At 39.5% G+C, this 288,358-nt stretch overlaps 7 protein-coding genes and 1 long non-coding RNA gene across 18 annotated transcripts; 6 read left to right on the top strand and 2 right to left on the bottom strand.

The window, feature by feature from the left end:
- Positions 1-75: 75 nt before the first annotated feature.
- On the top strand, positions 76-7,063 carry LOC113578874 (dystroglycan-like). The gene is made up of 3 exons (XM_027012382.2): positions 76-175; positions 1,803-2,209; positions 3,231-7,063. The coding sequence occupies exons 2-3, from the start codon at positions 1,949-1,951 to the stop codon at positions 5,577-5,579; spliced, it is 2,610 nt and encodes an 869-aa protein (XP_026868183.2). The 5' UTR covers positions 76-175; positions 1,803-1,948; the 3' UTR covers positions 5,580-7,063.
- Positions 7,064-11,613: 4,550 nt separating this feature from the next.
- On the bottom strand, positions 11,614-28,914 carry LOC113578886 (DDB1- and CUL4-associated factor 1). Of its 4 annotated transcripts, none has more exons than XM_027012410.2 (25): positions 28,844-28,914; positions 26,779-26,902; positions 26,592-26,668; positions 25,063-25,136; positions 24,689-24,802; positions 24,198-24,335; positions 23,306-23,875; positions 21,707-21,808; positions 21,319-21,477; positions 20,751-20,930; positions 20,369-20,578; positions 19,879-20,048; positions 18,438-18,562; positions 16,972-18,031; positions 16,433-16,651; positions 16,161-16,359; positions 15,614-15,696; positions 15,377-15,461; positions 14,857-15,090; positions 14,490-14,583; positions 14,068-14,172; positions 13,796-13,869; positions 13,591-13,683; positions 12,907-13,189; positions 11,614-12,750 (listed from the first exon to the last, which is right to left on the bottom strand). In XM_027012410.2, the coding sequence occupies exons 1-25, from the start codon at positions 28,881-28,883 to the stop codon at positions 12,692-12,694; spliced, it is 4,671 nt and encodes a 1,556-aa protein (XP_026868211.2). In that variant the 5' UTR covers positions 28,884-28,914; the 3' UTR covers positions 11,614-12,691. The 4 variants fall into 4 exon arrangements, with proteins under 4 accessions (XP_026868211.2, XP_026868212.2, XP_026868213.2 ...); XM_027012411.2 differs by having other exon boundaries at positions 11,614-12,747; XM_027012412.2 differs by lacking the exon at positions 28,844-28,914 and adding an exon at positions 28,494-28,671.
- On the top strand, positions 27,597-41,121 carry LOC118242935. Its single transcript, XR_004777106.1, has 3 exons — positions 27,597-27,623; positions 27,841-27,918; positions 41,059-41,121. It is a non-coding gene; the product is annotated as an uncharacterized LOC118242935 (long non-coding RNA).
- LOC113578893 (helicase ARIP4-like) lies at positions 32,472-57,276 on the bottom strand. Of its 2 annotated transcripts, none has more exons than XM_035536026.1 (20): positions 56,942-57,276; positions 46,925-47,141; positions 46,192-46,328; positions 43,976-44,190; positions 43,539-43,721; positions 43,152-43,285; positions 41,793-41,989; positions 41,047-41,389; positions 40,478-40,655; positions 40,061-40,273; positions 39,756-39,874; positions 39,510-39,622; positions 39,158-39,257; positions 38,760-38,965; positions 37,484-37,665; positions 37,061-37,257; positions 36,184-36,386; positions 35,923-36,012; positions 35,680-35,769; positions 32,472-35,517 (listed from the first exon to the last, which is right to left on the bottom strand). In XM_035536026.1, the coding sequence occupies exons 1-20, from the start codon at positions 56,973-56,975 to the stop codon at positions 34,604-34,606; spliced, it is 4,065 nt and encodes a 1,354-aa protein (XP_035391919.1). In that variant the 5' UTR covers positions 56,976-57,276; the 3' UTR covers positions 32,472-34,603. The 2 variants fall into 2 exon arrangements, with proteins under 2 accessions (XP_035391919.1, XP_035391920.1); XM_035536027.1 differs by having other exon boundaries at positions 43,976-44,178.
- Positions 57,277-76,102: 18,826 nt separating this feature from the next.
- Positions 76,103-175,357, top strand: bsna (bassoon presynaptic cytomatrix protein a). 5 transcript variants are annotated; one of them, XM_027012390.2, is made up of 14 exons: positions 76,103-76,417; positions 87,017-87,491; positions 107,554-108,870; positions 151,175-151,687; positions 152,357-158,860; positions 158,966-159,127; positions 161,017-163,393; positions 163,816-164,600; positions 165,987-166,080; positions 166,931-167,062; positions 167,289-167,345; positions 167,774-167,908; positions 168,364-168,457; positions 170,811-175,357. In XM_027012390.2, the coding sequence occupies exons 1-11, from the start codon at positions 76,248-76,250 to the stop codon at positions 167,327-167,329; spliced, it is 12,570 nt and encodes a 4,189-aa protein (XP_026868191.2). In that variant the 5' UTR covers positions 76,103-76,247; the 3' UTR covers positions 167,330-167,345; positions 167,774-167,908; positions 168,364-168,457; positions 170,811-175,357. The 5 variants fall into 5 exon arrangements, with proteins under 5 accessions (XP_026868191.2, XP_026868189.2, XP_026868192.2 ...); XM_027012388.2 differs by having other exon boundaries at positions 158,963-159,127; XM_027012391.2 differs by having other exon boundaries at positions 152,357-159,127; positions 161,017-162,625.
- A 199-nt stretch (positions 175,358-175,556) lies between these two features.
- Positions 175,557-187,196, top strand: apeh (acylaminoacyl-peptide hydrolase). Of its 3 annotated transcripts, XM_027012393.2 has the most exons (23): positions 175,557-176,262; positions 176,913-177,042; positions 177,561-177,687; positions 178,258-178,345; positions 178,786-178,861; positions 178,976-179,067; positions 179,182-179,256; positions 179,639-179,776; positions 179,897-179,988; positions 180,157-180,197; positions 180,300-180,421; positions 180,504-180,564; positions 180,663-180,760; positions 180,985-181,036; positions 181,123-181,211; positions 181,408-181,546; positions 183,333-183,416; positions 183,503-183,583; positions 185,011-185,099; positions 185,382-185,572; positions 185,761-185,863; positions 185,991-186,097; positions 186,298-187,196. In XM_027012393.2, the coding sequence occupies exons 1-23, from the start codon at positions 176,251-176,253 to the stop codon at positions 186,401-186,403; spliced, it is 2,193 nt and encodes a 730-aa protein (XP_026868194.2). In that variant the 5' UTR covers positions 175,557-176,250; the 3' UTR covers positions 186,404-187,196. The 3 variants fall into 3 exon arrangements, with proteins under 3 accessions (XP_026868194.2, XP_026868195.2, XP_026868193.2); XM_027012394.2 differs by lacking the exon at positions 176,913-177,042 and having other exon boundaries at positions 175,558-176,262; XM_027012392.2 differs by lacking the exon at positions 175,557-176,262 and having other exon boundaries at positions 176,847-177,042.
- Positions 187,197-187,282: 86 nt separating this feature from the next.
- tlr9 (toll-like receptor 9) lies at positions 187,283-193,163 on the top strand. Its single transcript, XM_027012384.2, has 2 exons — positions 187,283-187,915; positions 188,858-193,163. The coding sequence occupies exon 2, from the start codon at positions 188,861-188,863 to the stop codon at positions 192,083-192,085; it is 3,225 nt and encodes a 1,074-aa protein (XP_026868185.2). The 5' UTR covers positions 187,283-187,915; positions 188,858-188,860; the 3' UTR covers positions 192,086-193,163.
- Positions 193,164-195,349: 2,186 nt separating this feature from the next.
- LOC113578892 (ERC protein 2) lies at positions 195,350-284,140 on the top strand. The gene is made up of 16 exons (XM_035536466.1): positions 195,350-195,468; positions 197,335-197,729; positions 207,341-207,724; positions 217,326-217,397; positions 219,563-219,589; positions 221,734-221,889; positions 223,511-223,600; positions 224,135-224,302; positions 243,348-243,515; positions 256,534-256,671; positions 260,360-260,500; positions 262,234-262,374; positions 266,387-266,574; positions 275,491-275,545; positions 279,256-280,044; positions 283,976-284,140. The coding sequence occupies exons 1-16, from the start codon at positions 195,438-195,440 to the stop codon at positions 284,138-284,140; spliced, it is 3,108 nt and encodes a 1,035-aa protein (XP_035392359.1). The 5' UTR covers positions 195,350-195,437.
- Positions 284,141-288,358: the final 4,218 nt, after the last annotated feature.

The raw sequence follows: 288,358 nt of genomic DNA, 5'->3' as shown, positions 1-288,358 counted from the left end.
ATTTTCTCAAAACGGCCCTAATACAAACTATCCTGTAATCCACTCATAGATCGATTGCTCAAGACTGCCGCATCCTTCACACGAGAGGTTGACATCAATAGACATTCTCTAGTCTTCGTCCTTAGGATGAAAATGGACCATTAAGGAAGGCAAAAAGAAAGTGGAATAATATGATGTAAGTGTAAATACGTTTTGATTTCTGCGTGTTCGTGTTGAGTTGTTGAGTAGAGATTTAATTCCGTTAACTGAATTCGTAGATTTTCTCCCATTGGGGCAGGTGCATTTCGATGTTAATTTTTTTTTCGTGGTGGTTTGATTGTTTCTTAACAAGCCAACTAGTGACGCATAGACATCCGTAATTTTGTCCTTCAACGAATATGCAATGAGGTAACTATTTGGTGTACTATTTCATAATGTTTATTCGTAAACTTAATAGGTTGCATGCAGTTTGAAGCAATGCTAGTGGGCCTTTTGCGGCAGCGGCCCATGATTGTACTCGAGGACTAAAAAATTTAATTTAATTAAAAAACGACATGTCCGTGTGGATATGAGAATTTCCATCGACATTCATGGTTTTAACCGGTCCGTGTTTATATTCAGTAAACTTGTGTTTCTGTGCGTTCTGCTGCTTGCAAAATAGCTGTACAAGAACGACGATTGGGAAGTCACTTGTTCGAACGATGATACTGTATTGGAGTGGTGAACTGGTGAACTAGCACAGAAGTTTTATTTTATATATATATATATATATATATATATATATATATATATATATATATATATATATATGAGGTGTGTGTGTGTGTTTAGTTAAGACTAAATAAAGCTGAATGTTTTATCCATAGCCATGACAAATCTATTGTTGAATACGTAGTTTAAACACATTTTAACAATATAAATTTCATCTTTGACATACAAACTAGTATTTATATATTAATATTAATTAAATACAATGTCATTATTATTATTTTTGCATAGATCAAAGGATAATAAAATGTTCTGTAGCTAGAATTGGAGAATTAGCTGTTAGTTGTCTCATGGCTATGCATTGCCTTAACCAATGTTGTATTATTCAAAATGTACAGAACAAATTGCAACTGCTGAGAAAACACAATTTGACAATTTTGATGGTTGGAAAATACTCTTAGGTACTGAAGTATAAACTGTATAAGCTGGTGACATTAAAACACATGTTGTACTCACTGGTTATTGTAATATTGTAGCAATTAAAATATAATACTAATAACAATACTATAAATATATAATATTATAACAGTTACAACAAAAAAGAATAGCCTTTTGAAAATATCATATTATCCTACATTGTCCACATATTCAATGATCCATATACATTAAATATTTAGAATGAGGATTTGTAAAGCGGCAGGTTGCCTTACATTATTAACTTTTAAATTGCCCAAAGGAAAGTGCAAGTGCTCATCTGTTATGTGCATATGTCAAAGATATGTTTTCCTGATCTTATGCAGAGTTGCAGGATGATGCTTTAGCTAGGATGTTGAAAATTATACATCAAACTTAAACTATAATACTATATAAAGGGACCTGCAACTTCAATTCCAGAAAACCTCAGAAAATACAGCTGTATATTTTTTCTTGCCATACCATACCTGGTTTATCTTACAAAAAATGTTAATGATTGAATAATGAGAGTAATCTGTTGTGTTGGAGAAGTGAAAACACTAAACATTGTATTGTGTTGTGGCTCTCCATGATCAGTTTGGAAGAACTGTCTTCTGTGGTAACCACTATCTGCTAAATAAGTTTTTTCTCCCCCTCGCTAGGACTCTATGGCTGTGCAACATCGGCTACTCCTCAGACTGTGGGGACTGTATGGATGACACAGGAGAGACAGAAGAGAGGAGAGACAGCTGAGTTGGAGGCAAGGAAGAGGAACTGAGTCTTCCTTTAGCCTGGCCCTGACAACAGGATGAGTCAGCAAGGTTGCAGAATGCAAAATGTGCATGCGAGTATGTGGGGGCTCTTACTGCTATGTGCTGTGACATTGGCATCGGAGCCCATAATCGTAGAACTAGAAGCCTCTATGCACTCCGCCCTGCTCTCAGACATACAGACATCCACATCCAGAGCGGCAACAGCCCAGTCTTCTGGATGTTCTGAGTCTATAGCAGTGGTGGGCCAGATGTTCCGGATGAAGATCCCAGTGGAGTCATCTGACTGCCATGACTTAGTAAGTTTCTAAAAGCATTATGTCACTACGGTGAACCTTAACTGGAGACTGATTTTGTGGGACCAGTAGCCATTCATGTCTAGAGGTCCATGAGAATACTTTATCTTTTGCATTTTCAGTTTATTAACTGATGTGGGGGTCACATAGCCTTGGACAATGGTTTGCTCATCAGTGTTGTATGCTTTAGCTATGTTAGTGCTTGATTTTTTTCTACCTGTTCCTGATTTTTAAAAATCATTCTTACTCTATAGTTAACTTAGTAAATCTCAGAAAAAGTTATCTAGTAATGCACGCTGTGTGCTGTGATAAGGTCTTTAAATATATATTTTTAAATATATTTTCCACCTCTAATTTAGGCACAAAATGAGATTACCTAGTCCTTTGATCATACCCAAACTGATTGTGGTATTCATTTGCTTCATAAGACCTTGATTAGCTGGATTCAGTGTAGAGCTGTGGGATTTTTTGCCTAAATATCATACTGTGATTATATTGCTACATATAGCATTTGTAATATGCCTTACAATATATTAAAAGAGTAGTGATCCCTGGATGTGAGATGGTTAATGATTTGCCTATATCTGACCAAAAAAAAAAAAGTATTTATTCAGATTAAAAGACCAACTTTGCCAAGTGCCCTCTGTGGTTGACGACAATATATAGTGATATCCTAGGAGAAACCTGGCAGCATGGCACTCTTACTATGCTATTGCGCATATACATCTATACATTGGCACTGAAGTGCTTCTCCACACAACAGAGCTACCTCACCAGTGACTTACAAAAAGTGACTTAACTTTATACACATACAGTGGATGTGTATAACTTCAGCCCTCTGTGATATGTAGTGTACTGATACGTAATTATGATGAGAAAGTCAACTAAATAAAATAGGTAAACATACACTAAAACTGAGAAAACTGACTACCAGGCCAAAGAACTTCTATCTGTTAAATCAATGAAAGGGGCAGGAGAGGATGCTCAATATCCTTCTTTTTCCCTTTTATTCTGCTCTTTACAGATATTTGAGGATGGCAGAGCAACAATTCCTGCTTGGCTTTATTGGGATGATGAGTTCTGTTTTCTGCAGGGTCTGCCACTAGAGGGCGATAAAGGTCTGTACCGATTCAGCTTGTCTCCAGCAGGATTGCAAAGTCGTGACGGCAGTATACACGGTCACCTGCTTCTCAGTGGAAGCAAAATGAGTAGCACATACATTCACACACACCAAACAGAGCTCTTTACAATCACAGTAAATCCAGAAGACACAGATCCTTCTCTGCTGCCACTGCAGACAGAGTTTAATGCAACATGTGTTTGTTCTAGTGGCCAGTCAGTTACTGTCCTAACTATAATCCTGGATGCTGACCTCACAAAAATGAACTCCAGAGAGCGATTAGCACTGCTACAAAAAATGAGTCTCTTTGCCAATGTTCCACCGGAGCTGATGCGAGTCATGCCTGTTGTTAACAACCGTCTTTTTGACATGACTGCCTTCATGGCCGGGCCAGGCAATGCCAAGAAGGTGGTGGAAAATGGTGCACTTCTGTCATGGAAACTAGGTTGTGCACTTGATCAGAGCAACCTACCAGACATTAGTGCAGTCCAGTTACCAGCCAAAGATGGAACTATGTCAGCTCTGCTAGGCTTTCCAGTGGTTGGCTGGTACATTGTCAATAAGAAACCACAAGTTTTTAAGCGAATTAGAAGACAGATCCACAACACTCCAACGCCTGTGCCATCCCAACTTCCCCCTACCATTTATCCAGAACCTGCAGAACGCATTGTGCCTAGCCCCACATCTCCTTTCATTGGTCCCACTACAGATATTTTGATAAACCCTGCCCGTGGTCCTTTGCCATTGCCAGTAAAACCTACCATCCGGATTCGGGACCAGGTGGCTTATACACCCGTGCTGGGCCACCCTCTGCCCACTCGAATTCTGGGGAGTACCAGCACTCTCTCCCTGCAGCCGACACTGACCCATCCTGGTTATGTGGAACCTACTGTCTCTGCCACCCCTCCAACCACTCGTCGACCCAAGACCTCCACCACAAAAAAGAGCAAGAAACAGAAGACCACACCTATACCCAGGGAACCAAAAACTACAATTAAACCTTCCAGGCGCACCAACCCTTTGATCAACCAGAAACCTCAGCTCCATAACCCTATTGATGAAGTTAATGTGTGGGTTGGAACATACTTTGAGGTGAAGATTCCAGCTGACACATTCTTTGATCAAGAAGATGGAAGCACAGAAAAGTTGCGGTTGTCACTGCGTCAGAGTCAAAATCAAGCAGTGGATGAGGGCTCCTGGATTCAGTTTAATAGTACCAGTCAGCTGCTGTATGGCCTCCCTGACCAGAGCCATGTTGGCCAACATGAGTTCTTTATGATTGCCACAGATAAGGAAGATTCAAGCACCACAGATGCTTTTGAGGTACATGTTAACCGCTGGCCATTTGATGACCTGTCACCAGTTGTCTTTACTGCTCGTTTTCATGGGGAGCCCAAAACACTGACCAGTGACATCCACAAAAGAATCCTATTAAGCAAGAAACTTGCATCTGCCCTGGGAGATCGCAATAGTAGTTCTGTCACTTTAAGAAACATCTCCAGAGGTTCAATCCTGGTGGAGTGGACCAACAGCAGCTTGCCCAAGAACCCTTGCCCACGAGAGCAGATTCAGGCGATGTGTCGTAGGATTTCAGATGGTCAGGGACATCCCACTTCCTTATTCTACAATGCCATGGAGCCAGAATTCATACCCATCAACATCAGTGTTCGTGGGGCCAATAAATGCCAAAGGTTCTCATTTGTGCCACCAGGTGAAGTATTCATCCCCGTCTCTATGGGAGAAATTTCCATTCCAGTGCCATCCTCAGCCACGCCGTCATCTGGCTCTGGCTGGCGTAGCAGTGATGATGTTTACTTGCACACAGTTATACCTGCGGTTGTGGTGGCAGCACTGTTGCTCACTGCTGGGTTCATTGCCATGATTTGCTACAGGAAGAAACGGCGTGGCAAACTGACCACAGAGGAACAGGCCACCTTCATTAAAAAGGGTGTTCCAATTATTTTTGCAGATGAGTTAGATGATGCTAAATCACCCCCCTCCTCCAGCATGCCACTGATCTTGCGTGAGGAGAAGCCCCCGCTGCCTCCTCCTCAATACCCCAGCTCTGCCTGTGGAGAGGGGTCTCTGCTCAACCACCAGATCCTGGAGGAGTACATCGCTCTCAGTGACGATGACCCCAATGCTCCCCCTTATCAACCTCCGCCTCCCTTTACTATCCCCACGGAAGGCAGAGGTTCTCGACCTAAGAATATGACAGCCTACAGGTGCCCTCCGCCCTATGTGCCCCCCTAATACATAACTAGACCCCTCACAATGAAGGACACATGGACCTTAATAGACATTTCAAGTGGAAATAAAAGTGTGAATACGGATTATATCAAATGACTGGCTGTCTGTGTGGACAAAGCTCTTGCTTTCAAGGCAAGCTGGATTATTGTGACCATGCTCCAATCTACAAAACACTATATAGTACCAATTCAAATTCCTAAATACTTTGACTGAAGCTCTCTTAATCAGACTTTCTTAAATCTCTGACTCATCCAAAACGTCTGGACCATTTATTATGGAGTGGGAACTGGGGCTTTTAAATGAAAGCTCATACACTCTAACAGACTCAAAAGCACTAAAACAGCTACTGCCACCAAGGGTCATTTTAGAGTGTATGTCACTTACAAAGTACCACTGGGCAGAGATAAGGCACCACCAAAATACATCTGGTGTCTGTGTTGTATGTGTTTTTGATTTTTTTTTAATAATGATCTTTTTTACTTGCCTGGAAGCAGCATTTATATGGAGTATTATGTTTCTATGCTGTGTGAAACAAAAGAAAATTGCTGACTATATCTATTTGATCACTGGCAGCCTTAAAGGCAGATAGAGACATCTGTTAGTGTAAATGAATCTTTAAGCCTAATATAGAATTTCTTTAACCTTTATACAGTGAGGTATAAGCCATTTTGATGTGCTTAAGTGTCTAGTGCCCACTGTATAAATCAAACAGCAAATTCAGCTGCTAAGCAAAGTGAAACCCTATGACCACAAACCTGTTTGACCTACAGGTTTGGTTCTCTAAACCAGATTTACTGCACTTAAGACTAAAGACATAAATACATATGTAACCCATTCACTTATTAGTAGATAACCAACCTGCCAGCATGTTGCTGGTTATAATTTAGCCAAACATTTGCTGACACTGAAAGCTTCTGTGAGTCTAGCATCAGTGTAAGAGGCGTGTGAGTTGCCACCACACTTTGTAAACAGACTGCCCACTGTAATTTTTGGAATAACTTGCTATCATATCAGTATTATTATTTAGACAAAAAGAAATCAGTTCCACTACACTGCATCTGGTGAAAGCATTGCATTGCTCCTGACTGCTGTGTTTCCTCCTCTTTGTTGTAATGTGGCATTGCGTGTTTGTATATAATTGTGTGCCTGCTCCATTTGTGGGACCAGTAAAACTACAGCAATTAGAGTAGAACAAAGAAAGGATTTTATTTTAAAAAAAAAACATTTCCAATAGATATGGTTATGTTCTGAAACCAGAAATGCAATATTTTACTGAATCTGATCTAACCAGAATGTGTATTAGCCCTTGTACTATGGATGTTTTGGAAAGACTGACAAGCCGAAGGAGATTTGTGTTAGCTAGATAATAGTACAAAAATGAACACATGGAGCAATTGAAATAATTCAGTCTAATGTTTTTACTACATTTTTGATACGTCTGAAATTGTTTATTAAAAAATATATTAATAAAGCTGTACTAAAAACAAGCATAGTGTGAGAACTCTGATAAAAAATCCCTGTAGGAGGTTTAGGTCCTCCAGTAAATTAATCTGGCCTACAAATCGAATACCAATGACAGCTGAGCATTGTATATTTTTTCAATATGCATGCCAACATAAAATGACACAGCATAAAAGTTTCACATATGAGTTTGCTGAATTTCCAAATTAAGCATAGAATTATGTTTTTCAAACAAGATTTGGGAAGGTAAACAAAAAAAAAAGGTTATTCCTCAGCCATGGCTGCTTAATGGTGACTGCCAACATTTTTAATGCCAAAATTCTACTCATATTTATTACTAATAAAATATTTATGACTGCCAAAATTATATTCATATTTATTATGAATAAAATATTTAATTCATACATCAAGCACATGGCACACCATCATGAAATATTCCAAGTGGTTCTTCTTTCTTATTTACTACTAGTGCAGTACTTAGTACCAGGGTATTATAGAAAATTATTTTACTGAATTTTAGGGGAATTGTTTAAGGGAAAAGGAGATTGTAAATGAGCACTACTTCTAAGTAAAGTAAATATGTTTGCCTTGGTATCATTGGTGGTTAATATTTTGTTTTCCATTATTTATTGCTCTGGTTCACAAGCTAAATTATTTATGCACAAGGATAATAGGTTTACAAAAATAAATTATGGTTAGTATTGGAAAAAAAAACACTGTAAGAGAAATATGTGGATACAGAGTGCTTAAGTTGATTCAATGCAAAAGTAGCAGATGAACGTTGTTCAACACAGCTGATGGTACAGGTAATGGACATTGTACAATATATTCTGATGACCAGTGTTAAAACCAGCGGTAGACATTTGAGTGTGATGTAACTATACTGTTTAACATTTCACTATATATTCAACAATGGTGAATTCACTGTGAAAAACTGTGAATCAAAGTTATTTATAAAGATATTTAACATATCGCTTTCAGGTGGTATTCATCTGATGAATAACACTGCTTCTTTTGATATTGTTATTTTATGCTTGACCAGTCCCTCATCATCTCAAGACTGGATTACTACAACTCACTCTGGGCAGGCTTCCCAGTACACATCACTAGGCCCTTGCTGCTGATCCAGAATCCAGCTGCATGGCTCATATTCAGTCTTCCTGAGTTCACACACATCACTCTGCTGCTCTGTTCTTGCTACTGGATTTATGCAGTCACCTGCATCAGATCTGCCCCTCCCACACCATACCTTGCACCCTCTATATCTCCAGTACAGAATGTCTTGAATCACCGCCTCTCGAGACGACAGCGAAGGTATGCCCCAAGACATTTTTCTGTACTAGCACCCAGATGGTGGAGAGAACTCCCACTACAGAAAACACACACAAAATCCTTTCTATGTATTTTCCTTGTGTTTTCCTTGTTTTCTCTGTCACAGGGTTCTTAGTGATATCCTTAGACTCTGACATAATGTACTCCAATAAGGATTTCTTCCAAAAGCACTTTGAATTAACAGTGTCTAAGGAAAGTGCTGTATAATTAAACTTGCTGTGCCACAGAGACAATAAAGCAATATTGTAAATCACTATGGACAAGAGCACCTGCTAAATAATATGAATGAAATGACATCACAATCATTATGCCATATTGGCATATAAGGATCAAAAATAAAGTGAAAGAAGGAGAGGATAAGTGGAGGAAGGACAAGATATAAATTACACATCTTACTTTGATAGCCACCTAGAAGAAGCTATAACTAACAATAGAGCTTTAATACTCAAGAGGCATAGATTGCTTCTGGGACAGACGGAGTGAGACCTGAGTGGTTTTTATATATATATATATATCTATATAGATATATATATATATATATCTATATATATATATCTATCTATATATATATATATCTATATATATATCTATATATATATCTATATATATATATATCTATATATATATCTATATATATATCTATATATATATATATCTATATATATATCTATCTATCTATCTATATATATATATATATATCTATATATATCTATATATATCTATATATATCTATCTATATATATCTATATATATCTATAATCTATATATATATATCTATATATCTATATATAATCTATATATGTATCTATCTATATATAATCTATATATGTATCTATCTATATATAATCTATCTATCTATCTATCTATCTATCTATCTATCTATCTATCTATATATCTATATATATATCTATATATATATATATCTATATATATCTATAATCTATATATATATATATCTATATATCTATATATAATCTATATATGTATCTATCTATATATAATCTATCTATCTATCTATCTATCTATCTATATATATATATATATATCTATATATATATCTATATATATCTATAATCTATATATATATATCTATATATCTATATATAATCTATATATGTATCTATCTATATATAATCTATATATGTATCTATCTATATATAATCTATCTATCTATATATAATCTATCTATCTATCTATCTATCTATCTATCTATCTATATATATATATATATATATATATATATCTATATAGAGACATATAGATATATAAACTGGTATTAATCCATGGTTTTAATTCTTTTCATTATTAATTATTATTATTGTTATTGTTGTTATTATTATTATTTACTAATTGAATAAAATTTGTTGTGAAATAGATCAATCTCAGAAATAGATCTGACAGAATATTGCAACTGGACTTTTTCCTCCTCTCATCAGTACAAACATACAGATATAAAACAGATATAAAACTGTGCCATGCCTGCTCCAGATCGGCAGACTACTAATCAACTATATCAACATTAGAATGGGCTAATGCTCTGTGAAGTCAAGGCGGAGAACTCGCCAGAAACAGTGAGCCATTTTCAGAAACTTTTCAAGACTGTATTTAACAACTTGAGGGCAAAGGTAGATGCGAGCTGCTCTTCTCACTCACATGGGGCACACGCACCTTGCCGCACCCACCAGCTAGTAGCGGCTGAAATGAAGCCACGCTCCTGGCCACCTAGCCTAAGGGTCTGTCCAGTCATAAAGATAAATGCCTAAAGGGCTCTGCTCAGCTGTTGAGAGTGGGTATGTACACTGAATTAGCTTATCACTAATAGGCCTCTTCATTCATCTGGAAACTCTAGTTAAAGAGCAGAGGCTTGTAGGCACAGTAAATCTAATCTATGCCAGTTTCCTTCTCCTGCACCAGAGGACAAGCAGGGGTAGATCGTTTGCCACCGATGAGGAACGACAACATATGAGGCAAGTGGGTTTTTGCCTTTTTTGTGGACAGTCCTGGATGGGGAACCCCTAGGAACTGGTCAAATAACCCAGCTTACCAAATCCATCCTCAGTCGCAACACCATCCACAAGGAAGAAATCTCCTTGTATGTAGTTGACCCTTAATACTACCCTTTGGCTCAAAGACTTCCTTACCTCAAAAGAGATAACCTCCATCTCTCCTGAGAAACTGTTGAAATAAAGTCCTGGTCAGTGACTTGTTTCAGCTCCTGTATAAGACTCCACTTATCCCTCACCTCAACCACTATGGAAAGCCCCCCACTTTGAGTCTTGGTTCCTCTTAAAGTTTTTCCTTGCCACTGTCGCCCTTGGCTTGCTCACTGGGAGCTTGAACTTGGACGTTTGTAAAGCTGCTTTATGACATCTGTTGTAAAAAGTGCTACATAAATTAAAATTTGATTTGATTGATGGAAAGCCCTGTCACACAATCTCCTACAGATATTCCAGCCCAGTACATTTTCCAAAGGTCTTCAAAAAGCAGCATGCCACAGCTCTTATACCTCCTTGTAGGCTCAACGACTGCTCCACAGAATTAGTGGAAGGAGACACGCCCCTGAGAACGCCTCCATGTCTACCCTCACTGGCTGAGAACAGAGCCATGGAGGAATTCATTTCTGAAGCCGTCTGAAAGATACCCCTGGCCACCTCTGGTTTGTAGAAAAGACATAGCTGCCTCGATCACTATAAACTAGTGCAGTCTCAAATAAAAAACTGTAAAATACTCCTTTTACTAGTTACTTCTGCTCCAGGGATCTTATCACTTCACCAAATTAGATCTACACAGCACCTAAAACTTAGTCCAGATTGAGAGGGATGAACAGAATATAGCATTTATTCACAATATTGGCCACTATGAGCAGTTGGATATGCCAACTCTTTTTTTTAGTCCTTGTTGAGGCATACACTGATGTCATGCTGAACTACATACCCCTCCATCACAGAACACTTCAAGCATGTTAGAGCAGAACTCAAGCAGCTGTTGGACCACAACCTATTCTTCAAAGCTCAGAAGTGCAAGTTCCACCAATGGTTCATCATCTTCCTGGTGTACATCAGTCCTAAGGGTGGGTGGTGGGGGCTATGGATGGTAGGAAAACAGAAGCTGTCCTGAAATGGAGTTTTTACTCCATTTTGAAAGTTGAAGTGATGTATAAAAGTAAACTGGTAATCAAATAATTTTTTTCTTTTTAATTACCTTTCCTGCATAGTCTCCCAAAAACAAGCAAAAACCTCACAAGCGACACAAACAGGGTCCTTTTAATGGTGTTTATAGTAAAAATACTTTGATACATACTGTACATTGGAGCTTTACATTTGGGAAGCTATGAGCAGTCATCTAAAATCACTGAAATGACTAACTCTTACAAAAACAAACAAAAAAAATTATAAATAAAAAAAAGAAATGCTGGTGTGGGTGCAGACAACACCTTGGGGTATAACCACTTTCGTGCAGTTGACTTTGCTTGATAACGATTACTTGCGGACCTATTTTCACATTCGTACCCATACTACAAAGTAAACACAAGCAGAGGTGCAACTTGTAAGATTTCTTTTCAAAACTAAGCGCTAATTGTTTCCAATTTGAGCAAACGGAAAAGCACACAAAATAAGCATTTGTTACTGTGGGCAGCCCTGGAACAAACCACCAAAACAAAAATGTTCTGGAAGCAAAATGACTAACAAATGTAATGTTCAAGGGGAAATGAAATCAAATAGGCATACCATTAAGAGGAATAGGCAGTTCAATGTCTCTGACACACACACACACAAACTATCATTCATGATGTCCAGTAAGGGCTCAAAAGTAGAGCCCCAAAAATAACCAGACACTCAGCTCTTTTCTGTAGGGACGCCCTTCAAAAGAGACAATGTGAGAAATGCTCACTCTCTCTCTCACACACACACACATTCACACACCCTCTTAAAACATTTGTTGGCATTTATGTTCTCTTAAAAAATAATACATTCAAAAGGGGGGGAAACTTTATAAAGTTTTTCCCATGAAAACTACATTTTTCTGAGGTTTTGTTTTTCAAACACACATGCTTTGTCGTGCCACCCTTGGATGAAAAAAAGATCATCTGTTTTCTTGCAGAAATACTTATTGGCATTTTCAGAAAGCCCTCCAATTTGGTTGAGTTCACCAGTTGAAAGCGTTCCATTACTCTATACCATTTTCAATGCCAACAGCCATGCTTTTCATTTTTGCTAGTATCACAATTCCCGTGATATTTTAATTTTCCTCTCCTCTCTGTGGTGTTCATCTCTGAGATATGGGTAAGATAGCGCTTCCTGTTTGCTCTGTTTCTTACTGGTTCACTCGTTCAGGGAGAGGATGATGTCATCTTCCAGGTCAGAGTTGTCCGAGCTATCTGCTGGAAAAACACAAAAGGGAAATGGAGGGTGAGAGGAAGGATGAAGAGTGCCAAAGTGTGAGAGTTACTTGAGGGGGAAGAAAAAAAAAAAAAAAAAGAAAAAAAAAAAAGAGGCAAGCATGTCTACTCTGGTGCTGTATCGAAATTTAGACTCACTATTATCCAGCACTAGATCCGCGTGTCCCACATTATCTTCAGAATCATCGTCGTCGTCATCGTCGTCGTCATCCTCGTCGTCGTCGTCGTCGTCAGCCTCTTCCTCTAGCAGGCGAGCCACCTCTTCGTCATCAGATGGAGAAAAATCCTGATCGCCGTCCTCTTCCTCTTCTCCATTATTCTCATTCTCCAACTCTGTCAGCAAGGGGTCTGTGTCAATGTCATCCATATCATCATCGGAGTCATCATCATCATCATCCTCTTCTTCTTGATCTTCATCCTCCTAAAAGATTGAAGAGACGGCATATGAAGCTCCAACAGTAATTTCTATTACTCATTTTCTTTATTACAATCTCGGTTAATCCAATTAAGCCATTATATCTAAGGCATTACTAAATGAAAAAATTTAGTAGCTATGTGTAGACTCTCTTAATATGCACTTCTGCAGTTCCTAAATAATTAGGAAATTAAAATGATAGTTAAAATTATATACAACAATAAAAGGTATATAAAATATGTATTAAAAAAAAACTATAAAAAAAAAAAAAAAGATTTCAGGCCAAAGTAATCAAAAATGTTTCCAACAGATTATATTGACATTTGCCTTTTCCAAATTCATGCAATTTAGAAAAAGCAAATGTCATGGACAATAGTATGAACAATTCAAAGAAAATGTATGCTCACCTGATCTTCCTCATCCTCTTCCTCCTCAGCAAGTCTCTGACGACCAACTTCATAAAGTCGACAAACTGTGTCCATATTAATTGAGTCCTGATTCTATTTTGAAAAAATGTTTGGGTTTCCCCCTTATTATAGTAGTTTATACTGATTTATCTAGTGTCATTAAATATGATATTCACTTAATCTACATTTGCAGAGAGTAACGTACTTCAATGACTGCCAGGTAACAGTCTTTGGTGTCTGTGCAGAGATCAAAAATGTTCCTCTTCACATCAATGGTGGCTATGAAAACCAGGGAAATGTATTCTATATGAGTGCTTTTCACAAATTCACGCCTTTTAGCTTAAGTGTCCTAACAATCACAAACAAACATGGCTGCATTCACAAGTATGTGTCAAAATGCTTGTCTTTAGAAGGAAGACTGCTGACAGGATGAGAAATTAAGAAAAGAAAAATGTGGGCTATTGGGTCAGGCTGTACCTATGGGTTTGTAGTCAGTGGCATCGAAGGTCCTGAAGGAAGAACCAAAGGGACTCTTCATCTGCTGCTCCATCATGTCATCTTCCTCATCAGCCTGCAGCATCGCTACCATTCAGCAGTTTCCAGGACAACCACGGGATGGACACGGACACACACACTCTGAACATATTTTTTGTATGTATACATATAAGATTGTGTGCTCATAAACTTCATTAGGCACATTACATTTATAGTATTTAGCTGATGCTTTTATCCAAAGCAACTTACAATTATGACTGAGTGCAGCTGAGAATTAATGGTTTTGCTCAGGGGCCCAACAGTGGCAATAGTGGGGCTTGAACTAGCAACCGTCCAATTACAAGTGAACTACCTTAACCACTGAGCTACCACTGCCCTGGTACCCATGTGTGATTATGTATTACCTCCATAAATCACTGTTCCATTGTTGTTGAAGACAATTCGGCACTGATCCAGTGCTGGCACCGTGTGCAGCAGATGAAACGTTCTCAAGTCCCACTTATATACGAGTTAAAGAACCAAGCTTGTATATATAAAGAAAATCAAAGCAAAAACAACAACTTCACATTGTTGTTGATTGGCGTCAGGAAGATTTATGAGAAAAGACAATGCCGATTTGGTCATTTTAAAAGCCCCCCCCCAATCATGGGAAATGAAACTCTTTATTGAAATAATTCTCTCAATTAAAATGTAAATATTATTAACATTCCTAAAATCACACCACTCTTTCCCCTAGTGCATAGATTATATAATATCTAGTTTGAAGGATACAATTTCTGTGTTGATGATGACCTCCAGGCCGTTGGGGTGGAAAACCCCACTGATGTTCATGTTGAACTTGTCAAACTTGTGGATAGCTTGCGCCGAGCGCACATCCCACATTACTCCGTCATTCAGGACGAGGTCGTCAGTAGGGTTGAAGGTGGCACAGTTACGCTTGTAGTTGTTGGCCAGGTCAGGGTTGTTCAGGGTCAGGGTCTTCTGTCCAGTTTGAATGTCATAGATCTGAGAGAAGGAGGTGTGAAAAGAAGGAGGGAAGGATAAGAAACTAAAGGAGTTCACGAAAACCTGCATTTCTTCGTGTACATCATGAGCAGACGATGTGCCGTTCTACATTTTGTGTGTAATGCAGCATCTAGAAATTAAGACATGAATACATGCACAAACCCAATATTTATTATAATATGGAATATGCTGTTGAAGGCTTCAATTAGCATAAAAGTAATACATTGCATATTTCTTCATTATCTTCCATTATCAGAATAAAAAACCTATTCATTTTGTAACTTACATGGGCAATGTGTTCTTTTGTGCCTATTACTCTATCTTGGGACAGTTTACTGAACTCCACATAATGATCATCTAAAAAGGAATGCCTGCAAAAAAGAAGATAATTTCCATTTACTGGCAAACATATAGTAACCCACATGTTTCCTAAGTAGCATGCTGTGCTATAAACATGGCTCTAGCTGGAGAGATCCTAGAGAGGCATGTTCAGACTGAGTGTGTGTGGGTGGGTTATATTTACTTCATTATGAAGACAGATTTCATGCCCCAGAGGGCTGATAGAGGATAGCTCCATGAAGCTGATGTCAATAGTAAAGACCCATCCTGCAAAAGACAAATTCTTAATGAAGTTTATGCAACAGATGAGGCTGGCCTCTATTGCGAGTTCTGTTTCAGACAGGCCATGCTAACGATTGAAACAGCAGCACATTTACTCTCCCCAGTAGGTTTAAAAGGTGACATTGAGAACAAATTCAGAGCTTTGGAGCCCTCATATCTTTTAAAAAGAGAAAAATTAAGACACGCATCAGGAAATTACTGTGTCTTAGGTACAGTTCTGTTAGGCTTTGTAGTTTCAAACAAGCACAGCAGCACTGCTAAGCGTAACTCTTGCAAACTGAGTCAGTCAACCATCACTGTTTTCTCTCAAAGCTTCCAGGCCTCTTCTATGCAACAAACAAACAGTCAGGCAAATTAAAAAAAGATCCACTAATACAAAGACTCAATGCCTTGTCTGTGTGTGTGTGAGAGAGTGTGAGTGTGAGTGAGAGAGAGTACATGCACAGTACCCTGGAGGGCTCTAGGTGTGTGATGGCGGAGCTGTGGCAGCTGTAGCTGGCCTCCTCTTGCCCACTGAAGACGTTGTAGAGTTTGAGCTGACCCGTGCATGTGCCCAGCATGAGAAAGCGCTCCCTCGCTGAGAAGGCACAACACATGAAGCCGCTCTCATCCTCCTCTGCTTCCCGGAACACTGAGATGGGTCTAAACCTGGACAAACACACACACAAAATCAATGAGAGACAAAACTCCCATTATACAGCGTTACTGGTTATGGCCATACCTGCTGAAGATGAGATGTCTATCGAAACAGCCTCCGTCGACGCCGCCGTATTTGGGGTAGATGACCCTGCGTGTGTGTCGGGCTGTGAAGCTGGTGGGGGCCTGGCGTCTCTGTTTTGGCTCGGGACACTGGTGGGGAGTGAAGAGGCTGAAGGGTGGGCACGTGGTGACTGGGTTCTTACAGCGGGCGTGCTGCTCCCGCAGGTACTCCGTTATGATACTGCAGAGAGAAAGGAGTCAGGTAACTCAGTCCAGTGGGTGTCAAATTATATGTCTGTCTATTGATAGACATTTAAAAGGTCTGTATCGACCAGTATAATATGCATCTTCAATATTTACTATTGTTATAGTAAGGTGATGGTATATGAATTATTTACAGTATGTGATGAATGCTTTTACGTAAGTGCATTTTAGCAAAATGCAAAAACAATAGGTAATTGAAATAATACTTTTTATACAAAATAAAATGTTTCTATATTGCATTGAAACTTAAACTGATTGTAGTGTTGTTCGGGCGTGTGAGTGACAGTAGCAGCAGACCTGTCGAGAGCCGGAGGGGAGGGAAGATGGCGGTCCATCTGTTTCTTCATGGCTGGACTCTGGCTAAACGCACCGTGATCCGATTTCTGCCTCAAAACGCGTGGCTTCTTTCCCATTGTGCAAGGGGACGGCCGCTCCCTTGAGAACACAATCCGCCCAATCAGAGGAGAGCCGTTGCTATGGTGAGATGCTGTGGGAGGGGCTGGGGGCAGGGGCTGTGAGGTAGAAGGGCGCGGCTGTGGGTGAAGAGGCAGCGTCGCCGTGTGAGGGGCGTGGCCTCCGAGCCGCACCGCCACCCCATTCGCCAGCCGGGGAGTCCGGGGGATGGCGGCCGGCGAGGGGGGCGTGGCCACAGTGACTGGCACGAAGGGCACAACACCAGCGTGCGCGAGGATGCCCATGGGCAGCTCTGCCTCTTTGGTAAGTGCTGTGGCGGTGTCAGTCAGGCCCTTGGACAGAAGATGGTTCCGAATGAGCAGGAGCAGCTCCTTCTCAGGGAAAGTGATGCGCGATTGTGCCACCACGCTGGCCCGCTGCAGGCGTGCCAGCGACACGTCCGTGCCGATCAGCAATGGCTTGCCGGACACCTGCTCGATGAGCTCCGCCGCGTACTTGCAGAAGCGCACGTGCTCACTCCGCTTGTCCTGCAGCACAGGCTCCTTCATCAGCTGCTGGATCTGCCCACTGCTAAAGAGAGGCAGCTTACTGATGATCTGACGCACGGTGGCGCTGCGTGCCAGCCCCACCAGGGCTTTGCACGCCAGTGCGCGGATCTGGTCCGCGTCCGTGATGGGCATCTTGACCGTCAGCAGAGAAAGGAGGACCTTGATGCCATTGTTGGACTGCACCACGTTCCACATCTTGGCCAGTACGCTCTCGCTGGCGCGGTGCGTCTGGGGCAGGCGGCGACGTGGTGTGCCTGAGATGAACTTGCCGATGCTGGAGACACGCTTGTCGGGAGCGCACACGCAGTTGATTACCACCTGCAGGGCTGACTTCTGGATCTCGGCGTCATTCACGAACACCTCACCCTCTGCGACAACCAGCACGATGCTCATACCTGTGCATGCAAACGACACACCATCACAAACGACAGCAAAACCACAAGCCATATTACTGAAACAAACGTCCATTCCAATTTGTTCCTGAGGAATCAATATTGATGAGGTTTAGTTTATTCTGGTGAATGGAACTTGATGAATGGAAGACTCTTGACTCACTCTCCCAATAGCATTAGAGAGAGTATTTCAAACAACAGAAGCTGTACCATCTTATGCAGGAATGTGCTGGAACATTCTCTCTTGATCAGTCCAAGTGCCTCAGTTTAGTAAAAAGCCCTCTTTGCCTTGTTTCTTTGTTGCAATAACAGACTCAGCGTACATCATCTGAAGAAAGCCTGACTGTATGGGAACCCAAACTTTCCCACTTCTACTTGTAAATGTAGGTGTTACTGAGCAATCCCTCACCTACTGTTGAGATGGTAGACCCTCCCTCATCCAGCACGGCCACATTCTCAGCCAACAGGAGCTGGGTTTTGGGGATAACCGTCAAGATGCTGAGAATATCCAATGCATATCGCACAGTATCACTCCTGGGAGACAAAATATACACTGTTACATTCATGGCAAACAAAAATATTTGGATATCACTACACCTAACTCTTTTTATCAGTGAACATATACCCACCTCAGGTGTGTGCTGCACAATGACATCACAGTCAATTAATACATACTTAAGTCACATGACCTTAAAGTAAGGTAGTACAAAAGATATAATAAATCAAGTGTAAACTGTAAGCCATTTCATTATTTTATTTTTTTAGTGTCCAAAATTATAGCTGCTCCAAACCTGAGTGGTGTCGGTCTAATAATTTAGAAACTTAGCATTTTGCATTCATATCAAGGATCTATTGTCAAGTCTTCAGGGTCTTTCACATCCTTTATGGCATGACAGATAAGACATTTGATAAAACATTTGATTAGATGCTCTTACAACTGTGACCCAACAGCTCCACGGGTTTTCTAAAATAATAAAAGGCAAACCGGGTGGGATTTAAATAAGAAGAAACATAACAAGGATTTTATTTTTACCCAATCCCTAACTGCACAGTACCACAAACGAGACAGCTTTGAACTCAGATTTTATATAACAACGGGTGAGTGAATGAACACAACTGGAACAAGATCAGATGTGTCTCTCTGGCAGCCTTTTACTAGCTGGTCAAACCCACTTCTACCACAGCCATGATCACCACCATATCCATCCTCTTTCTACAGCAATTGGACAAGATAGCTACATGTGTGGATAAGAATGATTCAGCTTTTAAAATGAAGCTAACTGGGTTGCTAGCCAATTAATGTAATGGATGGCAATGATACCTTTTTAACTTATCTTAAAATTTAAAGATCAATTTCTTAAAAAGATTTGGAATGAGAACTGTACCATTAACATTAAATAATATATTCAGATAGGAGGACAAAAACATTGTCAATTATTCATGTTGCACAAGGTGTAATTACAAACTGAAACATTACTGCATGTTAAAATACAGATGTGCTGGGACATGGTAGATGCTACCCAAACTTGTACTGACTTCACATATTAGCCTATTTTATACAAATATTTTAAGCATTTTAATCCACGGTGGTCATTTGTACACATCGGTTTTATTTAAATATTACTGCTACTTTTGTATTTATTGATCAGATTACCTAGTGGCGGCAAACCATTTACAGTATAAGATTAATGTCACACCCTACAATAAATGGTCTTCTGTATAAGAATTCCTCTCAGCAACAGATAAGTGCCTGTCAGTTTGAGACTTGGTTTGATTTCCAGCTCATGGGACCTAGGGCCTGGGTCTTTGGGGTACTCTTGCTAGTGTGTGCAGTGCTCCCTTCCTCTCACCTGCCATAGTATGTTCTCCAGTCGCAGGCGATGGAGATGAGCTGCAGCAGGAGCTGAACGCAAGACAGTTTGTGGAAGACCTCGGCAGGCTCCCAGTATAGACGCACTGGGCCATACTCGATCAGGAACTCCACCATCTCAACCACCTGATCGTGGGTATAGGAGCAAGGCTACAATGCGCACACACACACACACACACACACACACACACACACACACACACACACACACACACACACACACACGTGAGTAACCATGTACTAATTTCACACCAAAATGTTTGGAGTTACAAAGAGAGTGCTTGGGTTTGGACAGTGACAGTCAACACCCATAACCAAAAACATATAACACTAGTGCCATCTGGTAACAGTAGAATGTTATACTTCAGAATAACCTACCATGCGAGTCTGATGTATTTGAAATTTTGGTTAATCTTTGCATGTGCTTTGCACAGAGTGCTAGTGATGCGTGGTTGCACACTGATGCGAACCTTGTAATAAGGCTGCGGGTGGACAGGCGCTCCGCCCTCGGTCCTCTGCAGAGACTGCTTCACCTGCTCCACCTTGATGGCCAGGTGGGCCTCGAAGTACCTCCGCAGAGCCATGCACGTGTGCTTGGCTGTCTGCCTGCTGGAGAAGATCTCGTCGTCACTCAGCAGCGCCCCCTGGTCCTCCGGGTTTAGGATCTCCAGTGTGCTTATCTGCGTTTACACACCACCATGAACAAAAGACTAGGCAGAACCATGTCCGAGGACACCGCAAGTGCAATGTGCTTAGGTCCTGGAGAAGATTAAGACAGGGGAGTTGGAGTCCCATACCTGACTGCTGTGTGTGCGCTTGTTTGTGTTTGCATGTGCACGTGCATGTACACACCAGGTTGACGAGGCGTCTCAGGCCGTCCTGCTTGTCGAAGAGCTCAAGTACAGCTCGGAAGGAGAAGCAGATGGAAAAGAACATGGTGGCGTGGCAGCAGCCAGAGGCGTGAGAGCACTCCAGCAGCCAGAGCGTGTAGCTCACCACCTCAGCCAGTAACGAATGGGGCAGCATGCACACCTGGGAGACAGGCAGAGAGCTTCAAGAACCACGGTTGGAGCAATTTTAATCGTTTTGTACAAAAATAGCAATACTTGAAAGAAAACGTTTTTCCAAACACTGGCCGTTACAAGTTTCAGGCACGTCACCTGGACAGGCCAACTTTTCTTTGGTAATTCAGTCTATTTTTGCACAATAATCCAATCGATTCCAACTCGTCAGCTAATTAACAGAGTTCTTTGTGATGTTAAAATGGGTAGGGTGGAGCAGGGAAATGACAAAATGTACAGACTGAGGGAGCTCCAGGAGCACCATTAGAAACGGTGGTCTACAATACACGAACATACGCTATGAAAGAACTTTTCTGCACATGCATGCACGTGTGTGTCTGACTGAGAATGGTACCTACCCTCTCCATGGCATCTTGGTTGTAGGCCAAGTAATACAGACACAGAGACACTCCTGTGGCAGCCATAGAGGGACGTGGGATTTCCAGAAGCTTCTGCACTCCACAGTGGGCCACAAATTCTGCTGCAAACTTCTTATGCAGCAGGAGAGAGGCCAGGTACTGCAGAATGTACACAATGTATGAACATTTGTGTGTGTGCACACGCACACGTGCGTAAAATGATAAACCAACCATAAGGCTCCATGAAACAACACAGAAGGTCATATTTATTTTAGAGGCTTCAATAAATCAATGTTTTCAACATGCATTCTAGAGGCTGGATGCTACTCAGCACCAGCCTCGAGCCTGCATCACCCAAAACTGAAGTGACTGAAAATGAAGCTTTTACCTTAAGGGCCTCAAAAGTCAGCTGGACATCGTTGGTCTGTTTGAGGTCCATGTAATGCATGAGAAGCTCCCGAGCACCAAGCTGCATGAACACAGCCAGCAGCTGCAAACAAACATCCAACCGGTGTGACAGAGGCCAACATTTCTCCAGCATGTCTATTCAAACCATTATGGCACAGATACCATGAGAAGCTCCTAACCAGGGAAGCGGCTGGAAAACAGTTGGATAAACTGTGATTTTAATGGTCATTGGTTTTTAGAGAGGCTACCTGACCTTGCGCTTGCTCTCAGCGGTAGCTCAGTGTTTAAGGTATTTCACTTGTAATCAGAAGGTTGCTGGTTCAAGCCCCACCACTGCCAATAGTTGCCACTGTTGGGCCCCTAAGCAAGGCCCTTAACCCTAAATTATTTGCACTCAGTCAGAATTATCCAAAAGTCGCTTTGGACAAAAAAAAGTGTCAGCAAAATGCCATAAATGTAAATTTAAATTACTTCAAATTGCCAAATTTTCTATTTACATACACAAACAGCTGCAGTTGTCAACCAACATAGCTTCTTTAAGGGCCACTGCCAAGATTACTTTATTTATATAATAATACATGAGACACACGAAATTGCTGAACTTAAATGGACATTTATATAACTATAGTTATTGCTTAGTAATTGTCTGCACTGTCTGTTTATACTCTGCAGTGCACTTAATTTATAAAATAAAAATATTTATCAACTAAATGAATGTCCACATTGTATGAGCGTTATAGTACAGGGCTCTAACGAACTTCTTCACCACCTTCGCAAAACTGTCATGAAGCATATTTTTACATATGTTTGTTTAGGTTTGTTGACAGACTCATTTACAAGCCAAATAGCCAATCTAAGCGATCAAACAAATGTAAATAATATCTTTGTTTGCAGAGCCTGTTCATATCATCAGAAATTCTGTCCCTCCTAAAGTTAATTATTCTAAGCTGGTGTACACGTAGACGGAGAGAGCCCATAACGTTAATTCCCCAAAATAATGTTGATATCAACGCTAGCTTTCAGAGTCCTGTTAATGTAATCCAACAAGTTAAACCTCCCATTAGTAAATGCAACAAACTGTAACTTGCACTGGGTATCTTATAACTATTCAATTAATTGCTTATTATAGCAGACTGTTGAGTTGAGACAGTTTAGCTGGTTAAAGTCTTGCCAACATTACAATTCCAAATAATGTTCGCATTATTCGCATTCTCATTAAATGTCCAGAATCAATCTAATTATACAGACAGTAAGCCCTGTATGTGTTATTAAAAGTGTTTTCCTTTTGTCTCAGGAAAATATTACATTCAGCACTGACATGCACCCACTGATGTCTGCCCCTAAAATCGTGAAAAGGGGAGCTTTAACCACTCCACAGCAGCCAGATTGACAGGGCTGCCTTTGCTGTGTCCACAGCCATTTTTTGATTATTGGCCTCGTGAGCACAGGCATCGGCCGCTGCCGATTACCTCACAATGGCATTAAATCAACCCCAATAATTGGGTCTACTAAACAGTAGCCTTGCAAATAGTGTCATGCAGTTCTGAACAGTAAATAAGTGCTGCTGTTATGTTACTACCTCCTGATACTCTCCCAGCGGTGTGAGGTACTGCAAAATAAGGCGCTGCTCTATGCCAGGCGTGAGTGGGTACAGGTGGTAGTTGTTCCCGATCACCCACGGGCTCATCTCTGACCAGCTGCTGTTGGAGAGCTCGCTGAAGCTGCGTTCAGGCTCTGGGACCGAGAAGTTCAGCTTCTGCTTAGCCTTTCTGCCATTCTCCCTCTCAGAGCGCTTCCTCCAGTCCCTGGTGCCCTCACTAGGCCCGTCCAGCTCGTCTGGCTCAGACTGCAGTGACGCTGCAGGTTTCATCAGCCCCTTGAGGCCTGCGCCGGGCCTCCCGCTCATCTTCTGGGCAGAGCCGGGATCAGGGGAGAGCTTGCCGTCCGAGTCGCGTGCAAAGCTGTTCTGCGAGGGGCGTACAGGCGAGGGGCTGGACGCAGCGCCGGGGACGAACTCGCCGTCCACCGCCTCCTCGTCCACAGGGAGGAGGGGCTCCAGACACTTGCGAGGGCTCGGCCGTTTGAGGTCCTTCCTGTTCTCAGAGTCTTTTTCCTGAAGCTCTCGTAGCCTCTGCAGCATTAAGGGAACCTATGGTAGAAAGGAAACACAGCAGCATCGCCAATTCACATCTTGCCTCTGATAGAACAGTTGAACTAAGAGCAACAGCTTCTTGAGCTGGACAAAGTAGAAGAGATTTCTGCATTTGACCGCTTCTACATTCTATAGTCAAATTTACATATACATGGATACATTAAAAATAACATTCGAGCCCGAGTACAGGTTCAGACGCTGTTTATGGCCAACTGGAGAACAAAATCAATATAGTCATTGGTCCTCTGCAGGAATGATCTGTAATAGAAAAAAAATATTAGCAATCATGAGAAAGTAATGGGCTGAAGGTGATACAGACCAACACAGAGTTCTCCTCCCGATAGTTGGCAGCGATGTCCTGGTTCTCCATGGCCCCAGCAAGCAGACCTGTACCATAGATCCTCAAAGGCTGCTCGGCTTCCCGGGCCCATTTAAACAAGCGCTCCACAATGCCTTCCTACAGTACACACACACACACACACACACACACACACACACACACACACACACACACACACACACACACACACACACACACACACACACACACACACACACACACACACACACACACACACACACAGAGTTAAAGAGATAACAACACAAGTACACCAGCCCATGCAAAGTTTAAAAAAACAAAACAAAACTAACAAAACTAGGTTACTTGCCTACACAACCATCTTAGCCTTAACTAAATATAAAGTTTATAATTAATTGAAGGAAAGCAATAAGGTACGAGTTTACATGAATATTAGCATGGATCAAACACAGATTAATTTTATTTCCATTAGGAAAGGATGTCTTCCTCACCTTCTCCTGAAAGACCACAGCAGTCTCCAGGCCTGGCATGATGTTCAGCAGCAGTCTACAAGCGGCGGTGTTTAGAGGGCTTTCTCTGCTCGTCATGACATAGGAGTTCACCAGCTATGGCACGCAATACCAATGCACTTAACTTGAATGCGGTGACTGGACGTATGTTATCAGTCACTTAACACTATGCATTACTGTCATTCAAACATCCATGAGTATAGCCATCAGAAATGACTGCAGTGGGATTAAAATCCACTGAAAATAACACGTGTTTGTTTTTGAATCTTTTTTTTTTTTAGAATGTGTAGTATAAACAGAAGCAAACTTGTACTGTAGTTTACATGTAAGCAGACACTACCAAGTGCGCCTCTTACCGCATTCATGAAGTCATCATTCTTAAACAGGATCTTCAACAGGTGTCCCAGCATGCACTCTGGGTCTGCTCGTCCTAGCATAGATAAGAAGTGCAAAATAACTACGAGGCCAGGGCAATACAGCGATATAATCACATATTCCCCTCGTAATAATAACAACTTCTCAGTTTTGACAGAGCTCCATTCTGACAAAAAAAGAGGTTGCTGTATATTTAAAATGGTAGACTGACACGAGGCTAATAGGCTATCAAACTTCCCATGCTATTAAGACAAGCAGGGCATATTGCCTGAGGAATACCTTTGTTATGATAAGGTCAGATGGGTTATAATTTCAGAAAACATGTTAGTCACTGAAACAGTGATGCAGTGAAATTACTATCAATGCATTTTTCCTGCAGGATGCCTTAATCTCATGTGGATTTATGTTACATAAAGAAATTGTGCTAATGTTTAGATGCTAATATTTCCCCATGTCTCATTTGTTATCCATCTGTTCATTATGGAATTCAAGCTTTTTAACAAAAAGTAGTCAAGGCTAATTTGAATAAGTTGAATTTAAAAACTGCAAAACAGGTCTTGCTGGCAGTCTATATGAACGGAACACACAAATTAAACTGTACTTTAGCCTTTAGATTAAACTGTACTTTAGCCTGTCATTAGCCAAATGAATAAATCATGAGAGCAACCATAAAGTAATTAATGAAGCCCAATTGCAAATAATTGTTTGAATGGAACAGAAGGAAAGAAAATTTTACTGTAGCCAATACGCTGTTAATCTACCAGAGGTTTCTCAAATGACTGACCAATATGTTTACATTCTCTGGTTTTAGAGCATGTCATAAGAGAGTGACAAAGTCTAAACACCTGCTTAGAGTACTGGTAGCACATATGGATATGGATGCACTTGGATATAGCAGCAGAGATTAATATCTGGGAGTCAAGGGCTTTTACCTTTGTTTTGTTTTCTTTGTTGGGGGGGGTGTTAAACACAAAATACTTCTGAATGGCAGCAAATGGTGCCTTTTATATTTAAGAACGTAACCATTTTTACATCTGTTAATTCAAAGATTCTGTCATTTAACATTTAACACATAACACTACTTAATTTGGCAATGGCAGTATTTGCTATCCTTATTTTTAATTTTTTTAACTGATTGAAAACTCAAATATCAAAGCCTTGGTATTGGTAAGTAACAGCCAATATATGGTAAATCACTTAATGAATGCAAGATAAAATAATTAAAAAAGTAAGTAAAAATAAAGTATTTAATATTGCAAAAACTAACATGTAATTACCAACGAAAGTCCTTGCTGGTACTCATGCAGGTATGATGTGTGGTGGCTATGATTTATCACAATATTTTACTAAAAACATATTTTGATATTTAATTGTAATTATCAGCCAGCCCTGATAACTACCAGAAACCAGAAACACTCCTCATGCACACAGGATAACTTTGAAACAGATGGAGAGCCAGAGGCAAGGAAACAGAAGATCTGCAAGAACCAGAGAGCGAGCAATTCAGTACCTGGATGACGGTCATCAAACGGGTCAGGATCAGCCTTATGGTATTCCTCCGTCTCCCTTTCGACAAGCTCTGAGATTCTGTGGGGGACAGGGAGGAAGAAAGGGGAAAGCATGTTTTTCCTCAGTCACTTAAGTGTGAAGTTCATTTCACAACAGGTTCCGGTATCTGTGTCGATGTGTCCTCTTACTTAGTCAGTATGTTGACCAGGTCCTGCGTGCTGCCTTGCTGTTCTCGCTCCCACTGCTCTAGCAGAGCGGTCAGCTCTGCTTTTGAGTCCACGCTGCCTTCGACGGCACACGCCATCCCCTGGCCTGAGACAGAGAAAGATGGACTGTTGTGGTTGCAGTGAAGAAAACCAGAAAACAGAACACAAGAACAATATTGTAATCTTTAAAAGGAATATAACCATTCTGGCAGGAAGCATCAACTGACTTTTTCCTAGAATAGAACACACAGAGTCAAGAAAGTGAGACTTTCCAACCAATGTGGTCGTTTCTCAAGGGTGTTTTGTACAATACGACAGCCGCTAGCAGCTCCAGACCCCCTCCAGGGACACCAACATCCGACAACTGGTGAGCAGCCATGGTCGAGCTAACAGAGCAACAACCAAACCCCACCATACTACTCCATACAAAATTTGTGCCACCAGACCTATGGTTATTTATACAGATATCAGGTCAATTCTGATCACTGATCAATATTGATATTAAGATCTATAAGTAATATCATAATGTCCACAAACCACTACTGCTAATAGATATAGTTCATAAGCCATTTTTAGACATTAGAAACATTAAAATGTTTTGGGAATTCCTTGAAGGCTAACTACAATTCTTACATTAATTTGTTAACCAGTGGGCACTGATAATGAAAACCAACCACACAGGTTGCTTTTAGACAGATAGCTACCTTACTTGCTATACAGTTTCTGTGTCAACAAAGTGACACGTTCGCAGATGTTCTGTCTTGTTATCATACCTAGCGAGCGGTCCTACCAAGGGTTTCTGCACATCATTACTTCAGGTTTCTGAGGTCTCGGTTTAGTTTTTTAGATGCACGTTTTATGTTCTTATAGTTTCTGTAGACTTCAATAAAGCTCTAGTGTATTCGTAATATTAATCCATTTTTCAAGTGTAGTATACGAACGAAGAAAAGGGTTATTGTTACTTGCTTTTGGGGGTGTTCCAAAAATGTACATTGCGATCAAAGGCATCAAATGTTTCTTCTTTCTTTGCTGCACATTCCACAGAGCTCCAAAAGCACACCCACTAACGCTACATTTTGTACCACAACTCATCTGTGCAACCCGGTAGGAAACTTCAGCAAGGTAGGACAAAAAGTTAGCACCGGTACACCGTTAGTTTGCTAGCGACAGCTAGGACAGCCAGCTCGCTAATCCCCTTGCTAACTAGCTAGCTAGCTATCTTAGCTGTTTTCTTCGCAGGGGGTTTAACGAGTGCAATCATCAGCCAATGTTTAAATTCAGCACGTTTTACGGTCTAGGTTCTTTCTGTAACAGCGAGTAGATAGCTAGCGAGACAGCCAATCAGCTGTCTAAATCATAGACATCAACAGTGTACTTGCAGTGAGTTAACAACCTTGCAGTCATTGCAAGTGCACTGCGAGCTGTTTGTATCTTAGCTAGCTAGGTAGTTAGCCAGCGAAGATCAAAAGCTTCACAATAATGTTTAAAGTCTGAGTTTACCGATACAGTCCGACATGATCAGCCTACCTAGCTAGCCAGCGAATATGGCGCTAGGCTAGCTAGTTGGCTAGCTAAAGGCAGGAGCTGCACTCTTCACTAGCTAGATAGGTTATCTTACTATTCTATATCCCATGTCTGTCATTACAGGTAGACATAGCAAATGCTAACTAGTAAGCAACGTAACTGGTATGTCTTACCTTAGTATACCGCCCAGTCCCTACCCCTTTTGACTCCAATCACTGTACAATTATTGGTCGGAATAACACAGATTATCCAATTCGTGGACAGAGAGTTAGAATAGATCTTTGTAATCCAGAAGCTATCATTTAATTCAAGGCTACCGTGTGCATGAAGTTTATCATGGCGACCACGTTCTAGGCGTCACGATTCCGCGACCACCGTCGATTTTTAATGATGCAAGTGGTGGTTTCGTTGCGAGAAAAATGCCAGATCCTAATTGGTCAGAATTCGCGGCACCTTAGAAATACCAGGGTTATTTAAAAATACACAAAAGAGCACAAAGAAACAGATTTCCTATTTTGCTTACTGTGTCTGCACGCATCCATAAGTCGTACTCGTAATATCATGTCCCAAATTTGTTTGTCTTGGTCCGGCAGTTTTTTCCTGAGAACCAGGGGTGAATGTGATGGGCATGTCGGCGTAATGGTGAATATTATTTACTACAAGCAGCTGTCATGCTGAGATAACCGTAATCAGTAAGATGAAACCAACGTGGGGAAGGGTGTGGAACTAAGCAGTTCTAGTAGGCTTATTTGCCTTTACGTTCACAAGTACGTATTTATCTTACAGCAAATACTGAAAATGCACAGACGTGTTTAATGTGCCTATATAAAAGGGAGTTGATTCAGAACAAGTGATTCTTCTGTAGTGCCAATTAGGCATATACAGTCCTGATAGCAGCTTCTAAAATTAGCAAATACATGTAGACAGTTTTCCATCTAATATTTCTAAATAAAAACCCAACATTAAAACCTCAAAATATATTGCATTAAGTACTGATTATGTATATAAGGGAATGGGAAGCAGCATTGTTACTATGCAAATAGGATGTGCATATTATCCAAAACCTTGAGGAAAATTACATTATTAATTTGTGGAGAGGAATAAGGTTCTGCATCGCCTTATAGGAAGAAAAGACTAACACAATAGCAAAGACAACAATAATAGTTGTAATAATAATCTTTCACTGAGCTTATGTCTAAGTGTAACGATATCTGATGCTTTGTGAGTAAAAGAGGTCTATAATGTTTGCATTGTATTGGATGTCTTTTTTAAAGAAAGCGCAAATAAAAAATATTTTGTGTTTGTGGAAAATACCATTTTGCTACAGAAAACAGCATCTGTCAAGTGTGGTCTGAACGTGGCAGTTTGAATTTGTGCATTGATACATTAATGGTAGAGACCTAATACATCACAGTGGAACATCTGAATTCATCAGCCTGGATTAAGTTTCTCAAAAGATCCTTAGCACAGAGATCATCTGAATATGATGGAGTGAGTATCCCTTTGAACTCGTCTTTAACAATTTGTATCATTTTAACAACATATTTTGAGGAAACTGAAAGCTGGCCCATTAAACATATTCCAAAAAGCATGCTAATGTATGATGATTAAAAAGTGTAACATAAATATGATTCTGTAATTTCCTATGCTGTGGGGAAAAGCCTAGGTTAACATGATGGAACATGCTTTCCCAACCAGAAACCCAGTGCAGCAATTAATTTCCCCCAGAATTCACAGGCTCCATATAAACAATCCAGTTAATCTGCTTTAGGTACTATGTAAGATATGTTAATACTACAACAGTAGCCTTTGGTCACATTTCGGGTGTGGAGAAAGAATAGTTTTATCTGTAAGCAATTATAAGTGCTAAAAGCAGAAAAGGTCACCTTTCAACCCCCTTTTGAGATCTTGGAATGGCTAAGAGCAACTGATTAGAGGATTGTAAGGTTCTGGAGGTAAAACAGGAGCAAAGTAGGTTAGAGAATTGTTGCCATGTCATTTGGGGCTTTAAAAACAAATAATGAAAAACTGAAGTCATTTCTGCATTTAACTAGTAGCAAATGTACAGAAGTCAATACAGGAGATATGCTATCCCTTTTACTGATACCAGTCGGGAGCATAGCATTCTGGACCATCTTCAGATGTGAGAAAGTTGACTGCCGAATTCCAGTTTAGGGGAAGTTGCAATAATCAATATGGCAGGAAATAAAATCATGAATAGCATTTCTAAGACACCATACATTTTAGTCTATCAGTCATCTCAAGATGAAAAAAGATAAACCTGACTCCAGCGTTAATTTGAATTTCAAATTTTAAGGAAGGATAAAAAATTGCCTCAAGCTTATTAGAATGGCTGTGTATATGTGATGGAGCTGCCCTCCACCACAGTATATATGCATGTATATTCGATTTAATATGGACATTTAAATAAACAGACACATGTTTGTTTATGTGTTTAACTTGGAAAGTGTAACTGTCAAACAGAGTAGAAAACCTGCAGGAAATAAAAAATCCATATAGCTTAGGTGTTTTATGTCTGGCTACCAGGAATGGTCGTAATCAACAACACCAACAACAAATTAACTAGTTAAATTAAAATTAAATTAAACAAGGAAAAGGTATTCACAGGTAAATATTTACAATTACTCAGCTTCCTTTTGTTTTTGTAAATATTTTTTTTTCACTGGATAAATTTGCCCTTTTCACTTGGGATTCAATAAACACATGGTAGTGGTGGAGTCAGGATGACCAACAATTATAAAATTTGTCTTCAACTCATTCACCTGGGAAATCATTTGACTTACAGCTTTAATGTTCCTTAGATACTCAAATATGAGGTGAAATTGGCTGCTTCTACCAGGTTTTAGTGGGAGATAACACTGTGTAACTGTCTGCGTAACTTTGATAAGAAATGTTATAATTTTGGAAGATAGATTCAAGAGACAGTATATGCAATGAAAATAAAACAGAACCCAAGATGAAGAGGAACAGTTGTGAAGTTTAACAGAAAACTTCTGAAAAATTCTGTTTTTAAGTAAGAAGTAGCCAACTTTAAAATGGTACCTTGGGTGCCAGCACCACTAAGGACCACTAGAATTAAAACAGCACTTTCCAGATTCAACAGTCTACAGTAAATCATTGCATACATTGAAAAGGGAATACTTTGTTCTATGTTGTGCAAAACAGGACAGGAATCTATACCGAATTATTGCTTAAAAATGAAGTTAGTTTAGAAATGGGTTTAGGCTATGCTTTTTAAAGAGATGCAAGACGACTGGATGTTTAAAATAGGATGGAACAAGGTCACTGGCTTGAGAACTGTTTATTATGGATAAAATACTGGGACACATGATATGCAACACATCTATAAGAAAAGAAATTGGAAGCCACATCCAAGGAAGAAGTGGTCAACTGTACATGCAAGATTAAGTCAGTCAAATAAAGGAAAACATGTTTACAGCATTCTGCAGACTTTTCTGAAGCAGTTGACTGTTCACTCTTGGGGAATCAAACCAGTGACCTTAGTGTTATAAGTACTTTGCTCTCTGTGCTCTACCAGGTGATCTACAGAGCAGAGCATGTGCACGAATCAGAATAGTAGAATGCTGAAAAGAATGCTAAAACCCCTAAAGAAATATTGTGTGGTTTGAGGAGTGCCTTCCAGATGAGTTGGGATGAGGGTCTTGGCAGTATTTATTGTGTTAATCTGGATGAGTTGGCATGACAGGGTCATGGCTGTATTGATTGTATTAATCTGGATAAATTGGGATGACACAGGGTCATGGCTGTATTGATTGTATTAATCTGGATAAATTGGGATGACAGGGTCATGTCTTTATTGTGTTAAACTGGACCATCGGCCCATTAAGAGGTTTTGGAAATGATGTCGAATATTTTGTTCTTACAGCTCTTACTGGGTGCTGATATGATCTGATAGGAAATGTCTAACTGCCAGATTAAACAATTTCTGTTATTCCAGTTTTACAATAGCAACAGTGAGATTCTCTTTTCTTTTTGGAAAGCATCTAAATCAGATTTTCAAACACCATGATGTAACGATGTCCCACACATTCTCCGATAGTAAACTGAAGCAAGGATAGTAGCTTCCCTTCTGTTGTTTTGTACAAGTGAACACACAAACAGTGTCACACTACAATTTAAATCATGATTCATTTTTATTTACAAACTTAAAAAACTGAACAGATTGAATAACCATTCACAATAACCGTTCACTATGATTTGAATGCTTTCACACTGAGCTGTATATCTAACCAGACCGTTTTCAATAATGAATAGAACACTTCCTAACTTATTCTGAAATAAAAAAATAAATACGATTCAAGTAAAGAGTAGTAAGCAAAGAATACAAAACATTGGGGTATTTTACTTGTTGAGGCCTTGACATTGATTATAGGAACACAGTAGATCTGTCAATTTTACTGTCTTGCTCTGGAAATCCATTAAGCCACACAGACCCAAACTGATTCTGCTTCATTGGTCCATAAGCTTTCTTATGATTCAGTCAGGTGGCAGTTATACATACTTACAGACGAAGGCACACATACATTCCTTCAATCATTATGGTTGAGACATTCAATTATAAGAATACAAGCCCCTCATAAAACAAAAGTATAAAAATAAAAAATATAAATGAATAAATATGCATAATTTTAAATAAATTAATTTGGTAAATTGTCAAACATTAAAGAAACAACAGGCAAGTAAAAATTGTAAAAATTGGTACAAAGGAAAAGAAGAAAAACAAACAGATTGAGTTCACAAGAATGATGTTATACAGTAAGGTACAGTTCAGACAGTTCCTGGACAAATGTCCATTCAGATTCAAGCACACAGGAAGTGAACAATTACCCCAAAAGGCATTTAGGGCAGTGTGGGGAACAGATGGGCCAACAAGGAAGTTGTTTGTAAACATACAGTGCAAGGCCCCATACAAATTCAAGTTAAAATAATTTTAGCACTGTACAAGATATGCTATAACAATGTCAATATTTGGTGAAACATTTTCATGCAAATTTGGCTGGAAAAGAATTTGCGAAATTTACAAAATGAAAGATCAAATCCAAAAAAGTTATTTCCATTTCTTCAGTTGACAAAAACCTGAATACAATGTGGTACATGTGGTTACTTGGAATTAATAACTTATTTTGGGAGAGGAAAATTCACACATTTCTCATTATGTTTTAATTATAATTATAGATAGTTATTGTGGCTAAGTTGAGCATACTGGGTATGTTGATTTGGTAATCAGTTCACCGTTACAGAAGAAACAAGAGAACATTTCGATGTCAGAAGGTGGGAAAACGTATTACAGGGCACACTGACCCACATGAGGCAATGTCATCGTATCTTAGCTCAGCACGAGTAAGACTTCTGGTGACAGGTGGGAGTTAGGAGCACATGTTCCTGGACTCTTCACACTCACCCTTACATTCAGTGACACAGTAGCACAAGGCATCAGAGTTAAAGCATATGTCCTTTGTATTAGAATCTCACTCCATCCAAATGAGCTGAACATCAAGCAGATTTAAAAAATGAACAGGACTACATCCCATTCACCTGCTTATGACCAGTGTTAGGAAACATTGCATGTTTATATAAAAAACATTAACACAGTTCAACATTAAAATGTTTTAAAAGAGAGCAGTACCACTTTCGCATAAATTAACATATTCTTAAGTCTAATGTCTGTCTCTAAGGCCTGTGCTTGCAACACTGTGGTAAAGGCTGGAAACAAAATACATTCATATATCTTTAAGGTCTTTTCGTTAACATTTACCTCTTCTTCTTCTCTTTTGATTAATTTAACTGTATACAATCTTCACATCTCTTATCATTTTTCAAATGCGCAAAGCTTAACTGTCCACTAGGTTAAATGTTCTTATTAGATCATTTTTTACAGAACCTTCCGTGGTATCATGATTTGACTGATTACAGCCAATCTTAAAAGCACTGATAAATATCTATCAATTAGTGATAATGCTAACATCTGTTTGAATCTTGCCTACTAACTCACTAACTTTACTAACCAGATTAATGAATTCTACCATCAAGTGTGAAAAAATGCAAACTGTTTGAGAAGAAAACATAGCATAAGGATTTTTCACTTGTCCAGTTTGTCAGTCAGAATCCTCTCCATTTGAACAGCATTGAACTTCTCAGTCAGCAACAGTCTGCTAGTAGATCAGCTAGTAGATAAAAGTCTTGGTTCAGTCTCGGTTGTCAACTTCTTCACATCTTTTAACATGGGCCTAGTAAACACGTCTCACTGGCCCATCATCTTGAATACATCATCATCATTATTATTACAAATGTGGTCATTGCCCTCAGAGCGTGCTGCTCTGTTTTCTGTGCCAGGGTGAGGATCGTGATTGCTGCCACACGGGCTTAAGGAAGCGTAGCGAGGCAGGAAGCTCGACCCAGCTGGCCCTTGTGTTGCTGCTGGCAGTGCTCCAGGCAGGAGTGGGGCGGGGTACATGCTCAGGGGCTGGCCATACTGCAGTGGGAACCCTCCAGACAGCATTGAGGGCACACCATGCCTCATCAGGAATGAGGGAAGGATCGAAGTAAATGTGGGAGTCACTGTGGCACTTGGTGTGGTGCTGGAGGATGTGGGGGAGGACCCGGGCAAGGCTCCACCCCCTAGACCGTAGGCATCTGGGGAGACCGGGAACATGAGGCGAGGCTTGCTCATAGGGTTGTGGTGCTGGAAGTACGACGGCCACACAGAACTGAGGGGGCTTAGAAGGGCGGGGTTTACGCTTGCTGGGTTGAGGGCAGGAGTTAAGCCATAACTACCCATGAAGGGATAGTTCTGTGGAGGAGGCCGAGCAGACGACTGTTTGGCGGCGTGGTCATTGCTAGGAGGTGATGTGGATTTTCGCTTTGTGCCCCTTAGGTCCAGGGGAGCCTGTACCCCAGGTGAGGTAATGTCATTTTGAGGCAGAACTTTGATAACACTCTTCTCTGAGACTCTCTCTGGATTCATGGCTCCATGAGGTGGCATGGTTGGGGGCTGGGCTTTGGTATAACGCTGAAGCTCGCTCAGGATCTCGGGACTATCTGGGGAGAGAGGTCGGGCCACCGCTTCAGGGGTGATAACCTTGGGCAAATTTGGGTCAGGTGACACACTGCCATTGGTGCCTTTACTGACAGAGTTTTGCACTGAGGTTGACACTTCTGTGAGTGAGAGGGCATTAGAGAGAGAGAATTCTATTTGAATCAGCTAATGATTAATACAGTGACACAGATGAAGGACAATGGGACAGTTCCTATTTCAACAACTCCTACTTTGATTTTTGACAGTTTTGACTCTGAACAGCTGAATGAGATGAGTAATACCTTTCTTTGTGGTATTTTCCTCCCCCTGCTTGGGTTTTCTTGCGGCGCGGATGGCGAAGATTCTTCCATCTGATGTCCAAATGTAGGCCCCTAGAAACAAGACAGATCGAGAGCCATGTTCGGCCATGTAGTGACATACCTCTAGTCAAATATGAAGGAGAGAAAGGTAAAAAAAATGAGAAAAGAAATTATTGAGAAGGAAGGAGAGTTTGACACAGAAGTACTTGGTAGCAGAGGCCTCACCCTTAGTTCCTCTGATCACATGAATGCTCTCGCCTGCACTAATCCTGGCCTGCATGTTTGTGGCGCTGTTAGTGCCAGGAATCACGATATCTTAAGAGAGTGAGAAAAGATCAATTCACATAAATGGTTGTTTAAACAGCCTCTTGATGTTAGGATACCTAACACTGCATTCCATTTTGGGGGATTCTGAGCTCACTGTAGGTCAGACACAGCGGTTTTGAGCTGATTGTCTATTAATTAGATTTCTAAGAATGTAAGCACCTGTCGGGGTGACGATCTTCTGCACATAGACCCCTGCTTTCTGCAGATAGGTGAGAGGGAAGTTAACGGGGGACCTGGAGCCTGAGTCTGTGGATGTGGGGGAGGTGCCACGGCCTGCCTGTTGTTGCATTGTGGGGGCTGGAGTTCCATGTGTCTGCTGATTGCTGGCCATAGGCTTTTCTTCTGGCCGTGGAGGAGGCTGCCTAAAGTGGATACATTTTTTAAAAGAAATTTCAAGAAAAGGGTTACTTAGTATTAAAAATAGCTTAGTTGGTTGGTGTTAAAAATAGCTTAGTCTAGTTATGTATTATGAAATAATAATTATTTAATAATTGTGTTATAAATGCCATATTAGAAAATGACTGGATTATGATCCTGTAATACATCACAATGACTGTTTTGTATTCAAATCATAGTCATAAGTATTATGTATTTGTATTCAAGTATTATGATTTGTATTCGAATCATAAGAAGATTTGGTACTGAAACGAAATAATTAGGTTATAAGTAATTGTAGTCTCAATGGAGGACTAGTTCTGTGCTCTGCAGCCTGCATCTTGTTTTGCATTTCTGAGTTTTGGTGATTTAAAGCCTGTCTGGGGAATTATAGAAAGAGTACCACAGGCATGATGGCAACATGACTGCATCATATCACACTCTGAACTAGAAAACGAAAAACAACATCTCTCTGAACTGCCTCCATCTGGAATACATCTCACTTTTTCAGATTACTGAAAACTGAACGATCGCTCTGTCTAGATGCTAGGCTAATTTTAGCACCAGACAGCAAACAGGGTCAGTCAACAGTTAATTCGCTGGAAGCATGACACATTTTTAATGTACGATACCAGGTGGTCATGACAATATTAACCCTTACCAGTTCCTCTGGCTGAAGGCAGGGATGTTGGTGAGGCTTTGGTCGCTGGCTGGGTAGTAGTGGGCATACGAAGGGCGGGTGTAGGGAACGGACGCCTTCTTCTCCTCCTCGTAGCTCTTCTTGGCTGCTTGCTTCTCCTCATTGGTAAGCTTGAGGTCCCGTTGGTCCGTCAGTAAGGACTCATGGGGGAAGGGTTGCTGGAAGCAGGGTAAATAAAATACCATGTGAACTTCTGGCTTTTTAATAAAGATCGATGTCTGTGTCCTGTGTTTGCACTGTGGCTCTGTTGTAGTTCTAAAATCATTTTTGGAATCATTTTCTGCTGTTGATTGTGACGGGGTGTAAAGGCATGCTACTTTAAACATGTGTACATAATTTATGTATGTGTACAAAAGCATACCAGAAGGAGCATTAGACTGTTACCTTGGTGATGAGGTGGGGGTATCTTAGGCAGGCTTTCCTGATGACTGCCTCCATGTCGTCCTGTGGGCGGAGCAGGTGCACGGACTTGGCGGTGCCAGGCTCCTCCTCCGCAAAGTGCAGCAGAGACTCCACCTCCCGGCGAGTGAATGTCAGCACAGGGTTCAAATCATCTATCACACGATCTGAGAGGAGGAGGGAGGAGTGTGGCATGTCTATCATAGCAGGTGAAGTAGTGCAAAGTTGTAGCCATTGATCGGGCTTTTCGCCCACTACTCCTGGCATTCTGAGAGACAGGCTGTGTTTAGTTTACAAAATATCTGAGTATGTGGAGAGCTTATTTGAATAAGGGATGTCAGGGTGAAATGGAACATCAGGGCAACACACTGCCTGTGTCTAAGACTGAAGGGCATAAAACCAAAGGACACTGAGGACACCTCTCTTCCCAATGAATCTGAAATGGAAAGTTCTGTACACACTGCTTTTACAGTGGATTCCAGTTAAGCCAGAGAGGCGAGAGGAGACTGGGGTGGAAGCAAAGGCACTGAACCGGAAGTGCATCCACCAAGCCTAAATTACAAACCATCTTAACTATTAGTCAAAAACATGACACAGTACAATTCAATCTGTCCAGTGGGAAGGCGGAAAATAAAGTCGCATCACAGCCACGTACAGATGTTCATCAGCTGTACATAGAGAAATTTGCAAAGCCACACATCAGCTGTATGGCAGACACCCACTGGTTCTTTTCACATAAGGCATTTTCAATGCATCATCCGTCACAAGTGTCTTCGATTTCTCCATTGTGAGCCAAAACACTGATGAAGAGGACTCTGTTGTTTACAAACAAAAAACGAAAACCTGTAAAGCGCAGGGAAGGATAGCAAAGGATGTTCCATTATCACAGCCTTGAGGTTGTGAAATCAATTCTTTATGTGTTAACTGGAAGAAGGCTGAATATAAGCTTGAAGACAATGAGAACCAGAAATCATAAGGCTGTTTCCTTTTTTCAGATGACATAATTTTGAGCAGAATGGCATAACTATAAGGGCGGAACTTGAGTTTATCCATTGGGATTTGTTTGAATCATGAAAATATTATTGGTTAATATTACGTATTTTGCCCAAGTGATTTGCCTTGGAGACATAGCCAAAACATTGAAGAGGAAAGCAGAACTTCTATTTCTAAATAGAAGGTGAATTTTTTAAAACCAAGTGAATTTTGGTTTCAGCTTGTCATTAAAATCAAATCAAAAGTTGGACTGGTTCTAAAAGCTTACCAGACATTCCCTGCTTGGATAGCTGCCTATCATAAATTTTCTTCTCCAAGGTGAAGTCGCACACTAGTCTGTAGATGTGACACTGCTTGCACTGGCCATAGCGATACACACGGCACATGGCCTGGGCATCATGGCATGGGTTCCATGAGGCGTCAAACACCACCACGCGATTTGCACCAATCAAGTTCACACCCAGACAGCCAGCCCTAGCAACACAGAAACATGGTACATATGCACAGCACACATGGTAGGAAACAGTTATTCAACTAGCACAATAAGCACTGGAAAAAAGCTGGGGTTTATGAAAGATGGCTGTGTGTATGTTTCACATGTGTGCGTGTACGTGTGTGCGTGAATCTGTGTCTATATGTCTGTGTGTGTGCAGGTGTACATGCTACCTGGTGGACAGCAGAAAAACCCAAGCATAGTTGTTTGTCGAATCATTAAACTGGTTGATGAGCCTCTCTCGATCTGAAACTGATGTGCTCCCATCCAATCCTGAAAGAGAGTTTAGAAAGGGTTATTCCACAACTAACACACACACGTGTGTGCACAAATACACGCACCAATCAAAGCCTAGATATATGACCTTAAAACTGCAAAACCTTACCCAGCAAAGAGCTCATGTATGATCGTCCCTTAAAACACACCTCCTACTACACTACCTACATAGACTGCATATATAGAAGGCCAGCAGGTCGCAACAGAGAGTACAACAGAAGTAAGAGAGGAGATGTAAGGGACGTTTACTGTAATAGTTGACATTGCGGATCCAGGTCTGCTTCAAACCACTTCCACTGTGCTCAGGCATCAGCCTCTTGGCCAGGAACTCTTCAATGACTGTAAGAGTGGACAAACTCTGACTGCCAGTGTGTGTGTGTGGTGTAAGAGAGAAACAGAGATATAAAGAGAGTGGGAAAACAATAAATAAAACACATAAACATGAGCATCACATGAACTATTACAGCGAACATGTATGTATATGGGTGAACATACCTGAAAACCAAGACCTTGTCTCCTTTCTTAACACTTTCATCAATAATGTGAAACAGCAGCACCATCTTAGCTGAATTCTCCAAGATTCCAGTCTTGTAGCCTGCCATGATGTCTTTTGCCTGAGAGAAAACAATGAAACAGTTCTCTATTCTTCTCTATTCCACATGACTATATGGATAAAGCAAGGAACATAACATTATATACAAATAGTCTGTTTAGTTTCAGGTTGGGGTCACATAACAAGCTTATTTCAACAATGGCCTACTTTTATGCATTGTAAATGACATAGGGCGAATGAAACTTACCCATTCATAAGTGATACCCTGATTGGCTTTCTCATGTAGCTGACTTAGATTTAGTCCACCCTCACTACGAGCAGACTCGCAAGGCCTGGTCTTCAGACTGGTAGCTGAGCAGCGTGTATTGCTAGTGGTGATGTCATCCAGATCCAGATCTTGCTCATTAGCCAGATTCTCCCTCTGAATGGTCTCATACAGTACATCAGGGTGGTTCCAGATCTGCACGTGCACACACACACACACATGCGCGCGCACAAACACACACACACACACACACACACACACACACACACACACACACACACACACACACACAATGGAAAACAAATAAGCTACCATGACCTCCTAAATGGAGGATGCACATAACAAATAAAGCACAGATGAATGAAATAAATAATAAATCTTACACACACACACCCTCACCTTGCAGCAAACACAGAAGGCTTTGAGAGGGTTAACACCTAGCCAGCCAGTACTGCCAGCCTCTCTGAAGCGGTTCATGAACTCGGTATAGAGTGCCCTCTGCAGGGGAGACAGGCGAACCAGGATCACGTGCTCCCACTTCTCCGGCAGCTGGTGACGCAGCACATCGTGTCCACGCCTTCAGAACAATATATGCCCACGCCCAAAGAGATACACCCACCATACACCATTAGTATCTAACACTGAGATGGTGGTCTTTCTCTTAAACATACTTCATGTTATAGTTGACCAGCATCATGTGATGATGATCTTATTAGCAGGAGTTAAGCCCATCAATTAAAAATGGTTAAAAGTTAATAAATGATCTCGAGTACCATCAACGTTAGCAAGGTTTTAATCTCCATTATCTAGCTGTCTTCAGTGAATTTTAAAGCTCTGCATTATGAGCATCTCCTGTCACTCTCTCTCTCTCTCTCTCTCTCTCTCTCTCTCTCTCTCTCTCTCTCTCTCTCTCTCTCTCTCTCTCTCTCTCTCTCTCTGCCCCCCCTCCCCTGCTCCCCAACCCCCACCTCTGGACGAAGCCCTCCAGCAGATCATGGAGCACATGGCTGCGACAGCGCATGAGCTGCACGTCCTGCACCGTGCTGTCCGCGCACTGCCCGTTCAGGATGGGCCTCTCGAACATGTTGCTGAACTCCTGCCGCGTGCCCAGGAAGCCTGGGCGCACAAAGTCCACCATGCACCAGTACTCCAGAAGGTTGTTCTGCAGCGGGTAGCCTGTCAGCACCAGCCGCCGCCGTGTCCGGATGCCCTTCAGGGCCTGCGACGTGCTGGCATGGTAGTTCTTAATGCGGTGGCCCTCGTCGCAGACGACCACATCCGGGCCAGGCTGTGACAGGGCTCTTTCAATGCCTGGAAAGTGGAGAGGAAACAATGTAATAAATACAAGCTTTTAATAACTAAGTGTTTAATGCATTTGTATTATTATGGCCGGTCAAATATAAAAAAAAAAAAAAAAAAAAAAAGATTGTAGGAGCTTTGATCGATCCGAAGAGATGAACACTCTTTCTAAAATCTTTCTTTCATGCAATTCTTTCTCAGAGTTAAGCACAGTTACTAGCCTAATAAAACTTTGAGGGACTGCAACAAAACTTCCTCAATTTTATTGAATTGAAATACATGCATAAATATCTTTTGTTCTAAACTTCTGCAACTGAAGAAAACCGATAGGGACTACAAACCAGGAAACCTTTACGCCAAAATTTCAATCCCAGAAAGTGATTGGCTCAAGGGAAGATTGACAGTCAATGCAGACCTTTCAACAGCTCTTGCTGGCGATCCTCCTCTTCCAGGTCAATGACGACTGGTCCATTCGGCTTCTTATTCTTCTTCTTTCGCCTGGCAATGAAGCTCTTCTTGAGTGAAAGCAGGCGATACATCTCGTAGCCCATGAGCAGCACTCCGCCGTCTCTGTACCACTCCTCCACTACCTTAGAGCGTGTGGCTGTGGTCCTATATGTAAAAAAAAAAAGTAAAATGTAAAAAAATGTAAAATGTAAAAAAATGTAATGTAAAAAAAAACACAACTATTTTTACACAAGGTAATCTTTGGGTTCAGGACTGAGGTAACTCTTCAACACATGTGCACAATCACCTCTAAATATTGGTTTGGGGTAACTACATTGAAACAGCAAAACCTCAGCCAAACACACCAAACACGCCAAACTGTTCAGCCACACTGCTGTTCCTCAACACACTTTTGAGTGAGCCAACAAATGTGTGCCATTTGCACGTGGACATGAGAGAGTGGTCATCGATTTAAGCGGAAAACCATACTCATCTCTCGCAATGAGAAGACAGTAACGAAAAAATAGGCCCTACAAGCTCCAGAGAAGTGCACCACGGAGCAGATGTGTGTGGGCTGGGTAGCTCATTCAGAGATATCAAACTGTGGAAAGTGAATCATCAAACATTAATCAACCCAGCGAGGGCCCTTATGCTCAGCACCGAGGACTTTTTACCGAGGCGCAGAGAGCCATCTAAGCTCAAAACCTTCCAAACTGCGCCCAACTTTGCTGCCTTTTTTTTTTGTTGTTGCTAAGGCCTGCTTAGTCATCCCTCCTCTCTTTAACAGAGGCCCATATGTTAACTGAGAATCCACTAGGAGTGCATTAGAGTGAGAAAAATTAATCAAGTTCTGAGGCAGCGCCTCAGGAGACTGATTAGTGGCCCACGGGGGGAGGCGTGCGGAGCAGCACAGGCACTGGGGGATCCAGCAGTTCAGTTTGGGGTGTTAGTTTGTTAAGATGAGTTTAAGAGTTTAATGTAACACTTTGACCTTGTTTAAGTCTCAACTTACTGTTGCATAAGCAGTAAATGACAAATACAAGTAATAGATGCACGGGCCTAAAATTTGCAACTTAGCAACATGGCAAAACTTCCAGCACTTAATTAATTCAGATATCCTTTTTTATATTTACAAATTTGCTAGTAGAACACTAATGTCTCTTGAAATTATTCATGATTTATTGGTAAGTTTTATATTAAGCTTGTGGTAATAAACTTAGCCCAGTGTTTTTCCAGTAAAATAAATTAATGGTCTTAATAAGATTGGTTGCTATGCTTATGTATGTGTGCATCTGTGTGAGTGCCGAGAGGAGTTATTTTCACTCACTTGTGCTCATCATTAAGGATGTGCACCTTAAAGGTGCGAGGTGTGATGTAGGTCGGGTCATTGTTTAGGGGCAGGGCTTCAGGGGTTGGCACCCACAGGTTAAATTCCGCTAACCAGTTGTGTAGCGTGTTCACCTGAAGCAACCAATGGGAAGCCAGAATAAGGGAGCAAGGGAGAAAGGGCAAAAACACCCAAAAAAGAAGAATGACAGAGTGACAGAGATAGAGAGAGAGAAAGAAAAAGAACGAAAGAGGGTGAGAGATGGAGAGCAGTCAGGCCATGTGCATGTGCGATTATGTAAAATGCTACATATACACACACGATCAAATAGACAAACTGGCACACACGCAATCACACAATCCCACAGACGCACGCACACACACTCACAGGGACGATGGCGAGCACGGTGTGAGCTCCGGTGTGGCGCAGGAGAATGTCGATGAAGGAGATGACCTGTAGAGTTTTACCCAGGCCCATGCTGTGAGCCAGGATACAGCCGAATCCCCAGCCGTTCTTGAAGCGCTCCAACGACTCCACCAGGTTGTCATACAGAAACCGGATTCCCCCGATCTGGGGGAATTTGGGGTGGGGGGATTAAGAGTAAGAGAAAAAAAAAGGATAACAGAGAGAAACACAAAAAAGTGAAGGGGATGAAAAGGGTAGATTCTTCAGTATTTGCAGTGTTTATTGGAGTGTTATTGATTAGAATCCTGGCATCTGTTCTCTGATTAAATGTAATGGCTACTATTAGATAGTAGTTTTAATAAAAACACAGTGCTTGCTGATAAGAAGAGTGACTGACCACCTGGAAGTTGACAGATCACCTGGTGAGCTTTGACAGCACGGGCGAGTTGAGGGGAGAGGTAGAGGTCATTTTCGTCTACTGGGTGGTTGACGTTAACAAGGACACGCCCCTGAGAGTCTAATTGGTTGAAGGCGTCGTTAACATGTGCTCCACTGCTCTCACCAGCCGACTCCCGATCTTCAATTGAGAATTCACTTTTGATGTGTGACGTGGTGGTTTCACCTGAGCTTTGGTCTAAGGGAATTTACACACACACACACACACACACACACACACACACACACACACACACACACACACACACACACACACACACACACACACACACCTCCTAATATTACATCATCAGTCCAGAGCATTGCAAAAAAAATCAATCACAGCTTGGAACAAAAGGCAAACTTTAGTGCTGATAATACTCACATGCACATGTGCACATGTGTGCTTTAGTGGTATGACAGCAAATTTAAACACTAATGCACTCATTCAGACATCATTATCTTCAATATGAAATGATAAGTTACAGAAGTATTAGGCATTAGGCATGTGCCAATACAAAAATTTTATATCATTATAATTATGATGTACCTTTCCTTTTATCAAAGTTTAGGATGTATCACAATATGATAAAAACAAACACAAACAAACAACTAATTATTTCCCTTCTTTTTCTACAGCACTACTGTGCTGATAGCGGCACAGAAGTTCTGATTTCAGCCTTTCTGAAGGAGGCAAAAGCTCTTGGGCCACACCACTATGCTGTGGCTTCTCTCTTTCTATGTTTACATCTCTCAAAGCAGCAAGGAAAGTGACATGTGAACAGAGCGCCACAGCAGTGCATGTGAGAGGTTGTTAAAGCAGGACTGCCATGTGTCTCTGGCAAATTAAGCATCTAGCAAAATAAGCTGTTTTAAATGCAGCGATGGTATTTTGAAGCATCCCCGATAATGTTATCGTACATCTTTAATATAGTGGTACACCGTATTATCCTATATCCTATTCCAGCACATGCCTATGCATCATATATATATATATATATATGTGTGTGTGTATATGTATGTACATGTGTGTGTGTGTGTGTGTGTGTGTGTGTGTGTGTGCACGTGTTATGTAAGTGGGTGAATGGCGCTTACACAAGCTGGATTTAACAGTGAGGAGAGGCTTATGTAACCTGGGCAGAGATGTCAATGCCGTATGGTGGCATACAACCGGGAACAGACACACCTCTGTTCCACAGACCCACTTTTACACACACACACACACACACACACACACACACACACACACACACACACACACACACACACACACACACACTCGCACAAACACAAACAAACAAATACAGTTACACTTTACTAGAATCTGAAATGAAATCTGACTATGGAAAGATGTGCCACTGTGCGTGTGTGTTTGTGCGTGTGTGTTTGTGCCCATGTGTGTGCGCATGTGTGTGTGAGTGTGTGTTTGGAGAACAGTACATTCTGTACCTCAGTTGGCTTAGTCACGACAGCACATCGATGTCTATCCAACTTTAATATTTGTGTGTGTGTGTGTCTTCTGCATGAGTCATCTGAACTGAGTGTGTCAGTGTCACTGATCTTAATCCCACAGACACAGTATGTGCCAAGCCTCAATGAACATTTACAAATCACTATGGTGTGTATCTCTCTCTTACACACATACACACATACTGTCACACAAACACACACTCAGCCACACACGAACACAATATCACTATTAGTAACCGAGTTAATGACTGCACAAGAGGAAAACTTTCAACCTACATCAAGAATAAAAAAATGTATGTGTGGGTGTGTATGTGGGTGTGTGTTGTGTGTATTGTGTGGGTGGGTGGGGGGGGCGGTTTGTCTCAGCTCTTTTAGCGACAGTTGTTTGAGGTGCTGTTTTTGTCATTGCTGGTACATGTCTTCACACACACCGCACTAAGCTTGGTGCTCTGAGCCATACTTACACACACATCCACTACAGAACCACAAAGCTAATGACTAATGCTGGTACGCTTCTAGGTTGAAAGTTAACAGGTACAAGTAGCCCACATCTTTGAGGGATATTCAAAAAATATCGTACTTTTTCCCCTATAGGTCTGTTTGTGTCTTGACACACACACAGATGAGACTTGCTGCCACATTTATGCACGTGTGGGACGGCGAGGGCATGTCTGCGTGGACGTGTCTGTCGGAATGGCTGCGTGGGCGTGTCCGCACATGCATAAGTCACCTGCTTTGTGTGGGTGCTCTGGCTGGGATTCTGCCGTGAGGTCTTTCCTCTGCTGCTCCAGGCGCTTGCGTCTTTCAATCTCCTCTAGCTGGGCAGCTTTAGTCACTGCATCTAACTGATGCTCTTTCAGTAGTTTCCTACCGAGAGAGAGAACGAGAGAGGGAGAAAGAGAGTGAAGGGTGAGATTCTAACATATTTGGGGGCCTGTGAGAAACACTGTCCTGTGTGTGCTTAGAGACCTGGCTACATCAAAAGCACACAAACACACAAATGAAACAGCGGTTACGGTATCTTCATGAAGATTGCTCTGATTGAGTCTGCTTGAGTCCGTGTTTTGATCCATAATGGAAGTATTGTTCACTGTGAACTGAGCCGACTGCTGACATAGCTGGCTACCACCCTGACAACAATCATTTCTGGCATCTTAAAACTGAGGAGGCAGTTAAATCATTCACTCTTAACCCTTAAGATTTACTTATGGTACAAAGATGTGCTCAGATTTTGAAAAGCTTTGAACTTTCCTGTTTTTGATTGGGGTGGGGCATTGAATGCTAAAGTTAGCAAAGATAAAAAGTTCAAGATAAAAAATACATGAATAATAAATAAATAGAAACAATATGGTTAATAATTCAACCAAGTAGGACCCAAGCACTGCATTAACATAAGTAGCTTTCACAGATGGTTAGCAAAATTAGGACTTCTGGGGTCTTGCTTCCAGGTGATCTCAGGCTACCTGATGTTTCTCCTCATGTGAGCTGGGTTAGGGCCCCTCTTCTTGGCTGTGCTGACTGCTAGAGCAGGCCCATGACCACCCGGGCAAGGCAGAGGGTGGGCGGGGCCTCCCGGGGTTCCACCTGATGGAGAGATAGAGGGAAGGGTGCAGTGCCATCCCGAGTGGTTGGTACCCCGAGCCTCGCTCTCAGAGCTGAAGACACTGCCCTGGTCCTGATCTGGAGGCAGCGAGAGAGTAAATGAGTAATGTTTAACGTTTCAGCAGAAATTTTGCCATTGCTCTACTGGTACCACATGTTTTCAGTCTTGGTAGCATTTTAAAAATATTCCAGAAAAGTCTGTACCAGTTTACATCAGCTCTAATGATACTGCTCTTTGTAGGCAGATGGAATATCACATACCATGTATGAACCAGGCTGGTGTCTTTACAGCCATTCAATTATATAAGTAGGCCTAGCATGGAGAGCTTTCTACTACATCTCTGGAGTAGTTATTATTATTATTATAACAAAAACATATAATAATATAAACATAAATATAATATAATATAAATATAAACATATATTTTATTGCAGTTATTGTTTAAGATAGAACTTATGAATTTTGTATTTCTAGTCATCAGCAGTGATACCTGTATTTCTACAGTATTCTAGATCATTGGTATATTGGACTCTAACCTACTGTACTGTGCTAGGAAGTATTCTATGAGTAAATGACAAATCACTTTTGTAAGTTGCTCTGGATAAGAGCGTCTGCTAAATGCCATAAATGTAAATGTAAATATTATTATAACAAAAACAACAATAATAATGATGATAATAATTATATAATAATAACATGAGTAACAGTATTAATAACATCTAACAAAACCATTAAGACATTAACAATCAATTATATTGTAAACATTTTTCGCTAAGAGGACTATATGTATGTACACAAGCACACCTCCTCAGTCTCTGTCTCTCTCTCTCTCTCTCCTCATTTTTTCTGTTATTCACATATTAAAAGCAGTCTTATCTGAACATCTGATTGGTCAGCCATAAACGCACACACACGTCACAAAAGTACCCCGCCCCCTCCCCCAAGCCCCAAAACAAACAAACAAACCAACCAACCAAAAACCAGTTGAGTGGGAAGATTAATTATTTATATAAGGCATGGGGGTTGATGATCCACAAGTCTGAAAACAAGTTACATAAACCACCCATATCAAGCTATCTGCTAATGACTGCCCTACTCTCTCAGACATGACTTCTCAGGTCTCTTCTCAGTGTGTGTGTGTGTGTGTGTGTGTGTGTGTGTGTGTGTGTGCGTGCACGTGTGTGCACGCATGAGATTGGCAAAAACCGCCATACACCAGAGATATCTGCATATCTGCAATATAAACAAATGCAAGAGACAAAGGAAAAAATAAAGGAGCAGGTAAGAGTATCAGGAGAGATGCTATTATTCATCAGACCACCATAACCACTAGTGAAAAGCAGCCCCCCCAAACACACTTACTGTCTGTATAAAATAGGCACTGATGAGTGAAAATGGCCCTGTTCTTTTTCTCATTCCTTAATTCCCATATGCTCCTCAGCACAGAAATATCCCTCAGTCGGTGTGATGACGTGGCCCTTTCCCGGTTTGCCTCTTACCCTCCCATCTCACATTCGTCTGTCACTACCTTTCTGTCATTATTCTCACCAGGTCCTATCTGTCTTTCTCTCTACAATAAAACACAATAAAATCTCTCTCTCTCTCTCTCTCTCTCTCTCTCTCTCTCTCTCTCTCTCTCTCTCTCTCTCTCTCTCTCTCTCTCTCACGCACGCACACGCACGCACGCACACACACACACTCACACACACACACACGCACACACACACACACACACACACACACACACACACAGTATATACCTCCTCTGTCTCTCTTCTTCCTTCCTCCCCAAATGCTGAAGTTGTTACTGATTAATTTCTAACCTCATGGACAGGTATCAGAACAATTTGGACAATTATAATTTATCTTACCATGAGCAATATATAACAGCTCTATGAATCACATGAATGAATGCCAAGTCACTGAGGCTATATTATAAATTCTAAATCACTAATTTTTATGGTGGATTTCTCAAGATTTCCAGGACAACCTTGATCACTATGTAAGAGAGTTGTTTGTTGTTTGAAGACACATGTGCTTTCATTAAGACATCTGCTGTTCTCATAACCACGTGCATTTTTTAGGAAAGACTACTATCAACAGAATTATATTTTCAAATACAAAAAACAAGGTAAATATCAAATTTTATTGTATGCATATGTGTTTTGTTGGGATATGATGTGTTCACTATGATCCTGTGATGTGTTCCATATAAAATATGCCTGAAAATAATTATTTATTACTGAAGACACAACCACACATACATAACCCCCCATACCCTTCCAAAAAAAGTCCTCACCATTCCATTAGAGGGACAGGAGACACAGTTATGCAACAAAACATTAAAACATTAGTTACATAATTAAGAGAGCTCTATTCAGTACCACTGGGAATCTCAAAATGAAAACTCCCTCATACCGTTCACTCTTAACCACACACACACATACAGACACCCTACCCCACCACCCCCGGCCAAAAAATAAACCACAAACAGCTACCTAACAATGTAGACATAGCCTTGTATCAACCTACCCACATATCAACTGAAAAATTCCAAAAAGTGCTTGGCCAAGGCATGTCGCACGCCCCACCAACACCCGTCAGCCTCCGCCCCACGACCCCACTCCCATGCTGGCAAAAGCCTACTGCCATAGCAACGATACTCAAACAAAAGCATGGCCGCCATCCAATAATAATCAGCCTGAAATGAAAGGGGAGGCGACAGCTGCGTAACGCCCTGATGACCAAGAGGAAGGCATGGAGGTAGCACAGTTGTTACATAAGTGTTACATTCACCAAGAAAACACATGCACACACACAGACGCACACACGAACATATGCATGCATACACATGCACACACACACAGACGCACACACGAACATATGCATGCATACACATGCACACACACACAGACGCACACACGAACATATGCATGCATACACATGCACACACACACACAGACGCACACACACACGCACATATGCATGCATACACATGCACACACACACACACACACACACACGAACATATGCATGCATACACATGCACACAGACACACACACACACACACACACACACACACACGAACATATGCATGCATACACATGCACACACACACAGACACACACACACACACGCACATATGCATGCATACACATGCACACACACACACACACACACACACGAACATATGCATGCATACACATGCACACACAGACACACACACACACACCCACACACACACACACGAACATATGCATGCATACACAGAGACACACACACACACACACACACACGAACATATGCATGCATACACATGCACACACACACACACACACACGAACATATGCATGCATACACATGCAGACACATGCACACACATATACACAGGAGCCTGCTAACCCACATAGAATGGTGACTGGGTGAGTATGTCACTATGACTAGGAGTGAGATGGGAGTGGAGTGTAAGGCTGTGTGGCTCAGATTAGCAACAGGCTTTACCCAGAGATAAATCAAACTTCATGTTCTACTGTGAGATTCATTCTAATGAGTGTTTCTAAACACTGGTTGTGGACCAAGTTGCAGATCCCACTTGGGTGTAAATATTAAGAGAATAGGCTTGTATGAATACACACAACACCCTCTGTATAATACAAAAGCAACTGAGAAGTCAAACACACACACACACACACACGCACACACACACACACACGCGCACACACACACACACACACACACACGCACGCACACACACACACACGCACACACACACACACACGCACACACACACACACACACACACCCACACACACCACAGCTCAATTATTCTCATGATGCCTAATGTAGAAACTGGAGGAGTGGACGCTTTTCTTAAAATAAGGACTTCTCACAGACCTCATGCAGACTATACCTACACCTAAACACATCCACACTACATCCACACAACATTTACATAAAGTCCCCCTGTGTTTAAACCGACATACACAGTCCATTCAGAGAGAGAGAGAGAGAGAGAGAGAGAGAGAGAGAGAGAGAGAGAAAGAGAGAGAGAGAAAGGGTCTCCAGAGAGAAAGAGGTGAGGAGGGGGTAGGGGTACACTGAGAAGCCAGAGGGTTATGTAACCATGGTGCACTCTGTTTATATAACGTTTTATAGCACGCTCAGCATCACTGCCTGCTAGTGACACAGTGACATAAGAGACTTTGTGTTTGCAGAGAACACCAATAAACATGAGCACCACCACATACACCCACACACACAGAGTGAGGATGTTCAGAAGACTTATGGTCATACATAGTGCCATTTGTTAACCTTGCACCATTGACATACCAACACATATACACACAACATGCAAGCCTGCAAGTGACATGTCACTCCATATTTGAATTAAATGTGCTATATTACCAGTTGTGGATTTCCATTAAATGTGATTCCAACTGATATGGTTGCTAATATTGTGCAATCTAATGTTTAAGTATCAGGCAAAACAAGCACCAAGTGTGCTTTCACCCACAAGCGTGCATAGATTTATACAAGATACTAATGCGGTGCGGAGCTTTTGAACTTTCTAAACATCACATCTGGTTTTCCAGCAAGCTTGGTATAGCAACATTTGCTGTGGAAACTACAGCTGGCGAAAAACTTTGCTGCTCTGTCGCGGCCTGAAGTGGACAGCTCCGATCTAAAAGCTGCATGGAACGATTACCTGGGAAATCACTTTAGAATAGTAACCTGCACATTGAAAATGTTTCCAGAGGGTGCAGAGAGCATTACTGACTGATTATTTTCATGCCTGTGATGCTGAAAGAAGTCATGGGCAAGCAGGTCTTTCAAAAGCCACCTGAGCTGGACACCCAGACCTGTTGTGGTCTGCTTCCATCGCTACCAGGAGAGGGAACGTGCACTGCAATGGGCCAGACAAGCATGAGCCCTCTCTCTCTCTCTCTCTATATATATCTATATCTATATCTATATCTATATCTATATCTATATATATATCTATATATATATATATATATATATATAATTTATTTATTTATTTTTTTGTGTATATATATATATATATATATATATATATATATATATATATATATATATATATATATATATATATAGTCCTGATTTCATTTGTGTCCTGACTTCCTCCCAAATCAAAGAAAATATTTGGGGTGTTTGTGTTTTTATTTGTTTCTGTTTTATTTTATCCATTATTTATTTATTTGTTTGTTTGTATTTTTTATTTATTTAATGGCAACTACTTTGGGTCATTTAAATAAAAAATATTAAAACAAAAAAAACACAAGCAAGGAAATTGTAAGAGTCAAACAAAAGTCTCTTGACTAAAGGTGTACACAAGACATTGAATCCAATGAGAACAATCTTGTTGACACTAGCTTTCCAGACCTGCGCTTAACTCCCCTGGGTTCCTTACCATCTCTTGTTCCACTTTACAAAAAGAGAAAGATGGGAGATCAAAAGAGAAAGATGGGAGATCAGACAAATCTCTCTCTGATCAATAAGCACACTGCAGATTATGCTCAAACCTTTTGTTATAACAATGGTACACTGACGACCATGTCACCAATAGCACTGAAAACCCCTGCATGTATCTGTGAACATGTGATGTGTTGAAAAGCATATATAGAGCCTAATCTTTTACACTAACCCTGACTGGCCCTGACATAAAATGCATTTGTTAAATCATACTTAAGGCTGTATCAATTATATATTTTATACATTCACATTTATTTGCATCTCCAAATTTAAAGTACAAATATTTTTAATATGGACAGTGCTATGGTCAGTAGTTATAACATGACCAACAACTTGTGCTTGCAAAATAGATTTCCATGAAGCTTCAATAAAAAAAGCAAGAGACCAAGATTCAGAAAAAAAATCATTCAAGAATCATCCAGAATTAATCAAACACACACACCCTCTACAAAGCCACTGTATTGTCCTACCTGGACCTCATATCACTTCCTCAAGACAAACACAAAAACACAAACAGAAGGACATACACACCCACCCACAAATACACACACACACACACACACACACACACACACACAAGTACATCCATTCACACACTCACTTATTGAATCACAGAATACACTAGCCAACTAAACAATAATACATAAAAGCTATCCTTAATTAACAACCTATTTTATCTGAAAATTATTTTTTCAATCTACATATTGCAAACAGACCTTCAGCACTGGCTACTTTAGATTACTGACCATTGTTTCTTACATCTAGAGTGCAGGATAGGAGCAGGACATCTTCAAAAACTTCCTCCTCTTCTTATCCATGGACTGAGATGTCATGAGTGCTATCATTTATACCATTTCTTATAATCATTTATATTATGGATGAATGGTTTAGAGCTAGCCCGCATTTTGCACTGAAGATCGTCTGCATTTATGATTTATTCTACTCTGGCATGTGCTACAGATAGTTTCTCACATGGCACCAGCTGTCTGAGCTTTGGGCATGTGCTGGGCATGTCCAACGCAGCGGCACCATTCCTAGACTGGTGTGGGTTCAGCTTCACCGAGAGCTCATGGATAGGCCTGCTTCTTGCCAGCTGAAGTTTCCAAACGCAAGGGATTTACGCCAGGAACGTACGGCAGGCATTCAGGCCAGGAACGTAAGGCAGGCATTTCCAGCCCAGCTACTGCAGTCTGTTACAGCCTGCCTCTCAACTACCATGGTGGGCCAGCACACTGGGAGGCCTGGCAAAATGACAGCAGACAAAAAATATACTATGAAAATACCTTCTTTATATTACTTCTTCTAAATATACATTTACGAAAGGTCTCTATTTTATTTTAATTTGCTTTACAGAACACAGTAATAGAAGGTCCCCAAAGGGTTCACAGGTTAAGAGCTTCTTGACTGATATTTTGTTAAGGTTAAGGAAAATGTTTAGGCTTAGTAAAATGTGTCTTATCCACACATTTCAAAATTATCTCTATGAATTTCACCTACAAATTTGGTTACACAATAAGTAAATTTAAAATACCATCTGACTTTCCCTGTGCTTTTCCCTTCTGGACAACCTGCACTCAAAGTTCAGGTCTGAATATGTAATGACAAAAGCAGTTTATGTGTTATGTAACATTCAGATGTATTATGAAACACAAGACTCTGTTCACAAAGAATTTTTAAAAATAATTTATACTAGCAACATTTTAAACTGGTATCACTTTGTAGTATGTTGTATCCAAATAAGTTACAAGAAAGCTGAAAGGAAATCACACTAAGCAAGCATATTAAGACCATTTATTAAGATAAGCCAATATCACATAATCTAGATAAGAACCAGCTAGATGCAAAGCCATACAGAAAAGAACACCCCGAAGCAGTAAAAACCAGTTAAAATTCAACTAGAAAGCCAATACTATTTAACAAAACTGTAAAGACTTTTTATATGGTAACTTATCATTATACCAAATGACTAAAGATCAGTTTCAGCTTTTAAACATGAAAGACTATCTCTGAGAGGTGAGAAGCTGATATATGATAAAAGCAACAGTAATTAAGACCAAGAAACACAATGGCACAAAATAGAAAACCTGACAGTTAGAAAATGATGGCTGATTGGAAAGACTTCAACAGAACACGCTAAGAAAAAAAAAGAAAAACAACTCTATTTCATCCATCTAGTCCTTTCCCACAATATGATGAACCACTTTTCAGTTTGTCCTGACCCCCTGCTGGAAAAGAGGGCACACACATACACAGACACACACACCCACACACACACAGAGACAGGGCTGGGTCAGAGAAGCAGAGACGCTTACGTAACTGAACCAATGGCTGTTACACAACGTGTGTTCAGAGGTATGGCACATCCAGTCGTACCACTTGCTCATGCACATTATTGGAATATCTCACAAACAGAACACACACTTTACATACACACATCAGCATTTCCTACAGATGTTTTGAATAACTGACATATTGCTATTGAGACACTGATTACAGAAGGGAGTTACAGTGCCTGATCTCTTACACACAAATCTGAACTGACACGCTCTCATATGACTCCCCTACTGACAAAATAAAAATTCCCAGAGAGAGAGAGAGAAAGAGAGAGAGAGAGAGAGAGAGAGAGAGAAAGAGAGTGTGTGTGCGTGTGTGTGAAGTGGTTTTTTTTTTAGCTGTGTGTATTTTAATGGGTGTGAATCCAACAGATAGTTCAAAAATAGTCTATGCACATATGTTGGGGTACAATTAGGATTATTTGGTGCTTATTTCCTTTTCCATGCTGAATGTCTGTGGGATGGAAATGTTGTTTGCTTATGTAGTTTAGCAACCAAACCAAATTACACTTTCACACTCTAATGACTTTGATATATTTAGTTATGTTTGTGATTACATTCCTCGCTTTGTTTTTTTGTTTGTTTGTTTTTTTCACATTTCCCATCTGTTGGCGCAGAGTTTCGGAGGACTGTTCATGTGTTATGAAAGTACGCGACAGATGCGGCGGGGCCAGGAATTAGGCCAGTGTGTCACGGCCAGGACAGAGCAGATCAACCCAGTGGACGTGACTGGCGAAACTCTCCAGTGACGCTTCTACAACCTGACACTAGTGTTGCATAACCCACAGAGGGAGGGGGCGGCGTGACTAGGGACGAGAACGTTCTGGTCGTGCCGCCTTGGCCCCTTCTTATGAAACTTGCGCGCGCCGGGAAGGCAACAGGCTTTCGCTCAGGCTAAACCTCTGCTGGAGCTCGCTGAGTGCTGAGTGCAGGAAAAACAACACTTTTCCTCTGTTATTTCGCTGTAGAAGACAGCTGTTGCCTAAGGAACAGGAGTTGCCGTGAGAACGCCACTGTTTATAAGAAAAATGACACGAACCTCGGTGGCATTCATGACACACTGTACGTCAATAATGTCACACGTCATTCTTTTTGAAAATACTGTGTCTATTTAAATCATCGGATATAATCTGCATATGCCATAAAATGAAACATCAAATTGTTACAAATGCAAAAAGGATTTGAGTAGCTACATGCACAACCACCATGCCAAGATGGAGCAGGTAACTGAATTTAACTGCCTCTGCTCTAAATCTGAACACTCACCTGGGGTTTAAAATTACAAAAGAAAAAAGTGGAAAGTTTGTATCGCTTCACACGTGTGTATTCGAATTAAATTAATAAAGAATTCCCGAAGAGTGTTGAAGAATGGCGGAACAGAAACTGATCGGATTCCATTTTCACCATGGAAACATGAATATATGGCCAGCTGGAGACCCCTGGGCATCTCACGAACTAGATATTTCACACTGAGACAAGTACTCAAGACAGAACCGTTATAAAATATGAATAAATGAGAAATTAGTGAATCAGTAGGTCATCTCATTGACATTTTTCCCAAAACCTCTGTAAATAAACAGGCAGAATCCACCGTACAGGAATTTGATTCAACAAGACAGTAGTAGAGAAACCAGACCACGTTAATTACTATGGAATACACACGTGCGTCTGGACTGAGCAAATGCTAGAGAAAAGAATCCCAAAACAGGTCGTCTCAGATCAAGTCAACTGCCTTTGCTTCCGCAAGTTACACAACACCAACACATTCAAAACACTGACTCGGAGCAGACGTACGAAACATTTCAAAATAAACTTGGTTATTCTGCTTGCCAGCCAACAAACTCGTAAAGGAGCAACCGGGGAAACATTTCATTTTATATTCAGTCGGTTCAACTATCCCGGTCTTTCAGTTCTGTCACTTGCTCTCTTGGTTGGTTGTTCCAGAGGCTCTCGCGCATCAAGTGCACTCCCATCGGTCCACCGGACCGTCCTTAGCCGCGAGAGGGGCACTCGGACGCTGGGCAACGAGCAGGACGGTGAAATTACGTACCTGCTAGGGCGTCGGACTCGTCTAGAAGAAGCATGACTGAAAGAAAAGGGACGTTCAGTTCCCGCTCCCCGCCTGATCCCCTGCTCTCTTTCTGTCTTTAATGAGTGAAAACGTGTTCGCAAGTTCACTACTGCCTAGAGAAGAGCCTATCGCAGAGCACTTATATCGAAAAAAAACCCAAACTTCTTTCGCCTGTCAGCCCGTCTCGCGTCGCTCCTCCGCCTAATCTATCTATCGCTAAACGTCTGTACAGTCGCTTTTCTCCTTGGCGTGCGGCTGGGCGTGAGCGGGTGCGTGTCGACTCGCTCAATGTGTTCTGCAGCGGGCAGCGTGAATCGCAGTCACAAATCAGGAAACACGACTAGAGTTTGCCTTGCATAATCTCACACGCTGGGGCTGGGGCCCTTTCAGGGGTGTTACCGACATGCACGCTGCCCCTGTGCACGCTCCTCTCTCACCCTTTCATAGCAGTCAGAGGAGAGGAAGGATAGGGGCGTGAGGTGTGCGTGTGGTGAGCTTCTTGTATGTGTGCCAGAGACACTATTGGAGAGGTCTTAGCTAAGTACTCTTTTGAGGTCCTAAATTTAAACTGAAGTGCTTCTTCAGGGCGTTAAACTGTCAGTTTTCTCCAATTGGCTAAGTAACACCTTTTAAAGTCAGAGCTCATTCTAACTGATCGACTATACATTTTTTTGTACAAGAGACAACTAGTTATTCATGTTCCCCCCCCCCCCCCCCATATTGTCTTCATTTAATCAGTGGAACCATTATGATATCACATACCATACAAGCATATATTTCCATATACATCCAATTAATTAAGTGAATTGGAAACATCAAGCAAGTAAAAGAACCAGAACATCCAATACATGTGTGCCTTCCTGCATTATTATAACCTACTTAGCACATGTAGTGCAAATGTTTTTGTACTAAGAAAGCTGTACTTTACACCTGTTTCTAGCAAATGCTGACACCAAAAAACCTGACATGAAAGTAAATATTGTGTGTGTGTGTGTGTGTGTGTGTGTGTGTGTATGTGTGTGTATGTGTGTGTGAGACATTCCGATGTGCTTGAACGTGCTTTGAATAAACAAAACCTTAGATATAATTTTATTTATATTTAGTATTAACTCATTAGAAGCCTCTTTCATATGTTGTATGACAAATGTTTTACTCATACCAAGGTTTTTAAAGTTTAAACATCATCCAAACCTTTTATGAAAACATCCATAGTTGTGTCAATATATTGTGTAATATACAATACACAACCAGATTTGGATAGCCAGATTTGGATGATACTACATAAAGTTCAGATTTAGAATTTGGAATGAAAGTATCATGTTCAGAATAGCCTGTAGTTAAATGGAAAATGAAACAATTGTCTTTTGCTTTAAACAATGTTCCTCAGCCCATCTTATCCATCCTTGTAGGACTCCTGTTCTATGCAGGAATATTCCAATTCCATGCAGGAATATAGTCTTCTCTTTTTAGGAGACCACAAGTAACTACATGTTGAGATGTGTGTGTCACTGTGTTCAGAGTTCATACAGTAGCACATATGGTGGGGTGCCTGTTGTCTCTCACCGTGAGGTGCAAAGAAATGTAAGACAGGCAAAACACCTTAGGAATGGTGAATCAAAAACTAGAGTCATAGACATAGACAAAACATAAGTATCAAGATGGTCAGACGTTGTTATAAGGAAAGAGCCAACTTTAATATCGTTACTCTCAAAAAAATGTTGAAGAGAACACTGTGTACAATTTATGAATAGATGTGTCAAAAACAAAAATAAAGAGATTAATTCACCAGCTTGACCTCAGAGGGTTTACTGTGAAATGCAAAACACCCATAAGTCTTAAGAAAAGAAAGAAACAGGTTAGAGCTTTGTAGCATGCATATTAAAACACCTAGAATGCTTTAGACAAAAAAAATGTCTTATGGAGGGTTAAGATATAAATTAATATGTACCAAAGAAATGGAAAGTGAAATAAAGAAGTTCTTCATGATCCAAAGCATGCCATCTCATTTGTGAATGTAATGGCATGAGAATGTATGGCTTCCAGTAAGACAATCTCTTACCTTTATTGAACATTAGCAAACATCAGAAACAGATACAAAACTAATGTCACTCCCTTCCTCTTTCTCACAAGCGTTTATTTTCAGCCAAGTCAAACAGGCCTCATGTTCAACCTTGATCTACCTTTCTTTCTTGAACTAATCTATCAGCTCAACCTCTATCTTAATCAGGTATTGTAAACATTACCCCATGTTTTCAAACAGATCAAATAACTAAGAGGGTCCTTTATGATATACTTCATTTCAGTGTAATGCATCTTGCTCAGTGTCTTGCTCAGATAAAAACAAAAAACTTTTGTTTTTTGTGGTGCCCAAGCACCACACTCACACAAACAAAATAAAAAAAGTACCAAGGTTTACCCTAGGTTAACACTACCACCAGCAATATAGCAGCATGTCTAAAATGGGATCAAATAATTACACAATTCATTTGCTCAAGCAACTGTTTCACAACCAGATTTAAACAAAGTCAAGCATTAGTTTCTAGTTGGCTTGGAAGTTAAACAAAACAAAGTAGAACAAATGCTAGGCACTTCAAAGCTTCATCAGACTCAATGGATTTCAACAAATTTTAACAAATCCTTCTATACTCACTCTCCTAAATTACTTTCAAGTTCACTTTTCATTTATATAAACCAGTTACTCATTCTGGCATTCATTCATTCTGGCTCAGCACAGAAAATGTATACATATCCTTACTCACTCATGGTCCTAGACCAGAACAGCAACCAGTCCTCTGTAAAACCTTATTCATCTTATAACAGAACACACACATTCATCCATAACACACATACAGTCATACCAGATGGACTGTGCTCTTAGCACCACCACAGGAGTATTCAATGAGGGGGAATGGCCCACACAGTCTAAAGGCTAGTTGGACACTTATAAAACACTGTGGCATTGCAAAAGTACCTTCCTACACTGCCTGTCAGGGATACCACTGTTGAAATCCCCTGCCCACCAGATCCACCAGTGGCTAAAGTCAGCTTGACATACATACACACATACAAGCCCCACCCATCTGCCAGTAATCACCAATCCCTTCCCTCTGATGGAGCTGTCTTAAGCAACAGAGTTCACTGGGGTACAAGAAAAACCAGGAGAGAAAGAAAGACACATTGCGTGAGAGAGGGGAGAGCTGAAGGTGGGGTAGGAGAATGTATGCATGTATGCTAAATCAGGTTCACTTAATTATAAACTTCATTATAAACACCACTGCTGTGCTCCTTCAGCACCAGGGTGAAATAACACTACATGCCACTTTATTACACAACACAGACAAATTGTCAAAATTTATTAGAGAATGAAACACAAAGAAAAACATGGTGCAATCAGAAATACACAAAAATGATTAAGAGTGACCTGAAAGTTGGGAGGGTTGGATTCAATGAGCACAGTCTCAGAAACAGAGGGCATCAGGGATCTTATAGTAAGAAATAATACATATTTGTATTAATAAGTATGAGAGCATCCAGTTAGTCTTTAGGCCATCTGTGTCATCCAGCCGTATTGAACACTATCCTGGAGGAAAGAGTTGTCACATAATCTAGCAGGGGTGGAGTGTGGTGTAGGGTGGCAAATCAATTACCATCTGGAATACTTATAATGCTCTTCTCATATCTGCAATTGATGAAACCTGATTTATTTATTTTTGTTGTTGTTAATGTTCTACCAACAACAATAATAAGTATACAGTAATAACAATATCAACCAAACCTACAAAATATGAGAGCAGGTGACCCGCTCAAGGACACAGCAAGAGCACAAACATGCTAAAAACACCACAATCACCACCACCACTTCCTGTTCTCTACATGAGAGCCCTTGTTTCCTGTAACCTTCCTATTCCTGCCTTCTTCCTTTCTGCTTTGATTTCTCACTATATCCCATGTTGTTTGTAATATGCTTTTGCATAGTGTGTCACTGTACTGTTTTAATTGTTATGCTACTAATATGAGGGATGTCTGCTTTTGTCCCTGTACGTATTGTGCTTCAGAGTTGTTTTTGCTTCAAAAACAAATCCCACTGGTCTTTATCATGTATCTAATAAACAGTTTAAGCAATCTGAACAATGTCCTTTCTCTCTTCATGGAAAGTGAACAAAACCACAGCTTTCAGTATTTGCAGTGTATTTAAAATTGTTCATTTCAAATCAATTCAGCTTCATTTTGACCCAGTGTCTGGGCTGTGGCCACTTTACATGTTAGTTTTGTGAGCCCACATTGGCGCACCTACTGTATGTGATCATACTCAGTGTCTGTGTGTATGCACATGCATATGTATATGGTTGTGTGTCATGTGCAGCACAGGCAGAATGACTTTCTGTCAGTGGATGACAAATAGCTGCTGCTGTAGTTCTCTGACACTCTCCTTCCCCCTTGCCTATCTCTCTGTTGTTTTTCATTCTAAGATTATATTTTTTCCCTTCAAACTGCCTCCCTTTTACACACACACACACACACACACACACACACACACACACACACACACACACACACACACACACAGACACGCCGCAAAATACCTGCTTCCGCTCTCTCTCTCTCTCTCTCTCTCTCTCTCTCTCTCTCTCTCTCTCTCTCTCTCTCTCTCTCTCTCTCTCTCTCTCTCTCTCTCTGTGTTTTGCATGAGTGAAGTTTTGTGCTTAATAACTAAATGACAGGTTATTGCTGCTTGTATAAGCATAGTCGACCTGACCTGTTTCATTTCAGCTAGTTACACCATAGACTGGCAACACTGTAATGAGAAAAACAAAACTTTTTGAGGCCAAAGAAAAATCTTTACATCATAGCATACACATACACAGCACACTGGAAGAGACTCCTGATTAAACTACTCCTGTCAGTAGTTCCGACTTGTAATTGTAAATCAAAGTAATATAATCTGGATTACAAATGATACAATGAAACATGTACACAGACTGTTCCAGCCAGTATTTGTCACGATTAGTCCCCCCCAGCTTCCGTGCTCTGTGTTTTCCTTGTCTATGTGCCATAGTTCGTTTTCTCCGCCTCTTGTTCAATTGCTTACACCTGTCCCTCATTTCTACATTGTTAAGTTCATGTATTTAAACCCTGTCATGGTTGCTTTGTCGTTGCTGTTCATTTGAATCGTTGGTTCTTTGAATCTGTGCATTTATGTTTATTTGATCGTTGTGTTTGTGTTAGATTCATTGTGTTTGGTTTAATGTCTGGATGTTTGAATGCCCGTCTGTTTCAAAGCCTTAGTTTGTTAGCCTGTTTTGTTATTCCAGCCTTCATGTTCCCTAGTCTTTTGTTATAGCCCGATTCCCCTGTTGGCTTTCGTGTAGTCCTGTGTTTGTTTAACCATGTATCCCTGTGCTCTCCGTGTTGATAATATGACCCTGGACTACTACATTGACTCTGATTTTGGATTTGCCCATAATAAATCTCGCTCTTCTCCGCACATGCGTCCGCCTCCTCACTGCTCACCGTTACAGTATTCTTATTGTAACTTAACATACTCTTAAAATAAAATGTCAAAGTCAAAATTAATTATCTGTCAGAAGATCTTTTTTTAAAAAAGAAGAATGATGCTGACTTAAATATTCTACCTCCTGAGCCTCGGTAGAAGCCCAGTTTTGCTGGCTGCAATATCAGATAAAGGCTTTCGTTTTTAGCAGGCTGAAGTAGGATGTTCAGCTGGTTGTTTGCACCATGCATCCATCCTTCAAGTTTAACCATATGGCAGGTCTTCTCTGAGGAAAAGCGTCCCCACAACTGCCATCACCATGTCACACTTGTACTTCACTGTTTAGAAGGGTGATATTTGAGAAATGGGCAATGTTAGCTTTGTACAACACATAGTGTAGTTTTTGTCTTATGCGATAACCAAAACTTATCCCACATTTTAGCTGGGCTGTAAGGTAACTTACACATTAGCACAATAGGTTTCCAAAGAATTATATACAAAACACACACACACATACACAGTAGAAGAAATCCATAAAGGATTAATGTGCAGTCACAGTCTTCTGACTGTGGTATGACTCCCTATTACACACAGCACAACTGCAGTGCCATGATAAAGATGAGAGCAAAGAGATGTTGAAAAGACCAACATCTCAACATCTCTGGGGGACTTCAGTTCCCCCAGAACTACTCTAACCATCCAAATAGTAAAATTGACTGACATGATAGGAACAAAGGAAAATTGAAAGGAAGATGAAAGGAAAGTATAAGAGTGCAAAAGAAATAGAGAACTGTTTCCAATTGCACTTTGTTACCTGTCATCAACAAAATATTCTGCAGGTATGAGGTTTTGCTGTGACTGTACATGCACAGAAGGCAGTAGAAGACAGGATATGTGGAGGAGGTATAAAGAATAAACAGATAATTACATGTCCTGTGTGTGTATGTGTGTAGGCAGACAGGTGTTGTTATGGTGACACCATGAAAACAAAGGCCCAGCATGTGGCCCAGTGATGCAGCTCTGAGACTCATTGCAAGAGATCACCAGCACTGGAGTGAGAGAGTGAGAGAAAATATAGGGGAGGGAAGCTGACAGAGAGAGCAAGAGAGAGTGAGGAAGGAAGAACAGCCCAGAAAAAAAAAACACAGAGTGAGTCAGACTAGGAAAGGTATTTAGGGTATTTGGTACGAAGCTAAAAGCAGCAACCTATGTAGTGGCCTTTCACATCTGTGCCTTGAGATCCACTGCCCTGCATGGGTGCCTGGACAAGGAAAAGCATAGAACTATTCAGAACCATATCTTCCCAGCACAGGGGAAATTGTGCCATAGTTATCTTGCAGCTAGCAACAGGTGAAGAGATTTGAGACACTAGCCTTAAACAAAGAAGCAGGAAGTTTAGCTTAATGAATGGAAATATTTAGAAAAACCCCAGTTAATTAACAGTATAAAAATAAATAGACAATTTGAAGAGCTAGCTACATATTAATTAAGACAAATTACATTGCAGGTGGTTTAGAACCACTTTGAAGGTAATTTCAGGCAAACTGCAGAGAAGGACATAAAGAACCTGGGTTACCAGGATTGCCCTGTTATATGTTAACTTTATCCCATTAGGGTTGTTCTGTCAATGGTTAGTAAATTTGAGGCCCATATTTTGTGTGGGCAGTCAAATTCATTGTATGTTTTGTTAGCTGCCATTTTATAATCTGATGAATCTTAATGAATTGCATCATGTGTAAAGACAATGGTTAAACGGGGCTTAAATGTTCTCGATAGCCATGGTGAGTTTGGGTATCAAAGAAATCTACAATTATAATTAACTGAACTCAAATTTACAATGGTAGAATTATAGTTGTTGGTTGAAAAGACAAATAAGCATATTTAAGAGCTAAAGGGTTAAAAGCAATAAATAAATAAATACACTGCCTGGGAAAAAAAATTTAAAAAAGGTCACACACTCTAATATTTCATTGGACCGCCTTTAGCTTTGATTACAGAATGCATTCGCTGTGGCATCATTTCCACAAGCAATGTCTGCAGTATCACAACATTTATTTCTGTCCAAAGTTGCATGAATTTTTCCACAAGATCTTGTATTGATGATGGGAGATTTGGACCACTGTGCAAAGTCTTCTCGAGCACATTCCAAAGATTCTCAGTGGGGTTCAGGTCTTGACTCTGTGGTGGCCAATCCATGTGTGAAAATGATGTCTCATGCTCCCTGAACCACTGTTTCACAATTTGAGGCCGATGAATCCTGTAATTGTCATCTTGGAATATGCCCATGCCATCAAGGAAGAAAAAAATCCATTGATGGAATAACCTGGTCATTCAGTATATTCAGGTAGTCAGCTGACTTCATTCTTTGGGCACGTAACGTTGCTGAACTTAGACCTGACCAACTGCAGCAACCCCAGATCATAGCACTGCCCCCACAGGCTTGTACAGTAGGAATTAGGCATGATGGGTGCATCACTTCAGCTGCTTCTCTTCTGAACACGTGTTCTTACTAATTGATTTCTGCTCTGATTTAAATATTTATTTATCTGATTTATATATTTATTATATTTCACATGACAGATAGGAGTGATTTAGGGAGAGCATGGACCTAATAAAGCTGGATGGATGAAAAACTTAGAAGTGGGCTAAGAAACTAGTGGTTTATGTTTTTAAATGGTTTATGTTACTATCATGATTAACGAGTCTTTACCAGTCACAGTAATACAACTTGACTGACAATGCTGCATATACATTGAAAATTCTGTGAATGAGAATTTATTCACATACTAGTACAGTCATCTTCATCATAGTTCTCTTGCTTTACCTCCACTTTATCTTCTTCACTGACCTCAGTGTCCAAGCCTTGCCCTGGGGCCTGTTTCTGTTCCATATTTGTAGCCAGGCATCTTTGTCTGAGACACACACATGTAAGCACACACACACACACAAACATGTAAGCACACACACACACACACACACACACACACACACACACACACGCACACACGCACGCACGTGTGCACACACACATACATGCATATGCACAAACACAGAGCAATTACTGCATACTGCTCTGCCCTGGAGGGCTATAGTTATAGAATCCACAGTGCCTTTCCCATTTCTTATGGGGCACATCAACACGTTCAATATGTTAGATAAGATCATTTTGCATTGGTTATTATTCATCCAGGAATTTGATCTCCAAATTTTCATGATGAATAATGGATAATAATAAGACAATTTATAATGAATGTGTGAAAAACACATGCTACATTTGTACTTTTTCTAAAACATTTGCAACTGTTGAACTCATAAGTACTTTGGTAACTTTACCCCAAGCACAGGTCTAGTAAAAGGCCTTGAATGTTGTCATCATGACATATATTAGACAAATCGGTAACACTTTACACAAATCCATTTCAGTCTTTGATACCACTGGCACATTATAATTAATGATGGTTTCAGCTGGCTTTTTTCTCTCCTGTCATGTTTATTATGGCAACCAAAAAGTGTGGTCATGACAATGTGATCTGCAATGCATTGCAATGCCAGTTCTACATATTGGGAATAGAGAACAACAATACATATAAAAGAAAAAAAAAAGACAGTAGTGATAATAGCTGCAATCAGTGATTATCAACGTTAATACCTAAGGCAGCGCCAAGGCACAATGAGTCAGTCTCACTTGGCATTGACTATTTCAACATTGTAGCACATTCCTGATATCAGGTTTAATGTAATCCAAGAACACACCCCAAACTTGATAAAACTTCTTAAACTTTTTATTCTCTTGATAAACTAGTCTTGTGAGGGGAAGGATATTATATATTGTTTTTATACCACTGAGTTATAGTATGGCTATGTTCGAAATCATATACTTCTATGTTAAATAGTATGCCAAAGTAATACCACCGGGATGGTCAGTGTGAACTGTGAAACCTTAGTATTCAGTTAGTAACTGTAAGGTACCCTGAAGCCAAATTAAGCAATACAAAATGGCAGATGCCAACAGAGAGGTTTTCAAGTGTAAGTATGGTGCTTAATAAACATGTTATTAATGTGCCGATCACTATTTATTTATTCTGTGAAATGTTTATTTTTTAGTGTTATATGTACCAAAAACTAAGTGGAAAATGTGCCTAACAACTGATTTCAGTTATCTGATTATCATGAGCTAATGTTGTTTGAATAGCTATTAGCTAACTAGTTAACTCATCATCCCTATGAGGTTCCCAAGTTACCTCAGATAATTTCTGTCAACCTTGAGAAGCAGCATCTCTACCCTGAACCCTTCCCAGGTTGTAGCACTCTGCATCCTATCATGCAGCAACCCTCGGCAACCTATCACAGAACAAGTTCTACACCCTATCACAGAACAACCTCCTCTACACCCTATCACAGAGAAACCTCCTCTGCATACTGTTATAGAACAAACTCATCTGCACCCTATCACAAAACAACTTTTGTATCCTAACAACCTCCTCTGCTCCCTATCACAGAGCAACCTCCTCAGAACCCTCTCACAGAACAACCTCTGCACCCTAACAAGAGAAAGAAAATAAAAAAGAAAAGAAACACTGTTTAAGTATTAGTGGTTAGGCTGTTAACTGTTTAACTGTTTGGGTATCAGTGATTAGCGTCCTTGCTTTTGATGACAATCCTGAAATGATTCATCATTGGCCGCACAATTAAACTTCTGCACAATGAAACAATAAGGCGAATTTGTTTGATATAAGCTTTGATGAGTGAATTCTGATAAACATGAACTAAAAATAAGAAATTAAGCAGAACCAATAAAAAGTCTATTTTAACTGCTTTGTGAGAGGATATTTACTTAATAGTTTGTCTTAACTTCTTCTCACTGAAGTTATATGGGGGGTTTCACGCTCCTTTCTTCCTTTCCACTCTGCAGTTCACAATGACCAGGTGTGTCAATCCTTTTAGCAGGTATATGCTGGGGAAAGGGCATGCCTCATGTCATAATATATTCAATAGCCATTGTTTTCTTGAATGGGAGAAAGAATTCCTCTAAGACATTCTAGTAAGGTTCACCATGAATCAAATAAACAAAAGAAAATAGCAACATATATTTCTTAAACAATTTCAAACCACTATGGTAAAAAAAATGTATTTTACAAACAAAGTATCAGACCTTAGGATGGGTGAGGCAATTGGAGAGTCAGTTGAATCCATTTACTATTTTCTTGAAGTAACAAACTACTGACTTTAATATATTTTGTCTAGTTGGCTCAAGATTTCCAGTAAACACACTTTGGAGTGGTTTACATACAAGTGAATTGATTATGAGGAATAATGCAGCTTAATAATGAACAAATAATGAAGCAAATAATGAAACAATGGACAATGATCAAATTATAAAATTAAACACAGTCTGAAGATTATATTAAGATAACTACATTACTGGCTGATTACCATTTGACATCATAGTAGGTTAAAATAAGAAGTTAATTTGTGAAATTACTTTTGAAGCTGTGAGAAAAGAAACATGTACATGTGTGAACATGAGAAATGTTGCGATGTTGGGATGAGAAAAGGGTCGTTTTTAGGGTCGTAGTTTCTTGGAGCATAACCAGGCTGGTAAGTGGTTCCTGCATTCCAATCTGTTCTCCAGGAATCTTGAATTGATCTCAAATACCTAAGAAGAGGGGGAAGGGTCAAAAAGCCAGGTCAGCATGATAAGCCATCAGCTAGTCTGTTTTATGACTTTGTTGCTCAGCATCATGGCAAGAGAGGTCATGGTTCCTGTCTATGGGGTGAGAGAAAGCCCATTCTGTTCAAATCAAAGTTTCATCAGAGGAATAGTTTGTAGTCCCTATCATGGAGCAACCCTGCAAAGAAACCTTAGTTCTTTCTGCTTGCATTTGTGATCTTTTGGTCACTATCCACATCTTATGACTACAGGTGAGGATGGGGATGTAGATTGACTGGTACACAGAGGGCTTCATCATAGGACTCCTGCTTCACCACAACAGACCACTTCAGAGACTGCATTTTCATCCCAGCTACTTCACATTTGGCTTCGAAGTGCTGAAGTGCATGTTGTGCTCAATGTCCACCTCAGAGGCTGCTAAGACATCATCATCTGCGAGATGCCACCTCTAGCTCTGCATACTGGATACCACTCCAGCCTTGACTGCATCTTGCTATCTTCTTCATGAAAACCACAAACCAGAGTGAAGACAAGTCATACCCTTGGCAGAGTCCGATACCCCCAGTGAACAACCTAACAGCAAAAATGCAGACCCAGCTCTTACTGCAATCATATAGATACTAGACTACCTGAAGCAGTGACCCACACACTCCATAATACTGCAGCAACTCCATCTTATTCCAAGGGACACAGTCATATGCCTTTTGCAAGTCAACAAAGCACATGTAGACTAGATTGGCATACTCTCATGATTCCTCATAAAGCTTTGCCAGAGAAAAAACTACTATGATCACTTCCTCTACAGAAATGGATTTTGAATGACTGATGGTTTCAGGTACTGCCTCCTGATATAAGGGCTGGTCCACCAGGTTGAGGAGTTCCTGAAAGTGTTCTTTCCACCACTTAACAACATCCTCAGTAGAGGACAGAACTTACACACCCTGTTTGGGTGATGTCATGGCTTCCCCTTGAGGTAATGAAAAGAGTGTTTACAGGTTTAAACATTACATTAGAAATATTGATAACATAAAACATAAAGGGTTAGAGATTCTGTATCCTTATAAAATAATCTGTGTATGGAGTAGGGGCCTCTGCAGGCTTCTGTTTAAGGTGCATCTTCGCTCCACCAGGCAAAGGATGATGCAGAAAAACAACCTGACCTTGCAGGTGCAAGGTGATGTAAGTTGAAGTTAATTTATTTTAAACAAATAAGTCTCTTATTGGAATATTATGATACCAAACTCCAAATGGTATGTATTGAATATCAATTTGCATAGTGGTATATAATGTATGATTTGGATATAATGGTGGAAACCTCACAGATCAATATGTAAAAAAGCAGGACGATTATATAATCACCCTTGAAAAAGTGTAGAAAACCTCTGGAGCACCCTCAGGAGAAAAATTTCTCCAGAGGGTGCCTCAAATGCATGTTATCTTTAACTTGCAAATAAAGGACAGGACCAACTATTCACTTTAACTAATTCTTGATTCTGCATCTTTATTTATAATTGAATTTATATCTTTATAGCCAGTAAATTGGGAATTTAGAAATGACACCCTCCTGAAGTATTTAGCAGTTTACGAGAACATCCTTCTCCAAGGTCTTTCTCCATGGCCTCTCCAAACTCCTCCCAAGTTTCCTTAACTGCAACTCTTCTGGCCCTCTAATGCTTCAATACTGTTTTCTCAAATTTTGGGTTTATCCATTTTTAAATTTTTATTTATATTTATTTATGCATTTGTCTGTGTGTGTGTGTGTGTGTGTGTGTGTGTGTGTGTGTGTGTTGCACATTTTCAAATTTTACAAAAGGTTGGTAGATGTAAAACCCTCTTGTCCACAAGAATGAACTCCAATTGAATAGCCTCAGCCTGGGACTTGCGAGTATTCACAGTGATTCACAATGTGATTATAAGCAACAGTGGGCACCTTTTGTAAAGGAGGTGATAAATCTTAAAATCACAATTTGTGTACAGTGTAGCATGAAAATATCTGTGTGTATAGGGGTGGGGCACAGTGGAGGGGAACAGTTGAGAAGCAGATGTCTTTCCTCTTAAAATCAGTAAACCATGCATGATAGTCTTTCTAATCATGGCAGAAAAGAGATAGAAGTGTAGATGAGGTGTGGACAAAAAGAAGCAAAAAAGAGAGCTTTTCTATCAAGACAAATTACAATAATAGATTGTAAGTGAAATGGAAATAAAAACATCTCTCATAAGAGCATTTACACAGCAGTCTTCATGTCTTCTGTCTGCTTTTTCCACCTGTTCCAGAATTTGTTATATTCAACCTACTTTGCAGAAAAGAAAGTGCTAAAAGAAAGTACTTCATAAGTCGCAGAAGACACTAAAATAATCCAAAATAAAATATTAAAATATCTGAGTTAGGTACAAATGAGGATTTCCTCATCAAATAGGTCAACCTCACCTGCCTCATTGTCTCAAACACTTTGATGGACAGCCACAGAGCATCAAAAGCATATTTGTATTGAAACATTTGCTATGATCTACAAATAGCACTCTCAGTTCATCTTATTTTCATGGATTAAGGCATTCATTATTGTGGATTTCTGTTCTTTGTTATCAGCTGTTCCTCCACCATTTTCTCCATTCACTGCTTTTTTCCTGAAGCTATAAGATAGATAACTAGAAAAGATAATTAACTGATGTTTGTATTAAACTTTGTTAGAATGGACAGACAAGAATAGATAGACAATTTAACAAGTAAATTATTAGCATCATGACTGAATAGTTATTTTTAGCAGTGGTTTAGTATCAATTTCAGATGATTCATCTTAGAAAATGGAACTTATCTATAGTTTCACTGTTCATCCAAAATTAAAACACAACAGACAGAGCAAGGTTTGAAATAACTCAACTAACAAGACTATTTAAAGAAAGTCTTTCTTTCCTAAAAACAAGTCCTAGAAACACTAGTTATATATATAATCCTTTGAAAACAATTACTCATAATCCTCATGCACTTCACAAGCCAATCACTTCTCATTTAGGCACAGTCTCCTCCCACCTCATGTTCACAATAACCATATTTTCCTGTAAACTCCACCCTACGTGGGTGGAGACTGCAATTTTTGTAAAAATAGGTTTTTAAAATTTCATTTATTATTATTATTATTTTTTTTACAACTAATAGGCAAAAATTGTAGTAGAAAACTGCCACAATAGTGCTGAGTTAAATATGGTACTTCAGATGATTTGTGAGTAATTGTACAGGAGGCTCTGCTATCTAAACATTTTCGCAACAACGAAATTGATAATTGAACATTCTAACTTATACTTTCCATTTACTCACAATTTGTTTAAGATTTTATAAGTCTTGGATTTAAAGATGTTATAAAACTTGCTCACACCTCAAATAAATAGCTCAACGCTGAACTGCGTAAGTGAGCAACACAGCCATAACAAAGAGGCTCAGGTTCAAAGAGGTCCCAAATTTAATGAATCCCTATAGGGTCATTAAGGGCAGGGAGCAAAAAGGATTCTGGAACACTGTGTATAAATGAGGTGTGGCTCAGTTAAGGTACATGTGAATAAGTAGGAAAGGTAGGCACACGCACACACACGTACCACCTACCCCCCACTCCCAACCAACACACACAAAAGTACATCAAAGGAAATGGACACTGTATTGGCTTTGGACCATTATGTAACTGGCAGACAGTGGTCAATTTTCAGCACTTTCTCTTTTTATCTTTTTTGGCACACACCACACACAGGTACAGAAATGACTCTGCCAACAAAAAGAAACAACACACCTTTCTATCTATTCCCACATTATAGTGGCTTTAAAAGTGTGTTAAAAATTGGACAGCAAATTTTATCAACTGTGATAATTATTTAGTGTGAAATCTGCTTCAATTTTGATTGTCATCTGGCTAAGTGAATGCATACTTATTTCAGGACACTCAAAGAACAAACTGTAAACTTCTGTGATTCATTCACATGCTTGTTTAATGTTTAGTGCTGTTTCTAATAGCAGGTGCTTGTCTGGAACTGTTTATTTGCAATTAACTACCTGCTGAGTGGAAAAACCGTTCTACACACACACACACACACACACACACACACACACACACACACACACACACACATACATATATATCTATATATCTATATATATAGATATATATATCTGTATATGTATATGTGTGTGTCTGTGTATGTATAACTGCATCACATATAACTGTGACTACTGCCACAGCCTTGGCATGAGGTGTTAAAACGCAAGCATGTGTTTTGTAAGGTGTATATAAAAACACTAAACCACTAAACTGTACAGCAATCTACACAACTGCACTACACACACTACACACAACTGCACTACACACATAGAGCTTGATAACTAACCAAAACAGTTTTTAGAATATGTTGCTGTCCTCTTAAGCTGGTCTTGGTTAGATAATATAATCTTTATTGGTTTGAGCAAACACAGGCCCACCCATGATGAAGAGAGGCCTATGTAAGGAGAAATTCTGAAAATGCTTGCATGGAACCCACAAACAACAAAGGCTATCAGTGAAGCTCACTCACAAATTCCTTCCAAGGGGGCAAGTGCCAACATTCCACATCGCAGGAAGTATATTCATCTTAACAAGTGACTGCTTCTATATAAATTTCAACAAGCAAGAAAATGGGGAAGAGTTTGGAGAGAAACAAAAACAGCATAATACCAGCTCTGATGGCGTCTATCACTTTAGCAACCCACAAATCAATAATGAGGCCAACAGTTCAGCTTCTGAATCCGTTTCAAAACTGATTGCTGCTGCAGCAGAAATGTCATTTAAGCAAGAGTGCTGAGACATAATGCCATTTAAGCCTGGCAAAAGAGTGCTGAGACTTAATACTTTAAAGTCCCAAATTTTCCCAACCAAATGTGTTATATAAGAGAAATGCAGTGTTGTTTAGAAAAAAACTTCATAAAAAGATGGTCATATTGGAAGAAGAGATGACAGATCCACCCTGTGTCCTCTCTCTCTCTTGCTCTCTCTCAGTCGCACTCTCTCATCACATCTCTCCTCCTCCCACTTAAGGAGACCTCCTACTGAGACTGTTAACAGGAACAGACTGAACCTTGCACTGGAAACAACAAGGAGAGAAGGAGAGAGAGAGAGAGAGATAGAGAGAGAGAGAGAGAGAGAGAAACATAAGAAACATACAAGAATGAAAAATAAAGAAAAGAGAAGAAGAAAAAGAAGAGATCAGACCCACTGATACAAAAACACAAAAAAACCCAACCCCCCCTCCCAAAATATGTTTCAACACACACACACACACACACACACACACACACACACACACACAATGTATTACAATGTAATACGATGTATTAAGGGCTGTTATTAAGGGCTGAGACCTGACACTTGGCCAAAGCAAATAAAACAGTTTAGGTATGGCAATACAACGCACCAATTATTGCCGTGTTGTCAACTATGAACTACCTCTTTGCTCCAAAAGGAATTATTTTCATTTTAAATGGCAGTGATAGCAAAACGGGTCCTTATGGTTCATCATTCGCCTAAACCGCTGTCATTATGATAACATCCAACGAATTCAAATATAATTCATTGTAAATGCTAAAGTGACAATGCAAAGAAGATAGTCCAAAAACATAATGACTAAATTACGAGTTAGTTCATAAAATGGACGGAGAATAATTTGTCTTTGCACGTAGCGTCACCTAGCGTTCAATTTAGCGCAAATACTGGAAATGTGTGATGTGATGACTAGTTAAATGTAGTTAAATGTGGCAGGCTAAACTGCCAGAGATTTACGAAAAACGCCATACATTGGGCTGTCCAGAATGACATGGGCATGCGAAGTAAAACACGTTGGAAAGAACGATATTCGATCAAGGCCCTTGGTTTCCATTCTCTTGTTAAAATGTTACTTGCACCTAGACGTCCCTAAAATGAAAATAATGTATAACAATGATGCCTAATTTATAAATAATATTTCCTGTAAAACGTCTTTTTAGATGCTCTAATATTAGATGGTAAATATGTTACATATAGTAGGCTATTAAATTTGTCTTTACATTTATTTTACTAAGTAATTGAAAATAATAAAATAAATGATTGGTAGTCAAAGTTAGGTTACAGGGCTGTAGAAAGTACACGCAGAAGTAAATGTTTAATGCGCTTTGCATTTGGTGTTAGATAAGCAGGCCAAACAAACAAACCCACCAAAGCATGAGGGTTACGTTTCACGTCTTACGTTTCACTAAGATACAGCATTTGTGTAGTTGAGAGACTTGCTGTATTATAACAATCCACTAGATGGAGTACTTCATCGTTGAGAAATAAACGCATGAATATTTTTCATTCGATCATTCAATTAGAGTACGTTACGCAAGCATATTTTATCACATCCTAACCTCTTTTTCTAAAATTATCGAACAAAATGTGTTTAGAGCAACATGGGGTGGTGATGTTTTAATCATTCCTTGTTTAGTCGTTGTCCCATTCACTACTGTAATCTTAATTTGAGGGAAATTTAGAAGGGTAATTGCCAGCCCCACCCACACACAGATGCACCTGTAATGTATGTCCTCATTCTTTACTTTACTTGGGTCGGAATAACTCATGTGCTGAGTAATACCCAACCCCAGCAATCCCACCTTTCTTGTTCTGCTTTTCCAGAGCATGAGCTAGAATGGCTTGTTGGCAGATGCCTAATTTTAATCTCCTTGAGTATTTGCAATGCGGGTTGCTCCAACCACTATTGTCAGGGAGAGTGAATGTACTGGGCCCATGGCAGAACAACCTTGCCCAGCAGAGGCAGTTAACGCCAACAGGACTGTAAAACTGAGAGAAATACTTGCTCGTTCCTGCCCCTCACAGAAAAGCCTTGAATTTGAGACTGTGGAGCCTAATGTTTTATTCTGTAAAATGAAGCCTTCCCCACATGTCTTTCATGCTCAGAATACTTGGCAGCACTTCAGAGGTGTTTCCTCATCTCTGGCTTTAGCCTTGGGGTTCACAGTTGTTGCACCAAAGAGACCCACAGAATGTGAGGGCGAGTTTGAATGTGAGTGTGTATATGTATATATAGGACAGAGGGAAAGAAAAGGAGAGAGAATTAAGATGTGTAGATCTGCCGCTGGTGTGTGGTGTGGGACTCATTCCAGCAGAGGGAAACCCTAAACAACTTCAAAAGAAAATTTTACTTGCATGCCTATCACCATTACACATCTCTGTACTAAAAAAGGTGTGATGGTGAAGAAATATGTTTGTTGAAGTAAACTTGTTTAAACAGTGAATATAGAAATTACCATATGTTAGCTTAAGAAATGTAAAAACATTTCATGACAGAACATCAGTGTGACTTATTTTAGAACAGTGAGGGACCATCAGAATTCCTCCTGAATTGGGACTACCAAATAAATAAATGATTTCTTGGAGTAAATCTTGCAAGCTTGTGGTTGTGAATGTTTACTATACTGAAATGCCTGTCACAATTCATTAAGGAGCCTACTGTTTTGGTAGTTTTGGTCTGTTGCCTTTTCAGACAACATAGACTGCTTGGATAGCTAAAAGGTTCTTCATTTTCCAATGATTACATGCTAAATGAAGTAGCTCTGTTAAGACTCATTTAAAGCACTCTAAAAGTGACTTTTAAAGGTAAGCTAACTAGTCGTCATTGGTCAGTCTTTCTGAATTGGCAATTCCTCTACGGGCGCCAATGTGCATACACACTCCTCCGACGACCTGTTTCGTTTAGTTTTTTTTAGTATATTTTTTCATCAGCGAGATCGCTCATTACATACGGAATTCACGACGATCTTGTCTTCTTCTGCATTTTCTCACAGCAGGGGTTTAAGAGGTGCACGCATCCTGTCTCTTTATTAAGCACGTGAATACTATAGTTGATGGGCGTCAGCGCATGATCATCTCTCGCCCCACAGCATCCCCTCCCACCCCAACTCGCTCATTCTAGCTCGCGCCCTGTTACGCGCGTGCTCAACGCAGGTCTCTTGATCTTAGGGGGATGATGGCGGAAGACGAGCATCGTTGAATCCGCTAGCGATTTTAAATATACATATTAGAAGACTATTAATAATCGTTAGTAAATAGTCGACCTCCTCGGTCGCGCTAAAAGAGGCAATGGGTAACGAAGCCAGCCTCGAAGGCGGGGAAGGGGGCTCCGGGGTTGGGATGGCGGGAGCCCCAGGATCCGTTTCAGCACCACCGGGCTCTGGACAGCTCATCAAGCCTGTAAATGGTGCTGCGGCCGGGGGTGGAGCAGCTATGGGACCCGGGGCGGGTATGAACAGGTAAGATGGGACACCTACCTAATATTATTTTCTAATGGCCAAGACATGACACTGATGGACAACACTGAGAGATCTAAAAAAAATCCCATGCATATATAAGTGTCCATGGTTTATTACGATGGGGTGTCATATGATGCTAGCTTTCTTAAAAAAAAAAAAAAAAAGACCTACGCCTGGTTGCGGCAGCGTCACAAGGTTTAATATATTCATATGTGGTTATGGTGGTTATGCTTAATCGAAATGTCACTTCCTTGTATATCGCTCTGACGAATGAATTACGCTTGCACGATGCTCTCTACCATGATAGCTTGTAATACATATGCCATTCACACTCTTTCTACACGATGCGGCTTTTACTGTCCGCAAGAAAGCCGCATTTTTGCATATCCTGCACATTCTCGTAAATAATACGATGAGAGATCAGAAAACCATGTCATAAGGGTCGACGAACTGCCCTCATTCAGACTACGTTGAAACATTTCCGCATGAGGATAAATTTAAAAGATGAAGTGCGCGCGCGTGTTTTTACATGTGTGAGGGCGTGCGCGCGCGTAGCGTACGCGTGAATGAGAGATGGTTAGCTCTGCTACCATGCGTGGCGTTAACGTTGTTCTGTTATAAGGCATTTCCGTACTCCTTTTACAGTTGAAAGTATTCATTCCACTGGTGTCTATAATTTTTCAGTGTGTAATTTAACATTCGTTTTATTACTATTCTCTATGTCCTGCATATAATCGGGCCTATATATTATATCTTAGCCTTACACAACGTAGCACAGCTCCTCCCCCAGCTATTACTCTTAACTGGAGCCTTTACAACGAATGCAGTGCTCCTATGTTTTTAGAACGCGTTAATGTACCAGCTATGTCTGTGATTGTGAAAGCCCACATAAGGGGCTTTAGTAACCCGCCAGTACACAGCTCCATAAACGTAGGGCGTACATACTACTTCTCCAGAATGTGTGTATTTGGAAACTCAAATAATCGGGTATTTGTAACCACAATTGACGATATCCTAGTCTGAGTGCTTTGTTTTCTCGTTGTTACACGAATTGGAGATGAAAGCGTGTACTGCTTTTACATTAAGACGTCATAAAAATCTTCAGAATCACGTGCAGCGTGTTTGCTCACCCTCCAGCCTTCTGAGCACACTGACTCGTCACGTTTCTCCCCCTCCTTATCACGAGTGCAGGAGCCCATTGTGCATAACGTTTACATTCACTCACAACATAACCAAAATATACTATACATAGGTCTAGAAATGCCTTTTATTACATGGATCGGATGCAAACCCCACAACAGAGAACAGGTGAAACATTTTATTTTTTTTGTCAGGATGTGGTTGTAATATCATCTCCCTCGCGTTCTCGCACCTGTTTTGTTCTGGTAATGAGAACAAATCACGCTCGGGAGAGAAAGCGAGAATAAATAATTTTGCGTTTATTGGCAGATAGACAGAAAATTGATCTGGACACTAGACGCGCTGCGTTGGAATATCCGTAAAAGATGAAAATCACACACGAGAACCGAGTCCGTTTTATACGTTCAAGTCCCCTTAGTTTAACCCCCAACCGTGACATGGTATTCAAACGTTGGTAATGACTCCTGACTGCCCTTCGTAATTAGCCTATGATTGTGTCGGGAGTACGAACGCGGCTGTTAATCATGTCAGAGGTGTGTGTGTTAGCGAGAGACATACGAAGAGAATGGGGAATATCATGTGCTAGACGTTAGATCAATAGAGATTTTTTTTGGTCTCCAACAACCCCCTTATTACAACAGAATTTGTAAAAAAAAAAAAATAATAATAATAATAATTAATTTAAAAAATAAAATACAATTTTTACAAAGTAAAAATTCATAAAATTGGCATTTCTATTTGCAAAATCATATGCTGACCTTCCAAGTACAGAAATTCCTTGCTGGAAGTTTAAAGGGTGTTAGGTTATGAGAAAAAAAATAAAAGGATAGGCTACTATAGCCATCAGCCATAGAATTCTGAGCTTGTTTAATGTACATTGAGGGAGAGAAAGATGTTTTAAGTTTAATGCTGCAAAAAGAAGGATTCTTTTTTATGGAGGTATGACTGATATGGCTTCACATGCTGAGTAGTGATTTATAAAAGGCCCTGGACCATGAAATAAACCAAATGCATCTTAGGTTCTGGCCCCACCATTTATATTATATGGGATACTTTGGACTGTCTCACTAAACTTGTTGATCATTATTGTTATTTTTATCAATGTAAACACTATGTCCAAAGCCGGACATTAGAAGTTGCTGCGGTTTGTTTGCAGTTTTCTGGCTTTGCAGTTAGTGGGTATTTAAAATCCAAGAGGATAAAACAGGTAAGGAAAATATTCAGAGAATGTGGTAATGATTGCATTATGTCCACATATGTGGCTCTGTAAAGATAAGGAGCATTACTACAGTTATGTGTATGAGATATAAACTTAATTACATAATATTGTCCCTATTTCAGTTTTTAAATGAGTCTAGAGCATCTTCCCAATCTAACTCAATATCCATTAAAAAATGGGTTCAGAAAAAGAATGAAACAGTCATAAATGAGTGCATGTTGCAGATGCATGTATTGAATTATCAGATAGCTTAGGCCTTGATAATTCTGATCAAGAGAAGCATCTGTCCAATTTCATTTTTTTTTAAAGAAATTCCTGAATTTATCCATGTTGAAGCTATCACACTATTGCATTGGGGAAATATGCTTCTAGACTAGGTCCATAATTACTCTAATTGGATCAACTATCATTTCTGATTTATAGCCACCATATTGTTCCCAGGGTTCGCTGGTCCTATCCACTACAACTCTGTGGAAACTACAGTTTCAGCACCATGTCCAGCATAACCCATGTTAACTCAGATACCCACAGTTACAGACTTATAACAAGTCTTTGAAGTAGTGGCACCCTCTCACACTATCCCTGTAAATCCCTAATGAATAAGAGCTTGTAAGAACATGATAATGTTGTAGAAAGTTAAAGATTAATGGTGTCAAATGTGCTTTGCATCAGATAATGCAGCTTTTTAAACTTTCCAATATAAAATATGTAGAATACTGAATAAACTGATTTCAAACATAATAGGTAGCTATTCACTGCTGCTGCTTCTAGTAGGCTTTCTGATGTCCACCTGCTATCCCTTGGCAAATCTGTGAAAATGCTATAAGCATGTTGTTATGCACACCACAGGCTTTTGACCAGATGGTCAAAGATAAATGTGGCACCTCGTATACTCAACAGCAACAACAATGGTAAATTGGGATGTGTGTGTGGGACCAACCATAGTGTATGTATGTGAATACTTGATGTGACCAAAAATGATGAAATCGAGAAACAGCCATAGATTACTAACTTTTTTCTTTGGCTAGTATTTTTGGCTCAGTATAGTTGCCATATGAGAACCACCTTTTTCCCCTTTTTGTATGAATAGTTTTTCCCTCTGTACTGAGATGCTAATGCAGACCATCTGGTACCCTCTACAACAAACTTATAGACATAATTTCTTGGTCAATTATTTAATGGATAGCAGGATACAGCACTTTGATGGTGAAGAGTTGCAGGGACTGGCTAATCTTACTTTATATGGCTGTAGGTGCACTCTAGTTGAAAAAGGATGATTTGCTGGGCAAGCCTATACTGTTTTTTTTTAAAGTACAGACTCTAACAATGATTCATTGTATGTCATCTATATACGAGTGCTATAATGGCCAATATCAAAATTTTACATGTGAAATAAGATCTTTGAAATAAAGTATTTGAAATAGAAATATTTGAGTGTGTGTGTGTGTGTGTGTGTGTGTGTGTGTGTGTGTGTGTGCAGAAATGTCATTTAGTCTTCATTTCTATGCAGTGTGTATACTGTAAAACACAATTATGCTCTTATCCCTGTAATTCATTTTTAAGACAAACAGTAGATGCCAATGTGGAACTCGCAGACGTAAATGAGGTACTGGAACTAATAAATACGTGTCTGGTTAACTACACCATAAACATTTGCCATGGTCGACCTCACCATTATAGCACAAAAAACCATTATTAGACACAGACTGAGTATTCATCTCAGCCTCCTCTTTACCATCTTTTGATATATGTGTGCCTTGGGAGACTGCTCTTGGGCACTTGTAGAATGCATTTAACCAAAATGGCATATATCTAAAAAATTCTAAACAGTGTTCTGAGAAAAATCTTAGCAATAAGAATTAAGATTCAAAGCACTAAAAACTAATTTGCAAAATTTATTTTCTGGGAATAGAAATTGAAAAAAAAAGTAACAACAACAACAACAGTAATAATAATATCACTTTTTATAATTTGTTTCTCATGCTCAAGGTTGCTTTATAGAAGCATTATTAAAAAGGAATGAAATCCTTATTTATGAACATGATTAAGCGAGAATGGCAGAATATAAGATATATTTATAGAGACAAATTCTGTGATAATGAATTCACTGTTGTTTCCTTAAATACTGTACACATGCTAGCTGGTTAGCCAGGATGTGAAAGGACAGTGGTAAGCTGCATCGTGAGCTAAATCAACATGCTAACATGGCACTGGCTCCTTGATATAGCATAGAACTATAGTTAAGACTTTTCCATTAAATTTCTTAACTTCACATCTGGATATTGGAACATAGATGGCATAAATGGGAATCTGAAGTGCTATATTGGTTTGTGTAAACAGCATTCTTTGCATTTTGCAGTTGTCATCATTGCCTCCAATAATATATTCTCTCCATCATTACCTATGATGTCCTGCATGGTTTTTCACCTGGGGAACCATCTTTTATAGATGAGAAGCCCCAGTACATCTTTACCCACTGGTTAATGGACTAATTATTATGTAACTAAAGGGAGATAAAGAACCACCTACCTAACCATGGCAACAACAGAATTCTTATAATAATCATTTGTGTATTCCCCTGTGTGGCAGAACTTACCTCATCAATATTACTCTGGGGGCTGTCGGCAAAGCCAGCTCATACCTGTTCACTGGACTGGAGGAATAAAAACGAGTGAAGTGTTCAATTTGGCAGTGAAGAATCAGGCCCTAAGGAAAGAAAAGCATTATTTATATCATCTGGTCTATTTAGTCACTGCATTGTAAATTAATCCCTTTTACCAGGAGTAGTATGAAATAAACCAACTTGTCTCCATTCTCTGAGTGTTTGGGAACTGTTTGATGGGGAAGACACTTCAGATAGGATTAGGGTGTTTGTGTTGGCAAGAGCTGGAGACTGTATAGAAGTTTCTGGCAAATGTAGCCCATGGTGCATGTCTATGCAAGGTCTAATTCTTACTATGGTAATGTGGAGAAAGTTGTGTATGACATGTATGACACTCTAGGGAACAGAGATGGTTGTGCATATTCACAGGTTCAGCACAAAACACACCCTCATAATTCCTATTGATTACTGACAGCATGCTCTCAGCATTAAACATACATAACCCTTTGTTTTGGTGGGCACTGTTTAAACCAAGATAGGCAGAGCTTGACAAAAGCTCTGCATATCTCCAACTAAACAGAAAGATTCCCTTGGTTCCTCTTGACTCAGACGTCTTGAATGGCTTAAGATGGCATGTTGCCACGACCAGAGGTAATTTTATTAAATGTTTAAAAAATGGGAAGACATTCCATTATTTGACCAAGTGTTTCAAAAACTATGGCAGCATTAGCCTAAATCATGCTGTACTCTTTGTTATCGTGAATTAGCAATATGATCAACAATGCAAATATGGCTCCTTCTCATTGGGAATTCAGAAATTATCTGTTAATAATATGAATGCCAATAACACAAAACATTTCATATTAGACATATCAAAATATTACAAACAAGTGTATTCAAAGGATGACATCATAAATATCCTTTTACTCTGGATTTCAAAACAAAATGCTAAGCGGTAATTTGTATCTGTCAACTGTCACTCAACGCTAGAGCCTTTTACATAATGCTACTAGTGATACAAATTGTCAAATCATAATCATCGGTGAATCTCTCAGTCTGACTCTATTTCTCTACACAACCATTGTTGCATGTGCACATACAGTAAACTCTCTGATAACACTTATAGATAAAGTCCTTTTAAAGAAGAGATCCTTACATTTCTTTAGGTAGGCAAATGATTGATGATAAAAATGTATGTGTGTGTGTGTGTGTGTGTGTATGTGTGTGTCTGAAACTGATTTTCAAAAAGGAATAAAAGAATAAGCTGTTTTGCTGTAGCTCAAAAACATATTTCAATACACTAAACAAGGACTAGCTCACTCCTTAAATCACAGTACATGCTCAAAAATAATAATAAACATAAAAAAAATAACTATTTCCATTGAACCCTAAGTTACCCTAAGATACAAATCGTTTGTACATTAGGGTAATTTAGTCTTTTGTACCTTAGTAATTTAAAGGTTCTTTTTGGATCCAGATGCAGGTTCTGTCCATGATCAAAGAACCCTGTTGTCTCTTCTATCTCTTAAAACCACTTAAAAGTGGTCGGAAATCTCAAGACATTATGGCCTCAGCTCTGAATTATACCTAAGGAAAGCCCATGGGGACATTTTACTCTCTGAAAACACATAGGCAGTGCTATGAAGATATGCACTGCAAAAATGGTTGCACACTTCTGATAAACATTTTTGAAGTACAATCCCCATTTGGTTGTCCACAGTTACTGTGACAGCCTTAAGCCAAATGGTGTATCACACACCTGCTATCTGCAGGTGTGGGTCAGGCACAACTCAATGGGAGGTTTTGCATGCTTTTAGTCATGCTTCTTTGAAATCATAGAGCAACACGATCTGTATCTGGTGATTATGACAAACCTGAGACCAGAAACTGTACCACTGAGGGTGTGTGTGTGTGTGTGTGTGTGTGTGTGTGTGTGTGCACTCTCTGAGAGGGGGGAAAGGGGCTGAGTGCTTTAATGAATGACCAACACCCTGCCTTTTTCGGAGAGCTGTTTGTGGCCAGCACAGAAAGCAGAAGTACTGATGGGCTTGAGGCTAGTTTGACCCTGTTGTGAGCATGAGAATGCACAAACACCAAAAACACATTCAGAAGAGAATCTCCCTCTTGATTGCTTGAAAATTATGGCAATATTTGTTTGTCACAGAGAAGAGAAATAAGAAACTGGAGGTTGCAGGATTGGGGTTCTATTATAAGTGTGTGTGTTTGTGTGTGTGTGTGTGTGTGTGTGTGTGTGTGTGTGTGTGTGTGTGTGTGTGTGTGTGTGTGTGCACGTGTGTGTGTGCATGCATGTCAGCATGTGTATGATAGAGAATTGTGTACCTCACTAAAACACTAATGGTGTCTGGAATGATAACTGACTGAAACACACAGGTAAGAGATGTTGAAGAAAATCAATTTTAAATAAATGAATATGACATGAGAGAGAGACAAAGAAAGAGAGAGAGAGAGAAAGCGAGTCAGTTTGCATGAAAAGAATTTGTTATTTTAAGATTTGTATACTTTCTGCCTGAATTCAAGGACTTATTACTCTGCGCAGTATATGTTTGTGTCTGCGCGTAAGAGAGAAAGTATGTGTAAGTCTGTATGTGTATATTTACTGAGTCATATTCATGTGATGTCCTGTGACTTGGTCTTGCGAAGGTCATGGTACTTCACCATATGTTTGTGTATGTGTGCATGTGTATGCAAGTGTGTGTCTGTGTGTATGCAGTGCTGTTTGCTCATATTGCTAGTGTAGGTGATGACAGGCCAATGTGTGATACACTCTGTCCCTATTTCATGGAATGATGTTGCAACAGAGGGTGACTCTTAAACACACTCCCACTCTGTCTCTCTCCCTCAGTATTAGGACACATTTACTCAGCTTTGCAAATGTCTACACATTCCCAGCACCATCTACACATGTCAACAGATTTAACCACCATGCAGCCATATATTGACAATTTGTGTGCATGTGATGAAACGTTTGTGTGATTTAAATCATAGTGAAAACAGTTTTACTAACAGTGCTGCATGTGATATTTCAGTGTGTAAATGTTTACAACTAAAACAAGAGTATAAGAAACATAATATTAACATGTGAAGAATATAGACTAATGTTTTCTAAATGCCTGTAGTATTGTAATGTATTTTAACTCTTGGTCACCCAGTTCTTATTACAGCGATTAAGCCTTCTTTGTTTAATATATGCTATCAATGAGAAAATTCATTATTTTGTGAAAAAAATTCACTTTAATTATAATAGTATTCAATTATAGAACAGGCATGAAAGAATCCAGAGTCAAATTGGCCTGGTCATTAACATCCTGTGCAATGCTGATGAATATCCCTCCTGGTAACGTGGGCTGGTAAACAATGTGTGCACATTACTTTATTAACACAGAGTGATTATATTGTTATCATTGTTACGTTCTCGGGCCTTTTCTTTTTAGTTGTTCTTCGTGCGGTAGCATTAGAATTTGTTTTTCAGGTTATCCACACGAGGGCGCACCAAGGACCAGTGAGCTGTCGAGATGACATCGTCACAGCAACGGACGATCTGATTGGCTAAAAGGAAAATTACCCTCCTGTTAAAAATATGCATCGCGAATGTCTAGGCGGGATGTCTTGTTCAGTAGATACTTCGCATGCCACGGTAGACGGTGCTCCGTAAGGCTCTGTGTTGGTACAATTACTGACTGTGGTAGACACTTTTTGAGATGGTGTGTCGAAGTTGACTGTTCCTTTTTTTCTGCCCCACGTTCTTGAGTATAGGGCCTTATGAGTTATTACATGCTGTCCAGCTAGGTTCTTCGATAGAGCCTTTGAGATGTACTCGGATCTTTAGAGGCTTTATGTAAAAGGCCTCGAGTAGTTACATGAAATGCAGCGTTGAGTTGTTACAGCCTGTGTGAAAAAGGAGAGTCACTTACTGATAATTGGTTGCCTGAAATATTGAGTATTGTTTGTCTTATTGTTTGGGGTCAGAGTGCGTGTTTTGTTTTTTTGTTTTTTTATGTTGCGGCCTTTTGTGGACCTAGATCTGGAGCCCTTGAAAGCTGCAGGTAATAGGGTCGTAACAATCATGAAATATAGTAGTAATAATGTTTAAAAAGAATGAATAGGTGATTACATTAATTACATGTCCTGTGTGTGTGCGTGTGTGTGTGTGTGCGTGTGTGTGTGTGTGTGTGTGTGTGTGTGTGTGTGTGTGAAAGAGATATAGCAAGATGGTGTCTGCGTGCTTTACTCTCTCTGGGGACATTGCAGAGATGAAAATATGGAAAATGGAAAAATTTGAAAATACTGCTTAGAAAGTTAAAACCAACAACATCATCATCATCATCATCATCGACAACAACAAAGGTCCTCTTGCTTAGACTTATGTAGGAATAAGCCACTCTTCTGACATGCTCACATTGCCCACACTGAACTCCACCAATAGTCACATGACTAAAATAAGTGGCAGCCAAGCCCTCATGCTCACTGCTTCACTTTCATTTTTCCTCCCAGCATGAGAAATACAGAGTTGAAGGTACAGCAAAGGTTCCAAAGTCTCTTGCAGAGACAGTGTTAGTTTTTTTTCCTGCTGTTGTTGTTGAGTCATTCTCTGTCGCTCACCTGGGTGACGCATTAGCATCACAGGCTTAAGGCTGCTTGCTGTGACCTCTTAGTAAAATGTTGTATTCACTCCTGCCTTATTTCTGTATGCCTTTATTTTAGGCAGCAATTTAGGACCAAGGGCAAATCTTTGTCTGAAAAAGCTGTCCACGTAACTTTAGTTTAGTTTCCTCGTCAGTGAAAATATCACCAGGAACCCCAGTGTTGTTATGGATGGTGCTAAGCGTGATAACATGACTGGTGCTAGCTTGTTATTAAGTCAAAGACATGCTAATGCAATTAGCTTTGTAGCCTACTTCATGATATTTTTCAAGTTTCAGCCATTAGACAATGTAGTCTTTATACCTTTTATTTACTGTAGTCACTTTGCCTGTGAACACGGAAATAGCGAATCAGTCTATTATAGTGTCTTGGGTACATTAGGCTTTTCTAAAACTCTAAAACACTACCGTTTATTTTAGAACAATAAGCTGTCTACTTGAGTAGGCTAACTATCTGCAACACACTGTTGTGGATTCATAGCAAAATTATAGGCTGATTTTTGTAGCCTTTCACTCAGCAAATATAAATTTGACTTTTCTGGTGCTTTGCTGGACTTTTCTGCTGCTTCAGAAAGAATAATTGTCAAAAGCGTTTGTTTTTTCTATCACTAACTTTGCCTACACCATGTGGTTCTTTAAGACCCCCCTCCCCACAAGAAGGAAAAGAGAAAGCAAGTGGGGGAAAGAAAAAGAGGAGAAAGCAAGAGGGAGGAGAAAGTCAGAGTCAATTTAGGATCCTTTTGTGGGAAGGAAAATGTTAGAAGAAATAACATTTTATTATCATCTTATTGTCTTTATATAAATTGCATGTTAAACATAATTAGTATTGACTAATTGCCTGTACACTGCATGAAGAGATGCAGTGAATCAGTTACTGGAAATGCTGATGACTTATAGTAGCTAAACTGCATGGTATAGCAGTACAATAGTGCAGCAGTATAATAACTCTTACATTTCTTTCTGTCTATCTATCTTAGACTGTCTGGTGCACCCTCAAGTCCCAAAACAGGCTATGGGCCTACCAGTGGTGCTGGCACAGTTGGCACGGGGGGCGTGCCAGGACGAGGAGACCCCTATCGACTAGCCACCCATGAGAGCCCCAGGCCCTCTCCCGCCCCTCAATCCCAGACTCAAGCATCATCCCAAGGCTTGGTAAGCGACCAGGGTCCTGGTCAGCATGCCTCCAGACGCAACCTGCAAGTGGACTTCAGCAGCAGTAGTGGGGGGCGATCGGGCCGGTCCCCCTCCGTGTCTCCTGACCGGGGCAGTGCGCCCAGTTCACCCTACTCAGTGCCCCAGATAGCACCCATGCCCAGCAGCAAGCTGTGCCCAGTCTGCAACACCACGGAGCTGACCAGTGCCGACGGATCACCCAACTTCAACAAGTGCACCCAGTGTCGCACCACTGTCTGCAACCAGTGTGGCTTTAACCCCAACCCACACCTCACAGAGGTAAGTGGCAGTTAACCTTACAAGAGATGCCAAAAAAACATATCCCCATCTACCTTCTAAATATATATTTAATATATATCCATTCTGTTTTGAACAAGGGAATTTTTATCTGTCATCTCCAGGGCTCTGCAGTGTAGAAACCTACCCTTGAAAGTTCGAGTTACACTCCCAAGTCAATATGAGCAAAATTCAAGTGCCAAGTTACTGAATTACAATAAAGTTATGTCATATGTCACCAGCCTCAAGTTACAAGTCCTCAGGTCTCATTAGGACAGGGTCTGGACTGAAGTGTAATTTACTAGACCCTTGTTGTATGTCAGGATTCTTTTAGGCAAACCTGTTCCTTATGTAAAATATGTAATCAATAGTTTTACCTTTTTTTGTGGTTGAGAGCAGGTCATGCAGCTTAAGAATATATTTGTGGATGTGTATTTTCTGGAAAACACAGGACGATGGGTTTTGAGGTTTATGTTGACAAGATTTAGTCCCTCGTTTTTTAAGCACTACAAATAATATATGTTTTAGTGATTATTCCTCTTTCTCTTTCACTGTCTGTTGTAGTGATTTGTCTGTCTAAAGGCAGCTTGTCTCGTTGCACCCTCTTCTGTTGATGTTTTGACAGGCATGTTTGCCAGCAGACATGACAGGATTAAAAAAAAGTTTTGTATCTGTGTCCATATATGTGTGTGAAGTTCTGAATCCTTTCTATTTTAAGTTTCCCTTCCTTTTTGCCTGATTCGGAATTACACTTTGTGACTGCCTGTCATTTTGTGTCTCAATGCATATGGGCATAAATGTGTATCCTAATATGTGTTTGCTTGTGTATTTGCTTTTCTGTGTGCATGCAGGGGAGGGGAGGATCATGCTCAGAAAGCACGTGTAATGTCTCCGGAGGCTGTGACAGAATTTCCATTAGTCTGTTTATACTTGTTGACACTCTGAGGTGCAAAGTGAAGAAGCATCCAGTTGGGGTTGGGTAGGGGTGAAAGGGGACGGTTGGGGATGTATCAACATTTAATAGGCACGGCAAGACACTGAGCGTGAGAAGAGAGGCTTCGGGAGATCAGGGCTTGATAGGACATGAGAGTGAGAGGCAGGGAGCAGACAATGAAAGAGAATGTGGAAAGAGACAAGAGTGGAAGTGGAAAATGGATGGAGGAAGAGAGGAGTAATTGGGTCAGAGGTTTGTGACTGCTGAGTACATCTGAAAGCTATCTTTTTTTTTTATAAATGCAGTTTGTTTACTTTTGTCTGTGGTCATCCTTTCAGCTGGGAATTATCTGGGGAAACAATTGATGTGTGGAGGGACAATCATGTTTCTATAAAAAATAAAGGTACACGTTGTCAAAATGGCCCACCTTACCAATAGTGTGTTTTGAATAATATCGACATTCCTTTATTGAAGATTTCCTTGGGTCTTTTCTAATTGCATCTGATTTATGCATTCCTATAACAAGTTCTAAAACACCATCTTGATTAGCTATATTTCCAAGGTGATTAACATTTATGTAAACGACTTGCATTTAACAAAGACAGCTGGTAATGCAGAGACTGTCAGTTTAACTGTTAGTTCTGTATAAATTGTAGCTGTGTGTACCATGGGTATCTCTTGAGCCTTCAGTGATCAGCACTGATCAATGGCTGTGTGCTTTGCCTTAACCGTAGGCATATGCTATTATAAATATATAATCAATTGAAGCTCAATAAATCTATAAATGTTATGTGAAATAAACGCTGCGTCTCCAAGGTGCTTTTTGCATAATTGTTTAACGACTGCCGCGGTGTTTTTAAAATTATTGGACCAGTTGGACTAATTGCTGCAGAGATTACACCTTCATTCTCTCAGTCGGGAACATCGTCAACTCAAGTGAGAACCACAGGTTCCTGCCTGTGGCGTGCACGTCATGTCCTATATATAAATGAATATGGCGGAAAAACAGTAGGGTCTGGAGGTACATTTCCAGCATCTACTTTGAAAGCTTGTGTATTGGACAGGATATATTTTGCTCTATATTTGTACCGAAGAAACCTGTATAATGGCAGATTATGTTGCCTTTCTGTTGTCTACCTACACATCTTTTATTACTTTACATTCTGTTAAGTGGATAACCATTCAGTTTCCCTTTTATGAACTTTTAGCAATTTGCATGTTTTACATGTGCTTGTGTGTTGAATTTGTGCATGCGTGCATTTTTTCCCCACATGTCTCACATTCGTAAAATGTAACAAAAGTGGTGTTCCTCTTTGGAAGCAGGGATTCTCTTCAAATAATGTATGAAGTACTGTGCAGTCTAGCAATAAAGGGACTCGATGGAAGCCTCTTTAGTAAAGGCCTAACTCCCAGAGTTGTTTAGTACTGTGCCATCTGCGCTCATTGTAGCGATGGCGCTAACACTAGGATGCTAATGGAGAAACACGGTTTTACTCATTAGCGTTTTGTCGCGCCGTACAGCTGTTTCTCGCGGTGCTTAGTCTCTACATGTCGGGCGACTCGTTCGCTTACCTTCGTGTTGTACATTATGCAACTCCTCTCGCTCTATTTGCTGGCACTTAATAGCTCACGTGTTTCATTTCGAAAGCCTTGCTGGCTATTATTAACTATTTATGTTATTGGAATTCACATAGTAAACATCGACGTTTTGAACGTTGCTGCAGTTTGCCGTCTTAGTGTAATGGTTGCTTTCGGGGAGCAGTAGTTAGAACTACTGGAGTCTGGATCAGTATGATGCTTAGTATACTGTTGGAAAGGCCACTGTATTTAATCAGGTGCTTTAGTTGTTTATTTCTGTTCTAGACGAGTTAGTCAGTGTGTGTAACACATTGAGCTATTCCGCACATGGAAACAGTGTAGAATAATTTCTTGGGAGCATCAGTTAAAATGCACCCTTATATAACACTATTTTAAAAGTATGTTATGTAAGAAATGTGCTCTCGCAATCATGAGCTTAGCAGCAAATGTAGGGTGCCCAAGAAAATAAAACAATTTGTAATGTTTTATTTCTTTATTAGGTTGGATGACATGCATTTAAGGGTTAAGTTTGTGATGTATGAAAACCTCTCTAAATCCATGTTTTTTTGAGACCATCATTATCACTGCAGTTCCAAAGTGAAAATGCTCAGCCATAAGGTGGACTGCTTTCGCTCATGATTTGACTTCTAGCATATAATCAGTGTGGACACATGAACATGAACTAATTTCCTAAACAGTTAATGTTACAGTCAATGTCATAACCAAATGAAGTTAGCCAGCTCATCAACTAACTTTTAAAATGCATACTGTTAGGTCCAGAATCAGCCAGCAAGCACCTCTTACTTTTCTGATGTTTAAGGAATCAGTCCATGTGGACTGGGGCTGTCCATATAATTAGCATAATAGAGCTAGCAGAAGTGATGGAAACCCAATGCTGTTCTATTTATCAATGCATGCGTATTATCCATAGACTATGTATAACAAATATACAGTGTTTTAGATAATGTTAGACAATGTTATCTTGCCAAGTTATATAGTACAATGATTCATGTCAAATTTTGACATGATGTCTTATACAGACGGGATAGGGATTGGTAAAGGTCATTCCTCATAAGCTGCTAGTACCAAGATAAGGCTAATTCAAGTGCACGTGGGATGCGGAGGAAACTGTTTTCTGCCAGAATGCCTGGAAGGCATACTTATCCCACATGCGGTCATATGTATTATCTGTGGTCAAGATGCAGCCAATGTTACCAAATTCTGGAAATACAACCATATACAACAGCTAAGTACATATGACATGGATATGAGTTTTTTAAAAAGATTTTTTCAATGGGGAATTCTAAAGCATATATTTTCTGTTATTCTTTTAAAATGTACATATCATCATGCGCTGTCACTATAATTCCTGTATACAATATACTGTATAAGACATGTATACTGTACGTAGTCATACATTGTCACCCAATGAGCACCCAAACAGGAGGGGTAACATGAGTATACATATAGATAGTACAATAGTTAGTTATGAAATAGATGCCTTTCTTAACAGAGATTTTGTGCTGTCCAAATCAGTTCGTCCTAATGCAACATCTGGATGTTTATCTTTACAACTTTAAAAATGTCAGAGCTGGCAATCAGGACCAAGGTTGTCTAACATTAACAACACATTATTAGCTGTTTGATAACCTAGTCAAGCCAAATGCTAATGTTATCTGTTACCATTACTTTTCTGACATTGTATGTTTCTAAAGTTGGCTTGTAAATTACCCTGTACATGTCTCTCCTCTTTTTGTCCTGTGTCAGATTGAACATGTATGGCTGAATTACTCCAGTATTACCACTTGCCATTTTCTAGCCTACAGTAGCCAGTAGTGCAGAAAACAAACTTTTTTCCTGTTTGAGCATATAGTCAAAGGCAAGCAGGTAAGCTCAAGCTGCGATGGAGTGTGCAGGGGTGGAGACAGAGATATTCATAGATCCGTGTTTCCTGAACGAAAGAAAGGGTGTAGAGTTATATCTAAGCCACCTTTAGAACAATAGGGGATTTTTTCTTGAAAAAATAACTTCTAAATATGTGATTTTGTTGAACAAAGGTAATGTTATAGTGGTTTAGTCTATGACAGAAGAGGGACTTTAAAGGAAACAACACGCATAAACAGAACAATTCAGGGAAGACACAGACTGGTATAATTTATCTGTATAATAACAGAGTATAAAAAATACAATCCAAAATCTGAGGCTATTAGAGGGGCCCCCCCATCCAAAGAGGGCCCCTGGTAGTCAGGTCCACCTTTATCCTCTGTCTGATGCCCCTGATAACAAATTCATTAAAAATCTGAGCAGCCCAGTTTGTATGAAAAATTACAAATGGTGAAATTTAGTGTTGTTATTATTCATACCTTTTCTTCCAACTTTGTATGAAATCCAAAGACATCTCTCTCTTATGCTAATTGGTATGACATTTTGGTGAGATCACACTATGATTAAATATTTTTAAGCAAATCAGTATTTATTGTAAGATCATTTATACCAAATAATTAATTATATGGTATGCAGATGCAGATTTACTTAGTATATGCATCAAAAATGTTTATTCTAAATGCAAAACACTTCAGTTGCTTTGATTGCTAGCTATGACTCTTCAATCAAATGGGAATAACACCTGAAAGGTTACTGTGAGCCTTCTTATAGGCTTCTTAAACATACCTGAAAGTTGCTACATTTTTCGTCCCAAATTCTTGTTCAGATACTTTTTCAAAAATTCTGCAAAACCCTTGGACACTGTTTTATAGACTGTTACCACAGAATCAAAACCAATATAGCTAAGAATCGGTTAAAGAGCCTGGAATTGCAGCTAAAGTGAAAATCATACAAATTTGGATAATGCTAAACAATGCACTGTATGCATACAGTCATTAATGCAAATGCATGCAAACTCTCAGGTTTTTGAACAGAGATGGAGTCGAAATGCAGTATAAAATTTCAGTTTAATAGGGCTAATCCAAAGAGTAGTCAAATACAGGCAAGGGTTGATACAAGTAGAGGCACAGAGCAAACAGATCCAAAGGGAACAGGCAGGAGAATACCCAAAACAGGCAGGTAATCCAAAATGGCTAACAAGAAAACAAACTACAACTCAAGGCAAATGAGACTTCACAAGGACAGATAGAGACCATAGGATATGTATAGGGTGAACACCTAAAGAATGAGACACAGGTGAGTTTAGAACACAGGTGACTGGGACTGTACAGGAGGTTTATGGGATGCATAGTCCACAGTAGATCGAGTTGCAGAGGAGAGTGTGACACAACTTAATGTACTCTAAACATATAGTGATAAAACTAACAGACTATGATACATAATAGCACCTACGTTTGCTGCAGGATAACAAATATTAAAGTTCAAATTCTGTTTGTATAGTTTTTTGTATACAAAAAATCAATAAATAAAAAATCTCTACAGAAATCCAGACTACCAGTAACCAAGGTAATGACCACAGTGGCAAAGAAATATATGTATCGTAAAATATGATATTATGACTGCTTCGTCATGTGATTTTTGCTCTTTCTAGGCAAACCTATATCAATTTTGATTCAGTGGTAAATGACTATGAAAAAGGGGAGTTATTGCAACATTATCATTTCAAGTTATTATTTCTAGAGCATACCAAGTGGTTGGTTTTTCTATACCTGAGAGGAGAGAGAAATCGGGGAATTACATTACGATAAATGTAATTTATTTCCTAACCCTGACCCTTGTTAAAACCAAGACATCTTAGCATTAAAAATAAGCTTGCTGTGGTAGCAGAATTAAATTAGGGACATTTTTCCTTGTAACATTAGTAAGGCTGTTTATTTTTGTACTTCCGACTCAGCTTTCGTCTGTCGTAGGGTGGCCACTTTAATAACTCCTAAGTGGGAATGAGGATATGACACTACAACACACAAAATAAAAAATCTAGGTAGCTAACAGAGCTGACCAATTTCATCTAGAAATCTGTATTATAAATTAATGTCTGACTCACCAAATGTGGCACCTACTTGCAGCATTTGTCTGGCATAGTGTAAAAAACGCATGAAATGTATCTTTCATATGCTTTGAAAGGAAAGAATGTGCTGACCACTGAGAACTGATGTTGTTTTTATTTTTAGTATTTTTACATTGTTGCAAAAATCTTGACTAGCATTTAGAGTGCAGTCTTTATACAGTTAACCAGTAGCTTTCTATTAAACCAATGGTATACGAGATATTTGCTTTGATATGGATAGTACGCAGTGACACACTAGAATGATATTGATCAATGCAACACAACTACCAGTTCCCACCAGGAGGACAAATAGGACAGGAAGCTGAGAAACCAGACTGTCTGGCCTAAAATCAGACAACTGGACCCTCTAGTCTGTGGCATAGTTAACTTTTGATTAAACACACACAGAGAAATTCACACATCTTACTGTGAGTCATCATTTGCTATGGAGATTTTTCATTGGTCTCAACACGGATATGGACACTAGACAGGAGGTTGAAAATAATGCAACAGTTTTAGGGGACATTTAATTGTCACTGAATGTTAATTGCTATTTGAAGTGTGAGAGGATTAAATAATAAAAGAGTAGTCTTAAAAAATTGTGATTACAGTTTTTGTTAATTTTATTTTAATTACCAAAGGAAAAATGGACTAAAATGTTTGGCAGCATATGCTCACAATATATAGACCTTCAGTGCTCAATGAATTATTTAACCAGGTAATAATGCATAGAAATTTATAAGTAACCCTGTGCACTACAAGCCAACTAAAAATACACATGATCTCAGGAGATCAGTAGAGAGAGACGAACAAAGCACAAGTTCATCCAGGAGGTTTTGCATGTCAAAAACTTTTGAAGAATGTGCTGCAGTATAGTATGTGAAGTAGATTATCCTGTGTGTGTGTGTGTGTGTGTGTGTGCGTGTGTGTGTGAGAGAGAGAGAGAGAAAGAGAGAGAGAGAGAAAGAAAAATGAGGTTGATATTTTCTGGCCCACTTTTAGCAGTGGATAGCAATCTGTAATTTGCATATAACTTGTCATAAACTGCAGTCTGCAGTCCATAATCCTAAACCCACACATCATGTAGTGATAATGATTTGAAGTCTTTTAATAATTTGAAGTCTTTTATTTAGACTACTAATAAAGAAGCAGGTTTAACCGATATTGAAGTAAAATTGTAATGTGCTTTCTAAAACAGCAGACACTGCCCATGTGACCAGTTTGTCACATGTAATGCTGACAAGCAACACACATCTCACACCCCCATCGCTCTCTTTCTCAACAAGTTGGGAGTGACAGAGGAAATTGTTTGTAATCATAGTTTGGCTCGTCTTAGCATGTAGGTGTGAAGAATGATTATCACAAATCCTTTAACTGTTTAAGTTCTTCAAGTATAAAACTTTTCTTGTGGGTCCCCAATTAATCTTATTTTTTTCCCTGTGATTTGAATATTTGGTCTCCCTAAAGAGCTAAATATATGCACAAACATACACCACACACATTTACACATGCATCTCTGTGTGTGTCTGCACATGTAGTGGGACTTGAGGTGTGAGTGTTCATGCACCCTGCCATTGGACCATCAATGTTGCTATAGCAACCACTGTAGAAAAGGTGTGAATCTAAGTTGATTTGATTTCTTTTTTTTACCTGAATATTTTTGATCATACAGACCTATCTTTGAGGGAGTGTGTGTATATCAAATAATACCTTTTTCAAGTGCACTAAATTCAAGCAGAATAGTCTAATGTAGTGAAGAGCTATTGCTGATTGTTGTCATATAATTGGCCAGATGTGTTGTTGAAAATTCTTACCTTATGGAACGGCATGGCATATGCTAATGCATTCCCCACTTTAACACACTGGAGTCCCCTCATAAAGGGCTCGCCAAATTGAATTAGATGTAATAAAACTATTCAGTGACATGTAAGTATTGCTATGGAAACTGGCTACAGTATCAGATGCATTGCATTATTATGGTCATGACTAAAGTTGCCATTTTATGATATTCCAATATGTTAATTTCTCACAGTGAAAGGCCTGGATATCACCATTTGACCATTGCTATTGCTTTAAATAAGTCATTTTTACCACCAAAAAGTAACACACAATATTTATGAAAGTGATTACAGATTTATTTGAACATTTTTCCTATGAAGCGCAGCTCATATGCAATGAATAATCAGATTGAACCAGTTTATGCGCCATAGAGACGGCTATGTTTAAAATAGTTTAGTAAAGAATATCTGAAACATCCAGGCCACTAATTGACAGTATAAAGGTGGTTTCATAATGTGAATAAGAATCTTTAGAAAAATTACATATTGCCCCTTTAAACATTACCGTGATGCCCTCCAAGTGCTGGAGCAGCTTCTGAAGGCAGCGAACCCATACAGAAGTGAATTTATGAGTCTTTCATGGTTTGCAAGCAATGCTTAGTGATCTCTATCTCTAATCTCTGTCTGTAAACCAGTGACAAGATCTCCATAATAGGTTATGAGAAAGTAAAGAGAAAACGCACGCAAAATCTTGATGTATAGTGTCCTTGAAATTCTGAGCTGAGTGACTGGCATTGTTTTTCAAGGATTATGTCTTAATTTAGCAAGCGGAATAGTCCTAGTGAGCTTGCATGGTGGCGAATCTGTATGGCCCATACTCCGAGTGCCAATTCTCAGGTATGCCTGGGTGTCCATATGCCATCGCACTAACGCAATCGTGCCCTCTCCCTGGGTTGGAGTCGAGAAGTTGCATCAGAGGCTGCGAGAGCGCAGGAGAGGACCGAAGTGATTCTCCACAGCTTCACACCCACCCTGCGGACTGAAGGCCAGAGGAAAAATAGTAAACTGACATGGATGTATGTTTAAACACCATGTGCATGTTGTTTTGTTCACACAAAGAGTGTGTATGAGAGAAAGAGAGTCAGAGAGAGGGGAAAGGAGAAGGGCATGGCATTTGCCTGGCTGGCTGCGTTATACTGTCACATAATGGCTTTTGAGCAACTGTGGGAAATAAAGTGATGACACCAGGATACCCTGAAAGGCTTTTAGACTGATGGCCATCCGGACAGACTAATCAGTGCATATCCAAATTGTGAGTGTCGTGTTTGTGTGTAAAACACAGATGAGTATGTAAGCTTTGACCAGTAGCCTGGGTTGTTTCAGAGGAACTGCTTCATAAATTCTAATTATTTTGTCAGCATGAGATACATAGATTCCTGAAACATGGTGAAAACATTTCTCTGCTGTTTAAAAGATTTTACTATGAGGTACTATAGTATACAGGAGATCTAATGCTAATTACACAGACTCCAAAGCCCAGTTATATGCACATTTATACCCAATTCCCCATCTCAGCATTACTGTATTTTTGAATTTATATTAAACACAAAGAGACACACACACATGCATGCATGTACAGACATTATTCACTTGGTATTCACACACAACAAAAGAATCTTGCTCACCCCTAACATGGCACCATGTGCACACACGCACACACGCACACACACACATGCACGCGCACACACACACACACACACACACACACACACACACACACACACACACACACACACACACAAACAAACAGAGTTATTGGGGTATTGAGAGCAAGGAAGATTACAAAAGGCCAAGGCTGTGCTGGTGCTGTGTGATAACTGGCTTGCGTTTGCACGGTTGTGTCTGAAGCCTTTTCAGAATGACAGGATCTGCTTTACCCAACAGTGTTTTCTCTCTGTTTTGTCTAGCTCTCTCTGTCTGTCATTCTTGCTCATGCACTCTTGCTTTCTTGGTCTCTTGCCGTCTCTCCCTCTCTACCATCACTGTCTATGACTATGTTTTTCTCTGGTTTTCAGTAGCAGAGCAGTGAACAGTTATGCTACTGACATATGATATTATGTGTTACCCATTATCTGCAATTATTTCACATTAGTTCACAAATGGGTTGCCAAAATTCATTAAGTGTAGCAATATGAATTACCTTGAACAAAAATATCTGAGAAAAAAAAAAAATCATAATATGTCAGACCAAGAGATATGAGACTCCTTTCACCATGGGGTAATCATTTGTGGATGTGACTAGTGATTTGCTATTGATTTATATCCGTGTGTGTGTGCGAGAGAGGAAGGCAGAGGCTCTGTCCAAAGTGCTGAAACAGCCCTTCTGTACTTTCCTTTATGGCATTTAGCTGACACTTTTATCCAAAGCAACTTAAAAGTATGACTGTATACAACTTAAGGGTCTTGTTGAGGGGCCCAGCAGTGGTAAGACGGCAGGGCTTGAACCAGAAACCAGCCAGTTACAAGTCAAGTACTTTAACCACTGAGCTACCACTTTCCTCTGTGAACTAGTTGAGTGGACACTAATCAATGAAATTGATAATGCACATTTGTATGTTTTTTTCTATGCTAGGTTTTGTAATGCTACAGCAAAAGCAACTTGAAGAGAAAAAAACAATATCTCTTTCTACAATCTAATAATCACACAATGATACACTTGGCCCATGATTCAGCTATAGAGGCTTGGAAAGTATCGAACATGAGTATCGATACATGAGTATTGTACATGACACAAGTGTTTGTGATTTAAGTGTATTTGATTCAAGCCCCTGTACACAAAGCTTAGTTATGAACTAATTTACAATTCACTTCACCGTGTTTGTCTTTCTTAGTCCAAAAGCTCTATTTAACCATACTTAGCCTGTATTTGAGAAGCTAGTCTTCAGTATGCAGGTGCTTACAGGAGCCATTCAGCTGTGTGACTGAAACTCAACATGCAATCAAAGACTATGGCTGAAATATGCAATTTAATTCCACCTTAAAGATCCCCTACATTGTTTCTCCTCCTTAAAATTAAAACCATCACCCTTTACAAATTACACTTTGTTTGGCAGCATCTTACAGGTACGTCACAGACAACGTTTGTTGACTACATTAAATCACAAACTACTTTACATTCCATATTTATAAACTGTGAAAGACATTCCATATGCATCACGTTACACTGATATAACTCTTGCTAGCTAATGATATGGCATGCGTTAACAAATGTTCATTTTTGGGTGTAGGAGTGAAAACAATGACTGGCATTAACAAGACCAAAGCAAATGGCTTGAATTTCTTTCAAGGGCTGACATGCAGTCAGCACAAAGGTTTGCAGCAAATATTTTACTGCAGACTCATTTAAATAATGGCCTCAATAACTGCACAGGACTTGGAAAGTGACTCAAGCAGAAAGGAACTGCTTTCCCAGTACTTACTGCAGGCCATGTGCATGATAGCACTGTAAGTATTTTTTTATAAAAGTAGATATCGTTTTTGTTTGACAGAATATCCCATAATGTCGCTGGGTAGCAATAAGAATGTAGGTGTCAAAATGACTGAGCTAGCTTGCTAGCTAGTTAATTAACTAGCTAACTAATTATACACTGCCTGGTCAAAAAAAAGGTCACACACTCTAATATTTTGTTGGACCGCCTTTAGCTTTGATTATGGCACGCATTTGCTGTGGCATCATTTCTACAAGCTTCTGCAATGTCACAACATTTATTTCTGTCCAGAGTTGCATTAATTTTTCCACAAGATCTTGTATTGATGATGGGATTTGGATCACTGCGCAAAGTCTTCTCCAGCACATCCCAAAGATTCTCAATGGGGTTCAGGTCTGGACTCTGTGGTGGCCAATCCATGTGTGAAAATGATGTCTCATGCTCCCTGAACTACTCTTTCACAGTCTGAGCCCGTTGAATCCTGGCATTGTCATCTTGGAATATGCCCGTGCCATCAAGGAATAAAAAATCCATTGAGGGAATAACCTGGTTGTTCAGTATATTCAGGTAGTCAGCTGACCTCATTCTTTGGGCACATAATATTGCTGAACCTAGACCTGAACAACTTCAGCAACCCAATATCATAGTACTGCCCCCACAGGCTTGTATGGTAGGCACTTGGCATGATGGGTGCATCACTTCAGCCACCTCTCTTCTTACCCTGATGTGCCCATCACTCTGGAACAGGGTAAATCTAGACACATCAGACCACATATCCTTCTTTCATTGCTCCAGAATCCAATCTTTATGCTCCCTAGCAAATTGAAGCCGTTTTTGCCGATTAGCCTCACTGACAAGTGGTTTTCTTAATCCTGCACAGCTGTTTAGTCCCAATCCCTTGAGTTCCCTTCACATTGTGCGTGTGGAAATGCTCTTACTTTCACTATTGTTTTCACTATTTCACTATACTGTTTTTCTACGATTTGATTTCACCACATGTTTCAGTGATCACCGATCATTCAAGATTTTTTCCAACCACATTCTTTCCTCGAAGATGTCCTTCCACTTTTTAATAATGCGTCAGACAGTTCTTAACCCGATTTTAGTAGTTTCAGCAATCTCCTTAGATGTTTTCTCTGCTTGATGCATTCCAATAATTTGACCCTTCTGAAACAGATTAACATCTTTTCCATGACCACAGGATGTGTCTTTCGACATGGTTGTTTAACAAATGAGAAGCTACTAACTGCATCAGTTAGGGTTAAATAACTTGTTGCCAGCTGAAACATAATCACCCATGTAGTAATTATCCAATGGGAGGAGATATTTGCTTAGTTAAATCCAGGTGGTGACCTTTTTTTGGCCAGGTAGTGTATCTCCAGCTAATGTAGAAACTGACATAAATAGTACTCAGACTCTGTTATAAGGCTACAAAGATTATTAGGTTCAGGTTCAAATTCATGCTTGGAATTGTCCTCTTCAGGCTGATACAAAATAAGGTTTGGTTCATGTGCCATTTCCAGCATGCTCCATACTTGAAGGTCAGAAGTATATTGGCTAGTTAGATAACTGGGCTGTTAATTAACGAGCTAGCCACGTTTGTTGCAAAGAGTGTCAATGGAAATACAGTGGTTTTCCTGCACGCATGGTCAGCTGTGCAGAAAACTTCTGAAAGCAGTATTTGTAAAACCATAATTTAAAGATTTACATTTAACAAATATGTTGTACAAAATTTCAGGTAATTTTTTTTTCTACTTTTACTAGTTAAAGGTAAAAACAGCTGCGAGCGTGCTGCTTCTAAAGGCTCCACTGTAAAGCTCCATGCCACAATTTTGGTTGAACAATCCAATGACAGAAACAAGTTCAAGTCATATACCCTGGTGTTTGCTTTTTACAAAGTAGCAACAATTTTTACTAGTCAGATATTTATTGTTTATTTAATTATTCATTTATTGTTTTATACTGGGGTTGCAGTTCCAGTATGCATTTGGTTAGTGTAGGCTTTATACAGTTTTTGTAGCCTGTATCTAGGGTTTCTCGCTTTCACCAATATACTGAAAAGGCATGCATACTCCACCCTCTGGCTCTAAGTGGAGAGTTTCTCATGAATATGCAGTATGCTGAGGTCCACGCCCATGTGTGACAGGAAAAAGATGATGCAAAACACTCCTTAAAAAAAACTAGAAGGTAACAAAACTATATATGAAATTGTTTGCCGAAACATTTAGAATTTTTACAGATATTAGAAAAAACAAGGGTGTATGACCGTTACCATCAACAAAGACACTTTATACATTGATTCAAGTTTATTCTGCACTAAAACTGCATTGCACTCTACATGTATCACCTGATTATTGCTCCTTCAATTAAAAAAAAAACAAAAACAAAAAAACAAAAACAAAAAAACAAAAAACAAAATTCGTCTACTTATTGGAGCCCAATAATAAAGTTCAGACAGTGCTTTTGGTGTGTAATTTGACTGACAGGTTTGTTAATTTTTTGTCCCTACTCTACAGCTCAAATGAAACAACTGGTGGATTATGATGTTTTGTATTATTTAGAAGTTGTCTGTTTATCTCCACAGTTTTCTCTCTGGATTATGAGCAGTTATATGTTTATCTCCACAGTTCTCTCTTTGGATTATGAGTAGTTATATGTTTATCTCTATGGTTCTCTCTGTGGATTATGGCAGTTCCATGTTTATCTCCACAGTTTTCTCTTTGGATTATAAGAAGTTCCATGTTTATCTCCAGTTTTCTCTTTGGATTATGAGCAGTTCCACATTTATCTCTACGGATTATGACAAGTTCCTTGTTTATCTCCATGGTCCTCTCTTTGGATTTTAAGTAGTTTCATGTTTATCGCCACAGTTCTCTCTTTCAGTCATTCTCGTAAAGGTTCAGTTCAACTTCATCTTATATGTGGAAGTGTCAGGGTTTTTTTGTTGTTTTGTTTTTAGGAAGCTGTTGTATGGGCATTTTGTTCATGAGGTTTACCAGTAGTGTTATAAACCTATAAGGTAAAACCTCCAAGTTTGGGCTGAGGTATTCATCTTTCTCATCTTGTTTTATACATTTGCACATTCCCTGGATAGTATTTATGATTTGTTAAACTTTTTTTCTTTTCATGATTGAACTTATTGTGTGGGGTCCTGTGGTTTTCTCTCTACCACTATATTTTAACACAGCTGATTTTGGCTCAAACTGAATTTGTTTAGCCACATGATAAAATGTGTTTGTGGGACTCATTTTGAGATATATAAGTAACTGATTTCTGAAACAATGACAAACAGCTGGCTAAGAAACAACTGAGTGGCCAGGTGTCCAAATCCATATGGTCAGTTGAAGAGGGGGCCACGTGTAAAAAAAATATTCTGATTCCTAATGGGTACATAGCTGACATTCTGCACTTTAAACTCATAGTGATTACAAATGCAAAGTGCTGGGAACCTTTTAGAATTGGGGTGAAGTTTCCATTAAAAGCATCAGGCAGTGAGTGAATTTTTAATATATTTAACTGGATCCTAATTCTAAAAGGTTCCCATATATATATATATATATATATATATATATATAACAAAATGGGAGATCAAGCAAATCATGAGCTTTCATAATTATACCTCGAACATGCTGATGACTAAGAGAGATTTCATATAGCTTTACTAACGTGTACATAATCAAAGAAATCTGTGACTATGACTATGTCAGCCAATTCATAACAATTCATAATAAAGTTAAAAAAGTGATTTTGTTATCCTGCATTTTTTCCCCTACTAATTGAGGTTTCGGCATTCTGGAGGGAAGTGTATATCATGGAACAGTCAGTCTCTGTGTCTATTTTGGATTGCCAGATCATCCTCTGCAGTTGTTGTTTTTTTTTCTTTCTTTTTTTTTTGTTCTTTGTTTTTTTTGTTTGTTTGTTTGTTTTTTTACACTTTCCACCCATATGGGCTTGGACCAGCTTATGCCAGAGTATGAAGTCGAATGCAGCCAGTGCTCTCCACAACCATGAAACGGTTATTCTTCGCAGGAGTGCTCGATTTGCTTTATTGGCAGGGTAGAAAAGGCAGGGAAAGGGGTTGCACTCAAGTCTTTGGCTCAGCAGTAGTCCACATAACCCGCTGAGAGCCAGTGATGACAGTAGCTGGAAAAGCACTTGAGTGACCAAGCAAATTTGCATATATAGATTTATTTTTGTATGTAACTTACATATAGTACTAACACACTTATCTTTTTGTCACCAGTTTAAAATTTATTTGAATGAGCATCATGTTATGGGAAAGCATGGAAAATTATTCAGTTTTATTTGCTTTGTAATCTTCACTGCCAATAGATTTCACTCCACCTTGGCTGCCTAAGTACCTATGAGACAGCTGTCTGACTACCCCTCAGGTGTTACATGTTCAGTGTAGGTGGGAAAATATACAACCTATGTTAAAACAAACAAACTGAACATACCATGCTCTTTCCTCGGCTGTGTTTGTGTGTATGTGTTCATGTTTGCTAAGACTTTTTACCTGTTCCTCCATGATTGACTTACCACCAAGTAGAATAGATTGCCTTATCAAGTAGATTAGTTCATATTATAGTGATGGTAGTCATAGCACAAATGTAAACACGCTCTGTGCCAATAATATATTTTGTTTATTTGCACTTGGTGAATTCTTTTATCAGGCCCTTCCCCATCTGCAGTAATGGCACTGGCAGTAACTGTGAGGAATAGAGCTAATGTGTATGGCATTCCAAACTCTAATGGCTGTTAAGATGGCCTGCTTGACTGCTGAGATTTTAAAATTCAAATGCAAGGCGACATGGCAATGCTCTCTTTTAAGCCTTCACTGCAAAATTACATCAGCCAGGCCTCCGAACCTTTACATACTTTTCAGAGGGAAAAAATGTCCTCGAAACATGCACCTGTTTTTATCAGCAGACGTTGTAAGCCGAGTCATATAAATCATGTAAAATCTGTTTAGGTTCCACACTGACATAGTGAAGCTAGGGTAATAGGCTTTTTGCCAGATATCCATGCATGAATCGAGAAATAAATTTCTTCCGTGAATGAGTCATTTGCACTGGTTTACCATTTTCTGCTCATAGCGAAAGCTCTGCAGAGCAAATTTGTTATTGTCCTCCCAAGCTGTCATCAGTGTTAGCACTTTGACATCCTTTCCAAAAATTTAGTGCTCAGCACTCACTTTACTCATTTGTGCACTTTGTGTACTTTGAATTTTTTGGTTTATTTTCATTCCTTTTTGGGCTGTTTGCTTCTTTTCTTGATGATTGTGTGAAAACTACAAAGGCCATTGGTTTATGTTCTGATTATATAATGAATAAATAGGCAAGACTGTGACTGAGGTTGGCTTGGGCGTTAGTATCTATGGGTCTGCCGTCATTACATATTGTAATTACAGCATGTTCATACTGTCTTTAGATGTTAAGTGGCCATTTAAGCAATTAGACAGCACATTGTGGTGTTGTTTAACATAAAAAAGATTCTAAAGAGGCACTGCCTCTCGTTCTGTTTTCACATAAACTACTATGCGACCTTTCTGTTTTTTAAGGTATTTCTTTCTGTTCGTTTTGTGTGGGCATTTAATTTTATAGGAAAATATAAATACAGTTTGATAATTTAAACAAAATTAGCTAAGAGAAAGGCCATTTTGAGAACAAGTCCCTTCAGGAGTTTACATTTTGTTTCTTATTGCTTGTGCATTATTTGATCAACGTTATTAAGCTTAGTCCCAGCTAATGACACTTGTGTATTAATTTCTATCTGACAGGCTCCATTGCTGTCATCCATTATCAATTATTCAGCAGTGGAATACCTCCACAATGTGAAGAAGAATGTGCCAGGGAAATGAACTGAGGTCAAATAGCAGTTACACCACATTGTTTTACTAGACAACCTGTTGAGTCTACTTGAAGTCCTGTGGTAGTGCAATTGTTCACGTTGGAGACATGCATGAGAATGAATGAAGTGTGTTGAGCTAAAAAGTGCAAAGTAGGTTAATGCACATAAAATAATTCAGAAATAACCAAGCTAACAGTGAATGTTCTCAGAACCTTGCTAAACATTATGTGAAGGATCTCAGAAAGTTTAGGAAACAGACTGAATATAATGTTAACTTCCTTGTAACATTCTGTTTGCAATGTCTGTGTTTTTGTGTTTTCTTGCTTTTTCCCCCTGAAATAAAACTAATCACTATGAATGTTCAACTGTAGTGCTTAGATTTCTCCATGGTAGAAATCCTTATGGTAGGATACTAGGCCTGAATCTAGGGATATCAATCAGCTAGAATCTTGTCAGAGGGATATCACACAAAGAAAGTATAAAATGTGTAAGTTAATGTTCTGAAAATGTTTTGTAAAGACATTCAACGTGTGATGTTTCAGGAATGTTTTATAGATTTTTTTAAAACATGTCATAAATGTAAAAATACCCTGTACATTGAACATTTACAGAATATTCAGAAATAATATCCCCATTATCTGGAACATTAACGGATTGTTCTTGGAACATAAAATTGTTAGCTGGGTGAAATTAGATGCATTTTGGTTCAGGGAATGTGAACCAAATGTGAACGAAGTGTCATCTGGGTTGGATCAGGTACTTCCCACCCATCTATGTATGGTGGTTGCAACAGCTCTTTGATTGGGTTTGTGACTTGTGAGTGAAGCAAAAGTTGTTCATGGGCTAAAATATTCAGTGACGGCATCTGGCATCTTTTTAAGCTTCCACAAAATGGAAGAATGAGTGAGCTTTATACAGAGATGCGACAGGCAGTGGAAATTGCCAGACTTCCTGCGCTACAATTTGCTGTCAGATTCAGTTCTGGTTGACTGCCAAATCCTTTCCCTCCCCTGTGCTACTGGGAGAGCTGCTCCATGTCACTGCTTTTTGCATCTGAACTGGCCTGTGTGTGTTTGTGAGCCTGCATATGTGTATGTGTTTGTGTTTGTTCATGCAGTTTATATTGACCAGGCTCTTTAGCTTGTGGCTTGCAAATGGCATATCCCACCCAGTGAGCTTTTAGCTTGGATTAATATTTAATGATGGGTCTCTTCTCCTTTCCCTACATATATTCACCATTCAAAACCCATTGTAGGTCATTTAATGATTCTGTCCATTGCCCCATTAAAGGAGTACATGACAAAATGTCCATTTTGATATCAAAGAAGGAATGATCGTCACAGAGAAATCAGAAGGGGCATTGTCCCCTTTGATTATCCTGTGACAGTAATTCCTTTATAAAATAAAAGTAAAAAAATGTTTTCTTGGACTATTTTGACCTGTTGGACTTCTTATCTCTCACAAATATAATATGACTTAATATAAATGTAATATTCTTTCAAGTATGGATAGTTGCCAGTGTTATTTCAACTCAACTTGTAAGGACAATTTTATGGCTATCGATAGTCTTCATGCAGGCTAGTGAGCTACTTTCCCATAAGGCATCTTAACCCAAGATTGAACACTCACTGTAATGGTTGCAGTGACCTTAATGCACTGGTGGTCATGGGGGAAAGGACCCTCTACAGAAAAAGTGGAGGGAGACTAAAATGTCTGTCTCATTACATTGATTAGAGCTTTTGCCTGTTACTGTTGATTTATAGTGAAGCAGCTATTACATAATAGAAGTAATTATGATGGGAATGAGGGAAGAATGTATGTGTGTGTCTGTGTGTCTTTGAGAGAGAAAGAAAGAGTGAGACTATGAGAGGAACCTAATAACCCCTAGAAACATGGACTGATAACTGTTGATAATTGTGATGAAAAGTTTGGATATTTCAACCTGTAAAAAAGGCAGAGTCCACTTTCTGTCACATACCATGTCTCAGAACAATCACCCTCCCATACACACACACTTTTCTCTGTTAGGAAAAGAAGAACTCCAATTAAGTTACAACCATCTGCCCTGGTCCAGAGATAATAGCAAGGTCCCTCCCTTTTTCTTTTAATGTCTGACAGAAATTACATTTTTAAATTACCTTCAATTGCTCTTCATTGAATAAGGCCAGTCATTGAATACCATGCCAGACTAACAGGCAGAGGAGAGAGAAAGAGACAGAGGCTTCAATAACTAAGAATGTGCAAGGATTAGAGGATCAGAGCAGACACATATACTGTCACATAATACTGTAACCTCACAGGTTTTTATTGAAAATGATTCTCTCTGTGCATTGGAACCATTTATTAGAAATTATTTCCTTCTTTTGGAGTGAGCACAGCAGAAATGTAATCTTCTTTAATTCTACCTAATTTTGATTTGCATGTGTGTGTTTGTGTCTTTCCACAGGTCCAGGAGTGGCTATGTCTGAACTGTCAAATGCAGAGAGCACTAGGAATGGACATGACCACACCTCGCTCCAAGAGCCAACAGCAGATTCATTCTCCCTCCCACCACCCCAAACCAGACCCCACTCCTCCCCACTCAGCTCAGCCCAAGACACAGCCTCCCCAGTTTCAGCAGTCTGCCCAGACCAAGACACAACCTCCCCACTCCCAGCCCTCTGTCCATCCCAAGACACATCCTCCCCACTCTCAGCCATCTGTCCAGCCCAAGACACAACCTCCCCACTCCCAGCCCTCTGTCCATCCCAAGACACAACCTCCCCACTCTCAGCCATCTGTCCAGCCCAAGACACAACCTCCCCACTCTCAGCCATCTGTCCAGCCCAAGACACAACCTCAGCTACAGCCTCAAACTCAGCCACATTCCAAAATCCAACCCCAGGCTCAAACCCAGGCTTCCCCGGGTCCTCAGAGACAGGTCCAGACTGGACCTCAACCAAACCCTTCCACCCAAACTGGACCTTCTCAACCTGGCTATACACTTCCTGGCACCCAGTCAGGGCCCCAGGCTCCCCGGGGACAGCCTGCAGAGTTTGGGCAGAAAGCATCAGGGCCAATAGGGACACGGATCCCTCATCCTGGAGCTGTGCCCTTACCAGGAATGGCCAAGGCCCCGTCGCAGCCAGAACTCGCCCGTGGCTCTCCAGTGCACCACAGGAGCCGGACGGACCAGAGCCGAAGTGCTGGAAGCTCACCAGCTCGACGACCTGTCTCTGCCCCAGAGCCCATTGCGCAGGACGGCCTTACAAAGCTGTTTGGCTTTGGTGCATCTCTTCTGAACCAGGCCAGCACCCTGATCTCGGTCGATCCACTCCCTGGAGGAGGAGCCTCACCACAGCCCTCACCCAGCCATCAGCCGGGTGGCCAGGGAGCCAGGGTGGTCTTCAGTGACGCTAACGCTAAGGCCACATCAGGACCTCCTGCAGCAGGCAAACCAGTGGCAGCCAGCGTGATGCCTCCCCAGGGCCCTCATGCTCCTCCACAGAAACAGCCACAGCAGCAGTCGCCAGCGCATCATCAAAAGGGGCCACTGCAGCAGCAGTCGCCGGTACATCATCAGAAGGTGCCACAGCAGGTCCAGCACCAGTCTCCTCTGAAGCAGGCTCCGCCTGCCAGCCAGGCACCCAAAGTCAACTGCCCATTGTGTAAAACTGAGCTTAATATAGGATCCAGTGAGCCAGCCAATTTCAACTCCTGCACCCAGTGCCACACGCAGGTCTGCAATCTCTGCGGCTTCAACCCAGCACCGGATCTACTGGAGGTAGGAGAGTGTACACACACACACACACACACACACACACACACACACACACACACACAAAAACTCACGCTCACAGATGCACAGGGTATATCCATGCTTGACAACCTCACAGAGTTCTCTTTTTATACTTATGGTTCTATTTCTTCATTCTTTCCCTTTATGCTGTTATGGTATGCATTAGAACACAGCAATACAAAACCACATACAAAACCACCAGATAGCTCACAAACAACACAAGCATGTGCAATATAGCTGTTCACTACAATATACATACATATCAATTGCAATTATTCACTAATTTATGTTGAAACTGCATCAAATGTTTCATTTGTATTATTTGAACTCTGTGTTGCTGCGGGATTGTGTGAATATGTTCATCATGCAGACTCCTTTGTGTGGGTGTGTAGGGTCAGTAGTACTTGGAAAGGGAGATATTCCAGTGTTAACATTCACTGGTATGCATCAGTGTTCATCTCACACTGGTAGAGCAGGTATCTGCAGCACACACGGTCTGTGCTGATTTAAGAGTTTCTGTTGATAGAATTGCAGAGGGAACAGAATATTGATGATGCATACAGCACTTCAGACAAGAGAAATGGCTGGCTGGATGGATGGATGGATGGATGGATGGATGGATGGATGAAAACAAAGAAAGAACCAGAGAAAGAAAAGTCTTTATTATTTGTATGTAAACTGATTTGTGTTGGTCCAACAACTGCTTCTAAGTTGAGACCTCAAGCAGGTCTCAAACCCATGATGTACTATAAATTAACTGGATGCTGTACCAAGCAACCAAATCACTACTCAGGTACAGTCTAGTAGAACACTTGACCCTTAGAAGAAATTCTTTCACTTCTGTATCCTTTGCTCGAGTGCACCTATTAATCTGTTTACACCCTGCATTAACACGTTTCATATGCGGATTGGATCAGACAAGCCCCGGGTTGGGCAAAGCCCCTGAAAGAGAAGCCCCATGCTGGGTAGAAGTGTTTGCCAAGTGTAAAAAAAGTTGAAGAAAATCATGTATATAGCTAGAAAAAAACTGACATATTACAATTTTTATAAAAAGATAGTCAATCCATTTTACAAATGATTTTTTGTAATGCTAACCACATAAAAGGGCTTAACATTAGGCCTATGTGAACTTAGCAATATAGCAACTATATTGATGTTATCTTTATCTAAAACATAATGTTGTGATTAATATTAATCTAGTTAGTTTGCTGCTTGGTGAGTTCAGAACATTTCTAGAGAGAATTTCCACTTCTTTCGGGTTTGTCAAATGCTTGAAGTGCCCACAGAAGAATGGGTGTGGAACGTAGCTAAACAGCTAAATACAAAATGTTAAAATAGTTTCTCATTTCTACATTTGCTGTCAGTGTTAGCTCAGTGGTTAATGTACTTGACTAGTTATCTAAAGGTTGCTAATTCAAGTCCCACTGCTGATGGGTCCTTCACTCTCAGTTGCTGAAATTGTGTTCTGTCAGAATTGTAAGTTGCTTTGGATGAAAGCTCAGTGCTGTAAATGGATTTTGGCTGTTTTTGAGCATCAGCGTCCCAACCAATCAGCATTAGCATAAATGCTAGGGTATTACTGCCCAAAAACTGTAAAAAAAAATGAAATACACAAATATTTTTCTTTGCTATTTTTAGTGTAATACATACTTCTACTTTTCAAAATTAAAGGAAGATCCTGGCCAAATGTTGCTTTTTTATTCTTTGTTTTTAGTTGTTTATCCCCATTGACCCCCATTAATTTTGGAGTCTTTAATGGGCACCCTTTGCCATTTTGCAGTTGTTTTTTGATATGACGGAAGTAATAGGAAGTGGATAGGCTCTTGAAAAACTAGCTCTGGTGAATTGTCTGTTAAAACCCTTTATTAAACACGGTCAAAATCCGTCTCTGACCATCCGTCTTGTAATGTTGCTCAAGGGATTGCAATGCATCTTTACACCTGCATCAATGCATCAATGCATCTTTACATCTTGCTTTTCATTTCAAGTGAAATCTGATCTTATCACCAAAAATACATGTTGATGCATGGTGTAAACAGGCTCTATATGATCTAGAATATTGACCAAATTGCATTTTTGGGTCAGTCTGGTTTCTGACTCAGGGCACATTCATTGTGAAGAACATTATAGCCCTCCCATGAAATATGCTTCCTCTCCAGTCTTCATGAATTACTGATGTTTTTATTGTTTGCTGAAATGAGTTCTGTTGGTAACATAACTGTGGTTAATACAGTTAATTTGTTTAGTTTTAGCTAGATAATTGGCTTATGGACAGATCCTGACTTTAGTTAATTTGGATTAAGTGCCTTTCCCACACTGATTTCTGATTCTGTTTGATGTGTTGCAAAAAGGTATAAAAAGCCTAGTCTGGCCAGTAGTTCGGTGGCACTGCATCAGAAAACATGTCTAGTGCAGCCTAGTTATACCATGGTACTGCAACTATTTATATGAATGTAATTTGGAATTTATCATTTGGGCAACGTCCTGCTTATTACAGATAGGTCAGCATGATGTCCCCAGCATAGCCACTTGACTACACTGATCAATTTTATGAATAAGGAGGACTAAACAAAGTTTGCTTACATTTAATCAGGCCCAAGAAAAAAAGAAGTGTAATTATATGTGGTCTCGGCAACTAACTTCTGGGCAAACCACAGCCTGCTTCTAGTTTTTCACTGTACAGGAATGATCTCACATCAGTTCACTTCTAGTCATTTAAAAAACAATGTGTTTATTTTTTAAATGATTTTTCAAAATTATATTTCAGAGTAGAATTTCATGTGCATTGTCTTCCTTCTCTTACACATACATGCCCAATTATATGTATCCCTTTTGCTAACTTAAGGGAGTCGTCTTAGTAGCAGTTTGGTTATTGTTTCAAAATAGCCTCTAAAGACTATGCATTGTGAGTTAAAGACTCATATTGTCAAGTAATTTCAGTTTAGACCTATCTGATTGCCTATTTTTTGTCATATAATTTGTCTCATGAAAATAAAGGTATAACCGATTTGTTTTTATTATTTATAGGGTAGAAAGATTCTTGGCTGTACAATGCTTTATTTTGTGTGGTTTCATATGAAACATGATTACCTTTGATTGTTACAATTAAGAAAGGAACGTACCTGTTGAAGGTTAGTAGAAACAATTCCTGTGGTTTTTAAAAATTATTTAATTATTGCCAAGTTGGAATTAAGTATCTTAAAAAAACATGGATATTAACCATCAGCCACTGGAGAGCATCATATTTGTATACATGTATTAGTATTACTGTATCATTTTGAAAGTCTGATTTGTAGCACTTTTTATACACAGTGTAAATTCAAAGTGATTAAGCAAAACACTGCAATGCAAAGTGTGGTCTGTTTGTGTCAGCTGAATTACACAAACTGAAACTTGCAGGCTGATGTGTATATTGCCTTGGGTTTTCATCACATAGCCTTCATTAAATGACCAACTGTCCAGTGATGGGCCTTCCACCAAATTAGTTCAAATTCAGAGAAGAGCATAAGGGCATGTTCCACTCTGAGAATGAACTGATTGAGCTGTGTATATAATATACACTGGCCTTACCTCTCCAAATCCGGAACGTAGCTTACCTCCCATAATATTTGGAAGTTGCTGAGAAAATGGAAGTGCAGAGAAAGCTGTGAAACATTTGCCAAAAGGTGTACAATTCCTTAGCCCTTAGTGGCGGCTCAGAATGGGGCATGAAAGCTAATGTGATTGCGTGTACTTTTTTCTAGTGGCATTGGCAGTGTGGGAACCCAGCGAGCACTTCAGACAGTGAATATGACATAAATGGTCAATCCTTTCTATTTTGTCCTAAGTGTCCATGTTGGCCTTTCCGGCACTGTCTCATGTTTCCAAAGTGTTTGGGTAGTTCAGATCCCAGCAAGGGGGCAGTGAGAATCGACAAGTTTGTGGAGTAGAACTGATCTCAGCGGTTTTACTGTTAAAATACTAACCTTGATCATTGCACTGAAAAATAGACGCTCAGTGTATTGAAGTGAGATGAGAACATTGTTAAGTTTTATCTCAGTGAATATTTTTGACATGATCGTGCTAATCTTTACTACCCTTTGCTCAATTTCTTGTCATTTTACCTTGAATTTGATTTTATCTTTCTTGACACACAGTTCTTTAACTTGATAAAGATATTATTAATGACACATTTTTATAAATGTATGCATATTCATTGTATAGAATATGATAACAAAATGGTTTGTCAGATAAAAATCTGACATTGTTATTAATGAAATCTGTGAGTTTGTCATTAACTATGTATTTGATTTAAACTAAAGAATCCCTTCAAGTGAATATTTCAGTTTTCACCAGATATTTTGTCAAACTCAGAGATTATCACTCAAATATGTTATTTTGATTTATGAGTGGTTCATTGAATAGCTGGCAAGTCTTACAGGATGGGCTATGTTGGGTTATAAATAAACCATAAAATAAAATAAAAACTAGAGAGAGATGGAGAAAGACATAGTGGAGAGCAGAGAGACAAGTGAATGATTTACACCCTGTCGAATGGCAAAGCATTCAGGCCCAGCATATTACATCATGAAAAGGACAGCCATGGTGCGCAAGTGCCAAAAAGCTTCATGCATCACCAAATGGAGAAGAGAGAGAGGGAGTGAAAGGAATGAGAGGGAAAAGAGCAGGGGGCTTGGCGGAGTCAGAACTGTCTCTTTAAAATCTCTGAAGGGACTTCTTTTCAGTTTTGTGCTGCACACAATGCAACCTATATAAAAAAGAGATTGTGAGAGAGATGCAGACAGATTTGAGAGGTGATATGAGGAATGTGGGTGAAGAAGAGGACCCCAAAATTGTCAAAATGGAATTTAGTGCTTTGAGAAGAAACAAAATAAGGTGAGTTTCTGGTCGTTTACTTTCTGACAGTGGAAAGGGCACCTTGCTGTCAGCACAAGCTTCCTTTTAGAAAATGAAGGAACATCAGCAGAAGACAGACAGGGAAAGAGTGTTGGAAGGAGAAAGAAGGATAGAAAGACAGAGCGAGCAAACAGGCAAATTCTTCTGCTTATCTCAAATGTCAGGTATTTATGACATTTAAAAGCGGACATCTGAATTATTGATCTGCAACATTTTATGTAAGACAAGACACAGCACTGTATTCAAAAAAAAAAATTGGCTCTCTCTGCTACCTGCATGTGTGTCCCTCATTCCATATTCAGTCATGCTCCTGATTAGTGGTTTATTTTTCCTCTAATTCACAGCTTACACATATCTCAAGATCCATATTTTGGGAAAATAATCATTAGAATTTTTTAAATAGGTTTTAATCAGTGTCATTGTTCTGGAAATCCTGTTTGTTTGAGTGTGTGTGTGTGTGTGTGTGTGTGTGTGTGTGTGTGCGTGTGTGTGTGTGTGTGTGTGTGTGTGTGTGAGACGTCATTAAATAAGGTTACAAAGGGAGACAGAGATGCGCAGGCCTGGGTAGTGTACTACAAGAGGGGTTATGACACAGAATGAATCACACACACTAACACCCTTATTCATGTCCACTTCACTTTCCAACTTGCTTGTGGAAAACAGATTGGATGATGGACTAAAACTACCTCAATCTTAGCAACCTTCAGTATTTTCAGTGTACATAGAGCATGCACTATAAATTCAGTAATGATTTTGTTCATTGAAAAAATTAAAAGATGCCATCAGAACATAAGTCAAAGCAAAGGTCAATAAAAGGCTGGATTAATGTGCATACAGACTAGGCTGATTGGTTGCAATTCATCAAACTTTATTTACAATAGTAATGTCTCAACCGGGAATTATGTGGGTTTTTTGGAGGGGGTGGGCGTGAAGGAGTGTGTGTGTGTGTGTGTGTGTGTGTGTGTGTGTGTGTGTGTGTGTGTGTGTGCATCATCTAGTTCATCCTTACAGCTGTTTGAGGGGTGGGGTGGGTGTCTGGGCTATGGAGGTCCCTTACCTCTGGGTTTCTTGATTGGCCACTCAAGGACCCTCCTTAAGATCATTAATGAGGACACAATCAGCAAATCACTCACAAAGAGCAGAGAACTAGATTGCACACATTTCCAAAGTAACATCCTGTTTTAATCATGAACTCATAAAAGTATGCCCATTTATTTTTATTTTAACACCTACTATAATACACAGCTGAACTAATTGAAAGTAGAATATAGTTGATTGTAATCATAATATTAAATATTAAATTCTGATTGATTAAAATAATGAGAGATACAGTGAGAGAACATTTTCCTGGATGCTTACTTGCATCGGGAGGAAGTGCATTAAAGAAATAAGGCCCACAGTTAAACATTATCCTTTATCCATAATGGTAACATTACTAATGCAGGAAAGATAATATGAGCTAGATTATACTATGCAACAGTAACTGACAAGTTAGAGAACAATAAGGGTAAGGAAACACCAAACTGACACTGAAGAACTAATGCCAACTGCAAACGACTGATGATTGCCTTCCATCTCACTGTTGAACCCCATAATTTGTGTGTATTTACACTCAAACACACCAAACAGGCTACAGCTGATGAATGACACACACACACGTTCCACCATCTTTAGACTGAAAAGCCAGTCAGAAAATTCCAAACAGCACTGATGAGGACCAGCTAGAATCAACAATGCAGAACACCACACTGAGTACAGGCAATGGTCAGTCAGTGAATTTACAGTGAATATTGTAACCCACTGCTTCTGGCAGCAGAATTCTGTTTGCCTCTTTCATGAATGATCTGGTTTTCACCAAAGGGTGAAACCAGATGTTTTCAACATAATTATTAATAATTAAATTAATTATTATTATAATTATTCAATTAAGTACACTTGTAAGTACTCCCAGTGCAAAGACTAACAGACTGAAAAGAGGCATTTTTTTACTTGTATCAAAGGAAAGTCCATGGTAGCCCTCAACAGCCCAGGTTGGTAGTTATAGTGGAGTTATAGGGGGAGACATAGCAGGGTGGGAATTGGTAGAAATACATGGTAGGTAAAAAAATCTTGAATAGTTTTCAATAGGCTGCCAGTTTTTTTAACTGCCATTTAATTCATACCTTGTCCCTTTATAGTTTGCATGTATCCCCACATTTACTAATAGGACTCTGTGTCACTGTTAGCATGCTAGCTCAATTTTCTCTGGCAATACAACAAGGTAAATTAAATAATTGTATAATAATTGTCCATGCTTCAAAAATAAGTGTATATGAGGCCAAGTGGAAAATTAAATATCTTTTGTTGTAACGTCCCTCCCTCTTTCATGGGGCAGTGTGTGTGTGTGTGTGTGTGTGTGTGTGTGTGTGTGTGTGTGTGTGTGTGTGTGTGTATATATATATATATATATCACATCACTGTATTTCACTGGGCTCACTCTGCAGCTGTCTGAAAACAAATGAAGAAACCTGTAGAATGACAGGTTTGACCACTTTCTGCTTCATCAGATTCAAGAGTGATCCAGTCTAAACAAACAAAATACTTTAAGTGGTGGACAATTTCAAGCTTATAGGCTGATTTGAAAATAATAAGTCATAAGTATAAAGGTTTAGAAAAATGTTTGGACCCCATTATTGCTGATTGGAACTGGTGTAAAGGTTATTCTCCTTACGTGAGAGAACCATCATTAATTACAGGGGGATGAGGAGGGCATTTCCCTGCTGGGATGAAGGGGAGATATCATCTAGGTAAGGAAACACCATGCAGAGGATATAGTGTGTGAAAGGTTAGTGGTAATATAGATGGATCATTTAACCATTCTCTCTGTGTTTTTAGAGTGCTTCCAACATTTAGGGTGCTTATTGTGCTGCATTATTTGCTTTAATTGGCTTCCATAAGTATTTTACAGGACAGTAGTTCATTTTGCTGTTATTGCTGAGATTTAGAGACTTTAGTTTAATTATTAATCTACTCATGTAATGTGAAAAATACACTTAATAATATGCATGTGTTACTATCTTTCAAAAGTAAATATTAGTCATAATAGTGATGACAGTGACACATATCCTTGTAGAAGGGTATATATGTTTGAAATCAGAGGCATAATAAAAATGCATTTTTATTTATTATTGATTCTAATACAGTATAATTATCTGTTTACCATTGCAGATTCAGGTATAACATGAATTTATTCCCTCCAATGCTGCCTTCACATTTGGATGTGTGAGTGAGAGTTTGCCCCTGTATGACAGTATATCTCAAACCAGTAGATAGATAGGGTATAATGTGGGATGTAGTGTAAACATGTCCTGTTGAAAACTAGTTAGTTCACCACAGAATGCCTTCTTAGAGTGTGCTTGCTTTCTGATGTAGACATATCAGTTAATCTTAAAATAGTATGTGATGCACTGTTGCACTGTAGAAAGAGTTGAACAGCTGTCTGAGTTAATGCATTTTTATGTCACCAGGGGAAAGTCACAGTGCATAAATAAAGAGTAGAGCAAACGAAAGGAGAAAACTAGCTTGAAAAATTGTGAAAAAGGATTTCTTGCATCTGACACTTCTGGAAATCTGTCTAAATGCTTTAATTATATTTCCCATTTTCTGATAGATAGATAGATAGATAGATAGATAGATAGATAGATAGATAGATAGATAGATAGATAGATAGATAGATAGATAGATAGATAGATAGATAGATAGATAGATATGCACAGTATCTATCTATCTGTCTATCTATCTATCTACTTATAGTATTATGGTTTGTATTGATAGTTATGTGCAGTGGAGTTCAGCAGAGTTGTAGATGTTGGAAAGAAGATGGACCTGAGCCAACTGGTTCTGGCATGAATGCTCCAATATATCCTCCTGGATGGCAGGAGGTTATACAGAGTGTGACTGGGGTGGGCGGAGTCCTGGAAGATGCTGTGTGCTCTGCTCATACAGTGGTGGTGGGGAAGGTCTCCAGTGGCAGGGAGTGGTGTACCATTGACGCACTAGTAGTTGCCTTCACTTTTTGCTGGGCCTTCCTGTCAGCTACAGAGGAGCTACAACACCACACCTTCACACAGTTGGTCAGTATGCTCTCAATGGTGCAGCAGTAAAATGCTTTGTTTCAGCCCCGCTGATATGGATAGAAGAGTTTGTGCAGCCTTTGCTTCTCCAGCAGTCCATGATAAGTTCTTTGGTCTTCTCAGAGTTGAAGGAGAGGTTCTTGGTGGAGAACCATGCTGCCAGGTTCTGGACCTCCTCTCTGTAGGTAGATTTATCATTGTCACTGGAGTGGCTGACCACTGTGCTGCCATTTGCAAACTCAATGATTTTGGATTTATTGCAAAGTCACAGAGTAAAGACTGAACAGGAAGAAGAACCAAGGGCTCTGCACAGAGCCCTGGTGTTCAGAGTGAGGCTGGAAGATATGGAATTGTTCAACCTCACTGAATAGGGTCTATTCCAGTTACACATGGAGGTGCTTATTCACAGGTCACTGAGCTTGGTGACCAGCCTGGTAGGGCTGAAATCAATGAACAGCATCAAGACAGAATGAAGGGCCATGGAATGGCATCATTTGAGTAGTACACAAACTGGTAGGGATCCAGTGTTGATGAAAGTGCTGGGATCAGGTGTCTGAATACCAGTTTCTCAAAGCACTTAATTGCAATAGTGGTGAGTTCAACAGGGTGCAAGTCATTCAGGAGTGCTGCAGCAGGATGCTTTGGCACCAGTATGATGGTGATGATGGCGGTTATCATCCAGCATGTGAGAACAGTAGTCTGTGCCAGTGATGGGTTGAAGATGTCAACGAATACCTGATCTAACCGTGCAGTACATGCTCTAAGGACACATCTGGGGATGCTGGCAGCTTAATGTGTGTTCACTCTGCTCAATCTACATCTACTGTGCAGAATGTGAGGGGGTCACTGTTGTAGGTGTGTAGATTAGATTAGGCTCATCCAGAATAGAGACACTAGTGTGTGTGTGTGTGTGTGGGGGGGGGGGGTTGGAGGGGATGGTCTGTAGTCTTTGATGATCTGGATGCCCTTCATTGGAGTTGTGGAGCTCCTCGACAGACAGTTTGCAGGTGTGTCTGGCTTTTAATGTGCATGTCAGCTTTAAATATCCCTTTTCTGGTTAATCCTGGTTCAGTTGTATGATTCAGCATCACCAGATCTGAAAGTAGTGTTGCATGCCTTCAGCAATAGATGATCCTCTTTGTTCACCCAGGGTTGATTCTGATTAGGAAATATTTTCATATGCTAAACAGAGGTGACATTTTCAACACATGAGTTGATATAGTTTATGACAGCTGAGGTATATGTGTATAAGCCTGTGTGACTTGTGGCTGGAAAGGAGAATGTACTCCAATCAGTGTTGAGAAACTGATGCTGTAGGGAGGAGATGGCCCCGTCTGGCCATGCTTTAACTGTCTTAGCGGATGTTTTCACCCATCAGATGACTGGCACATTCTTGGGTAGCAGGAGCAATAAGAGTTGATGAGACTGTCCCATGTGGAGGAGGGGAACAGCCTCACATGCCTCTGTAGTGTTTGTATAAGCATGGTCTGTGTTGTTTTCCGTTAAGTGTTGTTTCCTCTGGTGGGGCAGAGACATGGTGAAATTTTAGCACCACGGTTTGCAAATCAGAGTGACTAAAGTCTCCCATAACTATAAAAACTCCTTCTGGGTGTGCAATTTGCTGCTTACTGATTGCTTCACTCAGCTTTTCCATAGCTAACTTGGCATAAGCTTCAGGATAGATGTGTGCTGCAGTGACAAAAACAGCTGAGAACTCTGTATATTAAAGAGTATGCAATGAATCATCAAATACTCCAGATTGGAAGAGCACAGACTTTCAGTTACTGTCGAGTTGGTACACCATGATTTCTTTACATAAATGCACATATCTACCCCCTACTTCTTACCATAATCCACACTGCATTCATCTAGCTCCACCATGCACCTCGAGATGTTGGTGTTCAGCCATGTCTCTATCAGAATCATAATGTTACACTCCATCTGTGTTGTAAACCAGAGGGGCGGCTCATCCACTTTGTTCACCAAAGACCAAATATGGCAAGAAAATGCTTAGAACTAATGGTTGATGAGGGCATTCTAACCACCATACCCCACACTCCATCAGAAGCTCATTAAAGAGAGATAAGTGTTTTTACCCCCATGTATGGCTGTGGAGTGATTGACTAGTGGAAAGTGGTGGTGGTGAGAGAGAGAGAGAGAGAGAGAGAGAGAGAGAAGGGGTCGGTGGAGTCATAAGAAGATAAAATCACTTATGTCTTAATGGATGATTATGCACTTAAGCATTTCTGTTGTCATCATTAAATACAAATGTATTCTAACATTCTAACATCTGCCTCATTTATGAAGAACAATGACAACAACAGTAGCAAAAGAAATTTAAGGACTTTGCAAATATCAACACCTCAAACTGTACTCACCAGGTACTTCAGCAGAAATACACCTGATAGAGACAGATAGAGTCCATAGACTTGCTAGAATTTGTAGTCCATAGGATTTTTTGCACTTCTTAGACCATGGCCTTATAATGGCTGAAGGGCTTGGGTGGTCTAATGGGTGAGGTTAAGAGATACCAACTAGATATAGTTGGGCTCACCTCTGCATACAGTGTGGGGTCTAGAGCCAAACTCGATAATAAGGGGAGGTCTCTCTCCTACTGAGGAGCTGCAAACAGAGTGAGGTGCTGGGTGGGTATAGGGATACTCATAAGGCACCAGCCAGTGATCACACCATTGGAATTTGTCCCAGTTGACGAGAGGACTGCCACAATGCGACTTTGTGATGCAGAGTGGAAAACTCTTGACTGTCATGCACCCAACACCAGTGCAGAATATTCAGCCTTCTTGGAGAAAGTGAGTTGAATTCTGCAAGGTTTTAAGCATTGACTCCATTGTTTTGCTAGGGGAACTTCATTACTCATGTGGGCGGTGACAGGGAAAGCAGGAAAGGAGTGATTGGGGGGAGAGCCTGCCCAATCTGAACTTGAGTGGTGGATGTTATTGGACTTCTGTGCTGTCCTACCATAATGAACACCATGTTCGAGCACAAGGTTGCTCATAGGTGTACTTGGTAGCAGAACACCTTGGGCCAAAGATTGACTTTGTGGTTGTGTCATCTGATTGGAGGCCATATGTTTTGGATACTTGGGTGAAGAGAGGTGCTGAGTTATCAAGTGATCACTATAATGGTGAGTTAGATCAGATGGTGGGTAAAACTGCCAGATAGACCTGGTAGGCTCAAGTATTTAGCTAGGAAATACGGGCAGAGTATTCTTTTGGGAACAGGGCTGTGTGCAAAATATCAATACAGTAATATATTGTGAATACATGTATCGTTACATGAATAGATGCAGTCATCGATGTATCGTTATTTATGAATGTTTATATTCTTTACTCAGTGTAAAACTGACACATTCAAATTTAAGTGGAATGTTTAAAAGGTCCAGCAGGTGGCACCTAAAAAAAAAAAAAAAAAAAAAAAAAAAAAAAAAAAAAAAAAAAAAAAAAATCATTCATTCATTCATCTAGATAAAAAAACACTGGAAAAGCAGCTACCCCTTCAAAATTTGGTTTAACATGGGTGGGAAAATGTTCATTTAATTTAACTTATAATTACAGTGGACCCTATTGAACATTTGTGAGTTCTAATATTTAATTCCTTCCTGTTAGTGGGAGGTTAGAAGCTATTGGCTATATTTAGGAATTCACTTTTTACAGGATTATGTGGTGTTGGGGCTGCTAATGTGGTCCATTTGATCCTTATACTGTCAGAGTGAGAGCTGTGTTTGCATTCTTGATATTAAGTCAAGCTTGTTCAGTGTGGGCATTGGACGCTGTCAAGGGTGTGCCTTGTCTGCAGATTAGCACCTCCAAGTCTGAGGCTATAGTTAGCCTCAAGAAAAGGATGCCAAGCTCCCTCTGAGTATGGGGTGAGAATCTCTCCCACGTGGAGGAGTTTAAGCATCTTACGCTCTTTTTCACGACTGATGGAAAGCGGGATCATATTATTGTCCATAGGTTAGGTGTCATGGATGCAATCATGCCATTTTATTAGACTGTAGTGGTGAAGAAGGAGCTAAGCTATAAAGTGAAGCTTTCAAAAGTGAAGTTATGTATGGTCATGAACTGAAATATGAAGATCATGGATATAAGTAGTCAGAATGAGCTTTCTCCCCTTATTCTCCATGATAGGGAAAGGAGCTCAGCTATTTGGGAGGAATTCTGTGTAGAGCTGCTGCTCCTCCACACCCAGAGGGTCCAATTGAGCCTGGTGGTTAGCACATTTGCCTTAGTGTTAGGGTCCCTATCTGGGTGGGTTTCCTCACTCCGTGGAGGTTAGGTTGATTGGATACTCTAAATTATCCTGTATACATGTTTTATATATATATATATATATATATTTATTTTGTGTGTGTGAAAGAGAGAGAGACTGTGTGCATGTATGTCCAGTGATGGTTGTATGACCTCCTCTCCTTCCCCTGCATCCAGTGGAGTCTGTCAGGGACAAAGAATATGCTGTGTGCAAATTGGCTACTGCTTCTCATTGGTGTGTGAATGATTGTAAAAGCTGATATCAGTGTGTGAAGTGTCCTTGAGTCTGAGAAAGGTGTCTATATAAATGTAAATAATAATAATAGTCTAATAAAGATACCCCCTGGTTGACTCCTGCTGAAGGGATTTAATAACTGCCCTTCATCATTTAATTACCACAGGAGTGGCTGGATATTTTGGGTGGCAACCAGAAGTGATATTAACAGTTTTTGTTTGCAGCAGAAACTACAGAAACTGACTAATGGCGAATGGGATATTGAATGACAAACTGGGCATGCCAGCAGTGTGTAGATATGGAGTATTTCTAAAGTGGCTGGTGAGTGTGTTTTGCTTGGTCATACTTTGCCATCTTGAAGTACGTAATGCTGTTCTAAATCACTTCTAATTGAGTTCAACTTCTATTTTTCAGTCCTTGCTCTTCATTCTCCCTTTAGAGTTGGAATCCCTTCCTTTGTCTGGACATGACTCAACCTGGCAAGACTGACTAACTTATCAACCTAAATCCTACTGCAACATGCTTAGATAAATTATTTAAGACCAAAATCTGCAAGGCAAAACAGAAGCGAATTATGTATCTGGGGTCCAGGTTCAGACAGACCATGGTCCATGGTTTAAACAAGTGGATGGTTCTTAAGTCAACACAGAAAATTTGCTTATATGGGTTTCTGTATTTACAGGAAAACCTATAGATGTTTGTCTTATGGGCAGTCTAGAGTTGTGTAAGTGGGTCAAAGTCAGTATCAAGTTGTAGTTCCTCGTGACACACCTGGGTAAAGCTGATTTTCTGACATGGCAGTAATAAACTGGGAGCCCTACGTGTGAACAGAGATTTGATGTGGCATGTAATATCTTGCCGTGAGGGAGTGGAATATCTGGAGAAAGCCTGGACTGTCACCAATATATCTAGACCTCTTGTTTAATCCAAGCACAACAGTAAAACAAAATCTCTCAGATGATAAAAATAAGAAACCATGAAAGAAACGAATACTGAAGCCAAGATGTAATTATTTTTAAATAATTAAATGGGTCACTGCATAGTTCACACAAGGAGAAGTTACAGTTCTGTTAAATGAAGAGTAGACCTACACAGACTGTATCACAAAAATGTTCCTTGCCTCAGTTTGCAATGTCTAACCTACTGCAACCAGTTTGCTGAAATGATGTTGAAAATATGAAGAAGTAAAAATATACTGTGACTGAATTCTACAATGTACAAAGCAATCTCATGCTTGATGAGTATGTATGATTATTGTGTTATGGTGTTTTGAGCATGAGAGAAGAATCAAGCTCAAATCGCACAGCATGCATTATTGCCTTTATTGCATAGCATTTCCTGCTATCCAATAATTCCTGTATGGCCCCTTTCCGGCAAAAGTGAGAAAGAAAATACTCAGTGAGAGAAGATTTTTTTTTTTTATTTTAAGATTTTTTTTAAACATGCTGTTATACTATGATATGCTTCTTGCTCTGTCTCTCATGTCAGTTTCAATGTTTGTATAGTGTGGTGTGTTGAAGTAAAACAAAAGGATACTGTTCCTCTTGACATGACAGTAAGAAAGTCTGTCTAAAAAGCACAAGATACAATGACTATCTGAGGGCAAAAGGTATCGAGTAGGTGGATGGAAAATAGATCTGATTTAAAATGGTCTTTCTGCTGGACTATTCATAGTTGTATGGCAGCTAGTGCTAAGCTATTTGTGCTCAGCTTCTGAAAGAACACTGTACACTGAAAAATGTAAAACTGCCATCTCCTGGCCAGGTTTATGAATACTGCTCCCTCTACCTAATATGCATGAGTGCATCACACACACACAGACACACACACAAAGAGACAGACACATGTACACGCACGTACACACACACAGTACAATAAGCACAAAGTATATAAAACAACCTCCTCTACTTTCTTTTTATACCGTTGCTAAACATGTACCGCTTTCCCTTCCCAGGCATCAGGCTTAGATTTGTGAATTCTTTCTGTAACTGTCCTCCACCTCCCAGTTGCAGGCTATAAGTAGGTCATGCAGGCAGGCATGTTCCTATGGAGCCAATATGGAGCCCCTACCAAAGCAATAAGAGCTGAGAGGAAGTTGAATGTTACAAGTCACTGTATACACTGTAGTGACATAAGAGGCTGACTGTAAGATGCTCTGTAATTTCATCAGGGGGATAGTGGCTGCACTAGTAATAAAAGCAGTCTATCTTTAAGTTGACTGTAAGAAATACTCTGCAGAGGCATACCACGTGTGAGGGGGGGCTAATGTGTGCTTGGGCATGTGTGTGCCTGACTCACTGTGTTTTTGATGCAGCTGCAGGTGTAGATAAAGTGAGGAGGACCTCCCTTTCCTGAGTCATTACATGGACAAATGACTAAAATGAGTCACTACTCTCCCTCTCTTGCACTTTTCCCCTATCCTTCCTGTCCTCATCACTTGCTCATTTTCTGTCCACCTCATTTCCTCTGTACCATCGTCTCTCTTGAGTTTTGTCTTGATTTTTCCTCATTATCTTTTTTTTCATTTGTTCGTTTACAGTACCATTCTGCAGTGAAATTGCCAGTACCGAACTAACTGCAGCCGAGTTGAAGAGAGTGCCTGCGTCCATTATCTTTTTACACAGTCTTGTTCTAAAATGCTCATATCCAGTACGGATTTTACGTAGTCCCTACTGTATGGTGATGTAGTTCTGATAAGACTTGTATCTGTATGTCAGCTGATGTAATTACATTAGTATTTACAATTGATAGCCTTTGGAAAATAAAGATGAAGATCTCATCTATTTTATGTAAACAGGAGGGCTGTTTCAGAATAAATATCCAGTTTGACACTTACCAATAGTCTCTGATGTCATGGATTTAAACGGAATAACCCAGGCCGGTCATGAAATTAAGGAGAGTGGAAATTTTGCAGATGGAGAAAAAATGGCTAATATAAATGAAATCTAGCAGGGATCAGTTAAGATGAAATTAAGTAGTCAGATACAGCTTAAAGGAATTCAATTAATTATACAACCACTCTGGGTTCATGTTCTTGTATGAATGTATGACTTATTTTATTTGATTTGATTCTTGTACCTGTTGTATTTGTATGATCCCGTGACACTGAGAACCTACTACTCCTGAATGCCAGCGGGCTAGCCAGCTGATAAACAAGGAGCAGCAGTTAGAGACTCTGTCTCATAAGGATGTACTTTTTGGTTTGTATGCAAGTTCACTTCAAGCTATTTTAGGGTCTGCAAGAGAGGGAGCACTTCCTGTACTCAAGGGCGTGGAGTAGTTGCTCAGTAAGGCATCCACCCAAGTAGTTTTGCATAAATCCATTTTACAGTGCTATAGGCCTATAAACTAAGTAATGACTGCAGATTATTTTAAACATCTGGGAAAATTGAAGAATATAGGAAATATATTTTATTGCAAGATAGGTTTCCTATTGCAAAACATTCTTAGTCATTCCATTCCTGTCTTTTACCTCATTATTATTATTTTTTTAGCAGGCACTGATTGTCATGCGGTCCCTCTCAAAGTGCAAGGTTTCCATGATAAGGGCCTCAGGTGTACATTACAATACACAGAATATGAAGAAGCTGTTCATGATTATGCAAAAAAGAAGTGTAGCAAAGATTGCACCTGGGGCAAGCCCTGCTCTCCTGACTTTGGGTGCTAATGACCCCAGTAACTGAGGGCTACTTCCCAGCTTGTCTGTCCATCTCACTCATGCACCCACGGGGGCTGGCAAGAGCCGTAACAGCTCGGGATGCTCTCCTCTTGTGTGTGGACTGGCTCCGGTTCTTTGGCTGTGGCTTCTCTGTATAAGGCAATTCTATTTTCCAAGTCCATTTTCAAGCAAGAAGGGACCTCAGTAGACCATAAAAAGACAAAGCTCTTCTCTTTTGCTTCTTAAACAAAAATGTCACATGGCAAAGATGTTTGACACAAAAGGAGTAGCTGTTGTATAAGGTTAGGACTGCACATGGGCGTTATAGTATGTAGTTCTGGTTCTGCAGTTCTTCTGGGCTGCATTATTTAGCTGCTCTAATGCTTTGGGATAATTTGTTTTCATGGAATAAATCATGTGTTTTTCAATTTTTTATATATAAGTTATCAAGAATATTACTGCATGAATTTTTATTTTATTTGAGATTTATTTTGAGAGTTGATTTTTTTACTCTTTACCATGAAAGCTAATTAAACACACACACACACACACACACACACACACACACACACACACACACATATATATATATATATATATATATACATACATATATATATATATATATATATATATATATATATATATATATATATATATATATATATATATATATATAAAATTAAGCTAATGTTTGATTTTTGCCCCCCTAAAGGAAAAGAAAATCTTTTGAAATGCTATAAATGCAAATAGATGTCTATGAGATTTAGTGTGCTCACAGATTTTTCACTCTGTCACTGCTTCCTGGTTCTGGTCTAACACACCAACCTCTCCCGCTGTCATTTTTAACTCACACTTGTTCTTTCCATGTTTATACAAATGGAAAATTGAGCTGTCAAACCTGCTTAACCTACAGTACGCAAGACTTGATTATTTTTGTCCCTATGATAGCATTATTTACTTAGCCCTTTAGTTTAAACCATAATGTTTGGAAGTAAGAATTGTTGTGCACGTCATTCAATGAATGCAGTATTGCCACTGGGTTAATCATGTCAGATGATGTGAATTTTGCATCTTAGATTGAGGCCACTCCAACGTCATAGTAGCACCGTAACCGACAAAAGACCGAAATGCTAAGAGTTAACAATAACATAGAAAGATGTGATTATTTCCTTTTTTGTTTTTACTGAATCAGATGGCGGTTGTCATGTTGGAAATGAGTCTGGGGCCTTTCTTAATTTTACTTCACTTTCTTTATGCATTTTCTTTAACTATAAAGATTACTGTACACTGTTATCTTAATTATTCTTTAAGGTTATACAGCTATCAGCAGTCATACAGCTATCAACAGCAAAGCTCAAAACAAAGTCATAGCACAGTCACACTGCTGCCTCGCTATGTTTGCTTTGGTTCTTGTGATTTTTTTTCATTTGTTGTTTTGTGCTTGTCATTAGTGCTTCTTGCATTTCCTCATGCTTGTGTGTTGCTATGTGCAGAAACATGTTACGTGATTTCTGAGTGGGTAGATAGCTCTTACCACATGGCCATGGAGAAGCGTTAAAAGTAGCTCATGCTCAGTCTCTCCTTCAGACAAGCTCAGTCACACCTGCTTTTGCAAGGAGCATTTTATTTTATTTTAGAATGCCTTACAAATAAGGCATTACTGTTTTTTGTTTTTATTATTATTGTTGTTATTTATTATTGTTATTTATTGTTTGTTTGTTTTTATTTTGTAGATTGTGTATCTACAATACTCAAATCAATAACAGTTGAGATCAATGTTTTTTTCTGCATGATATTGCCTATTAAATGGTAAAAATGTTTTAGTGACCGCTTTATTTTAAATGGAGGACATCAGACAAAAATGTCACTTTTTTTTTGTTGCAAGGCCTCAATTAGTAGTAATGAATGTGTTAATGTAATTAATTGAACAGTCATTGAAAAATGGGTAAAAGAAAGTATATAAAATGTATGGTACCTTTAGTAAAACTAGCACTATGCCATCCCCACACCCCAGTGTCCAATGTAACCACTTCCCCTCATTCGCCCCCACAGCCAGTAAATCAGAGTTTTACTGGATCCATGTGTATTTTTCCGTAATAGCAGGAAGTCCTTTGAGCAGTGCATTACAGCAGTCGAGAAGGGAAAAAAAAACAAGCATGGATCAATTTCTTGCAGATGAAGATAAAGTCGCACTCAAGAAGTATAACATAAATTATAGAATGCAGTAATATTAACATCTGGTTTAAAAGTTAAATCAGAGTCTAGACATGACACTAAACCATTCTCATGAGAATCATGCAGCCATGTTGAAATATCTGATTTTCCTTGAAATGCCGGAAAATTATTGATACGTGCCTTAACTGAACAGCGCAGCATTAGATACTGGAGCTTAATTCTGTTGCTATGAAGAAGTGTCAAATGTGAACAGTGCATTTTTATGCATTTTCGACTTGCCTAAGTTCATCTTTTGATTTCTGATGTTGACACTGATATTCATGGTTTTGACAAAAACATGTTATTCTAATAAATTACGTTATGTTTTGAAAATTGTTTGAGGGTCCAGCATCTTCCTGAATCAATGTTAGCATGGCACTGACTATCAATGAATCCTGTGACATGGAGAGAGCCGTGTTATAAGTTCCACAAGTATTTTCATCATTGTGAGAGCGAATGAAGTCTAACACCATCAGACATTAAGGAAGGTTGTGAGCTTAGTATGGCAGACTAGCCTGGTGAAGCTAAGTTACTATCCTATCTATTTAGTTAAGTGTCATTAAATAAATGTTGTGGAATTACATTACTCATACCTGTGATTGGCAGACTGTCATTGGCTCAAATGGGCAAGTGACTGACCAATAAATTTGCCTTTACTGGCCCTGGAGCATTGACCATTAAGTCAAAATGTGCACCCCCCCCCCCCCCCTTCCCCGATGTCATCATCCATCACAGTGTTTCCCTGTAGACATCAGCATATGCCAGTTAGGTAGACATAACCAAACCCTCATACAGAGGCATATGGTGTATATCAGTAGCTTGCATTAGGGCCTCAAATGAACTGATGAAAGCTTGCAATATTTGCAAAAATGTAACATTTTCAAATTTTAAAAAGTAATATTTTCAGTCCTTAAGTTTTACCTGCCAGACTGAGACTTCTGAATGTTGAAGAAATGGTAAGATGCTAATCAGTCCCATGCATGTGTGTATGTAATGGCGGTTTAGAAGATAGCAGTGATGGGATGGTGTTTAGAGGGTAATAGTGATGGGGTGGTGTTAATAGGGTGGTAGTGATGGGCTGGTGTTCAGAGAATAGTAGTGATGGGCTGGTGTTCAGAGAATAGTAGTGATGGGGTGGTGTTTAGAGGGGAGTAGTGATGGGATGGTGTTTTTATGTATCCATATCTCCCCCCACAGGATCCCAGCTGCACACTGTCAGATGAATGTAGACAGCAGGCAAACATCAATCATTCATCACTTCTTCCCTCTAGTCATACCCGTCTCTCATTTTCTCTCGTTCTTTTATTCTCTGCTGGTCATTTGTGCGCTAATTTCCTTTAAGTGCCTTTGAGTCTTTAGAAAGTCTTAGAGTCTTTAGAAAGAGCCTTTAGAAAGTTTAAAAGATTTTAGAATGAGATTTTAGAAAGTTTAGAACCCCAGCAACACTGCTATGCTTGCTAAGCTGAACCATCTCAGCACTCTCAACACTCATCATGTACAAACCATATCAATGTTATTGCTGTATTGAGAATGGTCTATCAATATCACGTCAGCAGGGTGTCCAGTTTAGAAACTACACTAACGAATGGGGTTAGAGTGGCTGGCCAATTGTGCATGCCAAGAGATGCTCGCTGTCTATAATTGGATGCTTATAAAATATACCTGTAAGGTTGTACAAACAGCCTTGTATGATTATTTACAAATAGTTGGGCCTAGGGCAAAGGGAGAGTTTGGTTGCTATAATTTATCTTTATATGAAATCCAGCAAAATTTATCTGGGAATAATTGCCAGAACGGGTGAGACTGGAATATAAATCTGAACACCACTTTTTGAAGAGACTGTGGCATGTTTTTAAGGCCTGTGTGTTTTTGGTGAGATAACATGGGCACTGTATTGTAATACTTGATCCTCCTAATGTAAATTAACTGCCTGTAGTTCAATACAAAGCTTGTATAGTTCTTGCTGATGCTAATGGAGACTGCTAAAATAGTGGATGCACTTATAGTTTTATAGTTTTAGTTTCAGAATCTCACATTACAGCCACCCATTTCTACTGTCGAGACGATACACGCAGCTATGGCAACGCCCATGCTCATAAAGTTGTCAGAAGAGTCAGTTCGGTAATTACATTTTAATTACATCATAATTAATTTGTACAATTTCAGACAGTCTACCATTTTAATAAGAATCACATTGAGATGTGCTGTGCTCAGAACTGGAGTATTTGAGTTTGAAGTTTTAATTATAGTGTCATTTTTATTGAAGTAGTACAAAAATAATTACTATGCTCTCTCCAAGGATTGAGAAATGGGCTTTATCAGTCAATAGAAATTTGTATAAAACTTAGTTATTTCACTAACACTAGAGTCAGACAATTAATTACTCTCTCTTTGTGTGTGTGTGTGTGTGTGTGTGTGTGTGTGTGTGTTTGTAGGAAAATTAATTCATAAAAAAAAAAAAAGTATATATATTTTTATATTTTTTATGTTTGTATCTTCTTTGCCATTGGTCCATTACTGCTCTTCTCTTGGGGTTTTCTGTCTCTTTAGCTGCCTTCTCTTTCTGTCTTCTTCTATGCTTGTACAACTTTTTGAGATAGTAAAAATATCAAAATAAAAGGAGAGTGACAGCTAGACTAGCCTTGAAGCCAGCGTCCTCCAAATACAGCAGCAGGGAGAAAAAAGCAGTCATTCTCACTGGCTTTACACTTTAGTACACTCCAACCACCACCACCAAATGCTCAAGGGAAACTATAGGACATGTCTTCAAACAGCCCTGTACAAAATGGTGGACAGAAGTGTTCATTCCTGTGTGTGAGAGAGAGAAAGAAGAGAGAGAAATTGTGTGGGTGAGTGTTTGTAGGTGTTAGCCTTATTAATGCAAGTGTGAGTATTTTCTATCCACTTTTCCCTTGTGTAAGAAAAGACTGGAGGCGTGTGTATGTATTCATGGGGGGTGGGGGTAGGACTGTGAAAATATATAACAATAATCATAATTTACATTTATATTCGTGGCATTTTGCAGATGCTCATATAGGGTGACAAAAGTGCTATAGTTGTCTACTCAAATAGCTAGCACAAATAGGCTAGAGTTGAAAAATACCCTTAAACAAGACACTATCAGAAACAGAAAAGTAGCTGTACTGAAACCTACATTTAGAACTACAATGCAATTTGAGAATAATTATTAAACAAGACAGGTCAAGTACAAAGTACAAAGTACATGCATTGTGTCTGTGTGAATCTTGTGCTAAAACTGTCCAGTCAGAAGCCAATCATTGGTGCAGTTTAACTATTGGCATGTGATTTTTGAAAATAAAAGGAGTCGATAGACAAAAGGAAAATCTTCTGTTTTTTGCTAATACTAATATGAATACAGCAAAAGAGAGGGAAGATAGAGTTGGTGTTGAAAAATTCTATTCTGTAAATTGGCAGAACTATAAATTTAAACGTACACACTGACAATGCTCAAATGTAGGTGTTGTGCAAGACGTGCAAGGTGAAAATGTACCCATCGCATGGAAACAAAACAAATTTATACCAACGCCCAGAACTTTATTAAACCCTCCTACTGAACCTAGGAAATGCCCGTTGTGTGTTATCATAGTGTGGTGCTGCTGGAAGTTACATTTACAGCAAATGTCTTGGAAAAAAGGAAAATGCAAGTAAAAAGATATAAGTTGCCGTTGCACAACTACTTTTTACAAACAGCCAACCCTGAACTATACAACAAATGCAAAGATGAAGTTGAAACTGACATGGCTAAAGTAGACGTTACTGGAAATGTGAGACCTTTGGGTAATGACAGATATTCACACTGAATAGTAATATAATTTGAGTAATATAATATAATTTGATGCTGTAGCAATACTGCAAAACGTGTTTGAAATACCCGTACGTTGCAATACTGCAAAACATGTTTGATATACCTGTATACTTTGTAATTTAGAATCTGTATATCTTGCAGTATTTTTGTTTCTACCAAATTGTGCCTACACATAAACCTTTATTTTGAAGGCTAACTAAAATTAATTTTAGTATTTTTACTTTTGTATATGTTTTGGGATATAAAGAAACTTGATCCTTTTGTTTCCAGGCATTCAATAACTTAAATCTTTGCTTGTGATCAATTAATACTAAATGGTACATTTAATAGGTACATATCGCAGTTTAAATTGCAATCACATATTTTGTCAGAAAGTGAGTTGTAGTAATCAAGCCAGGACATAACTGGTGCTTATTGCACCTGGGTGGCACCTGGGTGGCTTCCCTATAGAAAAAAGGGTGAGAAACCTGTTTGACCAAGTCGAGATTGTGACATGATTAGCAAATGACAGCTGGTCAGCCATAATTGCACAAGGTTTTCTTGCATTCTTGGATGGAGTGATCAGTAAGTTCTCAAAAAAGATGTCAAGATCCATGTGAGGACTAGTTGCTCCAGTTGATGTGTAACAGCCTGGTATTGCAGGGATTCAACTTTAGATGGGGTGCTATCCATGAGATGTTGGTCAAACAGGCCAAGATGCAGCTAGAGACCTGCATATCAGGAGGTGGAAAGGGCAGGATTAGTTGGGTATCATTGGCATAGCAAAGGTCAGAGAATTCATTGGTGGAGATTACCAAATGATTGAGCATAGAGAAAAAAGAGAAGATCCTTGCAGAGAGTCTACATGGAGAGCATGTGTATCCCCTCCAAGTTACCTGATAAAAGCATCCATTCCATGCTTAGCCGGTGGTATAATCCTAGTATACCACAGACAAATTTTAAAAAGTGAAAGTAATGTTAAATAAAAGGAAAAAAGAGACATTTTACAAATGCTGAAAGTAAAGGAAACACTCAAAATATGGAAAAGATCAATATACTCAGTAGCAAGCAAGTATAAAAAGGGGAAAAAATCTCTTGTAAAATCCAGTAAGTAAGACACAATTGCAAGTTCTGTCTGCAAATCAATTTCAGGAGTATTTTCATTTTCCGAACTACTGAATAAAATGACTGCAGATCCCCTGCTGCCTCTTTCAGCCATAGAGATTTTTTGAATGGTAGCTAAATTCCTGCAAACCATCTGCACAGCAAGGAATTTATTCAATTATGGATTTTTTAAAAGTTAATCTTATTGGGTTTTCTAAATAAGAGCATTGTTTTGGCTGCCATACACACAGGCAAAACACTTTCAATAAAAGTTACCTCAACCACTCATGTCATATGCTTCCAAGAACAGAGTAGTACAATTTTACATGTCACATGTGCCTAAAAGCGAAAAATCCTGTAGTGGATAATGACGTGCTGGAGTCCTCTAGCTGTAATCTACACCACATGTTAATGCTAACCTTTCTCGACATTTCCTTTTCACTATAGTCATTTTCTGCTCACTGTAGTGAGTGTCTGAAAGCTCAATGAACCTGTTTCTCTCTCTCTCTCACTCTGTCTCTCTCACCCTCTCTCTCGCTCTCTCTTTCTCCCACTCCTCATCAGTGGTTTCATGAACACCCATTCAGATGAATGACAGTTCCATTCTGATGAACAGTCACTAGACCAGAATGCATGATCTACATATAAGACTAGACATTTAATGTCAAGATATGTAAAATATAGACAATTTTCTTGCTAGATTTATGTATCTTTTCTACACACACACACTAATGATATTAATGGAAATTACTGAATGAATTAACTAAGAGTGAGGAGTTTGGGGCATTCCTATATATGACTACATTTGTTTTGAACACATACATTGGCCTACTGTAATGGCACTAGTGCCACAGGGCAAGGAGCAGGACGTTCAGACTCCCTCGAAGGTGATAGATGTTTATTGTGAAACACAGAAGACAAGGCCACTCACATAAACGGTGTAAACATAGTACATACAACATTGTGAAACACAAATGGTAACGAGCAACGATACACATACATTTAGTTTTACACATTCAACAACTGACCATACAAACGTTGGTTTAAATACACACACAATATACACAACCATCTGCAGGTGTGCGCAGAAGCCAGGGGTATGGCTATAAACAAAACAATTACACTGAACTCCCACTGCACGCAGCGGGCCGAACCACGTGACCAGTGGAAAAAGGAGTAGTTCTTGACACCTACTCTTTGTTCAAAACAAATATAGTCATGCATGGCTTGTGGGTTAGTGGGAATGCCTGAAACTCCTAGCTAATTTATTCACTAATTGCCACGAATATCATCAATAACAAGATTTCCTGTCATCGTATCCCCTGCTCCCCCGTCTCCAACATGTTCTCCAAGATCATGCTGCTTGTTGTGGTACATGCATCTCCTTATGGATAATTCAGATGTACATTCATGCTTTTGTTCACTTACACTGAGAGGAGTCAATGTTTTTTCCTCTGTCTATATGCATTGAGCTCCTCAAGAGAATAAACCTTTAAGGTTCTACAGTCCTTCCCCCCTAACAGGCTAATATTGATTTCTCATTGGAGCGGTTGATTGGATGGAGGGCTGTGTTCCTGCAGTCTCTTTCTCTGTTCCTGAGCTCAGTGGAGTTTATAGAGGTCATAGATCTCCTTCAAGGCTGAACACAGATTTAAGTCCACACAGTTCTGCAGAACAAGGAGAAATATAGCATGTATGTACATGTATGTGTGTTTGCATGAGTTGAGTGAGTTGAATAATGTGCATGGGTGTGTTTTTGTGAGTTGTGTTGAGTGAGTCTCTGAGTGTCACACATTGTTTTTGGCCAGTGTGTATTCTCTCCTTTTTATGTGCCGGACATGTGGTGTGAACGAGTGGGCTGAATGTGTTTGAGATGTATGTGGGTGTCTATGTGTATCTGTGTGGATGTGTGTGTGTTCTCTACATACTTCCTTACATAATGATTTGGTAGTGAAACAGTCACCAGGCATTGATTTTTGTTTGGCTTAATGCCGATTACAGAAAATATTATTAACTGAGTACTTAGAGGTTTGACCCATCATCTTCTAATATCATGTACTCCTTCAGTCTCTGGTTCAAGGTAGTGCAGTGTTTTACTGTCATTGTTCCTAATCACCAAATGAAACATAGACTTAGAATCTTATTACAGGTCCTTATTGAATTTGACTTGCTGAATTTTGTACCACTGCCTGGCCACTAAAATAATGGAGCATGCTATATACAGATAAGTAGTTTCTTCAGGCTTCGCCCAGGAGCGAAGCATCCTGGTAGGAGGGAATGGAATTTTTTGGGTGGGCATTTGGTCTGGTGGGCATTTGATCTGGATGGGGCTATAGCTTAAGGTCAGTAGGTGTCTGAAGCAACAGCTCTCTCAGAGAGCTGGAACTAGTGTGTTGACAACTGGGCCATTCTTCTTGTAGTCCCAGTTAAGAGAACCAAGTAGTCTACTGAGCATCTGTGTTTCAATGTGCTGATTGCTGAGCATGGTGTCTAACTGGGCTTGTAGCATGTTGTTGATTAGCATCTGTTTTGTTGCTGTCTCATGGACTCTCATCATTTTTGCTTCAAGAACTCTCAGCAGCTGAACTTGAGTAGGAATTCAGAAAATTGCATTAACTACAGACAGAAGTTTATGCTCCTCACACACAGACACTATCCTCCTCTCACAGCAGGGCATCACCTCAGAATGCAATGATGGACATTGCTACTGTCTGTTCACAAAGATAGCAATGAGTATTGAAGGTTTCTGCACACCAGTGCTGACAGATTACTTACTTTTTCGATTTCCCGTCCGTGTGGAGACAAACATGCCACTGTAGAGGTCCTCGTAAGCAAATGATGTCTTTTCCAGACAGCTCCATAGAAATTTAGGAGCTACACACTGACCTCACATTGCCAGCTGTGATGGAACCGATAACCGGAAGACCCACTGCAACTGAGACAGAAGGCAACAGTGAACCAGGTGCCAGGAACACACACTGAAGTAGGGAAGCCCTGTGTGGGGTATTAATGTCCAGCTCCATCTAGACTTCGCTCTGGAGTCCTTGACAAGCAGCAAACAGCTCACCTGGGCTGCAAGAAGTGCAGTTACCTACGGTGGCCTGGAAGAAGCTGCCAATCTCAGCAAACAGGTTCAGGAAATGCAAGGTGAGTTCATGGTCTGCTAAAACCTGAGTGCAGTTTTGTCAGAGAACCACGCTGAGGCAATCTGGCTAAGGCCTGGGAAAAGCTCACACAGCTGGCAAGGAGGCGACTCCGGGCTTGCTCGGGATTATGGGAGGTGAGAAAAATGAACACCTTGTGGATGCTGGCTCAATGGCAGACCGGAGACGCCATCCTGCCCAGAAGCCACATCATCACTAGCAAAAATGGCCTGAAACTGCAACAGAATTAAAAGTGACATCTCGACAGCTTTATAGTATATAGTTCAAATCAAATCAAAGTTAAAATCAAAGTTCTTTTGTCATGTGTACATTAGTGGTAGGTAAGAATGTGCAGTGAAATGAAACTCACGAAAGAAAAACACAATAAATAGCTTATTGTAACGGTGAGCGGTCAGGAGGCGGACGCATGTGTGGATAAGAGTGAGATTTATTAGGGGCAAATCCAGATTCAGAGTCGTCAGAGCAGTCCAGGGTCATTGAGCCAATATGTAGAGTATGGGGATACATGATAAACAAAAAACACATGAAAAACAAACTAGGGAAGCAGGCTATACCAGAGGCTAGGAAACACGAAGGCTAGGATAAACACAAAGGCACGGAGTACAAACTTACGGATATGGGCTTTCAAATACATAAATACAGTCATTCATACATTCAATGAACAGCCAAGACACAGGGAAGAAGACAGCGTTTAAATACATGAACTTAACAAGCCTAGAAACGAGGAACAGGGGAAAGTAATGACGGGTGTGGAAAACCAAATAAGGGGTGAAGAAAACAAAAAACAGGAAGCACCAAAAGCAAAAAAAACAAAAAACAAAACAGGACTAGGACGAGACATGAACAGGAACAGAACAAGCAAGACCAGGAGACAGGGACAGGACCCAGACGAGACACAAGAACAGACAGGAGCAGAACATGGGACAGGATGAAAAGCAGGCTCTGGAAAAGAAGACCCAATAGAAGCAGACAAGGGAACAGACACAGAAACAGGAGGCACAGCAAGAGCAGACACAGAAACCGGGGCAACAGGAGCAGACAGAACAGGACAAGAACCAGGAGTGGATGCAGAAGCAGGAGCAGGAACAGAACCCACAACAGAAACAGACCGAGGACGTAAAAGGTGTCGGCAGGGAGGCTGAGGAGACACAAAAAGGATGACAAACAACGAGGTACAACCAGAGGCACAAAAGGACGAAGAAAACAAAAACGCACAACAGACCAGGCCAGGGACAAAGGGCCTGGAACAAAAACAGACATGGGCACTGGAATGGACAAACGAATGGGCACAGGGATAGAAACAAACGGAGACACAGGAACCGGAACGGGCACAGAAACAGGCAATAAAGAAGACACAGGAGGCACACCGGGAACAGACGCAGGCCGGGGTGGGACGGGTGGGAATCCAGGGGCAGAGACAGCAGAAGACACAGGATGGGTGGGAATCCTCCGGGTCCGGGGTCGCCGAGGAGATCAACGGAAGCAGGTCTGACAGGTCTAGAGGCTTAGCCACAGGAACAGACCTGGTAACAGGATGGACGGCATCCACTATACCGGGAACAGGACGGACGGCACCAGGGCATTTGCTGCCTCTGGTTTGGTGGGGCTGAGACATAATGAACCTGGACTGTGCAGAAACAGTCGGAGTTTCATCCCAGCAGAACAACTACCTCCCAGAGTCTCGCTCTCTCACTGCGTCCTTGTTATGCTGTTCATCCTAGAAACGAGGAACAGGTGAAAGTAATGACGGGTGTGGAAATCCAAACAAGGGGTGAAGAAAACGAAACGAAAGCAATGGAACCAAAACACACAAGACAGGGAAACCATGGAACACTGACGCTGGGTGGGACAAACCGTGACAGTTATACAGACAATATGGGCAATGCAGACAATATAATAATTGGTCTTGGGAGAGGGTGACAAGAGGGGAGCATACAATAATACACAAGAGCATACCTGCTAAAAAAGAGAATGTCACTAGTGACACTTAGTCTTCTCCTCCAGGAGATCACCAGTGCACAGAAAGCAGATCATCAGCTGTTCTATCAGTGACAGCATCTGGCGAACACTACCCATCAAAACCGACACTACTGGATCATGTGACACAGTACAGTCACAGTTAAAACCCAGAGGACAATAGGGGAGGTGGAGTGGACTGAGTTTAGTTCATGCTCAGAGTCACTTTTGAAAAATTGAATAAGAATAACCCCCTTGGAGAATAATCCCCTTCATTGTTTCAAGGTTCAGGGGCAGTCTGACTCCTGCTGATTGGTCTGATTAGTGTTGATTTTACCAGAAATAAAGAGGATACCATTCTATATTTGTATAATCTAACTACTGTAATTTCAGAAAAGCCACAGTTCCCTTATACATTTATATGGTGTTTCCTTACTAAAGATAAAAGGTTCAGTGTAAGAATGGTCCCTGGCTGGGTTAGTGTGCATGGTATTGTAAGCTATTTCTCATTCTAATATGTTATGCTCATTACAGCATAACAAGTATAATCATCATTATTGTCATCATTTGTGCATTATGAGCAAGGTACTGCTTTTGATGAGTGAGGGAGAAAGAGAGAGAGGGAGAGAGAAAGACAGGAGGAAGAAGACAAAGAAGAAGTAGTTGGAGGAGAAAGAGAGTGATCAAAGTGTCAGCCTGTAATTACATGGAACTCTGCCAGCATTCACACTCATCCTCCCTCCCTCTTTCTCATTCTTAGTCTTCTGTCCTGGTCTCTCTCCTCTGTGCTGTCACTTATTCTGTGCTGTGTCAGTATGAGTGTAATCCTATTAAATTCAAGTGGATTGCCTGACATGTGTGCTGATGAGATACCAGAATTAATCCCCGACCGTTAAGACTAACCAAGTGTTTCAACTAAATCAGGACCTCACTGTAAATCACACCCTGTGACTAAAACAAGTCCTAGTTCAATACCTAAGCCTGCAAGTGAACCAAAAGACTCTTGTCTCTAGACTAGCCTGAGTGTCATACTATAACTGATCATGCACACATTTGCATAAGTACAGAGAGCAGGGCTCATTTATTAAAATAAGATTACAATAGAATCATGCTCTAATGCCCATATACAATAACTGCGTTCATTTGGAGGCAAAAAGCTGATCCAAGATCAGAACTTTTAATCTAATATTACATGCCTAAATTAGCTCTAAATTGACATCTATAGCAGCACCAAATCATGTATACCATTGCACATATCCCTAATCAAATGCATTTTGAATACACAAGCTCAGTTTAAGCTTATACCTCCTCCCAGACCTAAACAGAAGGTTGAAGGAGAGCCCTGGGCATATTTGAATTTATTTACTGATAGAGTCTAGCAGAGAGAGTGTTGGAGATGGGGGGACACAGAGGGAAAAATAAAGAGTGCGTCTGTGTGTCTATGAGTGCTCTAAAGCATATTCTGTCCTGTCTGACTCTCACAGCAGTGCCTAAAAGAGTTGTCTCTGTGTGTGTGTATTAGTTTTGTATCTATTCTTACAATTCTTACAGGTTTTCCTTTACCTCTTTGTTCTTGTTGTTTGTTGTCCACATTTGTATGTCCAGCAGTAATTGTCGCGCTAACTTCTCCTCACTAATGTCACTTTACCAGTGCTAGTGTGACTAGCATTAATGAAAGCATGTGCACACCAGTCAGCATGGTTTCATTAGCACAGACCCCTACGAGCATTCTGTCAGTATTAGCAGTGTTTGGTGTTGTTGCTGAAGGATGCATTAAGTAGTCTGGCTTTTAGTTTCATTGTGGAACGGTTTTAGCAAGAGTAAAATGAATAGAAACTTTATTGATCCTGAAGTTCTTAAATATAAATGAATATTAATTAACACAATAAATATAAAGCAATATAAGCAACAGAAGACAATATTTCTAATCTTATGTACATTGCCTTTCCAATCATGTTCATTTGTCCTTTTACTGTCTTTTGTACATTGCATTTCCGATCATGAACAGAGTAAGACTGTATTGACTACAGGAACTTCAAGTAATTGAAACGTTCTATTAGTCAATAAAGGTTCTGTTGCAGTGCAGTAACATACTTCCTAACTTGGGACCTAATCTTCACAAGCACACCCATCTCAAAGATTCAGTGTGTGGTAACTGAGTGTTGCATTGAGAATGTATATAGTCACACACAGGCTTTCTTTCTAAGCCTTGTTTTTTTTTCATATTTCCCCTAGTTTTTCTCATTTAGTCACATCAAATCCCCCTCATCAGGTCTCTGTCACACAACAGCTGCCAACCAGAGGGGGCAAGGGCTGTCACATAATTCCTCTATGGAGCCAATCACATGCAGCCAATCACATCTTTTCAACTTGCAGCTCATGCAGCATCAGGGGGGAGAGTGCACCCATGATTGGCCAGTGCCACTGTGATTGACAGGGGAGAGCAATTATGCTACCCCTCCTTCCCTAAGAGCACAGCTAGTTTTGCTCTCTCAGGCTCCCAGCTACAGATGACAGTGGCATCATCAAAGATCAAACTCATGATCTCAGTGGTAGGGCAAACACATTTTTGTAGCACCACTCGGGAGCCAATAAGCAAACTTTTTATTTAACAGATTCATTTCAGTGTAATTATTAAATGATATGATGATGTCCCCACCCATGTCCTTGTCCACTTTATGGACCTGTTCTGTAAATCACTCACTCACACACTTTTAGCAGACTATCGATTGTGCATCCTTTTCTCTCTCCAACCTCCATGAGTCCAGCTACGCTCACAGAAACATGGTTTAAAATAGTTTAACTCTGTTCACAGTGAACACAGTGAAACCTTATGCTTAATCAGAAGGTTGCCAGTTCAAGTCCAACCACCACCAAGCTGTCACTGTTGGGCCCCTGAGCAAGACCCTTAACCCTCGATTGCTCAAGTTGTGTTCAGTCATAATTGTAAGTCGGTTTAGATAAAAGCATCAGCTAAATGCCATAAATGTAAATGTAAGACAGATAAAGAAATAGTTTATCAGTAGAAACATGACTGATTAGGTGGCGAATGATTTATTGGCTGCCATCAGCTGCTGCATGACATGAAGGTTTTCTTCTTGTGACCTTTAATCTTTTAATAGCAGAGCCACAGTCTTGGGAGGGGGGTGTTAGTGTTTTCCCTAGTTCAATTATCAACTCGCCATTTTGTTATTAAGCATTTGATGAGTTGAATCAGGGAAAACTACAGGGTTTCACAGAAAAGCCGAAGCCAAATCTGTTTTGAATATTTGCTTGGGTTATTTGACTTGGACATACTATTGTTGGGCACCTGTGCAAATTGTTTGTAAAATAAGGAATAATAGTATCAATATTAAATATATTAATATTTTAATATTGTAGGTAATGAAAAGTATTACATCAAATATTTTATATATTTAGCAGCCACCGATGAATGATTATAATGATTATAATACACGTATTGTTACCAATATGATGAAATGTGAAATGTATTCACTGTTTATATATTTAGATTACTGCATACATACTTTTTGTATTAGAAACATCTTAAATACTGTAAATGTGTGCATTCGGAATTTTAGAGAGCTTTAATGTTGATGTGTGCAAGAGAGATTAATTTTGCTGTAAAACCTTCCACTTGCTGAGATAACTCAGGGAACAAGGAAGGCTGCTCTGGTTGTCCAGAGATTGTTAGGAGAGGATTCAGGATCCGCCTGCATAGTGCTATTTCTGTATGCAGCTTATTTCTGTTGCTCTCTCTCTCACTCCCCCTCATTTTCTCTCTCTTTCTCTTGCTCCCTCCCTCCCTCTCTTTCTTTCTCCCTCTCATACCTCATTTGATTTTGGTGTTTCCTAAAGTTGCTCTTTTGGACTCATTCACACATGGTTATGTGTTGGTTATATGTAGGTTGCATACAGAATGTGTTGTTAAACTAAAAATGCATAAGCCTTTTTTATTACCCCATATCTTCTCTCTCTCTCTCTCCACCTCCTCCCCCCCTCCCCCGTGCTCTGTTGAAGTGTCGCCTGTATAAATGTAATGAATAATTGAATGGCGGTGTCTTGGCAGTGTGTTCCACTTCAGTACAGATCTGCTGAGGTGAGCACAAAAAGTCTCCTGATGCAAAGGAGTGATAGAAGCACCACCATGTCGCATTTACAGCCCCAGCTGGCAGCCAATCATGCTTCAGAATAGACACCATGAGGTCCACGTTGCCCGTGGGGAATAGGGGGGCATGTAGAAGACTATTTCATGCGGTTTGTAAAATGACAGATGGCTTTTGAGGGTGTGGACCAATAATGTGCAATATCTGTTAGGCCACATGGGATGTGTGACCATGAAAAAAAAACGGTAGTGACCAACTCATTCATCTTGTCGTTTACGAAATCCCACAGTGCATACTCTTAAACATCCCAAACAGAGCGTAACTCTGATCCACATGTACATCTATAGATCATCTCCAAATTAAAGACCCACAACTAAACACCATCATGCTTGCAAAGATATTTTTCTCCTTTGCCGCTTCTCTCTTGCTGATTGTGAGCACATCACAGATGGTGCTTTTGTAGGACTTACACCATGGTCTATAATTAGATGAATGTCTGTGACGTACATCAGTGCCAGGTATCCATGACAGCCTCTCTCTTGCAGCAGTTTTCAAATGGCCAACATTTTTGACATCCTTTTCACATCAATGCTAAGATTCCACTAAACCTTTGTCACATAAGGAAGAAAACTTTCCTTCATAGCAAACAGTGAATCATTGTCTCAGTGGTAGTCACAGTGTACATTGTATACTTGGCCAGTAAAAAAGCACAAACATGAATGACAGTATGTTGGTTTTATTTATTTTTTTATTATAGTTTTATAAGCCAGAATATAACCATCCTGCTCACTCACAGTTGACTGTTCACTTAAGAATTAAATTACAGTACCAAGATTGTAAGTGTAATGTAAGCATAAATGTAACACATAGAAGTTTACACATTTATGCTGAAACATTTGTCAGAATTTTTCCAATCTTGTCAACATATATCAGTGTTTATATGTGTTTCACATGGTACCAACCATGTAAACCATTTTAGTATATTATTGATTTTTCACAGCTACATGCTTTCTACCACATACTTGTAGTTCTGATAACATAGGTGCCTGTTTGATTAGTAGATTACAAACTTTTAAAAATGAAGCAAATGAATGCAACAAATGGATTTTGGATTTTATATAATTTAGCTAACTAATTTATTTTTAGAGAGCATTAAACATGAAATGATTGCCATCATAATGTTAGAAGTTTGTAAGAGTGTAAAAATAGTCTGCATTAAAGAAAATGCTTGTGTGTTGTGCACATAGGCTGTTGGTTCTACTGATGTGAAAAACTTAAATATATAAAGCCAAAGAGATATGCCTTACATTTTACATTGCATTGCCATACCTTTTCTAGTTGGAATCATGCACATTATTTCATGTATAGTGTCTTGTATTTTGTAACTGTTTATGAAACAAGCATGAGAGGGACAAGTCTGTATCAAATGCAGTAAATTGAAGACCTGATGATTTATCAGATTTTAGAAGGGAGAGAGCTGTATCCTGGGAGGATTATTAAAAATATCCCTGCTTCTCTTGGCCATAGAGTTCAGTGAGGGCCATTAAAGCAGAATAGCATAGGTGGTTAGAGTATTTGTGTGTGTTGGCAACAGAGTCCTTAGCCTAAGGACTATTTGATTTTGTCACGTGTGTGTGCATGTGCTTCTGTGCATCCACTCCCCATTTTAGTAATCTGGAAGCTCTCTTGTTGGCGTTTTATGAATGTTCAAATTGGAGATCGTGGTGATAGGGAGAAAGTGAGAAAACACGAAGAGCTTTAGACAGGAGCCATGTTGAGAGCATCAATTTCTTGGGATGCTGAAATGGCCTGTTTTTCTTTATGGCTTTTTATGACACTTCCTCAACTTTACTTTTTCCCCCTCTTTCTCTATGCATGATGGAAGTGGAAGGCAATATGGAAGCATAATAAAAATAACTTTATCGTAGCCTTACAGGAGGAGCCTATATGCATCACCAGCCATATGTGTGTGTGTGTGTGTGTGTGTGTGTGTGTAAGGGAAAGAAACAGAGAACAGAGAAAGATTAAAAGCTGAGTATGCTAATTCATGTATGTACATACGCAGGAATGCATGCATGTGCTTAGCAATTGCCATTTTCTGCTGCCTTTTCTCATTCATCCACTGAAGTACTTGCATTTCACCTGCCTATCGTTAGCTTGTCCTGCAGAGCACGCTCGTGGGGAATGGTTTGGTTTAGCTACTCCTCTCTCCGAGCTGCTGCTGCACAGGACGAAACCAGTCTGAGAGACTGCATCCACTGGGAGACGTTAGCATTAGCCAGCAGTGGGGAGCCATACAAGCCTCTCTCGTGTCAGTCCGCCTCTTACTGCTGCTATGAACTGGGACTCATGCACATGGGCAAGTATGAGTAGAGAGATCAAGACTAAGGTACTGTCTTATGTGCAGCTGACCTCTTTTCTGTAGGCACCTCCAGCTGGTGTTGATTGCTCTGCTAATTGTACAGAATGGTCAAAGGAGAGCCTGATCTCACTGAAACACGTTCAAAGCCCACTCCATTCCCTTGCTGAATGTTTGAGCTGATTAACAGTGGCCATGACTGGCTGTCCATGACTGTGTTTAAAATGAGCTCCACTGAAAACAATCCATGGTTTGGACATATTGGCTAGACAAAGAGTATGAAACATGTAGAAACTGAGAAGTAAATCTATTCATGGGGAAATTTACTGAGATAGACATTAACAATAAAGAGGTTTAACTTTGCTTTGAAATTGATGGGGACAAGAATACAGACCAGATGTTGCATTCAGTTCAGCTGCACCTCAAATTGGCATTATCTGTAAGAAAGTCTTTCTGTCTTTAACATGTACATAACTGTTGCTTTCAAACTTAAAATTATCTGATGCATTTGACTTTTTCAGAATTATACCTCATATTTTCACTGCTCAATGTTTACTATTGTGTGTTCTCATTATTTAGCTAAATACAGCACACTTTTCACAACTGCTATTATTATGTGACATTTACAATATCTGTATATGGATCTATGTGTGAGCTCAGACCAGAACATTTACATATTCCAAATGTTACTTAACACAGAAAAATGGGTTAGCTACTGTTACAAGACAGGAAAATTACAATTATGTTAGAGTTCATGCTTTGTAATGCTAAAGTCTCTGTAACAAAATAGGTAATGAGTTAACAGCTCACGCAAACTTAATATCTAAGACACTTAACCCTGTTATTTTTAAATGAGGGATAATAACTTGGAACATTTTATGATAAACGGTTATATTGATCTTAATAATCTGTCCTTAAGTAACACTCACCCACTCCACTCTCTTCTGGTCAGGGGGAAAATAATTGTTTTACCTCCACTACCACAATACACTTTTCTTGTCTATTTTCAATGCAGTTCTAGGCCGCCGGAACAGTTATATGACTTTCCAGAAGCTGTTCTGGGCTTTTTCATGGCGCTCACTTGCAATGACAGCCATTGGTCACCTGTCATATTAGAGGCGTGGGCTGACCAAACACACTTTTCCACATGATATTAGTGCCATTTCACAGACTGTTTGGGCAGGTATCTGCAGCAAGCTGTCATATTGAGGTGGCAGGCCACTAGCCAGAGAGAGAAGGGTGAGGGAGCGGTGAGGATTCCCAGGACGATGTGTGCCTCCACACAAACAGTAAATTAGATTAAAATTTAATGTTTCACTGTGCTGTTAGTTGGATTTGTGTGTATGTGCCTGGTTTATTTATTCATCTATTTTTCTAGTTTGATTAGTATGTTAGAATGTCACCATCTTTGTGTTGAGTGTGCTTTTCACTTCCTATTGTTCCCCATTAGGACAGTCTTTCCATTACTGTTACTTTTGGTTAAATAAGCAGTGTGCTGAAAGCAGAAAATTGTATTATCTAGCTCTTCTTTTCCGCCAATGCAACAATATAAAATATTTTCAGAGTGCACTTTCAAAGCGTGGTAGGGACAAAATCAGCCATTTCAGAAAGTGGAGGGGACATGTCCACAGTGTAAATTATACCTATGAGTGAGTACAGTGCTCTCACACAGTGCTGTGATTTGATTTTTTTTAAGATTTTGCCCGCACATTTAGTTTATCATTGGTTAACTATACTGATAAGCCAATGTGGGCACATTGCGCAAAAGATTTTACATTGAGCTCTAAGAGTGATGTGGACAGATAACGTGAGAAGAATAAATAGATAACGTTCACTGATATAACAACATTTTAAGTCACCATTACCAGTCTGTTTGTAGTAACTGTACATAACAGTCCCAAATAAACAACAAATTACATCCAAAACACCATATTATCACATCTGTGATACCCTCTGGCATAAATACAGATGACTGCCAGCAGGTTTACTGAAATAGAACTTTAACCACCATTAGCAATTTAGCAACCATGCTAGTGGCACCACTGAGAGATAACTCCAATAGCCTATAGTGCGATAGCCTCTGTACTTTTGTCAAAACACGCCACCAGTCTGGAGAAGAGGCAGTAAGACTGTACTTGCATGGCAGGTTGGCATGTTTTACACCTTGCAACAGCAATCAGTGTGCTTGATGTTTTAAAAGGTATGAGGGCTTTTCACACCACAAGGCAACACAAACCTGGCCTCAAAGCAAGTAGTAACTAGTTCCTTCAAGTGCACTTCTATAAAGTGACCGATTCAGAACACCTTTACGGAAGCACCACTTTTTTTGTCTGCAGAATTGTTCCTTAAGCTCTAACAAGATGCCATTGCTGTCTGAGAAGTCATGGCACCATATCAGTGATAACACATCTATAAAAATACATCTGGACACTGGGAACTGCTATATCCATAAGTATAAATCTACAGGTTCAGAGATCTTTGAGGCACCGCCAGCTTCAGATTAAGGTTCCTTGTTTTAACTGCACGTACCTTTTCTTGATTGGTGTCACTGGTGTTTTGACCAGTGGCATCGTTCCTCAAGTTACATTGAGAGATATGAATATAATATATATTTACTTGAGGTTTATCATTTTTAGAACCAAATACTACAACGTGCAGTCTTGGTGGTTCTCTGTGAGATTCGGTCTGGAATGGTTTCCTGGCACAAATTGGCAAATACTGAAATGGCTCCACCAGGACATTTAATAGCTGTGGTCAGTTGTAAGATTAAAACACTATGGTGGTGAGGTAACATGGTAACATGAAACAATAAGACTAAGCAGTAGAATGTACTGTGTAGAATGCTGAATGGAACAGCAGACGCACAACATTCTGAAGTCCTGTTTCTATCATCACCTCGTTTTTATTTGAGTGCAAACCACATCTGTCACATTTGCAAATGCAATTTCCTGATTGCAACAGCTCAGACGATTATCAAGAGCAAAGAACACGTGGTTTCAAATAGGCTTACATAACTGTTGATATATTCTGCCATTCAACAAAAAGATATTCATCTAACTTTCCCATTAATTGAAACCATTATCCACTTAATGTGCTCTTAATTCTATTGAATGTGTTCATGCTTGTTGGTGATGTCATCAAAATCACAGAGTACAGTAGAGGATATACTGGTCCCCATTTGAATTACTGTTAGCTCACTAAAAACTGTCATTATGTATCACTCAATTAGTTGTATTTTTGATAATGCTTGGAATACAAATATGCTAATTTCTTAATGTCTTTTTATTACCAAAAAATATCTAAAATAATCCATGCTGTGTACTGTATCTCTCACACTCACCTGTACTCTTTGTAAAGCACATTGGGATGATTCAATAGACTGTGTGAGATGTCGCCAATGGCTTATGCCTTACTTTCAAGAATGGACCATGGATTCATTCAAACAGCAATTGTGAACCTACTGTGAGTTTGTATTCTAGTTAATAATGGAGTATAATGAGAGGCAAAGCTTCTGTTGCATAGTTTAGCACACAAAACAGATTTACATCAGGGCTTAAATTGTTTATGCTATGTCTGGCTTTTAAGATACTCTAATTATCTCTAAGTGCTATCATTGCACTTATTTTGGTATAAAATGAACATTACGTGATTTACCAAACCTAAACTGTCGTAAGAAGGGTCAAATGCATATACTTCACATGCAGTCAACTATTATTGTTACTCTGATTGAACAAATGTTAGACACATATTAACACATATGACTGCACTTTTGCAAGCAGATACATTTTACTGTGTAAAACATGGGCCTACATGTCCTGGTTAAAAGAGCTGACTAGCCAAAAATGGTTAACGTAGCTAGCTATAAATGCAGGGCCTGCTTTCATAAACTGTTAACCATGTTACTTGTATTGAAGTTAATCCTTACATTTGCAATTTACAAATGTAAAATAATCACTTACATAGCACAATAAAAGGTGATGAAAAAGATGAAATGGATTTTGATTTTTTTTTTGGCAAACAGAAGATGCCATTGCATTGAACCAGTCACTCTTGTGCTAAGGGCAAGAGGTCAGTTTCCAGTAAAGCGCTATGACTCCTCAGGGGCATTTTTAGACACGGGTACATACTTTCTGGGGAGAATCAGACACTTTTAGACCACAGTTTGAACTCTGCAGCTTTATAAAATAAAGCTTTGGTTTAAAAACTTTACTCTCACTTTCTGCTACACTAGCTTTGAGAGTCTGATCTCACTGAAGGAAAGTGCACTGAGTGTTAGCTCACTCTACATTATTTATCTGTGGCTCATGTTCTTATGTGAGCTTTATTGGTGGCTGGAGGCTAGAACTATACACCAGCCAACTTGAACTATGTCAGGGCATGAACAGAACATCAACAAATGCCTCACTTTGCTAATGGCCTGCTTTATGTCTCTCCTAGTGGTTGCTCTCTCCCTGTCTATCCTTCTCTCTGCCTTTCCATTGTTGTTCCATCTTTTCCACTTTCTCCTCTAAATTCTTCTTATCTGGTCTCCATTCTATATACTGTCATTGCCTTCCACAGGACAAAGTGATTTTAGATAATATTTTTAGCAAACCTTTGTTTTATTGAAAGTACAACAGCAGCTTCGGCTAAAAAAATCTTAGGATGCAACAATGTACCCAGTGCATTGTTGAGAACAGGGCTGTTTCATTCCAGGGTGGGGCAGGGTCAGGGTGCGTTGGGGCTATGTAGCATGTTTGATATATCCTCAGTGAAATAACATGATTTATATTTTTTTTCAGGTTAAATTTCACAACTCTGGGGGTTCAGTCTTTGGTAAAGATTAGTTGTGGTAAAAAGCAGACAATGCTGTACAGAAAGCATCAACATAATTACTACTGTAGAGTTTTAAAATAACTACCTAATCCCTAGAACTTGCCTGTTTTACTCTGAGAGTAACCGTTTTCTTAGAAAACAGCCATGTTAGAATTGCTGGAAGTGCGTCCTTGGCTGCAGTTCTGTGGTTATGAAATACAATGGGTTTTAGAACAGGTGGGTGTAAGTGACGGGGGGAGGGCACTGCTTGTTTTCATGTTTATGTTTGAGTGTGTGCATGCCTGTGTGTGTATGTGTACTCTGTTTTAATTTCTGTTTGAGGGGATGATAATGTCCTCATGTGGATAGAAAACCAATAAGAGTCTGACACTCTTAATTTGCTTGATGAAGGTCTTGATTAATCAAAAATATCTAAAATTGCTTCTTTCTATCCAAAATGTTTTGTATTTATTTATTTGGCTACTGTGGTTAAGGTTAGAAATAATTCAAGGGGTATATGTGAAACCATGGGCAAAAACATAGCAAAATGCATTTTGAAAATGATTCTATTTATTTTGCATGCATTACATAGCAAGGATTTTAATAAGACAATGATGACTCAGTGAACAAGTAATATTGGCTAAATACTATTAAGCACTACTAGCCTCATAATTAAATGTGTTGCATTTATATTTATTTAATATTTGCAGCATTATTTGTATTTAACTGGTACCTGGAGGACTAGCAAAGTAAAACATTTTTTGTATGGTGTGACTGCCTGTTTGAGTAATGTAATAATGTAGTAATGCACTAAAAAAAATAATTGAAATCTTGAACCTTTCTGCAGATTAATGTGTTTGTAACGCGCGGTGGCCCGAGTGCTGCAGGGCGCGAGGCAGGACACACAGACTTCTCCAACTGGGACGAACATTTATCAACATTTAAAGACATAAAGGCACTCACACTTATCACAAACAAGAAACATGAAACGGTTAACGCTAAACAAACACGATACACAAGAATACATCTAACAGAAACGCGTTACATCTGACATTATGCCGACAATAACCAACACCCTGCACACTTTAACGCGGGTTTATATACATAAAGACGAACGAGGTGCAGGTGTGGTTACAAACAAGACAGTCCTCCCACTGCACGTGGCGGGCCGAACCACGTGACTCGTTGGAGGCGAGCGTTCCGTGACAGTGTGTATACATATGGATCTCTTAATTGCATATGGTTTACATAATTGCAGTATTACCTGTACATTGACATCACTATTGTTCACACAGAATAATAGGCCTGTTTCTCACAATTTTCACTATCCTTTCCTTTCACTATTACTTCCTACACAGCAGCCATGCTTAGAATAGGTTAATATTTCACTTTGAATTTTGTCAAGCTGTTTTTTTCTCTAAACCTAAACCTTTTCCTCTAAACCTAAACCTTATGATTAATATTTCAAAGTAACTGAATAGTTGACTAGTGAACTTACTGACTCATTAATTCATTCATTTAGTCTTACCTGTTAGGATTTTCCTTTCACCATTCTAACATTCTAAACATTCGATTTTAAAGAATTTAAATATGTAAAATATATTTTTCTTTCCAGAAAAAAGAATGGCTCTGTCTGAACTGTCAGACCCAACGACTAAGGTCCGGTGGACTTGATGACTTACCTCTTCCAGTTCCTCATCCATCCCCAAAGCACCAAGCAATGGGCTCTCCACGGCACCAGGTGCTGGCCAGTCAGCAGCCAGATCAGCAGTCACCCTTCCAGAAAGTCTCCGGTAATCAGCAGCAAGGACCCAAGGCAGTGCCGCCACAGCAGAAAGCCTCAGCAGCTCAAGGGAGTGGTCCGTTTGTCCCCACTGGATCCAAACAAGCAGGAGATATGAAACCTTTCTCACAATCCACCTCTGCTCCAACTTCCACCACTGTATCTGTCAGTGAAGCACAGCGGAAGGACAACATTACACCCAAACTGGACAAGGAGCTCAAACATGTCTCAGCTGTCACTGAGGAGACCAAACCTACTAATAAGAAGGGAACAACAGAAATTATTACCACCACCACCCCAACTAAGGATGAGAAGAAGGAATCACTGCGGTCCAGATGTTATGAGGTAATCCTTTTTCTAGAACTAAGTGTGAAACGTCAAATGTACACTTGCAAAATATAATATAATTCGATTTTTTATGATTTTCATAATGGAAGCTCAGGTTGTTTCTGAGAAATGAGACACTGTATACACACTCCTGATCCTTTTATTAAGAATGCAAATAAATGCATCAGTAAATAATAAATGCTGATGTAAATTTAATTCTGATATTGCATACACTATATGAAATATACAGTAAAAACTGTACCAATAAATTATTCCATAGCAGCTGGAAGCAGTCAGCCATATTTAAAGTCTTTTCTTGCCTTTTCTTTGTGTTCTTGCTGAAGTGTGTTATTTATGTCTAGGAAATAGTGCTGACGGAGCAAGAGCAGTGATAGATTTACACTTAAAGAGAGCGAGAGGAAAGCAATGTCTTTTTCTGAGGCTCATTCCTCTTAGTTACCTCTCCTGAAGCCTAATGACTGAAGAGGGAGTCAGGGTGAGTTTCGAAGAGTTAGAATATGAATATGCAGTAGCAGTCAAGTCAGCCAAGTGGTTAAACAGCGTGGGAATATAAAACAGCATCGCAGTGACTTTACTTCAGTCACTGGACTCAACTCTAACATTGGGAATACAGAGTAATAAGTCATTATTATTTTTTGTTGTATTGTGTTTTCTGTGGTTCCCTAGGAGACAAGCAAAACGAACAGCACCCATGACCTATCACGGAGCCCACAGAGTTTGAGTGATACAGGCTACTCCTCTGATGGGATATCAAGCTCACACAGTGAAATTACTGGCCTCATCCAGGAAGAAGAGATCAAGTTAAGTGAGAGGGGTTTGTCTGGGAGTCAAACACCACCAAGCCCCTCAGAAATAACTAAACTGGAAAGCTCCATGCGACCTCTGCTAGAGTCAAAGGTATCTTCTGATGGCGAAAGAATACGCAGCAAAGAGCGTAGTAGAGAACGCCACCACAGAGACACTGATGGCAGAAAGCACAGATCTCACGCACCATCAAACAGTCCAGAAGACTATGACTCTGATGAGGAGCTGGAGGACATCTTGGAAGAAGAAGAGGATCCGGCTGACTGGGAGGCCAAACGAGAGCTCAGAGCAATGGCTGCTGCTGGAGATGAAAAGAAAAAGAAAAAGCTGGAACCTGCAGAAATGACGGATGAGGAGTTTATGAGACGGCAGATCATGGAGATGAGTGCAGATGAAAATGAAGATGAGGAAGAAGAAGACATGGAGGAAGAGGAGGAGGAAGAAGAGGAGGAAGAAGAGGAAGAGGATGAAGGTTATGGCTATCAAAAGCCAAAAAAGATACACAAGCACATTAGTGACTCAGGAAAAGAAAAGCGCCGTCTTACCCACCATTCAAGCAGCTTTGAGGAAGAGAGCAAAACAGCCAGTGACATCTACAAAGGATCAGCTGAAGAGGGGGAGGAAGATCTAATGGGTTCACAAGGAGGCTTACGGAGATTCAAGACTATAGAACTGAACAACACCAACAGCTACAGTCGAGACATGGAACTGAGCAATGAAAATGATTTGAGCTTGGACAGAGAACCTGAACTCGAAATGGAAAGCCTTACAGGATCTCCAGAAGAACGCTCAAGAGGAGAGTACTCCTCTACTCTCCCACCAACTACTTCCAGTTACACCTCGGGAACGTCTCCTACCTCTATTTCCTCTATGGAGGATGACAGTGACAGTAGCCCTAGCAGGAGACAGCGCCTAGAAGAAGCAAAGCAACAGAGGAAAGCCAGGCATCGATCCCATGGCCCACTCCTTCCCACCATAGAAGATTCCTCAGAGGAAGATGAGCTAAGAGAAGAGGAGGAACTTCTGCGGGAACAAGAAAAGATGAGAGAAGTGGAGCAGCAGCGAATCCGAAGCACTGCCCGGAAAACAAAACGTGACAAAGAAGAGCTGAGGGCACAGAGAAGAAGGGAAAGGTCCAAAACTCCTCCCAGCAACCTGTCCCCGATTGAAGATGCTTCTCCAACAGAGGAGCTGAGACAGGCTGCTGAAATGGAGGAACTCCATCGTTCTTCCTGTTCAGAATACTCACCTTCAGTCGACTCTGAGGCTGAAGGCTATGAAATGTCATCCAAGCTCTACAAGTCTGGCAGTGAATACAATTTACCAACATTCATGTCACTTTATTCTCCTACTGAAAAGCCAGAGACTACACCCTCAACAATTATTACAACTACCTCCTCAAGTGGCAAACCTCTAAAGAGTGCAGAGGAAGTTTATGAGGAAATGATGAGGAAAGCAGAGATGTTACAGAAACAACAAAAGCAACAGCAACAACAGCAGTCTCGATCAGCACAGCAGTACAGTACCAGTGCCTACCAAGAGGAGGATAGACGTAACGGACAGCAATATGATGATGAGTATGAATACATTGACCAAGATGATACGGGCTATGAGAATGAGGAGGCAAGTGACATCTATGAAGAGATTCGTCAGACCTCACAGAATATTACTAAGCAGTTGGATGATCAAGTGGAAATGGATGTGTCTTACCAAGATAAACAATTGCTAGACACAGGAACAGCCTTTGCTAAACTTGTGGAACAGAGTAATGCCCTTCTCACTCCAGGCACGAGCCCAACACAACTCTCAGCTCCTGTATCATTTGCTGAAACAGGAACAGGAGGGCGAATACCTGATGTCAGAGTGACCCAGCATTTTTCCAAAGATGGACATAAAGATGGACTCAGACGTCATACTGGCAAAAATGGCATCACACCTGCAGCAGCTGCCACCACTATTGCTGCATATGGAGTATATGCAAGGGATGCTGTAACTGTCTCACAAACCAGTACCAGTCAAACAATGACTACAACACAGTCCACCTTGTATGGTCGGCAGACAAGCAGCACTGCCACAGCCACAACCAGCATTTCAAGTGTGTCCAGTAAAATAGCTGAAATCACTCAGGCATATAGTCAACGTGAAGGAAGAAGAATGTCAGACAGTAGAGTCCAAATGAGAGAGACTGCAACACCATCAGATACAATAACTGAATCTCGTACTCCTAAAGTCTATTCATACTACAAAGGGAGTCCACCCCTTTCACCTACTTCACCACCATCTCATAGTCCAGTTCGATCTCCTTCTAAGAGAACAGCTGAATTTTCAAGTCAGACTTTCAGCCCCTCAATGGTAGCACCCTCTGGAGGTTCTGGCCCCACATCTCCTGTTATTGCTCAGGCCACCCAGACACCTCATAGGGCCATTTCACCTCGCCTCTTTAGACAACAGTCCTCTCAGGATGCCCCATTCATGGTGATATCTATTGGATCTGAGCCCACTAGCCCACCAAAGCCAGTTACTGTTAACACTGCCACCTCACCCTTGTCTTCACCAACAAAATTTAGCCGTCAGTCAACATATGATGCATATTCACCACCTGTAAGCCCTCCTGACACACCACCACACCAACAGGCACCTCCCCATGGTTTCTACAGAACTTTTAAGACTGAGAGAGTTGATGTTGGAACAAGCATGGTAACTACTGTTAGCACTTACACTCGTGGATCACTGTCAATGGAAAACATATCTCTGTGCCGTATTTCCACAGTTCCTGGCACTTCAAGAGTTGAGCAAGGACAGAGGCTACAGAGTGCAAGTGTAGTGGATCTGAGGTCAATTGCAAAGTCAGCTCCAGTTATTATGACAGATCAGGGAATGGACTTGATTTCCTTGGCCACAGAATCCCGAAAGTATTCAGGGAGTGTTGAAGGGAGCCCCATCCGCCAAACCACAACTATACAACCCGTCATCATGAACTTGAATGTCCAGGAACAGCCACACGTGGCTGTTTCCACAGCCACAACTGTCAGTGTGACTGTTGCTGCCTCTATGTTCATTTCTCAGCCCAAGTATCCTGTGGTGTATGGTGATCCTCTTCAGAACAAGGTTGACTTGACACAGGGCATGGAAACTATGGTATGCCTTGCACAGAACAAGCCACCACCAACTGACCCTTCTATACCAAATATTGATGCCAAGTTAGAAGACCTCAGTATTCAGCAGCATCAATTACTTAGACAGCAGCAGAAGCTGCAGCAGCAGCAACAGATCTTGGAGCAGCAACTTAAACATCATCATCAACTTCAACAACAGGCTGCATCTTTTTCAAAGATTAACTTATCCAGTCAGTTGCCACTATTAAAGAAAGACTTGATAGTCAGCCAAACAAATGCTGCCCCAGTGGTCTGTGCAATATCTCCAGGTGTGGCACCTGAGATGTACACCATTGGAGGGCCCCTTGACCTGAAAGGTAAGGCACCAGAGGCAGGTTCTTCGAACCTGACAGCTGCTCAGCCTCATGTTATGATGGTCCAGATGGATGGCACAGCACAAGGAACTCTGACCCAGTTGATCAAACCAGAGGAAAGCCAGGATGTAGTGGATCTAACAGGACAAATCAAGAAAGAGAACCAAGTGGCTTGCTGTGATGTAGTTTATAACCTGCCCTTTGGTGGTAGCTGTGTCAGTAGTCCATTCTCCCAGAAACCAACAGCAGAAGATGCCACAAATGTTACTGAGCCATCAAGGCCTCCTTCTGCACCACCTCAGCACTATCAATCACTAGAGTCAAGACAAGAGAGACAACCAAGCCAAGATTTTGCTTCGAAATCATACACATTGCCATTCCCTGGCCGGATGCAACCATCCATGTCTGAGACTAATCTTGCAGAAGCAGGGCTCCACTCCTATCCATCAAAGCTTGATCCACACCTGCAAGCTTCTGGAGACTTAGCCATGGATTTAAGCTCGGTGAAACAGGGCTATGAAGGAGGATACTTTGGGATGGGAATTCAGTATGGCTCTTACACTGATCTTCGTCAGGGAGATGTGGGAACAGCCCCTCTGCCTATAAGGAGGTTCAGCTCCTTGTCCAATATCAGTTCTGACTATGGATACTCATCCCGTGATCTTTCTAGTTTCCAGGAGTCTAACCTTGCCCAGTATAGTGCCACTACTGCCAGAGAAATTAGCAGAATGTGTGCAGCTCTTAATTCAATAGATAGATATGGCAGCAACCCTGATCTTTTACAGTTAGGTACTGGACGAGGAGGTGGCCTTCCTGGTAGATATAATCTGCAGCAGGGTCCTAGACCCAGCTTCATGTATGGTCCAGATGGAAAGCCCCTTTCCCAAGCCCTCACCAACCTCATCAATGCAAGACAAGCAAGCCTTAGAGCCATGTATCCATTAGCTATTAGATCAGCTGACGGCATGATATATTCAACGATCAACACACCCATTGCGTCCACAGTGCCAATCACTACTCAGCCTGCCTCTGTACTGCGTCCATTATTAAGAGGTGTTTACAAGCCATATCCCACACCAAATATGACACCAGTACCTCTGGCCAGCCTCACAAGAGGGCCTGTGGCACCCAGAATGCCTCTCACAGGACAGGCACCTTACCGTTTCCCAACACCCAGCCGTCTTCCTGTTGCAACCTCTGCTACTGTAAATGAGTCAATTGCAGTCACAACAGAACAGGATGTACCTGTCTATCTTGGAAAGTCTTCAGTAAGCACATCAACTCATGGGACATCTGCAGCACTAACTCAACCTTGTGCTGCAGCCAGTGGTACAAGCTTAGCAATGCCTGTCTCAACACAGGTAGTTGTTTCAGAAAGCCACTCACAGCCTCAGCAGCAGCCAATAAATCTTTCTCAGCCACACTTTCACACCCAGGTTCCTGCCCAGCTTCCAGGAAAGCCTCTAGGAGTACAACCTCCACCTCCACTTGCACACTCTTATCATCCCACTCACAGTCAACTTCCAGCTAAGTCTGTTTCAACACAGCTACCTCCTCTAATGCAAACACCTGCAACCACTACAACAGCTCTGGGAGGTCCTCCACAACAAAAGGAGACAGAGGAAGAAAGGCTACATCGTCAACAGGAGCAGTTATTACAATTTGAGAGAGAGAGAGTAGAGCTAGAAAAATTAAGGCAGCTGCGGCTTCAGGAAGAGCTTGAGAGAGAGCGTGCAGAATTGCAGCGGCATCGGGAAAAAGAGCATATTCTGGTACAGCGGGAGATTCAGGAATTGCAGACAATCAAGCAGCAGGTTTTGCAGCAGCAACAGGCTGAAAGAGAAAGCCAACTGGTTATGCAGAGAGAACAACTGGCTCAGCAGAAACAGCAGCTTGATCAAATACAGTCCCTTCAACAACAGCTTCAGCAGCATCTTGAGGAGCAAAAGAGACAAAAGACGGCAGCTGCAGCCGCAGCAGCTGCAGCTGTAGCCAGTGCTAGTGCCCAACTTGTCTGTGACCAATCTGGCAGATTTATTCAGCCACAAGACCTGCCTTCAAATTTGCCATATGGGGATATTCAGGCCTCTTCTCGGTCCCTGCCTAATTCTTCATCTGAGATGTGCTTGAGGAATAACGAGGGGCAAGTAGAGAGTAGGTCTATGCGGAAACCAAGATCAATGCCTCGTCTACAGGATGGTGGTGAAGGAGAGGTAACAATGTTTTCTTTGCCTCGCAGGAATGTAGACAGCAGTGTACAAACAGATGATGAGGATGGAGAAGAAAGATATTTGATGTCCAGAAAAAGAAGGACTAGGCGCAGTGTGGACTGCAGTGTTCAAACAGATGATGATGAAGACAAGGCAGAGTGGGAGCAGCCTGTCAGGCGGAGACGTTCCCGGTATTCCAGACACTCTGAATCTGGGGCTGATCCTAAAACCGAAACTCCTACTTCAACTGCAGCCGCCAAAGTTGCTTCATCTAGCATTGCCATCCAAACCATTCGGGACTGCTCTTGCCAAACGGAGACTGAACAACTAGGGAGGATCTCCCCAGCCATACATGTCACTGTGCCAGACCCTAACAAAGTTGAGATTGTCCACTATATTTCTGGTCCAGAGAGAACTCAGAAAGGGCAAAGCTTAGCTTGCCAGACTGACCCTGAGGCCCAGTCTCAAGGTGTGGTGGTACCACAAATTAACGTAGCCACCACTATTAGCCCATATTCCAGCAGTGCACAACTTGTTGGTTCAGCAGATCCATTATCCCCTCGTCAACAGGGTGTTGCAAAGTTCGATAGACGGAAACCAGATCCCTTGGACATTGGCTATCAGCAGCACCACCTGCACAACGAGTCATTATCAAGTGTGATTCGGCAACCACCTAAATCCCCTCAGGTGCTGTATTCTCCTGTATCTCCTCTGTCTTCACCACATCGCATCATAGATTCATCATTCTCATCTAGTGAGAGGCTGAATAAAGCCCATGTCACTCCGCAGCAGAAGTCATACACCGCTGAGTCACCACAGAGACACCAGAGTCTACCGCGGCCTATGAAGAATGTTCAGAGATCCATGTCGGACCCCAAGCCCCTTAGTCCCACAACTGATGAGCAAACCAAGGCTAGAATATCCCTTTACCAGCAACAAGCACTTCAAAGTCAGGTATGACCAGATGCATATACTGTGTAATCTATTTTAAGAACACATGTAGTATTGCATTTATAATAAATTGAAGCTTTTTAAGGTTTTGGATCAAAGACAGCAATCTATATTAGTTCAAACAATATTCTGATAATAGTGCTTGAAATAAAGTGCACTTACATGTTTCTTTACTATAACGTTCTCATAACTTGGCATTGTTGCAGAAATAATTAGATATATTGATCATTGTAAAAATATTAATATTTTAAATTATTTAATTTTCGGAGTTCAATACATTGACAGTTTTAGTGTTTGAATGCTTTGAGTTACATTACCTTTGGATTTCATCTTTCAAGACAAAGATATTTAAGAATTTTACTGACTATGGGCTCTGTTTTCATGGACATAGCACAAACAAGAATAAGGCATAAGACCATGGGCATGTTACTGTTTTTGAGACCAGCGCAGACACACTAATCTGGCACAGTGGTGCACAAATTTTTTTTAAAAGAGGTTTAGGTTAGACTGAAAGCAGATATGAAAGCAGGTGTGCCATTCAGAATAACTCTCATTACCTTTAAAAGCGTAACGTGATCCAGTAATGTGATCATGGCAGTGAACGTACAGGAATATGCAGGCAGCAAAAACGAAACTTCATAAATTAAGAAACAGACATACTTGTTAGGGAAGTACAGAGTCACCACTCCAAAATATATGGCATTATATGAAGCAGTCCTTCCAAGTCTAGTAACATTAAACTTAAATCTCTTTCAGTGGCATTCGATAACTTATCATTCTTATCATTTGATAAGAACAATAATACAATAATAATAATTATTAACAATACCAACAATAATTATGATAGACAAAGTCACAATAGAATAGTTTTGTCCTTACAAAAAATATAACTAAATTAGTTGTATTTAGTTTGTAATTGTGAGATATATTTTTAGTGGGGTAATGTTTGTGGTCAAAATCCCGTAATTGGATTTTGAGTAATTGGAGTAACTGTCTGCATGAAGTGAGGGAAATACTAAGAGTAGGTCTGAATAAGCACTGTTTTAAGACAATATGGATTTAAAAGCACCAGCATATTTTAAATATCACACCCCCTGTTGTGCCAATCCACAATCCTGTCACAGGTGCATTTATTTCTGTCTGCCAAATTAACAAATGGTGATAAATGCACTGCCTCCCTATGAAATTAGGAAACTGTATCATTAGGTGGCTTTAACACCCCAGCACAGCCCTGATATTAAAACACTTTTAATGTACTCACAAAAATTATATGCAGTGAATTGCTTAAAAATTTTAACTCCTCTAAAAATGTTATGACACTTTAATTCCAGCTAGATCTACAGGTTCAGCCAGACAAAAGGAGTTAAAAGGACAAAAGTTTTTTTTTGTTTGAGCTGAGTTCATTATTCATTAGATGTTCCAATAAATAGTGAATGGGTTTGTATAAATAAAATCTAGTACATCTGATACCGGTCGAGTCCATTTAGGGGGTTACGCTTGGCCATTGATGATAAGCACTGAGTGTTTACTTCCCCCCTTATACTTATATTAGGACTAAAACATTGCAAACACTTGGTTGTTATTTTACATAGAAAGAGGTCAAGGAGGACCCTGAAGTCTCTGAATTTGAGCCAGCCCTGGAGCCATGGGGATCAGTGACCCCTGGCCATAGATCACATAACAGCTTTAGTTTGCATCCCTGCTGTGTGCCATTGAGGGGAGGGGGTCATTTTAAGTGACTATGGACTCTACTGCAATTTTCCATACTGTAATTTTCATATTTATACATTTTATAATTTGCAAATTAATTCAGCACTCTAGTAACTTCAAACAATTTGCATGCACTTGACCCCTTTGTTTTCCACGGCCCATGTTTTCCATGTTTTTTATAGTTGGCGGCACTCCAACAGAGCTCCCTCCTGAGAAAGGTTAAACGAACCCTGCCAAGCCCCCCGCCCGAGGAGACTCAGATGCCCATGGTCACTCCTGCCCTGCCCCAGATGTATGTGCCCTCTGTGCCCTCCCTGAAGGCTGGTTCTCGTCCAGGTCTGGCAGCCAAAGCCAGCCTCCTGAAGGACCTCACCCATGAGCTGAAGGCTGTTGAGCAGGAATCCACTAAACTACGGAAGCAGCAGGCTGAGCTGGAGGAGGAGGAGAAGGAGATTGATGCCAAACTTCGATACCTGGAGATGGGCATCACACAGCGAAAGGAAACTCTAGTGAAAGAGAGGGAGAGGAGGGAGTTGGCATACTTGCGCTGCATGGGTGACACACGAGACTATATGTCAGATTCTGAACTAAACAACCTTCGTCTGGCAGCTGCAGCTGCATCCTTCGAGAGCAATGGGCTTCTGACAAGACCCAGCACGGCACCACTTAGCCATTTTACCAGTGATCTGAACACTGCTGCACAGTTTCCCCCTACATCGTCATTTGCGTCCTACCAGTACCCACAGAACCAGTCAACAGTATCTGCACCACAGGCCTCCACATTCCAGAGCACTGGATTCAACCAGCCTCCCTATCCTACAGTCTCCCAAGCCCAGGCTCTCCCCCAGCCGACACCATTGCAGACCCACCATCCCACCCCATCTTATCAGGGTCAAGGGACCTTCCCCTCCCAGAGCTTTCCACAAAGCCAACCACCATACCCAACAGACCATACCGTGCTACCTGCAACCCAGCCGAGCCACCCAGGGTTCCAGCCTCCTCCACAACCACATGCTGGTCCAACTCCTTACCCAACGCACACCACGCCATACCCGAGCCAGGCACCCCCCTACCCGGTCAGCCAGACGAGTACCTACCAGCCGCCAGCAGATATACTCACTGTCCATCAGAGGCCACGTCAGACCTCACTGGCAGATCTTGAACATAAGATGCCGACTAATTATGAGGTTATAAGCAATCCTACTGTTGTAGTAACAACCTCTGCTCAAGATTCTACCTACAGCCAATCTGGTTTGGCTCCATCTTATGGACAGTACAGCACAACAATGGCAAGCACATATGGGCCATACTCCACTACTGTTTCAAGTGCTTATGGTGGGTACTCAACCACAACAGCAAGTACATATGGGCCATATACATCAACTTCAACAAGTAGCTATGGACAATATGCTACAACCACAGCAAATACCTATGGGTACACAACAACTACAGCCAGTTCATATGGACAGTACACCACTACTGTTACCAACACATATGGTCAGGCAACACTGTCCGACCATGTGCACTCCGTGGATAGCCCCTCTACTTATACTAGTGATGGCGTTTATGGTTCTTCCAACCTGGAGCAGAATGTCTCCAGGAACTACGTAATGATTGAAGATATCAGTGAACTAACCAAAGAGGGCATGGGCACCACCACCTCAGACCCTCATCGCGGTGAGGGCCACGGGCGATATGGGGGTGATGGACTCCACACACGAGGGGGGAGCTCCTACGGCAGACCAGAGGACGAGCGTGACGCAGAGATGTACGACCATCACCATGGCAGGGGTAAGAGCACCGGCAGCTACCAAGCGCGAGGGGCAGATACGCATGGCCGGGTAGTGGGCAGCTGTAGCATGGGTGGGGGGTCCTCATATTACTATGATGACTACAAGCACTCAACAACTACAAGGGCAGCCCAGAGGCACTCCTCAAAGAGCCTGGCTCCAGCTGTCATGTCCACCAAGAGGAGTAAACATCGTAAACAAGGTTTGGAGCAGAAGATCTCCAAGTTCTCCCCAATTGAGGAGGCTCGTGATGTGGAGGCTGATCTGGCCTCATACACCATGAGCACCTCTACCACAAGTGGTTATGGTACAGGTTCCCGTACGCGGAAACTCCAAGATGAAATCTATGGGCTGCGGCAGACTACATATGACCCGCATCGAGGCTACTATGATGATGAACGTCTCTATGGCTATGGCAGGTCCCGCTCAACTGGTTATGGCATGGATAAAATTTCTTCGCGGGAGACAAGCTACCGAAGCAGGTCTTATGAACGGGACTACACAGACCGGTCATACAGAAGCAGCTGTGGTCACAGCGGACGGCCTGCTTTGCGATCTCAGTACTCTGAAGAAGAGAGTCCACTCAGTCCCATGGGAAAGCTCATGGGGAATAGGCGGGCCTACTACGATCCATCTAATCCATATGGCTCAAGTCACTCTCTCCCTGATGTGCAGGACCATATTCGAGACCTGCCACGGACCCATGTCTACAAGCCCGATGATATGTACATAATAGACGATATGTATTGCGCTGTGTCTGACAGTGAAGGTAATTGGGTGCTGAATGCCAGAGCCACTGTCTACTTTAAACATCCCCCACCCACCCAGAGAAAGAGAAAGAGTAGCAGATGTAAAGGAGTCCAGTGCATGCCTATGTTGTGCTTTCAGGCTACAAGCTTTCGTCAGAACTGACTGTCAATGCAGTGATGAGTGCCAAAATTGCATGAACACTTGTGTAATCTTTTAATTTCCTTTTATTTTTTTTTTTCTGTTATGCATGTTTTCCAAAGATATAGCTCTGGCATGTAATATCAGAAATGTCTGAGTAGTGTTTAAGTTGGGCAGTTTTTTTGCAGTGCTACGCATGGGCATTAAGCTCTAGCTCTCTTTTTTGTTGCATGACCATAGTCTGCATGACTCTTTCACCGACCAAAATGGAGACTGATTGTGATTTACTTCTGGTTTCCAAAGCCTACCACCTTGGCCAGGAGGAGACTGACTGGTTCGAGAAGCCACGCGATGTTCGTGGTTCCCGTCACTACAGCAGTGGCCATTCGTCCACTGGGAGGCGAAGCCACGTTAAGCACACATACCATGACTATGATGAACCTCCAGAGGAAGACCTTTGGCCACAAGATGACTATGGTCACTCTCGCCACACATCCTCTCGAGAACACCGTCACCATGGTAGTGGAAGCTCTGGCAGGCACTCATCCTCCCGCCACTCTGATGAACCACGCTCTTCTCGATCGTCACGCTCCTCAAAGGACCCATCTGTGCGGCACGACTCCCGTTCCATGTCCTCTTCTTCTGCGAAGAGGGGTGACTCTCGGTCTCAGGGCTACCACTCCTCTGACTACTCCCGTGACCCTTCAGGCCACCACCATGGCTCCCGCTCTGGTAAGCAGTCCTCCCACCACCAAGGGTCTTCAAGCAGGAAGCAGGATCTTCAGAGCCACCAATCATCTTCTCGACAGCCAGGTTCAACTGGGACAACGCAAAGGGCTCCAGCTGCATCTTCAAGCTCAAGCAGGCAGCCTGCTTCCCAGCAGCCACCTGATACCCAACAGCTGGGCCAGCGAACACAGCTACAGCAGCAGGCACAGACATCAACACCCAGGCCAGGACAGCAGACACCTGCAGGGAGTGCCACGCAGCCACAGCCAGCACAAGCCCAGCAACCTCAAGCCAAACCTGGACAGACTGGGCCTCCAGCACGTCAACCTGCTGCAGGAGGGCAACCAGCACCTGCTACGGTGAGCAGTGTTGTTCCTATATTAACTATGGCGCAACATATGTAAATTTGGGGTAACCTAAACTAATAGGGTCACAAAGTTGATGCAAAACCTTTTGGGCGTTTCGTTAAACATGTAGCAATGTTAATGCATTATTAATAGTCCTGATTCATAAGATTCTAAAACAGTCAATTTTACGAAGAAGTGTACAGAGGACATCAGTGGGGTGATTATGCATGGTTTACTTAAGAGTAATTATGGATATGTCTAATTGTTGCATTGAGGCATAATACGATCAAAATGATCTGTATTTCCTACACCCAAGCTGGCAGAAACTTTTATATCTTCATCATTTTCATCGCTGGATCCGTCTTCCTAACACCCACCATTCAATTCGCTTCTCTGCTTTGATGTCCTGCCCTTCCTCCTGCATCTGTCCATCCATTTTAATATACCAGTTTCTACTCTTATCGTTCCACAAGCATCCATGCATATCAGTGGTCTGCTCATCTTTCTTTTGGCTTTCTCTCTCTCATAACACTTCCTTCACTTTTTTTCCTCAAATTCTGTCTTCTTCCAGCATTGAATTTGAAAAGGACCAGCTCACCATACACTGTTAATTTAATTTTTGCTGAGTTCATGTTAGTAGGCTCTTATCCTGTTTTCTTATTAGCTGGCTATATACTGAGTGAACAAAGCTATTACAGACTGCCTTTCTCCTTATCACGATAGATTTCTCATTGTTTGCTTTGTGTATACCCCCAAAAGGTTAGCATTGCTCTTCATTGGACATATACACTCAATAGCCACCAATTAGTCTTGGAAAATGTTGAGTGAAAATGCATTGACAAAATTGTAAAAGCAATAAATAAATTGTAGATAAACAAATAAATATTTTTAGCATGCATTTACTTTATAGGTGTTTCTTAGCTGTATGAGAATATACCACTGATTGATTAACCACCACCCCCCACCCCCCAAATATGTCAGCAACATGAAAGAGCATGTTGTAATAGTATAGTATACCAATTAAAATAGATAATACTTTATCCAGACAACTGTTGATGACAGAAACAAAGGATGACTCTGGACCCCAGAGATTTACAACATTAATTAAAAAATAACCCAGAGAGTAATAGTGTGACAACAGAATGCAAAGTGCTTTTACTTGCAAATTATCTTTTACTTGCAACTTGTGCTCCGTGAACTGAACAGAATGTGGTTTAAACAGAATTTGATGGGGAAAGTGCTGCTTCATTGCTTGTCTGAGACTGTGTTCTTAGAAATGACTGCTTAACATTTGACATACATGAAATACATACATGACTTTATGCAATCAAAGCCAAATGTTTATTATTAACCAGTGAGTTTTGCTAAAAATAACCACAGGTGTCTTGTCTCTGATAGACTAAGCCAGAGCCTACTCCTGCCACTGCTATTGGAGCAAAAGCAGTCACCCCTCAGCCTGCCAAAACACCCCAGCCTCCGCTCACAGGGATAGGTGAGTCTAGACCTATGTACACACACACACACGCATGCACACACGTTTATTTTAATGTCTTGTCAGGACATTGGGTCATATAGATCTCACATGTACATATCATGTTATGTCATAAGTCTAGCCATACAAAAAACAATGCCCTTTACCTTAAAAGACTTTATCTTATCAGGACCATCTTGCTATGTAGTCACATTTTAATTTTAGTTAATTAATTAATTTTAGTTAATTTTGCTGCTTCGGAAGCTTGGTTCTTCTACAGCAAGAAAATGGACGGTAGACATCTTTGCACAATAGGTACAAAATGTTAGAAGAGTACTGTTCTGAGGAATCATGGAGGCCATTAGAACTATAGCAAATTTAACTGTCCTTGCTGTAACATTTTTCATTGTATTAAAGAATTATCACACCATCCTGAATCAGGTGTGCTAGAACAGGAACACAGGAATGAAGTATTAGCCTATTAGAAGTTACACAATACTTTGTCACAATATAGCTCACAAATCCATGTGTTCTCACTGTGTTCACTAGCTCCAAATTTCTAACTAGTGGTTCAGAAAAATAACATCGGGGTATTTCTTATTAATATGAATACAATGTCCCTTAACAAATCTCTGCACAACCACTACATATTCATGCAATTATGAGAGACAGCTACATCAAACACATGTGAACACACAATAGCCCATGCAAAGAAGCAAATGGTCTCTTGGACATTAACCTCTGTCTGTTCCAGTTTGTTTTTGTTTGTTTTTTTTGCATGAAATCTTTCTTCTTGGTACTCAGGGATAGGGCCACTAGGTTTAAGGGGTAAAGTGAAATGACGAGGCATCTGCCCCCTACTTCTCTGCAGGCTCCAAGGCGGCCCCGAGGCCTGTTGGAATAGGCAGTGCGGCCGCAGCTCAGCCTGGTATGGAAGGAGAGAGCGTGCTGTCTAAGATCCTGCCCGGCGGGGCCGCCGAGCAGGCTGGCAAGCTAGGAGAAGGTGAAGAGAAAGTACCTTAAAAGTTAAAGTGCTTTTCATCATGGCACACTGGGCTACACCACCACAACGCTATACCACACTGTTCGCTGTTTGAGGATTTCGCTAATGTATTGAAATGAAGCTCTGAATCAGACTGTGATTTTCTTCTCTGGTACTTTCCCAGTACCTGCGTCTTATTTATTCCCTCTTTATCTCTTTCCCCCTTTTTTTAACTACATACAAACAGCAATTTCTGGATTTGGCAAGAAGTTCACGTCCTTGTGGTGAAGAGGTCCAACTAAAGGTAAGTGACCGAGAGAAACACAAGTGAACGCAAGAGCACGCAAAGGAAATATCACGGTACCATCAATGTTTACATTAGGTCCAAAAGGGGTGGGTGTGTGTGTGTGTGTGTGCACGCCTTCTGTTTCATAATCTTACTTATAGGTTATAGTTACAGCAGATTGTGTGGTGGCTGAGGAGGGCTGAACTGCAGAATTAGGAGAGAGAAGGGTAAATAGAGTGCTGTAAAGTGCATTTGTGTAGGTGATTAGGCATCTCCCAGAGTAATTTGGGGGGGTCAAATTGGGCATTGTGTGGGAGAGTGCTTCTTAGCGTGTGTTGTCATGTAACCTCTAAATAAATGTGAATGTATTTGTGTGTGTGTGTGTGTGTGTGTGTGTGTGTGTGTGGGTGGGTGGGTGTGGATGTTCCTAATGTTTATCATTTTAGGATGTCTACAAAATGATGGAGGATGTTAGGTTTTGTACTGGAAAACCCTATGAAGTTCCCCTTCTTCTGTGTTTTAATTTTAAAAGAATGAGAGAGAAAGTGAGAGAGAGGGAGAGAAGTCATCTAGGTTCCCTGGTAAGAACTAAGTTTAAATAAATGGCTACAATGTGATTTGATTGTACAATTGCATTATAGATAAAGGCTATATGTTACTAGAGTTACTAGACGTGGATTTTCACTGAATTTTCAGGCCCAATCACCAATAAATACACAAAAAAAGAATGGCACAGCTGCAGTAGCACTTTAGTTTGCAAGCAATGCTAAGCACAGCATGCTAAGGAAGTAATAAGATGGATTATTTACCAAATGTTATGCTTAACTCACCAACTCCTGCCTGCAATTAACAACAGAGATCTCTATCACAAATAATGAGTTTTGTTTCAAAATAATGTTGTGGGCTGTACATGATTCATTAAGCTAATTGCATTTTCTTAATTAATGATTTATAATTGCATTCTATCTTAATCTAACTGAATTGGCTTCTTGTAAATTACCATGAAACTGAATTTCCATGTCTTCTCTGCTTTCAGCCAACCAGGACTGGAATCACAGGACTCTGTTCAGCCTAGGCCTAGGCATACGAACACAGAGGGACTACACTGCTTTCCTCTGGCAGGCCAGACAGTAAGCAGTGATCACAAATCAATGACAATTATTACAATAGCAGGATTTAAAAGTACAACATGCTTACAATGAATATACATTTAAATTAGAAGCATTTTCAAATAGTTTCTTGTTGTATTTGTGACACTTTCTCAAAATGGTAGATCATGCTGGAACACCCCTGTGCTACCCTGAAAGTAGCAAGGGAAAACATACAGAACATTAGCTATTGTGACTGGAAGCATGTAACGTGCTCCCCTGCTAGCTAGGACTAATGTAACACAGAACATTCAGTCCTGACAGCAGTCAGATAGTTCATAGATAGGTGGTAGGTCAAAGGTCACTGAATGTTCATAGGTAGAGTGTTATTTTAATCGGACTGCTGTCATTATAATTACCTGATAGTGATACAGCAGAGCAAGCCCAGGGAGTCTAAGTCTAACCATAGACTACAGTCAAAGGGAACCGCGAAGTCGGATGGTACAAACTTTCCTGAAGCTCCGTGGCTTTTACCATGTTTCATAGCTCTAGTCTGGTATTTCCATAACATCCAAACCAAACGTTTACACGTTTGCGCATATGGACATACCACTGACCATTGTCAACACCTCTGGTTATTGTGACATTTTCAATAGTATCTTTTGCACTCCCACATTTATACTCCAATGTCATCATTAGCTCTGCCAAACACAATTCAAACAACAACATTAACTATGGGGGGGGTGCATTACCCTGGGTGGCTCCCAACCAGGGTAATGCAAGCCTAAATCAACAAAACAGGCCAAGCTAAAAGGTTCTAAAAGTAGGCTGCCTTTAGGAATCATTGTGTCACAGTGCACATTGAAAGAGTAGAGAGAGAATAGAAAGTATGACTGGCTTGAATCAGGCACACTGCTCCAAAGAAATAATTCAAAAAATTATGACTAGACGAATGAAACACTATGTTATGTTTTCAATGTGTGCTTATATTTAGATGCATCACATCAGTAAGGTTAACACTAGCTTTTCAGGGGCTTCCAATGTTTCTTTCTTTCTCTCATGCACACACACACACTCTTGACAGTCAGTAATGTACTGGACAGAATCAATGGAGCAGTAACATTATGAAACCGCCACTCTCACAGCCAGTGCCGTTTTAGCGCAGCCAGCCACTCCGTCGGCTCGGAAACAGTGGAGACGCAGTGCTCAAGTGACTGGTTGATCACAGGACTTCAGTGGTGTTGTATTCCATATTCCCCATGAGACCCCAGCCTCACTTTTCATAACCCACTAATAACAGCTGCCTCAGTTTGTACTACAGATGCCAGAAAAAGACACTTATCTGTGCAATTGAAGTCAATCTGCTGTGTTGTACAAAATGTTCAGTGCTGCTATTTTTACCTGAATGAAAAGCATAATCCTAATAAGTAGAGTAATGTGTTAATAGCATAAGCCAAAATGGCATAGCAAACTGACAGCAGCAGTTTAGTTAGGTTGTGTTTCTCGAGCTTGATCAGCTAGCAAAAATTGGAGACAATTAGGACTGAAGACTTATGCTGTAGAGACAAGCTTATATACCCACACACACACATGCAGACACTCATACAAACACACACACACAAAGTTACATTCAAACAGGCAATCTCAAAAGCTGTCACAGACAATGAGATAAATTCCAAACTCCAGTGCAAACATGGATTCTTTAAGAGCACACCAGTATTTATAGTATGACAAAAACATCACAATGATTCATAATCCATTATTCTTTAGTGAATGACTGTAACCAGGCAATGGGTGTGAAATATCCAATTGCTTTTAGCATATTTGAGTCAAGCTGATCAACCTGAAATATTTATCACTTTTCTGAGCTGGAAGACTCCATGCTGTCATAAGAGAAAGGATGCCACATGATGAAAGCCAACATTTCAATTACAGTGGCTTCCCATTGGAAAGAGGATAATTGGGTGTAACAATTACTGAGGGAGTTATTCTCTCATTCATGTTTTGTAGTGGACAGAGTACTACGAATAGATCATTTCTGATTTCACTGCATAGCATGTGATGTTGGACTGGATTACATAACTCACAGCTGTTGTCAGTTATCTTGTGAGGGAACTATTTATATATTTGTGTCTTTTGCCACCTAGTGGTGTAAAAAGACAATAAACAATTCTTGGAATCTGACTTAAAGGTATATAGCATGATTTTTCCAACTTAAACGTCATTACATTCTTTCTGATATGTGCTCAAAATGTTTATGAATTTATGAAAACTGCAGCACATATTTTGGCCTTATTGTGATAATGAGTATGATGTGGAAAAATGGTAGAGCAGCTATTAAATAAATTAACATATTATTATGTAAAAGCTAAGCCTAACAAATTTCTCCCTACAGGATTTTTCTGTGTATTTTATGCAGGTCGCTCAGAGGTTGGATTCACTCAGTCATCCCTGTTCTGGCAAGCAAACATGACCAAAGATACAAGTATCAAGATCCCCTACTGCAGCCATTGCAGCCTGTGAGCTTTTCTCTCAGGCCTCCAGAGGGCAGTGTGAAAAAGATGATAGAAGGCAAAGATCTCCACATGTCCTGCAACAGCTGAGTGAATGAGCAACTCTAAAATGTTGGTCTCACATAGCTTCATAACAGAAGGAGACCTTATACGTTGCTATGGCAAATGTCATTGCATGAGTGCTTTTCGTCAAAAGAAATGATTTATGTAAGAACAGCAAGGGAGTATACACATTGCTTCAGAAATTCCGAGCACACGTGAACACATGTTCATGGCTCCATTGTAACAGTGCTTTGTTTGCTGGGAGTTGTGATTCCATGTTCCTGTATCTACTTAGGCAACAAACTTTGCTCCCCTCTCATCTCAGGGATGATAGGAGATTCTATGAAAATAAATCAGTCAAAACTTCATAGGTTTTTCCAGTCCTGTAAATGACCTCCTTTTTTATCTGATGAGACAGCCTTTTGGAAAGAAGAAAACAGAAAAAACAAGGAAAAGGCAAAGTGAAAATGACGACAACGACAACAAAAATATTTCCATCGTACACTCAGTCTCTACATTCCAGAATGGAAAAAATACTTTTTTTTTTTCTTCTCTGAATGCAGACTGTTGTTCCTCTATTCTCTTGCGATGTGTTTGAGGAGTGTACAGTGGATTCAGAATGCATGTAACTTTATATCCAAGACCTTACACTGTTCGCCAATTTGAGGTGAGTGGCCATAAGACACGGGGGATTCAGGAGAATGCTAAAATGAAAGGAACACATAGATGAAGAAATAACATATATATATACAAGAGAAACACCGGACAAGAGGACTGAAATGGTATTGTTTGAGATAGATAGAAAGGCTTTGAACAGTCAGGTCTTGTTTGTCAGTTAGCCATTACAAAGCCATTAAAAAACCATCCCGAGTGGGGTTGGGACTGTCACAACCGTTCTACAATGTTGGGGACGTTTGTGTTTCTGGTTATGATTTTGTGCAGTCTGGCGTTTTATTTTGTTGCCTAATTTATTTTTGTTCATTAGATGTCGCCTTAAACATTGCCACTGATTTTGTTTTTCAGGGATTTAGTTTAGTTTTTTTTTTTAGACCATGAGATTAAATTATTGTTTTCACACTAGACACTGTTTGTATATAATGATAATAAGCCAAAATAGATGCTAGAAAGTTCATTTATAATTTTTATTTATTTATTTTGGGAGATGGTGTTTTATTTTATAATTTATTTTAGTATTTAGTCACCATTAGTCTGCTGTAATTGTTCAATTACTATTACTTAATTACAGTTTTTCATTCATTTTATTTCATTTTTGTATTGGTTTAGATGTAGAAAAAAAGCAATAGTGTCAGACAGTTGGACAAGAGCACAATCGTTCGGTATTAATATACTAGTGGTCAGGAGAGCGATGCATCTGTCTATAAAACTGAAATGTTTCTAGAATTCCCAAACTTGCTGTTCATTGACTCTTAAAAATGTTGCCCACTCCTTAAATGGGCAAAAAACCCAAACAAGTTCATAGCAAAGCAATAGTCTTTAATAATAAAAATATATATATCTTTACACACGATTTTTATTTTTAGTTTATTTTATATAATTCCAGTGGAATAGACAGAATAAAAGTATGAAAAGGTTTCTAGGGACTGAGGTATGGATAAGTGTCTTTGGCACATCTAGGACCACAATTGGTGTCAATATTCCAGTCTAACCAATCACATTACACCGTGACAATTGGGTGATTTCCTGGCAATGAGGTTTAGCCCATACAGTACTGAGAATTTGCATGTAATGTACACAATTCCTAGTAGAAACAAAAGCCTCTTAGGTCAGGTCTTCCAACAGTTTGATCAGTTTCTGTACTTTTGTTGCTGACAGGTTAGTGATGGACCTTTAGGTTTAGCGGTATGATTGCGATGTAGCTACTTAAGCTGGTATAAAAGAGCATGTTCCTGAAAAAAAAGATTTTTCTTCGATAATCACCTCGATATTGTTACATGTGAATGAGTGAATAATTTTGGATGTATGTATGCCTTTGGGTTTATGATCACTGAAAAACAAAAAGAAACAAAAAACTCAGATTAGTAAACAAAGAAGTGGTTTTGATGGGCAACTTTACATTTCAAACGTTCTATGCAATGATTCTTATTCGGGGAAAAATGTTTGGAGAGACAAGTCACCATTCAATACATCACACTAGTCACACCAGATGAAAAAATAGACAGTAGTTCCAACAAAAATAAGAACTTAAATACGGGATTGACTTGTTTGTAAATAAGTAATTGTATTGTAAAGAGTTTAATTGAACTTTTTGTGGCATGTTTGAGTCCCCCTTCATGCAACTTTCAAGGAGCAGCCACATGGTCATCCTCGAGTAGTCATACATTTCTATCACTTCCTTCTCACCTCACCCACAGGATTGTGGGTAGCTGGGAAACCTACACTCACTTTCCATAAATCAATGTGATCAGCTCACCTGTTGCTTAGCTGCCTGTTGATGCACTTGTTATTATATAGAAATTGCTTTGAAACATGATTATACAAATGACAAAGAATGACTAAGGAAGTATATATTCTGAACTCAAAAAAATAATATGTAAAAAATCTAAATCTTTTCTGTAAGAGATATAATACATTTTGTGAGTAAGGTGTTGTTCATATCTGGGTTCAAAAGCATTTTAATAAGTTCAAAATATTTACATTTATTACTGGCTGTGGGAGATTTTGTGCAATATTAAACACAATTGTAGAGGATACATGGATGTAGAAGATAGGAATACAGTAGAATAAATCAGATGAAAATTTCATCTAATGGGACCATTCAATTTTTCCTATTTTATTCCATTTTTGCCACTGTGCTTTATAGGCCTGCCACAACAGAATGTGTTTGGGTGAAATGCTATGTTATTATGTGCGGACAAAATACTACCATGTAATTTGAGTGCTTGCAAATTTAGGTTGGCAAGGACATTACATGATCCCTTAATCAATATATTTATTATGTTAGTTATGAATATATGATTTGTTTTCAAGCATAAAATCTACAAAAGTAATTATACCTAACACACACATACATATATATCTATATATCATTATTAGAAACAATGGCAGAAATGAGTGTATTCTTCATCAAATACAATTAGTTTTTGTGTTTAAGTTTGATTTTGTTCACCTCAGGAAAGCACAGTCAATGTATCATGGTGACATGGTATCAAGGGGACTTAATATGCATAGTTGTAAGGGCTTATTTACAATACTAAGAAAGCCATGTTGTTTTTGCCCTGAGCCTAACTGGATTACCAGGGCTTTTGGCGGTAATGTGTGACAGGGAAAAGCATATCATCCCTCGTCTTATGGTTTTACACCGACCAAAAAAAATTGTACTATCACTAATGTGCTGTGTCACCCTGAACATTTGTTGCTCTGGCTGGCTGCTAGCACACAGAAACAGGATGACAGGAGAAGGGCTAGTTTACTGGGCTTTGTTTGAGCCTAATCTTATACTAGGAGGAGAGTTAAGTGAAGAAGGTTTATTTAAATCTCTTATCTAGTCCAGCAGTAGGCTTAAACCAGGCCATCTGAAATGGACTAAATGTTCCAGAAATGAGGCAAGAGTGGCAAGAAGAGGCAAGAAATAAAAATAGAGGAGAAGAGTAAAGTGTAAAGCAACAAATCCTGTCAATCAGGCATCAGGGAAAATATCATCTTTTGTTTAAAAGTAAAATGAAGTAACAAGTGCATGAGCCTCTAGCAGCAGTCCACAGATCCCCACTCCTTTTCTCCTCAGACCCACTGGCAGCCATTCTCACTATAAATACCAGACCTGTATGACATGGAAATCTCGTATGTGCACAACCAACCTATACATGGAACAAGCAAATGGTGTGCTTGAAAAACCTGCCAAAATTGTGCTTTTGTGTATAAAGTTTAAAAGTTCAAAGCATCAACAACAACAACCGAGAAAACATTAAAAACAGCATTGTGTATGTGGTTGGATCATCTGGGCTGTTTGGAGAAAAAAAGAACAAGTTGTATTTGGAAACATTATTGGTCTGTGTAAAGTTTCTATACATGTTGTGTTTGTATAATGAGAAAAAAAATCCTTTATGAAGAAGAGACCCTGCCTTCCATGTAACTTGTGGGTTGCAGCAGGGGATGTTTGAAAGGAGAAGTATAAATTTAAATATAAAACAGCAACAGAAAATAGCTGAGAACTTTAAATGGATTGACATAAAATGTTACATTCACTGTTGTAAGTGCAATGAGCTATTATTCATGTAAACCATTGTAAACCTTGTGTATGTTTCAATGTATACCTGTAAACAGTTGTAGTTGGCTTGGTGCATCATGTCATGTTATGTGATGAATGAAATAATGATCCTACAATACATTTCAATCAGGAAAAAAGAATAAATAAGAATTTGAAAAACAAGTTTGTGTTATTTTTTGACTATACAGAAAAAAAGAAAGAAATGGGTGTTGACCTATGGGTGCCTAAGCATGGAGAACATCTGGGATGAATGCTGATGACAACCCCACGAGAAGGAACCCGAACAAAGGGAAACACATCTCAGTGTGGAAAATGTCAGAAATGCACTTGAATCACCACAGATACGAAGCTCTGAGAAATAGAGTATGCAGACAGTCAAACTTTAAGATTAAGGTTTTTTGTTAATTTGTAGCATCCTAAGACTAGAATAGACCGCTTTATCAAATAGTCAAATCTTGCAATTACGTTCCCGAAAATGTCTAGACGCATCCTATTTAAAATGAGCTAGCTAGCTATCTTAATTACTAAATGTTCATACGTAAACAAAATACGCCGCCACTTCCTCAAAGGGAGTAGGCAAGCGCATGCGTGGCAGTGCTGAATGAAAATTAAACGGCAAATAAAACAGAATTCAGCTGTAAGCTAGCTAGCTAAGGTTACATAAGAATTTGCAATACATCTCCATCGTCGTAAAGACTTTTTAACTTCTCTAAATACATTTAGCGTGTGCTACACTTACGAACCTCACAGAGCATTCCTGCCGAGCTTTTGCTCTCGGGAAAGAAAACTTCCCTTTAGCCTAAGTTAGCTGACCTAGTGTTGGGTTAGTTAACCTATCTTGCATTAGCAAGGTTAGCAAACCTTATCAAACTTACCGTCTTAAGTGACAGAAAACAAGCACAAAACCTAACTAGCTTGGTTACTTTTGTTAAACACTAACATTACGCTGAGATCGTCAGCTAGCTAAACACTTAATTAGCTACAAAGCTAAAAGAAAACTGACAAGTTCGAAACGAAGAGTTTGGTTGGATCAGAGCCGAGTCTTTGCAGGCGACATGGATTTTAAGGTAAACAGTGAAAACGTCTGGTTTGACTGGTTATTGTGATAAACCCAACATGCACTTTTAGGTTATTTGTCGCGTTAAATTAACCGGCCTACATTAATTTATCTTTAACCTAAGTTGGTGTTGTATTTAAGACGGCATAACAATCACGTAGGTAACCTAGCGTTAGCTAGTTTAGCTATCGCTATCTTAAATCACGTTTCCGAGATACTAACTACATAACGCTAATCTAACGGTAACGGTAGCTCGCTACCTGGATTAATGTTATTTTATTTTAATTTCTAGCTACCTCCTCAGATGCCTATAATTAACGTATTGTCCATTGTAGCGTTATCGCCCTTATGCTAAGACAGCTAACCTAAGGCTAGCTATGGTAAAATTCGCTGAATCATTCTTTTTTTTTTTTTTCTTGTTTGTTTGTTCAGCACATTTTAGTTGCTGGTATTATAGTTCAGCGTTGCAATTAGGTACTTAAACTAATTGCCTGGATGGCTAAATTTTAGCTAGCTAACGTTACTTGTTAGCTAGCCTGCTAGCTAGTTGATCTGTAAATTGGACACAGCATGTTTCGCGGGATTATTTACCATGATATGTTCTGCCCGGCGAATTGTGTCACAGAATTTCCGTGTGAGCTTTACCATGTGTCTCACAAGGTGATTACCAGTCCGGACTACATTGCTAAGATTTATCGGGAACAGAGTCAGTACCCATCCCTCAGCCGCGCTGACGTAGGGCCAGTGATAACTTCTCAATATGGTGGAAGTTACAGCAACATCTCAACAGGTTGTATTTTCAGAATGATTTGTGCGGTGTGACAGTGTAGTGGCTTTTATTTTGGCCATTATAAGTGCAGTACACTTTAAAGGTGTACATTAAGAGATTGTACTGTCTAATAAATGCACAATTTGTCATCCACCATATACCTCACTCAACAGTAAGTTTCTGAGCACAGAAGCCTTGCTGACAGTATATTTGAGTGGTGGACCATTCTCAACTTAGCTGTGATACTGGTAGTGGTAATGTGGTAGGTAGTGGTAAAGCAGTGTTGCTGGAATTTTTACACACGTCAATGTCACTGCTGAATTGAGAGTGCTCTCCAATCTAATAGTATCAATCCAGCAGAAATCTTGTGATGGCAACAAAAATTATGCATTTGTGTTATAGATGGGCTATAACCCACTTCCAAACTGTGCCTACAAGGTATTTCTAAATGGTTAGTGATTGTTGGTAGGCCAGTGTTACTGTTATATACTGTATACTGTTTTACTATTTAGCCATCTTTTTTTTTTTTTTCTTTTCAGAGTGGACTCAGCAGGATCTGGAGAGGAATGAAATCGTTAAATTCTGCCGGCAGTACATCGTATTTCATGACAACAAATCGATAGTCTACTCTGGGCCCTCTGGAAACTGCACAGAAATCAAGGGAGAGTAGGTTTTTTTTAATTAGCTTCCCACAAGCTTACTGTCTGTCTTTAAAAGACTGCATTTTTCATCTTTTCAACGCATCCTACATCCAGTCTTAATGTACTTGAATCAAGGTCTTATGAAAATTAGTCAAACTGAGAATTTGTCAACTCTAAGGCTAGAAAATGAAAAATTGCTGTATAGAAGGCTGTTTAGAAAAGTCATTTTAACCATCACTGATAGGATGAAAATTCACAGATGAGTCTGCAGACTTCTAAAACTGTGTTTTATTGACTAATGATGCAGTAATACTCATGCAAATGTAAAATAGTGAAACAATTAAAATTATGTAATTTATGAAATCTTGGAAATGTGGTACTCACATAATAATTTGCCAGATAGGATATTTTTTTATTATTGTTAATCCTAACTGACTGTGCACATGACAAACTCAATAAAAAGTACACTTTCTAAGATATTTGGGAAGATCACTGGATTTGCTTATAAACATGTTAAAAAGAATTCAATTTTTTAAATGCTCCAACCACAGTATAATTTGACCACGCATTTGCTCTGATCCCTGATTGTGTGCAGGTTGCTCAGCCAGGACTCTCCCTCTGGAGAAATGAAGGCTGTGATGAGGGAATGCTCTATCAAGGGAGAGGAGAAGCAGTTTCTGGAGGTGAGCTAGCAGCAAGATGTCAGTGATTCTTGGTCTGAACATTCTGGAAATGTTACTGTCCATTCAGCCCTGTTGTATGCCTGGCTGATGTAGTTCATAACAATGCTGCCTAACCAGTCAGGGACTAGGGACCAAATCTCATCTAGTCAGGTATGCTATGCTATACCGATAAGAGTACTTGGGCAAGACTCATAACACCATGTTTTCCTACCTCTTGAAATTATAAGTCTGCATAAGGGAGCCTGCCAAATACATACAAATTTGTGTGTCTGTGGTATAGAGTTTATGGCCCGTCCTGTAAACATGAATGCCAGTTTTTGTTGCTTTTCTTTTGTATAGATTAATTGACATGTCAGCACTGTGCCCTGCATCTCAAACTCTGGTTTTTCATTGCCTTTTATATTCTCCTAACGTTTGTTCTCACATGGTGGTTTTCTCAGATCTGGCATAGGAACAGAAAGATAAAAAGCCTCAACCTGACAGAACTGAAGAAGCATGGAAAGGTGTATGAGGATGGTAGGTGCTGTAAAATACCGATGGAAAGTGCTCACATTACAGGATTAGGGCAAACAATAAAAAATGTCAAGTCGTGAGAACCACCATGTTAACCTACACCCCCCCAATTGATAGATCAGTTTGGCTGCCTGGTTTGGTCTCACTCCGAGACTCACCTTCTGTATGTGGCGGAGAAGAAACGGCCCAAGGCAGAGTCCTACTTCCAGGTCCTATGCGTCACATAAAAGGCATTAGTTAATTTGTGGGGTGTTCATCAGAAAATAATGATGGCTATCTTAACCGCCACTCACTCCACTTTCTTTGCTTCTCCCCACTTACAGTCAGGGTCTGAATCCACTTTGCTTGTTGATGAAGATGAGGTGATGAAATCAGCGAAGAAAGAGGATAGCGTCAAGGTAAAAAAAAAATTGCTAATTTTAGAAGTGATTTTCTTTTGTTACTTGCTGACAGGTGGTTATTTGATTTGGGTATTTATTCATTTATTTATTTCTTGCCGGGGGAATCTTTTTGGATAGTTAAGGTTATGCTTGTTGATTAATTTTGGAATATTTTATTAAAACTCAAATTAAGGATTTTGCAGTATGAGTTGTAACTGTAGTCCAATCCATCTGAATCCCAGAGCAAAAACAATTTAATTACAAATTTTGTTTGCAAATATATTTACTACATGTGGTAAATGTGCATTATTTGAATCATTATAAATGTATGTAGTTAAATATTAGGCCCTTCCAAGTACATGAATATGTAATATGTAAATATGTGACTTTGCTCCCTCAGGGTGACCAGTTTGTATACTATGAAGATTGGGGAGAGACTCTAGTCACTAAGGCCACACCTGTTCTCTGTATTTTGGACATTGAAGGCAACAATGTGTCTGTGCTTGAGAGTATACCAGACAGCATCTCTCCAGGACAGGTGTGCAAGTGTACAAGAGGGAGTCACTGAAGCACTTAATCTCTGAACAGAAGTATTGAATGTGCCCTATGTGTCAATGTGAACTTGTGCTAATCATCACTGTAATTCTTGCACCTTCAGGCATTCTGGGCACCTAATGACACAGGTGTAGTATTTGTGGGATGGTGGCATGAGCCATTCAGACTGGGACTGAAATACTGCCGCAACAGAAGGTGTGTGGGTGTGTTTATGCCTGTGTTGGTGTGAACAAATGAAATGTTTACATTTGGATAAAAGGTCCTGTGAGCACTACATTTTTTTTAGCTTACATATTGACTGCAGTATTGCAGTACTGCAGATGCCAACTCATTTACAATGCTTTGTGTATTTTTGTATGCCAGGTCATCTCTGTTTTACGTGGATCTGACTGGTGGGAAATGTGGTATGTCATGCTTCTTTGCTTTAATGTTCTACCTTTTGTACCGTGTATTGTGCCTTGTGCTGTGTATGTAATTGTAAAGGGAATTCTTTTCTGTACTCTCAGAACGGTTGTCATCTGACTCTGCTGCAGTCTGTTCTCCTCGCCTCAGTCCAGATCTCTGCCGTATCGTCTACCTTGAGTGTGAGGTGTATGGCCCACACCAACAGTGCAACAAGCTGTGCATGGTGCGTTGATGTGTTTTGGGAATTGGAATTGGAGATGTTTTGTGTTCATATCTCATTGTTTTGCTTTTGTAAATGACTGCAGTATGACTGGTATACAAAGAAGACAACGGTCGTGGTTGACGTGGTCAAGAGAGCCAAAGAAGGTACTCTGTGTGTATATACTATTAATGTTTTTGTCAGATCTGTGCAATTTGAGATGGCTATCCTTAAAACCATTTTGACCAGCCTGAAAAACATGCAGATGGCTTTACTGGGATCTACAGCACGGTGCTGTCTCATCAGTGCTGGTCAGCTGACAGCCAGCGAGTCCTTGTATCCTGTGCTCAGAAAAGCCGCAAGGTATTTCATAGCAGCCATTGCCCTTGAGCCTCTCTCACCATTGTAACCTTTGTCATGGAGATAGGCATCATAGCAACATTAGCAACATTTTTAAAATGCAGAATAGCTACTTTATCTCATAGCCCAAACGAACTTACTTGTTTGTATAAAATTATTGACCAGCCAATTTTCATAATTCCTGATGGTTGTCTCCAAATGTCTGTTTGTCTGTATCTGTTTTATAGGATCTTATAGTGGTTGATACTTCTACAGACCAAGTTACATCTCTTACGTCTAGTACGTGCCTCACTTTACCTCTTCCTTCACCTTTACCCCATGGTCTAATTGTTGCGCTCATTTAACGGTGACCTTTCTTTCCTTAGAGTCGAACATGGGAAGCTGGTGTCTACTTACCATTCATAGGGATTTAATGGTGGTCAGCTGTTCATCTCCAAACTGCCCTCCGAGCCTGGTAAAAGCCTTTCCTCTTCTGAGAAGTCCATTGCAGCAATGTCAGGCAGCAGGAAACAAAAAGCAAAACCACAGAGTAAAATAATCTCTGGGTTCAGACACATGTACTCTAATATGCATGCTGTATTTTGGGGGGGTGGGGGACATGAAATGAAAAAAGCTGCAATGCATGTTGAGAATAATTTCGCCTTCCACAGAGGGTGGGCTTTTTGCCAGTGAGTGGTTCAGAGGATGAGATGTCATGGGTTACCCTAGAGGAAGCTCAGACACAGCCTGAAATTGATTGGCAGATTCTCAGTTTTACCCCACCTCCTGAGGAAGACAACAGCCAGTACCGTGAGTTTGCAGTCTCTTATAACTAACTGGATACGTAGTGTATATATAAACAATTGTGGAACCAAATATTGTAATTTGCTACAGCATCTATAGAATAGGCAGATTCCATTTGATTCTGTCTCACTGTTGTGAATAGCACTCTTAACTGAACTACAATGGTTTTAGTGAACTAAAACAATTTGAGAAAATGAATTTTGTCTGAGTATAGTAAACGTCCTATGGTCATCTTGAAGTGAGATGCAAACCATATTGTGCTCCTATCATTGTATTACTTGGATTATTAGAATTGGATTTACATCAGGCTATAGGAAGACAAACCTATACTTGTATAGAAGTAGACGGAAGACTGCAGATGGTTTTGTCACAACTGAAAGGTCTGGGAAATTACCACGCTATTTTTTTAAATTATTTTTATATTTTAAGAGTCTGGTAGTTTCCTCTGTGAGCCAGCATAGCAAACACAGAGAAAGTTTATGGATGCTTAGCAATGATGTTTTTTCATGAGTGATATCACAGTAACAGAAAAATGCCTAAAACACAGGTTCTCTGTCCAGTGCTGATTATTTGATTCAGCTGCAATGAAACCAAAACCTGGAACTAACAGCAGAAAGCTTTGTACATTTACCTTTGGTGTAGCCTTAATTGGGTAACAAGTGGCTCAATGCAGAATTTAAAAATATCTCAAAGGTTACGTTCATACCCCCAGGAAAGGTCTTGGGTGTGTTTCTCAGAACTTTGGTAATGCTACTTTTTAAAGTACTTTCATACTTTTAACATTCACAAGCTTTATTAAATTCACAAGCTTTTCCCGGAACCCTTCATATCTAACATAGTATTTAACCTTATTAATGCATTTAAGACTACTTTGAGCCCTGTGTAACATTGTACAGCTCTACCTCAAAACGATAAAGGCTGCTAATTTTCTTTTAAAAAAACTCACTAATTTACTGGTTCAAAGCATAACAGTAGTGTGTGTGTGTGTGTGTGTGTTGCATTCAGTGTCAATAAGACTCAAATATACTAACTTAATCCAAGTTGTCAGTATGTTCCTGGTAATTAGTGTTATGGACAAGTGGGTAGTGTTATAGCTTCCCAATGCAAAGCCCTTTGGTTCAATCCTGAGCATGAATGGATGGAGGGATGGAGAGATGAAGCATTGTTCCTTTTGCGCATATGAGTCAGTTTAGGAGCATGATCTGTTCCGACTAATGTCAGATTTGGATCACATTTAAAAAGATGTTGTGGAAAAGAAATCACATTTGGGCCCCTTTTACTTGCTGGCATCAAAAAGGACTTTTAAATCATTAAAATTAATATGCTGATATCTTCATGTACACTGTAATAGATAATATTCAAAAGCAGTCTACCTTTTTATTATATTTGATGTAACTTATTAAATCTGCTTGGGAGATTTAAAAAGGCTAATTTACAAAACATTGTCCTTGAACAAACATGACTACGTAAAACATTACCAAACCAGATTAAATGCATAAGAAAAAAAAAAACGCAGATATATCCACAAATGTAAGTAGTGGACACCAAGAGCTAGATTAATTTCAAAAGGTGTGGTCCACAGTGCACATGGCATACAGCGTGCAGAATGGAGGAGCAGTTATCTGTTAACTATTTTTACATGTGTAGAGAATGATCTAAAATTGATCTATTGTTCAAACTGATATTACAATAAAACTTTGTTCCTTCTCTTTTTGTATATTCATGAACGTGCAGTAGAAACTAGAAACATTCTTCTAAATTTTGACTCTGCCTTCTCTTTTCCCGGTATTAGCTGGACTGGACTATGAGGCTATACTACTGAAACCAAAAGATGTGACAGAAAAAACAAAACTTCCACTCATTGTGAACCCACATGGTCTGTTCTGCAAAATTTCTCTAATTCAGAAATGAATTAACTCCAGAATTAAATGTTTTAATAGCTTTTTTATCTCTATTTTCCAGGAGGACCTCACTCTGTAATAGTAGCTGAGTGGCTCCTGTCCCCAGCAGTTTTTTGCAGTGTTGGTTTTGGTGTCTTACTTGGTGAGTAACATGTAGTGTACCACGATAGACCTGTTCTTTACATCTAGTTCTGCTTGTCTTTCCACATGTCAATGATTAGCTAAGACCTATTATGAACTTTTATCACCTGTGCTAAAGTGTGTTGAATAAGCTGTGAGTTTGGAGTGGCCTTTGAGGTAGGGTCTTAGAGTAGAGTTACTCTTCACAGATTGATTGGATGATGTTGGTATATCTGCCATGGATTGACAGTGGTGTTAAGACAGCAGTTGATTGGATGTGTCAGATAAGTAGTTAAACCTGGATCCTTATCTCTTGTTGGACACACTTGATGGCGGTTTTCACAGACAATTTGGGTTACTCTCTGTTCAGCTTTAAGATGTTATCCAAAGGTGTCTGTTATCTAAAGGGTGTGTGTGTGTGTGTGTGTGTGTGTGTGTGTGTGTGTGTGTGTGTGTGTGTGTGAGAGAGAGACAGAGAGCACAAATGCAAGCATAAGCATGTTTTCTCTTACAGAGATCCTTTATGAAATTAAATCCTATCTGATTTGTTTGCCCATATTTGTGTATCTGTGTTTGTGTAAAGGAGATAGGTAGGAAAAAATATTGGGAAAACCTAATTAAAAATTCTGAAGTTGTAATTAAAAGCCATATAAAAGACTTATGAATTTCTATACTAACACAATGTTTTAAGATACTAACCACAATTTTAAAACGTTGTTCATGTGTCATGTATAATGCAACATAAGAATCATACAAGCTGTGAAAAGAGGCCAATGTTTCAGAAACCCCTCACTTGAACAACCTATGTGCAAACTTGTTTGCATATTTTAATGCTAACATGCTAAAGCATTGGAAATAGTGGGACAGTGGTCAGAATTTCATGTCAGAGCAAACTGATTCTTAAACAGGATACCTGCCACTTAAACACCAGCTTTGGTGTATTATAACCATACTGTAGCATTAGATAAAGATAATGTGTTATTTTACTTAAGATATTGGTTTGGTTCTGAAGAAGAAAAAAAACCTACTATGTGGAATGCATTCAGGGTTTGTGAGAAAGTATAGTGAAAAGTGGTCGCACTATCAATATTTTTAACCATATGAATATTTGCTGTTTGACTAGGTGATTGATTAGTACTTGGTACTTCTATATATAATCTGTGCATTTCCTTCTTACCAGTCTTTTGTCTACCCTCTCTGCTGTGTGAATGTTTGAGTGCATTCATGTCCATTATGAGACGCTACTTTTCTTGACATCTATAGAGCAGGACTGTTGATCTATGATCACTTACGTTTGTGTTTGGGGTTTGGCCCACCATGAGAGTCTCAGCTGCCTTTTAAGTAAATAAAGCCAAGTGAAAATCTTGCCTGAGTAATGTTTCCTTGTGCATTTGCAAAATGCTGGCCTATGCACTGTATGAATAATTACATCTGTGTTGTATTTGTCAGTCAACTACAGAGGCTCTATTGGCTATGGTCAGGACAGCATCCTTTCCTTGCCTGGAAACGTTGGCACACAAGATGTGAAAGATGTTCAGGTGAAGACAGTGAGAGACACTGTGCTTGCACTAATTATTTTTATAACATTATTAGGGTATCTCACTGGGGGCATGTAATGTTATTGATTTTAGTGATGTCTTCAAAAGTCATGTTTAATACGGCCTATGTGATTTATTTGTTTGTTATTTGTAATTCATTTATTTGTAGCTTAGATTTAGCCATGAAAAAGTGTGCATGAAAAGTCATAACAGTTTCAGTTTTGAAACAGATCACATTAATTTGTGTGGCTGTGTGTGTGTGGGTGTGCACGCATGCACCAGTTCGCTGTCGAGAGTGTTTTGAAGCAAGGTGGTTTTGACAGAGAGAAGGTTGTTGTTACTGGGGGCTCCCATGGTGGTTTCTTGGCATGCCACCTGATTGGTCAATATCCAGACTTCTATAAGGCCTGTGCAGCCCGGAACCCAGTCATCAACCTGGCATCCATGATTGGCAGTACTGATATTCCTGACTGGTAATGGTAGAAAATTGCTTTCTCCCTGTTTCTTTTTCTCTGTTTTGACTTTTTGAACAATATTTTTTTTTGGGGGGGGGGTTGTTATCATAGAGTTGAGAAGGACAGTAATCGTAATCTTGCAGCCTGAGCAATATCAGCTTTTCATTGTTCCATTCTTATTTGTGTGTATCTATATGTGTATGCAGGTGTATGGTGGAAGCTGGATTTGATTATAAAACTAACACCCTTCTGAGCCCTGCCATGCTTGAGCAAATGCTAAACAAGTCACCTATTAAACATGTCACACAGGTTTGTGTGTTTTGTTTTTGATATTGTACCATATTGTTTCACGGTCTCACTTGGCTGTTATAATATTTAGTTCTGATTTTGCCTACGTTTTCGTCACATTCAGTTCAATATGTGTATCCTTCCTTAGGTGAAGGCTCCTGTGCTGCTTGCCTTGGGAGAAGATGACAGGCGTGTGCCTAATAAGCAAGGCCTTGAGTACTACAAATCTCTGAAGGCCTTCAATGTCCCAGTCAGGTAAACAGGGTAGAAAGTTAAAATGGGCTCCAACACAACAGTCCTCAATGGTCTCAAGGCCATCATTGTAAAACTAAATATGAAGAAAAAAGCCTGACCTTAGTTATAGTGTTCCCAAAAGGATGTTTCTACTACAGTAAAATAAAATTTAAATACATTTTTTGTGTATAACACAAATTATAATTTAACTTTGTCTATAGGTTGTTATGGTACCCAGACAACAACCATTCATTGTCCAAAGTGGACGCAGAATCAGATGGATTTATGAACATTGTTCTGTGGCTCATCCAGCACCTCTCCCTCTGATCACCAGGCTATAGTGGGATCACATTTTTAAAACTAAATACTAAGTAATATGTTACAATTATGAAAATAAGCACTAATCAGTTAAAGTAAATAATAGGGTGATTTGACATAATTGAGGTCTACATGGTAAACTAGTCGAGGAGATTGACAATGAATCCCTTACAGGCAGTTAGCGTGCTTGTGATCACTTTAAATTAATTCCAGCAAAGATCCTTACAATACAATATACATGTTATTAATTTAATCCATAATATGGAAAAAAAACCCCACTTTTTGGCAGGGATATTTGATAACCCTAAAAGAGAGGATTTTTACTACAAATGGAAATGTACAACAAGCGAAGATGAAAAGGAGCACTGATATTATCTTTCAGTTTGTTAGCATGCAGTCCTTAGTGACAGGTTCAGAGTAAACGAAGCTTAAATAAACTTAATTTTGGAACGTCAAAGTTCATGCACTGGTTTTAAAAATGTTATACTTGAATGATGGCAATTCATGCCAAAGTCCTGATGCTATACCAAAACCAAAAGGTGATCTGTGTTTCTAGGTGGGTTCTTCCAGGCACTCTGTTTAGCTGCTCACATATATTATATTTTGGTGATGATTATGCCAAATGATGTGTGTGTTCATTTGCAGGGATTTTTTTAAGCAGAGTTTTTTCATCTTTTAAAAACTTGGCTGTTCTCTAGTTGGTCTATGTAAAGTACTTACATATGGTCACTTTTATTTCTGTCTGTTTGATGTACTCTTGGGGGTGCCTAGTTCTTCTCAAAATAAAAATGTTTATATGGCTGACTTTGGCTTTAATTTTCACAACCCTTCTTCTGTTTCACTCTGTCTCTCTCATGGAAAAGGGAAGTGCCCTGCCAAGAAAATTACCTTTCTAAATTTTCGTTACTGCCACAATGCTGTTACAACACCTGCTCCCACAGAGTAAATGAAATGTGTGTTCTATCAGATCCAGTTTCTGAATATTTCAGATTACCCTGCTCCTATACCCACATACACACACTTTTCTCTCTTTTATTAACTAATATGTAAATTATAGGACCTCTAGGAGTTGTAGGCAGGTAAAGAATGGAACTATTTATTGAAGCTAAAGGCCAGTTTGCAGTAAAGATTTGTGATGAGGTGAAACTATTTTGAAGAAAAGTAACAGCATTGTAAATTACTGCCACTGGCTGTTAAAAGCTAGCCAGCTCTTGGAAAGTCCATAATAGAATTGTTTTGTTCCTAGCTTACTGCTCTTTGAATTGTACTTTCACTAAACGTTCGTTCTCATTTAGGGGCAAGGAATACCAGTGTAGCGGTCTTTGATTAAAACTTTTTATGCAAGGTGCACTGCCTCACCACTGAACATCTGTGATATGACTATGCGGTGTGTGCATGCATGCTCTTCTGCACTGTACATTTTCACTTCTTAAAACAGGTTGTTTATGCAAAGTTGTTTCATTGGTCTTTTCCACTGCAGTATTTTTTCAAGTCACGGAATCGTAGATACAGATCTGTTTGGTAAGTTAATGTTTAAAAATTGTATGAAGAATTTCATTGAGTTACACATAATTGAGCAAAATGTAAAGAAATGTGCCCAGTTGAAAATACTATACATGTCCTCAAGTGTAAGTGCAAAGAATAATTTAATTTTGTGCCTCGTGTTCTACTGTAATCCATAGTCACAGATATGTTTAGAAGTTTGTTCTTTATCAAGTTTATTTACTTCTGAGGTAATTTAAAAGTATAGCAGGCCCAGTAATCTTTGCAGTGCCAACAATGTATTAGAAAAGCTACAGAGGAAATTTGTTTTGGGTATGGGAATCAGATCTCACCTCTCCCTTTTCCAGTCTATACCTACTTATTTAGAAACAACTTAAAATATTAAGATTTAAAACCAGATTTTAAAAATAGTCATTTCTAAAAACATTTGTGGAAAGAAATGAGAGTCCAACACAATTTTGTTATTGTTATCAGTTTCTGTATAAGTGAATAAAATGTAACAAATCCTTTATTAAAGCTTTACTACTGAATTATATTTTTGCTATTTTATTTCAAACGGAATTAATGTTAACAGAACTGGAGATGGGTCGAAAGTTGTTTGGTAGGACGTTTCCTTTAATTAGTCAAAAATAACAGCTTTGTAAAAGCAATGAGAGGAAATGCTTTTTTTAAAAAATTTTTTAGAAGTAACATCTCCAAATAAAAATTAAATTTGCAATTAGCTTCTTTTTATGTAACTGAACAGATATTACAATGTAAAAAGGAATAATGTGAAATTGTCTTGCCCACTATCTGTACCAAGAAAGCATCTTTTCTTTTCCCACAGTTTGATAATCAGCTCCTGAACAAAATACTACTGATTGACAGTGCTGAGAAGCTATAATCTTTTAGCCACATCTATTTCTTTTCTATTATTCATAATGTAGATGTACATGCTAACACATATTTTTATGTCTGTAGGTCATGTTTGGAGCTGGATTGTATTTGTTATTAGTGCTGGATCACCTTTGTGTGGTTAAGATGATAAATCCTCAATTCTATCCTTGTGATAGTAACACTGTTGAAAATGAAGACATGCATGTCGACTGTAAGCACAGAGGCTTCACCAGCATCCCCAAATTCACGTCCCTTTTCGTTATCTCACTTAACCTCAATGAAAATCTAATACATCAGGTAAAAAGTGATGACTTCTCAAATATACCCAATCTTCAGCACCTCAGTTTAATGTGGAACTGTTTGCCAGGTCGTCTCAAGGCACTAAGATTACCCTCGTGCAAAGTGACAATTGACCATAATGCTTTTGTTAACCTGACAAAATTGAGCTCTCTTCATTTAGCTGGAAACAGCCTTAAGACTATACCACAACTACCACAGAGTCTTGAGGTCCTAGGATTGGAATTTAATAATATTTTCCGAATTGAGCACCCTCTTAAGACACCTCTCCTTAAACAGCTACTTCTTGCTAAAAACTGCTACTATGCCAACCCTTGTAATGAATCCTTCTTTATTGATCCACAAGTGTTTCAGGATTTACCTGAGCTTCGGAACCTCACGCTTGGTTTTAACAATGTGACATCAGTTCCCACACAATTGCCACGCTTATTGGAAAATCTTGACCTGAGAGAAAACAAGATTACAGAGATAAGAGAAGACTCATTTGCCAACCTGACAAAACTCCATTTCCTTAATCTAGAGTGCAACTGCCAAAGGTGTGACCATGCTGCTCAGCCCTGCTTCCCTTGCCCAAATAATGCATCTTTAGGTCTGCACCCAAGTGCCTTCTATGATCAGAGAAACTCTCTCATTAAACTCAATCTGCGTGGAAATTCACTCCATTCCCTTCCTAATAATCTTTTTGCACAACTAAACAAACTTAAAATACTTGATCTTTCAGACAATTTCCTAGCTTTCAGTATCCGTAATGGCACATTTTTTAGTGAGCTGCAGGGTGTTGTGTCCCTTAACCTACTCTATAACTATCAGCCCCAGAAAACCTTTCAAGAGCTGATCTTGTCACCTTCCATTAGCAAGATGATTTCTTTGAGGAAACTATATCTAAGCGGATTTTTTTTTCATCAATTGTCTGACTATAGCCTTAAACCTCTGATTAAACTGCCACAGCTCGAGTATATTGACTTGCGTATGAACTTCATGAGTTCCTGCAATATCACTTCATTCGGCTATCTGAAAGCCTTGAGAATGGTGGTGCTTTCCCAGAACATGCTTGCTTTCAACCCATACTATACAGCCAGCTCAACTGATGTACAGTATTATTCCATGGCAATGAGTGAATATCACAGGGACGAGGACCTACAAATTGAAGAAACCCCTGCCTTTAGGTCGGAGCCCTGGATGAAATCTTTGCAGTGCACTGAGGCAGACTGTCCAAAAAATTATACACTGTGTTATTTTCAAAAGTGTCTCTGTTATGGGGAACTATTTTTTGACCTATCTCAAAATAATATCCCATGGCTGAATGCAAGTACTTTCAGAGGAATGGAAGAAGCTGCATGCATAGACCTATCCTACAATTACATGAGTCAAACTTTAAGTGGCCATCAGTTCTACCCTCTTACAAAATTGGTATACCTCAATATGGCACACAACCGCATTGACCTATACTTCAATGAAGCTTTCCAGGAGCTAAGGAACACGCTAAAAGTTCTTGATCTCAGCAGCAATGAATTCCACTTTCTTATGAGGGGAATAGGTCATCGCTTCACATTCATATCAAATTTAACTTCATTAGAAGTTCTCAGTCTAGCAAATAACAACATTGGTATTCGGATCTCTAATACTCTTATTAGTAAATCTCTGAAATATCTCTTCTTTTCTGGGAACCGGTTGGATATTATGTGGGACACAAGGGGAGATCAGTATATACACTTCTTTCAAGGGTTGACGAGCCTTACCTACCTTGACATCTCTGACAACCAGTTAATATCATTTTCTCCAGAGGCACTGGTCAACCTTCCTCTAAGTATTCGTGTGCTCAGGTTGGACTCAAACCTCTTAAATTACTTCCCCTGGAACAACATCTCAGTTCTCAGTGATCTCTGCTACCTAAACCTCAGTGGAAACTATCTCTCTGTCCTACCAGACAGCATTATCTACTTTGGAGTAAAGCTCACAAGCCTGGACTTAAGTCATAATAGATTAAGTGCAATTCCAGAGTCTTTCTTCAGCCAGGCAACAGCCCTTAAAAACCTCATGCTCAATCACAACCAGCTGAAGATCATAGAAAACCTTATTCTTCCACCTGCATTACAGAATGGCCATACCACTTGTACTATCCCTGATACAGAGCATAGAAGGAACATTTCTTGCAAGCTGACATTGCATGCTAACCCTTTTATTTGCAGCTGCACCACCGCTTGGTTTGCTGAGTTTCTGCGAGCAAGTCCTTTGGATATCCCACACCTCACTACAGATGTTCGCTGTGGTTTCCCTGAGTCACAGACAGGAGTAAACATCCTTTCCATTGATCCTCGCTCCTGCCAGGAGATATTTGGTAGCATTGCCTTCCTCGTTACCTCCCTACTTACTATAGCAGCAACTGCAATACCCCTTTTGAAGCATCTATATGGTTGGGATTTGTGGTACTGTTTTCAGATACTATGGGCAGGACACAAAGGCTACACTCCACTTTATGGAGAAAACATGGCAAACAACCAGCATGATGCCTTTGTTGTATTTGACACAAGGAACAAGGCAGTCAGGGACTGGATCTACACTGAGATGGTGATGAACTTGGAGAACAAAGGAAGATGGCGATTTCAGCTTTGTCTGGAAGAACGAGACTGGTTACCAGGGTTGTCATGCATTGAGAATCTACATAGTGCAGTGTGCAATAGCAGAAAGACAGTGTTTGTGCTGACTAACCATGGCGGCTGTGCTTCACTGAATGGGATCATAAGACAAGCCTTCCTCCTGGTCCAGCAAAGGCTTCTTGATGAGAAAGTGGACGTTGCAGTGCTGATTCTCCTGGATGCTGTTTTTCCCAAGCTCAAGTATCTACAGATGAGAAAGAGGCTGTGCAGGAAGTCAGTTCTATCCTGGCCTAAAAACCCTCGGGCCCAGCCTCTCTTCTGGAATGACCTGCGTATTGCCCTAGCCTCTGACAATGTGAAATCCTATGATAAAAAAGTTACAGAAAGCTTCCTGTCTTATGAACTGTCAAAAAGCTGAGATTTGCTGTTGGTGCTTAACGAGCCAATCAATTCTAAACTGACAACTTGATTAATAGCCTACCACACAGTCTAATATTTATATATTTATAATGGAAGCCTAAGGGTAGTTGTTTAATTTTACCAAGAAACATTTATTCAATACACATATTTTTGTGGGCTTCAGCTGGATAAAACTGCATAGAAATTAAAACATTCTCCCATGTATCATTCTAAGACATTTGGAGTGTATTGGTTTTATTTTGAATTTGCATCATGTAGTAATAGGTTTTATTTATGTAGTACTAATTTACAAATTGCTTTAGAAAAACATACACATGTAGTCATATACTTGAAATGTTTACTGGCAGAAGTCAACAACTACCTTTAGGGTTCTATGAGAAGTATGTTTCAAGTAAATTCAAGTCAAGATTATTGTGTATGGTAACTGGCAATGCTCTGTAGATGTGGTAAATATAAATAAGATTGTGAAACACTTTAATATTCCTTTAACAACACATTCACAAGAGCTATTTCATACTTTTACAGATATAAAATGGTTTAACATCAATTGTAAATATTTTAAAATACTTCCTTAAACAATACTTATTTAAGCTTCATAACAAAATTATGTTCAGAGGTAGATGTTTTGGATTATTAATCATTTATATGATCATGCTTTATATGAAGGTATCTGTTTATAACATTATCTCTGTATATTTTTAGATAACACATGAAAGAAAAATCAATATAGTTTATGAAAATGTTTGTAACCTTTTGATGCTGTTTTCTTTTCCTAATACTGGCTGTATGAAAACATAATGAAACCACCTACTTCTTGTACAGAAATTCTTTTTCTAATGTGCATGCTTTCCCCCTAATAATAAGGAGGAGGAGTTTTTTGTTTCACTTTGGTTTGGACCTTTTGAGATCCATACAGATGTATCTCCATCTCCAACCACAGCTGCTCATTACAGGCTTGTTTCAAATTTACATATAGCCATAACACCACCTGCCTTTTGACTTGAGCGCTCTTATTTTCTATGCATTTGAAAGCTTTGTTTTTTCATGTATTCAAACACATGATATTATATCTCTACTAGGAGAAAATACATTTTTATCACATTATTCTTAATGTACTCTTGCATAATTTTAAGAGGTCCAGAAATTATTTGATATATATCTGTAAGCATATCTTTCTGAGGGTCTTTTACTGACTCATTTACCGAAACAGGATGTTCTCTCTCTCTCTCTCTCTCTCACTAGTTCACTTTCTTCCTCTCTTTTTCCACTTCCTTATCTTCATTTACAGTTCCTCTTTGCACCATATGAAAAACAAGGTGTACCATGAATTAACACAGTTCTGTTTGTTGTTGCTAATTTTTATATGAATGTAATTGATAGTTACACTACTACAGTAAATAAAATTAATATTTCAAAGAGTATATTAATCTTTATGATATAATCTACTGTATCAGTGAATAATGAAGTCTTATACTATGTTGTAACAGTCTGTACTGAGAAGGATGTGGGCTATAGTCACACCCCAGAGATCACCCCAGTAAACAATTAAATAGCTTCTCTTACTCAGTGATGGATGGAAGACTGAGCAAAGATAGCAAGCTGTTCAACATATTTGAGCAGAATTTGACTCCCTCTGTCTTTAATATGGTTACTGTTGACATAAAAATCTGTCATACATGTTTAACTTTTAGAACTGTTTAACTATTCAACTGTTTATTACTCTGGGAGTGCTAACTGACTGAATTGTTTAAATCTTTCTTTGTGAGATATTGCCTACAGACTGTGTGAACATAGGTCTGTTTATTAGGCATAGTTAATATGAGAGATATTAATTCTTTTAGGGTTGACCTCATGTCAGTATCGAGGTCAGCAGCTTTCTGGACGCAGAGTAAGCACTCTAAGATTAGAACGACTACTATCAAACTAACTGTAAACTGTAGTAAAGGCAATAGTAGTAGCTTGTTTCAGTCACATTTCTACTGGTTAGAAGTCTTAGGCCTGCAGGCTTTGGACTATTGTATAAAAACAGGAAATCAGTAGAATACCATTAAATGTATCATGCTATTTTGTGGTTTACGTTTTTGTAGAATGTGCTACAATTCAGTGGGTCAACGATTATGAACGTTAGCTCATGTCTGACTTTAGAAAAATCTTTGTAGTTCTTCGCCACGTTGTAGTTTGTGTTATGTATGCCATATTCTAAACAATGTGCGTCTTACGTCGTTTAACGTCTCTACATTGTCCCTGTATGAATGAATGAATGAATGAATGAATGAGTGTGTGTGTGTGTGTGTGTGTGTGTGTGTGTGTGTGTGTGTGTGTGTGTGTGTGCGCGCGACCTTTTGTTGCCGGGAACGGTTCCGGCCCTCCGTAACCCTGAATTGGATTAAGCAGTTTAGAAGATAAGTAAATGAATAAATGAAATAGTACTGAGGCACAGAGGAGCTGTCCAGTGCTGAAACGCAGAACACTCCAATCGGCTCCCAGTTTTCTACCCACTCACGCTTTAATTATAAAGGAAAGTCAACAAATGCATTCTATAAACACTGCGCCCTTTGACTGCTGAGAACAACTAAGATAATTATACACGCAGAAGAATTGGCTTAATCAAGTAATTTTAATTTTTACGATTAAAAAGCGATATTTTATGCTTTAACATAGCATCCGGGTGTTAAGTTTTTTGAACAATGACTTCACAATATTCTTCACAAATTTCACGTTGTGAAAAAAAGGTTTCAAGACATATCTACATTGTAACGCCAAATATTTTTTTCCACAAAAATATAATTTTATACTTTACATTACAGTGAATTCTGGTAAAATACATTTTACATAAAATTTGTTTATTGGATTTAGACTACTCAAAGCCTAAGAAGATAGCATATTAGTCGCATAACATCATTTGTATGCAAATTTTAAATGCTTTAAAGTTATGCATTTGAGCAACATTGCTATGTCAAATTCAAATAAATTATTTAGACAGATAAAAAACAAACAAACAAATCAACAACAACAAACTGTCCACGTCAGTGTGGGTGTAATAGCTGTTGCCGAATTTCATGCAGACCCTTTAAAATATTATAGGCGAAATTGGTTTGCAGTAAAAATTGTGAGTTCTATAGCTTCCCACGGCCTAACATGAAAGGCGCTGGTAGCGCCGCCTTTTCACAGCAGACATAAATGCCTTCGTAGATCGCCAGTCTTTTCTCGACTGTCACTTTAACAGACTCATTGCCGTGGTGCCAGACTCAGTAAACGGGAGACGACGTTACGCGTCCCCGCAGCGTCATGCAAATGGAGAAGCGCCGTTCCGGGAGCGTAAAGACTGTATGTGAAATTTAGGTACAAGTATGTCGAGAAGGACTTGCCTTACTTCAGCAGGTGAGTTTAATCCCTTAGGTTTGCAAGAACTATGATGTCGTACGATAAAGTAAGTCTCTTGCTGTTTGGTGTTAGCTTCTGAAGTGATGTAACAGTGCATATCGGAAACAATCCGCACATCCAGGGGTGGCAATGGATGTCCAGTTGTCTGACATTTGGTAAAAATGAGCTGGTTATGAGTTTGTATACTTTATCTGCATCTTACTATACTCTTTCTGACGTAACAAGATCTGTTTCACTGTGGTGGGGAAACGAAAAGATATAGATGACGCTATGCGTTATTCCTGTATTCAGTTTCTCAAAAATCCTCTTGGAAAGTAAAATACTTGATCGGTCCTATCAAGTATTTTACTTTCCAAGAGGATTTTTGAGAAACTGAATACAAGAATAACGCATAGCGTCATCTATATCTTTTATAAAATGCGATATATAAATATTGAAGTTGGGATCAGTGCTATCAGGAATTTTACTTTTCAAAGGGATTTTGGAACGTTAAATTTAGCTACCTTGATGTAAGATAAAGCATTTCCCCAATAAACAATGTGAATTTAAGACTAAAGTGAAAGGTCAAATAGAAGTCCACGACTGTGCAAATAGTTTTTTAAAGGAAAAAGTATCGTTTTTAAATGCCTTCGTGTCACATGTAGCTGAAAGACTACATATTGACGAAATTGTTAAGTTTCTTATCCTTAGCCCCCTTGTGAGGGCAGCTACTGCGCAGTGTTTGATTAGTTTGACATTAATTATAAAGGATTTTATGCTATATCAGTTGCGTACATTAAAATAAACATAACATTTTATAAACATAACATTTTTCTGACTCAAAAATGTGACTTTTGACGCATTGGAGAATTCCGGATACTGGCAGATTGGGGCTTTTCCTGAGCCGTCCGCCAAACGCCACCGAAGGAATTGACATCTGCGTTGACTGACAATCGGTTTATTCTCTTATGACTTGATTATTTTCATTAAACTGTCAACACCTTCGCACGTGAAACACGGCAGTAGGCTACTCACTATGATACTGTTATGCTTTAAAAAAGCTGTTTCTTTCTTTCTTTCTTTCTTTCTTTCTTTCTTTCTTTCTTTCTTTCTTTCTTACATTCTTTCTTACATTCTTTCTCTACCCTTCCTACAGATTATATTAAAGAGGGCCTGAAGTGTTTTCACAAGTTTCAAATTGCTTTAATTAACAGTCCACTAGAAAGATCTAAACGCTGCTCAAAACATTCAAAATAATACCACCCAAAGCAGGAACGTGATAACACAGTAGAATTAAATAAAATAACACTTATCTGTACATATAGCACAAATTTGTACCTTAATAGTAAAACACCATGGGGAAGATGAGACATGAAAGGAGGTACAGACTACAACTTTGAGCCTGAAAATAGATCAACAATGTTGAAATTTTCTGTATGAATCTGACTGCTAAGGTGGCAGTCCTTATGAGCTTTTACAGTAAACAGTCAAACTGTTAAATAGTTAATTGTCACAATACTATATTGTGTCATGAGAAAGAAAAGTAAAGAAAAAAGTGTGAAGGACGCAATTGAATCAAACTGAAATTTCCTGAGCCTTCATTTCCGTGCATAATGTATGGTAGTGCACAATCAGTCAGCCATGCTGAAGTTACCCCAGCCCAATCACCATGCCTTCCAAGATCCCCTAAAATGAGCCAGCAGTGGGTAAGCGCTGGCAGCAGGGTCAGCATGTCTCATGGCAGGGGGAAAACTTTCTCTATGGAGAATATCCAGTCCCTCAATGCTGCCTATGCAGCATCTGGCCCCGTGTACTTGAGTGACTATGAGGTGCTATCTCCAACCTCCTACCCTAAGGGCACCATGACCTTTGGCTTTGCCACAGGACGTTCCTTCTTTGGGGGAAGGGCCACCTCCCTGGGGAGCAGCCCCAACATCAGCTCCTCCTTGGACTCAATGGGCTCTGGAGATCACAAAGTCATGCACCTCCAGCAGCTGCAGCACCAGGGGGCTTCTTCCCTGCTGCTGAGACAGGTCATGAGGGCTGGGGTCAGAGGAGAGGGGCCTCCCCTTGTGGAGCAGTTGAAGGACCTGCAAAGGGAGAATGATTTGCTGAGGAGGGAGCTAGATGTGAAAGACAGCAAACTGGGCTCCTCAGTCAACAGCATCAAGAGTTTCTGGAGTCCTGAACTGAAGAAGGAACGAGGGATGAGGAAAGAGGAGTTGGCCAAGTTGTCCATACTGAAGGAGAAGATGAAAATAATGGATGAGGAGAATAAGGTAAGACTACAAACAGCTGCATGTACATGTTATGTAAGATTCCATAATGAGCAAGTATTTTTGGCTTATCATTGCCAGGTTTAAATACATTTGAAACAGCTAAGGCTCTCTGTGAAGAGTCCTAGATATGTTTGCCACCTCAGTACTCTGAAATATTTTTAATTCGGTATCTTCCAGGTCTCTGTCTCACTGGAACTGACTTGGAGGTGGTCAAGCTGTTATTGACAAAACTGAAATAACTAAGTTGTATAATAAAAGACTCATTTTAGAATGTGGATGCATTGTGCTTTATATAATGTAGGTCTTACAAATAGCTATAAGCAATATTTTACATCTTTATTAAGTAGCTATTCTAATGGCCTGTGGTCCCATCTCTCTACATTATATTAACATGTTAGCCAGGCTGTCTGAACTGGACTTAAAGGGTTCATTCTGAGTTCTGTATGCCAGAAAATCTTTCATTGTTTTCTTCTTTGTTCATCATTCTTAATTATGATCATTCCTGATTTTGAAACTACAGTAAGTGAGGTAGGTTTTAGTATACAACGAATTTACTCAGATAGTTTGGGGCCAGACCATTTAGTGCTCTATATGTCAACAAGAACATTTTAAAGTCCTTTTTAAACTTTAAATTTAACTGGGAGCCAGTGCAGTGCTGAAAGGACTAATGTGGTTGATATTTTTGCTCTTGTACCACTGTGGCAAAGGTTTTGAGGAATGGCTCCTACATTCTGTAGGAGTTTGTTTAATAGCTTTTAGAGCATCCAATAATAATCCAATCTTGATTAAATAAAAATGTGGACAAATTTCTCTGCATCTAATGAGGAATGTATATGCCTTAGATTTAGCAATATTACATAAATAGAAAAGGGCGGTTTTAGCAACTACATATGTGAGTGTCACATGATACATCAGAGTCAATAATAATAATAATACAGTTATTTACAATAATTTTGGGTGTTACTAAAAAAAATCAGAATATTAGAAAATTTCTTCTTGCAGCTTTGGGTCCAAGCAATAGTATATATATATATATATATATATATAGTATCATCCACATGTAACAGTGGAAGCTAATACCATTCTTATAAATAATTGTGCCTAACGGCAGCAAATATAATGACAGTAAAAGGAACCCGGTACAGACCCGTGTGAGACACCATATTTTGCTTTTATAAGATCAGAGCATTCATTATGTACAAGGACAAATTAATATCAATGTGAAAAATAATCACTTAATCCAGGAGAGTGCTTGTTTTCTAATGCTAGTGAATGTTTCTAGCCTATCCAGTAGGATGTTGTGGCCTATGATATCAAATGCAGCACTAAAATTTAAAAGTATAAGAAAATGCATTCTTCATGAAAGGTTATTAAACGTTTGTTAACGGCACAATTTCAGTGCTGTAATGTGGTCTGAATTCAGACTGAAGTAATTCATGGACATAATTTGTCTGTAAATAGGTGCATTATTCTGACAAAACTGTTTTTTTTCTAGTACTTTGGCAATAAAGTACAGCTTTGAAATTGGCCTGTAAGATCATAGGAATTAAGACTAGGTTTTTAAATTAGTGGTAGTAATTCATAATTAGTAATTCTTCAAGAGAAGAATTAATTATAGCAAGCATACGTTCTATACTAATGGCCAGTAGATCTTTGAATGAATGAGTTAAGACTGGATCAAGTAGAGAAGAATTAACTCCTCAAGACAATTTTGGGAAACTGGTTCTAATTGTTTATCAGAGCAAAGAAGTCAGCTGCCAAAATGCATTTACAGATTAACAGATTCTAAAGAAGCATGGTTGTTTTTACCTAACATTTTCAATCTTGTCAATGAAAAATTTCATAAATGTATTACTGTTACATTCCTGCATTACTCAGCAGGGTTTGAGGAATATAATATAAGTAATATGTTTGAGTTTGCCATTTAACATTATTATCTCACTTCCTGGACTCAAACTGTTATTTATTGTTACATTTTAAATTAATTGTGAAGTACATAGACAAGATTTCAATGTATGTAGCAAGTGAGAGCTGAGCAAAGAGAAAATAGAATAGTAGAATATAATGATAGAATATTATCACATCTGTTCAAATCTAGTTACTTTGACCTTCCATAACAAGCAAAAAAGTTGACTACCTCATTGTCTTGTATGCCAAGTAATGTGCAGACCAATCTGGAGAAACTATTGTTACACCTAGACAAGCCTCACTAAAATAAAGTAGATAGAGCAGAAATGGATGGAAAAGAACCTACAGTATATGCAACAAGTACAATACACTTAGGCCATAAGGATAGGGTATAAGGATAGGGTACAAAATATAATAATATGAAAAATGCTGCAGAATAGTATGTTAAAAGTATCCTTGTTAGGGATATCACTTACTTTTAGAAAAGGCCTTCCTGCACATGCTGTTAAAAAGACCATTAAGTTATTTGATTGAATTATTAGTGATGAAGCTCATTGCATGGTATAGAATCAGTAGGATGATTTTCACAGAATATACTATAGGTAGCACAGTCTTCATAAGGCAAATGAGGCATGCATTTTTCCTGACACAAGCACATTAGCCAATTGGACAGGATCCACTCTTAGCCAAGTTAAAATCAATGCCTACCCTTAGCATTGTGGAGTTGCAGATCTTTTTTTTTTTCCTAGGCCCTATATATGGAGGCTTGCCTTCTACACTGACAACTTGAGACAGATATATTGCTGGCACACATAATGTTTAGTTGCCTGCAAAGGACAAGGCATGAAGTGGATTTTAGCAGCACTGTTGTAGCTTTTTGCTGAACATTTTGCTGACACACTGATAGTGGTTCTATATAATAGTGGTTTTACAATCTTCCATTGTTGGGCAGACTGGGTTCCATCTAAGTTTATTTCTATTGTCTATGACTAATCTGAATGGGCGACCAAGGTGAAAAATTTGTATGTAATGGTGATTCTATGACCAGTGTGAATGGGTGACGCTAACAGAAAAAGCTGTGTATAATGATATATAATGAGTTTTTCATGCTGTTTGAGAATAACATTTCTCAGTGTCAGTGGGAGTGCAACTGGTGAATAACATTTGCTCTTTTGTTCACTTTTGTGAAATTTTTGCAAAATCACTACCTGAACAGTTTAGACTGGAAGATCAAAATGGTGGCATCACTGATAGGGGTGTTCCTAAAGAACTTGTAGTGCAGTGTTATGGTCATGACCCCAGCACCACATAGTGCCTTTCTGAGTTTGCACAAACGGACTGTGACTGTAGCCTCATCTTTCAGATTTACACAGACATACACTGAAAAGCTATGATCTACAAAGTTGACTTGAAGCTGCGAATTTAGGTAGAAATCTACATTGAAGCCCCTCTCATGTGGAATTCATTTTAAAAGCATTTTACAACTCCACATCAGCAATGAACAGTGTTTGGTGTTATTTCCAACTTACCTCCAGAAGCTGCTTCACACATACAGTATCTGTATGTGACCTTCGTGGAAACATGGGGCAGATGTTGACAATATCAGTATATTTACAGCACGATGGTATGGTTTTCTGATGTCACACCTGCAAGATGTACTACTGGAAGACCTTTGTGCAGTGGTTGCCTCCGCTTTTAAGCCACCATCTTTCCACTTGACGTCTCAACCAGGGGACTTTTTGTTTTTAAGGACTTATTGTAGCTGTGACCTCACAAGTGTTCAGCAGTTTATTAAAATGATGTGTGGTAAGCTTGTCATGGAAAGCTTTACTGACTGCAGGATCTGTTTCATTTGTCTGGTAAAGACGCTACACAGGATGTTACTTTATTGTGCTTAGCTGTATTTGACTGGTCCTTGTTGAGAACTGCTGAACTGATCAGTTCAATGGTAAGGTTTCTCAAACCACAAAGAGTTTTAATCGATCATGAAGGTGCATAATCCTGCCTGTGTGCACAAACCTTTATGTTATTGGGCATCTGTGGGTCACCATTAATTTTCTATGTAAGAGTCCTTTTGAACCTCATAGATTTGGCCAACAGAGTGAATTTAGCTTTTGTAATCTGTCTTCAGGACTGAGGAATTCTTCACAGACTCCCAGTTTCCAAGATACAGAGTAGCAAGACTAGTAAATGTCGGGGTCAACAGCTAAGTTTTGTATTTTTTACTCTGAAAGATGTGAAGGATTTGTTTTATCCATGAAATTCAGTGTACGAACAGAATGCTTATGTTAAGTTTATACAACTGACTATAATATAGCCAATAGTTTGGACTCATGAATTTAAAAAAAAGAAAAAAAGATATTTTTATGGGAGGTCTGCAGAATAGGGAGATTGTGCCTCAGGATCTTATTTCATGCAACATCTGATGGAAGCTATTTTGTCATTTCTAGATAGTATGGTTCAGTCATAAACACTAAAAAGGTGGTCTACTAATGTTTAATGTCAACAAGATCCCACAGCCTTCCAAAACAGTGATCTCTCCTCAAGAAGTTTAGACTTACCAACTGCAGACCAGTCTTATGCATTGCATTCTGCAACTTCTATTTTGGGCTTTGTTGTCTGGTGATTTTAAGACCTACTTCTGTCTTTTCACTTTTTTGTTAGGAGTTGTCATTTTACATCAGAAAAGTTTTGCTGTTTCTCTCTTATAATGTTTAAATTTAAATTGCTTTGAAAAACCCAAATCTACAGACTGACATTCAAGTCCTGTGACTGAAATGCACAGTAATCATCTTTTTTTTTTTTTTTTTTTTTACTTCATATGTGAAATTACCAATTAGGTTAGAAAAAAGAAAGAAACAGAGAGAAGGCAGGGGATGGGGGGGGGGGGGGTTTGCTGGCGTATTCTCGCACACGAATGGCCTGGCATAGAACTGCGTGGTAGTGAAGTCTGTGTGTTTTGGCACACTAAGCTGAGCAGTCCTCCCACATGCAAACTCTTAGAGAGTCTCAAATTCAGTATTCCACTGCTGAGTGCACTGCAAACTTCAGATCATGACACAACGGCCTAGGCAATCTCTTTAACCTCATTATTTGTCTGGCTGTCTCCTTCTTCTTTATGTCCCACCTAAACTAGTCCTAAAAAAATGGCTTTAACTCTCCTTTGATGCCTTAGCTTTACAAGATATGATTAATGTGTCAGGGATGAGCACACTAATGTGTGCGTGGGTGAGTGTGAGAGAGACTTAGGAATGTTGCATTTACAGATGGTGCCTTTTACTAGGTTAGAAGGCCTGACAAAAGAATTCTACTCCACCGAATTCTATGATTTTTTAAAAAGTTTTTTGGTGAACTAGGAGCTTTTATAATTAACAGACACAAGAAAATGAATACAACCCAGAATGAGGTGTATGTAGTGGATTTGAAAAGGTACTTCTTTTTTCAAATCTTGTAATTGTTATGTCTGTCAAAATTCACAGTCCTTCTTGATGAGCAGCTGTGTACACTTGGCTCAGTCACTGGTCATGTTCTTGATTTTGCACCTTCCTCAAATCTACTTTAGAAAGAATTAAATATTACACAATATACCAAACATTAACACAGTTTACAAGGAGACTAGAATAATAATAATAATAAACTACTATGCAGCTATTAGATACATACATAGGTTCTCAGTCAAGTTTTTGAAGTATTAGATGGAAGTGTAGCGAGAATGAGGCAGAGAATTCCCTCAATTTTTTTTTTTGTCACCAGAAAGAGGTACTTGGGATAAAGGTCTGTTCAGTTTCCTTGTTTATAGTGTAATATGTGGCTTCTTTATTGTAAAAAATGGACAAGGCTGCTAAGGTTTCTGTTGATACTGTTGATAACTGATAACGAGTTTTTCAGATGCTAACTCCTGTACCTTTAGCTTTTGACTATGTACCCATTAGTGTGAGGTTTTTGGGGTGGTGACTATGAGAGGTGGTATCCTGTAGGTGTTAGTCACTAATTTTACTACTTTCTCTATCATTGCTGTTACACTGTGCATAGCATGGCAGATATGACAGATGGGCCTTCAGCTGTACCATTTTACCATAAGAGCTAAATTACTTGGCTTACTGTCATTAAATGAAATATTACTGGGACCCCTACTTGTTTTCTGCAAGTTGTAGCCTGTATGACTGCTTTTTAAATTTCCTTTTTGTGTCACATAGATGAATGATTAATGAAGTTATTTTGTCAAGGGAACCTTTTAAACTGTTAAAATGAATTATGTCATTAAAATGTCTATTTAAACAAACATAAGTATGTATAAATATAGGGTTAAATTTCTCTGCTGGAGTTTGTTCATGGTGCAGCACAAGCACTTTTAAAGACTTGCTCTCCAGCATGCATGGAGAGAGACACATAGAGAGAGTGACATGAAGTGAGAGAAAGACACTAGCCAGCCATGGGCTAAAAAGACTGCCAAGACCAGCTGATCAGATCAGGCTGTAACAATTCCAGTTAAGTTTGTTTAATTTCTGTTTGATTCATGTATGTATAAATAAAGACCACTGCTCTGTACTCACACTGGTGTGTGTGTGTGTGTGTGTGTGTGTGTGTGTGTGTGTGTGTGTGTGTGTGTGTGTGTGTGTGTGTGTGTGTGTGTGTGTGTGCGTGTGCGTGTGTATGTGCGTGTATGTGACTGGGGGGGGCGGTTGTGGCGCATTCAAGAGCCTCCTGGGTCATGTGGCTTGCCCCCCCTCGGGCTAATGTCACATTGTATTACACTGGGTTTCCATTCGAATCTTTTGCAATTGTTATTTACATTTCTGAAAAAGTGGCAGATAAAAATATGAATGAAGCTTCGTTTTCATCCATTATGGTTATGAGACAAAGCTCAAGATGACGTGTCATAATTAGGGGTAAAATGTACACAGTGTTTAGTGGTTCTTGTTTTGTACATGTAAAGAAATGAACATCAAACACAAAATTAAGACATTCCTTTATTAGTTCTTAATAGAGTTTGTTTTTCAGTTATATTGTCAGATAAAACAGAATTATGTGATTTGTATTACTTTTTTGCAAAAACCCATACATTTCTGAATTTGTGTTTATCTACTTTCTAGTTTTTGTTTTTTTTTCAAAATTTGAATGTGCATTTTGAAAATGCCTATAAACAATTTGGATGGAAAACCAAATTATGTTTAAACCAGAGATATAGGCTAAATGAAGATTCAGTTCAGGGGCTGGTTCTTCTGGGATAAGAAAGATTGGGCAGTGATTTTGTCTTTGCATTCATGCTGATTTTTAGTGGTTGGAACATCATCAATGAATCCACTGAATGTGCATTTTCCTCAGCCCTTTTATTTGGTTTCTGGAATGAGCTGATCATGACAGGCACTTTAAAAGGTAACTTGTCCAGAACTCTGCCAGGATGTGCTGTGGGTGAGCTTTCTTTAATATTAAAGGAATAATTACATCCTAGCTGACGATGTTAGTAACAAGGGTTTCCAAGGACTGAACAATATTGATGGTTAAGTCATATTTACAAATTAGGGGGGTGTTTAAGACCAGTTCAGTTACAGCAAGCAAACAAACAAATATTTGATCATATTTCTAAAGTTTTCCCAAAAGTGTATTTTGTACTCTGTTAGGGTCTAGAAAACAAAACAAAACAAACAAACAAAAAAAAAAACATAGGACAAAAGAACTACTTTACAATGTTTGGACTTGTTTTGCTAACTAATTGATAAGCCTTTAAAAAAAAAAAAGTTCTATAGCAGCCCAGGACTTGGGGTTTTAAAAGTTGGTTGCCAGAATGATAACCACAATATTTTGAGCTTGTCACAGTGAACATTTGTCAAATTGCAGAATATGCACAATTCAATAGATTTGTTAGGTACAAGTGCCAGTGTGTGATTTTCACAGAATTAGATTTTCACAAGCTGTATGACCTGCTGCCAATCAGAGGGAGGGATCAGAATTTGAAAGCAGTAATTCCTTGTGATGAGGGCAGTTGTAACACAGTGGTTAAGATACTTGACTAGTAATCAGGTTACCAGTTCAAGCTCCACTGCTGCCAAATTACCACTGTTGGGCCGCTGAGCAAGACCCTTTACCCTCGATTGCTCAAATTTTACTCAGTCATATAATTATAGGTTGTTTTGGATAAAAGTTTCAGCTAAATCCCATAAATATAAATAGTCCGGCTCCAGTACACTGCTTTCTCAAATAGCACATTAGTGCCACCTATTGTAAAATGTATTTACTGCAGCAGTTCCTTATCCCTGAGTACGGCTTCTGACTTGCAATGCATCAACATAGTGTTGAATGCTTTCAGTGTCTGTCCCCTTTTCTATTTTGAACTCCCCCCCCCCACCCCCCATATATTAAGGTATTGCTTCAAGTTAGCCTTTTTCAACAATAGACTTTTTCTTCTCTCTATTGCAAGAATGTCTGCAAATACACTGATGATGTATCATATTATTATGTAAGGGTAAATATTCTTTTGATGACAGTAACAATTCACATATTGCAAAATTATTCAGTTGTCACTTAAGCCATTCAGAATCATATAAATGATACGCTTCCATATTGTGATATATATATAATTTGGGGTGAGATTTAAAACTGCATGGATAATAGCAACTTAATATCTCAGATATTGCATCCTTTTCTTTGGCCTGTTGACTGTTTTAATCCTGGATCTTATGGATTTAAAACACTTTAGACATGGTACTGTTTTTAAACAGTGATGATGCCTAAAGCATGACTCACAAGGTAAAAATAATTTAATTTTCCAAGCTTTCAGGAGACATTTTATATTTAACTCATTTTGTAGGGCCTTACATTTAGCTTAGAGATGATAAGGGAGAAATGGACAGTTCTGTCCACAGATGCTTGAGATAAACGTTTTGGAAATGAAAACATTTTAGAAACAGAAAAGTGTTTTCAGCAGTAGAAAATTAGTTTATTGCTCTTAGTTCATGCAATCAAAGTATTAGGTTTCATATAAAAATAATCTTAGCTTGGAACACTATTCAGAAACACTTTATTTATACTGACACTTCAACCATCGTGAGTTTATTTGTAGTAGTACAAGTAATCTGATTTGTGGGAATGAAATAAAAAGGGACAAGGTAATTGTTCATTATGAATTAGAAAAAGGAAGTTTTGACTACTGCTTAATGGTGAAGTTGCACAAAATGAACTTGTGGGGTTTGGCTGATAAATGAACAGAAAGCATTTAAGGTGTGTAGTATTATGTGACTGAACATTATCATAATTACACAGCTTACACATATTTTGTTTGCCTTTCCCTCGTTTTGACCAATACACCATAGTTTTTGGATTTGGATACTTCAGGTTTGTCTCCATTTTTGTCCTGTATGTAGGCCTACTGCTGTTCATAACCTACTGTCACATTTATGCATGTAATCACTGTGTTGGTGTTTATCAGTACATTTATAATTGTGCTTTTAATACCAACACACCAATAATTATCTACTATGTTCTATAACTATTCCCATCATATGGGAGATGAAGACAAATGACAATACATAAAAATTGGTTGTGAAGCTACTACCAGTTAATGTCCTGTTTCTTTCTTTGTGTATTATCTATCTATCTATCTATCTATCTATCTATCTATCTATCTATCTATCTATCTATCTATCTATCTATCTATCTATCTATCTATCTATCTATTTTAATACATCTGTATTTTCCTGTCACAGCACCTCCAGATGACCATCCAAGCTTTACAGGAGGAGCTCCACACGCAGAGGGACTTGAATGAGCTCCTGCAGAAGGAGAACCATGCAGGCCAACCAGGCTGCACTTCGAACCACTTCCCTGTGCTGGAGCTCACCGAGGACAACTTCCAACACCTGCAGGCTGAGCATGAACGGCAGGCGAAGGAGCTCTCCCTTCTGAGAAAGACTCTGGAGGACATGGAACGCCGCATAAATACCCAGAAGCAGACGGTCAGCGTCCGGGATGAGTCTATCAAGAGGCTGCTAGAGATGCTTCAGAACAAGGGACTCACCATGTCCAAACTGCTTGATGAAGAGGGTCTAAGGGTTAAACAAGAGACTGAAGAGCGGCTAGGTCATCCTAAGGTAATGTTAGAATAGAAAGAGGAAGAGACCATGCACCTGAGAGAGGTGAGTTCTAAAACTATAGATTAAGTGATATAGTGCCCCAAAACAACCAGTCTGCACCAACAGTTTTAAAAATAAGCAATGTGCATACGTAAAAAACTGGTTTTCAGCCTTGGTTCTGAGGTACTTGGAGATATTACAATGACAGCCATGTCCATAGCCAGCCATAGATCCGAATCTCTGTAATTTTCTTAACTAGTGTCCTTTTAATAACTTTAAAAAATCAGCAGGTTACATCTTATTCGAATGATTGCTTAATTCAACTTAGGCTTGGTATTTAGTGTTTGTTGTGTCTGAGAGAATCTTGCATCATAAGCACCTTACAGATATTGTAATTCTTAACAATTCTTAACACTGTCACTGATTAAAATAGCTTATGTTGGCGACGGTATCAATAGTTGTAGGCCTACAAACTAATTTGTAAATAATTATGTCTTTGCTTGCAAAATTAGTTTCCCCATCAAGATTTAGGCCTTCTTTCCTAGTCCTTACCGAGTCATTTCTGGCCAAGCCAGAAATATTTCTATCACTCATGCTTATTCGCAAGCACTCCATGCATGCACTGGCAATGCACTGGCAATGCACTGGCAATGCACTGGCAATGCACTGGCAATGCACTGGCAATGCACTGGCATTACTGGCAAATCTGAGTAGTCTACAGAAAATATTTTTTGTGTATCGGTTGTCTCGATCTAGTTTTAAATTAAGTGTGCGCGCATGTTTGTATGTTGAGGGAGGACCACGACGCGTCCGAGTCCGGGTACTGGAGGTAATTCGGTGGTTATATTTGCTTGCCGGGCTTTAGCGTCTTGTTGAGGGCGCCGTCATGTTTATACAGTGGATAAACACAGTCTGTCTCGGTGATTATTAGTTCATGATTAATGAGACAAAACACTCCGACGGCGCAGATTGAAAGAAATGAGGGTATGTTGTTTCTTTACTCTCGTTTCCTCGGTGGTGGCAGTTCGGTTAAGTAAGGAGAGCGAGAGAGCGAGAGAGAGAGAGACGGACTGACAGAAACCCAGAAATAGCGGACGTATATTCTTCATGAGGCAATGTAGACTTAAAACTATTTTATTGATCCCACCGAAAGAAGGGATTTTTAAGTGCTCCACACTGAATGGGAGCTAGCGTATGTGTGCACTTGTCAGCAATTTTCCCATTATAATTATAGTTAACCTTGTTTAACAACGAGACAAGGCTGTAGTCTATTAGGAAGTGTTACTCTTCATTAATTTAATTAGCCGCCACGGAAATAAAATGAAAACGTTCCATTACCCTTCTCATTACTCTTCTTTAATTACACTTCTTGCTCATTTTTTTCGCTTGACAAATGCCACCATTTCCCTTATTTATGTATTTATTTTTTAAAAAAAAGCGACTGCTATTCATTTAAAGCAGTCTCTTTCTGTTCTAACTGACTATGCCTTTGTTTTAGGTTTGGGTGAGTTAGTCTACTGTAGTGGAGGACTGCAGCATGGTCATATTTGCAATATCATTTTCAAAATAATGTTTATGTAATGAAGACAATTTGGGGGAATTTAGTTAACAGCTAACATTGTAGTTGCAGTGTCAAATGTTTGCATCCTAGACTATTATTCTTGTCACTGTCAAAAATGTTATATTTTCTACAATTATATGTTTAATTCTTTATTACTATGATTTTGCAATATTATTATGTTTTAACAGAAAATTCTTCATGGTATACCAATCGATAGAGGCCTGTGTAATGAAAACCTGACTATACCCAATGTAGGTTAGGACACCGCCAATCAATAATCCATGAAAAGAAGTTATTAAAATGCTAGTCCTTAAAAAATTACAGAATCTGAAATTTTCAAGTAGATTTTAAAGTCTTGTATTATGGTGATCATGTCTATTTACATTTGGAAACACTACTGACATACACCACAGTTAGGTTCAGTGTCATTTCCTCTTATTCACTTTGTAAAACATAATTATTGCCCTAATATGCAGTTTTGCTTTCATGAATGAATCGTTCTTTTAAACCTTAATGGGGATTAAGGATAGAGAGACATAACTAACTTGTAAACCTGTGTTGATGTAGCTGCAAGTTTTCAAATGTCCATTTTGGTTAGTATGTTTCAGTGTGGGTTTCCATATGGGCTTATATGCATGTGTTTGTGTTGTGAGGTGTAGGATGTCATCGGATAGTGGTGTGGACTCTTTGCTTCTCTACCCATGTGAATGAGTCCTTATGCCTTCTGTGCTCTGCAGGGAGACAGGCCTCATGTCTTGACTGCCCAGTCTGGCTATAGCTCACCCTGCCAGGGGGACAGCTGAGACAGTGGGTGGGGGTGTCTGTGAACAAACGTAGAATGCTTTGCGTGCTGATTACTGCAGTGAGTGCATGAGAGAGAAGGGAAGAGTGAGAGTGAAAAGGAGACCTGCTTCCATCAATAAATTCCAACACACCTCACTTCTTTTTGCAAAGGGAATGTGAAAAAAAATTAAGAAGAAAGAGTGATTCAGAAAGATAGTGTGTCGATGCAGACATTGCACTGGAAACCTATTTGGCAGTTTGTTTTGGTGTCCTAGGGATTTTATGGCCCAATTTTCTTTTTGTTTATGATTTCAGTGTGCAGCTGATGTGTGCTTGCAAACATGCTTGTCGTGACAGTTTTGGCAGGCTGCACAGATTTTTTTAAAGCAGTAGTTTATAACAGAACCTAGGAGAGCAGTGATTGCTTTCCTGGCCCTCCAACCCTTCACCCCATTACCTGTCTGCCCAATCCTTTTGGTACACTACTGCCTTTGTTTAAATACTGTACATTTCCAAATAGCTAAAATATTTAGAATAGTTAAGAAAACGTAACTATGTATTAATAGTAATACATGGCTTAATCTGACAAGCATTTAAATCTGCATATAATGTTTTTAATGTTTTTTGTTTTTTTTTTTCTTTCAAATCATCTCTCATTAATTGACTGCAGGGAGAATTGCCCTGGAACAACTTGGCACCAAGGGCCTTGTTTAAATGTATAACCACCAGGCTGGGATCAAAACAATGTCTTCCAAAAGATGTTTTGTGACCACAACCCCCATCCTAAGCCTAGCTGCAGATTTTTAGCAGGTGTGTGCTCAGTGCGTTTGCAAGCAGGCATATTACAACTTTGAGCACCTATGTGAACGCAGAGAGAAAAGGATACTGGAAATACAGAAGTTAATTACACAAAATAGACTAAACGCCTTCAAACCAAACTTGCATTTAAAATACTACACAATCTGCATACTGCAAAGTCTGAGGTGTTGCTCGCCACTGGGTGGCAGCATTTGATCATTCTTTGGTTTTTGAATTCCTTGCTCCCTGGCATTGTAGAACAAACCACAAACACATTTCCATGTGGTGTATCCTATGTAATTTACAGCCTATTTACAGAATAGCTAGTATTAGCTGTACCACTTGGCATTGGTGTATTCTGGCCAGTGGGCTTTTTTTTTGTTTCATCAATAAACAGCAGTTCTAACAATAGGCATGCTTAAAGTGTGCTGTATTTGGTTTGGCTTAACAATTAATTGGGTTTTAATTTTCATCATGGTAACAACAAAAATAATTCCTTTCAATTGGAGCAGCACCTTAAATGTATGGCAAACAAGGCTAGAACTTTGGGGCAGTACTATGCTTTCAATTCCCAGTTTTGAACTCTTCTAAGCCTGGCTTGTCTCCTCTTGACTGATGATGTCTTGCTTTCAGCACATCTTTTCATGTTACAATAAGAGTTTAAAGAACAGACCAATTGAGAGTATTTACTCAGTAGGCATGTGATCTACCTGCTCCCAAATTAGTTTAGTGCAGATCCAGAGTCAGCGGTTTGACTCGAGGCTTAACTTTGAGCTCTGTGTAGAAACCTTCAAAAATGACCTAGGATCAGTAGCAGAGTGCAACTTCTCTCAACGATGCCCATGTCCTCGGGGGCTAGCCACAGTGTTTCCCTGCAGTGTGCTTGCTTGCTTTCTTCCTCTCAAGAGTGTGAAGGCAGCCTTGATATGTTTGTCTCATGCACACACGCTTGTACATTCACCCCCACCCATACACACAGTAAGTGGTTAAAGTGGATCCAGGAGCTGATTGAGTTTACCCGGTTGCAGGGTCTCAGTGGGCTATAGACAAACACTTTTAAGTGTGTTTGTATGAGCCCATGTGAGAAAGACAGAGAGAGTGAAAGGGATAGATGTGAGAAGAAAGGGAGGGAGAGAGAGCAAGAGGGAGGTTGATTGTGAGTGTGTTTGGAGAGTGTTTCAGGCTGAAAACTGTATCCTAAGAGGCATTTTAGCACTTGTCAGAAAATTGTTAACCAGTGGGCTTCTGTTGCTGAGACATGAACTTACGATGCATAAAAATACACCCTTCGAACATGGTCATTAATATAGTAATGCACTAATTAGGTAAGATTTAATTGATTCATAAATACATTTTCATTAAAAGGTATTAAAATGTAAAGAGTATTCCTATGTTGATTAGGTGAATATGAACATAGATTGGTGAAAAACTACTGAGTTAGATTTCGTAAAATATTTTCAAAAAAAAAAAAAGTTAAAGACGAGCCATGATTCACTCCACTTTTCATTTGTGACTGATGTTAGCTCGTGATTATGTAAGTCTATTGATGGGCCATGACTGTTCTAAGGGGCAACACGGAATTTTCCAGAGCTGACAGGTGATGCTGGTTTGGTTGAATTGAGCAGGCTTCCCCTCTCTCTCTCTCTCTCTCTCTCTCTCTCTCTCTCTCTCTCTCTCTCTCTCTCTCTCTCACCACCCCTGCATTTAGCAAATGCAGCTGTGTTTCAGACTTAGGCTACAGAATACCCCCTTCCCCCCAGTGACAGCTCCCTTTTCTTGCATTTCTTTTTATTCTGGGATTTATTCTCTCAGCTTGGAAAGCCTCATGGTGCTGGCGCTGAGGTCAGTGTGCAGTACAGAGGTAAATGTTCCGCTAAATAAAAGCTCTTTCTGGTGCTTGTCTGAGCCTTGTTTTTCGGGGTTGACCTTGATGTTCTTGGCGGTTCTGATGTTCTTGGTGGTTCCCCCCTCCTCCGACCCCTTGTTTTTTTTTCCTTGACCTGACTGAAATTTTAGAAATGTCACTCACCAGGCACTGATGAGACAAATGTGGGACCACTGACATACCAGCCAAGCTGTCCATTAGAGTATCTCTCGGATGCGCTCTCTCTCTCTCTCTCTCTTATCAGATCTAATCCATTCTCAATTCATGTTTCTACCCCATAGTTCCTTGCTCCATACACAGGTATTTTTACTCACCTTGTGCCTGGAGTGAGATGGTGCTATTTTACCCTTAATACACAGAGCTAGTAGTGAATGTGGCTTTCATACAAGCTAAAATATAGGGCAGGGAGGGAGCCAAGGCAGCAGAGAGACGGCTTGATCCATGTACATGCACATGTTTGTGTCTGACTAGTGTTTTATAGGAACTGTTTGATTGGCCTCTTGTGATGGGTTAAGAGTTATCTCTCTTTTTACACACCTTTTTATTTTTACATATGTGCTTTCTACCTGCCATCAGCAGCACCCTACATTTTTAGTACAAACAAAGGCATGACTTGATTAGGGTTCTTCTCTTTTCAATTTGTGTGGGATTAACTGTGGCTATAGTATTTGTTTAAAGGCTTATTTTACTGTCTGGTTTTTTTTTGAAGGATCTTTAAAAAATAATGATAAAATAAGGAAAAATCAGAAATGGGGAGGTTTTGTGCACACTGCTTCAAGCCCTGCACTAAGACCTTTTAGCTGTAATGCACACTGATGTAAATGCCATGCACGCACGCACACACTCACTCACTCACTCACACTCTCTCTCCTCAGGCTGTGCATACCCTTTACGGTCTAATGGTTGTACAGAATGTTTGAGCGGAAAAGTTTATCAGAAAATTATTCCCTGCTTCTAGCTACCATTATAATGCTTTGATTTTTTTTTTTTTCTTAAATGTACTCTTGCTGAAGTGCATTAACACATTGTTTCAATATGGCTCCCCCCAGTTGTATCTTAGTTGGTAGGTGATTGGTTAGTCGAGATTTGAAATTTGTCCTCTGGGCTTATGGTTTCCTTTCTGGCTCTTTGGTCATTTCCTGTTTGAAGGAGGGTGACAATCATAACTTTGTAGCCAGCATGGTAGTGTAGTGTAATGCTGTACTGTAGTAGTAGTAGTAGTAATTGTAGTAGTAGTAGTAGTAGTAGTAATAATAACTAATATTATAGATCTTATTTATTTAATAATATTATTAATAATTAAATACCCAATAAAGTACATATAGTTTATAGTGTATTAAACTCAGACACACTCCATCTCTCTCATTGTGCTTGCTTTCTTTTTCACACACACACACTTTTAAGCACACTTTTAAGTTCACATACTGCATATAGTCTACACATTCAGATAGCTTGGCATAAAAAAAAAAATTAAAAATTGCAAGAGAGCTGAATATGTTTATTAAGTGAGAATCCAATTTCAGTACTGCCCCCTGTGTTTAGTCAATGAATATTTAGTTACTTGGAATACGGATTCTTACTTGGATTCTTAATCAACTGTGTGTTTTAGGTTTAGATAGGTGATGCATTGTCTGTGTTATGTTTTGGGCCCTTTGTAAGGACCGCTACCTATGTTCTGTGTGTGTGTGTGTGTGTGTGTGTGTGTGTGTGTGTATGTGTGTATGTGTGTATGTATGTGTGTGTGGGTGTTTGTGTGTGTGTGCGCGCATGCGTGTGCACGTGTGTATGTGTGTGTGACAGACAGCTTAATGCTGGTAAGAACAGAGCTATGGTATACCCAGTTTCACACAAAGTAACTCACACACACTCTGCCAAGAAAGTGGATTACCCTTGTACAAAACTTGGTCTTTTCCCCTTCCCGAAGTTTTTAGTGCAGCTCCTTTGAAGACCCCTGTGACAAGTGTAATCCTTTTGATCTGGATGGGTCAAACCCATCCTGACAGGTCCTAATCCTCTCTCTTCATTCCCGTGCTAACGTGCTGAATACATCAAGCCAACCCCGCACCATCTCTGCCAGGCTCGGAAACGAAACCTGAACAAAACAAAAGCCAGGTGGAATCCTAAACAAGGAGATCCAACCCAGATCTTGCTATCATTGGACAGGTGTTCGAAGGCCAGCGGAACAATGGGGACCTCTGATTCTCATCTTTGACCTCCTGGCTAACAAGGTTTTGATTGGCATATTGGCTTTAAAAATTGGGGCACAGTAAATCCAGGTAATCTTTGCTAACGGGGTGGATTCATAGCCTTGGAGAAGAGTGTGGGGGGTAGGAGGGGAGGTGGTCTAGAATATGGAGGATATATAAAATAATGAGCAACTTTAGTTCTCAATACTTCCACACAATGTCCCTTTAAGCCAAACTGGGACCCGTTCTATAATAAATGCATTTCTCTTCTTGTAGGTGAGCTTAAGGTTTCAGTAGAGGGAGAGGTGATTCTAATAAACACATAGAAACTCTCAGATTTGTTATAGCTAAAGGTTTTACCAAAGCAAAAGCACAGAAATTTTGTATAGTGTGCCAGGCATGTGATATTATGTCTTTAATCAGCTATAAGGATACGTCTATTACGAGTAGTAGGTTAAAAAATTGTAAAACCTTTAATGATAAAGCTCTTGTGATAAAGTTTGCATTTCGTCTTCTATTCATTCCTGATGAGCTTAGACCAATGGAATTAAGCATAATGATTCTATTCCTAAATCTTTAGGCTTGGATACTGATAAGGAGTCTGTTTGCTTATGCATTATGCAATATGATTCAGGGCTTGTGTGGCAGTGTGGCACGCAACAAAGCAATGTGAATAAGACTATAGGTAATATAGATGAAAACATGTTTTTATTATGCTTCATAAAGATTTAAAGAGATCAACTAAAATTAAAATTAAAGAATGAGTTAGGTTTCCTGAACTTTCCTGTTTTTTATGATAGCCCTTGTTTGATGAAAAGTGTGTGTTCTTTTGAGTGCGCAGGTTAAGTGGGAGGCATTTCAAAGCTTTCTTTGTAGCCGCTGACAAGCGCAGTTCTCTAAACGGCAGCCCTCTAAACGGCAGCCCTCTCTTTGTTGGCTGTCAATCAAACTTTGGAAGGTGAAAGGTCATTCCCTATAGTGGTATGTACAGCTTGCAAATGGAGCTGGGGAGAAAGAAGGAGAGATGGTTTCACCTGGAATTTGTTTTTCAATCTGTCCTTTTTCTGGTGTTCTTTGGTGGCTTTAGTTAGTATTTCTTTGGTATGTGGGATGACAGCTTAATGATGCTGCAGAGGAGCTCTGTGTGCATGCGTGTGAGTGAGATGCTATCAGGACAGCCTACTAACAACACGCTAATGGACATGAAGCTTCAGAGCAGAGGGGAGCTAATGTTACCTGCCATGAAGGAAAAACCATTGTCATTTACATGCTTTCCTGTAAAAATACATGCATGCGCGCACACACACACACACACACACACACACACACACACACACACACACACACACACACACACACACACACATCAACTTAACGATATTTGTGATACAGTAAATAACTTGCCCATATATATATATATATATATATATTTTTATAGATCTGAAAAAATGAAACCAAAAATGTAACTAGAAATTAAGGGTCAGTAAAATACATTGTGTGTGTGTAAGGGTGTGTGTGTGTGTGTGCGTGTGCGTGCGTGTGCGTGTGCACGCATGCATGTTTGTGTGTGTGTGTGTGCATGTCTGTGCGTGTCTGTGTGTGTGTGTGTGTGTGTGCGTGCGCGCACATGCATGTTTGTGTGTGTGTGTGTGTGTGTTAGCAATTTCAATATCTCTGACAGCAAAATACTGTCCTCCTTATTGAGAGCTGTTTTATTCCTATTCTTAGTTCATCTCTGTCAATATCTACCTGTCAGCCAAGTGCAGAATATCACTTTATTCAAACCTGGTGTACTGCAAAATGACATGCTTGCTGTGCGTGTGTTTGTTTGTGTGTGTGCGTGCGTGTGAGTGACGGTGTACATTAAATATTGATAGAGGCAGGCAGACAGATGGCGCATGTGCCAGCAGTTTGTGTTATGAGAGCTTGAGCACGATAACTGCTGACGGAATGAGAGAAAGCGAGATATTGAGAGAAACTATAGTAGGGAGAGAGAGAGAGAGAGAGAGAGAGAGAGAGAGAGAGAGAGAGAGAGAGAGAGAGAGAGAGAAATAGAGAAATAGAGAAATGCACCTGTAGCTGTGCTTAAACAAAGTGCTTTTCAGCATCTGATGTAGCGGGTAACACGGCAGGAGAGAGGGAGAGGGTGGAAAGAAGAGACTTGCAATTTTCAGAGACAGAAATACAGAAATTATAAAGCAAACTGACATTGAAAGGCACAAAGGGAAGTAAGAGAAGGCGATGGGTAAATAGATACTGAAGGGTAGATTGAGACGATTTGTATTAATCAAGTGTTGCACAGGGCTAGGGAACAAATAGGAAAAGGAAGTTGAGTCACGTAGTTACGGAAGGAGAGACTGCTGGAAGATGGACAAGCAGTCTCATTTCTATCGTTTTCCATCTCAGGAACTGTACCAGAGCAGCCAACAGATAGACCCTGCCAAGACCAAGGCCTTGCAGACTACCATTGACATGAAGGTAAGAGCATTCATTCTTTCAGCACTCAAACTTTCAAACCATGTATAGTGTCTGACTATATAGGGTCAGGATACACAGTACCAGCTTGGTTATGTTCCATATTGTGATGACTACAACATCTGTGGCTAATGAAAACAAGAATTGTAATTTTCACAGAACTTCAGGTTTGATTGGACTTCAAATTACAAATGGTATAAAGACAGCTGTGACTTGGGTGAAATTGGCTTAACTGCTAAATATGTGCTGGTAGAGAGTCAATAAGTCTCTCTCCAAATGTCTCATTTTGGTGTCAATGTAGCATTGCACAATGTTCATTGCTATTACTATTTCTATATTTGCAATACTGAGATCATAGATGGCAGCAACGCAGTTTTTTTGTGTGCTGTGCTGTGAACCTCCTGTGGGTGTTCTGATGAATAATGTCATTTGCATGATCCAACGAAATGTAAATTATTTTAGACAAAAATGTGCAGTCTTTTATCAAGTCATATGAACATGCATGAATATTTTGTGAGGTATACTGAAATGGCAATGTAATTGTAATGTAGTGTTTTTGCTTATATCTTGCATCTCAACCTCACAGCTAAAAATACGAGCAATCACAATTCCCCTTTCTGATTTTCACTGAATATGTCTCAGGATAGAGAGTTCTATAAAGTACAATATGGAGTTCAGAGCCCATAGCTTTGAGTCGTTTCCAGAAACATCCAGAAGCGTCTGGATTGTCTACGGTTTTCCTTCAGTAAATCTGCACAGCCTCTAGAGCAATGGTAATGTTCTGGTAATGCAGATAGCAGGTTTCACTGCACAGCTGGGACAGGTCCATATGACTTATACAGCTAACCAATGATTGCTGGAATTAAGTGGGGGCTTCAGCTGCTGGCAGCATTAGAATTGATATGCTATACATAACTAGTACTCTTGTAAGGACAGTGCATGTCAAAATAAGTTTAAGTGTAGTACTTCTCAAACTATAATTTTAAAGCAGGTTAAAGCTCAAATTAAAACCATGCAGTAAGTAGAAGTTTTCACTGAACTAAATTCCTGATCACAAATTCTAACCTTAACCATGTGACAAACTGCAAAACTGACCCCTGCGGCAAATGGCGCACTTTAACCACAGACTAGGCAATGAATAGACGACAGTTTGAAGTCTATCCATATGGCTGCTTGCCACTGAAGGCCAATAGCAGGAAGAGCTCATGTTGCTCTGCTTAAAGAGGGCGCACTTATTCAATTTGTTTCAAATGTCACATATGGAAGCTTTCACTCTGGGTGCTGACTTTGAAGTCAGGGCGAGCTGTGAAAAAAGGTTGTCTGCTTCACACACCCACCCACACACACACACACACACACACACACAAAACCAAACAAACACAAAAAACCCATATGCATGCATGTGTACAGAAATATGTGTGTCTAGTGCTTCAGAGGTAATTTGGTACATGGTAATTTGAATCATATCTAATTAGCTCCTGTGAATATATATTAAATGCATGTAAACATCTGCATTGAGCTAAATGTATTTGGATATACATTGTTGTACAGGAGACTTGATTCCATGGTGATAGTACTGTCTAGATGATGTTATGTAGTATGTTTTAAAACAGTAGCTAGATTTAAATTTTCTGTGTGTGTATGATGTGTGTGGACTGGCAAGGGAGGGATTTGAACATATGTTTATACCAATAGGGGAGACAGTTCTAAAAATTAAGTATGAATGGTTAGAATTCTGAGCAGAAAGACATGGTTCCTTTCCTGTTTCGAGCAAAAAAATCTATATATTCCAGGAGGTAGGACAGATAATTTTCCTACTGCATATTCCGTGTGTGTGTGTGTGTATGTGTGTGTATGTGTGTGTGTGTGTGTGTGTGTGTGTGTGTGTGTGTGCGCGCGTGTGTGCGTGCGTGTGTGTGCGAGTGTGTGTTGTATGTATTTATGTATGTATATATGTGTGTGTATGTGTGTATATATATATATATATATATATATATATATATATATATATATATATATATATATATATATATATATATATGCTAAAATGTATCCCATTATTTTCCAAATACATCACTTTTTGTTGCTTTTATGTTTGTGTTTCTTTGTGTGCATTACATGTATGGTGAGTATACTAAAATATGTGTATTATGTAATATGTGTTCCAGGGCATATCACCTGATGCTATTTGGCAGGTATAGTACATGTATGCTGATTCCACAAAAAAATGTTTTTTTAAATTCTGTACATCTTTTGCAAACTCTACCATTACTATACAGTGTGCAGTGTTTCATTGTACCTCTGCTTTATATCTTCATGTAAAAATGAAAATAATTCAGATGGTTTATTTCATGCTCTAAATACTCTGTAGGACTATATGTACTTAACTCTGATTTCTCACAGTCAGACACAGTTAATATACAACAAAAACCTCTTTTTACTATTTTTCCCTTATCCTGATTAAACAAGTACAAAATGAAGCTACCATAGCCTTTTCATTTAGATTAGCTATATGACATCTGTCATTTATGTTGCCATAAAAAAATTGAACATTGTAACAAATGTCCTTGTTTACCTTTTGAAATTAGAAGATCAAAAGACCTTTAAACTGACATTTTAATTGGTTAATTGGTTTAATTGGATTTTAGCCTAATGCTTGTGACTATACTTGTGAGTTTGGCCTTTTCCCAAAGAAATATTAATTTTGCTGGTTCAGTTCTCATGATTTTTATCTTTTGTTGGAGTAACATTTTCAGCAAACCAAGATAAGTGTGCGCCATTGGCTGACTTGCCCTCTTTTTCTCTAAAAGCGTTTTCACACTAGAGGTTTTTTTTTCAAGCCCCGAAAAGATTTTTCAAATCTTCAGTTTTCCTGAAATCAGAGGTCAGGAATTTGCTTTAAGCGAACTCTGGTGTAGTCTGCTGCACGTGTGTAAACTATCTACCACGTGTGGGGTTGCATGATTGGTACATTTTGTAATGTGACTGCTTCAACTTATTAAGTCACTTCCCTTAACAAGTTTCATGGTGCAAGGTAAAAGGTCATGTATCCAAAATTCACTGTTCACTGCTTAAATGTTTCTATCCAAAGACAATAATAAATAGTTGCAAACAGATGAACCTAGTGTATAGCATTTTGCAAACCTGCATGCTGAAAAGTAATGCATGGAATTGCACAATAAATCCATGGTTGGAACGGATGGGATCTTTTGTGTGAAAGCAAAATAAAGTCCCTCTCCCAAACTAGCTCAGTCCTGGGTGTGGGCTCAAGCAGTATTCAGTATGAGTGTGAAAACGCCCTAATTCTCTGTATTTTGGTATTTGGCTATTTTGCTGCTTATGTTCTATCTCTTTCTCTGTCTCCATGTCTCTGTCTCTTTCTCTCTCTCTCACTCTCTGTATATGTGTATATATATATATATATATATATATATATATATATATATATATATATATATATATATATATATATATATATATATTTATAATGGAATCTAGATACATTTGTCATTATACTTTTTCATTTTTGTGCATTTTCTGTGTATTTTCTGTGCATGTGTCATTTTGCCATCTGATTCCATGAATTAGAGCAATCCCAAAGGTAAATGGTCTCTGCCAGTCTAACCCGTATTGGATAAGAGAGGAAAAAACTCTTTGGAATGCAATTACTAAGGTTGGGTATTAATAGAAATCAACCAAACAAAAAACTGTCCTTATGGTTACCAAATGCTATTCTGTGCTCTAGCTTCATTTGCTGTTATGTTTCTGTCTTAAAGAGGACATTTTATTGTTGCCATAAATAGGGATTCTGAGACTTTAATTGTAACTGCCAGCATGCATATGCTTATAAACTGTTCAATAAGCCCTTTATAGACTGCATAAGGGTTGGTAGACATTAAAAAAAAAAAAAAAAAAAAAAAAAAAAAAAATATATATATATATATATATATATATATATATATATATATATATATATATATATATATATATATATATATATATTTTTATTTTTATTTATTTATTTATTTATTTATTTATTTATTTATTTTTTCTAAAACACTGCTTATTTTTCTTTCTTTCACTATCCCCATTGTGTGAAGTTTTGGTTTGGATATCTTGTCTAAAGCACAGTAGTCAGCCCCATCTCTTCATTCGTTGCCTGCTTATCCGCCTTTTTCTCCATGGCTTATTGTCTGCCTGATCTCTGCATGTGCCAAAACCTGAGCGTCAACTTTTCACCGTTGCTTTTTTTTTGGAGACTTTCTGACTTTTGCAACACTTTGAGTCTCAATTTCCCACACTCAAGATGCTGATGCGTGTTTGCACGTGTCCCATGTAGGACTCCAAAATTGCCTCACTGGAGAGGAACATCCGTGACCTGGAGGATGAGATCCAGATGCTGAGGTCCAATGGCCTCATGAATGCAGATGACAAAGATAAGGAGCTCAAACAGATGGAAGTCTGCAAGAGCCACTCCGGGTTGTTGAAGAACAAGGTCAGCTTAACACACACGGATGGCCAGCCACAAAACTTGATCAAGATGGCATCTTAATTTTTCTGTGGCCTGGGGAGAAGTCTGTAGGTGTGGATGGGTAGATGGGTCAATGAATGAAATATTAAAGGAAAGGTAAGTACATGGAAAGATGAAGAAATGGAGGACTTGACTGGGAAGAGTGAATAGTGCCTCAAAGAAGATATGGTGGACTCGGAAATAAACTGGACTGTGAACAAGGGATAAAATAGGGTGCTGAAGAGTGGATATTATTGTGAATAAAGTGAAACATAAATGGATGACTTGATGAGTGGATGGTCTCTATCCATGGGATGAACAAAAAAATGTGGTATGCAATGCTGGTATTGGCTTACCCCAGAAGTGTCAGATGACTGCACTACTTCTGCAATGACCTTTAGTATTCCAGAATAGTATTCCACTTTTATAGAATGGGAGATTAAGTTACATTAACTTGAGAGTGTTAATGATGTATTATTTATGGCTAAAGTTCATAAGAATTTTGTGTCATAATACTTTGGAGATTCACTTGTATGATATATTGTCCCTTTGTGTTTTATTAAAGAGTCATTTTTGCTGACTTTTTTGCTGAGTATTTTGGTCCAAAAACAATTCCTACATAAGGGACTGATAACCATACTAAAATCCTGGTTGTCTGCATAATCTTGTGTACCCTTAGAGACTCCTGCCAACTTTCTTTCTCACTCTGTTGTGCACTCCTGCACACAAAGTATGTCTCATACTTGGAACATCCTCACATACCCATTCCTGCACACCCATCATCCTAAATCATATATGTCACTCCTCCATCCATCCCATCATTCAGAGGCCCCCTCCTTTCAGCGCTCGGGGCCCTTGGTACTGATGAATTGTGGGAAATCAAAGGTCTAGGAGCTGATAAAGGTGGCAGGTTGAGTTTCAGCTGTTTCCTGCGTGCCCAGTTGCTGCTCTATGGCCTCTATGTGTCTATTCACAATGGCCTTTTGATGAGGACCAGCTTTCGGGTGCCGTAATCCTTCACAAGCTATCATGCGCACTCCTGACCCCCATCTGAAATGCACACTCTTGGTGCGACACACAGAGGAAGGAAAAAAGTCAGGGAGGAAAGGCGAGTGAAACATCTTGTTTGTGTTTTCCTTCCTCATTTTGCAAGGAGGGGGTTTGTTTCAGTAAACTCATTGAATCATGGTATGGTGGAGCTCGGTCAAAAGGCTGCTGAACTATGAAGGGAACCAGGCATCTAATAAATAAGTGCATTTTGGTTTTCCTTTTGCCACATACACATACCTTACTATGACTCTATAATTGGCATAGAAAGGTTTTTATGATACTATGAAAAATTTTGTTATTTGTTATGTGGATTTTTTTAAAAAGTCAACTTGTTAGAGTGAACCTCTTATGCTTGAATCTGTGGAAAATTATTTTCCATTTATGCATTCGGATTTAAATGTCCTAATCCAAAACACCTAAGTATCCAAATGACTTGAATGACTTGCTTTTATGGAATCAGTTTGCAAAGACCACACCTCATTCTTAGGTCCACTAAATTCTAGGATGCTTGTATAATCTATGATTTGTATTTAAAGTTTTTTTCTTTGTGTTTTAGGATATGCCTCTGCCTCATTTCTCTTTGGCATCTCCACGAGTGAATAGTCGCTTGTATGACCAAACTTATATGCTCCCTCAGCAACACAAGGTCTCCGAACAAATAAAAGTACTCCTTCACTTGCCTCCTCCTTCTGTTTATTTCCCTTTTCTTTTCTATCCAGCCTTCTTCACCATTTTAGTAATGATGCATATCTTTTCCCTCCTTTTTCTTCAAATGTCTTTTTTTTTGTTCATTCTTCTTTGTTCCTCCTGCTCTAATAAAATTGACTGGCAAAACCTTCAGTCCATACTAAAGACAGTCAACAGAGGACAAAAAAGAATGAGCTAGATTATTTTGTCTTGCTTTTGTAATAACTTGATTCACTTTCCAAGGAATTCTGACACATTTTCTTTGTGGATGTTGTGCATTATGTGTTCTTATGAGCTTACATCCTATATAGTTTTAACTTTGGCTCCAAAATGTTTACCATATACTGTGTCTCTCCAGGAAAATTGATCTTAGAGTGTTTTCCATCATGGGAGTGTTGTAATGTATTACTTCTCTTTCTTGTTTTCTTTACATCACTTCAATAAGCTTCTCTCTCTCTCTCTCTCTCTCTCTCTCTCTCTCTCTCTCACTCAGATGGATCAGCTGAAACAGGAATTATCAAAAAAAGAATCAGAAATGTTGGCCCTACAGACTAAGCTAGAAACCATGGCCAACCAGAATTCTGATTGCAAGCAACACATTGAAGTCCTCAAAGAGTCCCTTTCAGCAAAGGAGCAAAGAGCCAGTATCCTACAGTCAGAGGTCAGTTTGTGTGGTGCTTCGTTTCATCCGTGTCTCACAAAGAGAGAAATATAAGCAATGCAGTAGAAGTTACACAGCTATACTACTTCTGTACTGTATGTTTTTTTTTTAAATTTTGAAATATGAACTGCCCAAACAACTAAAGCACTTGTTGCTTGCTAAATTAGTCAAAGCAACTCTTTGGAGTGGAAATATATAGTATACATTTCTATTGTATTTTTGTCCTGTCTTCCCATTACTTGGCATTATTTGGAATGGTGGGAGAGTTGGATCCTTTTCAGGTCCTCTTTGTCATCCGGCCCCTCTGTCATTCACCAGTTGCATCGTCTTGCCTGAGCACAGGGGAGGCCTCTCTGACTTTGTGGGAAGGGGGGAAAAAAAAAAGTTCACTGCTTTATTACAGGAAGCAATTTGGCCCAAAATTAGACCCTTAATCATTTGTACTGTGCCAAGATTTTTGTGACAATGGGGAGAAAATACCTTACATTAAAGAAGTGGGTAATTTCATTGTGAGACAATAGAAGACTGAGGTGGCGGACATGATGCACGTGACACATAAAATCTTGTCTGGACACTGAAGTTAAATTTTGCAATGGATTTGTGTGACGGTTGTTGGTCAGTGGAATGGAAACTCTCCTCCCTTTTCTTTGCTCCATGTTTAGGTAGCTTAATGTAGTGGTGTGAATTGTTTTTCACTTCTTCACTCATCCAGTTTCAACTATTGCATCATTCTTTTAAAGTGCAGATTTCAGGAATTCCACATATAGCATCGACTAAAGCACTCTCCGACGTTCTCTCTGTGTCCCTATGGGTATGTTTCTTTTTCCTGTGTCTGAGCAAAGGAAGGTAAAGTGCAGCAATGAGAAATTCTCTGTCAAGAGCAAGCCTTCTTTGATCTGTAATTCTCAGATGTGATATTGATGTCAAATTTGTCACTCTTAATACTGGCTCTCAGAATTCTCTTTGCTCTTACATACAGCAAGACTCTGCTAGTGTGTGTCTGTGTCGGCTTGCTTCAGTCTCTGTCGCAATGTTTGACATTGCCTATGTGCATGAGTGTGTTAGGGAGAAAGCTGCAATGTGTAGGGCTTGTCAGTTTTTTACTGGTAGACTGCCTAGCATAATAAGGGCTGAGCATCAAGAGTGTTGCGGTTTAACATGCAGTTGCCTGCCAGGTCTGATGGCAGCCACCGGTGGTACAGCAGCCAAATAACAGTTCTTCTCTTCTGGGTAGGAACTGAGTTTCACAGCTTTTCAGCAACTGTGGCAGTTGCCATTAGTAGAGCAGCCAAACAGTCCTGTTACTCTTAGTTTCAAGCAAATTTAGTAACATGTGGCTTGTTTTCAGTTTTTAGTGGCTTGTTGGCAAGTGTTAACCTAAAACCAGGTATAGTAGTGCTGCTCCGAAAACAAGTGCAGTGACATGTCATTGAAATAGAGTATGCTGTGAGCATGCTGACCAGTGATTTAATATTTCTGGCAAATTCTCTTGAGTGCCATGGTGATTTAATATTCATGCATCTGACAAAATGTTATCAATTCTGCAATGTCATGGTATATTGAATTTATGATTTGTTGACTATATTTTGATTACATAGTAGCACTAAGTTTTTGTGCTGCAACATTAGCTGTAATTCAACCCCATAATTGGAGGGTGTAGTGTCTCTCGCGTTGTGCACTGTGAAATGAAATCCACATCTCAGATGTCCAATTAGAAATTTAGCTGAATTTTTAATAGGGGTATTATAGCAGCAATGTGTAACCATCTTATCTCATCAACAGATGTCATTTAAGCATATTTCACTGTCTTGTTAATTGTTTCTTGTATCTAAGTAGGGCCTAATTTGCTACTTATAAAAAAAAAAAAAGTAAATGATACAGTTCATGAATCCTAAACATTCAAATTTTTTTCACATATCTAACTAAAAAAAACAAGCAAAAAAACCCCCCAAAAAACAAAAAACCAACCCCAAATCACCGTATAAGTTGAAAATCTTCCATTTAAAAGCTCCATTGGACGGATTATGTTATTGCTTGTTGCAGACAACAAGGAAACATATCAAAAAGTATGTATAAAACGTAACTTCAAAATGGAGATAATACAAGTAAAAATAAACTAAAAGGTACTGTTGCACAAAGTTGAGTAAGTAACTGTTTTATTTGGTACATTTTACAAGTGGTTTGTCAAAGAAAAACAAGATGGCATAGCGACAGGTCACAAATGCTGTTGTTAAAACTGTGGTAGAGGTGAGGAAAAGTGGCTTCATTTGGTGACAAAGAAAATAATTACAGCCCATAAAACTATACAAGTACTACAGCTGGGGGTGCACTAGATTCACAGTTGTGGCTATTATTGGTGAGACTTCCATGATAGGAATTATTCATGGTGGCGACACAGAATCCTACACCAGCAACCACAGACTGAGCTAAATGTAGGCTTGTATTAAACATGTTGCATCACAGTATAAGACAAAATAGTGAACATTTTTGTTTGTTTTTTACGTAGATCCATCAAATGCACAGGCTAGCGTTGTGAAAAGCTTAATTTCATACTGAATAATGTTGGACCTTCTCAGGTGTGTATTGTAGCTTGCTTCCTGTAGCAGAGAAGCTAGCCAGCTGGCTTTCATGAAACCTACCACATGTTCCACTGTGTTGCTAGTGCACTCATGTGCTTGGTTGTATTTATGCTCTTGTTGCGTCATAGGATTTGCCACAGGAGTCATCTGCCAGGGCTTCAGGGCATAACATCTGTCTCATGCAATGACATATGGTAGCATACACTGCATAGTGCAATATGGCTATATACCTTTTCTTACTCACCAACAAGTTAGCCATCTCCTATAGCAACTTGCTGAAGCTGACATCCCACTTCTGTTCTGTACAATACAAGGATTGTGTGTCCCCACCTGGTTAGTCGGTGATATCCTTTTCTCACATATGTGAATTTCTTAAAACTAAGTATTTTATGGCTACGTGTGTACATTCTATTGCCTTGCTTACATTTGGAAAGCCGGCGATGGCACGGTAATCCCCCATTACTGTTGTCTTTTCCACTATTATATTTGGAAATGAAATACTGCAGGGTTAGTGATTGGAATATAAGATAAGTGACATTTATTGGCTCATAGTTGGTTGGGAAATAACAGAACTGTCTTCAGTATCTCGATGGAATGCACCCTTGGCTAAAGCCCGTATAGCTGAAAGGACCTGAGTGTGCACGGGAATGCTGATGCATTTTGTTGGTCTCTTCAAAACTGGTGAGGGTTAAAATTCCCCTGGGCAAATTAAATTAACTGATGGCTAACATCACTCTCAACAATCTGTGTGGTCCTTTAAAACACATTCCTTATAAAAAGCAAGAAGTGCCAGTCTTCAAGCAAGGCAAGGTCGGCAGTTGTCTGCATCATTGCAATTAAACTTTAGACATGCCTTTTATATGTTCTTAACGTGGACCTATTATTCCCCCTTTACGCAAATTAAAACAGGTCGCTGGGGTCTTCATGAAACGTCTGTGTCATGCTTTGGTCAAAATATGTCAAGGATCAAGCACCATATCACCCTTCTCACCCTGTCAAAACAGCCCTACTAAAATGGCCAGTTTGAGGGCCTTTTCCTTTAAATGATATTGAGCTACTATTTACCCCAACCCCCCTTCTATAGGAAGTGAGTTAAGCTTCATACTACCATTGATCCTGAACCCGAGGTGAAACATGGCTGCTGGAGAAGACATAGCGATGCAACTATGCAACCTGACTCAGACTCTGAGTTTGCTCTGAGCTCATCTCTCTGCTCATTCTAGCAGCTACAGAGACATACATACCTACAAACTGCAAAGCATGCCAAATTGCAGATAGATGTGAAGCACATTTTCTCCTAGTACAACATGCTAATGTTGCTAACCCCGATTAACTAGCTAATTACCTAAGTGTTACACAACTGTAACTAACTTTTACTCTCATGTGTTGCTAAGATGAACTTCATCTCATCTACAGTCATGACCAGAAGTTTACTGCCTCAGTTTTTTTGTTTTTGTTTTTACATCCATTTGTCAGATGTTTATGGTACAGTGGAGTACAATTATAAGCATTTCATAAGTTTAACTTTTTAGTGACAAATACATCTAGTATTTACAGTGTTGACCCTTCTTTTTCAAGACTTCTGCAATTTACCTTGACATGCTGGATATCAGCTTCTGGGCAAAATCTTTACAGATAGCAACCCATTCTTACCTAATCTGCGGAGGTGATCACAGTTTCTGTGTGTGTCCACTCTATTTGAGGATTGACCACAGGTTCTCAATAGAATTGAGATCTGGGGAGTTTTTTCTGGCCATGAACCCAAAATTTTGATGTTTTGTTAACTGAGCCACTTGGATATTACTTTTTCCTTGTGATATGGTGCTCCGCCATGTTGGAAAAAGCATTGCTAGTCACCAAATTGCTCCTGAATCATTGGTAGAAGTTGCTCTTGGAGGATGTTTTGATACCTTTCCTATTCATGGCAGTGTTCTTAGTCAAAACTTAGAGCAAACGCACTCCATTGGATGTGAAGCAACCCCACACATGAATGGTCTCAGGATGCCTCACTGTTGGCATAACAGGACTCATGGTAGCGCTCACCTTTTCTTCTCTGGACAATGATTTGTCCAGATGTCCCAAAAAGTCTGAAAGTGGCTTCAACAGAGAAAATAACTTTACCCCAGTCCTCTGCTGTCCAATCCCTGTGTTTCCTGCAGAATGTCAGTCTGTCCTTGATGTTTTTCTTGGAGAGAAGTTGCTTCTTTGATGCCCTTCTTGACACCAAGCCATCCTCCAAAAGCCTTCACCTCACTGTGTGCACAGATGCACTCGCACCTACCTTCTGCCATTCCTAAGCAAGCTCTGCACTGGCGGTGACCAGATTCCCTAGCTGCATCCTCTTTAGGAGATGGTCCTGGCACTTGCTTGACTTTCTTGGGCACACTGAAGGCTTTTTCATTGCAATCGATCCTCACTCCTTGAAGTTCTTGATCATTTGATAAATGGTTGATTTAGGTGCAAGCACCAATATCCTTGCCTGTAAAGCTCTTTTGATGCAATGCAATGATGACTGCATGTGTTTCCTTGGAGGCAACCATGGTTAACAGAAAGCTTCAAGCACCACCACCCTTTTAAAGCAACCAGTCTTCTCTTCTAATCAGCATGACAGAGTGACATCAGCTGCCCTGTCCTTTTTAACACTTTCTCCTGAGCTAATGAGATGATCACTGAAATGATGTTAGCAGGCCATTTTGTGGTTGGGCTAAAATGCAGTGGCTGGAATACAGTAATTTTTGTGATTAAAGTCATTGCAAGGAATGACTTTGCAATTAATTGCAATTCATCTGATCACTCTTCACAATCTAGAGTTAATGTAAATTACTACCTTAAAAACTGAAGCAGCAAACTTTGTGAAAACCAAATTTGTGCTAGTCTCAAAACGTTTGGCCACAACTGTACAGACATTCAACAAACAAATAGCATTAACGTTATTGTAGATCCTGCAGCAAGTAATGCTTGTAACTTTCTAGAAAATTACATCATATGTTAGCGATCTCAGTCATTATTGTTCGTTGGTGCTAAAATGCTAAAGAAACATATAACATATTGTTTTTAAATACTTAGCTAGATAGCCAAATTTTCCATGTCTGCATTTTGCCACAGACAGTTGGCATCGATCCCTCGTTTAGTTAGTTTTATTGCCAGTCCTGCGATTTGTACTTATCCAGGTTTTAAAAGCAGTAATACACAAAGTAATTAGCACATTGGTTTGGGTTGTTCATTGCCATCAAAAATAAAATGTATTCACTCTTCTCTTTTGTCCTTTGAGGAATGGCATGTTTTGTCTCATGTTTTCTGATGTAGGCAGTCCATAGAAACTGACTGAGTTGTCTTAATTAACAATTTTCAGTTGGTAGGCCCTCCAAATACCAAATGTGCACATATGAGGGATTGTAGCCATTGTTTTGCTGTGAGTTTTTATTGGAACATCACAATCAAAGTACCGTGTGGTTAACTAATAGCTCGCTATGCTCATGCTGTGTAACCTGCATGTACTGCAAAGATTTTATGCTGAAGGAAACAAATGAAAATGAACATTTTTGAGGGAATTGAAATGCATAATACAGAACAAAATAGATTAGAAGTGTCGGAATAATCCATTTCAAATGACTGTTCAGTTACTTGAATCCTCATTTACGTCCCTGGTTCTAACCACTGACTGTTGTTCTTGGAGTCTTCCACCCTGGCTATTGTTCGAGGCAGTATATTTTGTTCCACATGACTACTCATGTGCACTCACTCACATTCACTCTCTCTTGCTCTTTCTCTCACTCTCTTTCTCACACATACACAAAGACACTCATGCACACACAAAGCTTTTTCCTTATATAAAAATGACAACCTTAATTGGTGATTAGTGGTGTAGTCTCCAGGTGTCTGACTTAGTAGCTGCTAAACAAGAGGCTTTAGACCGGGGACAGTTGTGTGGTTTGCTGTGCAGATTACAGCACAAGATAAGACGTGTCAAATGTTACTTGCCTTTTGCCTTAGGCCTTAGTATAGCCACCATTCTATAATAACCAAAAGATTTTTTTAATGCCATTGCCAGCTTGTAGTAGCTGCAAAATATGTGGTGGGAATACATTTGAGTTTTTCACCTGTAATGTTCTCTGTAATGTGAGTTTATCAGTTTTGGTTTGTGCCTTTTGTAGTTTTGCGATGCACTGGAGTGCAACAGTGAATGTGCATTAGGAAAACCTTTTCCAGAGCAGGAGGCTCAGCTCTCTTTGCTGGAGCTGTGCCAGTTAGGTTTGTATCAATGTCTGGAGGTCGAGGCTACAAATATATGGTTTTTCAGGGCTTGTGCCAGAAGCTTCTAAACTTGTCAGCTTCTTGGAGGAATGTACCGCTGAAAGCATGGCAATGGTCCTCTAGGAAATTGAAAAGACAGCTTTACTAGAGCTGAAGAGGAATGTTTCTGAACATGCCTGTGACAGTTTAGTATTGCCACACGGGGTAGTGCCAAATAGCGGAGAAAAGAGTAGCCGTTTTTGTCAGCTATCAGGTATTCCCAGCTGGCTTGTTTTTGTTGCGGCTTCTTTTCTGTTGTCTGGTAAATGGTAAGTGCAGCGTGTAAATGCCATGTGGCGCACATGTCTGTGTATGTCTGTGTATGCATGTGTATGTCCTCATGTTCTAGTTATGTGCACAGTGGTGTATAATGTCTTTTTGGGCGGATAGGGATGGCACAATGTCTTTTGTTTTTTGGGGGGGCGGAGGTAGTATAAAATATAGTGTTTTGTAATCTTTATCACAACATTGACCTTTTTAATGTTGGTATCATCGAAGGCAGCAATATGCAAATGTTTCCTTCACAGGATCACTTTTTTTTAATTGTGTGCTGTGAGCAGCTGGACAGATCTCCCACATTCCAGAGAAGAATTCTGTGGGTGGTCTGATGAACCATGGCCTTCACATGATCTAACAAATGGAATTGATTATGGTCAAAATAATGTAGACCAAACTTTAAATGTAACACAGGGTTTCAGCAGAGAATATTAACATATTGCAAGACATAATGGCCTTTTTTTGTTTTGGAAGCATCATTCTTACCTCATCACCTTGGTCCATTTTTTTTTCCTTTTTTTGTTCTACAGAGGGTACTCTGCAGTATTGTATTATAGCAGAAGCTGAGGTCAGGATAGTCATACTGCGAAGCTGTCTGTGCTCGTATGTGTGTACGCGGCACTCATTCATATAGTTGTATATGTATATGTAATTCTCTCTGGTTGTGTGAGTGGGTATGTCTATGAGACTGCAACAGCTGGTGTGCAGCTGCTTTACTCATTGTCTTTTTCTGAGATGGACTTGGCCTTGTATATAACATAACAGCCAGAGGAGGAGCAGCATGACAGGAGACCACACACACACACACACAAATATACATACAAATACACACAAACATGCTATGCTACAATTTCACTTTGTGCACACAAAAAATGTGCACACAGATACACATGCATAAATTATCTAGAGTTACAAACACCTATCAACCACCCACATATCTCTTGGACAAATACAGAGACACACCCATACCTACAACTTCACACACACACTCAAACACACTCACACATCTACAACCAGACTCAATGCTTTTGATGGAGGAGGTCAGGAAGCAGTGTTCAGCATCTAGGGCTCTGTCCTGGTTTACCCTCAGCATAGTAGCTGGTCTGTCATTCGGTCTTTCTGTGGTCTGCTTGGTAACAGGTCAGATGGAGCGGTGAGCAGAGGGACCGGCGCAACCCAGCGCAAACATGTGCCCCTTCCAAAGAAAAGAGCCTCCAAGTTTTTGGAAGCAGTGGAGTGTCCATGTGGAAAAGCAATAAAGAACACTGAGGGTAGAGAGCGGCAATGATGAGATATTTAATGGTTTATACAGGCATATGCACAAATACACACACAAACACACATGGGCACACACAACTGTTTCACATTCGATGTGCAAACTATTTTGCTCACACACACACACACACACACACACACACACACACACACACACACACACACACACACACACAAGTTTGCATATATATGACCACTCTTGGGCCTTGCTAACTTTCTTATAGGTTCCTGTTGCCTGGTTAATGTTTTATAATTAAGGGCTTATAAAATTATATATATATAATTAAGGGATTGGCATTTCATACACTGTTGTAAGCCATTGCTGTCTAAAGAGAACTTATGTGTTAAAACATGTAAACAAAAAAAAACCTCTTGCTTTGCATACAATTTGTCACAACCAGCCCACGTTTGAAGGTAGTTAAATTGCTCCCAAAGTTTTTACGCCTGAGCATGTTGCACCACCAACCTGGAAAAAAATGTTGGAAATAAATGATGCTTACAGATGCAACTTGGGCATGTGCAGCTTCCAAAGAAATCAAATAACCACAAAAGGCGTGCCTGCAGGCCATTCCACTCGGTGATCCTCTGCTGCTCACTCTCAGTCATAGTCTCCTCCAGCAGCTCCTGCACTGGTTCTCTCTCCTCCCCTGCATCCTCAGCCCTTTATTTTGCTTTAGTAAATGAAGGAGGTCCACTGTGCATCCCTTACACTGTTGACATATGGTAGCAATTTTCCCGGTTACTTTATGCCTGTGCACATAGACACAAACACACGCGCTCACACACGCGCGCGCACGTGGTGTGTATCTCACTGTGTGCGTCTGTGTGTTTGGATGTTTGTCTTTGGTCTCCATGTGAAAGAGGCCTACATAAACATCAATATGATATTTAGGTAGACTACAAACTGCTGTGCTGCTAACGTGACGTGAGCTTTATTTGTCTATCTTGGGAATAGTCTCTCTTCTTTCAGCCTGTCACGGCGACAAGGAAGAGAGGGGTACATGGTGGGACACTCCCCTTGTCTTCTTTTCCTCTTCCCATCTATCATCTAGACGGAAACATTAATGAGCTTTGCTTATCTGACAGCTGATTATAAATTCAACAAATGTGGTTGCACAAGCAGCAACAATCCTGACATTTTCTGCATATTCCTCGGGGTGTCATGGTGCCATTGAAATGGAGCTCCCTTTACTATTCTGTAACTGTCTGTGCGACCTGCACACCCCCTTAATAAGCCCCCATTCATCCAGCCAGTAAGCGGACAGCATAATGGACACATCAACCTCAACTAGAAATGTGCGGTCGAAGGTCATGCCAGGCTCTAAATATCTCTCTCTGTATGAGAGCTGTGTGTGTTTGTCAGGGTGTGTTAGTGTGTGTTAGGGTGGTGAGGGGTGGAAGTCCTTATTTTAGATTGATAGCTCCCTCGATGCTGCTCATAGCAGTTGGAAGAGGAAGCCACATTCACTTTTGTCAACTGCATGAGGTCACTAGTGTTGATCCTAGCCAATGACAGGTCAGTTTTCCTTAACCTTCTTGACCTTGGGCCAAACAACTGATTGCTGCTGTAGAATGTGTGTGAGTATGGGTATAAAAGTGTGCCTGCAAGTATGTGTTTTTATTATTCTTATGTGGTAACTTTGTCACTACTATATTTTCTACAAAATCCCATCTCCATCCTCTTGTCTTCAAAGCTCTGTGGTGTTCTATAAATGATCTCTAAGGGAGGCTCTCCAGAGGTCTGATTCTGAGACATTAACATGGCTGTGAGTCTCCCATAGCAACAACCCATCATCATCCATCACCTGTTGTATAAATATCATGGCCACGGAGACACCCACTGCAGGCTGTATATTTTCTTAGGACCCAAGGGCTTCACTCATTGGACTTCATCCATATATACAGAACGTTTATCCATGTGTTTATTAGATGATAATTTTATGTGTGTGTGAGCACGCGATAGCCTGTCCATCGTTCTAGGTATTATCTCAGCCTGTGTGTGTGGGATGCATGTTTGTATAATAGTGTAGAATTGACAGTATTTATGCATGTGTCAAAATCTCATCTGTGAGTAATTGTACCTGCTTACTTGTCTGAGGATGGAAATGCTCCAGTCATAAAATTCTAGGATAGGCCGAGAGAAGGATGTGGGAGGAGCAGCGAGTGCTCGGGCAGGAAAAACAATCAAGCTGCGAGCATCGTACAGCAATCCATAGCGCACCCTGTAGCGGCGCTCCGAGCTGGGTGATAATGATGATTAATGGCAGATAGGCTGCCGCTGCGGGACTAGATGTGCAGAATGGTGGAAAATCTGACCAAGGAAGTGGGCTGTGTGCTCCAGACGGCTCCCGCTGGAGCAGTGGAAACCCTGTGATCACCCTGCAATGCATAGTTTTCTTTGGATCATGTGAGGTCATTGTGGCTGCACAATAAAGGCACTGTTGGGCTGGTCCGGTTCACAGCATGCATTGCAGCAAACAAGCGTCTGGAACAGCCTGTTTAAAAGCATCTGTTTAAAATGCCAGCAGGTGTGATTTGAGTTGTAGGTTTTGGATGTGCTTGGGTGATGGAAAGTGTACTTTTGAATGTGTGTAGCATAATTGCTATGTTGATGTATGTTCAATTAGAGTATGCAAAAATCAGCACTTCCTGTTTGCACCTTTGTGTAAGCCAGTGTGACAAAGCCATCTTATGACACGTTTCTGTATGTTGCACAAGCTACAGACATAACCCTAAAGCAAAAATGAACCTAATGTATATCACTTAAGATTTAGAGTTTCTAGAGTTTACTATTTCCAAGGACCAAGTACTAAATATTGTAGCTTTATTACACTATTATTATGTATTATTTATTACAGAAACATTAAAAACACACATGCACAACCCCGTACCTTTTTTCTAAGAGATATGATCCTGTCAGCTAAATTGATGTCTAGGAGCATGCACTTTCAGGTCCTTCTGGTCCCAATGATTAAACTACATTCATTCTACATAAAGGAAGCAGGTGTGGCCCCTACCTAGCTTCAATTCAAAATCAATTTTATTGTCACATCATGCTTGCACAAGAGCGAAGGTGAGTGAAAACTTTAGGTGCTTAACTTCTCACATCAGTGCAGTATGAAGTCAAATGGTACCTCATTATGAAGAGAGCTAAGATTGTTCTGAATATTTTGATAATAAACATATGGGTATCATGCTATAAGTAAGAACCTTTCAGTGAATTTTAAAAAAATATACAAAAACAGAGAACATGCCCTTAGACTTAAGAGGGTTAAAAACACAAAACACTCATTATCAGACACAATATAACAGTATAGATCTACACTGTACACATAATCATACATAATCATACATATATCATACACACTGTACACTTTACCGTACACACTATAACTTGCAGTACAAATATCCAATGTATTATATATAAATCCTGAGTAGAGATGATTGGGGTATCTTTCAGTAGGTATTGTGTAGTATGCAGTGAGCTATTACATATTATATTACTGTACTTACTACTGTACATGGCAGTAGTGATAAAGGCCAGAGTTGCTAGGCATCATATGAGAGGTGAGAGAGATTGCCCATGTGAGTTCACCTCAATAAGTAGCTTTCTTTTAGCATTAGCATTTTGTTGCCTTTCTTTTGTCAGATGCAAGTACGGTACTCTTACACCACCTGAAAACCTCAAGAAATGCGCATGTGCATGCACACACACGTCTGGAAATCTTTAAAAAAATTGAATTATATTGTTTTTTTTCCCCCCTCAAAGCTCTGTTCACCCTCATTCTGTTACAGAGCAGTGACTTTAACATACCTCTTGAGGGGTCTCATGGATGAGGGGGTTTCAGTGTGAAACCTGTGGTAGGAAATCAGCACTAATGCAAAAGAAGGCAGAAGGAAAGGAGTAAAACGGAAACTACTTTTGGAACACACCACAGACGTGATGGATGGGCTGGTTTTCCTTGACCGCTGTCCATTGCCGCGATGGCTACAGAAGGTCATGCCTCTCATTCCACAATAATACACCCTGAGTGCCCCACTTAGTACTCACCTAGAACAATTACTTATAGTACATTAACAAAAGCTTGCCCTTAGGTGACCAGCTAGTCTGGCAATTCTGGTTGATATCCTTGCACATTTGGCATGAGTATAAAGACACTCTGTGTCCGCACGGCACCTAGCTTTTACAGATTATGTCCAGCGACGCCCATTTTCTTTATTTTCTCAAGCTCTTTTTTTGCACTTTTATAGTCCCCTAAACTCTGGAGTCAATATTTCACTTGTAATTTCATATGAAAGGTTACATTTTTATACCTAATTTGTCTGACTGCCTGGTCAGGTCTTTGGAAGCTCATGGTGCTACTGATGAAGACCAGACAGACACTGGAGTCAAGCTATGAGACCACTTCAAACAGAGCAGGGAGATATTTTGAGGAATGACCTCCTCTTTGAGCCACATCTGAGGCAGTTTAGGGCTATTTCTGCCCTTGTCGTGTCATCTCAGCTGAGAGAATGTTATTAATTGTTACATAAAGAGCAATAGTTGCAATAATGTCCTGCAACATGAAGAATGATTCATTTAGCAGCAAATGTGTTCGAATAAGTGTGTTTTAATGAGTGCTATATCTCTGCTATTAAAGATATGGAGGCAATTCAGGGCAGAAGTGTCTACGAGTTGGTATGAGCAGAGATCCACTAGGTTTTATAAATGACACTTAAGTTTAAGTTGTCTTCATTGGAGTGGAGCTGCTGTATACCACTGGGCCTCAGACCCTGGACTCTTCTCTGTGGTTTTGTGGCATGCCTTTGACATTAGTTCTGTTTATCTGCTGGCTGACACCTTTATACAGTGCTCCAGAACCTAGAAAGATGCTGTGTGTGTGTGTGTGTGTGTGTGTGTGTGTGTGTGTGTGTGTGTGTGTGTGTGTGTGTGTGTGTGTGTGTATGTGTGTGTGTGTGAGAGAGAGAGAGAGAAAGAGAGATTGTGAGAGAGAGAGAGAAAGAGAGAGAGAGAGAGTTAGTGTTCTGTGAATATAAAACTGTTAGTGAGCTCAAGAGAATGATAAAGAATTGAATTAAGCCTTAATTTTTCTTTGTATGTCTGACTGTTGCCTTGCTCTTTTACATTCTTTCTTTTCCTTTATATACTACCCAAAGGCCAAAATGAAAGTTGGCTGTCAAGAGCACCCTGACCATAGGGATGTTGGGGATATAGAGAGAGGGAGGAAGAGGAGTGTGTAAGAAAAAACACACTTAATGTTCTGGCCAAGAATTAATAGTTCTGCAACCACAAGATCTTGAAAATGTATCAAGGACTTTCTTAAATGATGTGCTGCTGAGTGAAAAGCAGGATAGGCCATTGCAATGGAGATTTTTTAGTGTGTGCGTGTGTGTGCGTGTGTGTGGGTGTGTGTGCATGCATGCGCACGTGTGTGTGTGTGTGTGTATGTGTGTGTGTGTGTGTGTGTGTGTGTGTGTGTCTATAAATGCTATGAGGCATGCATTGCTGCAGTCTTCCTTGACTGAACTTTACTTTATCAACAGTGGGGTTAATACACATACACACGCATACATGCCTACATGTGCATACACACATGCAAAGTCATATGTACACAGCTGGTCATCAGCTAAATTGAAAAAAAGGAACCAATACTTCGAGGTGAATGAGTCCCTCATTGCTGTGGTGATGGCTAACTTTCTGTCTTGCCTATTCTTTTAAATTAGTTTGCCGTGTAGAATGTGGGACTGCTACCAACAATAACCTCATGGTAGTTTAACTGTCTCTCTGTGTCCCCTCATGTTGCAGTTGGGCTCTGCAACAGTTCAAGGCAACAGGAACTAGGCAATCCATTGTGAATGCCCTTTTCAAAGATGTCTTGCAGAACTTACAGAACACACATTATGCCCCAGTGTTGAGAAGGGCACTTGCACCGAAGCGAGAAACCCACATGTGCAAAATCAACCCCATATGTCAGCACTTCTTAATAAACATGCAGATTAACTCACACAGACACTCACTCTCATCCTCACATAAATACATGTGCAGACACCCTAATGTACCATGATCTCATTATGATATAATGTGGTGATGGGATTAAAGATTGTCCTTGTACTGTGTCGAGATGCACTGTTGATATTGACCTGTGGGAGAGATTGTCCCTGTTTATTCAGATCAAACACACTCTGCAGACTGCATCATTTCACTCACCAGCTCTTTCATATGAGCACATTAGCTCATGTTCTGTGTATATGTATGTTTGTATGTGTGAGTGAGAAGAGTGTATTTATCCCTAATGTGAGATATATAATATATTGTTGTGTAGACATTTTAAGGGAAGATTAGGACCTGTTATTTGAGTTTGCTGCCATTATTCTATGCAGTCTAACTTCATGATGAAGCCTGTAATAACACCTTATTAGAACGTAAGATAACACTTCACTTAGGGACACTGTTTAGAATGTCACATGACACTTGCACAAGCTCTGACATCAAAATGCATTAAGATTTATGAAAGCTTATTCTTACATGTGAGCTGTCATAAAAGCTGCTTTTGTCAACTTTGATGTCAAGTTGACATAACATCTAGGCTGTGTCGAGTGAAAGATTTTCATGACATTCGGACGTATCATACCACCGGGTTGGGAGAAGTGACTTTGCATGTTTGATAACTAGCTTTGCAGCTCAGCATTTTATTTTGGTATGTCAGGGTAATATGACACACTTTCGCAAGTAAAGCTGCTAGTAAAATTGAACAAAAGTTAGGACTTCAAAAACCCTGTAGTATCTCATGTACTGTCACTACAGTGACATTAAAACAGTAACATATTTTAGTGAAGTTTTTGACACTTTTTATCCTGTAATGATAGATTTTTGTCTTTTAACTGTCAAAACAGTAACATAAGCTACAATCAGCAAACATACTCAATGCTCAATACATAAATATGTAAATTGTGGAAATGCTTATTTCTTTATACAATTATATTTTTAAACAATTATCATATGTGAATGTTTAAAAATCTGTATACACCAAACCTGTATAAGTTTTTTTTTTTTATTGAAAAGAGAATTACAGTTAGCTTAAATAGGTTAAATTAGTCCAATCTGGCTACATGTCTAAATTTTTTATGAATGTTTATGTAATGCCAAGAGCTAAATGAGTTATATATATATTTTCTCTAACCGTTAAGTGAGTTCCATTTGGCTATTTATAAGATTTCTGTGAGTCCTTCTGCAATGCCTTGACACTGTAATGACACAGATATGTATACTTTCTTAAGTGAGTTCACTGAGCTATAGGTTTTACAGTTTGACAATGTGGCAGTTTTACACTGTGGTATCTTATAATGCCTCCCTGATAGTAACTGTTCTAATTGTGAGCTGACAGGACGTAGTATGTCCATAATTATTTTCAGTGCCTTTTTATAAGTCTGATCCGATTCAAGTATTCTATGTGTCTTTGATTTCTTCATACTTCCAATTCTCACAATTATCTTGTGCTTTTCTGTGCCCTTCACTTTAAATTTCCAGACCATGCTGTCATATTATAACTTAGAACACTTTCAACTAGGGAATAATATGCTAATTCCATACAAGTTTGACTAACCTCATACTCAGATTGGTTTTTTTTTGTTTTTTTTTTGTTTTTTAAAGAGATAAAGCTGGTGTAATGCTTTTTTTGTATATGACATCACAGTTTCCCTCAAAGATCAGGCAGATGTACAAAACTACCAAGATATTTAAAATCACTAACTGTCTCTACTGGCAACCTATAATCTCTACCGGTGGCCACTTGATATCCCTTCTAAAAATCATTTCCTTTGTCTTCCCTGATTTCACTGAGTTCCAGTTTACTAGTTTGACACCACTACTAGTTTGACACAAGTGCAGTGACATGCTATAAATATTGTTCCTCATCATTTATGCATCATTTTCATTTAGTAAACTAAGTAAAGTAATGTCATCTGCATATTTCAGTAAATAAAAACCGAAATGGAAGAAGGTAGAAATAGCAGTTCGGGAGATCACATGCTGGTTGTATACCATTGGCCAGCCTTTTAGGCCCTCCCACATTTCCCAATCAAAGTAATGAACCATATGTTTTTTTTTAATGTTACTAAAAATCAGCATCACCTGACATAGCTGTTATGTCAACCAGAGATCAAAGTTGATAAAAACAGCTTTTATGTCAGCTGATTGTTGGAATAAGTGTTTATTAATGTTGACGCATGTCAGTTGTTATGAAGGGCTTATGTGTCATGTAGCTCTTCAGTGAAGTCTTATTTTTTCAACACTATATTTGTTATAATAATATATAGCAAGTGCAAGTGTGGTATTTTTATATTTTAAATCTTTTCATATTGACTGTTCAGTGATAAGACTTTCTGCTATGTAACCCATGAAAACTGATGACAGAGAGCCCACTTTTTACTGAAGAAATAAGAAGTAAGAAGAAAGAGGGCATAGTCTGGAGGCATTTGACAATTATAGAGTTATATATTTTAGAAAGTTCTGAGCGCACGTTTCTCCAGAAGAAAAATTGGGGTGTGGTAGAGTGTTTAAAAATTTTGAGAGTGTTGTAGAGGATCTTACCATGAGTCACATGTTCTCATAAATCCTTCCATATAAAAGCCAAGTGATGAAGACAATACATAAACTAAAATGTTTCTGCTAAATTAAAGCTTCACAGTTCATTGATGTCTTCTTTGAATGCACTGATTGCTCATGATATCCATGTAATACTTTTTTGCCTGTCAGAGAGTGAATAACCAAACGGTGCGAGCTTGTAAAAAGATACCACCACATACTGCAAACACTTTTTAAACAAGATTCATCAGTACTTTTTTCCTATCATGTCTTGCTAATGTTTGCAAATTAAGATCCAAAAGTATTTACCAAATAAAGCAAATAACTGCTTTAATTAGTCTTCAATAGTCTGCAATATCAATGTGGAACTCAGTGATTTCCGTATTTTCTTAAAACTACATAGTGTGTCGATTGCCATACCACCAGTGAAAATTATACCTGTGAAGGTTCTTGTAAATGACTGATACTAATGAGCCATTACTTGGAAGTTGATATTAGATGAAAATCTGTTGAGCATACTTTAAGTGGAGATTGATGGTGCTGTCTTACGCTAACAAGTGAGAGGAACCAAAATTAAATGTGTGCCCTGTCTGTAAAAGTGCTCTGCCTGTCTTGGCTCCATACACTCTGCAAGTGTTTTATAAGGAGGCCCACATGTGGCACACTTTAAGAGCTTAAAGAATTAGACTGGGCAGACAGGAGCGATTTCCTGCTGAACATAGGACAAATTCCTTGTAAATGACAGCATGCCAGCTAACTACGCATTACAAGTGTCACTGCAACCAGTGGGTGCTAGAGATAGACAGACAGAAACCATGATTAGGATCATGAGGTTGCGTCATCACCAGTAGAGCAATATTAGATAAATAATTTCCCATCTCAGGCTGAGAAGATCTTTGCTCTCCTGTAATACTACTGTAAAGGGCTTTACCTCAGTGAGTGCCCTCACTCTTTCAGGCTCACTCGCTTTCTCTTTCTTCACTCTCTCTCTCTTTCTGACTATGTCTGCCTCTCTCTCTCTTATGACTTTTTTTTTCAGTAGAAATAAAGGCTTACATTCTTTTCTGAAGTGAATAGGGTGTGTTAAGGGCAGCTAATTGAAGTTCATGGAAGAATTAGTCAGTTTACTCTTTTTACATTTGCTTAGACATGAATAATATCATTGTTCCCAATGCTGCTACAATATTTGCAAAGCTCTCAGGTTTCCATTTGGTTGCCGTTTACATTATTTTGGACAATAAAATATGTTGTGTGATGGGCATATATGGTGCAGGAGTACTGAATACATGTGTGTCCCCTAGCCTCATTTAAGGCTCCAGATAACAAGCTCACCAACACTTCAGGAACTCATATGGGCTTACTCACTGCTCACTAGCCAAGCCCAGAACTGTGGATACCAACGCCTGGAAATTCAATCAAGCCTTAGTAACTCATGTAGCAGCATACAGACCGAAGTGTATGTGTGTGAGTGTGTGAGAGTAAGAGAGACCGTGATAGACTGCGGGACCATGTCTCTGCCATTTTACAGTATATTTACCCACTGTGGGTGGGCATGACTATGCATGAGCCAAACCTGTGTCTGTGTCTGTATGTGTTATGCAATTCTGTAATACACTTGTGGCTTTCAAATGTATATCCTTTGCTGACAGGATGGTATTACATTACTGCTTTTGTGTTAACATTAGTTCTATTTTTTCTTTGTTGATATGTAATTAAAAGTAATAGAATTAAACCCATGAGAGAAAATTAGTTTTATTAGGAGTTCTGGAACTAATTTTTTGGTAGCAATTTACAGTTGTTGAGAAAACATTTAAAAATCAGGATTGGGTCTATTTAAAATAAAGCATTTTTGTTTGTTTGTTTGTTTGTTTGTTTGTTTGTTTGTTTGCTTATGCTGAGCTTTATTTCAGTATTACCATGCACCCCCAGTGTTGCTGTGAACAGCTCATATGCAGTGTGACATTTCCCCATGGGAATGACCATCCAGCACCCTGATTTGAACCCCTCTGCACCTGGCTGACGTTGCTGTCTCCTTCAGGTTGATGCCCTGCGCCTGCGCCTGGAGGAGAGGGAAACCTTCCTGAACAAGAAGATCAAACAGCTGCAGGACATAACTGACGAGAAGAGCACAATGAGCGGAGAGATGCACGACCTGAAGGATATGCTGGACGTTAAAGAGTGCAAGATCAGTGTCCTGCAAAAGAAGGTCAGTGCTGAAGCTGAATGCTGGTGGAGGTTACTGACAAATCTCATTTTATAGCAATGCTGTTGGTGCTGTTGGTGTGGTGATGACAGCAGAAAGTGGATTTTGTGGTGATGGAGAACAAGGGTGACTGCTGATGACATTGTTGGAACCAGCAGTGATAGTGTTGCGTTCGATAGAGTTGATGGCAATTGCAATATAGCTGATGCAGGTCGTAAAGGCAATGAGGACAACATGATATTGCTAATAATGCCTGCAGTAAAGATGGCACCAGCACTGGAAATGCTACTATTATGAGATCATGCTGTGCAGGCTAGTTCCAATTACATTGTAACGTAATTTCTTTAAAAACAAAACACCTCGCTGAACTATAAAAGATGCCTGACAGCACTATATTCTCTGATTACACAAACCTTTTCTTTCCATAATTGCACCGGCAAGTTGTTTTTGCGTTGGTTTTGGCCGCTCTCTGCCTCCTTCTGCTGCCATGTTCCCGGCTGGGATCGTCCCAGGCTGTTGTGGGCTTTCGTATGGTCTGGGCCCTCCTAAGTCTCGATTGCTTTTGGCACGCGCTTCTCTGTTCCGAGTTTGACCCAGGCCGCCACGCAGATCGGGCCCATTTGTTTGCTTTGGGTTCTGTGTGCTCATTAACTGTCCTGGGTTTTGGCCTGGACAATCGATGGCCTCAGTTACCCTGTCCTCTGGTCTGAGCTGCACAAGATTTGGACCAGATTGCCATAGACTTGGTCTGGCTGTAAATTAGACCAGGCTTGGATGGTGCTTTGACCTGGTAGAGTCCACTGAGGTTTAAGACTTGAAGACGTGTCTGTTCCAATTAGCTTAGTCGTGGCAAACATGCTTTCAACTGTGTTGTATGAAGGATTCTGTTACGTGGCATTGGGGATATCCTTTGAGACATATGTGCACATATGGTCAGATGTCAGCCGGTGAAACAGTGTCAAGCCTGAGGCATGTCTGCTCACCCTTAAAAAGGCTTAACCTGTGTCTCTGTGATTCAATTAAAGTTTTTGATTAAAAGGTCGAGGGAAAGTGCAAAGTCTAACAAGATTTAATGAAAACAGACTTTAGCTTCGTGTTATCTCGCAGTCTGTGAATATGAGCGTGTGTTCAGCTTGCTTGTAGTCTCTCCCTTTCACAACCCGAATGACTTTTATAAGGTTAACTGCAATCACTGATTTAGAGCCGCCTGCAGGGATCTCACTGCACAGCCCTGAGCTAGACACAACTACCTAACACACACATATACATATACCCATTTGTTTCTCAGTCTGCAACCTTTCACTGCTCCTAATCCTATTTTTTCTTTCCCCCCATTTATCTTTCCTCTTGACTTCTGGCTCTTTTCTCTTTTATAAATTAAGTGAAGACACTTTTTCCTGTCTCATTCTCATCATGACTCATCTTCGATGCCATTTGTTCCTAGAATGGTGAAGTGTTATCCTGACTTTACTTACCATCACTTATATTGCCTATTTATATTGACGTTATTGTACTGGGTCAGCAGTCTCTGAAAGGATGGTATATTATGGTGACCTTCACATATTTTTTACGTATAGTCACGTAATTACCTGAACAGCCCTTGAGCCATGTGTGTACTTATATCAGGGTGCTAACAAGCACCACTGTATTGTATTGTATATGACTGTATTATTTATGAAGTATGAACTGGATGGGAGCACTACTGGATGGGTTACACTATCTTATAGCTAATGTTTTTATTTTAGCTTGGTTTTTATTTGATGTGTACTTTTTCAAAGGGAAATTTGGATATTTTGATTGGACCCTGAAAGAAATATGAAAGTACAGCTCTCATAAAAACATGCTTTCTATTTTATGCTTGGACTGAATTTCCCTCTCTCATGTCCAGCTCTGGGGCTTTTACTCAGAACCAACTTAGTCTGTCCAGCCATCATCCACACATCTTACCATCCAGCTAAAGAGCCATGGCTATCTTGCCCTGTAAACTTCTAGCTTTCCTCCAGTTCATTCCTGGATTGCTCTGTTCTCATGGCGCCAAACCTCATTCAGCCCTCAGAAAGACAGATTAACTCACACGCATGGGAAGGGTTTATGTTCCACTAGTGTGTCACAGGTGTTCCACTCTATCTGTCAGCAGGCAGATATTGTCTACTGCATGCAGAGGATTTGATTGATTTTCCGAACTTCCAGTGTCTCATGGTTCCTTAGCGCATAACTTACAGGAGGAGTTGCTGAGGGGAAGGACAGGCTTTCCTCCACACCTCTGGATCTCTGTTAACCTGTCTCTCAGCTCAGACAGACAAGGGGAAAAGAGATGACTGGCTAGTCCATGCCTGGAGTTGTGTCTGCAAATATGCAGATAAATCTATAGGCATAATTTATGCTGGGGACCCTGGGAACCTCTTTCACTCAGCTCCAATACTAATTTGAGGGGCAGCTGAACTTAATGCTACACCTGGTCCCCATTGTCCTCAGTAGTTTTCAAAACAAAATTACACTCATGGATAAGCCCAACACACTCCTCAATGAACGGGAGAGAAATTAGCCCGCTCAACAAATGTACAACATGAATGTCCAGTAACTAGTTAAAGTGAGTATCAATCCGAAATTAAAACACACACACACACACACACACACACACACACACACACACACACCAACCAACATGCTCACAGGAGATGTGTTTGTATCACATTAATTATGTGGTTGCTGGTTGGTGTCCTGGTGGCTAGCTGTGGCATACCCTCTCAACTATAATATAGTTCTTTTTTATAGTCTTATGTTCCTTATCCACAAAAAAACTATTACCCTGCATCTGCACACTTCAAAACATGAAACCTATATTGTTTTATAAACCTGATTTTAAACATCTTTACAATGCTTATAGTTTTATTAAACACAGTTCTGTGGCATACATAGCATAACTGATAACATATACAGAATGCTGTGATTACATAAGTTTAATAACACTAGGAAGCCTTGACTTTGGTTCACTTTTATTATATGACCTTATTTTAAGAAGGGTTTAGTGAAGGGATTAATGAATACATTTTTCTTTGGAACTGTTGATAATGTTCTCTACAGTAATTTGGTGACTAAAATTGGAGAAGAAAATGTGGATGTGTCAAGTGTAGAGTTTGGAATGGTGATTATTTGAATATGTTCAATGCTAATCATAGTTATGTTGTGCCACTATGTATGTAGAGACAGGTAAATGTTTGTCATTCAAATGTTTGACTGAACGGTACATGAACTATTATAATAAAGGAATGATAATAAGATCTTTTAGCTAAACAAGCTAAATCTAATACCCACATCTGTTGGTTCATATATACATAATCCAAACATTAAATTCCTTCTTTTTAAAAATAGTGGACTAGGTAACTAATGGTGTGGAAAATATGAAATCTGGCATTGGAAGTCAAAATCATCTCAAATGGAAAAAGATGAGTAATGAGAGTGAGTGGGCGTAACTTTTGTTTGACCATGTCCTCCTCCACCTTGCACACATTTGCACACTAGCATACACATGGACTAACACAGAGTACAGACCAACACACTGTCAGCATCGTTGTGGAGCAACAGGAAACAGTTCTTACATTTTGCCCTTAAAACAACAGTAAGCAACGTGAAAGAAAAACAAATTTGAAATGAATGATCTAAGAGCCCTAGATCTGTCAGAGATGATGTTTGCTTGATACGACACAGGTTCAACTCTGCTGTGCAGGTCGTGCCTTTGATGCGCTGTATGTAGGTTGTTGCGCAGGGTTTTCCGTTGCCCTGGAGCCCCAGGTCTGTCATCAGGGCTGCTCAGACAGACATTGAATGTTCTAAGTTAGCAAAGTTTTACAAGTCACGCACACATCAGTCCTGTCCGTGAGGTTGGCATTAGTTAGAAGAGCTCCACCTTGCACAGGCCTGCATGCTGATAAGGAATGAGCACTGAATCAGTGGTTGTCTGTATATTTTCTGGTTATGTGTTTATGTAGTGTCTGGTTGGACACATCAAATAGGCAGTACACTGGTCATTTTCAGGTGATATGGAGTAAAGATAAAAGTGCTTCTTGGCATGCGATTTGCAACCCTGCACTTTAAGAATGGCAAAGTATGGTCACTGAACTTCTCTTATGGGCACTACTGGTGTGGACACACAATTGCTTATAGGCGTACACAGACACTCTAGACACACATAAAGGACTGGTAAGATAAGAAAATGATTTGCTACAATGTTGTCACACTGTGTTCAAAGCATTTTTCTTCCTGGGATGTGTGTGTGTTTGTTTGTGTGTGTGTGTGTGTGTGTGTGTGTGTGTAAATGCAACCAAAGCCAGGTGTCTCTTTGATCCTGCATTACAGCACTGACTCAGGCTTTTAACAGACATGTAATGAGGCTGTTTTATATGAAGCTCTAATAGTGTCTGATTTACTGCTGGGGGTGGTGTCCCGATCTGTCAGCTTCCTGTCTGGGCACAGGAAGTGTGTCTCTCTGTTACGTGCCTTTTTGATTACACACTTAGCTGACCACAGCAATTTATCCCAGTGATAGCTCCACTGGATTACTTCAGCGTAATAGAATTTTCTATGAGTGTGTGTGCATGAACATGCATTCCTGTTTCCGTGTGTGCAGTATACACATCTAATTGTCATCTGATTTACATAACTGATCTTATTAACAGACCAAGAGCTGCCAGAGTGTGCATAATATAGTATAGCAGAGTTGCTATAGTGTGTGATTTCTATTTGTAACTCTTGTTGGCTACAGTACTACCACAGGTCTGTTGAGGCTCCTAAACTTTGCAGCCTCATTTTCAGTTTACCTCGATTTCTACTTTACTTTCTCATTCTTTCTTTGTCCTACTTGACACTTGTTTTTGTCTTTCTGTCCTTTCATCCTAATTGTATTATCTCTCTCTCCCTAATTGTATTCTACTCTCTCCCGATTATTCTTCCTCTCTCTTCCACTGCTGCCTTTTTCCTAACCTCCCTTTGTCATTCTCTTTCACCAAGTCATTTTCATACTTTGATTCTTTTCATCTGCACTCTTTTGTCTCCCCTGCTTTTTTATTTCATGTTACCCTGTCCTTGTGGACAGAGAGAAATATTGCTGCTCACGTTTATTTTCCAGCATTCCAAAAGGCCCACAGCTGAAACTGTTCTCATCATGACTTTCTTAATGAATGGATACAGCAGAGGTGTGTACGTGTATGTGTGTGCACATTCTTAAGAACACAGTACAGGTGCGTGCATGATCTCACACTTTTCAGGGTTATCTGTGCTCAGTAACCCAGGTTATTTGAATGTGTATTGTTAAAAGTGTTGGCTGTTAACATTGCTGCACCTTAAGGGCTGCCTGACTGTTTCTGTGCGGCCAAAATAATGATTCTGTTGCCAGTGCAGCTTATGTGCTGAGCTCTTCATTTCCCTATAAAGACACGATTGCACTGGGAGTCATTAATGTGTTACACAGAGTTGTGAAAACAACTGATTTCTCAAAAGTGCTGCACATTGCTTGAGTACAGTAATAACCCCTACTCACTGAGCCCTCTCTCCTACAAATTGCCACACACAAAGAAAGCAAGATAAAGAAACAAACAAAAATAAGACACCTGTATACTCTATTGGGTTGAGCAACACTTACATTGTCTCTGTCATACTTGATAATTACATTGTAATGTTTTAAGCTTGTTTGAGCCTGCTTTGTTATATTGTTATATTTTGTTATATTAGGTTTATTATATTGTAACAGACTTTTTGTACCACAGAAGTGTTGAACAGTTATTTTAAATCTCTGGCAGTATTTTGTATAAGCTTTTACAGTTGCCACACACACACACACACACACACACACACACACACACACACACACACACACACAGAGAAACATGCTCACAGGAGGTGTGTTTGCATCACATTAACTATGTGTGGTTGCTGGTTGGTTTCCTGGTGGCTAGCTGTGGCCTACCCTCTAGACAGAGTTGTTTTTGGCTCTGTGGCCAACACACCCTGCTCCTCTCGCTTTCTCAGTATATCTACCTCTTTCACTATTTCCTGTCTGTAAAGTATAAATGTGCATCAACCTTGATCTAATCTTGACATGTATTCGTTATTTCGCATATTTACTTCTCCTTTCTATTCTTCTGTCTCCCTGCAAGGATTAGAATTCTTAGCTTTCCTTTTTCTAATCGATAAGCACTGTCTTCCCCTACATATCCCGTTCTTGAATCTAGTGCAGATCCAAACAGACTTCCAGCAATTGATATCCATACCGATAAGAGATCATTTACAAGTTGTGTTTAACTGCCAACCACCCACTCAATCCTTAATGACTTATCAATGATTACCAGATGGCAATTGATCACAGGGCCAAGGAAGGTCCTCTGGGGGACCTTCCTGATGAAGGACGGTCCCCTTTCCCCATAATAATTCCCAGATGAGAAGCACTAGAGCCAGTCATCCCATAGTTGAGGAGAAGACCATGTATCAAGGGAACGAGGCTGCAGTAGAAGATTTGAGGGGGAGATAGAGATGTTCTGTGGTTGTGATGAAGGAATGGATTGATGGAGTATTAGTTTTCTGTCAACTTGCCATTTGCCTGAGGCAAAGGAGCCCATGGTAGTTCGGAACGATGAGAGGGAGTGATAACCCTTTGATAAAGCCGATTTGAGCCCCTGCTGTGGGCCACGGGTAGACCCAAGCACAGCTGCAGATATTTCGGCTGGGTGGGCTGATTCTTTTTTTCCCTCCTACTTTGTCCTTTTCCCTTTTTTCTTCCCCAGCTTGGATCAAAGCTTTACGAAAATGCTTTGAAAAGGAGAAAAAGAAAAGAATGAAAGAGAAAGAGAGAAAAACAAGTGAAAGTGGCTGATAATTGCATAGGCAATCAGGGCGGCATTCCTAGGCCTGGGCAGTAGTGATAGGGATGTGTTTTATGCGGGGGGTGCTGGACTACGAGAGGTAGCACACATGTTAGCCCTTTATGCTAACCCTTTCAGTGGTCTCCCTTTCCCCTTATAACCACGTTAGTCTTCAGCAGCTTAAATGCAAAGTTATGGCCTGTTTAATTTAATTTAGATCAGAAATCATACAGTAAAATACAGTGATTTTAATGGCTTATCCATTGATTGCAAATATCTCAATTTAAGGGAATGCAAATGATACATTATAAGGTTCCAAATGGCTTGAATAACTTACCAATCAACTGTCATCATTAACGAGATGGCAAACTCTTTTCTAGGACTCAATGACTGAAGTATATATTCTTTCTAGTTAAAGACAGTTTATGTACTTTATTAGTTATCATGGCATTAACATATACTGCAGACTACATTGTTTCACAACTTTTAAAGGAATTTAGCAACCCAAGTCTGGTTCTAAACCTGCCTCTGTTACTCTGTTTTGTCGGTTTCCTTGTTTTAGTACACATAACGGGGCAAAAGCCTCACTCTAAATTTTCTTCAGTTTGCTTAGTATTTCTTCAACACAGAGAAGGCCTTGTATTTAGACACACACAAACACATTGATTCCCCTTACCCACAGGCTAACTAAATCGCTACCAAATGCACGTGAAAATCCGTAACGAATCTCGTCTCCGAGATGTTCCTGTTTTGGACTGCAGATTTCTCCCCACTTTTCTGATCAGCTCCCTTATGTGACTGTCCAGAATGGCAACTGACCAGAGGCTATGGCAACTGTGTGTCATTTTATGGTGTAGTGGAGCAAAAAGATGGTTTGGAGAGCATTTGCATCTGCATGTTTACACATGTGTGTGCACTCACCATTATATACTCATAAGCAAACTTCTTTTTCTTTTTGAAGCAACTGCAATGAAAAGGCAAAAGCCAAAAATGTTCTTTTAGGATTACCTTGCCATCTGTCATTTTATTTTGTTCATTTTTCAAATATACCTCTGTAAGCACTAAATTCAGTTGATATTATGATGCTGAATTTACTCCATGTCACAGATTGTGTACTAAATTAGAATAAACTGTTACTGCATTCTGCAAAGGTTTCCAGTACTTGTAGGCACTGGCATAAAGGAAACAATGAAAAGAAATGCGGGTCTTAGCTAATTTGTGCCTGCACTGGCCAGGCCACTTTCAGTGTACAAATCACAGTGTGCAAATTACAGTGATGAATATGGGAAAGGTCATCAAATCATAACAAATGTAAAAGGACTATGGCTGACCCATTCTCTTGAGCAAATGAGAAAGTAATAACTGTTTGGAGGTGAAATATTAAAGACCTCTCCCATTCTGTCTTTCATATACTCTCCTCCTCTATTGGCTGTGCTCTATCGCCTCTCTGCTCTTCCATTTCAGTGGTGGAGGGTTATGCAGTTCATTTACGAGAAAAATGTGCAGTGAGGGCAGAGGAAGAATATTGCTATTGAAGCAATATAAATATGTTCTGCTGCTAGCTTAGAAATCGGAGGCCAGTGGTGCTGAGAGAGCTGTTCCATATGAAACTGTGTTGGGGTCTCACATTTTTCTATCATTTTCTATCTCTTTCCTGATTTCTTTCCTGAATTCCTCATGATTTCATTCTCTCACTATCTTAGTGTCCGTCAATTCTTGCTCATTCACATTGGCATATCAAGTTATTACTTCCTATGTCCTTCATGATGTCATCACTGAAAGCTGTAGTTTTTCGTTGGTAGCATATGAGTAATGTTTCCTTGAGTGAGGATGTGAATGATATCACACTGGAGCAGCTGGCAAGAAGTAGGAGGCTGCTTAAGCCTTTCATCTTTTGACCACCTACCATACTCTCCTAGCCACGGCCCCCCCCCCCCACCCCCCATGTAAAATATGTCTTTTTCCTTTTTTTCTTGTTTGATTTGTTTAATCTCTTGATTGCTGTTTGATCAGAGGAGTAAATGTTTAAATTCCATTTGCAGTTGCCCAGCCAAGACACAAGAGGGCAAAATCTGACAGGCATACTGACTGGATGCGTTGGGATTTTGTATGCATCTGTGAGTGGATGTGTATGTATGTACATGCATACTTAGGCATAGGAGATTGTGTTGGCATATGGGGATTTTTATCTTTAATGAATTTGTCTAATTTAAGTTCTGAATAATATACAGACATTTGTAACAGTACTCAACACATTCATGGTTCTCTGTGGGGTTTTTTTTTTTTTACTATTTTTTTTTTTGGACTATAATGTATTGTAATGTCCTGGGCAATGCCCCTCAAAGCCTTTCTCCAATCCTGGATCCTTGAATATTGCCCAATCACCCCATCCTCTAATACTCATGGTTTAATCCACTGCCAATTACCATCTAGATGCGTTGCCATGGCCACTGGCCAGCCTGTCCTGACTTACCCCAATGCACAACTGTATTTTCAGAGGTGATGACAAACCTTGAAAAAAGGAGGAAAAAGGTACACAAAAAATGAAAAAGAGAATAAGCATTTGAAAATCATTAAAAATAGACTCATGCAAACCCACTCACATCCTGGCATGCTTATGGTTAAAATTCAAAAAGGAAAAGTAGAAAAAGAGAAGAGAGAGAATCCAACAGCAAAATAATTACAGTACATTTCTGATAACCAACCTTGGCTTCAGAGTTGTGGGTTTCGTTTGGGTTTGCTTTAGGGAAACTATATTATTAATCCTGATGGATATAAACTATGTTTGGTAGTCTTGTACTGTTGGTAAGTCTGTTTGCATTCTCCATATGAGTGCATCATCGCGTAGTAGTGGGCAAGGCTTAATAGAGAATCCTATGTAACAGCAATGCTCTAAGTCTTTTAGCGAGGGAAGCAGCTAGTAGTCTGGCCTTGAATAGGCAGAGATGTCCCCATGTTTATGATATACCAGCTCAGTTTACAGTTCAAGCACTCCAAGTGTAGGTGGTCCAACTCATTATTTGTGTCTCTCTCTTTTGCTCTTCCTCTCCCTATTCAGTGGAGGTGTGCACTGGCTGTAATATATATATATATATATATATATATATATATATATAAAATCAGAAGGTAACATAACAGACGTTGAAGACAGCTGCAAGTACCTTGAAATCCCACAGGCAAATCATGAAGAGGCCACAAGGTGAACATTATAGCCAAATACCTACAAAGAGTGAGGCACGTCCTGAGAAATAAGCTGAATGGGAAGAACAAGATCTGGGTTATCAGCAACTACACTCTGCCAGTCATCAAATACCCCACTGGCTTAAGTGGGCCTAAGAAGGAAATAGAGGCCACTGACATGGTGGAGGAAAACCCAAGCAGAAGGAGAAGGGGCAAGGACTAGTGACTATCATAATCAATATCCAGAATGAAACATCCAAGATCCAGGAGTGCATCAGGATGATGTCCCCAAGTGATGATGTGCTTAGTGAATACCTCAACCAAAAGACACATGAAGAGGGAAATAAGGAGTAGCAGTGTCTATCATGGGAGGATAAACCCCTGCACTGCATGCAAATAGTGGAAGTGGCTGATATGGAGAAATTCTACTAATGGCTGGAAAAGGCACAGAGACACTAATCATAGCAACATAGGAACAAGCTCTGAATATAAGATTTTTAGCAGCTGTGGTCTACCACACCAGGCAGGACCCCTGAGACAATACAGCAAATAACAGCAGCATGCAAGATGGTAGTAGGCAGAGCATACATGTAACGCCATAACCAAGTGGCTGGCATAGTGTACAGAAACATCTGTGCTGTGTACAGGCTGGAAGTTTCAAGGTCAAAGTGGCATATACTCCGAAAGGTGATAGAAAATGACTGTGCTAAGATCCTGTGGGACTTCCACATACAGACAGACAAGATGGTAATGGTTAACCAAACGGGCATAGTGGTGGATAAACAGCAGAAGCTGGTCGTAGTGAAGGATGTGGCGATCCCGGGTGTTAGCAACATAAGGAACAAGGAACACAAAAAACAAAAAACAAAATAAATAAATAAATAAATAAATTATATATATATATATATATATATATATATATATATATATATATATATATATATATATATATATATATATATATATATATAATGTTCCAACTTAAGACAAACCCTAAAGGTCCCTGGAAAAGCATTTTACTAACAGAATCCATGTGGCCCTGTCTATAGACAGCTTTTTTCCCAGTCCTACTTCCAGAAAACACTGATGTCCATATCCAATATTATCTAAAAAGTGAGTTCACCTTGCCTCTCAGCAAACAGCGTTAGGGGTCAAGCAGCTTTTTTCCCTCTGCCAGACTGCTCGGAACACAGGCCGCCTGGCGCACTTAAATATTTCGGCAGTAGCGTTGTTTTTGCTGACTATATCGGCCAAAGAAAATGCAGCAGCAGCAGGAATAGAACGGTTTATCTGCTGGCCAGAGCACCACGCTAAATTTGCCCTGAAATAAGGCCCTCCAAGGCCCCATGAGAACAACACGCATGCTGAGCAATGGGCGGCCAGGGAAGATGTTCACTCACATTCTCAGAAACTCTCCACTCCACTTTTGTGCCCAAGAAACTGTGAGGCCCCGTATGGCTTTGCTTTAGCAAAGAAAAATTCATTTTCTTTTATTTAGGTTTTATTATCAGTATAATTTCATGACCAATACCCTGGATACTAGAATGTGTATGACCTATGTGTGACCTAACTTATTTTAGTTGTTTTGGTTTAATAAGCAAAGCCAGATGGTTAGAAACAAATCATGGGCTGGACTTTTGCTTTCTGAACTTGATCTATCCACCTCTGGTTCCTTTTAGCCCAGAGTTGTCAAAATCCAGTCCTGAAGGACCAGTTTGGTGCACCAACCTGAGTTTATTCATCAGTTAATTATCAGGGTTATCCAGTGTGTCTGAGCAGGGAAATCACCAAACTGTGATGGTTTATGGGCCTCTATAACCAGAGATGGATACCCTGAGCTGAAAGGATCCAGAGGTGGATAGATCAAGTTCAGAAAGCAAAAGTCCAGCCCATGATTTGATTGTGGAAATGGAAGCAAAAAAAAAGAAAGAAAAAAAAGTGGAAAATATTTCAGCCTTCAACTGAATCCTTTTCACCACTGATTATAAATGCATCAAGGCAGAAGGTAGCCTAAATATTTTGTTTGGTGATTAACTGTTGCTGGTTCTTGGAATAATCTACATTATCTGAGAAAACTACCATCCTCAGAAGTTCTAGACAAATGTGTACATTGTCAAGCTCAGAAAAATACATATGAGCCTAACCCATTTTTTTGGAACATTTCAGATTAATGACATTTTTACCATAAGTTGTAACCATAAGTCAGCCAAAAAACAAATCGCAATTTGCAGTGCTTCATTGTCTAACTATAGCAAGGACTGAACATGGTGTACATGAAGCAAGCTATCATTCTGCCCAAAATCTCCCCTCACTGACAATTACATTTTTCCCTCCATCTTACTGGTTCTCCTCAGGTCCCCCTGGGCCAAAGGTCTCATATCGCTTCATCTCTGCTTTAAACGATTCTTCACTGGGTGGTGTAATAATGCCGGGGAAATGTTATCTCTGGTCTCTATAACTTCTTTTCCCACTCACTCTGTGCTCTTTAGCTTTGGAGATAAACCCCCTCAGCCATTACCCTCAGCACTTAGCAATTTCGCCTTGGTCAGGGAGGCCTAATTTGATTCATTTGCGAAATGGCCATTTTTTGGTATTATCTGACAATGTACCCATGACTGGAATGTTGACAGGACCTTCTTTATAGAGTATGGGAATATGACCATGTCTTTTTTTGCAGTTTTAAGTGTTTTCTTTTATTGAGGCACAAAATAGGAATAATTTAATGTATGTCTGCCTACCTGATGAGGGTAGTGATAGGTTTTAAGGACTGTTTTGCTGCTTTGTTGAATTAGGATTGTAATCGTGCTTTGCCACCCATATTTCAAAGTTGACTGTTGTTTTTGCCTTTGCCTTCATGGATAGCTTTTCCAAAGTTTTGTAAAACTGCGATAGTGGAGCATGAAAGACTGACTTCTGTTCTCTCTCTCTCTCTCTCTCTCTCTCTCTCTCTGTTTATATGTCTCTCTATCTCTTGTTATCTTTTTTAGATTGAAAACCTACAGGAGCAAGTGAAGGATAAGGAGAAGCAAATGGAAAGTTTGAAGGATAGGGTGACGTCTCTACAAAGTGACTCCAGCAACACAGATGCAGCTTTCGCCACTCTTGAGGAGGCTCTTGTTGAGAAGGTAGAGATAAGGGAATTGTTTCTAATTGAGAGAGAGACTGGAATAAAACTGCTTTGAATAAATATATATGGTTGTGTTCTACAGTTGATAGCATGGTTCTCAGGACTTGTCTGGTAACATCCTTACCAGATAAGTTACCTTATACTTTCCTTCATTTCCACAGGTGTCAGGACTTTCAAACAGGTGTTTCTGAACTCTCACATAGTAATTTAGCCTCACCTTCATGACGAAACATATAATGACAAATCACATAATTGTCACTGTTACTGGGGTAAGATTGTGAGTATCCTCATGATCACCCTGATTAGTTTTCATTCAGTAATCTTAGCCTTCATTAAAAAAGAGGGGGGGGAAAAATAAGATACAGAATATTATCTTACCAAATTGCTTACCACATTTGCTAGGTTAACATATTCAGTATTGAATAGGTGAAAAAATGTTTGGATCCTTCTGCATTATGTATACATGGTGAGGGGATTTGCCTGCTCAAAAATATATAGTAAATAAACTCAAGTTGAATTGAATTGCTTTTCTCAGTGATGGATACCATTATAAATAAAACACATATATTGTCTTCATATTGCTCAGTTTCTACTAATATTGATATCATCATAGTGAGAGTTCATGGCCAGGTGTGTCATGATCTGCGAGTTTGCTGATTGGTGGTCGTTGGTAGTTGTAAACTTTGGCTTCAGCTACAGGCACAGCTGCTTCCCACAACCATCCTGCTTTGCAGTCATTCTGTGGTCTCTCACTGTGGTTGACTTTGCACATCACAGGGAAAAATCTGTGGAACATAGAGAGAGTCTCTGGCTTTGCCTGCTAAAGTTCATTAGGTGCAATATTATTTGAATCAAACACGAGTTTCCTGATAATCAGAAGAACAAGCAAGAGTGGAATATGTGAGTAATGTATAATAGAGTCAGTATGGCCCTGTTAAATCTTTTTATTTACCTTCAGAGTAGTTGTGTACTCTCACAGGCTTATTTTCAAATTGCACAAAGACTATCACTGTATCTTAAGCATAATGGTATGATATCAGTATTTTCATTACTTTACAAGGTGGGTTTTGGTAATTTCATGCCTTGTGTAATATGGGATGCACATGGTTGTGGGTGTTGGCAGAAAGGAACGGGTGGTTCGTGCATGTAATTAAAGTGATGCAAGGTGAGCTTTTGTTTTTTCATAGAGATTTATGACACTTTGTAAAATCAACTGCAGTCTGCCTTTTTGACAAAGGTGCCAATCAAATATATGTATTTGCTGCAAATGCGCAGTAATCACTGTGGGTTATGAAATACATCCTTGAAAAACATATTTATGACACTGATGGTTATAGAACAGGCATCTTTCATGATACTGGTCAACAAATAATTTAGTTCACAGTTTATATATTTCATATCTTTTAACTTATGTTTTAACTTACCTTTTAACTTATGCCTTGTATTTGCATCACTAAAATATGGTCATCATTACAGTCTTACAGATTTTCTATTAAGGGGTTGTGGAGCCTACCTGTAGAATTAGGTTTTTCTTAAGTGTCACAAAGTCTACAGTTCTTTGTTTCTTGTTTCCAAAACACTGTTTCTTACAGTGTTTGATAATAAAAAAAAAATTGGGTTGAAAACGTGGTGATAAGATTGTTGGAAGCATTGCTATTGCAAGGTGGAGGAAGTGGATGTGAAGAAACTTGTTGCTTTGTGGGTCTAAATAAGTAATCAATAACAAAGGTGAGTTAATGACAGAATGTTCAGTCTCAGGCCACTCTCTTAGTTTATTCAGTTTCAGGAGCTTTTGACCCAAACTGTTTCATTGACGAAGAAATCCTTCTTTAGAATAATTTTCTTTTTCTTGTTTCTTATTTACAAAAGCTGTCTGTGTTCTGTTGTAATCTGTGGTTTCAGTCACAAGCATTCAGATGTTCAACTACAGATGTAATCTCTGTTTTAGATGGTCTGTTTTATATGCATGCTCCTTTAGCTAACCTGGTACAGCAGGTCAAGGCAAGTACCAGTAACACTAAGGATTTGATTCCCAGGGAGTACATGTACTGTCATGCTAATAAGTATGTACGTTTATCTGAATAAGAGTCTCTGTCAAATCCTTAAATATAGAAACATTCTCAATGGCATTCCTTAGTGTGAAAAAATTCTTTACTTCCTATCACTTTATTGCTTTTTTCTATATTCAGTCCAGGTGGACTAGGGCATATGAAAAATGCACATATTGACTATATAATTCTGTCCTTATGGGGTTTTTTTTTGGTGTTTTTTTTTTAGCATCAGATATTATATCTGATAGTCAAAATGCTGGCTATCACTTTGTAGAATGAATAGATAAATACTGTAAGAAATTAATATTGCTCCCAGGTTTCACATTTTTAAATTTTTTATCTATAGCACCATCAGGCAAACATCTTCATTATTAATGCACATTAATATATTAATCACATCAGCATTTGGTCATGTTTGCATACGCACTTGTATAGTCCTATGAAAACTGAATTTTACAATGGATTTAGACAAAATGGTAAAAGATCATGGGCCAAAAAACAAAACATATCAGCAGATTTAATGACATTTAGTAAGTAGTGTCATAGTAACAGGCTTTTCCATTCATAAATGTGGATTGCCAAAATATTTTACAGTTTGTGCAATATTTGCGTGACATTTTGTCCTCATTTGCATAACACTAGGCAAATTTAGTTTTGTTTCTCAACTAATATTGGTGGACCTTTATGCTAAATTCAGTTTTTTTTAGAATTTTCTATCGCATATTGTTTTTAAGTGACAGGACACCTAACCTTTATAAATAAGTCTGTTATTACATTTAAAATGTTTATAAACTTACTTCTATAATGTACAATGTATGATTTATATCTCTTTTTAGCCTCAGGAGCATCTCTCTTCAGTCCCCAGTAATAGTCTGACAACACAGTGTGGATCTACTCTCCTTGGTATAATGGAACAAAGAACCTAGGGGTGATAGAGAAATTCTGAAAGCATATTTGAATTCATGTCAGCAAAAGATTCTGCACACACCCATTTGGGTAATTGACAAATTTATTGAAAAGGCACATTTTTTTGTCTGTTTGGAGTGAGCCCCATAGAAAACTTTTAAACAGCGAATGCCACAAAATGTGCATAAGAAATGCAGCTTTCTGGGTTACTGAAGAAGAAACTATAAATACATATAGAATGAATAGCTGATCTGCCATGATTCAGAAGAAGAAATGAGGTCATCACTGCCCCACAACCATGTAGCTTCTGTCTTGGTGAAAGCTACAAATGCATTAATATTTTTATGCATTAATGCATAAATAAAAATGCATTAATATTTATTTAATATGCATTAATGCAACTGTCAGTTTTCAGTTAACCAATGGTCTCACAACTGGGGTTAGTCAGTCATCTGTCATCTCTGGGTGTGGGTCATTTCTTGGCATGGGTCAAAGTCATTCCTTGGCATGAGTCTTTAGCGCGTCTGGACTCATTTAATTGTCAGTTCTGATTGGCTTTCACTTTGTACACAGGTGAATGTTCTGCAGCGGTAAGTTGACAACAGTGCGCTAATTGTCCTCATGGTACCGTGTCCCACATTTTGCTTGGCATAGCACAAATACCGTTTTATGTTATATGACTCTCATTTACTAATTATTGTCTCCCTGCTTTTTTTCCTGCTCTTTTAGGATAAGGTGATGGAGCAGCTGAAAGAACAGAGACAGAGAGAGATGCAGGAGATGCAGATGGAAATAGAGATGTGTAAGACAGAGAATAAGTTGCTGAAGGAGAAGATTGCATCTTTACAGTCTCAGCTCTTGGAAAAAGAGGTGAGTGTCCTCACTGCCCACTGGCTGATGTGGCATCGGTCAGAACAGTTGTATGTGGGCTCTCTTTAGTTAGTTATGCTTTCACTAACCACCACACACAATTTGTGCCAGGGCAGAGCTTTACCTATTTATCATTCTCAGATTTTATCTAATCAAAAAAGGGGATAAAACCATAAAATTGGCATGGTTGTACATGACTGTCAAAATGCCAGACAGTGTGAATACCTATGTTATTGTATTGTAATGGGTTTTCATGAATTATGAGCCAATGCTCTGAACAGCAGTGTTTTCCATAGTTTCTGATGAATAATTGTCATGAAGAAAATGTATAACCATTTAATGCTCTTTACGGCAAAGTTGTTTGTCGTATGTTTTTTACCTTCACACCCATTTTCTCGGACCAAACAAATGTTACTTTATATACCTTATACATGTGCTTAAATCCAATAAATGCATATATGCACACATTGTCCTAGTGATAAATGCCCCAGTCACAATTTATAATTATTTTTATTGAACTAAAAGAATTAAAAGAATTTAAAATTGTACAGCTGTACTGCAAGCATGGTAATGTGCACCCTGTAACCTATACTTTAAGTGTGAACATCAATAGTAAAAACAAATCCTTCACCCTCAGGAACCCACCTGTGTACCGAGACTCCTGAGCAGAAACTGAAGGTGCTTTGTTCTTAGAGAGAGAGAGAGAAAGAGAGGGAGGAAAGACAAGAAAGAGAAGAAAGAGGAAAAAGATAAAAGAGTATAATTTATAGATCTGTCGGTGCTCATCTCCCATTGCCAGTGCAGGCTCTTCATTGTTCCCAGTGAACATGCTGGGGCAATCTTTCAGAGAACCTAATTTACGAGAATGTTTTCTTTTATATGCACTATAGCGAGCACATATCATTCCTGGAAAATTAGATCTTATTGCGCTTTGACTCTACGCCACATATAGCCTACAGTCATGAGGAACTTCCCGCTAACTCTCTCTCTCTCTGCTAATCAGAAGCACATAAACAACCTCCATCTTTAAAGCTCTAATTACACTATCAACAGACTTCAAACATTGAATATCATAAACATGAGAATATAATCACTTTGTTTATATAGTGCAGACACATTGAAGGTTTAGATTACTTAAGAAAAGGTGTACAGACATAAGAGTTTTATAGTTTGAGTACAATTATAGGAACACCCCCAAGCTATGTATAACAAGAGAGTTGTACAAGACAAACAGAACAGCCTAAATACTGCACTGTTGCATGCAAGGCTTTCCAGAGCATAAATTGCCTCTTCCAGCCTTTGTCAATATAACTCACCTTGTAATGGGTTTTCCCGTCACCCTAAACTGCTGTAGCTTGACCTTACAAAACCCTTCCCCAATGTGTCTAAGGTCAGTAGAATTCGGAGGGACTTTTATTGGTCACTTATATTTTACTCTGCTTTCAGACTGTCTTGCTTCTCTTGGTTCTCCCAAGATCTTTCGGGAGTCAAACTACAAAACCAGTCTGCAGTGATTTCAGTTTTAGTTTTGACTCTCTTCATAGTGAAGTTAATCCAGTTTTAACTCTCTTGCCCCAGGATTAAAGTATTGTACTGGAACCGGTACTGTGTGACTTGTACCTTGGTTCAGCTAAATAGTGCTATAAGCCAGGCCCCTATTGTATCCTGTGTAGATGCTGGCCCTCCTCCATTCTCCGACTCCTCTTCTAATGTGTTTCTCCTGCCCAAAACAGTCCTCTGTACTGGAACTCAGAGAGCGAATCTCATCTCTGACCTCCTCTGGCCTGCAGAAAGACACCAGGCTGCGAGCTCTGGAGAGTAGCCTGGAGCGGAGGGTGGAGGAGTGCAGCCGGCTGGAAAGCCAGCTGCAGAAGGTGGGTAGAAGTTGCCCGCATCAGACCCCACCCTTCCTCCATGGGTCGATCTGTCAGTTGCCTCCAATATGGGGGCAGCGATTACTTTCGCTATGCAAGAAAATGAAGCGAGAGTAGTTTTGCCTCCGCTGGTAAAGCCTGTCTGATAATTATCACAGAAACATGAAGTCATGTGGCACACAGGCTGTCCAAGAGCATCGAGGTGCAGAGATAATGGAGAAACAACACTGACACACACGGGTGGAAATAGTGTATCAGGTTTTTTTTTTTTTTACCTAAAGCAAGTTAAATGGTACAAGGCACTGTACTCTAACATATGCACCCAGAATACACATAGACACATCTTACACATAGATACATGCACACAGCACACTCTCTCTTGCCATGATTTACAGAAATATATATATTTCTAAGGAAATTCATGCACATATTCCTTCTAGGTACATGCAAATTGATGCCTTTATTATTTGATGCTTAATTTCTACTTAGATATTTTTGCAGGAATGGCTACCATACTTCAGGAATGGCTACCATGCTTTAGTCAATAATTTGAGAAAAGCTTTTGAGAAAAAATTTGCAGTTTCATTATTTCAGATATCTGGTTGTGTGCTCAGTGTGAGATTATTCTTGTACATGAGCACCAGGCTATGGTACGATTTTGACATACACCCACACAGTACTTAATCTGTCTGTATACTTTGTAATGTGTATCCGTCTGTGGTTGTGTGGGGAAGTTTCTGTTAAGATGAGTCTTCTTAGGTTTACTTGCGTCATAAAAAGCTTAAGAAAGCCCGGAAAATTCTCAAGTGTGTTTGTTATACAGTGATGTTGTGGGACTGTAATTATTGGTCTGTAAATTAAACCACAGAGAATTACACACAGTATGACTACATGGCTCGCTCAGTCTATGGTGTCCTCCTGATGTCACATCTGAATTACACCTCTGCCTTAACATTTTTTTTTGCGAGAGTCATTGTCTAGTCTTGTAGCTAGAAACTACAGATATAAAGCACTTCATGTGTAATGGATAGTGTAAACTAAGAGTGTAGTGGATGGTTTGTGGTAAGGCAGCAAGCAAACTTGTTAGAAGAGTACTATTAGAAGAGATATTAGAAGAGTACTCTTAGAAGAGATGTTTTTGGTCCAACTCTTTGGAGGTTCAGGACAATGTCTGGGTGCTCCTGAATGGCTGGACTATATAAACATGAGTGAAAATGTTATATGGTTATATTCAATATACTAACAAGATATGCAGAATGGTCATAAATCACACATACACAAAAGCACACAAACAATTGAACTTGCTTTCCTCTGATGCCCTCAGATGGTAGAAACATTTTTCAGATGACCAGTGCAACTTGTACTTGTCCTTGGATAGCTTTTCCTAGTTCCTTCTCTCTTTTTCCTTCTCATTATCCTCTGTTTCTCTCCTACACCTCTCTGTTCCTCACTTCTGTCCTTTATTTAAACATTTACTGCCAACACATTCACATACATACACACATATTGAAGCCTACTGGAATATCCTGTCCTCCATCTTAGGAAGAGACTGTAAACGCTTAAAGATAAGTTTAATCCATCACCCACTATTATGAATACCGCAACCCACCTGATGTCTGACACTTACACTGGATTCTCTCTCTCTCTCTCTCTCTCTCTCTCTCTCTCTCTCACACACACACACACACACACACACACACACACACAGTCAGCTCATCATTTCTGTAACCCCGTGACCCTTATCCCCACTCAACTGAAAGAGGTTTATTTGCATTATTCTGTGGATTTATTTAAAACTATACTCTCAAGGCAAAAAACCCCACCAAAACAAAAACCTTATATCTACTTGACATAATGTGTTTCCATATGTGTTACACACACACACACACACACAAACAAGGAAAGTTCTAATGCTTGCTAACAGTTTTATACCACCATCTTCTTGCAACTGAACTAAATTTCAAATCTAAAAATTCAGTTCTGATCAATTTTGGTACGAGGTCTTTCAGTGTGTTTTAGATGACAGAATATCATTATAAACTAAGTGTCCAAGTCATGCATGAGCAGCATTTCTAATGCAACCTTGTGCTTAGGTTATCAGTCTGTATTCACTACACTGTATACTAACTGCTTTTCCCTGAAGATTTGTTTAATGCACTTATGGTGAGATGTGTTTCTAAATAATTTGATGCTTGTGATTTATAGAATAAGGTTTATGCTGTTGTTCTGGAGAACATTTTCCAGACATATAAGTAGCATTTTATATAATGATCATTATTGTTACTGCAACAGCGTTGGATGTTTTTGTCTGCTGAAAGTACCACCTGGGAGGCTCCAGCTCCTCAGTCTTCAATCTAATGTCTTAAAAGTTTTCTCTCCCTTATTCATTCAAATGAAAACAGTCATCTGCCAATGTTTAAACAAGCACATTCATCTGTCACAGCAATGTAAGCAATCAGGAAGACATGTTTAGCAGCAAGAGAAAGATGATTCTAGGGCCTGCATCTATCTCCACATTATTTTTCCCCTCAAAAAAAGAGGACTAGATACTACAACAATCAGTGCCTTTTTACTGTGCCTGCACAGGGCGAAAAGGAGAAGATAAGAGATATGTGGTAGTCTTGTAAAAGCTTTGCCAAGTGGGAGAACAGTATAATTTCATAATGAATTAGAGGAACAGAAGGTAGGAAAAATGTTTATGAAAGACAAGTTAAGTGGAGATGCTCTTGGGGAAGGAAACCACATGAAAAAGGAAAACAGCCATTTTATGTGAACCCTTCAGAAGATATTAATTTGGCTTATACATATGTCTTCCCCAAGCAACATTGTTATGCACTTCTAGAATTCATACATTTTTGTACTTATGGTTTCATATTTACTAATTGGAACACTCAAAACACTTAAAAATCCATTATGTTATCAACAAATTGTGTGGGACTAATGCATTCTGATTTATAAGCACAATCTGCATAATATTATTCTGTTTCTGTAAGATTTATCCTTCTTTAAATCATGGAAGAAAATGTTTTTCATTCCCCCCATGTTTATGCATACCCAGTGACCTCTGATGTTATGACTAGAGCATTTCAGGAAGCTCTAAATTCAAATTAAGTTTAGGATTAAACTCAGTGTTAAGAATAATTTGCACTTTCACAAGCCTTTTTTCATTCAGAGTTTGGTTTACTCCATACCAAGGGGAAAGAAACTGTTGCATGGGATTATGTTTGTTCTTCATATATGAATATTATTTATTTAGCTCCTACTAAATTCCTTACTTCTTGAATACGTCTGTTGACCCTTCCAACCACGCCATCTCTCTGTCTCTTTCTCAACATATAGAATGAACTACAGGGGCAGTCACCGGTAGGCTGTGTGCATTTGTGTGTTTGTCGTTGAACGGGTGGAATCATACTTTTTACATTTTTATTTTAGTGCATTTATTCATGAAAACTCCAGTTCTGACTACACCATATGTTTTCTCACCAGCCAAATGAGTTCAATATAGTGCAGTATTAAACTGAAAAGAAAAAGTAAAAACTGAGTTCGTTTTCTATCTTATTCTGTACTCTGGAGTTGGGATCCACCTGTGTGTGTTTGTGTTTGTATGCTTCACATCTTTAAGACCTTTTTTCTTTCACTACAAATTTTACACCAGCATTTAACTATAACTTTGAAAATGTATGAAAATAACCATAAAAAGGTGAAAACAGTAAAATAAGAGAATGAACAAAATTCTCAGTAATGGAATGGTGCAAAATTTGTTTTGGAAGTTAAAAAATCCTAAATAAAACCCTGTGTGCTGTCCATGGTTTTTGCTGTGGTGTCTGTCACTGTTTTCAGAAAAGTAACAATGTGAAACAATTCCACCTATGTAATAACTTACATATGCCATTTCGTTTCACACATAATCAGTAATATTTTCTTAATTCTAGCATAAAAATAACCTGAAAATTCAGTTCCATTGTTTTCTAGTCACTGTCATCCTTGGCATGTGTATGCGCATGTCTGTCAGAAGGCCCTTGAATCTGAAGAAGTGACTCGAATGAACGTGGAGCTCTTAGAGAAGGTGAAAAGTTTAGAGAAAGAAGTGGCCCTCCAGAAAGACGAATCCACGTCTAAGGCAGAGATGGAACAGCTTCAGAGTGTCCACAAAGAGGTGGAGTCAGAGCAAACAAAGGAAAAGATCCCTGAGCTGGAGAGGTAAGGATAACCACAGTCACCCATGCATGCACGTTGCTCACTTTTCCCACATTTACAATTCAGAATTCTTTGCATTCACTTACACTGCTGTTTCCTTGTTACAAAAATAGAGCAAGGGAACTTTTGCAAACCCACTAAAATGCTTACCACAACTTTCAGGGACCCCTAAAATTCTCAAAAAATAGGCCAGTAACTTTGGTTGGCTGTCAATTTGGAGCATTTGGAAGGTGTTTCAGATGTTATTTATGTCCATGTGTATGCACATGACTTTTTAAGTATGTTGTGCCATGACAGGGAGTGCTACAGGGAGTCCATAGATGTGTGTGTGGTTGTGTGACTGTGTGTGCGCGTGCGTGCATGTGCGTGTGCGAACGTGCGTGTGCGTGTGTGCATGTGTGTGCGTGTGTGCACACGTGTGTGTGTGTGCGCGCGCATGTGTGTGCGTGTGTGTGTGTGTGCGTGAGTGTGTGTGTGTGTGCATGTGTGTGATTGTGTGTGTGTGTGTTTCTCATTGCAGTGTGAATAATGCTGGCTTTTATAGAGTTTGTCATGCAGCCAGTGTAGCAGCAGCAGGAGGCACTCCACTGCTCCATTCCGACAGAGAGAGAAGGACAGAACACACATCTACCCTTCCTCTCTCATTACTGGCCAGCAAGTGCACAATTACCCATTGATTTACACATTGGCACGATGGTTTGTGTTGGGACAACGCACATAGACTCACACTAGTATACACATGCACGCACATGAGCACACACACTTGTGAACACACACACTTATGCACACACAGAATGATTTAGTGGCTGGGTGTACTAAAATTAGAGTCCTTGGTGCCAAACATGCACAGGGTTGTGGTTTCTCTGTAGCATACACTGTGGGGGGCCTGGAAAGTGCTAATGTGTTAATGTCAGGTATGGGGTGTGAGTGTGTGTATGTCTTCAATATTAAGTCCTCACTACCTATTTTCTGGGCATTCTTATAGACCGTGTTTGTATTCATAAAAATATGCATGTGTTTGTATATGTATGTTTATAGGGGGCTGTTTCTTGTCTTTTAATGTTTCTTATCTTTTTATGTCTTGTCTCACATCTGTCCCACTTTTACATCCAAAACCTTTGTAGACCTGCCTCCTGTTTACCTTTAACCAACTGCATAGCTCCCTCTGCCCAGCCTACACCCCTCCATATTTCCACCTCCCCCAGACCCTGGGGTGTGTTCATGTGGAATCTCTTTGGACAGTGAGTGCTCCTCTGGCATGTCTTTCATCTTAACGCACACTTATGCATTAGCATGTGGATATTCGGTTAGCTACAAATTTAAATGCCTGCTCTGATCAAAGCCTGAAACATCTTTACACAAAAAATACTGATTATAGCTTCCCTGACTAATGTCACTAGCTAGGCCTCAGTCATTGCTCTAGGGAGTTACATGGAAGCTCTTTAAATTTTATAAATATTTACAAAATATGTATACAGATTTTGTTGGTAAAGATCAATTGCCCATTAAAATACCTTGAAACACTTGAAAAGCAAAATGAATAGAAAAGAGTAGCATGTAGCAGTAAATGAAATACATTAACATGGTGAATATATCCATACAAGGGCTACATACACACACACACACACACACACACACACACACACACACATACAGATACAGACACACACCCACATAGTATGAAAGAAGTGTATTTCTACATTATTTGAATTACCTAAATTAAAACTAGTTACCTAAATTAAAGGCCCTTTATTGAAAAGCTGGCTAATGATGTTGCGCCTTTTGTTTGCTATGCTTTTTTCTGCTTGGAATTCAGAATTGCCAAATATTTTCATTTCAAGCAGAAATTCACTCTGACTGCTTTTGTAGGTCAATTCCAATACACCTGGAGAATGTTCACTAAATATGTTGTGAGGCTGCTTTCTGAGGCCGACAGGTATATGGCCCGATGATCAGAAATGCTCTATTTTTCTTCTTTTCACAGGCTGTCTGGAGGTCTTACTCCTCCTTTTTTGTTCCAGAATGAAACGAGATGTCAAACTACACAGAATGTTTTTTTTCTTCATTGTTTGACTTGTCATAGTTTCTTATTTTCATGGCATGTGGCTGATGGGTTAAATGCTCCTTTTTAAACTGCGCCTAAGATCTTGCACAGTGTGTTACTTTCATGTGAAAATGGAAGACATTTACTTGAGGGGTGCTGAAACTCAGCTTGTCTTCATCTTTCAGCCTCACCCTTCCATTCCATCTCCTGTTGTTTTCTTCTACTTTCTCTCTCCTTTGCACCATTTGTCAAATCCAGAAAAGGTCATACACTGGTCACTCTGTCTGTGTTTATTTGATTGTGTCTGAGTTTAAGTGTGTGCATGTATATGTATCGTTCTGCATTTGTGTGTACTGGAATGTATGTGCGCACTACAGCTCTAAACCCATATAGTACTGTCTGTATCAGGCCAATACTATATATGTACTGGGCTCTATTTTTGTGGACATAGCACAAGCACAGAAGTAAGGCATCGGGCTTCAGCGCAGACACATGTAGGCATGGTAGAAATGTTGCTGGTGATTTTCAGTCATCAGCAGAGGCACTAATTCAGCGCAGAGAGGTGCAATTATCAAAAGAGGTTGGGCTTTACTGAGCACATGGTCAGCAGGTGCGGTTAGGTGTTCCATCGCAACAGCTAATCATATTAACTCCTGTCATTCCCTTTAAAACCCGAGTGTAAGCCAGACATGACAGCGAACATGCAAGAAAGGAAGCACCAAAAAAAAAAAAAATACAGATTAGGAAACAGACATACTTGTCAGGGAAGCACAGTCTCCATGCCAAAATGGCACTTGAAACAGTCCTCCCAGGTCTGATGAGATTAAACCAGCCTGGGAAGGGGTAGCTCATATCGTAAATGAAATATCTTCCAGTCAAATTCAGAGAATGATAATACAGTAATAATGATTCCTAACAATATCAATATTATAACAATATCAATAATATCAATAACACTATATGTATATCATTGTTCTTTGCTCTGATGAGAATAAAATTAATATTTACATAATTGTGATGTGATTACTTTTTACAATTTTTACAATCAAAATCCTTTTGTGAGAAAACATCCTTATGTGCCTGCTTGAAGTGAGAAAAAGTGTTGCACAGAGCAGATCTGAGGGGGCGGTAGCGCAGGTGCAGTTTTAAGATAAAATGGGTTTAAAATACCATTGCTCCTGTGGATTTTGAATGTCACACATCCTATTTTGCCACTTCAACCAGCTGGTTGCAGGTGCATTTATTCCTGTTCACCAAATTGACAAATGGCAATAAATGCACACGCGTCATAAGAAATTAGTAAAATGCGGCATTTAATGACCCATTGCAGCCACAAAATTAGAGCCCACTGAAAGTAGTCAAGGAATTGGATGATGCATTCCATTTTCAGATATATACCTTCATTGTAAATATAGAGTTTGACATGTAACCAGAGAATCACTTTTCAGATATACACTTTTTAAAACATTTCTTACCAGTAATGATGCATTTATATCTAGAATCTGCTATGTAATCTTTTAATCTACTTTCTTTTCCTCTTTGGCCATCGCATTCTCTGACTATTTTAATCACTTCTCTCTCTGGGGCCAAGTTTTATTTCCAGGTTAGTAGAATCAAGAGCTCCCGTCTTTAACCTGCAACTTGAATTTAGCTGATTGGTGATGATTGATAATTGAAAATTGGAAATTTCTTTGATATTAGAGTTGCATTTCTTAAAATGTATCAGTAACCAATTCTAAATAAAATGTAAATATGTATTAAAATGTTTGCAGCAGGGGCTGACCATATTTTCTGTTTAACTCCAATGCTGTTATTTTCTTTTGTTTAGACATAATAATTTGAAGGTATCTCTGTAACCCTGTAGAGTGGACTGCTGGTGACCTATAATGGAAAATTGTGTTCCACTGCTCTAGCTCCCAGACAGTCACAGTTCTGCCTGTGTTCTCTGAGTAGAACTGAGGATAGACTGTAATTTGACTGCTTACAATGGCCTGCCCTAAGAGTAGATAATGACAATAATAAATATTAAGAAAAAGAATAAGAGACACCATTTACCTGGAAGACCCATGTAAACATACAAAAGCTCATTTTGATTGCAGTACTTTCTGTGATCAGTGCTGGAGAAGTTATTTAAAAACCTAATTGAAACCTTAACATATATTTATTACTTTCAAGTCAAGGCAAGTTTATTTGTATTGCACTTTTCATACAGAGCAGCAATTCAAAGTGCTCCTGTCCACCAAATTGTTTTGGCCATAAATGCGTATATGCCATAAGAAATTTGTAAAATGTGGCATTAGGTGACTTTAACGGCCCAGCACAGCCATGGAATTAGAGCCTACTGTAAGTAGTCAAGGAATTGGGTGGTGCATTCCATTTTCAGATATGATTTCACATAACATATTGAAGAATAATGAAGCTTATTGCATCCTGAGATCTGTCACCTCAGGAAGAACTTTGCCAAAAACTAAAAATAAAATGTTACAGATACAATTTATTAAATTAAAATTAAAGTGAACTTAAGTTAATTTAAAGAAATGAAATGAGGACTAAAGAAATAAAACCTAAATTAAAATAAATATAATAAAATATAGAGTGAATAAACTCAGAATATAGTTAAACTAAAATTACATTAGAATAAATTTCAACTAAATTAAGAAAGAAATAAAAATGCGCTTTAATGCTTAAAAGTTAAAGGTCTAGTGTTACAGGATCTAAGGGAACAGTTTTTAACTTGAACTGAAAGCCAGGCCAAATAAGGACGTTGTTAGTTTTGATTTAAAAACATCTAGTGTCAGGGTTCTTCTAATATCCTCTGACAGCTGGTTCCATTTAAAAATGGCATAATATCTAAACACTTCCTGTCCACGCTTAGTTGTTACTTTAGGCAGAACTATCTGACTAGTTCCTAATGGTCTGAAGGACTGCCCAGCTCATGACCCTGCAGCATATATCAGGTAGATACACTAGTCCTACACTATTAAGTGATTTATAGACCAGTACTTATTCCTTAAAGTCAACTTTGTAGTATACTGGTAGCCATTGTTAATACTTAAGAATGGGGGTGATGTGATCTCTTCTTTTGCTCCTAGTGAAAAGTCTAGCAGCTGCATTTTGAATCAACTGAAGCTGTTTGATTGTCTTTTATGGAAGTCCCATTAGGAGGCCATTACAATAATCAATCCTGCTAAAGATAAAAGCATGGATGAGTTTCTCTAGATCTGGTTTTGTCAGGAAATCTCCAATCTTGCTGATGTTCTTAAGATGATAAAATGTTGATTTAGTAACTGATTTGATGTGACTGCTAAAACTGAGATCAGAGTCTTTTATTACACCATGGTTAGAAGCTAGCTAGGGTTTTAGAGGTTTTGAGTCCAAAGAGACAGCTATCTTGCATTTCTCATTGCTGTTGTCAAATAAAATAATCTCTGTTTTATCCTTATACAACTGTAGACAGTTTTGGCCCATCCAGTTAGTGATGTGCTCAAGGCACTTACAAAGAGAGTCAAGGGGACTGTAGTTGTCTGGGGAAAGAGCTAAATCTGAGTGTCATCTGTATAGATGTGGTAAGATATCCCAAAATCTTTTATGATTTGGAGTAAACATATTAAATTTAAATAAGAGTGGCCCAAGAATTGAACCCTGTGGAACACCAGAAGTCACTGGCACTCTTTCAGAAATATTATTTTCTATTTTGACAAAGTAATTATTGCCTTGTAACTATAAACTCAACCATTTTAGTATGAATGAATAAGACAATATAATATTACTTTATGTGCCAGTTAACCTGTTACATTACTTCTGCATAACTTTGTTATGCATAGACATTGTTATACATAAATTCATTAGAAGGTTAAAATCTATAAATAACAAAGTTTCTGAAAATAGCACATTTTTAACATGGTGAGTTACCTGATTTGTGAAAGTAGCATGTAATATTAAGTAATTAATACTAAAACTACTGTTATTAAATAACATTACTTAAACTACCTAAAACACTAATGTGGTTGCCTTCCAGTATTTGTCTCTGTGCCTCTCTAAACCTCTAAATTGCTATATTAAATGTACACTACAAGTAACACCAATGTGAAATCTCAGTCAACACCAGCGATTGGGTACACACACGGGGTGTGTGTGTGTGTGTGTGTGTGTGTGTGTGTGTGTGTGTGTGTGTGTGTGTGTGTGTGTGTGTTTTGTGTGGATCTGTACTTCAGGGAGATGAATGGCAGGAATGATCAGGAGGAGGTTGTTGGATTTGGCCAGCAGCATTTGGCTGCAGTAGTTTCTTCTTGGCTGATACTCCATTTCTCTCCAAATGTGTTTCCCAGTTCACTCAGAAAGATCACCTCCGTTAACATGGACACACACGCACACACGCACACACACACACACACACACACACACACACACACACGCACACACACACACACACACACACACACACACACACACACACACACGCACTCCTAGTTAGAGAGAGATCCGGGTAGGTCACTCTTATTGTCATAAAATAGCTCCTTGTTCATAACATTTGTTTTAAGATAAACTCAGTGTAGCAGTGTACAAATACACCCGGTATTCCTCTTCCTCCTACGACCAGTGTGCAGTATGTTAGTTTTATCACTTTACTGTATTAATGGACAGACAAGCAAAGCAAAGCGCCTTCCAATGGTCCCAAGATTTTGATTAATTTCTCCACTGGAAAAGGGTAATAATAAGTCATAAGGTTGAGTGCTGTCATGAGACTTTAGTTTTGTCAAGATCCAGCTAAATAGTCCAAATGAAGTTTAGGTGTTTCACAGCCAGTTCTAGGGTGGAACTGCTTTTGTTGGATAGTTGATGTTGTTGTGTGTCCAACTGGAGGATGTTCCAATTAGGAAACATAAACAATATCCTCCAAACCTGACACTTTAACAACTTTCTGGCATTAGACTAAACATAACAATGACAGTAAAGGTTTAACATTGTTAGAAGACTAAGAATACGATTTTCTTCTATGTTGTGACAGTATTGTGGAAAGATCCAGTTCAGTGTAGTATTATACAGGTTATGATTATAAAACAATACTGAGAATCTCATTACTCTTTCTTGTAGGTGTGCATATGTAAATGCATGTGTGTTTCTGTGTATATGCATTTATTTTTCACTGTGTGTGTGTGTGTGTGTGTGTGTGTGTGTGTGTGTGTGTGTATTGATATTATGCATATTCTAAATATTAAAGCTACAATAATATAACACTGCTAATAAACAATGTTGTTACTTTGGAAAATTGTAATTAAATTAATAATATTAATTAAATTAATAATATTTATTTTGTTATAGAAGAGGACTAGAATTAAAAAACACTAGCATTACATTCCAAAAACCAGGACACCAAATATTACAATACAAAAGAGTGCTTTGTATCTTTGATTTTGCTTTGTTATATCTATTTTTAAAGAACAAAAAACACTTTTGGAGTAGTCCAGTAAATACCTGTTTCTAGAACTATAGAAAATTCATGGTTGGTATGTGGTAATACAGAAGAAGTATGCCTTTATCATTACTCCAAAGACAAATATCATTACGTATATTCTGTGAGATGAAGAATGTAGATGTTCATATATTGTTAGGTTGTAAATACAATCTTCTCATGTTTCATTAATTGTGGGTCTTGATCAGTTGCTGTGATCAGTCTTACATTTGACAGAGCTTTAACGAAGCAGACTGAATCTTTAGTCTTTGATGCCTACATCAAAACATAATTGTGGAGTTGTAATGGCTCACAATGTTTATGCACACCCAGATGCACAGACAGACACATGCTTGCACATGCACACACATTTTTTGTGTTGCATAACATGGATTCCACTCATTCTTATAAAGTCTTTCAAAACTGAGGCTGTACTCATGTCTCCTAATAATGACTAATAACATACCTGTGTTACCAAAAAAATATAAAGTTAAATTAAAAGGATGCCTTGAGGAATATCTGTGCAAAGTGCTTCAATGAGTTCATATGATTTTAGTTAATTTCAGGACTTTTTGTATTCCCATTATTACCTTACTTTTTTATTTTTATGTCTTACCATGTATAACAAGTTTAACTAACATATTTCAGTGTTTTTTGAAGCAAGGACTCGTTTGTGTCATACTTTCTTTCCCTTTCATTCCAGACAAACACACATTCATTCCTGGGTTTCATATTTAGTTGAAAGAAAAATATTAACATTAATTTGAACTTTATTTTCACTTTGCAAGTAATTAAGCCAACAATTATAAATTCAGAAATGATGCCAAGCATGCCTTTACACATAATGCATACATTAGCATGTATTTGCATATATTTGTAGTATTTGCTGTAGCAAATTCTTGCATACATGTCAAGGAGTCAAGTACATAAATACCTGCACATCTGACGAAGAACCTCTGTCCGAAATGTCCAGTTTCTCTCGAATCCTTATGGACTTCATTGTAATTTTGAATAACTCTACATCGATTACTACAATACACTAGTTACTCACCTGGAATCCTCTAAATATAATGCAGCTGCAGGTGGAAAGGTTCTTTGCTCTTCTAAATTTAGTTTCTCAATGTAGAATTAATTTTTAAGAAGTAGGTTATATTGGTCTATACACAGCTGACTGATTTTACAAATGTGTACTCAAGAGATGAAAAAATTGTAATGCATTTGATACTGAGTGTACCTTTGCTAGGCCTAATGCCAGTTGTATAGCATAAATTATGCCAACTCAACCCCCAGCCCTCATACCCCACCCCCCACCCCCGACTTCCCATCTAATTCCTTCAGATGAATTTGTACAGTGAAAAAGTGAGTATCCAAATGTGTAAAAATTGAGTTCTTATTGTTTGTCTCAATTATCATTGTTTTGCAGGCAAGAAAATCCCACCCCATTAGCAGAAATTAAACCAACTGATGCATTGCCACAGGTGAGAAGTTGTCTCTCCTCTGTCTGTCTCTCTCACTATATTCTTCTTTCTCTCTCACACACAGTAAAAATCTCTATTTTTTTTTCCATATTCATGCTGTCCTTATCTTGTTCTTTGACTTTTTTTTAAAGAGAACAAACCTGTTTGTGTGTTTGTGTGCATGGGTGCATGTATCTCTGTATATAAAGGGTAGGTATTCTGTAGCCCCTTCAGATCATCTTTGCTGGCATAGTTTAACTAGTTTAACAAACACACAAACATGCACACACACACCTAGGCACTTTACTAGTACTATTAGTCTTGTAACTGAAAAGACTAATAATACTATTAGATCATACTAAGATTACTTTAATACCAGTGCTGTTAGTCTCATTATTGAAAATTATCTTGAAATGAGACATTATTGACATTGAGAAAAATAGACTGAAGTTTGCAAATGTATTTGTGTGTAGTGCATCATGTGAAGAACTAATTCATTTTAATAAAATATCTAATAATTTAAAACAGAATGACAAGTAATAACACTGTGCCTGGCCCCATCTCTTTGCTTCTACAGTGTCAGAAACAGGTCTGTAAAATCTCCTTCAATATTTGGAGGAAAACCAGCATTTTCTCACTCTCCAGCAGTTTACTTAACTGATTATATTCCCTCAGATTAGGTCCTAACCATCAGATTACATAATTACTGAAGTCTGCAGAGACGAAGGTGCTGAATGGTCCCCAAGCCACAAAGATCTCTGCCTTCATTTATTTATTTATTTATCTATTTATCTATCTATTTATTTATTTATTTATTATGTGAGCATGAAGGGAAAATACTTAGGGGATATAGGCATCAAGGTTGAGTTTGACATTTGGGAAAGGGGTCTGATTTTTTTTTTTTTTATCCCCTCCTACCAACTCCTCAGTGGGGCCAGTTTTACTGTTTGCTCTGTTGATCTGGCTGCATTAGGTTACAGCCAAGCTGTCAGGTCCAATCAGTGTGCTGGGCTCATGATGCACACAACCTGACTGTGTCACTCCCACACGCAAGACCTAACCTAGTGCTCCGATTCTGTTCATGTTATGGTTGCACTTTTTAAAAAAATGCACTCATTTTACTTTGGGGTACATGTGGGTATGTGTGTCTGTGTGTATAAGGCACACTTTGTGATGTATATAACAGCACTATAATACTTTTATCTAATGAGGCTGTGAAGTCAATTTTGTTCAATTTTGTTCAATGGTGCGATTATGTCTACATTTGCATCTATGTGTAAGTGTATATACGATAAAATTGTATATACATGAGTGAGTGCATGTGTGTATGTGTCTGTGTCTCTAACTTTCAAATTTAGAATTTGCTTGCAGGTGCAAAGAAGCTTTTCTAATTATCCAGACCTGTCATATATCTGTCAAATATAGCTTTTCCACTAAAAAAACAACCCAAATCAATGACATATACAGTGATGGATTTACTATGCATACAATTTATATATTTGAATCTGAGTTTGAACATAAAAATCAATAAATTGGATGTAAAATCCTATTCTTAACATCCTGTTTGATAGTAGTAGTTTACCTTTTACTTTGCTATTCCCTTGTGGCAACCTAAATCATAACAATAGCTACTAATCAGATTCTCTAGGGACTATCATGATTTCTAGACGTTATCATACTGCCCATTGATTGTATAGGCAGTGACAATTTAGCCTTCAATTCAAATTAATTTACTTCATTCGGGTTTGTCATTTTGATATTGGCAGTTGCTGTCCAGGGGTGCATCCTCCATTGCAACACCAAACAATGCAACATCATGTGTTATGACAGTCATTCTCTCATTTGTCTTCCCTTGGACACACTTCCATTTTAGCTCTGTGCTTGCAAGCTTTGAAAGGCATTTTTTAAATATAATTTCATGTCAGATCATTTAAGTGACAGCTTGGTCAACATGAGCAACTATTCAGTTTAGCAAATATAATGCGGATGATGTTATATTGATATCTGTTTGTTTATTCACCCCAGAAGGCAGAATTTTGTTGTTTATAACCTGAGATATGTATATCAATGTTGTATATAATCTATATGTCCATAAAGTATGCTGACACCCCTCCAAATTATTGAGTTCATGTGTTTTAGCCAGACCCATTGCTAAGAGGTGTATAAAATCAGTCATATCCAGTCTCTGTTTAGGGCCTTTACTGATGGAACTGGCATAGGATGACACCTTTTCCGCAAGTTTTTTAAATATCTGCCAAGCTGCATCTGTCCTGGTCAACTATTATTATTATGCAACAATATTAATATTAACTATTAGCACTGTTATTGTGAAATCGAGAAGTCTAAGAACAAAAGCGGATTAGAATAGCACACCATGCAAACCTACAGAATGTGTCTGCCGAGTATTGGAAGCATGTAACACATACAAATCAGCTATTGTCTGTTGCATCACTTACTACAGAGTTCCAAACGTCCTCTGGAAGCAGCATCAGTACATGAACTGTGCATCAATTATTTCGTAAAATGGGTTTTCATGGCTGAACAGCTACATACATGCCTAAAAACTCTAAGGGCAATGCCAAGCATTGGCTAGAGTGTTGTAAAGCTTCCTGCCACTGGTCCCTGGAGCAGTAAAAATGTGTTCTCTCAAGTGCTTCACTATCTAGCAGTCTAATAATGAATCTGGATTTGGTGAATGCCAGGAGAACATTACCTTCTGGAATAATAGTGCCAGTAGTATAGTTTGGTAGAGAATGGATAATGAGTCTGTGTTTCAGTGAAGCATAATCTTAATGCTACACCATACAAAGACATTTTAGACAATTATATGCTTCCAACTTTGTGGCAACAGTTTGGGGAAGGCCCTGTTCAGTTCCAGAATGACTGCATTCACTGTTCAAAGTGAGGTCCATAAAGACATGGTTTGAGGGGTTTGGTGTGGAGGAACTCCAGTGGCCTGCACAGAGCCCCAACTCAACCCCACTAACACCTTTGGGATGAACTGGAATGCTGATTGCAAACCAGGGCTTCTTATCCAATATAAGTGCCTGACCTCACAAATGCATTTTTGAATGAATGGGTTCAAAGTATGGAGAAAGACTTCCTAAAACAATGTTATAGCCACAGGGTGTGGGGTGTGTGTGTGTGTGTGTGTGTGTGTGTGTGTGTGTGTGTTATGTGTATATACATAACATAGAAATCATATAAATAATCAATATACAGAAACATAGATTTTATTGCACACCTTGAGATCTTCTGAAGTATATACATGTGAATAGATGAGTGGAAAGAATGGTGGGGGTGAGAGAGTTTGACCTTTCTTATGTTTAATTTCACAAACTTTACCACTTCACTGTTTTTTCCCTCCTTATCCTGCACTGCATCCCCACACCACCAGTAACACTTTCCTCTAATTATCTGCCTGCAGCTGCTTTGCTCTTTCAGCTCCTCTTTCAATCTGAAGTCTACCTAGTTTTTGTTTCCACTTTATTCTTTCACAAATACGATGTGTTTCCATTATCTTACAGCGAAGTTATGCACATCTTATACTAATATGTTCAATTATTACATGTCATCATGTAATAGACAATACATGCGGTGTAACTCTTTTAGCTTTGCACATCCAGTTATATACAAACAATACAACAGCTGGATGGTGTAGAGGTCTGGGCATGAGTGCAGATATGTTTGTTCAGGCAAAATGTTCTCCCTTCTTCCTCTCCTTTCCCTAGCCTCCCATTAACCAGGTACCGGCTGACCAGATACCAGTGCAGGTGCAGGCCGAGCAGGTACCAGTGCAGGTTCCAGCCGAGCAGGTACCAGTGCAGGTGCCAGCCGAGCAGGTACCAGTGCAGGTGCCAGCCGAGCAGGTACCAGTGCAGGTGCCAGCCGAGCAGGTACCAGTGCAGGTGCCAGCCGAGCAGGTACCAGTGCAAGTGCCAGCCGAGCAGATGCAGGTGCCGGCCGAGCAAGTACCGGTGCCAGCTGAGCAGGTACCGGTGCAGGCCGAGCAGGTACTGGTGCAGGCCGAGCAGGTACCGGTGCAGGCTGAGCAGGTACCGGTGCAGGTGCAGGCCGAGCAGGTACCGGTGCAGGCCAAGCAGGTACCGGTGCAGGCCGAGCAGGTACCGGTGCAGGCGGCTGAGCAGGTACCGGTGCAGGTGCAGGCCGAGCAGGTACCGGTGCAGGCCAAGCAGGTACCGGTGCAGGCCGAGCAGGTACCGGTTCAGGCCGAGCAGGTACCAGTCCAGGTACCAGCTGAGGAGGTACCAGCAGAGCAGGTACCAGTGCAGGTGCCGGCCGAGCAGGTACTGATGCTGGCTAAACAGGTACCGGTGCAGGCCGAGCCGGTACTGGTGCAGGCTGAGCAGGTACTGATGCAGGTGCCGGCCGAGCAGGTACCGGCGCAGGTGCTGGCCAAGCAGCCGAAGTATGTCCTTCAAGAGAGTACGACAACATCAGCTCCCATCAAGGCCACAGCTGTGCAGCAGGAGAAGGCGGCCACTGTAGCACTGACGCAGGTACACACGCACAGCATCAGCCCATGTGGGAGGATCCATGAGGCTCCTGAGGCCTTGTCTTTTCACAATACTAATCGCCAGTGCTTCTCCCTGGGAATGTACATTGCTTTCTCTCTCAAGGACCATGGAGAACATGTCACAGCTCAATCAAGCTATGTTATACACCTCTCTTTCTGATTATGTTGTACAGTACACACACACACACACACACACACACACCCACACCCACATATACGCACACAAACACAAACCCACACCCACACCCACACCCATGGCCTTAACCATGATCAAGCTTTTTTCTTAGGTCCATACTGTAGAAATGTGTGAATATGTGTAGTATACCGCAGTGCTGAATATGTGTAGTATACCACAGTGCTGAATTTGTGTAGTATACTCCAGTGCTGAATATGTGTAGTATACCATTTTCTAAATACTGTTATGAATCCTAAAATTATGTAGGCCTGCCTATGTTTTGTTCACCCTTCTTGAATTATTTTTTCATCACCTAACTGTAAATACATGTAAAAAAAAGTACTGAGGTCTAGCTATGTCCTCATAGGTAGTTATGGCCCTGCACACACACAATCCCAATTCAAACACACAGACATTTTGTTGACTACTTCATTTACAGCTTACTTTCAGTACTTGAGGACATTAGTTCAATTTCAATTTTCATTGTATAGTCTAGCATACTACATATTGACAAACATCCTGCAGTCTTGGCTCAGACAGACATGTATAGATTTTAGATTAGCATAAGGCACATATTCACATACGTTCATTCAGTATACTTTATTTTGTCTTTTTAGCCAGGCAATGCAAGAGAATGTAGAACATTTGAACATGAAGGTGTGTGTGTGTGTGTATGTGTGTGTGTATGTATGTGTGTGTGTGTGTGTGTGTGTGTGTGTGTGTGTGTGTGCGTGTGCGTGTGCGTGTGAGAGAGAGAGAGGGAGAGAGAGAGAGAGAGAGAGAGAGAGAGAGAACTTCTTCCCAGGGTTGTTCCCACTGACCTCTTCTGTATTAGTAACTAGATTTTCTCTCCTTCTCTTTCAGCTTACCATGTCTCTTTCATTCAGTTCATTTCTCTTTCTAGGCAGATGTAATTGCATGTGTTCATTGCTCGCTTTAGCTACAGCAGGGTGTTTTTTCTTCAGGTTTCTCTCTTGGACATATGACGTTTTGGGCCTCCATACTCTCTCTCTGTATTCTCACTGTGTGTAAAAAAAAGTGTGTGTGTGTGTGTGTGTGTGAGAGAGAGAGCGAGAGAGAGAGAGAGAGAGAGAGAGAGAGAGAGAGAGGCAGGGCTTCCTGAGTGCTATGCCCGGCATTGTGCCAGTGTGTGCTCTTATGCCACTGACAGCCCAATTTCTTTGGTATCTGATGATGTCACTGGTGCCACAGCCATTCTGGGTCAGTTGTGAGTTCTGTGGCAAAGTCTGAATTGTGTGTTTATCCGTAAAAGGAGTTTCTTCTGCGGTTGTTTCAGTATGAATCAAGCTTCCTGTCTTCTTTGCTGTTTCTCCTCATAAAAAGGGATGCAGTTGACCAGAGTGACCTCACTCCTATAGTTTCTCAAGCAGACACTCTTATGCCCAAACACTCAAGTGTGCAATGTGTAGCTAGTGTAAATCAATCCAGGGATCCAAACTCACTTGACAAACAAGCAAGCACATATCACAGTTTGGTCTGTTTTATCTCCCACTCTGTTTCTGTTTAATTTAATCTTCCTCATCATTTAATGTACATTAGACTTCTGTGCTAATCTGTGACCATGCAACTGTATGATGTAAGATATAGCAAGAGTGTTTTTTTACTACGTCAGCGTATATTAGAAGATACAGAGAGAAAGAGAGATAAAAGGGGGGAAGATGTAATCCAAGCACATGCATATCTCTGCTGTTCTTTCCTGCACATGAAGTCCAAAAAGAACAAAAGGAGAAAGCACCTACACAATGTGGAGCCAGTGGCCAATCCTAACTCTGTAGTAGTGTTGTTCCAGCGTATTTTAGGCACAGTGCTTCTCTTTGTTTTACAGTTTACTCTCACCAATTTACTGAGTAAATCAATTGCCTTGTTTATTGTTCAACAATATCAAAGACCTTATAGCTGCTGGGTCAGTGCAGTTGGAGATCAGTATAACAGAGTTCAGTTTAGAAAATGACAAGCATAAAACTTTTTTTTTTTTTTTTTCCTGTATGGACAGAATGAGATGACATGGTGGTTTGATACAGTGAGGGTATTTTTACCCTGCATTGTCTTTGTTTACTTTTGATTAAAGCCTTCTGTTTCAGTCGTGCTTAGCTGGTCTAAAGCTGTGGGAACCTGTTTTGCTCTAAAGTACTGCTGTTTCAAAGATGATTTGAAACCCAATGAGGGAAAACCCACCTCCAAGTCCAAGTCACTGAAGTCAGAAACTCTCATTTCTAAATAACCTGTGGCCAAATGGCTGCTATTAGCTGACTGACCTAACAAGAGCTGACTGTCCTAAACTCGTTCTTTCAACTCCTTTCTTCAACCATTTTCTTTCTTTTCTCCAAGCGCATTCAGTCTCATTGTGTGGAAATGAGCTTGCTGAACCCCAGCATCCATAAAAGGAGGTGGGGTGGGTGGTATTTTAAAAGAGTATTAAGAAAGAAAAGTGAGAGAAGGAGTAGAATGTCTTAATGCTTTAGTCCCACCACATAGCCATCGAGGCCTGTAGTGTTTGAAGCACAGCTGCGGAGCAGGCGACAGAGATGCAATCAAACAGAAGGGCTCAGATGAAGCCAGCTCTGGGTCAATGGGGCACCAGCGATGGGTGGTGGATTAGCACCAGGCACTGGGAATTGCTCTTAAAGTCTGCCTATATCAGCATACAAACTGAGCAGCTTAGTATCTCAAACATTATCGTTGATGGACTTTGGGAGCAGGCACTGTGTGTTTGCACCTACATGTGGTTGTGTGTGTATGTTTGTGTGAATCTGTACCTGGCGCTAGAGAACAGGATTAACAGATATAGATGCCTTCTCATACCAGACATCACCCCTAATGTATATATCCAGTAGTATTCGACATAGTTATTCATTCTTCTACACACAAATGTGTCAGAAAAAGCAGCAAGCAGACTACTACCAGGGCATTGCTGCAAGATCCAGCAGGATCTTTCAGAACTTTATTAATCTTGTAGTATTCACATTTTCTATTCTTCACGCACACACACACACACACACACACACACACACACGTACGTACACGCATCCATCCTTTTTCAGTATTTGAATGCATTCATATATGTAGCATTTACAGAGTGCTATCCTGAAAATGTGTGAATTGGGTCCATCTCTTTTTATGCAAATGTTGTGCCTTTGTTGTCCCTTGTACTCCAATATGCAGATCTAGTTGGTTAACTAGTTAGTTATAGGTTGTTTATTTAAATGAATGTAAGTAGAAATGCTGACAATTTAAATAAAAGCCTTTCTTCAAAGCTTTCATTCAGAGTGGACAGAAATTACCATCTGGTTATTTTTTAAAATGAAAATAATTACATTAGCAAAGGAAAGTTCTCAGAAATTAGTGCTCTTCATTTCATTATTCTTCTAAAATAGGAAAAATACATACTGTGTTTTTTTTTGGGGGGGGGGCATTGGTTACTACTTGCATTAAACAGAAATTGTTTGCAGATTTTTAATTTTGCAGGTCTTATAAACTGGTTTGTGTTTAGTAGAAAAATGTGTTTCATAAGTCGACATATATATATATATATGTGCGTGTGTGTATGTATATAAAAAAATTTAAAATGATAACTATAACTATATAATATAATTTACTCCTATAAAGAATAATATGTAATATTTATTATAATGTGTGCTGACGCATTATCTTCTGAGTTAAATCTACTTTGCCTGTGCATGAGTTTGTCTGTTTATTGACTTTCAAATCTTTTCCCCAGCGGGAGGAGCTTATGTCAGCCTCGGAGAAGGCGCGCCAGGAGCTGGATGTTACTAAGCAGCGGCTGTTCCTGGCACAGAGTTCCCTTGCTGACAGGGAAAACCAGCTCACCTGCATGAAGCAGGAGCAGAAAAAGCAGCTGGAGGAGATTCAAGAGTTAAAGTAAAGCACACATACTCAGCATATACATAACAGACAAAAAATGCGAACAATGTAAAACAGTAACATGAAAAGCTAGAGTGTGAGCTATTTTACCTGGTCTGTGGAAATTATCCAGCTTGGTTTTCAGGTTCAGGTTCTGTTGTAGTAAAGGTCTTTGGAGAGTTGCGGTAGCTTGCAGCCGTGGATCTCTTGCGCCTACTTGTCTAATGACCTTCTTGCTGGACAAGAATGCTAGTACAGTGTGCTTAAGCCATCAGTAGTCAAGGGAACATCTGCTGAAACATCCTCTATCGCTTAACACATCTCCAAAATGAAATGTCCTATTGGTCTTCTTTATTCACTCTTATTGTTGTTTTTTGTGCCAAAATTGAAAATGATTATAAGCAGGTGCAAAAACCTGGGACAGCAGAAAGCTGCCCCTGTGCTGTTAGTGTGAATGTTCAGGGTTTTCCCAACTTCGTGCCACCCAGTATGACTAATTATGGTTTTCATTATTTGGTGATATATCAGAGATTTGTATTTGAGAAATGCTGTGTGGTGGAGTTACTGTTTTAACACTGATACTGTAAATGCCGTAAATGTAATGAGCTGTTTTAACACTGCTCATGCTGTTAACCATTGAGTGTCATGTGTCTGTTGACACTGAGTAATGATATCCAATTTTTAGGTGTAATCACTGAATCCTCATAGTTAAGTCCAAGTACGTGTGGCTGTGTTATGCTTTGTCATTGTAAAATGACATAAATGAGAAATGCTTGGGAGTAAGCAAAGCTAATGTTCTGTTGCTGGTCCTTACCACTTAGGGTCTGTCTCTCAGGAAGTATGAAGAAATATTACAGATCTACAGTTTCACATCAAGTTCATAACAAAGGCCATAAAGATCAAACTTGGCAAGTAATGAATAATAGCTGGCATGTAATCTCAGCCATCCTTACTCAGTATGTTTACCATGCAATTAGCAGTGGCGGCATTTCAATGATACTGTCAGTACATGAAAGTGAAGTAAGCATAAACTCGTCGGCAACTAACAACAGATGGGGGAATGCCACGAATATGGAGGCCAGGTGTACGTATTTCTGACAGAGGGGGATAAAAAGTGAGTGGATTGGAGAGCTCAGAAGCAAAAGGGGCATATGGTCTCTCACTGGTTACATGTGTATGTGTTTGCATGTGTATGTGACTTGAAAGAGAACGCAGCACATACTGTACTGTTGTATGCCGTGTAGACACGAGTCTGTGTTTTTGATGTCAGGAAATGCTGAGATATGCATATGCTCACACGTCAGATATGATTATGTAGAGCCAGTGACAGTGAAGCTGATATGAAGCTAAAGAGTGATGCGAAAGGGAGGGAAAGAGGTCGAGCAAATTAGGTTATAGATAAAGAAGCTGACATGGCAGAGGGGTATATGGCAATACAGCCTTGTGAGAGCATTGGTTCCTGCACTACAGATAAAGAGACCTTTTGACCACCAATGGCTGTCAGTGAAACTGACACATAAGCACAAATGCAGCCACACTTGTTTGAACAGATGAGCATCACTGTGTTCATTTTCATTTGCCAAAAATGTCTGCATTGTTTTTGGAAATCAAGAAAGGAAAATACCTATGTTACACAATTTTTGAGGGGTGATGTCACACTAACTGTATTCTGGAGTTTGATACAAAATGTGTTGTAAATTTCAGGAGATTTAGAGCTTATAATTGAATGCCTTTTTTCAGTATTGGTTTGCTTACTTTGTGATCAATTTTGTAATGACAGAAGCGTAGCTTAGTGATGTGTCTGTGTGCAAATGCCATCCACAGAGTAACTGAGAGCTGGGACAGCCTGCATGCTCGCCTAATGATGTAAGGACATTGCCTATGTAGAAGAATAAAAACATGTGTGTGTGTGTGTGTGTGTGTGTGTGTGTGTGTGTGTGTGTGTGTGTGTGTGTCTGTGTGTCTGTGTGTGTGTGTGTGTGTGTGTGTGTGTGTGTGTGTGTGTGTGTGCTTGACAGGTGTGATCGATGGTTAGTAACCCTCAAGGGGATCCTAGGCTCTCTGTATAGTTGTGAGAGGTTTGACCTTTTGACCTTATACACACACAGTAACAGATTCTTATTGAATATACACCGTTATACTGTCATACAGGGTGTGTGTTTGGAGGGGTGTGGTGGTGGCTCTGAGAGACACCCTTGAAGTTAGACATAGTGTTAGGCTGTGGACAGGAGGCCAGAGGTAGATAAACCACACCTTGGGGAAAAATACTTTAAATATGAAAGACCATATTAGGTCTTTGTGAGAAGGTGTAGCATGGGCTACCTTGCATGCAAATGAAATGCAGCTTATATTTAGAATATGCCTTTAAATTAGTTACCATTTCAGAAACTTTGAATTGCCCTTTCCCCTCATTTTTAGGTGAAGATGAGAGGTCACACCCTGTCAGTAATGTTCATTATGCCTTTATGAACTCCATGAGGGGTTTTAAAGCATACCTCTACAATTAGATCACCATTCAAATAAGTGAAACACCTTCCTGTTATCAATACACATCATAATTATCACTTTAACCTTTATGTTGTCTCACCTTCATTCTCTGCATTTTAATAATGAAGTATTTGTGCTACTCTTTTAGAATGAGTGAAGGAGTTCCCCTTAATTCAGGCAGACAACCAATTTACATGTAAGTGTAGTCAGATGGAAAAGGCAGGGGAGCTATGCCCCCTCTTTCTTTCTCCCTCTCTCTCTCTTTCTCTCTCCTACCCTCTCTCTCTTTCTTTCTTGCTTTCTTTCTTTTTCTCTTTTTGTTCTTGCTCTCTCAGCTGTGTCACAGTTTTTTTGGCTGGCAGCGCTTAGGTGTATTTGCTGATGATCTAGGCACTGATTTGGCTGAGTGTTTCGATTCCAAGAACCATGTTGTTCTTACACTCCTTTTAGCAAGAAAGGGAAGGAGTCTGGGAGAATATCAGATCGCCAGGAAAAGAGGGCCAACATGTCCCAGAGCTCTGGAGGGGAGAGAGGTGTGATCCGTAGTTGGTCATTACCAAGTGTTGCCATTGGAAGTTTAAGTCTTACTTCATCAATATCATGCCAGCACATTTGCAATGAGCAAACTCTTTCATTGTGCTCTATTAATTTAAGGAAGTACAGACAGTTCTTGCCATTGAAACAAATACACAAGAGAAACTCAAAAATATTCTGTATGACCTCTTCACATTTTTCTGCAAATCTCCAGAACTTTCTCTCCCTTACATGTACATCAGCACACAGCAATTTCTGATCGCTTATCTCTAGCCATGATGTTAGCACACAATACTGATATGTACTTTCTGATACTTATATGTTGAGTTCATCTGTCACTTTATAGATACAGGCTTTTAATATAACAGATCATTTTGTTATTTATGATATTGATCCGATCAGATATTGTATGTTTGTGTGTCCTTATTTACTAACTCATTAATTTCATCAGTATCATGAGATTCCCAAGCATTTAAATTGCATGATTCTTACATACAATGTCCCAAAATTTGATAAGGTCAACTCTAGGTATTGGTCTGTACGTGTATAACCTCCAGTGTAAAGATGTTATGATGGCATTGCATGTTTCCATCATAACAAAAGAAACGTGTGTGTGTGTGTGTGTGTGTGTGTGTGTGTGTGTGTGTGTAGTTTAGAGTTTAATAGAGTTATTCTATTAACTTTTTGTTCAAAACATTTAGAACTTTAGACCTTAAGATTATGTCTTGGTTTATTAAAGGAAGTACAGGTTTTCTCAAGCTGCATTCTTTTTAGGTTTGGGACTTGAACTGAGGGAGCTTTCGAGAATAAAAGGTAAAATAAGCACTTTTAAAGAAAGGACTGTCACATACCATGTTCATGTGCATTAAGAGATCTACTGTTTCTTTTCTGCTTGCATGTCCTTTTCTGGTTGGGAGAAAGCTTATTTTTGACACATAACAATGCCATTTGTCAGTGGGAAAGACTTTCACTTGACCAAGGTTTAGACTGAAACCCAAAACTATAATGGCTGCAGTGATGCTGTGTAATAGCTTGTTAAATTCCTTACTGAAGAGCCTTACAGAAGAGGCTCCTCCCAAATCCTGGGCACTTTATTACTGACCATCTTTCACGAGCAAAACATCTGAATGGAGAATGGAAGTTCTGATTTTATCAGCTGCCTTAGCCTGTCTGTTACACACTCATGCAACCACAGACGCCAAGAAGAGAGGGTGCAGGG

This window comes from Electrophorus electricus, chromosome 18, assembly GCF_013358815.1.
Source record: "Electrophorus electricus isolate fEleEle1 chromosome 18, fEleEle1.pri, whole genome shotgun sequence".
NCBI classification, from domain to species: Eukaryota; Metazoa; Chordata; class Actinopteri; order Gymnotiformes; family Gymnotidae; genus Electrophorus; species Electrophorus electricus.
This window is presented reverse-complemented; position numbering and strand designations above follow the sequence as displayed.

Excerpts from the sequence above, each read along its gene's own strand:
- LOC113578874 (XM_027012382.2), top strand. The coding sequence starts at position 1,949 with ATGAGTCAGCAAGGTTGCAGAATGCAAAATGTGCATGCGAGTATGTGG. Across the intron at positions 2,210-3,230 it reads CATCTGACTGCCATGACTTA|ATATTTGAGGATGGCAGAGC; the intron begins GTAAGTTTCTAA and ends TGCTCTTTACAG.
- bsna (XM_027012387.2), top strand. The coding sequence starts at position 76,248 with ATGGGTAACGAAGCCAGCCTCGAAGGCGGGGAAGGGGGCTCCGGGGTT. Across the intron at positions 76,418-87,016 it reads CCCGGGGCGGGTATGAACAG|ACTGTCTGGTGCACCCTCAA; the intron begins GTAAGATGGGAC and ends TATCTATCTTAG. Across the intron at positions 159,128-161,016 it reads AACAAGCACTTCAAAGTCAG|TTGGCGGCACTCCAACAGAG; the intron begins GTATGACCAGAT and ends TGTTTTTTATAG.
- LOC113578893 (XM_035536026.1), bottom strand. The coding sequence starts at position 56,975 with ATGCTTCTTCTAGACGAGTCCGACGCCCTAGCAG. Across the intron at positions 40,656-41,046 it reads CTGGAGGGCTTCGTCCAGAG|GCGTGGACACGATGTGCTGC; the intron begins GTGGGGGTTGGG and ends ATTGTTCTGAAG. Across the intron at positions 36,387-37,060 it reads GCCTTCAGCCAGAGGAACTG|GCAGCCTCCTCCACGGCCAG; the intron begins GTAAGGGTTAAT and ends TATCCACTTTAG.
- LOC113578892 (XM_035536466.1), top strand. The coding sequence starts at position 195,438 with ATGTCGAGAAGGACTTGCCTTACTTCAGCAG. Across the intron at positions 221,890-223,510 it reads CCGGGTTGTTGAAGAACAAG|GATATGCCTCTGCCTCATTT; the intron begins GTCAGCTTAACA and ends TTTGTGTTTTAG. Across the intron at positions 256,672-260,359 it reads AGGAGGCTCTTGTTGAGAAG|GATAAGGTGATGGAGCAGCT; the intron begins GTAGAGATAAGG and ends CTGCTCTTTTAG.
- tlr9 (XM_027012384.2), top strand. The coding sequence starts at position 188,861 with ATGTTTGGAGCTGGATTGTATTTGTTATTAGTGCTGGATCACCTTTGT.
- apeh (XM_027012392.2), top strand. The coding sequence starts at position 176,850 with ATGTTCTGCCCGGCGAATTGTGTCACAGAATTTCCGTGTGAGCTTTAC. Across the intron at positions 179,777-179,896 it reads ACAGCATCTCTCCAGGACAG|GCATTCTGGGCACCTAATGA; the intron begins GTGTGCAAGTGT and ends TTGCACCTTCAG. Across the intron at positions 181,037-181,122 it reads AGTTACATCTCTTACGTCTA|AGTCGAACATGGGAAGCTGG; the intron begins GTACGTGCCTCA and ends TTCTTTCCTTAG.
- LOC113578886 (XM_027012410.2), bottom strand. The coding sequence starts at position 28,883 with ATGATATTACGAGTACGACTTATGGATGCGTGCAGACACA. Across the intron at positions 26,669-26,778 it reads CTGGTCAACATACTGACTAA|AATCTCAGAGCTTGTCGAAA; the intron begins GTAAGAGGACAC and ends TGTCCCCCACAG. Across the intron at positions 18,563-19,878 it reads TGGAGAACATACTATGGCAG|GAGTGATACTGTGCGATATG; the intron begins GTGAGAGGAAGG and ends TTTGTCTCCCAG.